Genomic DNA, 288,358 nt, shown 5'->3' with positions numbered 1-288,358 from the left:
GATTATCAGAGAGATGGCTGTTATCTACTATAAACACTATTTTTTGTAACATGCTAGGTTTGGTGAAGGTCAGCGTGCAATGAAGTGAATGACTATTGTAAACATAACAGATTTCTGTCCTGTACTGTTTCCATTATTATTACAAAAATAGTATAAATATTCAACCCTTGACTCTTAGTTTTGAAAAAATATTATGTATGTCCCCTACTCTGATACAATAACTGTCATATGTAGGAAAGTGGAGAAGTTATTGTTTTTTTTTTTTTTTTTTTTTTTTTTTTTTTTTTTATATTGTTTTGTTTTGTGTTCCTTTCATAGAAACTACAGGGTAAAATGACTGTTTCAGAGGTTAAATCTCAGTCTGAGCTGTAAGTCAAGTGAAACAAGGAAAAATTTTGCTTTGATGAGTCAGATTTAAGAATGTTGCTGTAATGAAGGATAATTATGATGACAGAAATTAAGGACAGAATTATGATAATTGAAAGCTCTGTTGTGGCAGATATTAAAAGACCCTGGAGTTCTGGGGCTGTTAAACGTTACCATTAAAATCTTGGTAATTAGAAATGCTTGACAAAGGCTGGGTGAACACTTAGTAGAACAAAACCTTAACTATTACTTTTTGATAATCCTGTTAGATTGCTCACTGTATTACATGTTTAAGATTTCTGTGGCTGTGACTGCTTGATGGCATCTAAACCTTCTATCCTACTGCTTTAGAAATAGACTTAACTAAAGAAAGGGAAGAAAAGACATGAAAGCCTCTTACACTGTGGCACACTGCTCTAATCAAGTACAGACCAGATTATTAAAGGTCTAATTCCCATGAAAGTTAGCTTGTGACCCTGTTCTTTGCATCGTATGAGTAAAATTTCCCAGTTCCTACGTAGCCCTCTAAAGTTCATTCTCACAGAGATTTTCACTCATTGTGCATCATACAGTGTCAACTAATTCCACTCTTAAGTAAATTTTATTAGTGCTTTTTCTCTAAACAGGCAAATTGTTTGTTTTCAGCCTTGAGAGATTTCCTTATTTTCTTTCTCCCTGGATTGCATGAAAAACAGCTTTCTTATCATCTGTGCAGAAATCTTGTCCTGTAGAAGGTCATCCAAAAGATGTATGTGATCCAAAGGCTATTTTCAGACTAAGGCACACTGAGACAATTATGTAAGACTTGTTTAGTTTATGAATTATTTTAGATAGTTTGAAAATGTGAAGTGATTTGGGTCCTGGAACACAAAGAAGAAAGAAAGAGCTAGAATATTCCTATTCAATTTAATTGAATTTAGCACTTGACTAGCAAGTAGCTCTCATCATTTTAGGATCAGCAGGGGTCCAACCCTGTAAACACACAATCCTGGCAGTCCCAGTGAAGAAGTCATTGTGTCCATAGCAACATGCTGCAGCGTGAAGCATTTCTGCACCTCCTCAGCTCCCATCCTGGCACTGCTGGGGACACAGACCAGCTGTGCATGACTGTTCATGTTTATGTCACCACTATTTTAACTCCACATTACAAACCTTGTTTCCCCAGCAAAGAGCATCTGCTCTCTGAGTGACATGTTTTTAATGTGCTGATTTATCATTGTCAGATACAGCATTTTTATTGCTGAAATTTGAATATTGTATTTAAGGCACTTTTGTGATTACAGATGTTTTACATATAAATTGCCTTATATTACAAAAAATATATTCTGTACTTCTCAAGCAGTCTCATTCTGATGTGTCTTACATTTTTATACCTGACTCTGCATGGCTAAATGGAGGTGAATAGCTGTCTGCTCGGGATAACTGCAACCCTGGCTACAGTGCTGCATTAAATCTTTGATCACACGCTTATTATGTGACATCGGCCGTGGTGGTTGAGGAAACAGTCTGGAAAGAGAAGGTTGGGTCCTGCCCATGGGGTTTAGCTGTATCTGGATAATGGGTGCCCCCAAAATGCCAGACATGTCAGAGGCTGCAGATGTGCTGTCAACCCTATTGCAAGTGAGCTGCTGGCTTGGAGCCACTTCTGCATCCCCTGTGAAGGGGCAGGGAATGGGTATGAAGGCTTAGATGGAGCAGTGCAACTGGAGAAATGCTCCTTCCTGGAAGATGTCAGCTCCTAGAGGGTGGTGAGAAAAGGCTGACTCCTGTCTTTGGCACATCTCACAGGAATTAGCACTGTCGTGGACCCGTTTGCAGCCACATTACAACTGCCAGGCTGTCTCAGAGAGAACGGCTGTTGTTTGGAATTGGTGACACACAGAGGGTGCCAGTCAGCTGTGCAGGCTGTCTGGTGCGCAACACACCCAGGAGATGCAGCATGAGGCAGCAGCAGTGCCTGTCTGCCTGGCTGGGGGTGTTCAGCACTCCCCAATGGGATCTTACTCTGTGACTGCCAAATAACCAGGGTCTGAGCTGCTGCCTCATTAGAAGTATCTTGGGAAAAGAAAGGACACAATCCAGACTGAAAAAAAGGATGCAAGAAAGTCAGCAAATCTGATGGAGTATTTGCTCGGGGTGTGGAGTGGGGACAGGAACAAGGAGGAATAAAAAATGTTTGAAGAATGGAAAGAAAAAGGAATGAGTTATTGCTGGTAAAGACCACAAGTAATTAAGTTATTCCATAGAAGCTGCAGAGGAGCCTGGCAATCCCATAAGGAGGCAATTACACTGCCAGACCAAGGCCAGAGAGCAGCTTGTAGAAGACTGAAATTTCAGGAAAAGAGATCCCTCGAAGAAATACTCCTGCCTGTGAGAAGGGGCATTCCCTCATGTCACCAGCATTTTCATCAAGACAATTGTAGTAATGTTTAATTTAACATACACATCAGTAACCTTTATTACTACAAGAAGGAATACCATGAAGCTGCTGGAAATGACCTGTAAATGTAATTCTAGGAGCTGCAAAATCCTACAGTGACTTTTCCCATCGTCGTTCAGTGCAGCCTGTCTGCTTCACAGGGAGTGCAGAGCAGAGTAGTTGAAATAACACCACCATCTACTGGGCAGCCCGTTAATATGTTGAAATGAGAGGTCTTGCAGACAAAAATTGTGCACAACTCCCAGCCACAGCTTCTTTGGTACATACCAGAACACACCTGATAAGTCCTCATTATGTAATTCTTCATTATTTTTGTTATTCATGTTGACTGAGGCATTTCCAGGCTGCTGTCTATGTAAGACATAGCTAAACAGATACATTAAAAAAATGACTACCTTGCATGGATGTACACGAATAGGGAAATGAGGAACGGTTTTCATAGCATTTCTGTGTGGGGAGCAGCACCAGTTCAGCAGCTGTGCCCCATAAAAGACATATTAATACAATTCTCATCAGGACTGATATTATTTGCTCTTACAGATCTGTTGCTTAGTCACATGCAGTTGCATACATCAAGCCCGCAAAGCAGAAAACTAGAAATAGCAACGTCCACTGATGAGTTGAAATGCATGCCATGGCCAGATGTGGGAAACAGCATGCGACAAAGACCTAGAAATTGTTCTTGCAGGAAGTATAAATGCTGCAGGATTTCTTGCTGCTGTGTGTATTACATATACAGTAGCTTGTTTCCATGCTTATTTCTGATATAAATAATTTCCACTAGCAATGTGAGGTATATCTGATACATAGGTGGTGTTCTGCAAAAGTGATCTGAAAAGTCATGAGCCCATCAACTCAGCTAATATAGTTAAGGCACACCATTCTCTGTAGCCTAAGGCAAAAACAAGGATAGTGTGATGGTGTGACTGGTATTGCATGGAGCACTTTTACCAAGCCTGCCCAAATGACCAGAAACTTGCTAATGATCAGTGAGTCAGAAACAGGAGTCGGAAACAAGGCTGAAACACATGAGCCTTAATGTGGGGAAAATGCCAATCTGCTATTCTGCAGGGGGGAGAATTGCTGGAAATCCCCCCAGCTAATGCAAATACTAATTAACACAAGACTGAGGATGAGAACAGGCTTAGGCCATGCCCTACAACATTATGGGTACATGGCATGGCTGCAGCATTCCTGATGAGGGACCGGGCCAGGGCTTTATCCAGCAGAGTTCAGTGCAACCACAGCTGAAAAGAGTTATCTGAGATACTTCTTTTATTATTATTATTTTTTTTTTTTTCCTGGGAGACTTTTAGATTAGATTCTGTTTAATTTTAATCTGTACTTTTACAGTTGAATTATGGTAAATCTGCAGCCTGAGAAACCTTGGTTCCCTCTTGGAAAGAAAATATCCAACCTCCTAATGTATTTATTCATTTACATATAAATGAAAATTAATAACATCAGATAGCCAAGGTGCATTTTCTCTGTTAGTAGCAAAAGCAACAGTAGTTCCCGTGCATTTATTATGATTAAATATTATCAGTGTCTGTCACACATGAATGAAACTATAACAGGAGCTGATAGTCTAACTTATATAGAAAGAACTTAGATGGCAAGTTTTATGTTTGTTTTTATTTTTGTTTTTTAAACCTATTACCTATCCCCAAGCTATCTGCTGTTTTATGCTGAGGTATCTCCATTGTCCTTGAGATACATCTGCCTCAGCTCAGTTATTAATACTCTGTGGACAATGTACCAGCAAGTTTGCATGAAATTTATAAATTTAGCAGAACAATGTAAGAATTATTTTATTGGGACAACACAGATCAATCTCTGTGGTGGTTTTACCAGACACAGTACAATCTCATATTTAATATTGTAATGTCAAAAGCAAGATTATTCTAATACTGCAAAAATATTTATCAAATAATGTAAAGAGACAGATATTTTCAGTTCAGTAGTGAAATGACCACATCTGAAACCAGACTGGTGTTTCTGAACACCTGGTATCCTGTATGCATTTTTGACCTAAATTACTTTCAAGCTGTGATGACTGCATGCTCTGTACATGTAAGTAAAGGAAGTATAATACTTCTCCTGATGATACAGCTTCAAGGGACATCATATGAAGGAATGAGACAGTATTACCTTTGGATTGTCTTTATTAATTTTGTGTGCTTTGCAAATGCTTTCTTGTAAATACCAAGTGCCAGGCATTTTTGTATATTTTTCTTCATTATTGCTATTATTTTTAAAAAATATTTTTGACTTATGTACACTGCTAATTTTGAGGTGTCAATTTAGCTCTGCCACCCTGTATATATCATCAAAGCAAGTTGCTTTAGTTAACACAGGAAAATATTCTTTATTGGGAATACAAGCACTAATAAAGTTATTAGTGCAATAAATTATTTTCTTTTGTATGGAGATCAAGTAATCCAGTGTTTACTTCTGAAAATATAATGCAACCTATATTGTGAGTCCATTAGCAGCAACAACAAATCTTTTCTGGCTCTAGAGGAAGAATTAATTATTTACATGTTTCTCATTAACTTTTTACCTACTGTTAACAGTAGGTTTTTAAAAGAATTCCTTTCTGTCTGTGATCAAAGTTTTCAACAAGCCCATTTACAGACAGTATATTTAGCCATTTTTAATTATTTGCAGTCTATCACAAAATGACATTTGCAATTTGTAAGCATTGCTGAAACCCTGCAGGTATTCCAGAAATTCCTGACAAGTCTTTTTGAACAGCCAATGCTTTTATTCACTGCTCTTGACATGCTGTTGAATCAGATAGCATGTATATCTTGTCTTCACCTTCCAGAATACCAAAGCTCTCAAAACACTTACAGCTGTCTACCAATGGAGCTGATGGCTATGCACTTCTCTGGAGTTTTATTTTCTCTTTGGGACATTCTGGTAGCAGTAGTAATGTAATTTAGGGCAACAGAACATGTACTTACATTTATATTCCAGGAAAAACAAACAAACAAACAAACAAACAATGTTCTCCCTGATAAACCTCAGTCCTTGGCAAGACAGTCCCAGAGAAATTTCTGATAAAATCCTCTTAATATTTCATCTTATAAAATCAGGAAAATTCACAATAATTTCAGTTAAAATAGCAAAGTTTGACTGCCTTTTCTAATCATTTTGGCTTTCTTACAACTCAAAGTTTGAAGAAAATATAATGTGAACAAACATATTCCCATTTATTGTTAAGACTTACATAGACTCATGTCTTTATGAGTCTGTGAAACTGAAGCATTTACTAATCAGTTCACCTTCCAAAATAAATAAATAAATAATAGAGACGTTTAGTCTAATAGGAATTAGATTCCTAGATTTATCAAGACATGCAGTAAAATGGGCCATGCTTTCCCAAAACTTCTGTTGAGGTTTCTTTGCATAACTGATGTGTCATACCCCCCATTTGTTCAGCCCTAGCACCAGATGCATGGCTACTTATCCAGGGAAGCCATTTTATCCAGTGGCTGAAATAATGACTAACACAATGGTTCCTGCACCATGAAACAACCAATTTCTGTCCTGTGACCTACTGTGAACGTGAGAGACTTACTTACAAAGTGACAAGCCAGACTGTTGTTCATCTTGTTGAGCACAGGCCAGCACCAGCTGCTTCTGAGGAAAGTTCAACAAACTTGATAATGAGCACCCAGGGAATAACAGTTTCAATGGAGAAGTTTCTTCTTCATCTAAGCAGTAGTTGGCTTATGTGTTAAATATTTTATATCCATTATACACTCAACAGGAAGTGAGAGGTCTGTGCAAGCTCTTAGTTTTGATATAGGTATTTAGCCTATATTTAAACACATACAGTAAATTCAGTGCTGTGATATTCAATACTATTCAAGATTTATTACCAAAGGAAATTACACTGAAACAATTTATTGGAAACAAAACAAAACCTGTGACTTGATGATGGATGACTTTGTTCTATAGTCTAAGACCAATTATTTAACAAAGCGTTTGTTACGTTTGACTTTAGGCCAAGCAGCGATGTGAGCTGACATACTCTAGAATAATTTAAAAAAAAATGTCAAGACATAATACATTAGAGAGCCTCCAAAAGAGCAAAGCAAATTTAGATGGAGTTATAAAATCATCTACCCTGATAACATAGCCAGTGGTATTTATTCATAATTTAGACATTGATATTTAGTCAGTTCTAGTGAACGTATAAAAAAATGCTGTAACACAAAGAATCATAAGACCTGTGTTACCTTTGAAGAGCTACCTCTTCAATGAGATGCTATTGCCTGCACTGTTTCCAGATTCACAGCATGGAAGTCAAAAGCAAATTTGGCAGGTGCAAAAGCCTACTTTTTTCTTTTTTTTTTCTTTCTTTTTTTTTTTTTTTTTTTTTTTTTTTTTCCTATAGGTGAAGAGAACTGTCCTGTAACTCTGTAACTTGGTCTGCTTCGTCTTCGACTGGAGTTTTATAAAAGTCTCTGCAGGCTCAGGAAAAGTGCAATTTTCTGAGAACCTGTTTAGCTTCATCCAGTCTGTGCAGCTGGGTAGGCAAAGGGCTTAGCCTTAATTCTGGTAAAGTATTTTTATTCTGAAAAGAGAGCCACAGGCTATTATTTTAGACTATTAAATCATATTAGATTAATATTCTGTGCTAGGATGAACCTGTTACAGGAGTGCTTTATTATGGATACTGTACACAGAGCAAACATGCCTGATTTCCATTACCTGAATTCTTAAAAAGCACTTTTTGGTGTTCTGGCACCAAACTCAAAACAAAAGGTGCAGCAACAGAGTGCTCAGCCAGAAGATAAGAAGAAGATTCAGCTGGGATGAAACAGCAACAAACATTAACTTTTCTACACAGCTATTAGGGAAATAGGTGCTTTAATGGGCTTTCAACCATTAAAGGCAGAATTAGAGGCTGAATTAGAGTATTCAATTAATAGGTAGTCAGCTGTGTAAAACCTATCGCATGACATTAATGCTCTAAAATCCAAATGGGTAAGTGTGATTAAAGTCTCTAATAAGCAGAAATGTTTTTCCTGGCTTCATATAAATAGATACCATAATGCTAGACGAGATTTGCTGTCATAGATTAGTAATTTCAGTACCTATATCACATAAGTTTGAGCCGAGATAAAAGATGCAAAATGAAATTTTTTCTTTGCTGCATTGGTACTGTTTTCATGAATCTCCAGATACAGTGACTGAGGAAGTGTTGGGTGGTTAAAAGCAACTCTCATATTGCCAGGAAAAAATGAATGGATGGAAAAGCAACTGCAGTAGTAAACAATAGGAATAACTGAGTCTAGGCAAGATCTGAATCTTATGAATATTTGAAGCACTAATTCAAATTGGGATCATAAAAAAAGTCCACATTTGTTGAAATGGATGACAACAGAACAACAGAAAAGTCAAAAGGCCAAAAGAAAGGAAACATTCAAAAAATATGTATTTGTGTGAAACAGGGAAGCAGATTTGTAAAATAAAGCTATAGTTCCAAGCTCTGTGATATTTGGAATGAACACTCACCTTAGTGGAAAAAAATATAATAATAATAATAAACTATACTAAAATGTTCATTCACTTAATGTTTAATAATATTCTATTAATTTATTAATTTCACCAGGTTTGTAAGGTGAGATCTCCTCATGAGAGGCGAATTTATAAGAAAACTGTTATTTATAAGAGTTGAAAAAATGTGTTTGGAGTGCTACTGTTTTTATTCAACACCTGCTTTTCTTTCTACATAGATTTCTTCAGACAAATTCAGTAATGAATTGATTTTTACACATCTCAAAAGATGAAAACTGGAATCTGGAAAATGTCTAGTTGAGAGTACTGAAAAGAGGAAGTCTTGCAGAAAATAAATGATTGGGCTGGCTATAAATTGGCTCCTAGCTCCTGTGAGGTCTTTCTGAGCTCACTGTTGGTAACTTACCTTTTTTCATGGGGTGATGTATATAAATTAGATTAACTCTACTGAGACCAGTGGAGCGAATGTACCTGAGGGAATCCAGCTCTGTATTTCCACCATTTCTCCAGTTCCAGTTAGTTTCAAGGTGGGCTAAACTTGGTGACCACTTAGAGCTTTATGACTATATTACCAGTGAAAGGCTCAGATTAATTAAATCAAAACAAAACAAAACAAAACAAAAAAAAAACACATAAGAGGTGAAGGAGAGTTTCCTACACATGACTGGAAGTATGTTGCTTATGACCTGTATTTCAGCAACTACTGTTCCACCTTCCAAGGCATCACTAAGTGACATTCTCCACATACCTTTTCTACCATACAAAGTTGATAATTACTGTTTGATACAGAAAAGAGAATCTCAAGCTGTACCACTGCACTTTTTTTTTTTTTTTTTTTTTTTTCGCTGTTGAAGTATCCTATAAAATCCCTAGAGGAAGAAGTTTTAGGAAAAAAGTAAAAGTGAAAAGCAGGGAGTAGCAGGTCCCTGTGGATGATAGTTCAGGTGCCATGGATGATTTATAGGTTTGAAAAATATTTGTAATGCCCATATTATACTTGCTCTGGGGATAAAGAGAGGATTTAATTCACTAGTACTATCAATCCGTTACCTTTCAAGGCAATAAATTCACTAAATTCACTAAAAAAGCAGTTCAGCTTCATACAATTGTTGTTGTAATATATCATTTATCATTTACTGTATGTAAGTACCAATAGCACAAACATTTAAAATCATCAACAGAATGATGAAGAGATGAAAGAAAAATGTTTCAGAATAAATCTCTGTCCTTTCCAAAGCAACCTACTCTGTGATAAGGTTATAGAGTAAAACACATGTTACTTGGAGCTTGAAATAAAACCTTTACTTGTTCCATTGAAAATGTTTCAACAAAATTATTAAAACCCATTTCTTGTTTGTATATGTGACCAGTGGAAAGAAAGAGGGGGAATTGGAAAATTAGGCTTATATTCCTTGGTTTCATCTATAGCGGTGCAGTGAGTTTTTTTCTACGGTACCTCTCAGAGACCCTAAAACTATTGAGAGTAACCTATGGAGGAATCTAACTGTCCTTAGTAAGTATTCTGTGATCCTTGCCTCTTAATCTTTCATGTTAATCTGATAATGATGATTATTTCCATTAATACTTAGATTAGCCTACCATCTCTGAAAAAAGGAAAAAAAAAAAAAAAAAAGTAACATTTTTCCTTTTTGAATGAATGCAGAAATGAAATTAAATCAAATTAGGGGATTGATCTATACTATAATACCACCCATTTCTCTGCCACTTATTTTCATTCACCCACTAGTTAGTCATATTTTACATTTTGATACTATTTATATTGTATTTTCATTACAGCTACGATGGTTTTTATTGACCTCCAGCATCACTTACTTGTTCAGCAATCCAATAGGCTTGAAGAGGCAACATCTGTGTTGAAGAAGTAAAAGCAACCATCAGGTCTGTTGCAGAGCAGCCCTGCCAAGGTTCCTCACAGTAACTGGGCCTTCTCTGAACACAACATCTGCTTACATAGATACCCTTATAAGATCAAATTTTAAAGGTCAAGATGGAAATGGAAGATGAAAGCAGAGATGACAGATATATGGACAGTCAGAGTTTTAATGCCATGTTTATGCTGGATTTAGCCCAACCGAAATTCCCACCTTTTGTTATTAAACCTGGTGATTTTTATTATTACTAGTTCTCATTATTACTTCTAGCTGGAAGATCTGGAGATTTTCACACTACACTGTTCACCCTTTAAGATTTTGATTTCTTCAAACAAAGAAAAAATCCAGAAAAAGGTGGAATGAAATGGTTCAAAATTGGAGCAGCACCTTTCCACTGCATGCCATTACACTGCTAACGCTGATAAGAAACTCCTGGTAAATGCCATTCTGAGTACTGATGATTTTTGTATTAGTGTGATCTGTCCATAATCAGTATTATGAATAACAATTTTTTACTTACTTTCTTTTTGCTTTCTAGTCAAAGAAAGACTTTGGGAGACCAAGCAAAGATGTTCATCAGAAGTCTAATTGTTTTTTCCAACTATATCTTGTGTTATTTGACTAGTCTGCCAAGGTGAAAGTGTTTTGAGAATTTCTGCTATCTCAGAATACGGTAATGCTTCCATGCTCATTCACCTTAATTTTACAGAAAACCAATCAAAGTGAAAGTGATTTATATATTTTTTAATTAATTAATTAATTTATTTATTTATTTTTATGCACATGTATGTGATTTTGTTCGGTTGTTTTCTTTCAATCAAGTATTCCATTTCACCTAAGTTGAACAACAGATGTTCACAGAAGCTGAATCAGTTCCCAGTGGAAGACAAAACCATTCGGACACCTGATCAGCTCACAGAAAATGAAACAAATACTTCTAAGATCTAAGGATTAGAAATATTTCTAAACAAATTGATATCTTTCTACTGATTTTGTGGAAATTTTATGTTTTTCTGAAAATAGATTCTGATCAGAAATCCCCAGCCAGTTACAACGTACACAGTTTGAACATGGGTGTCTTTTTATTAGTATTGGGTAATTGCCAGTATCTTCACATAGAAAAGTCCCTTTTGGTATGGAGCTGCTGAGCAATGACAATCATTCTGTTAGATATATTTTAGGTACTCTGAACCAGAGATGTATTACAGATAGGATTTCTCTCTGCAATAGCCTGGTATTTTCCAGTAAAGTAAGGAACTCCCATGAAGAATGCTTGCCTCATTGATAACTGTGCCCTAGTGCTCACAGGTTTGCAGGCTCATCCTGGAGAGCTCACCTGCCCTGGTGACACAGTCCCTCTGAGATGGTGCATGCTCCAAATTTAAGGGCATTCTGCACTCAGATGAAGTTCAGATAGCATGGCAAAACATGCATGGCAAAACAGCAACCAGAGTTAAAGAGATGTGTGCTGAGCACCCCAAAGTGTGGGTGTACCAGGTCAAGTCAGGGATCCCATCCAGCCTAGGTCCATTTCAAGGAGCAGTGTAGTTAGGAGGAACTGATTTAATTTCTCTAAGAGGTTCACTCATGCTGTCTCAGAGCTTAAGCACTTATTCTCTCTATACCCTTAAAAATATGGAAATAATAAGGTTTCTTCAGCTTATCTCTTCTTTACAGCCTGAATGTCCATATTTTGGCCCACCAGCTAATGAGGAACGATGCACTGAAAGGCATTAGGGTCCTCCCAGAAGGGAATTATAAACTGACAGATACACACAGTAAATATCTGAATGTACAAATCACTCTCCACAGTCCAGGAGCTGTGCAAAAGAGGATACATTTTTTCTGTAATGAATTATTACTCTAGAAATGGCAGTTATTGCTCACTTAAGTGAAGAGCTTGGTCCTGTAAATTACATGTACTGCTTCTTGTATTTTATTCTGAAGAATCAGATTCATGAAAATGAATGCACTTTTGTTAAGTGAAAGGTCTGTTGTACACCAGATGACAAAACAGAGGAAAGTGCAAGCTCTAATCACTGTGTCTCCAATTGTTTATTACCCCAAATGTGGCACAAGATGAGATGAAGTGCTTCTCATTTAGTTTCATTGGCTTGTTCAGTCATGAAATAACAGTGGTGAGATAAGGAGTAGCTTGGGTTAAAAAGGTGAGCGGATACTGTACTTTGGTTATAAGAAGAGTGCTTGGTATTTCTCTAAAGTATATGGAAAGAGATGATTAACAGAAATGGGAGCAGAGAGGAAGAATTCCAGAGCTGAAGACCTTTTCATCCCTTTTTGCAAAATCCGGGGGGAGGATCACTCGCTTTGGGCTGCTAGGACTTGGTTAAAGTCCTATGCTGACCTTTCTATCCTCCCTGAAAGTGTAGAAAGGGCTGCAAGAGTCATTGAACATGGCCATCCCATATCAATCGGTAAAGGATTGCCCTGGGAGTGCAGGGAGTTTATTTCTTGTCACTGGACTAGGCAGGTATTTTCTCTCAGATAAAACAAACAGAAATGCACAGAGGAGGGTTTTGGTATGAGTAAATTCAGACTTGCAGAAAATGTTATACTATTAAATGAATATGTCTTTTTTCTCTGAAGGAATCTGTCTTGCTAAGAAAGTGTGTGTACTTGCAGGGTCATGCTCTCTTTGCCAGCCATGAATAATAAATCTGTTCTATGCCTAGAAAGTAACCCCACGGGACAGCCTGATAGTGAAGATACTCCTCACAGAAAACAGAAAGAAATAATACTGTGCTGTCATTTTTACATCAGTTTCTAATGAGTGCCAGGGCTTAAAAGGAATGTACATCTGTCTGCTGGCTTGAGAACAAAAGGAAAGTACTAGCCCCACTCAATTTTGAGAAAGAGAAATGAGGTATTACTCTCTCATCTCTTTCTTGGGTCATCCAGGTACACAGACGCTTCCACATAATGTTGAACAGATACTTGAGTGATAGAATTTATCCCTCAAAACCTCACTATTGCCCAGAACTTCTGCATGCAACTCGTAACCATCCTCCTACTCTGACTCAGGAGCCTGAGCATTTCACATTTGGAACAGTGTCAGAAAGTCACGTCTCTGGAGGTGTCCAAAGTATTTGCATTTTTATTATTATGTTATTCACTCCCATGCTGAAGTTTGGTTCTGCATCTGAAGCAAAGTAGAAAGTTTCACAAAGCTTTCTGCTCTTAATACTCTTCCCACAGCCTTCCCCTCATCTCTGCCACATCCCCATGGGCTGCCTCGTCCCCTCCAGCCCCATCAACACAGCTTCTCCAGCCAATTCCCAGTGTCACAATGCCAGCTCACCGAGTGGGATGTTTCAGGCAAACACTGTTTCTTTCTTGTAAAGTGAATAGATCTGAACACCTAACATGCGTATCCATCAAACAATTTTTGGCCAAGCCTGAAATACTGCTGCCAGCTCCCAGCTGTGACTTTTGGCTGGTTTTAACTCCCTGTATTTATCCCTACCATTCAAAATGAATGTAATACAAGAGGGACTGGTGTAAGGTCTTCAGTGTTTTGTTGTCTTGTTGTATAGACAGTGAAGCTAATTGTTCCAAGTGTTCACAACTTTCTGGGGAGTTTTAGTTTCTCCTCTTAGTGAGGTTAATGGTGTCAAGACTGTGAGAGCATTCTGTAATATTTCTATGCAGGTTCTCCATAGCTTTCATTTCCCATGGTTTTGTGGATTAATGTTTGGCAAGGGAGAGGTGTTCATTATTTTTCTAACTTTGGTAAGGTCTGTCTTGACCTGGGATACTGGGAGATGGTGAATATTTACACTTCATTGTCTGACCTGGAGTTTTTTGTCTTCCTAAACTGAAGGGTGCCATATCCAGCACAGGGAAACTTGATGGCTGGGACAATGGGAAATTTCATTTCATCTTTACAAGCAGTAGCCACTTTCAAAGATTCCTTCTGATTCAAACCAGTTTAAGAAGACAACAGGCAAACGGATAAGCAAGCATATCTAAATATCACTTTTCTCCTCTTGTAAGATGTCCTGAATATCTTCCACTGATTCTTTTTTTGCCTGGATACTTTTTCTTCCTGTATCCAAAAGACCAATAAAGGCTAGATAGTTTGTGGAAAGTTCTCTCAGTTTGCTAAAAATTGCTTTTGGTTGCCAATATTTTCCTCAGAAGAATAAAACCAATTCCACAACAAATTTCAGTCATTTTCATGAGCCCTTGAAGTTAAACTTTGGAGCTATGATTTTTAGGCCAAAGCTTAGACTGAAAGAAGATTTAGTCCTGTCAGACCCATAGAGACTGCCAAAGCTAAATTCAAGCATTAACTGAGAAAGATGTGTAAAGGTGTAACTCGTGTCCTGTTTAAAATAAACTGGATTATTTTTTTTTTCTATTTTTCATATATTTGTGCTAAGGAAATGGATAAGGATCCCTAGGAAAAAAAAAAAAAAAAAAAAAAAAAAAGAATGACTGTATATGGAGTCTTAATGAGCTTGAAGAAATACAATCTAAAGGTCAGTAAAATCAATGGAAAGACTCACAAGGACTTATAGGGCTATAACTTAGGCCTGTGAAATGGCTAATTCAATGAGAATGTTCTAAGCAGCAATTTTACAACATCAAAATCCATAATCAAAATTAAGACAAAAAAGTTTTAGAAGCTTCTTCTTAGATAACCTGTATTTGTCTCAAAGAATCCAGTAGTAAAATTTCTCAAGGGACGTAGTTAAGCCAAATGAACAGCATTTGAAACTCCTTGGATGTACTGTAAAAATATGTTTAATGGTTCTATTTATGCTTTTAAAGGAAATGTTGCTCACAGTGATGTGAGTGGAATGTTTACAGAGTTCTTTATTACTGTATCATCAGGTAATTCACAATATCCTCACTTAAACAAGCAGACACAAAATAATCAAAGTTGACAAGTCAAAGAAAAGGAGTGCTAGCAGGTATAGAAAACACTGAGCATTGGGTGGAGATACAATATATTCTAAATAAAACACCATGAATATCGGAGCATGTGATGCAAGTGCAAATTCTTCATATCATGCATTAAGCTGACAATATGCATTGCCTTACAATAAACATTCTTCAAAGTGCCGTGCTATAGTAACGTGGCACTTTTCAAATGAGACAAAACTTGAGAAAAAACGTGATTGAGAAACATGAATGATTGAATTCTTTCACTGCCATTTGCTTCTATTTTCCATTTCTGTTATTACTGCTGGTGTGCCAACCTTCTGAAGCACACATCTCATTTCTCACGACGGGTTGACAGACCAAATGCTGCCACACTTTATTTTAGTAGCAAAAGACTGTTTTCTAAAATACCAGGCAATGATACATCAACCCAGGACACAAACCTTCAGAATTGCTGCTGGTGCTGCACAGAGCACTTTTGCAACAGGTTTGCATAAATGCAACCTCCAGGAACCTGAAGTGGGAAGCAAAGTACTTGCATACTTTTATTTTAACATTTTTACACTCCTCTCACATAAACATGATGTCAGATATGACTGCAATAATCTGAAGTCAGTGTTGTCTGCTTTGTTGGCGAGCGAGCATGTTTGGTTTACAGCCCCGACTTCTCCAAGATCACCTGCTACCACCCATACTGGCTGTACACGCTGTTCTCACCCTCTGTGTGTGCGGGTGTGTTACGGGGTGTGTAAATCAGAGCAGCTGCACTGAAAGCAGCTGCAGGGACACATGCTCTCAGCTGCTCTGTGTGTGTGTGTGTGTGTGCTTTGTGTATAGCTGGAGGGCTTCCCTCTTGGAAATTCTGGGATTAATGACACATTAAGACCTCTCCAAGAGAGTGGATTGAAAGAAAAAAAGAAAAAAAAAGAAATCTGAAACAGGAAAGCAGTCCGATGACTTTTCCTGAAAAGTTTAGTACTTCAAAAGTTAACTTCTAAGCAACTGCAGATGCGTGGATAAAAGCTGTCTTGGACAATATGCAGCAGCCCTTACCTTTCCACCAGCATCTCCAACTTGTTGCCTACCTCTGCTGGATTCCCTTGTTGGCCATTAACAGTGAGTCAGCTCCATTAGGTAAGGATTTTTTACTTTTTAATTATTTGATAGTCATCTGGGGGGACAGAGTTCATGTGCATTTTAAACTGAGATGATCTTGTTTACATTCACTATTGAATGTGGCTTAGAGAGAGGGCTATTATTAGAAAGCGTCACCAAAATAGAATGGAAGTAAGTTTAAAATAAACAACTTCTAAGGTAATGAAGAAGGTCACAGTGATAACCAGGCATGCTTGTAGCAAAAAAAATGTTTATTGTCTTTTAGAGGAGGTTTATGGTTATTGTTGTTGTTGTTGTTATTACTATTATTATTTTAAATAGAGAAATTGCAAACCTCTGAAGATTCCTTCTTCTTACTAGAAACTTTCAGGAGATTTAAAGAAGAATCATAATGTTTTCCCGTAAATGGAATATACTAAATGAATCATAAAAGAAGAAAAAGCTTTAAAATCAGGATCTATTCCTCTAAGGAAAGAAGTATATACACTGTATATCAGAGCACTATTACAGATTAGTTAATTACACATATAATAATACACAGCTATATGTATTATCTCTGGCAGTAAAAAGTTCATGAGTAATTTTTCTCCTACTGTATACATTAATTGTAAGGCTTCTTTCATTCCAGCATAGGGTTCGTAGAGGATATAGATTTTACATATATAGTAGTTTCTTTATGCAGCTTTATTAATCCACTGCAACGATATATTGAAAATCATGTTAGAAGTTATTCAACTAGTAAAAACAGAGTTAAAAACAAAACAAAACAAAACAAAACAGAACCCAAGAAAAGCCATAGGACCAAAGTGTAGTCCTGTCAATGATTATGGATATAGCCTCAGTGAACTCTGTGGAGGCACTCCCCCTTAAAGGAAATATGTTGCAATATTTTACAACATTTAATTCCAGTAGAGTTTCAGCTAGTTTTAGAAGTGACTGTCAGCCAGCACTCATTAGCTATATGAAGATAACACAATTTAAAGCACTCTTCATTTGAATATCAAAGGGTTACACAGAAAGGTTTGCAGGACTAAACACAAGGCAAATGACCTTATAGCCTTTATCTTCAAACAATGCCTTTAATTTCTAAAACCTTTTGAAGGGTTGCCAGTGTTATGGAGTGTAGCAGCTACTTATCTGATAGAACAAGCTTTTCATCAAGGGGAAATGACCTTTTAACTCCTAGTAACAAAAAGTAACTGCTTTTCCACTCTATTTTTGTTACTGAAGGCATTATTCTTAAACATACTTATTAAGGGGGGAATACAGAACGAGAATTAGAAAATAGCTTCCTGTCTCTTGTCTCTTAGGTGATGCAGAAGAATTCTTAAGACTTGCTCCTTTTTTTTTCTCTCATTTTTTTTTCTTTCTTTCTTTCCATACCGTGAACTCAAAGTGAAGAAAAACTGCTCAAAAAAGTTTACATTCTGACAGATTGTGCTGTGACATTATAAGGATATTAACAGAGCCATATGCTGTTTACTTTTGTACTCTGAGTATAACAAATCTACTAATCCCATAAGAATTTAACTATGAATAAGGAACGTCTGACCAAACAGCTTTTTGCAGATGCCTCATTAAGAGGGAGACAAAGATGATAAAGTCTTTTAAAGACCAAGGAAGAATTTTATCATCTTCTGCAGTCTTATGTTAGTGAATGAAGCCTTCAGTGACTACAGGTATTCACATTATTTTGGGTTTTATGTATTTTCTTGTGACTGAAGAACATAAAAGGGTTAGCAATAACGTCCATAGCTGCTCTGTGGTAGAAGATTAAGTAAAGAATCAGGCGAAAAAGCAACTCAGTGACTCATAGATGTGGGAGGGCTGACACAACACAGCTTGTCAGACTTTTCTGAGATAATATTCTGTAAATAAGTCAATCAAAAGAAAAAGACAATAGCTTTTTTTATGGAGGTATTTTAGACAAAAGTATTTATCTTAAAATAGATAGCTGCTTGCAACCACCATCGAGATGGAACTGCTCCCCATCCACTTTGGAGCCTTTGCGTAGTGTGCAATTGGAAAAGTTTTGAATTTGGATATGAGTTTCATGTCAAGGCACAAACCTTCCATCAAAGCTCACAAAACCTACTGGACTTACACTGCTGGGTGTTACACATATATAGTAAAATCAGATGCAATTAATTGGTTCCAACTTCACTCCTGCGGATTTTCCTCAAATCTGAAACAGATAAGAAAAGATTTGAGTGTATCCTGAAGTGAAGGAAAAGGGGAAGAGAGAGGATGGCAAGGGCAGCATGGCTGGGTGCCTACAGCCGGTGGGAAAAGATATTACATTCTCAAATGAGCTGAATGATCAGATTAGGAAATAAATGAGAATAGTCTAACTTGAAAAAAAATATATTCAGTTTTTCTTGTAATGTTGTAAACCATAGTCCTGCTTTTCCTAGAAAAGTGAATTGAAAATCAGAGTGTGTAATCTGCTTTCTGTACTACCCATGAGCTACCCATGATCTCACTTTTGAGCTTCTGGTGTAAAATCTGAGTGCCATGAATTTCAGTGCTTTAAACAAAAAAACTACTTGAGATCGGAATTAAGCAAAAACCTAGTTGAGCTGAGAAAATACTTCATCATGAGGATTTCAGATAGAGTATTTCAAATTATTTAGGAGCTTTCCCTGCCTCATACACCTGCTGTAGAAGCCAGCCCCCTGCTCAGACCCTAAATACCCACTGCCACTACCATCCAAACCCCCAGAACTCCCCCAGTGCTCTCCTGTCATCCCCTGGCACTCCAAGCACAGGAGAGGTGCAAATACCCCCAGGGAAGCCCCAGGGCATTTGGCTTGGAAAGAGCTTGCTGGGATCAAGCTCTCCAACCATGAGTAGGCTTGGTCAGGGACATTCCAGCAACTTTAGAAATTACACTGGGATTATTCTGGCTCCATGTCTTCACTCTGTGCAAAGGACATTTACAGCACTGTGCGAACAAAAAATATTCTGCCGAATGCTTTCCTACAGCAGTAAACGCAAGACACCCTGGCCATGACAAATAAGCAGTAACAACAGCCAAAGGGAAAGGAACAACCTTTATAGCATGTTTCTCTTCTGTTACTATTCTTAATAATCAAAAACTGTTTACAGGGTAATATTTTATTTCTCTCTTATTTAGGTTTTTGTCAACATCAGGTTACTTCATTGGCCTTATTGCCTGGAATTAATCCAGTTTGTGTTCAACTCGAGAGTGAAATCTGATTACATGCAGTCAAAGCAGAGTTAGTAGTGGGGGTTGTACAGCGATTTCTGTTTGCTGATAAATTTACATTCCTCTCCTTTTTCCTTGAAAAATAACGGTGCTATCCTTACTGCAGGGATAGTTCTTTTATAAGGAAGGCAAAAATGTGTGGCTGTTACCCTCTGAGGGTGAGGGAACCTTCTTCACTTTATCATGAAAATGTTTGTGACTCTCCTGAGCAACATCAATACATCCCCACTGGATTTTAGGACTTTGAGATTTGATAGAGAAACTATTTTTAGCTCACACATTTGCCTTCCAATCTGCTGATGAAAATTAATGGCTATTTTCAAAGTTATACAGGCTTACAAAACAGGTTTGGTATGAGAGGGTTGCCTTTCAAGGATTTGCCAATTCCCATTGACCTGCCAAATCTGTATGCTCTTTAAACTACTTAACAGCTATTTATTACTCTACCCTATACTAAAATCAAGGACCATTTTATTAGACACTTTTCATAACAGTGTAAGACATTCATGGGCAAAATGTTTACTTTAATGGTCCAGTTCTTCAAAGTTATTTTGTCTCCAAATGCCAAATACTAGGAGGTATTGCATACATCTAGCTTCCTTTGCAATCGATACAAGCTGCAAGAAGTCAAGACAAATCAGTGTTTGTTCCTAAATTGACAAGACAAATTGCTGCAGAGAGGAAGCATCATCATTTTGTTTTACAGATAGGATAGAGATGTGAAGTGGCTCAAGGTCATGCAGAAAATCCTTTGGCAGAGCTGGGATGTGTACCAAGGCCTCAAGAGTCACAGCCCAGCCCTGTTAACTGCAGCACAGCTCATAACTGAAATAAAGGCCAATGTAGGAAATAGGAGCACAATAGAAATGCTGAACCCTCCTTCATCTTCTTTGTAAACTCAAGCAGCTGCACACACAAACTCTAGGGGACACAAAGTATTCCTGGTTGTATTCAAAGTTCTTGGCATTTCTCAGCTGACCATAACATGAAATTTCTCCCAAATCTCCTTTGATTTCAATCAGGAAAGGACCCAATAACTTCCAAAGTGCTATATGCATTTCAGCATACAGAATAATTGAAGACAAAAATAATTCCAGCACTAACTAACTTCATTAGAGACATATTTATTTATTTATTTATTTTTCTAGTTCTTTTTAGATCACATCTGTAGCCTAATAAAACATTTCTGGCTGCATTAGCAAGCTTTGGAAAGCACTGTTGAACGAAAGCTTTCCAATAGGTTTCCTACATTTTTTTTTTGTAACAGAATTGCAGCTTCAGAAGTCTGAGAATATTGTGTGAGATACTATTTGGGGCTATTTACTGGGTTTGTACCAAACCCCTTCAAATAATTTGCTGAGAAGTGTTCTGAAGGCAGTCAAACTTGGCTGATTTTTGTCTGCAAGCTTGTTTTCTTAGACATTCTTGTGTTTATTCTGACTTTTTGGCTACTTTGTTCCTGAGTCACTTCACAGGTGGAGGTTTAATGTTGGGTGTTGTTGATGCCCCAAAAGTGGATAGCCACAAAAATAAATGGTCTTTAATGCTTAGTTGACAACATAGCTTGTTCAATGCTTTTTAAGTTTTCACAAAGCAGCGCAGTTTGCTTTCAGTTATGACCTTTATTAATTTCATTGTGGCAGCTACACTATGTGTTTTGCACTGAATAGAAGTTATTTATTTTGAAACCTAAACAAAAAAAAAATGGATTAGTTCAAGGAATATTTTTCATCTGACTTTGAAACACAAGTATAACCATGTGTTAGTGCATGCAATTGTTTGTACAGCTTTTCTGGAAAGAGTTTTGTGTGTTAAGCTCTTAGGAGATTTACTTAATGAATGTATGTACTCATTTGCTTCTTTCTGACACATATTATTTTGATTATTCCAAAGTCTATTACTTTGATTGCTGTATTCACACTGCATGGCATCCACGAAGCGCCACAAGGGAATATTCTACGTATTGAAAGGCAAAAAAATTGATTGCCTAATACAGTTGAGGGATTGTAGTAGTCTGCTCTGCTCCTTTTGCTGGTTTTATATTATTCATCGATTGAGAGCAAGTTTATCTTATTCCCCTATTTTGTTCACAAAGCAGCTTCCATGAGCTGGATAGCAATTTATCTGCATACTGCAACAATGTAATGCATCTCGTGTGGTAGCTGAAGCATTTTACAACTCAACTGTCCCTTGACAGCTTTGTGTGTTGACAGTTACAGTAAATGGTCCCTCATGTAGTGTCTTTCTAATGCCTTATCAGCTCAGTAGCTCTTGCACTTTCCATGAACTGTTGGACACCCCAACTTTTCTTCTTCCTTATGCTAATAAGATATAGCATAACTTTTCATGTCCTGGACTCACAGTCTCACGTTGTTTTTTAAATAGCTGATCAAAATGCTCTTGTGCTCACTACTCTCAGAAGGCAAGAAGTCTATGACTAAAACCTAGAAGACAACAAAATGATGAGAGAGGGGAAATCCCAAATAATTATAATAATGAACTTAATGGCAAACGAGGAGAAAAGCTTGGGATCTGAACTAAACCATTCCTTTACAGAAAAGAGCCTGTATTGTGTCAGCTCCTGGTTGTTTCTCATCTCATTTAAAATAGTATTTTACTGATGTTTGACTTTCATGCAAATTTTTCATGGGATTTTATCTCATTGGTTTTCTAGACACCTATATGAAGAGAACGTTGAGATAAAACTTGGTCATTAGGTCATACATTAGCTAAGCTAACATTTTGTTATTAGTAATTTATTAATTGAAATTTTCTTTAGCAGTAACATTATTAGACCTCACTGTATTAGTCAGCTACGTTATTTTTGATCTGGTCCAACTATTGGAACAGGTAGACATGAAAACATCTTTCAGAGATTATTTTTAATAGTCTTCTTTGTCTTCCTCTGCCAATTATTTGCTTTATAATCAACTATGACTATATTATAAAATTAGTTGACTGTGACCCAACCTCCCTCAATAACACAACGTAGAAACTTTGATTCACTCAGGCTACCTTATTGTCAGCTCTATTCTTTTCTTAATGGGTGAGAGAAAAATAAACAAACAAACAAATAAATCAATAAATATTCCCAAAGCCATTTGGTCTGTTCTTTTAATAGATATTAAGATTAGAGCTGGCAACAAAGACATAAACAGGGTGAAATCTAATTAATTCCTTGTTTCTCTTTTGCAAGAAATACAAAGGAAATTGAGTCTATTTCCTACCCTGATGTAGTAGCAACCCAATTTTGAGTGCTAAATACATTTTCTCATTGTATACAAAGCAGTATAAAAGTAAAAGAAAGTTATCCTTCTACCTTAGGTTGTGCACAGCCGCCACAAAAATTGTGTTTTTGTCCAGTGGAAAGTCTTCAAAGTGCCTGTGGGTCTCAGCCATCTATAAATCATTACATTCCTGAAGTACTTAGGCTCTTTTTTTCCTTTTTTTTTTTCCTTTAAAAGTCTCATTCACAATAGTTTAGTTTAGAAACCTTCCAATTTCACATAATTTTCAGTTCTTTTCCTGGACTAGTTATTTCAATTCATCCTGTAGCGAAAATCCCTAACAAAGCACTGTGAATAGTCACTCTGGGAGAGCTGGAGCTCTCCCAGTCTGGAGCCAAGGTGTATTTTGTTCATCCTCCAGTGGTGGGACCTGCCACAGCACATCTTGCAGAGGTAAAGGTCTGTTACAGCCTTACGATATGGCTCCAGAGAAGGCATCAAAGACTATGGCCCTGGGGAAGCAGTCAGGCTAGGATGTAGAGGGCTGAATTTCAGTTTAATCCCTGACCTTCACGTGTGCTTGTGTAAGGGTGTAAAGCCTGGAGATACAGGTGTTCTTCAGTGTAGCTGTGTCTGAGCTGCAGACTGTAATCCCAGTATGAGCTATACATCTCCCAGAGGAATTTTACAACTATTTTCTCCTCTTGCCAAGATCACTGCCTTGCAATACAAATAGCTTTAACATAAATCATCAATCTACTACTCACCTCCTTTCCTTTCTTTCTTCTTAATTTTTCACTTTTTTTTTCTTTTTTTTTTTTTTTTTTCCCAATAACTGATATTCTAGTCAGGAAAATCACCCACAGTTATTCTTGCTGTTTCATAATGCCTCTTCCCCACAAACATTTCTTGTTCTGTTTCCTATTACTTGCACTCCTTGCATGGGTGTGTAGATGCTTTCTCTCATTAATACACTGCTGACAATATTATTCATCTGCTGTTTCAAAACAACTTCATCTTCTGTCTTAGGGCTGAACCTGAAGGTTGCCTCCTGAGAATACAGAGTACCCTCATTAAGAGCTATTGGGATGTGAGGGGACCTGGTGCCTTGTCCCTGTTCAACCCTCTCAGCTCCAAGGATCTGGCACAGAAGCACATAAACACTCATGAGGTCCAGAAAATGTTCTGTTAGGAGCTCCTTTAGCACTCAGAAGGTTGATGGCAGGGACACTAAACAGTACTTGTATATACAAAGATTAGCAGGAAAACAAGCTGTCTTCCTAAGTCTGGCTTTTATGCTGTTGGTGTATTTTTATTTTATATTCTTTAAGACCCTTGAAGCGGGCAACTTTATTCTGGTTTCTTTTAAACATGTTTCCTGAGAAATCTTTGCTTGGTAATGATGCACAAGTTTTCTGCAGAATCCTTAGTGAGGTTCTCGGGTTTAAAACTGGCCATCATGTAAGGATAAGCCTTGTGTTTGACAACCTTAACATATGCTAATACTTACATTGCTTTCAGTGTGGCTAAACTGAACATAAAGTTAAAACGTGGCAATCCTGCAAAAAGGTAGCATAGATAGCTACGTGTGTACATAATCACTGAAAACGTTGTGGGCACCACTGTTACCAGTACTTCATGTGATTATTGCTAAAATCAGTGTGCTGTAGAAATGCTGAAAGGAATGATAAAGGTCACAATAAATAGCCCTCACAAACTGAATTTTTGCTTTTGAATTTTACCCCAGGCTCACTGTTGGTACAGCCCAATTCTACACTGTGATCTTCTGCATAGCAGTGTACAGACTAGGACTTCCAAAGATAAACTTCTTCAGGCTGAGTAACTTCTGTTCATTCACTCAGAAATGTGTTGGATTTTTTTTCTTTTTTTCTTTTTTTTTTTTTTTTCTTTTCTTTTTCTATCTGATTGCTTTAACAATTGAAAACAATTTAAAAATTTACTTTCCCACTGAGACAAAATTGGGAGAAACCCTAAGTGTTAACTGGTAGCCTTATGTTTTGTTAATCACTTCCAACAGAAAAGATGTTGTGTTTTAGTATACAAGAGCTGAATCAATCTCTTTTGTCACAGACAAGTGCCCTCAGAACTGGTCTATCGATTATGCCAGGGGAGAATATCTTTAGGTCTCTTACTTAAGCTGTTTCACTTTCTATTAGTAATTAAATACATCTTAGAATGAGGGCTTGGATGCCAGCCACCTATGTCTTTGTCTACTGTAAAGGTGCAAGTAGCTCTAATGGACCAAAAGTTCATTCATTCTCTAACAACTATACTCTTATGTATAATTGTTATTAAAGAAAAAAAAAAAAGTATGGATCTTCTCAAATTGTGCACATTTCTATGAACAGTTTCACTGACAGCATTTTAAATAACCAGCACTTTAAGTTGTTGACCAGCTCAAACCCATGCTTACATTTTTTAGAAGAATGAACAAACTAAGTAGAAGGGACATTAAATTTCAATATTATCATATTTCAGTGATATATGTTTATGAGACCCCTGAAATGCACAAAGAAAATTTTTATAACCTTTTGTGCTTATGAAGCAATGTTCTAACACATTGGTTTTTAACCTTTTTTTTTTTTTAATCAAAGGTCGTCTTCTCGAAAACAAAAGCCATGGAGTACTCTGTAACATCTATTGTTTTGTGCTTAAGAGAGGGCATAGGGAAACTGGGTATTTTACATTCAGATAAACACAAGTTAATTTATTCTTTACAAAAACCCTAATTTCACTGAAGGCAAAAGAGTCCTTAATTTAGGAAAGTTCAATTAAAACCTGGAGCTGGGGGCAGCAGGTACCCACCAGAGTACAGCAGGCAGCTAAATGGGGAGGTATTTGAATAAATTCTGTGTATAAAGGGCTGGAGGCTGTTGTGCTTCTTGTTGCATGAACTGCTGCATTTAACCTCTTCAAGGCCTTGGGCCTGCTCCTTAAAACCACCTTAATTTCTTAAAGTGTTGTCTAGAGCTAAAGTGCTCCGTTAGCTGCTGCAACGCTTTTCCATTCTTGCAGAAATTATAGTTTTATATAGTTTGATTTTAAGAGTGCATTCTGGCATCCATTTGGGGAAAAGGCACTATATAAAAGCAAAATCAATATGAGGGACAGTTATATTTCCTGAGCTTTTTCATTAGCTATAAAATATATACATTCAGAGGGGGGTGGCAGGGAGAGAGAACAATGTTGGTTTTACTTACACTGAAAAGGACAAGAAGAAGCATGGAAGAATACGTATTGCTCTTCACTGGCAGGAGAGCTAACGTGGTGTTTTTGCAGGGCATAAGCAGGTCTCTGCTCTCACTACTTCCAAATGCTCCTACAAGGCGACAACCTCTCCTGTGATGGACATAAAACTACTGGAAAAATGCACAAGTACATGCGTTTTGTTAAATGAGGTGTTGCTTGGGTTGTCCTCAGTTTTCACTTAAGTCAAACTGACCACGGGCTGAATATTCACAGGGAAGCTTTGCCTTTGCACATCTCTAAGAAGGAATAGAAGAGGACAGAGAGCAAGAATATAATGCTGAGTGAAACGCTTCCTGGAATGCTGCTGAATTCCACCTGTGCTATCTTTATTCACTTCCCCCAAAGCATTGCAAAATATTCTTTTTTTTCTACCTGAGCAGGCTGTCCTTTTAAATACCCTTGGAAAAATCTCTGGCCACGTCACACAATATATTTTCTAAGATATGCAAGCACAGAGCAGAACAAATCCTGGAAAAAAAATGTAATATATTATTCAGTAATTAGAAACTTTAAGATATTGCAGTCGATTTTTAACCCTCCAAATCATCACTGCTTTGTATAAGCCCAGCTGAAAAATTAAAACTCATAGTGCCACATTAGCAAGCCTTCTAACACAGGTTACTACACCAGAAGAGCTAGCATCTTATTTTAGCTTGGAGTAAAATTTTACCTCACGGTGTCTTTTCAGCATCACCATGCAATTATGTGAGAGGGAAATTGCACACAAGCCTTTTTTTCTCTTTTTAACATGGGCATGCTATAATACCTTTTTCATTAGTAGGAAATACCTGCTGTCTGTAGAAAAATAATTTGTCTTGGTTTTGGAAAACTAAATTATCCCTTTTAAAAGATTAGCTGAAAAGCACTGGCTAAACTTCTGAGCATTCCAGATTAAATACAAAGTTTTTTTTCTTTCTGGTGACCTAGCAATCTATGTAGTGAGTTCAAAAGTGAACCCAACAATTTATTTATTTCTGAAACTCAGATAAGGCATCTGAAAGATTTTATCAATGTGATTTTGCCATAAATCAGGGAAATGTGAAATAAAAACCCAGAAAAGTTATCAGCATGCTATTGTCCATTTGAAACCCAAGTGAAGCTTCAAAGCAATGTGTGAGTTGGCAGTAACAGCACCTGTCATTAGAATAGCATTTGTAGGACAATTGATGTGTAAGGTCTGTCTGTTGGGTTTAAAACACCACTTACACTGTGTGGCCATCATCTAGGAGCTTTACACACATCTTTCTGTGTGTTTCTATTTGCATTAAGCTCACAGTTTTGTTATTCACAGAAACTTCCACCCTGTTTTGGCTTCTTCTAGGGCTTTCAGTGAGGTAAGACAGTGAAGCAAATGATGGTTGGACTGCAACACCAGGAAAAAACAGACATTAAGGGGAATTTCATTTTTATTATCACAGATATCTGGCATACAGATCAAAACTTATTTCAAACCCATTTCACGAAGGTGCATCAGAAAGATGTCTCTTTCCCTGTTGCACAACCATTATATTACATGACTGCGAGGCGTAGCTTGTTGAACATGTAATTTCATCATGAGAGAGTGCCCCTTGCAGTGCGTGAGCTGCTGCATTATAGGAAAGGCTTGGATTAAAAAGAACAAGCCTCCAGCTAGCATTGCCCTGCTCCTGCAATTGTACAGTGTCTCTCATAAAAATAAGAGACATTTGTCCACCAGATTCATTCCTCTTGCTTTAATACATAAGATGAGCTTTTGTAAAATGTTTCAGTGTTGTCATGCCATCCATCACCATCCCAGGACATTCTTTTTCTGCCTCCTGCCCAGAGCCTGCCCCATCCCAACATATTCTATTTCCAGCACATGCTCCATATTTTCCTGAGCAGCGTGGGAGCTTGGACATTTTGTCCCACTCAGCACCCCTTTTTCCAGGGGGAAGGTGCAGGAAAGCATTTCTTGTTTCATCTCTAAATGTAGCAACAAGGAAAAACTTCACACTTCTTGCAGTCCTTTTACACGTCTCAGTTTTCTTCTTAAATAACTGAATGCAACAAACAAAATGAAAGAATTTGCCTAATTTCTTACATATGGATCTCATATTATGAACTGTGCAGTACCATGTTAAATTCAAGTTCAATAGTCCTATCCATCTCTGCTGATTTTCACCGGGAATATGGCAGTCATACAGAGATGACAGTTTGGCTTATTTTTATACCTTAAGAGATGCCCTGAATCCTATTTTCATTAAAAAAAAAAAAAAAAACAAAAAATGAACAAAAAAAAACAAAAACAAAAACAAAAAAACATACACAAAAACCACACCTGAAATCTAGGCCAGTCTTACATCACAGCTTCCCTTTGCATATTTCTTCATTGCTTTTTCCAAATCAAACCATAGAAAAATAACATTCACCATCTGAACATTTTGACTGCTAAAGTGAGAGGCAAGAAAACTTCCCTTCTGTTTTTATAACAGAAAGATTTATCACAGTTTGCTAAATTCTGAAGTGATTAAGTCATGCTAAAGAAATAACTAAAATAAGGGTTTGATTTCTGGCTTCTGAAGTTTTATACTTGGTTGAAGAACATGTGTTTTGATTTTAAATGTGATAATATTTCTTCAGTATAATAAAAATATAGTTCTCTTTCCACAACTGGTCAGAGAGAAGTCAAAATATGTACAGAAGAAATGCAAGCAAAATTTGGCTTAATATAAAGATTGATAATGTAACCACCAAAAAAAAAAAAAAAAAAAGAAAAAAAAAAGGCTTTTTTTATCATCATAAGTCTCTCCTGATTTATTTTTATAGTTTTCATTGAGCAAAACAATCCATCATACTTGAACTTCATGCACATTCCAGAAGCCAACAGTTAATACAAGTCAATTTTTAATTATGGTATTTTCACAAAACCTACAATTTATTTCCTGATTTGGTAAAACACTTTAAGTAGCAAGTCATTGATACAAATTATGTAAATCTCAAGTGGCCCCAAAGCCATTAATTTGACTAGATTTCATAGTGAAACATAATAACCCACTGGCTCTCCATTGGACATCACAAAGCAACAAAAATGTTTACAATAGTGATAAACAATGGGAAATTAAAGTTCTGTTGTAAAACAAAAGATGTTTAACCTCTTAAATAAATTGTCCATTGAATACCTCTTATGGTCTTAGATTTAGGGCCAAAAGAAATTGGATCTGACATCTTCTCTCAACTCTGAAAAAGACAATAACAAATGTAATCAGCTATAGCTCCTTGCAGAGAGCAAAGAATCCTGACTCCAAAACATTGGTCTTTCAAGTCAGCTGCCACGAGCTTGCCCCTATTCCATTCCTACAGCATATCCTGTTGTCAGGAGTGGAGGGGAATCAGTGAGGAGGACTGAGAACAAGTTGTCCTTTGGTCACTGCAGTCTCCTGCCATTCTGCAGCAGTCCTTTCTGTTTTAGAGGAAAACCCAGAAAGTTTATTGTGCCCAACCTCCCCCAAATGGCTTTTCACTGCTAGAGTCCAAAGGCTGCAGAGCTGCTGAGAAGGTGGTACCCACCTTTCCCTCCTTCTCCCATCACTGCTCCTCACCCAGGGTCAGCCCAGAAAGGGCTCCCTGCAGCCTTGAAGACACTCTCTCCTCTCCAAGCCCTACATCTGCTTCACTCAGTGAAGCTGGTTCATGTAGTCCTGCTTTAAAACTTTTTTTTTTTTTTTTGGTTTTCCACCAGTTGTTCTCCCTTTTGGTGGCCTCATTAGTCCTTTCCAGCTGCTATTTCTTTAGGCACAGCTGTGCTGGCTCTGTTCTCATCTGCTGGTAACAACCTTTGCTTCATTTGTGTGTTTGGATGTTGTCTGTGTCTTTATGGTCTTAATGCTGTTAAAATACTGTTGAAGGAGTCTTCACTCAACATTTCATCTTTCTCTCTTCATTTAGAAGGGAGTTAGCATTACTGCCTGGGTCAAAGTCTATGTGGACTAACATCACCCAAGTTTTACAGACCAAAAAAGAGGAGCGGTTAGAAGGCAAAATATCCTGTCTATTAAGCCTTTCCTGCTTCTCTTGCTTTCTGTACATTTTCTTTCACTTTATGAAAGTTTGTGCAGGAGACCAGCAGGTAACATGAAGAAATTGTAGCAGTTTAGGATGTTTGTTAAAATGCAGTTGCAGAGTACAAGAAGATTTCTTAAAAAAGACATGATGACTGAGGGAAAGTATCAAACCAGATACTAATTCCTGCCTTCAGAAATTTTTTTTGTCTCCTTCCTAGGGGACAATTCCCACACACTCCATTCTTTCTTTAGTTCTTGAAATTCTTTCTCCTTCCATTTACACAGTAAGATATACAGCCAGTACTTCAGTTCATATTTTTTGAACTTCAGATGCTCTTTCCCATATTAAAACATCTCACCGGCAAACGCATATCCCTATTTATACTTTTTATATTAACTCAGTTACACAGTGGCAATAAAACTCCATAATAAGAAATAAGAGCTCTCATTGCACATTCACGAAGCCCTCCAAAGAACAGAAGAAGAACAGACCGTAAGTCTCATAAATCCAGCTTAATTTATTCATAGTGAGAGTCTACAAATCAGACATTTTTATATTCTGGGATATTTATGTTAAGATGTTGAATGTACTAAAAAAAATCCCAACAATAATTCAATGATTGATGATAAAATAGCAAAATAGATAATAGTTTTTCTTTTTTTTTTTTTTTTTTTTTTATTATTTTTTCATCAAAAAATGAAATACTGTAGACATTAATTTGGCTTGTAGGCATTAAATCAAATCTGTGGTGGGTGAGGGCAAGGCTAGCATTTCAAAACTTCCAGATCTCTCTAATCATCTGAACCAGAACCTTTCAATATCTCTGCTTCTATAGCGGCACTAATATGCAGATATTTTCCTTTTGTCAAACATTAACCTGTGGGGATTACACACTCATTTTCATTTTTATTTTATTTTTATTAATTTTATTTATTTATTTATTTATTTATTTTTCTCTAGGAGGTTTTTAGGCGTTATATCCAAAATAGAAAGAAAGAGAAAGGGTATAGTCTGCTAGTGGTGTCAGTTCTATGTGATTGGGTGTATCTTGGTTTCCTTCAGGTTCATGGGAAGAGGATGTGTTTTGGTCCCACCCAGAAGGTATACTGGAAAAAGGATGTGGCAAAAGCCACCCTGTGGGTGTCCTTTAGTTGCATTATAAAGGCCCCTTCTGTGTGAACCATTGCTCTTGCTCAGTCTAAGACCTCCATGAAAACTGTTTTCAACTATTAGAGGCCACCATGAAAACTCTTTGAGAACTAGGATTTTTGCTCAAGCCATGTAGATCTGTATGTTTCTGTAGGTAGAAATTCCCTATTTGCCACCCTAAATGTGTTCAGAGATATTGCTGCAATAGTGGATGCTCTCACAACGTTGTTCTTTAGCCTGCAGAGTTCCCTTCCCCCCTGATAACAGCGACATAAAATGCCTCCTCAGTGTCCCTTTTGCTACTCTCAGCAAATTAATTTTAATATCTACTTACAAAGCAAGCTCTTCATTCCCCTGATTACCCTAATAGCCAGTCCCTCTGCTTGTGCAAATCTGAACAAGTATGCAGGGATCCAAAAGAGGTCTATACTGTGGCATTAATGTAACTGTTGCTCTACTGTATTCTCAGCACTCAGAGTACCTTTTCACACTAGAGTGAAAACAGTTTTCTTGCAATCAGACAGTAAATCCTGGTCTTTCTCCTTCTCTTACTGACCCCTTTCTATTGTTATTTCTCCAGATTGCTAATGTACTGCTCTGCCCTGAAAGTATGCAAGTCTCATTTGTATGTGAACAGGAGTTGAAAGGGTCTTTGGTGATAATTCTAGATAACAGAATATAAGATCTGTGCCTACTCAGCTCAATGGTATTTGTTAAAGAAAGGAGGCAAATGAATGTGCAGCAAAAAGGAAAATTCTGTAACTCAGCTAGAAAGGTAAAAAGGAAGAATCCAGTAAATATCAGTCTTTTGAGATAATGGCTTTCACTGTTCAGCTATTCTTCACCAGTTCCTTATTTAAAACCTCTGTGGCACACATTTATGAGAGAGAATTTGACCTGCAGAACCTCATAGGAGAAAGCCAGGTATGCTGTAGGTCTGCTTTTCAGTCTCCAGTTATGAATGCTTTTTGCTGATCATCTAGATTAGAAATTAAGCTAACAGGACTTTCCTACCCTGAAGAAAGGTTCTGTTTTATGGTATTTCTGCTTATAGAACCTATTACTCCTGTTTAAATTTGTTCAATTGTGTGTTGAGGTCAATTTGCTCCAAGGATAAAATGGCCAATGTTGCAAAATTTGCTCTTGCGTGATTTCAGTGTGATTATGAAATTCTCTAGCTACTTTCAGGAATTCCCACACAGACAAATATTTTTGCCTTGCTCCTTCCCATTTAAGTCCTTGTGAAATACCTTAACACTGTAAATGCAAATGCAGACCAGGCTGATTCCTGCCTCACAGCAGCTTAAACATGCAACACTGCCAAAGCCCATCTGTTTTTCCTTCCTCCTCCTCCCAGAAGAATGTGCAGTCTACATATCTTGGTGGGACCAAATCCTATTCCATTCTTCATAGTTACAGAAGGATTTTCTAAAAGGAGATGCATGGGCCTTGAAGAAGAAATGTGGCAATTCCATAGCCCTGATGGATTCAGTCCCTTGTTGTGCATGATACAGAAAAGTTGTGCAAGGTAGACACATGTTTGAATCAAGTGGCCATTTTCATGAGTGGAAGGAACAAGTACATAGATACTTATTTTATCCAAGCCCTGTAAGAAGAGATTAAAATTATTTATTGCTGTTTGGTGTCTGCAGAGAGTCAGTGTTGCTCTCACTCACTAATGATGCACTGATGTTCATGCTTTATTTCAGTCTTCAGCAAGCTCTCAAAATTAACATAAAGAGAGTAATATTTATGCATTAGTTTCTGTGTTTGACTTCAGGAAGCAGATGAATAAAACTAAATACATGTCAACTGTTAAACTGTGGAACTTAATATGTTTATGGAAACAGGCAAGGGAAGTTTTAATTGCATACAGAAAGATTTCAAGATCACTGAGATCACGTCCATCTGATACTGATGACTTCAGTTTCCCATATCAGACCACAGAATTTACAGCCAGACACGGCACCCATTTTGCTTAGATTATTTCTTATGAGCAGTAATGACCAGTAATGAAGCAGCCAAAAACCCAGGTGGCACTCCTGAAAATGCACATTTTAGAGCCTTGAGACCTGATCCTGCAGCTGCCAGCTTCACCCTGTGAAAACCATTAGCAGCTGGCTTCACGTCTAGAAAAAGAAAATGAAATATGCTGCATTTTCACGGCCATCAATCAGCAGATGCAGTGCCAGGAAAGCTTCATAACTATGCAGATATTGCCAATTGACATTACAAAAAATATTCCTTTCAGGAGAGAAACACTGAAGGAAGAAAAACAACAAACAAACAAACAAAAAGCCAATCTCAAAGCATACTTGCGTGCATGGGGCAGTGATTCCTTTCTTATTGAGAGGGGTGGGGTCTGAGACTAGGAAGCACCTCCACTTTCAGAGGCAGCAGCACTCACCCTGGTACCCAGGGACAGAGGTGAGAGCAGGGGAGTGCTCCTCTGCAGGCCAGCTTGACTCCAGACTAACTTTGCTTGCTGTTAAATCTGCTGCTCTTACCAGGCAGAAAGTTCTGAGAGTAGAAGACCTTAAAATGAAAAATAAAGTTGGGAAAACTAAGATTTATATGATGAATGCAGGCAAACACCATGGGGAACAATACAAAAATATAAATAAACAAGAGAGTTTGGTTTTTGTTGCTGCTGTTGTTGTTGGGGTTTTTTGTTTGTTTGTTCTTTATGTTCTGCAAAATGACTGAAAACCATCAGAAGCATCACTGATCTTAAATGTTATATGTCCAAAGATTTGTCTAGATGTACCCCTTTTTATTATCTTTACTGACTTCCTGACAGAGATACTGAAATGTCTGGCATGACTCACGCTGTGAGCAATCCTTTTGTGAGAACTGAATGAAAACAGACTGATAACAAGGGCAATTTCATTAAAAAAAAAAAAAAAAAAAAAAAAGCTACATGACTGGTTACATGGGATGTTATTGAAATCATGCATGCAGAATGTTAACACTATCTTATTGTTTTAGATCATGTTTTCCATGGCTCAGGAGAAAGTATCTTTGTCAGCTCAGTGGAGAAAGGTTGGAGATGATTGAAGTAAAACAGCAGGAGGAGGCCGATATGATTAAGTCACATAGCCAACTGCCAATGTATAACACAGTAATGGAGGTGAAAGTAGAGGGCAAACTAAAATTAAGTCGAAAGGACACAGGAGACAAAAGGCTACACATATAGGACAAGGATAGGGTGTGCAATGAGCTGATTTGTATAGCAGGCAGAGTGCAAAATTTTCATGCCTTGTTTTTTAGATGTTTCTTGTTAATATTGATACAGGTGCGGTATTAACTTGTGCTGGAATGGACAATCTCCTTAGTGAACATGCATAGAGACAGACATGTTTAATTAATTTTGCAGTCTTGGGCAGACAGGTCAGAAAACAACCCATGAGTAAAATCCTCAGCAGTCAGATTGGACAACAGGAGGAAAAAAAAAAGAAGATTTGGGAGAAAAGTAGGGTCAGCTCTGGACCCGCTCTGGAGATTATTCACACTTCTTCAGCAGAAAATGAAGTCTTAATTTTGCTAGAAGCCACCAGGTAAGAGTTTCATTACTGTAGGAAATCTTGGATGTTACAAAGCCAGCATAGCCTAAATTGTTCCCTCTGGGCAGGACGATGCTAGATACAAGTTGTGGAACAACCGGTCATACGAGCCATAGGGCAACCAGGGTGTCAGCACTGCAGTGCTCTCTAAGGAAGAAATGATCCATAAAAAGTCATTAGAAACTTCTGCAGTTTGGAGCAAAGGTTGCAGTGGGTCACATCATGTCAGGCTGGCATTGGGTCCCCAGTAATCTCAAGCAAATGAGCTGGGAAAACAGAGAGCTTGCAGACATGACTTTTGGCAGCCAACTTCATGGCACTGTTTCATCTTTTCTTGGTGCTGTTTCAGCTTAAGGCCTTGGTTCAATTCAAAATAATTTCACCGATAGTTCACATCTTTGTGTACACTCACTAATAGCTGTGCAATACATGATTACTAACCCTAATATTTCCTGAAGACAACAAGACCATCTGGTAGTCACCAGGCACTCATGTAGTCACCAGACAGTACAGAAGGAGGTGATAGAAATTCCTATAAATTTATGTAGTTACTAAGAGCACATGATTCTCTGTCTGTGGGTAAGGAACCACAAAAACAGAGAAGAGTAACAGGCTGCTGGTTACCATCTCAGGGAGGAGGGATCTAATTTCTTCCAAGGCAAGGAAGCACTCTGTGCCTTGGAGAAGCTGATGGGACACTGTCCAGCACTTGAACTGAAGCAAGTATTTTACCTCCTTTCCATTGGCACACAAAGCTGTGACGGGAAACACTCACAAAACAGGAAACCCCAGAGCCAAGGTTGTTTGTGCCACCTTAATTTGTTCCTTGTGCTTGGAAATTACCATTCAGTCTCTGCAGAATGATCATGCACTGAGTTGCTCAAGGACTTGTTCTTCCTTCAGTGCCCAGGATAGATGGTGCTCAATTACTGAGTCAGTAGTTCGTGTCTTTCTTATTTGTGAGCATGTGGCTCTAATGCGTGTATGCCACAAAATAGCAAAACCCATCTTGGAAGTGCCATTTATTTCCTGATAGGCTTTTTCCTTCTTTATTATAGTAACTGGGTGCTTAATGCACTGTCATTAATTTACCTTCACAGCTGGTGTGGGGTGAAGGGCAAATACTATTAATGTTATCAAAGCAAAAGGAAGTAGTGGAGGTCTATTAACAGGAAAGGAGAGCAAATAAAATAACGTAGGGAATACCAATGCATTCAAAGTCAACACGTTAAAAGTTGTGTCAGTTTACTTATAAAATATATATATATATATATAATAATTTTGATCAGATACCTAGTACAGTTAATTTAAGAAGTTAATAGGAATATAAGACAGAAAAAGGAAAAACAGCTAAAAATGGGTATAACCAGGTTGGCAGTAACTGATGAATCTACCCTGAGTAATAGTCAAATCTATCTGAATCATTAAAAATTGCCTTCAAAAATTTATGGAGTACCTCTGAGATCCAAAGAAGGACAAAGACAGAAGCACAAATTCAGTACTTAATAACAAAAAGTGAAGAAAGGATGGTGAGGAACTTAAAAACCAGGCAGACTACCTTCAATGCAGGTTCCTAATGACTCACAACTTGCAGAGTTATTAGGAAAAATTAACAAGAATAAAATTTGTTACTGAGGGTAGTGCACATAAAGCACACCAACTCATTAGACCTGTGCACTTGGACTTGAGAGGCCACAGCTGGAGATCTATGTCTAATTCTGATCATCAAATAAAGCTGGAAAAATTGGGTTCAGTTCAGAAAAGGAGCAACAAAGCTAACAAGAGGCCTGAAAATATGACCTACAAAGACAGTTAAAAGAAATAGGCTTGTTTATCTTAGGGAAGACAGCACAGAAAAAAGGCAGCATTTAGTTTTACAATATGTGGAGGAGAGAAGGTAGCAGTGGGTTATTTGCTATGTCTGCAGACAGCAGAGGAAGAGAGAGACCAACCTGATCTTGACACAGATATAGGGTAGATCTTTTCTAACCATGAAGAGAGGTAAGCATTGGGACACCTCATCCACAAAATTGTATTCTCCTGCAGCTGAGAAGGGGATAGGCAAACCCCTCCGGTGGGTGGATGAGCAATGCTAAATCCTGCCTCAGCACAGGGGAAAGTCAGGAGATGGGGAAAGCCAGCGTGGATGATTAAGAACAGATTGTACTGTATGAATTGACTGGCTTCTCTGAGAGTGCTGCTGGTCTACTGAATAAAGGGCAGGTGTGAGGTGGGATGTACCCTGGTTTTTCTACCATCTTCAGGCCAACATGCTAATCATTTCAGGGACAGGGAAACGGGGCTAAAATTGTTCCATCCACGGAGATGTCTGACATCTGAATACTGAATATCCCAACGGGGAGTTGAGAAGGAAACTGCTCTCCCCTTTCATGAAAAATATAGACTTTTCATTCTTTTACACTGGAATGAAACCCAAACCCTTTGAAATGTTTAGTACCAGCGCTTAGAGAAGTAAAGGGAGAAAGCTCCTCTAGTGTCCCGATCCCCTTGCAGATCCCCTAATAGTCGTCAGCCTGGGAGATAACGGCATTAATTTGGGAAGTTTTGCTGGGGTTGACTCAGAGTGGAGACTGAACCTCTCATTTTACAGTCTCTCATGTGCTTTGATCATTCCAAAGTGAAGAGCTTCCTCCCCTTTCTTTCCTCCCCCTTTTATTTTCCTCCAGTAATTCCATCCTAAAAATCATACAACCACAACTTCAATGGAAAAATACACTTCTGTGAAAATCTCAGCTGCACCAAGTCAAGATTTTCCAATAGAAAAATTGTTCATCAGAAAGCTTGCAGCCAGCTCCAATATCAAGATCACAGCAGCAGCTAAGCTTTAAGTGCCTCATATCTCTGCATATCAGGGTCGTCAATCAGGAACCCAGAAAACAAGGAGCGCAGAAGTAATGATCACCTCTGACATGGCTGGAGTGACTTATCCGGTGTGACATAGGTCCCATGGCAGCCATATCAATCAGCTCCTCAGGGCAGCTTTTTTTGCTTTGAAACATCAATATTAGCTAACGTTTTTAAACGCTGTCATCTGTTTCAGTCAATCTTACTCTTCATAAATTAAGTCTCCTTCTATTGGCAAAACTGGAGGTTATTTGATATTATCAAGCATCAAGAGAACAACTGTATGAAGGAATGGCATCCTTTCCCTTGCTACTTATATTTGCTTGTCGGAGAAATATGTGCGGTGGCAGAATATTCACCTAAACCCCAGCAAGACAGTCAGCAAAAGTTCTGATGCCCCAGTCCAATACAAAACATCTCTTAGCTGCTTTAAAAAGTTTAACTTTCAAAATATTCACATGATCAGAGATTGGATTTTTTAGGTAGTTTGATCTTGCTACCCAACTTTCTACTTATTTTTTTCCTCCTTCATAACATTTGGATTATTTAGATAAAATCTTAATGGGTAAAGCTAATGCTTTTCCAGCCTATCCATGCAATTGCCTTGATGCATTTATATGCCATAATCTCACAAAGAGCTTATACTTTTCACTTTTATCAGCCAAAAAGCATATTGGAATTAACATATGGTATCTCACTCTATTCACTTTATACCAATTCCAAATACTCAGGGGCAAGTTGTTAGCAGACAGAAAGTAAAACAGGCATGCAACATCCATGCCAAGCCCTAAGCAGATAAGGGTATGAACAAGCTCCCCCTTGTTGGTGAGCAGCGGGGACTGTTCAGAGCACTCTCCTCAGAGGGACCGTGCAGATAGACCTTTGGGGCAGCACCTGAGGGCCTGAGTAAAGAAATTTGCAAGGTTCATAGGGAATTTCTGAGAGCTGCTCAGAAAGATAAGTTCTGCATCAAACCAATACACTCTACACAGAGCACAGACTAACAATGGTAACATCTCTAAAGTCCACATATATTATCCCACGTGTGGAAAATGGGATTCTGTATAATCCGTGGTGCATGGTGTTAAACACGGATGGATTATGCAACCTTCCCCAGTCCTTTCCTGCCCTATTTTCTTGGACCTTCTATTGTGTTGCCCAAATGTCTTGTAGTTTCATGCTGCTGGCTCAGACTAGACAGGACAACAGGGACAGGCAGTCTGTTTCCTCCATGTATTTCTCACCTTCTCCTTCTACCAAGGTTTTGTCTCCTAGACAAGGATTTTTTTCCCTAAATTCTCACTGAAAGTGTTGGCGGGGATAACTCAGCTGTAGTGTTTATTTTACTTAGGCCAGAAGAAATGATTAATTATTTTGTTTATTCTCTTTAATCATAATGCTGTCTGTTAGCAGTTCCAACTCCTACTTGGTCTGGAAGAAAAAAAAGCAACCTTTATTTTAGCTTTTATACATAGATATATCTACCTTATGGGGGAAAAACAAACAAACAAACAAACAAACAAAAACAAACTGAAAGGCAGACTCTTCTACTGTATCAACATACACCATACGCACACATGAATATGATCACAAATGAATTATTTACGTCCTATTCTCGTGTCATTTAATGACTACTGCAGAGCCTTTTGCAGAGATGGAGTGTCATTTCTCATGCAATCATAGCCAAAATAACCTTCTGCTGGAAGAAAACTTTGAAAAGATATAGATTATTCAAAATTACTGCAAATTATTATTGCAAATAAGATTAAATCTGTATAAAACTCTATTTCATTCTTGGCATACACCCACAAAGTCCATGGATGATCCTCAGAAAAAGTTTGCATTGAAAGAGAAAAGGTCATTTTTCCTAATTTAGAAGAGGATTTTAAATGATGCAATGTATTCCAAGAATAGGATTGAGAAGAATATTTGAAAGCTGCAATCCCATGATCAGAGTGATAATGTTTTGGGTCCCTGATTAAAGAGAAATATTCAGCTTTGATGTACTCTTTGTAGTCAAGGAGTCATAATGAATTAATAACAAATATTAAGAAATGAGTTTGAGAGAAATACAGAGAAATACAGATGGTTCAGGTGGCCATTACAAATCAGAGCTACTTTATTATGTATATTAATGTTTTCCAGTGATGGAGATTCTAATGGCAGGCCAGACTTACTGGCAACATGACTGAATCTGTGTTATGGCTAAGAAGATCTATGACCCTTGCATCCTTAGGTACTCTTGCATACCTTTTAAGGACCCCTTTTACTGATGCAAGAATGCAGGAAAAGCAGTTGTCTTTCCAGACTGATGAAGTCTGTGTTTTGCTGCTGAAGGAGTATGTAAAGATGTTTTCAGGTCACATACAGATCCAGAGCATTTTGGATTCATAGCTAGAGGAGTCATATTTATGGGACTGATCACTACAGTGTGGGAGATAAATCAGAATTAGACATCCTTGCTTGAGGAAGAGGACAGGGGAATCCATCTATTATAGAAGGACCATCAAGGGAGCAGAGTGGTCTCCTTGCCTCATGTTCCCATGCAAGCACTGTAGCAAAAAATTATAGATAAGAAGGATTATCATGAAGAGCAGCAGGCTGTCCCTCTTTTCAGCACTTGTCATGCCAAAAATGTCTCCGTGCTTTTTACACTGGGTAATCAGGGTTGGGATAAGTGCCATGCCAAGATGCACTTCATTCTCCAATATGTTTATGTGGTGCTGTGTGTATGCATTGCTTTCCCAACACCAGAGCAGTAGGAGCTGTGTAACATCTAGCTTGTAGAGTGACGGGGGTCTTGCAACAGACCTGTACTTGGGTCTGGCTGTCCTGCAGTCAGGGCAAGGAATATGAAAGAATAAAGAGTAACGGCTCTTCATAGGGAGCAGTTAATTTGAAGGAAGGCAATCAAGATAGAGAAAATGAAAAGACAAAGACTGTGCACCTTGAAGCAAACCCAGCTGATACAAGCTCCCTCAGCAGAGAGTTTCCAGTGAACAAAGCTGGCAAAAATGGCATTGCTGACACTTTCCTTATATCATCAGGATCTACCGTAGCTTCATCTTGAATGTGACAAACTATTTGGACTAGAGAAGAAGAAGCACATTTAAAAAAATAAAATAAAAAATTAAATATGTCCTTTCAAAATCTTTGAAAATTAAATGAGTCAATCCTTCCTGTTTCCAAGATATTTCATTTCAGGCTGAACAGGAGTTTAGTGTGGCATACAGTTATTATCAGTCTTTCTTTCTGATTTTAGAAATTCTATTTCTCTGTAAAAAATAAAAGGTTTTAGTTTATATTGAAGTAAACCACTTTTCCTCACTAGACCAGTGAATTGCAAATCATCTAATTAGTAAATTTTCCTAGTGCCTGTAACATCTGTTCAACAGTTGCCTTTTCCAAAATTTACTACAGCATAGTATTATAGCAGTGTCTTTCTGTCCCTCCTACATGCAATCTTCTCCTTTCTGTGTTGCTCTGGGTGTTGTCTGTGCTCATGTTATTGCAACAGAAAAATGTAGAACATTAGCATCTGTTAATCCTTTTATACCTCAAGTCTTCACATGTTTGGCCAACTCTGCTTTGCATTGTGCCTGTCTGCGTCTGGAATAGCCTCAAAATTCCAGATATGGCTAAATAACCCTAAATGTAGCTGGGCCCCGCAGTGCTGCTGGGAGGCTATTTTAGAATTAAGATAATTCGATGGTTTAAGTGTGTTCGCTGGATCCCTAGGAGCAAACTTTTATCCCAGTTTGCAGGGATTTAGCCATTCAGTTGTTATTAATATTGCTGAATCTACATGTTCTGTAAGGAAATAACCTAGATTTTAGTGCTTTCTTTTACACTTATTTCAGCAAATAATAGAAAGGATGCAATGAAATTCATCCTTAGCCTAGAATTTTACTGTGGTGTGTCAGAGAAGGCACAAGAGGTTAAAAATAGCTACCAAAGACCTTCGCAGTAAGTTCAGACCCTGGCTTTTCTTTCACACCACATTTGAAAGTAATATGTGAGTAAAAGTGAGAATTGTAGTTCCTGCCAGAAGGTTGAGGGTAGGTGAGCAAATTGTGGGGGCTGAAATCATAAAAGGAAAAGTGAAGTTATCTCAGTCCTGAGACCTTAGGCATGAGGGCTTGGTGTTCTGGTGTTCGTCAAACAAAAACACAGATCTGTCCTCAACATGCTTTGAGTGAGAGACAACAAGCCTTGTACTGCATACTTCTATTGATGAAAAGATTCATTTTGGACTGCTGAGACTGAAACATGCCAAACACGATCAGCTGCACAATCAGTGTAGCCAATGCAAGAGTCAAAAACAAGCAAACAAACAAACAAACAAAAAAATAGAACACAACAATAAAAAACAACCAAACAATAAAAATCCCCCCCCCCCCCAAAAAAAAAAAAAAAAGTAAATTCAACATTGATTTTTTAATATTTAGGGAAAATCTTTGAGGCACATCATGATGCCATTTTTAACTATCCTTTGTCTCAATCAGTAGGTAACTTTGAACTTTATTCACAGCAAATGAAATTTGAAGAGTGACAGTTGCTTGAATGGCATCGGGCAAGAGTGAGGGTAAAGTATGACTATTTGCTCATACTACAGCGCAGAATAAAATACCTGGCTCACCTCTAAGATGAGAGAATACACTTATCCAGAGCAGTTCAGCTTGAATGGTCTATGAGCAGCCATTTTCCATGATGCAGAGCTTGCGGGCAAGGAAGGCAGGAGGGCAGAGAAATGCCTAAATTCCCCCATTGTGACTGGAGCTAGTGGCAGCAGGCAAACCTTGCCCTCCCTTGGAGGGAGTTTGCACCTACCTCCATCCCTTCAGAAGGCTGCTCTGTGAAAACTTCTCCTACAGTTAAGTGCCTCTGCCTGACATTCTCTTCCTTATATTAAAATAAATAAATAAATAAAATCTTCTGTTTTATTATAGCCAATGTGCAGTAGTTGGGGCAAAGCACAAACTGGTTTTAATATGCTTTGGAGTGGGGAAATGAGCCCTGATTTCTGCTCTGCAGGGCAATCATGAGGCAGCAGAATATTTGGTGTCAGAACTGTAGCTTTTGCTGAAATTATGCATCTTATAAAAAACAATTGAATATGTATTGGTGCAGAGAAAGAAAAATAAAAGAAGAGGAAGGGAAATAGTTTTGAAAGCTAGATAAGTCAGCTTGCTCTTGTTTATAGACTATATAAAAGTGAGCAGCTTCAGTGGGAGAGGGATCTGCCAAGGTATAACCAGTTGTTTCAGCACTGCTCTATACATGGCAGAACTGGTTTCAGGTCAGGGAAAAGCAGCCAGCTCTAAATGCAGAGCCTAAATCAAGTAGACAATGCCCACAAGTGATCCCCCTTCCTCTCATCTGTTTGTTTGCCTTTTGCAGCTCTTCCACCAGGTCTGTTGAGCACTCTGTGCTCTGAGCACATCCAGTGCCTCTCTGAGCATACCATGTGCCTGCAAACAATATTCATACAACTCAGTTTGACATCAAGGCTAAAAAGGTTAATGGGATCCTCATTTCCAAATGTAGAAAAACAAACATTGTGGAGAATAAAAAATAGAAAGCCCTCTTGAGGTCACCTATGAATAAATGTGAACAGGTGTAAGGTCTGCATAGCAGCATGCGACAGCACCACTTCTCACAGTCTATCACAGGCAAAACCCTCTTTATTAATGGGCGCACAGGTGTGTTATTCAAACTGTGGTGTTAAGAACATCATCACATTTCTGTAATGTCCCACCCACAAATTTAATGCTGTAGGAGACATGATAATCAATAGCACACATGGGACTACAGCTGACTTACATGGTGTAGGTCCACAGTGTGACTTTAGGAGTGCTCTGTAACTGATTCACTGGGAGCTAAACCTTCTCTGAACTGAATTAATACTAAAAATAACTAAATAAATTAAAATGAAGTGCCAGGTCTTTCATGCTAAGTTTTAGCTGTGTGTGTTTGTGTCAGATTTTGGCAGGTGCCAGACAGACCTACCTGCACAAAACCTCTCTTCTCTGGACAACTCATAAAACAGATAAATGACCAAAGCCTGAAATTCACCAGGTTATACATAATCAAATTTAACAGGTTTCAAAAGCAACTCAACAATGACTGCAAATTGTTAAAGAATAAAGTAGCAAATGATAAATTGATTGCCTGCTGTTTCTTTGTGTACTAATTTGTGTTATGGCTTTCCAATCTGAAATTGCTTGAGTAGATTTTTGTTGTTTGTTGACTTTTTTCTTTTTTTTTTTTAATCTCAAATTGCAAATGAAATTACTGTGGTAAACTGAATGCATCAATTGTAATGAAGAATTGATCAATTGTTATGTTGTAGGGCTTTTCTAAAGAGTGGTTTCTAGCCTATCTTCTTAAGATGAAAATTACAGTTATTAGTCAATTACTGAGTAAGAATGCAAAATGAAGTCTGTTTTTTGATAATCTTTTGATAGATAGATGGAAGAAAATCTGATATAGTACATGTGTGTCTATAAATACCTTGTTTTACTTATGGATGGTGATACACAGATAATATTTTTGTTGAATTATCAATTAGCAGAAACATTAAGCTCTGTCTACTTCTTCCTTCAATAATACTGTGTTTAGAACCATCTTTTTTAATAAAAGGTATAGCTCTATTTTATAAGCTAAAAGTCTATGCTCACTGTTATCAGGCAAGAAGGAGGTGGAGGAGTTAGAATTGAAAGCTCAGCATGGAAATGGCTCCATAGAAACAAAAAATTACTAAGATTCATCTTGTCTGGTACTGGGTTATCAGTGTCTAAGAAAAAAAGAGTGGTTCCCATCAAGAATACTTCATCCAGCAATCTGATTTTCTTTTATTTACTTTCTAAAAACTACAAAGTGCCAGTGCTGCACCTCCTGCAAAAAGCACTGACAACATATAAGCTGTGGTGGGGGGAAGCCCATCCCGTCCTGTCCCATCCCATCCCATCCTGTCCTGTCCCGTCCCGTCCCATCCCATCCCATCCCCATGTGCAAAACCCCCACAAAGCCTGGCTGACCAACAGGAGATAAAGCTGGTTTCCCAGATCTAAAGGCCTTTTTTGGAGGACATAACTCTCCCCTGTAAATTTTGAATTGTTTTTAAGAGAGCATACATTTTAAACCACACAAAACTACACTGTGATTAGAGTTAGTTCAGTGTAAACGAGAAAAAATCAGTCGGTTTACCTTCTGCACGGCTGATCCTGATCAAAACACATCTGCCTATAATATGCTCCATATGGGGCAACAATTGTCTTGTATTTATTCCTCTGCCTCCCTAATCCCCTGTGTCCTCTGCAAGCGTGCATATCTGTATCTGCAGCTCTAGCTAGATGCCCAGAGAAAGGCATCTTGCTTTACGCACATATAATTATGGAGATGTTTTTCTTATTATGGTAATTATATCCTAAAAGACTGCACAGGTAGCAGCTGTAAATGTAATGAAGGCTCAGTTGATACCAGCTGAACTAGATTCTCTTTTATATCACAAAGTGACTTATGACTGAAGTCCTTATAGATTCCTGGAAGCCTGCTATGTTTATGAATGCTTCTGTTACGCCTGGTGAATTAGCACAGATCTATGGAGCAACCAAAACAAGAGAAACCTGTGATTCTGTGAAAAAATAAAATCTGTACCCACTAGAACAGTGCGTGAGGACTGAATTCCACTAAATAAAATGAGTAAATGTATTTCTGGAGAGGTTTTCATGTATAGATGCTGAAAGCCTTGGTCTTTCATGGTACAAACTAGTGCCAATAGGTCTTGTTTAAGTACTAGGTACACAATGGACATCATCGAGATGTGCAAGATTTCCTTGAAATATCACCATGGTTATAGGAAACCATAGGCTAAAGCTCTGACCATCCTGTTTCTATAGCAGGAAGGAGCTATTGAATTTTAATATTAAAGTTAATTACAGCTGTATGTACAGAAGCTGTATCTTCTGAACACTGAAGAAACAAACACTGAGGATCACTGATAAACATGGTTTCTGTAAATCTATTACACTTAATGTCACACTTGCACTGTTGGGAGTACACAGCTTTATCTTATCACGCTGGCCAGGCAGACCTCTGACTATTTCTAGCTCATGACCTTTTATTTTAATATTTTTAAATCCGTCCAAAGTGCAATAATGCCTGTGGAGGGTTTCTGCATTCTCTGTGCTGTGTGCTCCAGCCCATTCTGTGCTGACTCTCCAAGTTTCAAGGAGTGGGCAGCCTACGAGTGGATGAATGGATGGGGTCAATAGGAACTGGATCTCGGTCAGGAGGTGGTGAGATCCTTCTAGGGCTGTGCTTTAGTTGGGAAATGGAGCGTGTCCATGTACAAACAAGGAGAACATTGCCACAGAACAGTAATGAATAAAACCTTACTGAGAAGGCAAGAGCAAACCCAACCATTCTTCCTAAATGTCAAAGCCCTGACAGAAAAGCCCATTATAAACGTGTGAGGAGCGTGTGGCTGCCAAAAACACTATTGTGCTGGTGAATGGAATGAATAATAGCAATGAATAATAGCAAAACAATAACAGGAAAAATTGCCTCGTCACCCTGCATACATTAGGAACTAAATCACACCCAGGACATATGTAGGAATCTGGCATTTGGCAGCACTCAGCTGCCTTCAGCTGGAGTTCCCTTATCTTTCTGCCAGTCTTTGCGGCATCCTGAATTCACTGACAATAAGTTAGAAGTGACATGTTCTCCAACACTGTATCATCCACATGCAGAATTAAGCTGAAGAAGTGGGGGAAATGTGTCCAAAATTCAGCATTTACCAAGGGAGCAGTCTGGAAAAATGTGTGGCTCTCAAATTGTAATTAGCCCACATCATGGTTTAGGCATGGAAACAACTCCGACTCTCAAAGGGGTAAACCATGGAAATCAAATTTCCATCTGAATAGAGCCCAGTGGGTTCTAAAATCAAAACATGAGTTTGTTTTTGCTACTGCTATTTAGGAAAGCTACATTTGCAAGTGTATGTTCGGCTGAGATTAGGAGGTGAGAACGAACCTTTTCATATTGTTTCGTTTTTTCATTATGAGGAATGAGAGTAAAATAGACCAATCAATAACAATAATTATAATTTTCTTTTTGTTGACTGCTCAGAAGTCCTTAAAGGCATCACCATTAACTTAAAGATAACTTGAGGACATTTATGAGGTTTTTAATTCTCTTCTGACATAGCAATAGTGATTTCTATATTCAGATGCTGATGTTTTCTGTCTCTGAAGCCAAGCCAGAATTAGTGGGGATGAAATTTGGTAAAATTTAATAGAGTAATTGACACAATTTGACTTTGTTGTTTTTTCTAATTGGCAGCTTCAATAGATGAGGCTACATTTCACCAAGCAATGACACTACAGATTTCCTGTCTTGTCCAGCCTCCTGATAATTTTTTATCATGTGTTCTCCCTGTCATGAAATTGCCTCTTGGTGAGAAATGCCAGATAGAGAGTCCAGGAAAGAGAAATATTTCAAAAGACAGCACATCCTCTGGAAACTTCTTTGCTCACCCAGGTCATTTGGTCATTAGTGTGTTGTTGTCCCCAAAAGGAAATATGTGGTTTCTTCATCCTTCCTTTTTATGGAGTGCAGAACAAATCTCTTTGCTGAACATCTTCTGTCAAAGTGCTCCAAACTCCATGTTAAGCTGCCCAGAAGTTTCTCAGACTTCGCTCACCTTTCTTTCAGGGACCTCTTGTTGTCACTTACTTTGTTGGCCTTTCTTGACACTTCTGTTCCTGTGTAAGTTGCTTGTCCATCTCTGTCTGCGTACTCCTGTGGAGCTCATAGCTCATTACTCTGCGAAGCATTCAGGGGAAACACAGGACAGAGGAGAGGTTGCATGTAATCAATTCCTCTTTTCTAAACCACAAATTAAAAATAGAAATGCAAGCCCAGATAAGAGATACTAGTATGAATAAATAATTGTTTTCCCTGCAATTGAATGTTGGCCCCCAGTTTGTCAATAGTATATTGCTTTACTTTGTAGGAGACCAGAATGATAAGTGACTTTGTTCCCAGGCAAATGAAACTTGGGTACTTCATACAGACAGCATCTTTAGATTGTAGGAGGACATTTTTTTTTTTTTTTTTCCAATTGAACTTTCTCTCAGGGCTAACTCTTTTGTGCTGAAAATAATAATAATAATAATAATAATAATAATAATAATAATAATTCCCTAAGAATTAAGCAATATACTCATTAATTCTGCCTGGTGGAAGTAATATGTAGTAAGAGTTTCAGTTGCACGTGCTCTAAGTAGAAAATTTCAAGGGTAAAGTATAAAGCATCCATAGGACCGAGAGGAGAAAGAATGGGATGTGTTCCCACTTCACTACCTCTGTCATTTGTGCTTGGACAACTCTGCAGGAGGAAATACTACAGACTCTTGTTTCAAAACATATCAGGTCCCTACAGCTGAACAATCTAAAGCCTGCCTTAAAAGAGTGCTTACTGTATAACACATACACGTGAAACTGTCTTTAACTGTGTGCTGAGTTGCCCCGGTTACCAGAAGACACCTTATTTTCAAACAGCGTAATATTTAAGAGGAAATGTTAAGCAGCAGATGCCTAGAAAATCACATTCCTGCTTGGCCTGATTTTTTTTTTCTTAATTCTATCTGTTATTGAGTCCAAATAATATGTATGAAAAATGTTGTCTTCTTTTCAGCGGGTGCTCAGTCTCTTCCTAGGTCAAATTTTCTATAATTACATTCATTTTACACAAAGGTTCATTTATCTCTATCAATTTCATTCTATGAACAAAATATGACTTGTTCAAGAACTAGCCATTATGAGTATGTGGTGTTTATCCAATGAGGTTCATTATTATTTCAGTTCAGTAGGAGGTTCTTCTGCTTCTGAATTATCTGAAAATAGCTTTATTTATTGCTTACCATAGTTTTTATAAAATTATTATGTTTTTCCTACCAGAGGAGCATGAATGTTTCAAGCATTTTTTATAGTGGTCACATTCATGTTCACAACAAATTCCTGTCTCTGAATAATTTTAGAAATAAATTTTCTCTCATCACCATGTAGAATAATGGTATTAAAATGGTAGCAAATATTAGTGAAATAAGGCAGTGATTTCTGTCTGTAATAAACAGACGTTTCTTAGCTACAACTGCCTTATCTATTAACTGTACATCTGTAGCTTGCAACCATCAAAAGAAACTTTTAGATGTTATCAGATCAGAGCCTTCTACTGTTATTTTGAATACATCCATTAGCAGCTTGGAAAGAATTTCCCTTTCCCAGTATCTGCCTTCCTTTTCTGCCCAAACTCTCTTTCAACATATGGTAAATCATCCTATTGGGAAGCAGACGGCACTTCAGAAACTTTCACCTGAGCTCTGCTACATCAGCAAAATACAGCTACCAGGCATGGAAGTGGCCGCCGACAAAAAGTTTTCCTTCTGTCTCTGAGACAAGAAGAGAAGAAAGCCAACACAGTCTTGATCTGCCACAGATTTGGAGGTACAGCTTAATACCCTAGGCATTTTGAAATAACTTTTCAAAATGAAAATATGTTATAATTTTCCTGTGAGGAGAAATTCAAACACTCAAGATAACATATTGTTACACTATGGATTTTAGAATAATAATAATAATAAATTTAAAAAAAAAGAGCAGAAAATCTGAACATCTTCCAGGGAGGGATTTCACAAAATAACCATACATCATACAAATATCGAAAACAAGAGGATTTTCATCCATAAGTTTAAATATATATAAAAATCTCCACATTCATATACATACACATATGTGCGTGCATTTCAGATGCCACGCTTCAGAAGCTCCCCAGCCCCTCTTCTCCCTGGTGGGGTGTGAAACCACCTGGGAGCCCTGGGGCCAGGCCGGGCTGGGAATTTCTCTTTCCCAGCCACACGGCAATCACAACATATCACCAAATGCTGCTGTTGGTTCCTATTATCTGGATCAATCACCGGGCTTTCATTCACCCTCCACACAAAAATTATTTTGCATTCTGCCAGCTATTTCCTGGAGCTTTAGGATGCCCTTTAAATATATTGTGTGCCTGGCACCGCTTTACCCAAGACAAACATGCACCTCAGGCTTGTGGACTATATTTCTTTCAGGGTTTTCGAGCTGCAATCACCTATTGATATTATTTGATTTGCTGCTGCTATTCAAAGCAAACAAACAAAATCTCAGAGCTTCGTAAACCTTTCTCTGCGTAAGCCACTGATATTTGCTGGGAGCGAGAGTGACAGGCAGAGCTGTGTCACACCCGCTCTTGCCTTCCCTCAGGAATAAAAGCAAATGTTTAGTGAATGATTTCCTTTCAAGTCTTCAGCCTGCTGTTCCAATTCCTGGTGTCCCTCCCCACTGTGGGCATCAGATGGAAGGGACACGTGTCTGTTGTGGCTGCCTGAGAGAGTGTCCCCACAGTAGCATTTGTTCCACCAGTGTCACTGCCCAAGAGGGTACTGTTGGGTGACCCCCCGCAGACGGGCTTCTGGGCTGTCACCCCAAGCGTCTCCCCACATGCCTGTCTTCTCCCAGCTGTGGACACATCAGCGCTTCCTTCAGCTGCCAGCCAAACCCTAGTTCCCCAGCAGCATGTCATGCACAAAACGCCACATCAGATAGTCACATTCTGCTCGTTTTCCATGTGACATTTCCAGACGTTTGTGCCTTCCACAGGCAGCTCTCCTCTCCCTGGCCAGCCCACAGCCCTCTGATATTTCATTTACACATAACAACTTCCCCCACATTCACATCATGTGGATCTTGACCTCTGTGGCACTGATGGCAGCTTTCCTTAGGGCTTCAAGGCAGACAGATTTCCCTCGCAAGACTTGCTGTACTGTTCCACCACAGATACACTACTGCTGTTTTCACTTAGCAGCTGCAGCAGGTACTGGTGTTGTTTGCTCTGAATGTGTCAGAAAGGAGCCATTTGGTGCCTCTTTGCAGCACGTTGCTGCCGCAGATTTGCTGGGTTTAAACCAAGTGCTTGGAGTCTGGCAAAGCAAGCAAATCTGGATGTCTGAGCAACAGCTGCTGGCCCACACGGAGGGTGGTGGCGGCACAAGAAGCAGCTCTTTGCAGGAAACTAAAGCAAACTAACTGTACAGGTTTCTCATATGTAAAGAAGTAATTATATCATTTTAAATGCAATCTATCCTGCAACACAGCAACTCCATACAAGACATGGACTTGTGGGGGGCTGTGACCCCCACAGCAGGAGGGACATTTGGGATATTGAGCTCTTATCACTGTACACAAAGCTGACATATCTACCTGATTTTTGCATTAAATAAAAATTACCAGGGGCCTTCTGGTTGTTGTGTAACTGTAGTCACCAGGAGGTACGGGCAGGCATCCTGCTGCCCATGAACCACCAGCAGGGCCCTACTGTATCTTCTTCAAATAACATTTTCATGATATAGTTTGATTACAGCACTGCCTTTATTATTTTTTGTGGGAAAGACAGTACTAATTAACTTGTATCATGGCCTGCAATTTACATGTTAAAGTTTACCCTGATTCTGATATATGGCTATAATCAGCATTATACAATAGGAGCTCGGTAATTGAGGGGTTGGGCTGCTGATGGCTTGCTGCAAAACCTGGGTGAGCTTTGGTTCAAGCTTGCTCCTGCTCACAGGGCTTCACAAACATGCCTTGCAGGACTTGTTTGCATGGCTGTTGTCCCAAATACTGCTGGTTAGTGACCCATCTCCTCACTGACATATCCTGCCTTCCCTTGTTACTCTGAGTCCCTTCATGTCCTTTGCATGTCCCATCCACTGCATTAAACAGCTCCAATGTTAACATGCAAGGCAGCATTTTCTAAACTACTGCAAACAAAACTATGGGAAGGATGAAAAATAATTAGCCATGTCTCAATGTCTAATATATTTGCATTGTTTAGACAGAGTACTTAATCATTGGTAAGACCACAGAATACTGTGTGAATTTGGATTATTACTAATACACATCGAGCAGAAGGTTATTAATTACATTTAAATGAATTATTTGATACTATTGTTATGGAGAAACTGAATGTTATTAATTATATCACAAGGGTCTCACAGGATTCCTGTGCCAATGCTGTATACAGAGCCATATTTAAATCCCATTTACTTTTAGATGCTTTTGTCTCTTGTTTTTTTTGAGGAACTTAGAGCAAGCAGATATCACCATGAGCTGAAGCCCTGTTCCCTCAAACACACCTGAAGCTCTGAGTGACTTTGAATAGGTCTGTGAGGACCTGCATTTTTTAACAGTTTTTAAATATAGGGAAAACTTTTCATTTGAGTGAAATAGTCAGTCTGCTGAAATGTCACTTAGTCCCTTGGGTTGGAACTTGGCAGAGGGCTCCAAGTGGTCTCTAGTGCTTGGCACAGATGCCCAAAAAGGACATCTAACAGAGGGGATCAGATCCCAGATTTAATTGGTCTAATATTTCCTAGAGTTTCCTCTGTAAAATGTCTCTTAACTGCAGAAAAGAAAAGCTTTTGGCACTACTTTTTTATTTGAAAAGGTGATTGTATTAATTCAATGGAATTTTGCACTGGAATTTCATTGTAGTTTTGACAGTTAAATTCTGTGAAATTTGCAATGAAGGCTCTGTTACGCTACATTTTGTCCCCATTTGTCTTGTATACCATTGCCTTGCCTTTGGCACAATAAAAATAATCTTTAAAAATAGTGCTATAAATGGATTGACTTTGACCTTCTGAGTATCTTGTCAATAAAATAAAAATGATAAATCTGTTTCAGAGTGCCACTGGTGTAACATTAAAGCAGAGTTATTATCCAAAAAGTGACATTTGAAAAATGAGATTATGGGGAGGGGGTCTCATTCTCTGTCAATGGTGTCACATAAATATGCTCTATTTACAGTGCAAAGGGGTAATTTTGCTAACTGCCAGGCCTGCTCCCCAAACCAGGTCGTGTGGTTCCTGTGATGTGTTCTCTGCCTGCTTCATCACCATTAACAATTACAGATTACTGCAGCAAGAAATGAGCTGAGACTTCTGTTGCTGATGTGCAGAGCAGCCCAACTCCACCTCATCCTCCTCCTGTGTCCCATTTTGCAGAAGGGGAACAAATGGTTAAGCAAAAGTTAAATGGAAGCAAAAGTTAACCAAGAAAAGGTCCTTTTTCTCCCTTCATGATAAGCTTTCTGTTAATAAACAACTTCTAAAAGAATCACTGAAGGCTTCTTCTTATTAGGTGATAAGAAAATACTGAATATTCTGCAAAGAAACAACACACACATGGAAATAAAAAAAAGGCAGGCATGTAAACAAACAAGCACAGATGGACAGCAGTTCAGATTCAAACTTTGTGTGTGATCCACACACAGGAGCTCTCATGTGTCTAGCTTTATGGGTACCTGCTTCAGGCAAGGTATAGCTGACCTGTGGTTCCAATAGCTGCAAGCCTAACTTGAATTTATCTCTAAAAAACATGTGGTGATTTTGGCTTCTCTCTTTTTAGAATTCGTTTTCATTATTTTTGTAAGTATGTATTTAAAAGTATGTGAGGTGCACTTTATTCTTGAGCATCAAATAATATCGTGACTAAAATACTCATGCAGATAGTAAATAAAAACATAGAAACAAACTTATTTTTAAAGATCACAAGACTTTAGAACCTCAAAATATTACTTGATTTTTGAGCAGAAGAAATTCAGATACTAATCTCTAGAAATAGATCCAGATCACATTTACAGGGTTATGGTTTCTGGTTCTGGTTCAGATTTGATGAAAATCTAGATAACTAAATACTACCTTGCTTTAAATTTTCTATGTTTAAATTCTAAATTTCATCTTTTCCCAGTGTCTGCCTTGAAATTTAACCCATTGCTAAACTGAAACTGAACATATAAGCAGGCGCACCCATCTTTGAGTGCTTATTACCAGAATTCCACTGAACCAGCTTCTTTAATCCTTGTCTTTTCTCACTTTTCAGCTCCTGAGTGCTCCCCGGCAGGACACCGCATCCTGCGCAATCCCTACCGCAGCACCAGGTACGACTCACTGGAGCTGCAGAGAACAGCTGCTCAGGACATGGTGTGTGACCACTCGCTGCCACCGGCATGGTACCGGTTCATGATCAACAAGAGGCCTGCAGAAATGCCAACAAGATGTGTCGAAGTCAGTAAAAACTATGTAATAACTCTGGTGAATGTGAATAAATCCTGTAATGTGATTTTCCTTTCCAGTCACCTCTATACCCTCATAACCAGTAGAGTGCAATGGGACTGGGTGAGAAGTAATGGGACATTTTTCCCATAATAATAACAATACTTCTATATCCAAGGGTCATAGTCAGAGGCCATGATCCCTGTGGATGGGTAGTAATCAAATACAAAGCAAGGTGTTTTCAAGCTGTAAAGAGATATATTTGTTAACCTATTTATGTCACTGTAAATTATACTTTTTCAACCAATTCTGGTGTTTCAGGAACAGATTCTGGAACCTGACTCTTTTGCCATATAAATTATTATAAATTAGAAATATCTTCTCATTATGAAATCAGATGGGAAAAAATCAGAAAAGTCAACACGATAAGAAGCTCTTTAGTGTTACAGAAGGAAAAGCTAAATCTGAGTCCTTTACTGATACTGATTTTTTTTTGTATTATTTAGTTTCATAAGATTGTTAGCTACTTTATAGAGCAAAAAAGTTCCTTCATGTGTGTTTAATATGTATGGCAGTAATTTTTAACTCACAATCGTTGCTTCTACTGCAACCTGAGGCTCTAAGTAAAGTTGTTGCCGTTTTGAATAACCCAGCACATGAGATAAGAGTAATTTCAAGCAAAGTATTCAACAAAATTATTCAGAAAATAATAAATCAATTGCTGTAAATTACTTTAAAGATGAAGTATTCAAACTAGAGTGTCAGGATCCTTAATAATAGGTGATGCTAACCTTCTGGAGAACCTTCATGAAATTAGCAAACAACATGTATCCATACAAAAAGGAACTGGGAACTTGTCACAACAGAAGTATATCTTCATAATCTAAAGTTAAATGAAATGTTAAGAGATAATTGTCACTTGTGTGGGATTTCTAACTCTCTGCATACACAATCCATAAATCTAATTAATGTGAACAAATTAGCATGATTATTATTGAAATATTCATTTCATGGCAGGTCATCCTTGAATGAATATCCCAATGCATTATGTGGTTTATTTTTACAGATTGCTATATTAGTGTGTATATATTCTATAAAAATTAATTTGTCATTGCATTTCAGCATTTTCAAGTATGTAGTACTACTCGACTGTCTGAGATTTCCATCAAACAATACATGCTTTGTTTCTTCAAATCTGTTCTATGGAGTTTTTTATGCAGGTTTGTAGAGTTATATTCATTAGTTTAGTTCCTTATCTTGTAACATAATTCTTGCCATTGGTTTCTTCATTATCCTCTGAATGACAGTAAATCTCTGTTTCGCCATGCTGCTGAAGGATTACATCTGTTAGATGTCAGGACTGGAAGAATACACTTCTTTCAGATCTTCACCTTCTAAATCTGCCTCTACGTTCCATCTCTTCCACTTAATTAAATCATTGTTTAATTTGGTTTTCCATTTAATTTGAGCAAAACCTCTGGAACAAAATAATTTAAATTAATAACTGCACAGCTTCCACTCCCTAATAAGCAGTTATTATTGGACATTCCAGTCTCTGGCTGAAGTGAGCTGATTTTAATTAAACAAGTCAAAGACAAAATCCTGAGCAGATAGAAGAGAAAAGAGACCAAATAAAGCCTGACAATACAGCTGGGGAGTTAAAAAGTACATTACTCCAAAATCTTGTAAAATATACGCCTGGTGATATCCTGTTGATACTGGCTGGATGCAATTAGCTGCTTATCAGTGGATAAGATTAACTTCTTAATTCAAAGTAATGGTAGCTAAGGATTCTTGTCACCCAACTGAGCTCAAAGGGATTTAAACCATAACAGAGATTTAGAGGTCTTGCCCAGAGAAAGTTGTGGCAGGAGAAACAGCTCATGATAGACGGACATGTGGGAAGGCACTGCCACATAATCTGAATCTTACCACAAAGAAGCTCCACAATAAATAATAACAATAAAAAAGCCCTGTCTGAGTATTGTTGCATAAAAATAGCAATGTGTTCAACAGAAAACAGAACCAAGTCACAAACAGAAGCTGAGAGCTTGTCTACAGCTACATCATAAAGAGGCACAGCAACATTTGCAAGAAAAAACAAATAACAACAACTCAAAAGAAGCTGGTTCTCACCCACTAATTAAACAAATTAATAAAAGACAAAGGGAAAAGGCAGAACACACACACACACACACACAAAAAGTTTTTTTGTTTGTTTGTTTGTTTTTTGTCAAAGAGAGTGAAAAAATGAATTGTATTCCTGAATTCTCCATCCCTTGAATCCAACTGCTGTCCATAAACTTTTTCCTCAAGTGGCAAAATACTTTTGATTGAAACAGCTTTCCAATTTAGGTATTGCCTGCTGAATTTCCCTGGTGGTTAGCAAATGATCCTGACCTTCCTCCCTTGATTTCTTCCTTGCCTTTCTCCCTGTGCTCCCAGAGGAGGCAGAGCAATTACTGGGTCCTGGGCATGTGCTTTTGGCTACAGCCTCTTCCCAATCCAATGAAAAATTGTAGCGGAAAACAACACAAACTTGCAAATTTTGTATCCCCAGGTATCAAAACCGCTGCCTACAGATCACAGACAATAGCCTGTTCTTCCAGAACTGCCAAATTCACTGTGAAAGGGAAAAAAAATACACTAAAGGAAGAAAGGGTAGGCAAACCTTTAGTGAGATTAAGGGCTAAAACTCAGACCAAGATGCAATGCACTAACATGGCCAGACCTAGTAGCAAAATGACCTTCGGAGGAAGAGAAAAAGTGACTTAAAAATTAAAGCTCTGCAGAAAATCTATTAAAAAATAGAGATGTATTTACCCGTCAATAGGGGAGAAACAGACATCAGTTACAAAAACAGGCTTCTGAATTAAAATAATAGAGGGTGTACACATACATCTGTAGACTTACATCTACATATGGGCAAGCCCCAGGAAAGGAATGAATACTGAAAAGAAAGGAGAGAGAACACAACCTGCTAGTGTTATTGAAGATCTGCACTACAGTCAGATAACAGATCAATCTGTGCATAACAGAATAGCAGTGCTTGCTGCTAACCGTAATGCAAATCCAAATGCCATGCTAATGATAGGAAGGCCTTCCAAGGCTGCCTCACAACTCATGGTGAAGCCAGAAATATCTCTGGAAACATGCTGCTTCATTCCTTCTTCTTGTTTACACAAGGGGAAAAAAGCATAGATTACACTGCAACCTTAAGGAAAAAACATCAATTAAGAATTTGATTATGCAAATAGCAATTGGTTCTGGAGCCAGCAATAATGCTCTTGATACCATACGCACGAGTCAGATTCATTATTTCTCAAAGCAATGCTAATATTTTCAGCTTTGGGTAGTCAATTGCAAATAACAAATGATAAGCTAAAAAGAAAGGGATTAAACCCAGCCTATCTACTAGAACAATTGTTACTACCATGCACTTGTCCTCTGGAATGGAGGACTGGTGGGGCTGTATTCTGTAAGCAGGGAGAGAAGAACAGATTTTTACCCTGCTGACCACAGCAATCACTGTGCACTCACTGCCAAGGTTAGGCTGCAGGTAGACCATGTGTATGGTTCAGCACTTGCATGTAGACATATGCATGTTACCTGGCCTGATGGGCACATACCAGGTGCGTACCCTTACAAGTATACACATGCACACACTCATATAGGTATGTATGTGCACTGTACCACATCCTGTCAGCTCAGATTCAAACCCTCAGATCAGCCACTGCTTAACTCCTGGTTTCCTCTCACTTTGAAGGCAGCTCTTCACCTTGGCTCAATTTATTTCCTGCAGACATGCTGGTATGCATGGCAGGAGCTGGCCTGCACTGGAGCCTCTGAGCATCCTCTTGCTCTGGACCAGAGGTGCACCCGATTCTCATCCTGGCTGCTGGATGCACTTGTCTGGAGGGAAGGGTGGGAGGGAAGGATGATAGCTCCAGCTCTGCAGGTTGCTAGCCTCCAGCTGCCCCTGGTACAGGAAATTTTGGAGTCTGACATGGCTCAGATAAGACTTTAAAGACATTTCTCTCCTATGAGTCTGTGCAGCCACTGTATTTTTTTTTACCAGCTGTGGTCCTGCAGCAAGAATTTCTACAGCTGAACTACAGATGACAATGTTTTTAAAATGCCCAACAATACCTGTATACCTGTATACCAAGATTACTTCAAGTATCCTCTTTCAGAAACTTCATTCTGTAAATGAGCAAAATCAACTCTAAATATGCCTGTGCTATAAACTCATGTACAGCAGTATATGTGGTAAAGTAAGGACGTGTTGTGTAATCAAGGCTTGTGTTTTCTCAACAACTGCATTTTTAACAATATAAATTTACCTTTATATACATATCGACTAGGCTTTAACATAGACTCAGACACTAATCTTTGGTGTACCAAACAAGGTCGTGTTCAAGCTTGTCAAATTTAAATTTAACCTGCCTATGATGCTTGATTTTGTAGTCCCTGGAGAAGATTTACTTTTCCCATGTTTGGATTAACTTCCTCTTCCACTTAACCTGCTGTAGAACATTTTATAATCACAATCAAAATACAATAGCTCAACTGCATGCTATTATTTTTTTATTTTGTTTCAGTGTTTCAGTTTTTATTTTGCTCTGAATCCAAACCTTTTTTTTTTTTTTTTTTTTTTTTTTTTTTTTTTTTTTTAAGAACTTAAAAGCAAGTGACACTTCCAGGGTATTATTTCATGTTTTCATCTGCAATTCCCTTTCTCGTATGTATACAAGAATACTTCAACATTATAATAGTAGGTATGAAGAGGTTTTATTTTTCTTGTTTGTTTTTCAGACATACAAAAAGCCTTCTGTAGAAATTACAATTACAGTCTCTATTGTTCAGAAGCATGTACTTAAAAGAAACACAAGGCAGGCACTGGTTTAATTGCTACTACAGATATTCCTGACGTAAACTGATTTCTGTGGAGTTCAGCCCCAGATTTAAGTTAAAAAAAAAATCTTATTTATTTTAACTTACTCTGAAGAAATGCAAAAAAAAAAACAACTAAGACAAAGTAAAGTTTTGAGTGGATAACAGATGCAAAATCACAATGCTTTAAATGCCAACCAACAATATACCAAAAAGCCTTCTATCTCCATTTAACTGAAACAATGCATTTCTCACATATGGTGCTACTTATTTTTAACAACATAATTTCAGTGCAATACCCAAGTGACAAGAACAATCCAGCTTGATTTCTTTCTACAATTATAAAGAACCTTAGAGTGTTCAATCAATCAAACTAGTTGATTGTCCAAACCCCAGCTAAATGGAAGGAGACATCATTGGATTAAACAATAATGGTCTATCCCATAGTTATTGGCAATGGGGGAACAAGTTTAATTTTTTTTGTTTAGGTTTTATGAACCAAATTATTTAAAAGATTAGCTGGTGCCTAATTATGAATCACAAATACTTAATGAAGGCTTACCTGCCATATAAAGGTGTTGTGAAGATTAATTAGGGAAGGCTTATAAAATGCTTTGAAGATCACAAACACCACCTAACTAGTATTGAATAAAGTACGAAAGTACTCAGAAAGCCTGGAAACAACCTAAAAAGTGTGTGTGTGTGTGTGTGTGTGTGTGTGTGTGTGATAGCAAAGCTCTTTTGTGCAAGCTGTGTCACCAAGTACCTTGCACAGATGCACTGAATTTGGTAGATTTAGGATTTACACCAACACAGTTTACTTCACTAACTTGCCATTAAGTTGACAAAGTGCAAACATGTTAAAGGAAGCAATCAAATGTATGTTATCCATTATATGGAGTTTTAATTGAGCATTCATTGAGGCTCACCATCCTCAAAACTATATAAGTGGGATAGAATTTGTAGGGCTATTTTTTGGTAGACCTACCAATACCCCCAGAAATAAAAGGACAAACTTTGGGCACACAGATCGTTTCCAGTGTTGTAGCTATTGTACTTTATTTTTCTTCCTGCTGCATAGCTCCATTTCAAGTGAGAAATGCTGATATTTTCCATGCCACAGCACTAGTGCTGCCATGTGCTGTACATTATGTAGATTGCCTGGACAACCCCAGCAAATCTGTGGTTCGATTCCCACCACTGGATCCTCGATAAACGAAATCCTGCCTGCAAGAGACATTCAGAGTTTGCTCTTGTGTGGAGGCAGCTGTATAACTCTAGTTCTTCATTTTGGAAGTGCTGCTGAATTACAGTACAAGATTCCCACAGCTTTTTGCTATTCTTAGAGCAGCAATGACTACAGTTATTGCAGGTAAATGCTATATCTTAAATGCCAATCTTTTGCTACCTCTGTATTCATTTTTCTAGTTACTCTCCCAAATGACTGCTTCAACATTTAATGCTAATTATGCCACAGCTGGGACCTGAACATTTTGGCTCTTTGAAATATCTCCTCTTAGAATATTTTGATTTTTTTTTTTCTCAGTCTTTTTCTGTTCTTGTCTGTACTGCTGGTCAAATACCTGAATATACAATTGTCCTTGCCTCCCCCTCTCTGTAACACAAAGAGGCCTCACACAGCAATTCCTTTTGGCTAGTGTGGTGCAACTTGCCTGAATAAGATGGAAAAGATGTAGCTCAAAGCAGAAAATAAACATGTGTGCCCCATAAAGCTGCTAGGAAAACCCAGGTTCTTGATTTATACCTAAATTTTTTCCTTGGCCACTGTATAATACTGCATCACAGTTTGTTACAATAACCATTTTTTCACAGTCTGCATTTCCTGGTCACAAAGTCAGTCAAAAGGGTTCATCACTGCTTGTAATTTGTACACATTACATAATAAATGATTTTGCTCAAATGGTTTCAGTGCAAGATTTGCCAGAACAAATCCAGGGTGCTGCAGATCACAGCAGGGGTTTATCGGAGAGCTTGCATACAATGCTGGGAGCTGCCGCCAGCAGGACTAATCCATACTTCCTCAAGCGCTGAAACAGCTCACAGACTTCTGGCAAGGATAAATACAAAGAGGGAGAAAATCACTGCCTTCTTATTTCAGTGGTTTATTTTCCTCCTTGTGTGTTAAAAGAGGATACAGACCCTCTTTTAGGTACAGACTGTTTTGCAGCCAGAATGCACTTGCATCTGTCTATTTATCTACGTGGCCCACAGCACAGCAGATATATGAGAGTCTCATTAATGAATTTGTCTTTTCTGTAATGCTGAAAGGCCAGGAAGTATTATTACCACCTCAGCCACCTCTTTTACCTCTGTTTTAGAGATAAGGCACAAAGGCGCACCAGCAGTGATGGGTTTGCTCAAGGTCAGGCAGCAGAGAGGGAAACTGAGGCACTGCTCCTGCTTGGCTGGGGCAGCCAGCACGTGTTGGAGCCACTTACACAAGGCAAAAGAGATATGAAAACACATGACACCTTGTTTCAAATAGTGAAAAGTCCTCTACAGAAACTGTTAGAGGATTTTTTCAGTTCATTTTCTCATGGATGCAAACATTCCACGAGACAAGTGTTTATATTTACATGGGTTAAATTATCAAATTTCCTCAAAAACGTAATTTTTTGGCAACCAAATGTCAGGAAATAGGGGCAATGGCCCTTTGCAGTGCTAGTAGCACAGGGAATGCTTCCTACAGGAGGAGCAGCATCAGCACTCCCTGTCCTCACATCAGGTGAGTGCGGAGCATGGGGACAGCCACTAGCTCTATGGGAACATGACCAGAGGGATGGGAAGACTGTGCTGTGATGCCTTACCAAATTGTTTTCCAAATTCAAGGTATAAGTGTTTCAACAAACAAGCATGAAATACAGGCTGCTGATCTCCAGTTACCATCCTTCTCCCTGTGCCCTTCTTTCTTTCTCTGCATGTGGCATGTCTCTGGGTGATGCTTGCTCCACTCTTCTGTGTCTTTACAAGTATATGCTCTTAAATGTGTTTTGGATACACGTTATTTCATATCAAATCCCACTCTCTAGGTCGGGAGTTCAGCAGGATACTAGAAATACCCATTAGCTGCCTTTCTCCCTGCACAGAAAGCACTGGTGTCCCTGAAAGCTGTAAATAAATCAACAGAACAAATCTCCTAAAGACCTACATGCAACATACCTTTTAAATAGAGGAAACTAAAGGATTCCTATAAAATTCCAAGTAAAAATATATATATTTTTTGCTCATCTTCTTCTCTTCTTCACCAGATAAAGGTCTGCATATCATTCCTTTGGGGCATCCCGTGCTGAGTCCCTGGTGACAGAGGCTCTGCCTTTCTGCATTTCTGGGGGAAAATAAGATTTTTATATTGACTCTCTATAATCCTTTTTTTTTTTTTTTTTTAGAAGCCTGACAGTAACTAGCTCCAAGTGGAAATCAGACCTTTTCATATCGTATGCTTTATTTTCTTCAAATACTTTACTTCCATTGGGTGCACAGACCCTATGCCCCATCCTCTATACTTGCTTCCAGCTGGTGTAAAACTCAAGGGGATAAAACTCAAGCACCAGGACAACACTGGTGTGTGACGTAACAGATTTATCCTTTGGTTTAGCTGCTTCTGCTGCTGTCACAAGAAACTTCTGATCGTAAAAAGTGAAGCTACAAACCTGGGCCAATGGGAATTTGTTGTTGTTGTTGTTTCCTATGTGATGTATAGCCAAATGTTCACGCCTGGAGGGAGTGTGCTGGCGGAGCTGGACTATTAGAAATAGTGTTCCCTGTGGCTAGCTGAGGAAATGCAAAGCAGCAGCAGCAGACACTCTCTGTGGAATATCACTGATATATGAGAGTTGATTATCGTCAGTGTTTGGTATTAATTTGCAAACCTTAACTTAAATATCACTACGCTTTGCATATCGGCAAATGATAGGTAACAGCACAGAGTAACAAGTAACCATTGTGACTGACTGTGAATATTTTATTAGGTTCAGATTTTTTTCCTAATCTCCCTGTTGAGGTACTTAAATTAAAGACAGCTTTGGGTAATCATGCCTCATTAGTCCATGGAAAGAGCCTAGCACCTATAGAGGGCAAATTAGATCTGAGATGCCTGAACATCCCTTTGTAAGTTGGGAAAGGTAAATTTGGTGGAACCTCTCCCAGCTGTGACTCAAAATGCTATAGTCCCAACCGTTTTAGGACCAACCCTTTCTCATACATGAGCTGCTTGTTGTGGGGATTTGCTGTGCTCAGTGGCATTGGGGCTCTAGTCCATGGATTTGGATAATCTGTTAATATATTATATATTAATATATATAATTAATGTATTTCTTTATCTTTGTAAAGAAGCATCTCTAAACCAAGCAAGACATTTTTCATCTCCACCCATACATCTCTTTCACTGACCCTCTAAGCTCCCTACAATCAAAGTCTTGTCTTCCAGTGGCTCTCCATGGAGTCCTACTGCACTTGCCACAAACTGTTTCTTTTGTGTGCATCCTCAGATGAACAAATGTGGGACACAAGCTCCGGTGTGGCTGTCGCTGAGGTATGAATCCCTACCAGCTCCTGGTGAGATCAAGCACCTGACAGCCTGTGCTACCTGGCAGGTTTTTGGGGGCACCAAGGACTGCTGCTTGTTTCGGATACCCGTTGCCGTCAGGAACTGTGGCGAGTTCTTTGTTTATCTCCTGCAGCCTACTCAAGGATGCATGGGCTACTGTGCAGAAGGTGAGGATGGGTAAAGTATTTATCAATAAGATTGTATATGCCTCTCTCGCCTCATGTTCAAAGGTCCTGGTGCTGCAATACACATCTTGGTGACCTTGCAAGTCAAGCGTTGCTCCTGGTAAGATGCAGACCATGTAGAAAATAAATCAGCAGCTCTCCAAGGTGTTCCTGAGGAATAGCTATTATTACCAGTGCACAATAAAAGCTGATGTATACTACTGAAGAATTTGTTTGGTTACAGTTCACGTGTAGCCTTTCATACTCTCTTTGGCTCTGCTTTGGCTTAAAGTTGCACAGCCAGTGAGCGGAGGCATCTCAGTTATAGTGAGGTGCTGTATCCAGGATACTGTATCTAAGGTTTGTTCTTATCTTAAATAATCCAGTATCCCCCCCCCCCCAAAAAAAAAAGATTTCCTTCCAGAAACTCTGGAAGGAAAAAAAAGTCTGATAACATCTTTACCATGACATTTATATAATTACTCTCATCAGAAATAATTTTCAGCCTACTACAAGAGATCTAACCTCTGTTTGGTAGCTAGGAAACAAAGGAAATAGCAGAAAGCAATTGCTCATTCTGTTAAACCTTCTGAACTTCAGAGCATGTTCAGGTGCGTATGGATTTAGTCAGAAAAGACAGTTCTTTCTCAAAGGGAAGAAATTGTCTTTATACCTTCCTTTCAGCATTTTTGGACAGAGACGTGACACACTGAGAAACTGGGGTTATCACCTTTCAATCAGACAAAATTCAAGTTTAAATAAATTCTAAAGAGAGAGTGATCTATTTTCTTATCTTTATCAATATTTTAGCATTCCCACATGAAGAAGAGAAGATAGAGGAAAAAAGGCTCAAAGAAAGTGGGATTAATTTATTATTTTGAAATAACAAATAGGCATGAAAGTAAATGAAACTGCTCTTTAATTTCCACGATTCTTTCTCAGAAATGATTTTTTTATCTGAATACCATCATTTTCAGTAAGATTGGCTTTCTTAATTTACAGCTTTCTTCCACCTTTGTTTGAAGGATTTTTTTTTCCAATACCTTTTGGGTGATTAATTTTGTCCTTTCTGTTGATCCATACCTATTCAATAATGTAAATCCACCTGTATTTTTCATAAAAGAAAGTTTATCCATTCCCATCTATCCCAAACCAATGACCTTCTTCCTTTTACTTACTAGTGCTGTTGAAGCTTTCTCCTTTTTTTTTTTTTTTTCCAGGCATTTAAGCGAGGTTCACCTCTGTTGAGTCCTCACCTTCTTGATTTTGGGAGGTTTTAGCGGTATTATTCTTTGGATGGAAAACACTTAAAGATGAGTTTTTTTTTTTTTTTTTTTTTTTTTTTTTTTTTTTCCTCAGGGCATGTTAACTCACTGTCTGAAATCCAGCTGTGAACACTGGACCACAGCAGCCTCTATGCAGCCTCAGGGATGGGTCCAGCAGGAACCGTAGGGTCTCCCTTGGTGGGACTTGATGACCTGCGGCCCCATCCCATCCACAGGGAGGCTGGGGAGCACGACACCTGTCGGCACTTCCTAGCTTCAGAACAAAACAGATTGCATGCCTCACAGTTTGGCAGAAAGGATGTCACTGGGACGAGCAGCGTACGTGCTTGCAATTCTGCTCATGTCCTCCTGCAAGCTGATCACTAAACTTTGTCCTTCTGGAAGAATTTCCTGCAAAAAGTCCTGATGTGAGTCATAGTTTGAGGCAGCTTCCCCTAGAAACAAAAGAGTAAAGGATATAAACAACCAGCACTTATTCATATTTTAAGTAACTTGTTTCTTTTTCTTACCTCTTGTTATTTGCCCCGGACAGATGTTAACATATTGGTTCTTCATTCTGCCAGAATAGCCTCAGACCTTACTCTCTTGAGCTTCCATAATATTTTCTACACTCCTGAAAAAAGTTTCTTAATATATCCTTTCAAAGCATCTGAACCAGCTTCTTGTTCTGTTTGAGCCCGGGTCTCTAGAGATGAAAGAACATCGCCCTACAGTATTATACATCTTTTTGTTTCTCCTTTCCAAGTGAATTTAAGAGGAAGAAAAGTTTCGGACTTCATTATTAGTTGAAGCCTACAGAAAGCAGGTTGTATTTTTAGAGCAGTGGTATTATTCTGGGCAGAGCAGGACTATATGTAGCAGGGTCATCCTAGGAACGTCCCAGCACAGCCTGGGAAGGATTTTCACAGCATGGTGATATGGGTTGGGTGCTATTTGCGTTTACCTCTGCAGCATCATTTGTTCTCATGTCTCTTCCATACTTAACTGCAGAACTCAGATCAGAAGGCTTTGCTTCTGGGGAATGCAAAGCTGGCAGCCTTTGCCAGTGTAATTAATTTGTATTAATCCATGCACTTCATTTCAATAACATTTCTCTGACTGAAAAATAAAAAATCCCATGTCTAATATTATAGCAATGGGTAGTCAGTACCAAATTAGCTATTTTCACACTTCATATGAAATATAATTCCTTGCTTACATAGTTAATAATCAAATCACAAGAACAGAAAATGTGGTATTTCTCCCAGGTTTAGTTATATTGAAATCTTCCCGTTGAGAGAATGATTGTAGCATTAAAAATAGCATTTTGTGCTACATCCTTCTTCTGTTTTTTTGTCTTTCAGAAAACCTCCCAAGCTTGACTTTGCAGCCAGCGATAACTCCCGAGCTCGTGCAAGGTCATGCTCACTTGAAATGCACCTGGGCTCCCCCCAGCTCCAGGCCGTTGATGCAGTACACGGTGGTCTGGTCACGCCTGGTCACCCCCAGTACACGAGAGCAGATCCGGCATGACACCACCCCGCAGGCTTTTTCTTTCTTGGAGATGAGCGGTGAAAATGTCCGACTGGGAGACACGGTAATGCCCAGAGCAACATGTGGTCAGGACCCCAGGGGGGTCAAATCCCTTCTGAAATCACTGGTTTTATTTTTGTTTGGTTGGCTTTTATTTATTTTTTTTCCCTAGTGCTGCTCCACGCTTGTTACACTTAACATCTAATGTAGAAAAAAATACTGAAACTGGGGCCTGTTTTGAAACAGGATTAAATAACATTTACCAGATTCAGGACCTGTAACATTTCTTTGGATTGCACAGCATTCCTGGAAGCTGTCCATTTTACTATTTTCTAAAGGCAACTTGAATATTTACATTTCCATTACAGCTTCAGTGCCATAAAGTTAGTATGAGTAGTAGGTACATGTGCCTGAGCCAGCTTTTGAGTAGTATGTTTCGTACCTTGCAGCAGTGAGAATTTGCAGTAGAGGCAGATTCAGCTATATGCACTCAGTAATTTTTATACTCATGGACCAGAGACACAATAACATCTTTTCACAGTAGAGAAAGATGGTACATTTTAAAATAGAGGGAGGTTTATTTTATGGTCCTTTTCATGGTGTTCTGCCTCTCTGATTCCAAATTCTTGGTTCAATAGCATACTGAAAGATAGAGTTCATTACAAAACAATCTTTAAGAAGTGTATTTGATGGCTTACACAGCAACACAGATCTAGCTTCAACAACAACAACAAAACAGAAGCCAATACAAGATGTGAAAAAAAATTGACTTGTGTATGAATTCATGGCCTTTCATGGTACAGAAACAAGACTTTTAAAGTTAAATTAGGTTCATAACTTTTATAGGCAGAGAGCCATTAGTGATGCTACAACGAACTGAAAGAATAAACAGGGATAATGGCCTTGTGTTAAAAGTAGGTTGGAAATAGTCTTGGCATTTTGCAGCTTCTCTTTGAGATATTTAAGAAACACGAATAAGCTTTTTCAAGTTCTTGAAAAGATGAGTCATCTATAACAGTAGCACAATCTAGATGGTATTTTTTTTTTCTCATTTCTCCTCATAATTATGCCTCAAGAGTTCAGAATCTGACTGGTGCTGCCCTCATTTATAACATAACATGAAGCAGACAATTCTGCCAGCTTTCAAGACAAGCTTGTGTTACAAAGAGATATTTTCATCAAAATAATTTCACTTGTAATCACTTCAAATCTAGATTTAACAATCCTGAGGGATTCAGAGAAAACACAGCTCTGTTAACTAGTCACACCACCAAATCTTTATAAGACCATTTTTATTATATTAAGTTTTCAGTAAGCCCTTCTTTGTCCTCTACTGAAATCCACATGTTTAATTTAGCAGGTTTAGTGAGACTAAAACATTCTTTTCCATGCTAAAATTTTTTAAAGGTCTTCACAGCCTATTTGACTAATTATAATTATCCGTAAATCATCACTGGTGAAACCCAAGCTACAAAGCCTCAGATGTAGCTGGGAATTCATTTCTACAGAATAAGGATTAAAAAAGCATAGTACTGTGCTTGCCATCCCAATCTGGGTTTCTGATAACAGTCACAAAGCAGGGAACACTCCTTTCACTCCCAGAGGTGTAAACCTGAAGCAACTCAATAAACATGACAATAAACAGGACTAACACAAAGGGAAGGGGTTGCTATTAAAAGTAGAAGCAGACCCTGAGGACCAAACTCAGCTGTGCAGACATACTTCTCAACCTCCTGGGCCCAAGCAAGATACAACTGCAAGGAGTTTTTCACAAGCAGCTTTAAATGGAGACCGGATCTCTAGTGACAGAGACATATTAGAGAGTAGACAATGAACAAGAAAGAGAGAGTCCCAGCTCTCTTTCCCCATCTCCATTCCTGTGGCTGCACACCACCGGGTGCGTGGGTGTGATTCAGGGAAGAATTGCTCCCCCAAGATGCAGAAGTTGCAGCATTTACCAAACTGCTTTAATTTAACCTGCCTTTCACCTACCTGTGCATAGTCCGAATTTGACTTCAACATTTTTGTAGGTGAATACTGGGAGCTGTATTATTTTTAAACCTCACCTGAAATCGGCATCTTCTCTGTTCATTTCTTGATAAAACACTACAGCCAAGCAAACTTATTTTCTTTTAATCACTATTTAGGTGATTGATATCTACTCTATTTTTTTTTATCCACCAGAAAGTCCCCAAGTAATAGGTTAGTCACATAATATTATACCTATCAATATATTCTAATATGCAGTCAAACCTTAGAGAAGAGTAGAGATTTACTGGCCAACATTTCTGAACTCATATTGACTAAACAGCCAGTTATTTTTTAATAGTTATCATGTGTGCTTTTCTCCTACATCTTTGGGTTCCAATTTTGTTATTTCAGACAGTAATGTTGGCAGCATAATGTTCATGAAACTATTGCAGCCTTAAATAAATCTATAATATGTCGCTATTTCTATATGAACACTGAAAGAAGCCTACTCCATCTGATATGAAAATCCTGGCATTCCTAAGCCTTATTTATGCGATGGTGACAGAGGTCATTTCATTCCTCGAGGCACAGCCATCTATAAATTATAGCAGCACACTGTGAGTAATGAGTTATGCTAAGAAAGGTGTTCAGAAGAAAACCGTGGAGATTTTGCTCTGCACAGCAATCCCAAAGTTCATATGGTGAGGAGCAATTGTTACCATACATAAACTATGATGCACATTGTAAAATAAAAATGTGTAAGTAAAACTGGCCTTTCTAAGCTGCCTGCTAAAAGTGGCCATTTTGTGAGGCACTCTGAAACACCACAAGAATAACTCCAGCCAAAAAGACTGTAAATGAGTGCTTCAATATATAAAAGAGCTAATTTTCACTCTCAAGGGAAGAGGAGTGAAATTTCCTACTGCTTAAACATCAATTCTATCCCAGCCATTGGACTTGACATGGGAAACAACAGAAATAGGAAGAAATGCCTATTTGTATGTTATACCTAAGTTTAAAATTTCTTTCTGAAACTTCAGACAGAGAATGAGGAGCATCCCTGCAGAACACAGAGCTCCAGGTGGACTCGAAATGAGTTTTTAATGCAGAAAGGGGCAGACAGTGATGAGCAAAGCTCTGCAGCTGATAAGATGCCTCACTTCTACCCTGGGAAGATTTATTTCCTTAGTAGATGAAGTATCTGCAGTTAGCCTCCACATACTGTTTGGTCATTTCCCACTGGAAAGAGCTGCCTGATTATGGATAGCCCACAGCTGTGCAACTCAAGCGGGACCTCCCATGGGTCAGGTCTCACTGTTCTCCTTCCCTTCTACAGCAACAGCCCTCTTCAGGGTACAATTTGTGTCCAAAAGCCTTAAGGGCTACTTTATTAATTAACTCAATGTTAGGTTCTCCCTACTTGTCCCTTCCCACTAACCCTTTTGGAGACCATGTCCACAGACTTTGTTCCTTCCCCTTTCTGCAAATAAGTACAGCCAGATCATTTCTGGGAGCTAAACTCCCCACTTCTCCAGCTTTCCTAGGAGCACCTGCCTTCAGCTCTGCTCTTCCCTTGCTCTTCTCACACAGGCTGTGCACCACAACTCCTCCTGCACACGTTTCCCAGCAGGACCCCTCCTTCAGGCTTCTCTAACCCCAGCCTATTAGTGTTTAATTGAGGAGGATACAGCAGGGGGGGCCTTCCCTGCCATCACAAGATACCCTTTCACCTGGCATGATTGATTCCCTGCCAAACCCTTCACCTGCAAGCCATCAGTGTGCCCAAGTGACTCTTACCCTTGCAGCCCCTGCCTGCCTTCTGGCAGCTCCAAGTCTTGGAGTTAATAGAGTGAATCAGCCACAGTTAGGCTCCTGCATCTTAGTGGAAGCATGCAGACTTCCCTGCCCAGAGAATAGGCAACAGCAGGCACCCCAAAGTGCTACCTTATGCACCAGATGCATGTCCTGCCCTTCCCAAGGGGTATCCCAACTCCTGGGGCACAAGCTGCAGAAGGGTAGAAGGCAGGACTGCAGCCAGGAGCTGCCATGAACATTGTTTATTTTCCCTGGTGTGTGTTTAGGTGAGGTAGGTAAGCAGTTCTGATGGATGGTCCCAGCCCAATGCTCCAACCTGGCAGTTTCCTCATTTTGGGGACACGTGGCACTGCCCCGGGACGTGGCTGGGAAGGATGGTGGCAACTTATTTGCTAGTGCTTTGAGAAGTGTATAACTGAGATCAGCCTTTCTGAAGATTCCCAAAAAGAACAAATTGTCTTGCAAACCTGGGAGCCCTCACAGATCAGTGACTGATGAGCAGGGATGGGTGCTGATCACAAAAACAGGCACCTCCAGGTGCCTCCAGGAACCCAACCCCTTGCTCAAGCCCAGTCCAACCACCCTTAGCATCAGAACTGCCCGAGGTGGGTAAGCTACTCAGGGCACAGTGACTTCCAAAAAATTATCCTTTGGATTCAAGGAAGGATTGTAACCCAGAGCCTTCTGAAGCTGCTTGGCCATAGGATATGTGCAGTGCCTTCAGATGATGCAGATGAAGGGTATGCTTCTGGATGTGCTGGGAAATGCCCCCCCCCCCCCCCCCCCCCCCCGCTCCCCCGCTTGCTGCCTTTGAAGGTGGAAACACGCATGAATGCAGCTTTATTTGAGCTTTTCTGTCCCTGCCCTCATTCCCGTGTCTCTCACCACATGCTCAAGCTATCGCAAATGATCTCCATGCTGCATTCAGAAGTAATTAGGGGTGTGGAAAATGGTGAAACTGGAGGGTTTTCTTTTTTCTTTTCTGTTTGAAAATGAGTACAAATAATGCATTTGGGGGTGGGGGGGAAGGGGAGGGACGACAGATTTAGTCTCTGGGAACTCTCAAAAAAGTATTTTGATGTGCAAGTCATTTGGAGAGAATTTGCCAAAGACGGTGACATGTTCCAGAATTAAAATACTCTCCCAAATCACTTCCCAAGTTGCCCGACCTCCACCAAATCAATGACTGAATTCTGCTTTTCACTCAATGTGCTGCTCCCTGGGTTCACAGTGAAGTGGGAAGAGATCTGATAGAGTCCACTTAAAGGCATAAACCTGCTCCAAAACACAGGAAAGGAGACATTTCTGCAAATAACTGACAGCACACTCCTGTCAGTATTGCTTTTATCTCTTTGCTTTAAAAAGGCAGCATCTGTAGAAGGGGGAGGGAAAGAAGAGAAAGAAATGTTGACTACTGAACTAGAGAAAAAGAGCAAGTATTTAGTTGAAGGCAAATAAATAAATAAATAAATAAATAAAAATCTCCTTGCAGTGACTATGATAATAATGATGTGACAAACTGTCAACCTGTAGCTCAGTAGCCGATGAACACGTCGGCTGGTTGTGAAGCGAAGTGTGCACCTAACAAGGTAAAGGCACTACAAGGAGAGGAGCGATAGGAAAGACAGGAGTGAAATGTAACTTGTGACGGGTGCCTGAACACTGAGACTTGGGAAAGCTTGTGCTAATCTCCATACATGCTGGAGGTAGAACTGTAATGGACTGAAAATCTTCTCAGCATGTCTTTACAGAGTAATTTTCCATTTTGGTGTTATCAATAAAATATACCTCTTTTCTACAACAGGAGAAAACACAGTGTGTGCAGGGAATGGAGCTGGGTTTCCATGTGCTTCAGGGTGTTATTTTGGGGCAGATCCCTGGGAGATGGGACACATCCTTGTGAGCAGCCCTGCTGCTCCATCTGAATGATTTGGGTAAAAATCATTGAAGCAGAAAAATGCAAACAGCCCACCAAGCATAAATATAATATCTGCAGTGCAGGTGCAGTGGATTTGCTTACTGAGCTCTGTATGGGATTTGTTTTTATTATTTTTCTTACTATTTTATATTTTTTATCATTACCTGGAGAACACAAATTTCTCTCCTTTGGAGGCAAATTAGTTAACAATGTTTCTGAGGGATTTTAACCTTGAGAGATCTCTGAGGCCCATGTTGCTTTTCCTCCAGCTTGGAAAACCATAAGGTGGTAACGAACAGGGCTTTTGGGTGGTGAAGGAAATACTCCAGAGCAGTAGGCAGCTCATGTCCACAGGACCACATGAATCTGAAAAAACCCTGTTTCTTTGAGCTGGTTTTGCTGGCACTGGTCATGAAAGTAGTACTTGAGCCGGCCAGTGAGAGACACTGGGAGCCATAGAATCTGTCTGGAGAAGCTCCTCACCACGAAAAGTAAATCAGATCGGTCTGCTTCCTCTTCATGGGTCACTTGAGGCTTCAAAAAGGCAGCAGCTATAAATATGCCATCTGACCGATTGGAATTGATTTACTATGGCACAAGCTGTTACTCCATTTCCGAGAAAAAGGCCCCCAAAAAATGAGAGCTGCAGTTTCAGAGCTGGCTGTAGTTTGCTTTAAGGAAAAATTCTGTAGTTTAATCTTATGATCCTAGAAATGATGTTAGCAGTTTGGGTTTTGTGAAAGCAATGAAACATTAAGATGGCAGATGGTGTGCGGGCTCAGCAGAGATAAAGGTTGCGTGACTGTTCTAGGAATAAAACATAAATGGCATGGTACATTATGTCTGGTGTTTTTTTTTTTGTTTGGGGGTATTTTTTTATTATATTTTTTTTATACTATAAACCTTTCAGGCACATCTGCATCATCTTTTATAATGCAATAAGAAAAATGGAGCTTCTTATATTGCTGACACTTTTTCTGAGGCTGGATGACTGTCAAACTAATTTAAATTAAAAAACAACTTAAAAACATGTTATTCAATCCATCAGGCACTCTGAAGTCTGGGATCCCAAGGGCCAATGTCCTGAACTTGACAGCAATGTCTATAAACGGTGTAATTCTCCCTAATTAAAATGAGTTAATATTACTAACCCTTACAAGTTGTTTGGAAGAATAAAAAAGAAAATGCACTGTAAGCATTCAGTGTTAGTAATTGTTTAGACAGAAGCCATGTTTCTTTGCTTGTTATATGCATCAAAAATTCTTTCAGATCTTGAGGTTTATGCATAAACTTTCTTAATACCTAACCCCCCCCCCAAATACGTTTCAATGGTTTAAAAAATTAAAAAAAAATTAAAAAAAAAAAAAGGGGGGGGGGGGGGGGAAAGCACAGCAATGCAGAGGAACAGGAAGATGTATTATTAATTTGTTTTTTTGTTCAAGAAAAGCTACAGCACACACTGTTTACACTGTTTATTTACTGCAGGTTTTTTGTACTGTCACTGCATTTGCAAGGGACACTCCTGAGCAGCAATCATTGCCTGAGGAGAGCAAAGGTTTCTACGCTGGGATTAAGGTAACGCCAGTGGCCCCGATTTCCTGACTTCTCCAGCGTCTCCTTGGGGAATATTTATATATTACCTGACACGCTCTGACAAACAAGGCACAGACACATAGGCCTTGATCATCATAACCAGCACTGCTTTTATGCTCACTTTGTGAAAATGTCTTAATAAATTATATGGCTTTCAGTCTGTTTGCAAAATGCCCTAAAGCACCCATCAGCAGAGTGTGCAGGTGTTGACACTAATGCAGCATAAAGAATGTGCGAAACTACATCTGCCAGTAAATACGCCCCAAAGTACTCTGGTGGTTATGTATAAATGGCAGCCACACCTACAAAGATGCAGAATTTTTTTCTAACTAAACCAGAACAAAATGAAAACTGGTATGAATTTTTATCCATCTCCTCCTTCTGGTCAGGCCCTACAAAAATCAAGCTGCTGAGGGTAAATCACACTGAGTGCAAAGCCTGGGTCTAATCCTACCCAAGGATGTGACTGTCATCTGGGATAATTTGAGATCTTCTAAGCATCTAAGTTTCATGCCTACAAGAATGGGCTTTGAAAAACCTGGATGCCTGTTCTGTGTGACATTGGAAAAACTGTTACTTTTTTTTTTTTTTGGCAATGTCCAAATTTCCCAGAGAATGGAAATTCCTATTTCTGACTGCCCCTGGGTGCTGTTTCTGCTCTTGCCCCAGCAGAACAGCCATGCAGAGACCGCCCAGCCCCAGATCCTCTCCCCCACGCACTGAAGCTGCAATATATTATGTATAGAGAAATCTTTCTTCCTGCCATAGCAGGGAAGAGGAATCGGGTGAAAATTGCACTAGCTTTGCACCTGGGGCAGAGTACAAATATAGAGTCCATGATCATGAGGTAATGCCATACTTTAGGTTATAAATACTACTGGTATTTCTCTCAGTGCATTGGAATGGGAACCAGGGATATTAAAAATGAACAAATTCTATGGTGGTATACTATTTTCCGGCTTAATAATAACCTATTTTTAGATGAGGAGATGAGAATTAATTAGACACTATCTATGACAACTGCAAACATTTTTTTTTAATTATGAAGAGCATTAAAATATTTTAACAAAAAATTACCTTTGGAAATTTGCAGATTATTTCTATGAAATTATTATTATAAAGATTATTATTATTTTAAAAGCAGTTATATCGATTCATAATCAATTAAAAACACTCAAAATGTCAGAAATATCAGTATTGCCTTATTAATCTATCAAAATGATGTAAAATGTATTATTTTATTTCCAGTTTTTACCAGAATCGTTACAAATTGCAGAAGATGGCAAGGAACACGTTTTGACCATTCTGAGCACTGTGCCCATTACCTGTTCTGGGCACGATGATTCCTGTAAAATCACGTTACAGCTAAGTACTGAGGATTTGGGTGAGTTTTACATATTGGCATCAAATCAATGTGATTACTTTTTCCTGCACTTTCATTACAATGAATTCTAGGTGAAATTATAAGCCTCAAATTACTAAAGAGGGCAGAGCCTATAAGCTCAACAAACTAAGCCATATATTTCTTTGCAAAATAAAAGATATGATGATATCACTCAGGTATTTGACACCAAAAAACATCTGGCTAGTCTTAACCTGAACAATAGTCCATGAAGATTTATGGGTGAAATACCTGTGAGCAGATGTTTTTTTAAAATTCCAGGAGCATAATATTCTATTTAAAGTTTGTTTGTTTGTTTGTTTGCTTGTTTGTTTGTTTGTTTTTCTTTTTTTTTTTTTTTTTGTAGCAGAAATGGCCTTAGCTAGAATAATTTTATCAATTATCAATAAGAAACTGACCTGCATATTAATTATTCAGTAAATGTTTCTCTTTTCTGCCTTACAGTTATTGTCTGTCTTAATAAAGAAGAAAAAAAAAATTCTTATGATTATGTATTATTCTCTTTCTAAAGTTATTTTTTTAACTTGGAAACACTGACAATGTCACTTAGAAAATCCTCTTGCTCTTTTAAACAGTGTATACTTTCCTAGGTTAATCTGGTGGAATATCATGCTTAACCAAGGGCCCTATATGGAGTTTTACTTACCATTTGCACCAAATAAAATATCCAACCATTTTTCTAACAAGGGGTTTATTTTTCTTCCATGGGTGATTCAGTGAGAAAAATGTTTACAGATAGGATTAATGCACAAAAAGAGAGATCAAATAAAAATAATATTAAAAAAAAAAAAAAACAGCTGCCAAAGCCCAGATAGTTCCTGATATTTTTCCTTTTCTGAATTCATCTCCTTTCTCTCTCCATCCTCAGCCAGCACAGACAGAAGAAAAAAAAAAAAAAGTCATTCAAATGATATCATAACACAATGATCTTAAACTGAACGGCACCTTATGGTTCCAGCAGCTGTGTTGGCTCTCGTACATGGAGTACTTTGCATTTCTTCATGGCTCAGTGCTGTTCCCTTCTACATATTGCTCTTGGCTTACAGTCTCTGCTAGTCCATCAGGCAAACATTTGCTGAGCTCATGGGAACAGATTTTCTTAGATATTGAGGTAGCTAAGAATGCAGGCTCGTGTGTGGTGGAATATCCCTGAAACCTCCAAGCAACCTCCAAACCTACAGCCGACAGGGATCAAATGAGAATTAGTCACATAAACTACCAAGGTAATTTTTGAGTTAGATAGATTGGAATGAGGTTGACCTGTTGCCATGGTCTTCTCCAGTCCCACAACATGCATTTTACTGGAAGAAAAAGATGAGGCAAGATCTGCAGAAGTAGATTTATTTTCAAATTGTCAATGGGCATGATGTGTTGGTGGCAAGATTTGCCAGGATGGAGTCAAAATTTGACCAATTAACTAATCTTTGAAGTAGTTTGCTGTTACAGAGGCAGTTTTAATCAACAGTTTTAATCAACACATTTCTGTAGCTTAAACTAATAACCAACTCTAACCTTTGATTACTCCACCCTGAGGCTGTTTCCTTAGATGGCAGTTGAACTAGTATTGATCAACTGAGATATCTATATGTACTTAAGGTTGAGTACCTACTGCTGGGTGTTTGTACAACCATAGGTTTGTTTTCAGCCTTTATTGTCAGTAGGGTCCATTTTTTTATCTGAAGGAATGCTGAGGGCTTCTGAAAAACATAGTGCCAGTCACAGTGCTATAAATTGAAAATGAAAGCTATTTTAGCTGAGATTCGTTTATACCAAGCAAATTAACCGACAAGCTCCTTGTCTGACTGAGTCCATCTGACAACGCTGTTGTGTTAATTATGTAGGGAATAAGTGATAAGAAAGCTAATTACAAGCACAGAAATATCTCTCTAAGTTCAGACAATATCATAATGAATGCCAAGACACAGCAAAGCCACTGGAGTTCAGCTTCTGTTAAGTTTATCATTGCTATTTTGACAAGATGATTTTCTTTGATTTTAAACTTTTGTTCTGGGTTGTGAGCAGAGCTCATGGGACTGTAATAGCAATAACTATTCTTCATGGAAGCCTCCAATTTAATTGAATCAAAAACCTTGAAAATAAACCAGGACTTTTCTATAAGATGTAAGGCATCCTTTAAGGATTTGGAATGACTGATGATGTACTAATAACAGTTGTAGGTTTTTCAGTTCCATTCTTATAGAACTCTACTCTAGGGTTAATTTCAATTACATTTTATGAGTCTTTTCCATAAGGAATAAAATGTTGATTATGTGATTGCATTAGAAATACCATTGTAAAATACCTGAATGTCATCTACTATAAATTATTAAGCAATTCTACAAATGGGAAAAATTATATGGAAATCACTTATTTTCATATCTGATTAATTCTATTGCCGTCATTTCTATAACACTGTTCTTATCTGCTGATAATATTGGTCTGGGAGAGAAAGCTAAACACTTAGCACAAATGCCAGGAGTCCTGAAATCAGCAGCAGGATTCTGATGGCCTGGTAGGGCCATGATTTCATTCTTTACCTAACAAAGGACTCACGAAGGGTTAGTCTGCTCCTGAGGAGCAGATAGACACTATCTGATATGCAGACCAGCTGTATCAGAACCAAATGCTATTATTATTCACTGTTCATAAATAAAAAATGATAGTAAATGTCAATGTAAGAGAAATCAAGCAGATTGGTTTGTCTTTTACCTGGGATTTAAGCATGGAGGGTTAATCCTCAAGGGAAATGGACACTACTAGCCCTACTAGAAAAGGTTCCTTTTGGAAATATATGATGTGCAAAGCTTCATGAATAACTTGGGTTGCCATTGCCATACTGATTTTATTCACCATCCTTAACTTCCCGACCCATCACAGATACCTACATAGCCAGTATCATCATTAACTTGTTACTTTTCCACAATCTTTTAGTGAATTTATCTCACAACCCCATTATTTTACAGATTAGAAAGTAAAGCACAGCATCACAGTATAACCAAAAGTAAGTAACAGAGAAAGCTCTCCAAATCTGCTGCATTTATCTTCCTATGATGGATCCAAAGTTCACTAAAAACTGACTGGAGAACATTCCCTTTCCAGATCAAAAATTCTCTATGCTTTAAATTAAATAACTCCCAGCAGATACCTTGTTATAATAAAGCTAGTGAAAGATAAATGTTTTCCAGAAACACAGTTTCATCTCTTTCTTTGTCACAAAAACAACTCATCTTCATTTCCTGGGCACGGACCCATAAAGATAAGACTGTCATTCCAGAAATATTAGCACCCATGGACAGAAAAGCACTGATGAGTTTCAGTAAGTTGTCTACTGTAGGGGAAAAAAAATATGTGCTAAAGGATGGCAGACTGAGTCAGTTGCAACCATCTTCACGCAAAACCTCTCTGAATTCAACAGGTGTGTGTCCTGGAATGTAAAGTATTTGTGTTGGATGGGATTGATAACTGTTTGGATATTTCTTGTTAGACTCAGTGTTCCTGTTCATTTTAGACAGGCAATTACCAGGGCTGCCAGACATCGCCCTTTCAGCATGCCAGGTGGACCTGGTGCCAATGCCCTGCTCAGAGGGCAGCTGTGCAGCAGCCACGCTGACGGTGACAGCCGTGACAGACTTTGCTCAGGATGGGAACCGCATCAGCCGCATCAGAGCTGAGCCAGTCGGATGGAGAGATTCACTTTGGAGGGCTCACACACCAAAGGATGTGAAGGTTAGGTCCTAAAATGGAAAATGTGACAATTTTAAATGGGAGGTATAGCATCAGAGAAAATGAGGCAATGATAAACCTTAATCTTATAAAAACCTGTGGACCACTGTTCGCACAGTAACCTAAAACAGCCTCTCTGAAAACTAAGAGTGAAGCTTTTTGCTTTAACAGATTTAGGTTTCATTCTCAATTAGTCCATTGGTAAGGCCAACAGATGGATTATACGTGTAACCAGCCAGCGGTTTGGAGAAAAGCAGAGGAAAGGCTGTACCTTGCTAATGAAAAAGGAGGGTTCAGCATCACCGTGTTCAATATGTGACTGTTCCAGGAATCTCTAGGATGCCTCTGACAACACAGATGCTTTGTCTCTTCATTTATCGTAGTACAGAGCATCCAAAGTAAAGATAATGGGAATCAATCAGGGAGGCTAGCCACACTGTCCCTGCAGGAAGCCTGGCCCAGGCAGCATGGTGAGCAGGAGCTGGCCTGCTGGCTGTGGAGCTGGTTCAGAGCTTCAGCTGGGAGGTCTGAAAGCCAAAATCCCACCACCTGGGGGAATAAGCAAGAAGACAGATTTGACTCAGCTAAAACTCTCAGAGCAGTTGGAACATCTAAGCTGGAGCATTTAAAGTAACTGAAAACAAGCTCCCAGCTAAATCTGTAAGTTCACTGTCCTGATTCTGGTGGATTTACTCATGGTAGGATAAGATTAAATTGGACCAAAAGAATTTTTGCCTTCAAATGTAAAATGTCTAGCATGTGTTTATTTCCTTCCTTCTCCAACACAGGCTTCCCTTATACTTTTTAAGATTCTTAAATTAGAAATTGCAGATAATTCAATGTAGTACACACACATATTCATATTTTTTTCTTGGAAACTATGAATGCTTCCATTAAAATATGAAAATGTATCAAATGTGAAATGGAATTAATCTATTTTAATAATAAATTCAATCTATCTCAGTTAAAACTTGATCTATGAAAACATAATAGACATTACCTTCTATTCCCCCCCATTTCCCCATTGCTGCTTTGCAGTTAATTAGAGGCATTAATGTAAAACTGCTCCTGCAACATATCAAGGAGAAATCCATACATTAAAATCCGCATAGTCTATAGTCCTTCAGACTTGCTCAAATATTTTTGATTTATCTGAAAATTGAACAGAAATGGTGGGCAGAACATTCTGACAAATTCAGACACCTGAAAAAATTGATTTCTTCAGTACACTAGGGCTGCCTATAACTGAGACTTGCATCCTTTGCCAGCACCATGCAAGAAAACAGCAGAGCAGAAAAGGTTGTGGCCATGGAGAAAATGGGAAAATTCAGAGATACTTCTTTACATCACTCTGGTAAACACAAATGATACGATTGACCTCAGATCAAAAAGCTGTTCAAAGAGGTGTTAAGTTCTTCATTCCTCCAGACAATCACTTTAATAGTCTGGGATGCCAGACACCTGTGGGTGTCTAAGCAATGTCTCTGTGTGATGGTTGAGGGACATTTTGAAATACAGATGATGTATTGCCTCGGGTGAGGAATTTTATCAAGTACTGTGGTTTTATCTTCACCCTCTTATTCATTTATTTAATTTCTCCACTGTTCCTAAAAGCTAAATTCTGCTTTGTCGCTGAAATAATATACAAGAATATAGTGGTCATTCTTCTTCCCTGCTGTGCAGATGGTGGCAGAACTAACTGAATTGCACCTTTGGATTTCTCATGGGCAAAAAGCACGCAAGGAATTAACAGCCCTGGCCAAGAAATCAGCCCTGCAGGCTGGATATGGAAAAATCATAATACTTCGTCATGCCCACCAGTGTGACTGGGAGCCCTTTGTATTGCAAATCGCTGCACACCCCAGTCTTGCATTTCTGAGGGTTGGATAGCAGAGTACACAGCCATGACAAGGAGCCATCTTGAGAGGCAGAGGAAGTACAGGCCCAGTAGGGCCTGAGATTCAGGTCTTGCAACTCCCAAGGGGATTTCATGACTTCTGGCTTTCACAGGTATATCTGCTCCTTGCAGGTCACCAGAGTCTTAGACCTTGTCTGTGACCTGGTTTATTTCCAAGTAACAAGAGCCAAAGCTGATGATCCTTGTTGCTCTAGTAAATCCTTTCCTCTTTCATTCATGTGCCAAAAGCAGACAGCTCCACCAGCTTAATTTGTGTCCTTGTCACCAGTACCCAATTGATAATGTTCACATAAAATTTACAAATCAGACATTCACATGCTGTATCAGGAAATTTAAGGTCAAGCTAGGGGACAGACAGTGACTACTGCTAAAATATGCTAATGCTACTTAATTACAGCATACCTTATACAATCCTTTAGGCATTAAAATTAGTACAATTTAATGAGCACTCTACTCTCTTGATAATTTCAGTGAATGATCTACTTCTTAGCAAAGAAGTTTAATACAAAAGGTTTGCTTTTTACCAGCTACACAGTGCATTACATCTGGTAGAATAGAAGCACTTTGAACTCCCATATTGCATGGGATTAAACTCAGTTGTTTGAAAGCAAAGCCTATTTTGTACCCATCCACAATTATGTTTTAGAAGTCAGATTTTAGTTTGTACTTGACACATGAATCCTGCCCCTAATGTTTTGTGAGGAGCGGTAATGAAGAAAAACTGCTGTGTAGACTGTATTCATTACGCATTTCATTTTAACTAGGTCACAGTTCGAGACCTCCCAACAGGGAACTGCTACTCTTTCACTGATCCACACATTATCACATTTGATGGATGGTGAGTATTCTACTTTGAAATAATTTGGCTCGATTACTGCAGTTTTCAGTTTCTGGATATAGCATGCATTTGGCTTTACATTAGAATACCAAAAAAGCATTGTACTAGTTTGCTTATAATGATTAATGTAGTGCCTGAGTAACATACATGTTTTCCTTCCAGCTGTTTATATTCATTTTAACAAAAGGATGGGAAAAGGATTCATTTTGAACCTGCAACGGTTTTGAGAGGTTTTGAGAGGTTTTTATTTTTACAAGCTCAAGGTCAGACTCCAAAATTTTCTTCAAACAAAACCAACATTAATGACTTTGAGAGGGTTTCTATGTCATGTGGCGTGGTGTTAGAGACACCCCAGTTCCACCCAGGTGAGCCATCTTGTCCCTGTAGAAGCACATCTTGTGCAAATAGCCCATGTTGTTCCTGACAGTTTAGTAATACCTGACACAAATTCATTCAGCCCAAATATGCTCTTGCATTCTCCTATCTACTTCCAGGTCTAGTTTACTCATGGCTATATCTCTGCATGGAGCTGACAGTCATAATCACAACCAAAACATGATAAAAATGGTTCTGCTGTCTCAGGCAAAAGAAGTCCAGAAATTATGACTGGCAAATTTCAGGGAAAGTATGCAAAAATATTGCAAAACTGAAGTTGTTCATCCTCCTATAATGTACAGATGTGCTCCTACATAATTGCTTAAAAACTTAGTGATCCAAACGTGGTATCTTTATGTTTGGAAACCTGCACTCTACCCTAGCTATGAAATACAACAGACAGTTTTTAAAGTTTACATCTGGTATGTTTGAAGTAAAGTTACTAATATTTCAGATCACATTCCAGTTTTGTCATTCCGCCGTTAACCTCCTAATGGCACAGATAATGACTTTATGAGCATATCGTCCACAGGGGCTCGGCAGGCGTGATATTCTAATTTCGATATCCTAATGTCCCAATTTCAATCCAGCATGCTCTGGAGGCAGAAGCATATATTTGTCAGAACATGAACTCTGAAATGACGTCAAAACTGCAGAAATCTCTCGATGAAATGAGTGAGAAAGGCAGTGGCTCTGTTAAAGGCTACACATCTGCCTCAAATAAAGATGTTGCATAAACTGGGTAGTCTGAGCTAGGAGATTAGCTCTGCACACCTGGGACTTTCTAGTTTCCCTCCTCCTTTTGCTGTATGCCATCTCCAATGTGTTCAAGCACTTATTTCGTGCAAGTTTGGCTTCTCAGTATAAAGAAAATGGGGAAGAAAAAGTGGTACACAGACATTTATGTGCCTCTTGGTATTCACCATTATTTCGACTCTGTGTATTACATGAGATCAGAATATTATTTAAAAACTCTTTGTATATTTATGTTTTAAAATATTCTGTTCTGATTTAGGGCCAAGGCTGGACAGGGACCTGACAGCTTGTTGTATTTAGGAAGTCATAAATTACTGAAAATGGCTTTTTGGAATGGGGGAATACTATCAGCCATGTAGAACAATTTTACATAGCTTCCATGGGCAAAAGGTCTAAAATAAAACAGAGAAATTTTATTTCAGTAACTCATTTTGGAGCTCTGTTACTTACAGCACATGGAAATACTTCTAATTCTAAGCAATTTACAATTCCATTTAAACACAAGCAGTTTGGAAATGCCTGTCCTTCTGTGGCACCATGCCTCTGAGTCACACAACTCTGAAACAGAAAAGTCCCAGGAATACCTGGCCCCTTGATAACCTCACGTTTTTTCGCTGTGGGCATTCATTACTGCTCTGTCCAGTATAGCTTTAAATGAGCCAAGTGATGGGGCTTTTGCCATCTCAATAACCAGGTTATTTCACTAAGATATATCATTTGATATTCAGCCAAGTTTCTTACCCATCATTTCACAGTCCCATTACTCCTACTTATATTCCCATTTATTATTGTAAATAATTTCTCTTTCAATTATTGTAATGATTATGCTACACTATTAGATGTCAGTTAAGCAACTTCTCTGTCTGTCTATCCAAAAAAACTTTAACATATTATCAAATGATTTTAAAGCTCTGTATATAAGGAGTGGGGAATGCAGTTCCTGTGTTTCTATTGATACAAACCTACAGCCTATAGATAAAGGTAAATACAGATGTAGACACGGAGTTATGCAATAGAAGCATTTCCCTGTTTCATAAAAGGGTATGTGGTGGGAAACTGTATTTGAAATGTGGGGTGCATTTGGTACTGTGAATATGGAATAATTGCACAAACTGTGGACACAAGAAACCATATGAGAGTTCTGCAATAAAAAAAAAAAAAAATGTTTCAGACCAATCTGCAGATTGTCAACCGTTGAAAAAAGGAAGATAAAATAAAATAAAATAATAATAAAAAATAAAAAGAGAGAGAGAGAGAGAGAGAGAAACTTCTCCTAGGGACTAGGAAGCAATAGGTAAATAGGATGAATGGATGCTTTTCAGCATCAGGAGCTATATCACCTCTAAGTGATTGGTAGACACAGGTCAGGTAAGAACAGTACACAGGGGAGAGAGGAAACATTGAAAACACCCTTTTCTCATCTCTGCATGGCTACAAAGATGGCAGCAAACAAAGCTTGATAAAGAAACTACCAAAACTACCTCTGAGATCAACAGAAGAGCATCCATTAAGCAATATATCTCAAGGAAATCAATTTGTTCCGCCACTTTATCTAGAATCCTGTAGGTCAGCTTACCAGGATACAGCAGACTCTAAGGTCAAAATGTTGTAGGCAGAGCTGCCGTGGACAGGTAGTAGTCAATTGTCCCTGTGGTGCATTTTCCATCCTCTCGCCATGGAGTCCTGGGGATGGCTGTATAAAGAACTGTCATAAGGAAAGCAAAAGAAAGTCTGAAGATGGGGAGCATTGCCAAGAGCAAAACAGTAGGAGTGTTTTCTATGCAAATAGGCATGCACGTAAACACACTCCTACCTTTCTTAGATTTGCTTACTTTTTTTCACTTTCCTACTAAAAATGGTGAAAAGAAGAAAAAATACACAATGGAGACAAACAAGCATGAAAGCAGACACAAAAATAGAAAACTTAAATGAAAAACAATGCTCATTAAAATTTAGTTTAACTTTTTAAGTTAAGTTTAGCTTAACTTAAAAAAAAATATAAATAGTTTACTTAGCAGCTTTAAAGTGGAAGAAAATGAAAAATGGTATGAAAAACAAAAGACCAGAAGATATTGATGTGCTTTTTGGCAGCAAAATTTTCCTATGGTCACTTCTAAATTGTAAGTTATTTTGTGAGATTTCACAATAATACTTCCTTTTGTAACTTCTATATATATATATAATATATATATATATATTATAGATATATTTTCAATTTCAATGTGTTTTTATTAATTAATTAATTAATTTGTTTGTTTAATTTGACATAGTGAACTCCCATCTGAGGTAGCTCATTGTTCTTTATATAACTGAAATACCTAACACACTTCTAATGATAGCACTCCCCTTTGCTATGCCTCTGGCTAATGTTTCTGTAGAAATATTTATCTTGTAATCATTCTAGTCTTTTGACCAAAAGAAGTGACTGAAAATCAAAGAAGAATGTGTTGTATTTTACAGCGTAAGCACAATCAATTTATGTATATTGGTGCATCGATGTAAAACGGCATTAATTATACTAGCTAAAATCCAGAGAGAGCTCTTCCTTTTATAGCAAAGTAGCTTCTAAATTAAACAAATGTGAAAGCCTGGTAAAGCAAAAGTATACCCCTCATTATTAGTTATGGCACATTATAAATATAAAAGCTTTTCATGACATAAATTGTAGGTTCTTAAACATGAAGTATTAGCTTAAAACTAAATGTGGAGAATATCCTTTTAAGGTAAAATATAAAAAGGGAAATACTTCTTGATTGGTGAACTATATATATCATTCACGTTATTTTCCATTTTACTTTTTTTTTTTTTTTGAGCTTTCTCAAAAATTTACATCAATCCATCCATCAATATTATTGCAGGGGGAATGGCACTATTTCCTGCAGAGTGACAAAATCCCCAGCTTGCAAAACTTCATGCTTGTGGTTGGTTTTAATGGCATTCATCACGGCAGCCCACAACTAAGTCCTGGGCATGAGCAGCCCTCCCAGAGGGCTGTTCTTTCTTGATAGTCTGTAGAAATTTACACATCCCCAAGCATACACTGGCTGCTGAACATAACCCAGCAGCTTTACTCTTTGAGAATAACAGAGCTGCTCCTTAGTAATGAGTACTCTGAAACCAGAGAACATCCTTCAGCATCACCCGCTTCTTCCTAGGGTCACAACTAGTATAAAAGAGTTTTCACTCATAAGGAAAGAGGGAGCTCAGAGGAACACAAGAAAAATAAATGATTTGGTGACAGAACTGTGATAGAAAAACTGTAGGAACAGTCACAATAATTAGTGAATAATAAAAATTAATAAAAAGGTAGCTTGGTGAATATTAAGCACATTGCATTAGTTATTTTAACGTTACTGGAAGTGAGGATTTTTCTATTTCCTTCTGTCCCTCATTTATCGTGAACCAAGAGAAATGATTCCTATAGCATCTTATTGTCATATCAAAAGACTTATGAGCATATTATAATTCTCACATTTGGAGCACAACTTGAGCTATGACTTCACGCTGGGACAAGAATTTGATGCAGTCCTTGAAAAACAACCCGAACACATACATGGGGAGAGTACATACTTTACATCCACTACACTCATTGCCATAGACAGGGAAGCAGAATGGGGTAATTTACAATGGAGAGCAATTCTGACACAGTTTGTAGTGTCTGTTCACAAAGAATATGCAGAGCTCCCTCTTGCAAGAGCCCCAGTAACATTCCTTTGTGCTTTTAGTTTCACAAGGCTGCAACCTGATTTCTCAAATGTTGTCCAAAGAATCATTATCACAATTACAGTTGTATAAACATCACAAAAATTTACCTGATTACATTCAATTACCCATTCGTGTAATTCAAAGGCAGCTGAAAGCTTCAATTTAGACACGTTACTGTTTGTTATGTGCCATGCAATCTATGTCATGACTTAATTGAAGGACGCTAAGTGACTTCCAAGAGAGCTGGATTCAGTCCACTGTCAACGCTTATTAAGCAGTGCTTATTAAACTCCCATTGCTGGAATGATATTTATATGTGTATGCTAATACAGTCTTATTTACCAGACACACCTGATTAGTCTGGATACAGCCATTTTGAGGCATTATGTTCCATCAGCCTCTCTAAATACCTTTCCTGCTAGGCTCTTCCTGTTGAAAGGTCCGTTGAAGGGAACTGTGGAAGGTCACTCTCATTAAATTTCCTGGCTCCTCAGTCTTCTCTGTGTAGAGGTCCAAACAGAATTAGTTCTTGATGTTAAGAGACTAACTTTTTTTTTTTTCTGTTGTCCTTAGTTCTAATCAGTCTGAGCAGCAGCATCTGCACTGCACACTTAGGATTTATATACCTGATTAGAAAATAAGATGAGACAAAAGCATTCAAAATCATATCGTTTTATGGCCAACTTCACTAAGTTTTTTTAAGATGAAGTATAATGTCAAACGTGGTTTCTTGCAGAGAAAAGCAGTTGGAGTTTAAATTCTTGCTGTGTTTTAAGCTACATATTTTTCTATGGATTTTCTTCTGGAGAGAAATAAAATGCAGATATATACATATTAAAATTTCTTTGTTCTGGAGCCAAAATGAAACAAATTATTTTCTCGCCTGTATAGAACACATTAACAGAATGCAAAAACATCGATGTTTTTATGACACTGCTTAAAAATAATCCTGTTACTTAGTTTAGTGGTTGATTTTATTTTTTTGTATGTTCCTTTTTGCATTTTCCTTTTTACTGTAGAAAACAATAATGCTTATTATTATAAGCTTATGGCTTAGTTTCCATTATGCTTAATTTCCTAAAAATCATGTTTAAAAATAAATGCAGTGCCTGTAAAGGAAGAAGAATCCACTGCTTTTAAAGATGTTAGCTTCTGGCTTGTATGCAGAAATCTCCAGCAACATATATAAAATATGCAGCTACTGCTTTCTTTAACTTTATACATCAGGAAATAAACTAGAGTATAAATAAATAAATAAATAAAATAAAATCTGCTCTGGTGTAAGGAGAAAGACCTGAACAAGTAGAGGAAAAGGATTTTGCAGGTCCCTAGTTTGGAAAACCTACTAGCACTTTCTGTGGTCATGAGGATTTGGATCTGGCCTTGGCCAAGGGAAACACATCCAAAATTATTTTGCCCGTGGCCTCACATGGAGCAAGGATTTTTTGTACGGAGAAGAATGGAAGTACTGAATTGTTCCACACACAGCAGTGCTCCGATTGACGATCCATTTAGAGCAGAAGGTATGCTTACTATGAAATTGTTGGGGAGGAAGCAACTTTGTTTTAATGGGTTTTCAGTAGAAGCCCAGTTTTTCACATGAAATATTTGCCCAGCCACAGTCAGACTTGTAAAAGTTGGTGATTAGTCACAGAAGAGGTTATCTGAGCACTGATTTTGCTTTGAAGAATATCATGCTGTAAAGCATCCAGTTAGAACCAAAACATATTTATTAAGGCCTGGAGGCAGGGACTTCTTCCCGTTTGCTTTTATCAAATGTTTATCCTTTTTATCCATGCCCGTTGCCATAGCAGCAGCTCGCAGACAGCGGCCAGATTTTCACATGAATTCTTTTGCACTCCCAGCTAATAATGGTGACAGCTACCGCTTGCTTATGGTGCTGGAGAAATGCTTCCCTGCACCTGGATCTTCCCCTTCTTCCAAGCCAGCCACGATGCCGGAGGGGCACAGACAGTCACTCTGGGTGGATGCATTGGGTCTCTAAATCCTGGTTTTGTTTGTCATCATTTAGGCGTTACGATAATTACAAAATCGGCACCTTCCTTTTGTGCCAGAGCACATCGCGGGCGTTCGAAGTGCACGTTCGGCAGTGGGACTGTGGAGGCCTCCGATCCGCCACGGCCTGCAACTGTGGGGTGGCTGCACGAGAGGGGGACGACATCGTCATGCTGGACTCCTGCAATGGCCATTCTCAGGAAACTAGGCCACAGCTCGCCATCCGCAGCACTGGGGCATCGCCACAGGTCAAAATCCTAAAGGCCTACGGAGGGAGAAAAATCACAGTATGTGGATGTTTGAGTACTCTTGTTGCTGTTCTTAAAAATGCCAGTTTAATATTTCTGAATTATTAATGAAGTTGCTGCAAAAATATCTATCTGAAGGCATGAGAAGTGCCTGCAGCAAAATGTACCAAAAAAAATGAGATGCAGGGAAGAAGCGGGTTGAAGTTTTGGTTTAACCAACTGCAAGAGAAAACAAAACAAATATCTCTGGAAATTTCTTAGAGGCATATCCAAGTGCCAATATTGTTGCTTACTTATTGGTGAGCCACTCTCAGTTCACTTGTGCTGGGTACTACCTAACCACATCACATAAAGCAAATTTCTTTGCAGATCTTTCTGATATAAATATTCAAGGAAAGATCACAGGTAGCAGAATAATGTAGTTTTACAGTGTAAGAAAAATACAATGTTAGCCAGATACAGATAGCCCCCAGAAGCCATGGAAATGGGCTGCAAATGTGCAACATTTGCTGTAATTTAAAGTATTTGCCTAAAAAATTATATGGCCATTACAAATTTTGCATGGATATCATTTATCCACACTAATCCAGTGAAATCACTGGAAGAATAAGAGCAGGCTGCACCAGTGGGGTTGGTGAGAAGAAGAAGCACAAAATACATCCAAGAAGATAATTTTATCCTAAACTTTTGTCATCGAGATTTATTGCCAGGAGACATTTTGGGTGAAGATAGGTCCACAGCAGAGCCAGAACAATGCCAGGGAGTGCCTGTGTTTGGCTGTCCTTGTGATCTCACTTGGAAAAGATCTTGATGAGGTAGTAATTGAAAATCTGTTAATTATAGAATAGAGAAAAAGCAGGAAGCAAGCTGTCATTTCATTTTGCAACTGAATGCAATATAATTACTGTTTTATTACTAGCATAATTGTAGCAAGGAATCCCTATCCTCATTTACACCTTGTGTAAATTTCACTGATTTCCTTTGTGTTTAAAACAAAATAGGACACCTCCAGGCCATGAATAAGAATCCTTACCTGATCTGAATGGGAATCTGTAGGAATTGTAGGCAATGAATATGGTCCCTGATGGCACCACTGTGAGCAGTGCACCTCAATTTGCTCAGCATTTGTCCTTCATCAGCCTTGCACAGGATAGGAGCAGGTTCTCCTGCATCATGCAAGGCTGCTGCTTGGAATGAGGCTGTTACACCTTTCTGTAGCAGCTTTCAGCAGCCTGTTACTACCTATCGCTCTAAGCTTAGGTCTCAAAAAAATCTTCTTCACCGTCCCAATCAGCAATGTTACATCCATGTGATTTAGGAAAACATGGGCTGTTGGTAGGTCCTTTGTGGCAGATGGCTTGCCTTCCAGGAGCAGTAGGAAAGGAAGGGTTGCAGCCCTCTGAAAAGAAATCCACACCTGGAAATATCCATCCATGCAGTACAGAAGGCTGAAACAGCTCATTCAGTCCTGACAGCAAGGATTTTATAGACAGCCTTGTGGGAGATGCTCCTCCTGGTAGTAAAGCATTTAATTAGAAGGCACGTTTATCTGAAGGAGGAAACCAAATGCTACCCAGCACTATGTCAACTGCAGTCCTCCTGATCTATTTATTAAACAACCACAATAAATAAATAAATAAAAGTAATCAAATCATCAAGTCATTGGAGTTTTCTCCTCATCCCCTTAAAAAAATAAGAAAAAATGTTACTTATAAATGAGACTTATAGCCAAGGTGGAGGTACAACCAAGACCTTCTGATGTACTCTGAGAGCTGGTTTTACCTGATGATTTTCATTATTCACCAAAGCTAATGCTTTGATTGCCCCAGTCAAAACACAGAGGGCTTGTGTTGACTGTACAGTGTCCACAGCTCTTTTTGTCAGCAGAACTCTACTGCTTGTCTCAACTGAACCAGGAGGGCATGCACAGGCTTCCACAAAAAGTATTCTCCTTGTTGAAATGAGGACTGTGAAACTAAAATGGACAAGAGTGTTATTTATTGCAAAATGCAAAAGTTGGATTCCAAAACAGAAATACAAATTTAAGTTAAACACTTCTCACAAGCATGAATAGATTTGGTTTGGAAGAGATTATAAGGGACCTAAAAAACAATTGGAAAGAAAGCAATGGGCATTAGTAGGTTGAATCAATTATTCTCAGCCAGGGGTGACTTAAAAAAAGTAAGATAATTATTTTGAAATTACTGTAATGAGAAGTTTCCAACAAGTTTTGGATCAAACAAACTAGTAAGATTACTTATCAGGATAGAGTGCTCTCGCTCCCACTCTTGGCGTGGATCAGTTTCACAATCATTTTCTTTTTACCTAGAAAAATAAAACAAACAAACAAAAATACATTTCAGTTGAACAGATTTATTCTTTTTTTTTTTTTTTTTTTTTTTTGGTTGGACCACCAATCTGAAAAATCCATTATCCACACAGCTAGTTCTTTGTCTTACCCTCAAGATTTTTTTTCTTTTAAAGGTCAGTGTAAGCCTACCAGAAGTTCTTTAATGAGAAAATTGCTTTATCCACTTTAAAACACAATCATTTTCTGGGTAATCCAGCCTTGGAAAATGAAACGATTTTTCAGAGGGAAGAAAGCTGTTTTTCAGACTTGGCAGTTTATCTAAAAGAAATGATTTCCCAGGCAAAGACACAAGGGTAGTCTTATTGTCATGGAAGTTGCTTCAAAAATTAGCTGGTAACTTACCAGTGGGAAAACTTCAATGAATGTAATTATTAATTTAAAAAGAAAGTACTCGTGCAGTTTTATATTTATGTAACATTGTCAGACAGTAGCACCGTAAAATTTGAAAGCAAGCTAAATAATAGCACATATAAATATTTATAGTGCATCTAAGTGATCTTAAATTACCACCGGCATTGCCAATGTCTTACCTTGATATCTTTGTTTATAAAAAGGGACATTTTTTATTGCATAAAAAGCCTGGTAATGGCTTCAATTCACTGTGTTTTTTTTTTCTGCCTCTTCAGATCCTGTTCCCTTCAGGAGCATTTGTTCGAGCTGATGTGAGCGAGTGGGGAATGGGCTTGACAGTAAGGATGCCGAGCAGTGACTTCAACAGCACCAGAGGTTTGTGTGGCCTCTTTGATGGGATCAGTCACAACGACTTGAGCAATGTGCCTGAGGAAGACTTCGTAGAAGAGTGGAGGTACAAAGTGAGAGAGGATCCCAGACCGGGAGATGTTTCTCTAGCACTAAATCCAGGGATGTTGATACGTTAATTTCATTATGTACTCCCCTAATGACCTGGCAGAGAGACCTGCTTCATCAAGCAAAGGAAGCCTGGAGGCCCATTACCATCCAAACAGCATGGTGGCTTATTTTTCAGTCAGCACAATGCACATAAGCAGTTACTGAGGAGAAGTTTATATTCACAAGTGATGTCAACTTAACAGCTGTGTTAAGATCCCACTCAGCTGTTAAAAAAAGATGCAGTTCTCACCCGCACTGGAAAATGTAGATAACTGACAATAGGGATTAATTAAGGGTTTGGTATTTCCCTTGTTCTTTTATTCCTGAACACTAATTGCAATATGTGAGTATAGATTAAATGTTACATTTTGACAAAGTGTGGTAATATATGTACCATGCAAAAAGTTAATATCTACTCTGTTAATGATGATGGTGAGCTCAAAAAAAATTCCATGGTCTGGAACTAAAGCCAGGAGCCTGGCACTCTGACATGTCCCTGTCCCTGTCCCTGTCCCTGTCCCTGTCCCTGTCCCTGTCCCTGTCCCTGTCCCCAGCAGAAGCTCACATTTTAATTCTATGTTCTCTAAACATACCTAAAAGGCATTCCCAAAAGTGAACTGGGCTGTTTTGACTGTGTAGGTTTGCTTGTGAATTATGTCTTACAGATAGGGAGAAAATAAGGTGAACACTGCTGTGCAGATTTCTCAAGATCAGCTCATGCCATGATATTTTCTTCTTTAATGTGTGAAGAGCAAGTGCATGAAAATTTAGCACAGCTGGATCAAACCCAAACCACAGTTAGATGGGTCAACACGCAGCTTAATTTATTACCTAATCTGTACATGGAAACTTAGTACACAATAAATGCAATACTTTTTAGACCTAGTGCATTTTAGAAAATAAACAAACACTTCTCCCATATTCTAGTTACATTCAACCAGCCTGCATAATGGCTATCTAATGGCAATTTTGACCTGTAGCTACAAATTGTGCTATTTAGAAGTCAACAGCTTTCTCTAACATCTTAAAATTGTGAGGTTGAGTCAGAACTTGCTTCTGGGAAGGCAACTAGAGAAATAGTTTGGTGCAACAACCAACTTCTGCCTACCCAAAGAGAGGCTAACAAGAACATTGGGAGCAGATGGTCAGACATGTTTGTTGAAAGATCAGAAGCCAAGGCAGAACATACAGGAATTCACTTATAAAACAGTAAAGAGTTTTCTAGTACTTGTCACATATGATGGAGCTACTTCAGGAAAGGAATGGAAAGTTCGTGCTGTGTGAGAAGAGCAAGATGGGTGACAAGTTCAACTTCACAGTACTCTCAAGGATGGAGTCTCAAGCACCCTTCAGAAGCCTGATTCAAAAACCAGCAATGCCAATGGAAAGACTAATGTTACCTCCAGAAGAGACTGGATCAGTCTCTGATCCACTAACGGAGAAATGGTGCAATAAAAAACACAACCTGGAGAATGATTTTACAGCCACAGCTTTTAATTTCATTTTAAATAACACTTAAAGCATGCTATGCTTTCTGCAGCACCTGAAGCTAGTCTGAGTGCTCACCATCTGGCAGTTCAGCTCTGTCCCTGGTTCCGTCTACTCTCAAGCAGCTGAAAACAGATCTGTTTAAAACAGCAGGTTTCCAATGTATCTTTTAAACAATAAAGCAACATCAGATCCTCCCAGTCCTTAAATAGCATCTGGACAAGGCAGAGGTGAATTCCAAAACATGTATTTTAAGTAGCTAAAAGAAGTTTTCTGTACCTTTTGCAATTATTGAGAAATCAGGAGCACGGCTATTCCTTTTGGTCTCTCTGTAATAGTATTCAACTCAGTCTGAAATACTTGTTTTTAGCTTTTCCTTGGTTGTAATGGGCAACCAAGAGGAGTGGTAATCTAGTTATCTTGTGCAAAGGACAGGAGGCCTTTCCTTGCTCACCGAGGTACGTGCCCATGAGGAAGAACAGGGTTTTCCAGTGGTTTCCAAATGATTCACATAGAAATAGTGAAACAATTCATTTCAATAAAATACCAAGGTAAAAGTGTTTCATTTTGTTGAAATTTTCATTTGTGTTTTAAGTTTCTGTCCCAATTTGGGATTACTTTATGTGATTTTTATTTATTTATTATCTGATATTTACCTAGTCTTCAGTTTATCTGGTGTCCCCTTAAAGAAAAAAAAATACTTTTGCTGCCTTAGGTTTATTGTTAATTTGTGATGCAAGCCTGAGCCACCTCTGTTTCAGGTAGCACCACCAGTCAGGGCTGGATAAACACTGTGTGCAGGATGCCCACTGGAAATTAAAGCTGTGTTGTCCAAAGGACAAGAAGTCACTTCAATACTTCCTCAATCAGCAAAACATGTTTTATTGACCAAGACTGAAGGAAAGCCAGTGCTGAGCACGGAACAGCTTGTGCATTTCTGTGAGCACAAAAGGCATCCTGTTTTACCACACTGTATTCTGCTGTGTCCGCACATTGGAAAAATCGGATAAAGTCAATTCTTCTTTCCACAGTAGTGTTTGGCTCTGAAATGTTGACAAATGCTTTCACCTTCCTGAACCCTCTGGCTGCAAGACAAAACTGGTGCCAAAATAATTTAAATTTTTGGTGGTATTTCATATTTGGAAATAAAGAGTTGCCAGCTATTGACACAAGAAGCATCATTTTCTGTGAAACTCCAGGCCTCTTGCACTGCACATATAAGATCAATAAGAGATCTTGTGCTCATGAAATTTCCAGGGAAACTTCAGTCATTGCTGTTTATTCAAACTGAAGTTCATTTATCATTAAAGTTGGAGTAAATTGAAAAGGGAGACAAAAAATCATCATACCTTACATGATAGCCTAACCCCATGATCATTAGAAAACTGCTTTGTGTCCAAAGAAAAGCTCCAAGAAAGCTCCATTAAAGGCCAAAAATTAAATTAAGTATGTATTTTAAAAAGGAAAAACTAAAAAACTAAAAAACTAAAAAAAAAAAAAAAAAAAAAAAAAAGAGTGTGATCCAAGTCTTAGAGGAAACAGCTGGTAGAAAATCCAGGCAAATGGATAAAGATGATTTTCATAATGAAGTTTTCATAATGAAGTATTTGAAACAGATATATCTTTTTTGTAATTCTCCAAGCTGTATCTGAGTCACACCAGGGACAAATCCAAGGCCTTATTTCATGTGTAATATGCAAAGGGCAACCTGCACCTAAGAAAAAGTTCTGCAAAGTGACATCCCACACTTAGGCACTGCTCCAGCAAAGCACTTAAGCATCTGTTACCAAAAAGTCCCAATATAGTGCTAAAAAACCTACAGGACATCTCAAGAAGGGCAGCACAGAAATGACTAAAGAAAACAGAGATTAAACTTAAGCATTTTCTTAAGTACATTGTTAGACTGGGAATTTATACATCCCCCAGCCTGAGGGAAAGGAAGTTTACTTAGCAGTGTAGACCAATTTGTTGAAAGTTTCCTCTCTCTAATCTCCCTCTATTTTTAAACCAGAATACCTCCGGGAAAGAGTTTATTTGACAAGACTCCAGCACCTTCTGAGGGGAAGCAAAGGAAAAATTACTGCGGATGTCAGAAGGAGAGCACTAAGTCTGTGTCCTTGGTAAACACGCCGAATGCCTTTCAGACTCAATCTCCTGGTTGCCATTATGATAATGTGGATTACACTTCTGCAATCCCGTATCTAGATGTTACATCAGAGTTTGTCACTCACTCAGGCAAAGAGTCTGCTTTAAGAAATGATGGGAAACTGTCAGCCAAGTCTTTTGATCAAAGATATCTGCCTAAATCAGTCAAAAAGCGAGGTAGCCCCGAGGAGCGATTAAAAGCCCTTGCACATAATGTTTCCATGAAAAACAACGGTTTCCTTAACTTTACCAAGCCAACAGAACAGCTACAGAGAGCAAAAAGGCAAGAAGACTACTATGAGTACTCATCCTTTTACCCACTGCATAGCCCAAGCCAGACAGACTCAGACAGCTTTGCCTATTTTTTCCCAGAGGATTATTTTGAAGGGATTCGGACAAAACTTCCACTGGGATGGCCTACTCCCAACGGTCTAACCTCAGCCAAAGCTCGTGAGATTTGCCACCGAATTCTTGCAAATTCCACCATTGGCTTGGTGTGTAAGACTCTCCTTGGAGAGCAAATAGATGAGGCCATTGATATATGCGTTTTAGATCTGCAGCTCAAGGATGACATGGCCTGGGTGAGGGCACTGATAGCACTTTTGGAAAATGAATGTGAAAGACTAGTGCTAAGAAGCAGAGGTAAAGTGTTTCATGTCAGAAACCAGACATCTGCTACCCAGGAGGAAATCCTCACCATTCTCCGGTGTCCTGCTTTCTGTAACGGCAATGGACAATGCACGAACTTGGGCTGCCAATGCTTTGAAGACCACAGCTCCTATGATTGTAGCATTGCCAAGAGTAAGTAAAAAATTCTGTTTGTTCCTACCCTACCCATCTTTCCATGGTATTAAAGTTATTAGGTAGAACATCTGCACAGAGTTGTTTGCTCTTCAAACAGTGCTACCAGTAAGATATTTGATGAATTAGTAATCAGTTTTTGACCTTGAAGAGCTGATCAAAATGTCTGGTTGGCTGGTCCTTCACTTTTTTTTTGCCTCAGTAACTTTTTAAAAATGGATTTTACAAGCCCCTTAGCAAATTGGTTTTGCAGAAGTGATTTTCTTTACATCTGATCTATCACCAGCATGCTGACAAGCAAGCTTCTGACAAAAAAGAGGGTCCTGCTCACCTTGTGGTCAATATTCATGTTAACACTGTACAGATACTTCTTTTATTTTTCTCCCTCATCAACAGAGAATAAAATTTGAAATGTATTTCAAACTCCATATTATATATGTATATATATATATATATGACAAAATGAACAGATAACATTGTCAAAGCCATAAAATAGTTACAGAATATACTTTAACCTGCAGACCTGATTCTGCAAATATTTCTGAATTGCCTTACGTTTACACAGGTGACTATCCTACTAGATTTGTTTCTTCTTTACAGTTCAGCCCCTCAGTGGATAAATCCAAGTCCAGTGTGAGTACTCAAAGTGCTTGAAACTAAGCACACACATAAATGTTCGCATTAATTTCAAAACGTAAGCCCTGCCTCAGCAAACCACATAAGCTTAAACTCAAAGTTACAAAAAGGTACTTAAGACTCAGCCACACAGTTGGGTTCCTGCAGCTTAAGAAGCAACATTTCAGCTAAGCTGAAATAACAAGGCGTGCTCCTTCATCCATCCCAAATGTGGGGGAAAGCCTCTTGCTACAATGCTTAGGCTACTGGACAATATCCTGTATTTAGGACAGGCAAAGCTCCTATCCAGGGTCAGTCTCTTATGGCTTAGCTGAGGCACCCAAATCTCAGACAGCCATGGAGCTCAGCAGTACATCTGATACACCCAAGGCATTTACTAGCTGGGACAGGATTATCCACATTCTTCACAATAAACATGTTGTCAGTGCACTGATTTGAAGTGGTAAAATATATCCTGACATTTGCTTCTTTTTAATAGCAGGCTAAAATTTATAGGATCATTTTCTACATTTCCTAAATTTTTGAAAAATTCATTCTCATTCACACAGAGAACAACTGACATCAGGGACTGAGAAGCAGTTTGAGCAATTCTGCAGTATTTGTTCAATATATAACTCAATGTTTAACTTCATTTCTCTGTGAAAAATATCAAGTCAGGGTAGAGGAGTTGCTTAGACTGGATGTTTAAATTTTATTTTGCTTTTCTACGGCTGAAGTCCCTAAGATTAGTGGAAAATAACTTCAGTATGACCTTTCAACTAAAAAGTAATGGCACCTTGTCTTTTTGTTGTTACATAAACTATAAACAGGGCCAGAGCCCAGAACATGGCCTGAGACTGCATGGTGAGTGAGGAATGGGAAATGATACATCAGCTTTGGCAAATGACCTGTTATTGCTCACTGGTCTGACTGCTTCATGTCTCTCACTGCTTTTACTTCACTTTTCTCCCATTGAAGACAATGACGTGGTTGGTCTTTGCTTCAAAACTCTTCTCTCTTGGGAGTATGGTTTATTGGAGTTCAAAATAAATCTAACTATTGACTCCAGTTTTCCAAAGAGTTCCTAGTTCTGCCTTGGTCAAGATACAGACTCCCAGCACCCTCCTCCCCTCTCCAGCACTACTTCCCTGGAAAGATTTATTCTCCACTTCTCCTGGCCTCCAATTTGGTTTCCACAGAGTGAGAGCTGCCATGAGGATGTTGAGATTTTTCGTTGCATGCTCCCTGCCATAGCAGCCTCAGGCTTAGCCTGGTCCCCAGGGAAGTGATCTTGGCTTTGGACCAAGAAGAGCCACGTCACATCAATTCATAAAGTATTTGCTGGGCATGCCTTTGTTAGTGTTTCAATAAAATTAGCATTCCCTGCTGCTGCAGTTTTCTTAACAAAATACAGGAGACCCTTTTCCAAAATTACCACACACTTTTCCCAACATTTCAAGGCAATATTTAATGTAAAAATCAACAGACCACTGTGCTCTCTCGCACACTCTGTAGACCTCATATTACATCGACTTTAATAGTGTCTGCATCCATAACCTGACAACTGCCTCACTTTGGGTCCATGTCCAATAGGCATGGGATTGCAGAAACACTCAGCTATTGCATGGCAAGGAAGTTCTGAGGTATAATGCTGCCTTTGCAGAGGGCACTTCACCCAAACCATTTACCAAGTCAAAAAGTAGACTCAAATAGGTAAAATGATCCATGTCTGTTGCGTATTATAGCTTATTATAATTTTCTATATTGTGGCTTAAAGTCACCTTCCCAAAGCCCTCTCTGAGCTGCAGTGCACATTTTCTAGCTGCAACTAAGAATTTGTATTTGTTTGTTTGTTTGTTTGTTTTTAACTAAAACTTGTGAAACATTTTCTACCGACTTAAAGTACAAATATTATTTTGTATTCAATAAAACCAATGAAACAAATTAATAATTAGTACCCAAGAGGAAAAGAATGCTTTCTAGATAAGTAAAGAGAGCTCAGAAGAGAAACCATGAATTCAAAATGTAGTAGAAATCACCATGTTGAGCTACCAGTATTCATTTTGCTCTGAAGGAACAGGTAGTGGGATAACTCTGATGCGCAGACATGTCTTCCCAAGGGTGCACCTGACCTGGTGCATATTTACCATTCATTTTTCTTTTCTCCTACCATACTAATGAGATTATATGCTGCCCTCTCATCAACAGCAGTCCACCTCCAGAGAGATGACAACAATCACTCATGCTGTATTCCACATCCTGGATATACATGGGAACTTACACACTTGTATGGAAGAAAAGCAAAACCAAAAATCAAAATGTCATAACAGACTTTTATAAAGGCTGGTAAAATTCACTTCAATTGCTAAAATCTTCTCTGCCAAATACAGATATATATTTTTTCTGTTTGTAGTCTCTCTACCAACTTGTACTGGGTAAAGCCCTGAACATGCAGCACAGTCCATGGGATATACCCTATAACCTGTGGAAAACTCTGAGCTGTTTTAGGTATGAAAATAAGGGTGTTCAAGAGGAGCTGCTGTTTCCCAAATGTTCATGCAGACAATAAATTTACTTAGCAATTCACTGTGTGTTCCACTTCGTAAAGAAAATATTTATTCAAAATACTTTGCAATCTGTTTCTCATTAAAATGGGAAAGTTGGGATTAAAAATCAGCTGTTTAAGTAAATACAGCTTTTAAGTTTTTCTTTTTTTGCCCACAGACCACTGAAAAAAATACATCAACATCTGGAAAACAGTTGGCAACATTTTTGACAGTTTGTTTGGTAAAGAAGGGATCCTCTTTAGTAAAAAAATCTGGGTTTTGTTTGGCTGGATTTCACTGGGTTTGTTGTTATTTTCCCCCAAAATGAAGACACTAGAAATGAAGAAGATCATTTACTGACCAAATTTACCTAAGATATCACAATATTTACAAATGGGAGCGGCAGTGATCAAGAGAGTTGCAAATATCTTCTGCAACATGGCTTCCACAAATAGAAAACACTTTGAAAAATATTTACCTTTGAATCTGTAAATTGCTCTTGCTCCACTCTTCCCAAAGCATGTTGCCCAAGCAGTTCTCAGCTCTTCCAAATGATGGATGAGTAGGAGGCAGTGCAAATTTCCCCTAATGTCAGTAGTAACAGTTTGGAGATTGTCATCCTGTTTAATGAGGTTGCCTTCATCTGGGGAACAGAGCTCTGAAAATTAACTTAGGATGTTCAGTGGATGCTCACCAAGATTTTAGTGAATACCAGTGATTTAAACTATCTTTTCTCTTTTACTGACTTCTGAGTATTTGATCTTGTGTCTGTGCAACAATCTTTGAATGTTATTTCTGCATATATTGCATGTATTTGTGACCTCAATGTTAGAGAACATCTCTTCACACAAGTAATGACAGAGGCCCATTAAAAATGTCTGAGTCCAAATTACTCCACAGCTTCTCATTTACCTCAGAAGTTTTATGCTTACCTTATGACAGCCCTAAGTCAGAGCTTTGGACCCTGGAAACTGAGCTGGCTGCAATGTTTTTGGAAATCAATGATCTGCAAGGAGGTCCAAAACATAGTCAGAATTCAGCCCCCTTAAGTAACCTTCTCCAGCATTAGGAGTCTCTGGGACAAGCATTTGAAATGCTGTTATGTCCTTACAGAAGGGTCAATAATTTAATTTAGATAATTTAGTTTTCATTCTTTATACTAGATTCCAAAAGCATATTTGATAAAGAAGAAAATGAGAACAGGATGTGTCTTTTGGTACTCTTTGAGCAAAACTGGGGAGAAAAATATTCCCAGAAAATTAAAAGAAAACTAGGTAACAGCTGGCAAACTGGATTTGCAGAACTTTCTCCTTTGTCTTTGGCTTAGGGAAATGCAAATCTCTAGAGAGGGGACTCTGCAAGAGAAGTTGGTTTCAGCATTAACAAAGGAGAGGGAAAAGTACTGCCATGTTCTAGAGTGAGTCAGTGTGATGAACTGTACTGAGCTTCATGTATTACAGTCTATTTATGATTTCATTTCTGAGTGATGTAGAATATATATTTTCAATTTCTCTATGTAACAATACAGAAACTGTGTATCTATAAAAGTACCTGATCTTAGAAATACAATGCAAAGCAATGCATCCAGAGTTCAGATGCCCTACAAGGAGAAATAAAATCTTAGCTCAGGCACTCCAATCACTTGGACTTTATAATACTTAAGAAAGGTCAGCTAGCTAATTCAGTATAGACAAGAAACACATAAGTGTGAGCTTCACCTTTAGCTGTTCTTGATTTTAGAGTTTTATCAGCAACAATCTTTTAAGATATCTGCTTGTTTTTACATTTCACTGGCAGAAATGTCCTCCACAGACAGCGTGTGATGTAACACCAATTTGTAAGCAAAAGTACTATGGTATCATAGAATAATGATGTGTTTCTTAAACAACAGTTCAAAAGACTGGATGTCCTCAGAGCTGAAGTCCTGCTGGCGTCACTAAAGCCAGGATTTCACACCAGAAAATGCTATTAGAGATAAAGAATTAAGATTAATCTCAGAAATAAAGCCGCATCTTCTAACAGGAACAGCTTGAGCTTCCTAACTGACAGCTCGGGCATCCTGACCTGTCCGGCAGTGTGCAGGCAGTCATCACTGTGCAAGCACAAGCAGGATAAGCCTTTAGGCTTTTTTGCTAATAAGCACACATTCTGTAGGAAGGGAAGAAAAGGAGTAGAAATTAAGACCCAAATTAGGTTTCTGCAGGACATATAAAACTGCTGCTTCTCTTGATTTCTTTTAAAAAGACAGGACCTAAGAAACAGAAAAAAAAAAAATGAATATTGATTTTGGAATGTTAATATTTGAATTCCACTATTAGGAAATAGTTACTATCCAGGAAAAGCTACATGAATAATGAATGAGAAGGCAACTCCCTTTTCTGGCCATATATTTTCCCATTAGCTCCAAAACAAATCTTCATCTAATGTTCTTAGGCTGGATTTTTATACATGAATTAAACCTCCCCCAAGATCAAGGAGGCCATCAATATAATTCAAGTATCTTTTCCAAGGTCACCCAATCTCAGCTACACTGCCAATACATAACAATGTGTTCTACCACTGGTTTTGACAACCTCACACACACATACACAGAAAACATGGCAATGCAGTATTTTTAGGGATCAGAATACAACCCATAGCACATTTGGAATATTTTACAAGGAAAAAATGGAGAAAGAGAGAAGAGAGCTGTACTCCCCCTCTCTGCCTGCCTCCAGCAGGAGCGGTCCAGGTGGCCAGAGCTATAATTATCCTCCCATGAAAACTGCAATTTGGAGTTGAAAGGCACCTCTGAAATTTGGCAATGCTCCAGAAGCTTAGACTTTCTTAATGTTGCTTAACATTTCATAAAACCCCCCAACACCTGTATAAGGTGCTTAAAATGTCATTACCACCTGTAATTAAATGCAGAATCCAATTACTGTGGATAGCAAATCAGGTTGGTGCTTACCATTTGTATATATTGACCATGTTGATTATAAAAAAATAAATAAATCAGGACTAGTAAAGCACACATAGAGGAATGTAATATGCAGATTGTATGAAGCTCTAAAGAGCAATTACAAGATAAAAGGTAATGAGGAATAATAAGGACAAATTAGTTTCAGTGAAGTAATGACACTTGAAGTTTAAATTTCTATGTGAAAAGTTCAGCAAAGAAAAAAGTGAGCAAAAAGTATAGCGAGAAGATGGGAAGTTAATGCTTACCTATCATGCTTACAGGTATACCACTATCATATCAAAATAGGTATCTGCCTATTAGGGTATTTTTACTAGGAAGTTCTGTGAATCCAAGAGCATTTTCAGAGCTGTGAACCACAACCAAGCAGGTGCCTTATACCTATCCAAAACAGCCGATACATGAATTTTTTATCCTGTTATTTTTAGGATGATTGTATAGCCCTGTCTGGATTTCTTCGTATGTTGTAATTAAAGCACAAAATACTTTAAAATAAAATTATATTGAGTAGCAGCACAAGGTCTGCTATTACTGTCCTAAGACAGGGACTTCATGAGATAAGTACTATACATGTAGAAATCTTGATGTTTATACAATTGTGTTTGATTTCTAAGAATAATTCCTATTTTTTGAGGATGAAACATACGGGAGCCATTTAAAGATAGGATTTAAATTGTTTTGAGATCCTCAGATGAAAGGGGACAGAGTATTTGAGTCCTCTAAGTCAAACATCTGCTTTTGAGGTTTTGCATGGGAACATATTGACTTTGTAATAAATATGTTTCTTCCACTTCTATCAGTTCAGCAGTCTTTAAACTCCAGATCATGGTGCCATAATGATTATTTAAGGGCTGTTAGTCTGTCAGGTAAATGGTTACTTCTCAACACATGTAATATGTGCTTTGTCAGCATGATACATCACAACAGTGCAGAAGGAGCCATTAGGATGTTTTGGGTCAATATAAGTTTTCCATGCATAAATTAGACTATACATAGAATAAAATGCATACTAGACTTTTCAAAGCAGTTAATTTTTTAAATCACTAAGATAGCTACAGAGTAACATACTACTTGGTGTATGTAGAGGTGGTAGCCTCTGTCTCTACTCACCGGCCTGCAGTGCTGGCATGAGATCTTCAGGGAAGAACTACAGCAATTGATATCACCATATGCACCTCAGAAATAGAAACATACCTGAAACTATGGAATTTCTATCTGATCCTCTTTACAGGCATTGAATGATTAGTTTCGTTTGTTTGTATTGTTGTTTTCCTAAATTTGTCTTTAGATTAGTAAATAAGCAAATATCCACAAACAAGCTCTTGGCTGATTTGGCAAATCACGTTATATGGCAGTGAGAATGCAATACATGTATGTTTTAACAACTAATTGTGTCAATTTTTCAAAATTATATTTCAAAAGATGCATCAAACATGCTTGTAAGAGAAGTGAACACTATAGTTACTACTATTAAACTTTTCTGGCCAAAAGAAAGTACTTTTACTACAAAAAGATGGAAATTTTAAAACGTTATTATTTTATTATTCTTTTAAAAGCTTTTTTCTTTTCAAATAATAAGGGGGGGGGGGGTTCTTAAATCACAGGGCTTAAGTTGTAGTCCTTAATTGTCTAAATATCTTAATTAATTATAATAATTCCATTGACTTCTATGGATGAAGTGTTGGCAAAGTCACCATTACTATTAGTTTTGATTACTTATATTATCAAGAAAAAGATATCAAGGAAAAGGGTCTCTTTTCATAAATGTGCCTTTTCTCTTTTTGCTCATATTGATTATTGCCTTATCTGTCCCACAATTCTGAGTTTTCTTATCTAGCCAACTGAAGGAGGAGGTCTGAAAATTTCCTATGTCCATGCCTACCATGTTCCCCTGAATATATGCTTGTTAATTTGGTAACAGCTGGACAGTAAGTGAGGCAGTGGTTTTAGATTCTAGTTTAGAAGTTGATACAACTGTTTCTGTCAAATACACTTTTCTTCAGTAATAATTTCTGTAAAGCACTTCATGCAGATCTATCACATGAAACGGTTAGTACACTGCTTCCATGTCACTGGGATTGAATTCTTTACCTAGATATTAGGGACATTATGATAAAATTCTTACTTCCTTCAAGATGACATTAAAAAAGTGAAGGAATTTTCACTGAGATGTCAATGCTTTGCAAAAAAAAAGTTTCTATATAACTTGAAAATTGAAACCATGATTTTGAGAGTTATTATCTCCACATAGTATCATTTTTTCCTCAGCTTGCCTGATCATCTTGGAAAATAGATAAAGAATAAATATGAAAACACATATTAAATAATTCAAAATATAATTGGCTTCAGTTATCCAGCTTTTTCCTAGGTGAACCTAGGGACGAGGGAAACAAAAAAAATATACATTTAAAATGTTTATTTAGAAAACACACCATTTCTTTCTCCCAGACATCTACAGAGGCATGATCTTCATCTTTTAACCACTACTACTACGTAAATTACTAAGTTAATTATGAACAAGCTATGAACTAATGCTAATAATAGCATGCTATATAAATTAAGTTATTTAAACAACTAGTTCCTGTATATTTGGACTCTAAAAATTAACTCCAATATATTCTTTTCAGGCTAGAAACAAAGGTAGTATTTGTGGGCATAATTATAAAGGCAAAATGAATAAACAACAAAGTTGTGAAGTGACTCACTATGAAATTTTCAAACATAATATTTTGAATGTAGGACTTACCTGTGTTTGAAAATACCATTGACATATTTTAAGAACATTGTTGTATTTTAAGAACATATTTTATGAATCTCTGAACAAAATGTTTTGTTACGACATAATAATATAAAGGGTTGCTGTTTAAAAAATACAAGCTTTATAAAAGAAGCATAATTAAAAACTAAAAGAAAAAAAGATTTGAACCTAGCCCAACCTATCATTGATATCCCCTGATTGACACCCCTGTACTCTATTTTATATGGATGGAGACAGGCTTTTCCTCTCACATAAAACATATTTCTGCCTAGAGTTTTGTGGGTAATTCTCAGGAATTGACAAGCTTCATGATAGTTTTGAAGCTTTTCTTCTTTTCATAGCCATTTTAGTTCACTTTTTGATAGTGCAGATGTGATGAACACATCTGGAAAAAAAAAAACAAACATCAATATCAGCCTTAATCTACTGGTTTAGCTCCCAGTTCTTTCCATTCAAAGCACAGACCTGGCTGAGCTGGAAGAGTGCTATTAGCTTGATAGCTACAAAGTCAATAGAAACAGCATTTTAAAAGGATACCAAATCCTCATGATAAGGGACATGGAAGGTTGCATGCTCAGTGATCCATACCATTTCCTGCAAATCAGATCAAGAAGATTAGTCTTTTCTGGTGATTAGTTTATTTGCTTTAATGCAAAGCAGTGAGAGCAGTTCAGTGAAACATGTAGCAAAACAAAACCATTTTCTGAAATATATAGAATTAAATGCTAGAAAAGTTTACAAAATTATAGGTTTAATTTAAACTGACCAAAGCCAGGCAATCCAGATGCATGTGTATAACTTCTTTACACCATGCTGTTTTCAGGCACTGCAGGAAATTTCAGCCTTAAATCTTGTTAAATCCAAAACAAAACAAAAAGCTCTGAACAAACAACCTCTTTCTTCAAATACTCACACACACGTACACACAATAAATAACAAATTTAAGTCTGTTTATGAGCTATAGAGGTAAAACCTACTAAATGTTAAAAGGTATGATTTAAATTGACCTAAAGCAAAAATTCAGTAGAAACTTCTTTATACTGTGCTTTATTTTGTATAAACAACCCACAATCTACCAGCGCAGAATATTCAAGCAACCGTGGATAAAAAACTGTTCGTAACAACCAGCTCTCCCTCTGATTCAGTAAATGTAAAGATGGACAAATTACTAAAAACAACCAGTTGGGTGCTAGCATGGGCATAAGGACCATGATGACACCTGCCCAAATCCCTTGGAGTTCCATCACTGCAGCTATTACGTGGAGCACTGCTGCCCGGGGTCCTGCTCTGAAGTGTCTTCAAGTGACTGACAATGAGATCTGCTTTAGGTAGGACAGTAAGCACTGTGAATGTGCAATCCAATCTTATATTTTACCACCCGTCAGGGCTATCTAGAAAAGAGGCAATATTCTATAGTTAACTTCTCTTCCCCTTCTATTGCTGAAGTAAATTGCTAGTAAGCCTTTTAAAAATAGAAGATATCAAATAGACATAAAATGTCATAGTGAGCTTTCTAAAGCAAAAATAATCTACCATATTGTTGCAGCACAGTGATTCTTTCAGTGTGAAATTGAGCCTGTCCATTTCTTGCAAGCAGTGAGTTAAAGTACTTGCAAAACACCTTTGCCATACTCTGCCAGGGTTTACTCTTGCTCTCACTGAGGTGTCTGACACTGATTGCTGGTTTGACATGGGAAAACCAGAAGATTTTAAGGTTAGCTTGGTTAGTTGAAAGATTGGCAGGTAAATGGAGATTTAGTCAAATGTTACATTTACAAGAGAATGACTTTCAGAATGGACTCACTTTTCTTTTCAGATAACAGGTCTTGGCTACCTTTCATTGCCATCCAGCACGACCCAAAATATTGTCGTGCTGAGAACTGGTTTTGGAAGCAGGGACAAACACCTCATCTGGAAGCCAGAGAGGTCACTGATGTGCTAAAAGCCTTCAAAAAAGCATAAAATTGCTAGCCCTTTTTTCTTAGGGAGGCATTTCAAATGAGCTTTGGTTTAGGGACACCATGAATTCCAGAGTAATGCATTCAGCAGTTGTGGATATGATTGCTGTAATAACCCTACACAGTAAATAAATGCAATATTTATTCATGTGTTTGAAAGGAAGCAGATTCAGACTCTGTCCAAGCTGCGAGATAACTGAACATCAGTCAGCCCTGACCCAGAACCCTCAGGGCTGCAATAGCCAGGTGTCCACAGCCACTCCAGCAATCTCTGGCACAGAGCCTGCTCAGACAGCAAGATGATTTCTAGCACAGGGCTGGCTTGGAACCAGCCACATCAGGACCAAGCAAAGTGAGCTTGGTCTGTCTGCACTCACATGTTTCTAAAAACCATATCCTGCTTTATAAATATTGTATTGGACTATTAACACAGACAATTTTTTTATTTTTTATTTCACACAGCCATACCAAATGCTTATTATGATCTGGTGCTTGATTTGCTTTTCTTGACCTCGGTTGCTTATTTACCACCCCAACCAAGAAAAGCAAGGCAGTCTATTCCCTTCTCTTTATCTAAACAAATTTATTGCCAGTTTTCATTTTGGTTCTGCTGGTCCAGCCCAAAGTTACACAAACACTGCAGAAGAATGTTTATTTGTGCTAGAATATATTTCTATTGAAAAGTGGAAACCAGACATAAACTGTATCTATCCATCACTAAGACTTCAGTAAGTGTAGTTTTATAAAATTCTCGATTTTGTGTCAGATGTCTACATTTCGCTTCCATGCTTGTGCATACATATTATTGATATAAGATGCTATAACAAATACCTATAAAACAAATTGTGTATTTATGCATTTTTTTTTTTGCTTTTTGTTTTTTTTTTTGTTTTTTTTTGTTGTTTTTTTTTTAAGTCTATTATGTAGCCTGTGCTCCTTCTCAAGTTTGACTCATGTAAATGCTTCCAGAAAGAATGTGCTTTGTCAGCACTGCCAGCAGCTCTGAACTTACTGATCCTTCCTGCAAACTCCTTCTGTGGGTGAAGCAGTGGGACTGGGTGGGCTCCCTGCTTCATGAGGGAGGCATGCAGCAAACATTACAAACCAACTGGGATTGAACCTGTACCTCTCTTTAATTACCCAAGATATCGGAGACCTATTAGATGAAACATTTAAGCACAAAGTCCTCTCTCCTTCTTGTTCCATGGCAGTTTAATTAAAAACTGGTATTTTCTTTTACATTTCTCCAACATCTCCAGCTGTTTTTCACAGTGTCCTAATGTGTCTACCAGGCAAGAGCTGCATTTCAGGGGTGGTTACTCTGTGTGTGCACACCAGGCATTAGAAATACTTCAAGGTACCCATGTCTGAGCTAGTGAATGTGAACACACAGCTTCTTAAAATCTCCTTTGTAACATGACTGTGCTTTTTTAAATCCATCCCAGTCCCAGTGCTACCCTTAGCTTTGTTTCTTTATTTAGCAGTAATATTCAAAGCACATTTTTGGCCTATAGGCCATACAGAGAAAACAAGGAGGAGTATCTCTTCCAGATTATATTTCAGCATTCATACCTCTAAAGATAAATTATTTATGTTCAAACAGGTCATACTTTGCACTAACTTGCTCTGTACACCACCTGATTTCCTGCAGATCTGTCTCCTACCTCTTTAGCTTGCCCCACCACAGAAATCACACATCAGTTCCCATGTCTCCATGACCTCCAGTTTCTCTGAGCACCTGCACTTTTGCCCTTACTCTCACCTTTGTGAGCTCTCCCAGCTCTCTCCTCTGCTTCCGTCTTCCTCCTCATCATTTTTTTCTGAACTACTTGCAGCTCTTTTTCTACTTTTTTTTTTTTTTTTTTTTTTTTTTTTTAGGTTCTCTAATATTTCCTTTCACACGCCTACCTCTGTTTCCCTCAAGCATATGTCATGCATAAGCTTAATAGTTTCCCCTCCCTAACACTGGAAGCAAGGAGCAACAGCAGAGCTCTGGCTGTGCTTCCCCCAGCAACAGCAGGAATATATGGGTGAGTACCCAGCAACCGACTGCCAGAGTTTTCCAAAGTTAATGCCATTGATGTTTCCTCTTTCACATGTGGATGAAATGGTTTCATATATGCCAAAAACGGATAACAGAGTGAAAGACAGACAGAAAACCATGTTAAAATAAACGCTTAAAATCCCTACATCCATTAAATGTTATCTCATTTTCAAAAAAGAGTTAGATTAAAACTAATGAACATTTTTTTAAAAGTGGAGTACTGCCTATACCAAGGTCTGAAGTCTGAACTTTAGTAACCATTTGTTTTAAAATGAGCCATAAAATTTCCCTTTCCATCAGATTTTCTCCCTCTCCTTCCTCTCTTTCCAGCACTCTCCACACAAACCCTTTGTAAAAATCCCCACGGGGACTCCACCAGCTTCTCACCACCACATCAGAAATAAAGGAATAAAGAATTAGCATAAATGTGGTCTCCTACACCACCGCACTGCTTATTACCCCTTTTAGAGCACTCCCAGATGAAAATGTCTGGAAACAGATGGCTGAGGGAACAGAAAAAAGCCCACTCAAAGAAAAGATCACCTTTATCAAACCACAGAAATACACAGTGATTTTTTTCTTCCATGAACTTCTCACCCCTTCCACCAGAAAAAAATAATCTAGTTTTCATCCTGATTGACCCACAATACAGCCAATCTTGAGAGAAGATACCCACAGCATATAAGGGAATGTATTTTGTCCAGATTTAGATCGATTTAAAGATGCTGCACACAAGTGTGTACGGCACGGTTTGAGTGAAGAAAATATGAAACGTGCTGATACTGTAAGTCATTGCAAAGAGCATTGAAGTTGGGTAATTTTGCCTTGGCCCCAACACAGCAGTGTCACAGTAGTGCCAGGATGCACATAAAGATGTAAGAAACCCTGTGGGCAGCATGCAGGGCTCATCAAGGAGAAACCAGCCTGAAAGCATGGCCCTGGAAGAGGAATGGCTGCAGGAAGCTGCTCCTGTGCCTCGCTTGCTCCCAAGTTACGGGATTTTACTTCACCCACGGAAGCTTGAAAATCTGCAATGATAATGAAAATGTTAATGCAATCTCAGCTACCTCAGTACTAGTGGGGGGAGCTATTAAAATCTCATGAAAAACATAATGAAGCTTTTTTTATTATTATTTTTATGCACTAACCACAGAAGAAGGCAATTTATCAAAACTATTCACTACATCTGACTAATATTTTTGTACATTACAGGAATCCACAACTAACTGATGAATGCTGGTAAGCTGTAAACCATTTCTCTTCTTGTAAATATTGCAAAGTGTTCAGCAGTGCTTCTAATACTGCTGCAATAAAATCTTTAACCAAAATAAATAAATAAATAAATAAAAGCAATTCAACATTTCAGACATACAGAAAAAAATCTTTTCACTATTTTTCACATTTATGTTGCTTTCCTTCCTTTCTCTGGAAAAATGGGTCATGCAGCGATGTTGTTATGGGTTGCAATTTGGCAATGTTTAAACAGCATTCATCCTAGTTACAGCTTAAATGGCAGAGCCCTAAAGGAACAGCGAGGTACTGGGGAAGGTTTTCATCTCAGCTAAGGGCACTTTGCCCCTTGAATCAGAACTGAGCCAATGTACCATTAAAATAATAGGTGACACAGAGCTTCTGGTTTAGATAAGCTAAAGATCAGATAAAATTGATGGGTACTATTGCTTTTCCAGAGCAATGGTGATGGGACAGGGAACTGGAAAAACTTTGCAGCTTCTACTTATCCTGGAGTAGAGAAAATAGATTGCAGTACACAGTGCTGGTGCATAACATGCCTCCCAGGGCTCCTGGTTATGTCCCTGCTATTAAGTATTTTCAGGAAAGAAGGAGGAAATCTTCTGTTTTGCATTGTCACCATAGTGGCTTCTCCTGACCGTTACAGCTACAAATATTACCACGGACAATATGAAACCATGGTCCTGACTGGCTGTTGGAGGATGTTAGAGACCTTCTGAGTGTTGTGCTATCCAAGTATCTGTGCTGATGCAAACATCTACCCAATCACATTTTTGCTGAAGATGTGAATTCTGCCATTCAATTAACTTGCATTTTGACTGCAAAAATTACCCCAACATGAAAGCAATGAGCAATTTTAAATGATAAATACCCAAAGCATGACAGAACAGAAATGAAAATTTACCTGAGAATCATAAAACGTTTTAAAAACAGTAATGGGTGAGATTCAGCCTTGTAAGGGGGACAGCACAGGCTGTACATCACTTAAGGCCTACTTAAAGCCTCAAAAATAGGATCTAAGTGAAACTTAGGTGGTGCACAATCCTCATGCTGACACTGCACAGAGCTGAGTGTCACACATTAAAGACTTAACCCTCAAAGCAAGCATTCCTTTGAGGACCATTGATTTTGTTACATCCACAGCTTTAGAAAAAAGAAATGTCTTTTACACAGCTCTTCCACCTTACGAGGAGTCTGGTGGCACAGCTGTCTTCAGACACTTCCACTGCCCACCTTCATGTTCTTCCAACCTATGTCATGACACCCTGTCCTCCCAGCTGCGCTCCTCCTGCTCACCTGTTAGCAAAAGCATTACCACTGAAGGCATTTTATCATGAAGCCACAGCTTTGTAATTGATCCCACAAGCTGTATAATGCCCAGCTTGCAGTATTTGGTGCACGGTGCAATTGCTTAATGGAGGTTTGCTGCTTTCCAGTTTGACAACTGCTGTTCCTCTTCCCAAGAGAAATTTGCAGGAGAACAACCCAACAAAAAGAAATGAAACAAACCCAGGAACAGTGACAACCATGCCATCTCTGATAAAGCAGAAGGGAATTGCATGTGTTAGTTTCTAAAGCATTATATCTATCTCCCCTTTTCAGAGCAAGCTTTGGAAATCACGGGCTTGGAGAATGGGGGCCTCTGCGACATCCGTACCTCGGACTGCACCAGGACCCGAGTATTCGGCTTCGGCTTCACAGATTCCCCCAACCTGCACTGTGAGGTTACCAGGCTAATTGTAAGTATCTTCCCATGGACTCATCAATTATTGGTGCTATGGTCAGACTTTGACATGTTTATATTAAACCCTGAACGGTGCTGAGTGCCAGTCACTGCTGCAGCAGGATGTGAATACCTAGAGATCCCATTGCCAATGTGTTTGCCATGAGCTGGGGGGAGATGAAGCAGTTCTGCCCTTTCCAGGACTGATTCCTTAGAAATTCAAAGCTGTGTCTTCCTGCCAATTTGTTCCATGGGGTTTTGTTTAACTCTTGTTTGGTTCAGCTGCACTGTAGTCCAGTGAAGCTTGAAATCACAATATTATTTCTCATTTTGTGCATCTGCAATGGGTATGCTTGGTTGTTTCCCTAAACTCATCTGAATGCTAAGTGTTGCGGTTAAATACAAGGCTTCCTCAATACAGTTAGAGGTTCCTATGTGAATTTTCTTATTCATGGTTCAATACCAAGTCAGAAGTTCTAATAACTACTAAACCCATCTCTTCTGTTCATACTATAATTTTGTTATAAACAACTACACACAGGCAATTCTTGGACCGAATTATTTGGAGTATCCACACACACAGACATAAGATGTTGGATTCATCTCATAAATCCACCTCATAAAAGACATTCAGCCTGATTGCCATTCATTACTAACAAGACACAGCTGAGATTTGCCTACCTTGCCCACTTATGACTGTGTAGGCTCTAAAAAAGCAGTGATGTTTTATGTGGCCAACCTTGCTAAGTAGCAGACATTACCTGAAGGAGCCAGAAGGTGCACAAGCTGGCTGCAGAGCCCTAGGAGCAAAGACAGTGCTGCTCCAGGACATTCACCTGTCTCGTCCCAGCTGCTCATCCAAAACACAAGCTGCAGCCCTTCCTAAATCAACAGGCCACTTGCATGCATAGAGGAGCATGGCTTGCTTTTTACTGTGGTTACAGGAACATCACTTCTTTTAATAAATCATCTGTAAATTCCGTATACTAATAATTAGAAATATAAACATATGTTGATAACTGGAATTGCTTTATATGAGCCTTCAGTTTCTGCACTCTCCTTCTGTTTTACTGTAGCATCTCAATGGCGAATGGATATCAAGAGAGCAAGAAACAACACGAGCAGATTTTCTCAGCTCTGAGGCTGTTGACTGCCAAATTCCTCTCCTGAACATCACAGAGACAGAGGCTGTGCACTTCGTGGCCGGTGACGAGCCGTTCGCAAGATGGCAAGTGAAAGTAGGAATTTCGTATGTTTCTAAGAAATGATTTAGAAGAAGGAAATCAGTTGTCTTGGTAAATCAAAATGCAAAGTGCAATTTGCATCCCCTCAGAACCGAAGACGCCTGTAGAAATTCTCACATTAGTATTGAGGGGGGCAGGGGGAACGTCATGACACAACCAAAACAATGGGAGTTAAAAACAGGTGTCTTCGTAAGCAATCCAAAAGTGCAAATTGCAATCACTTCTCCACATAATCACCTGAGATTGATGCAGTTGTACTAATCAATTGTTAATCATTAGTATTTCATTTCTGGAAACCCCAGCTCAAACTCATGATTAGGAAGCAAATGCAAGGCAGTTCTGACCCCCAGGTTTCAAGGCAGATGCTTGCACAGCGCAGGAGTGAGCAGGGATGGGACAACCATGGACTTAAATTGCAGCCTCTGCAGTACCCACACATCCTGGATCAGCTCTGCTGTAGTTTTAGCCCCTTTTGTTCCCAAGGTGATACTTAAATTCTAAACATTTACAGGAGACCAGTGTCTTGTTGACCTTGTGCATGCTAACCTTGGTCTTGTGCTCAGTCTGGCTGGTTATTTTCTGCAGACTGGTTGCTTTGCTAAGACTGAGCTCATTTAAATGCACCATAGCTGAGAAAAAATATGTTGCAATTGTAGAAAGACTGCAGATGTGGTTTGAAAATTGCCACATGTAAAAATGAAACACGTGAAACGGTCTCTTCACTGTGTTGTCACTGCCTGTCCTGTGCCTTATAGCTGTCTCTAATGTGGATCAGACTGGGGACACATGTGGCCATGGAGTTAAGAGCAAGGGAAAGATGTTTGCTAGAACATATTTTCTATCCAGTAAGTTATTTTTAAAATGTGGGGATCTGTGATTAAGAGATGTGTGTAAAATTTCTGGATGAACAGAGTCTGACCATCAGCCAGGGCAGATCCTGCACCTTCAGGAGAAGGTGCCATTCAGACTCTGAGGGCAGTTCTTGTGCTTAGGATTCCTAAATTTCTCATAGTGGATGCTGAACTCTCCCAGTTGTGAAATGAAATGTGATGGAAGGACATGAACGGACTGGGATGTAGCCCAGAAGGACTGCTTACATGTTTGCATGGGTATGGGGCCATTCCTGCAGCACAATCGGGTTAGCTACCATGCACCTCAGACATATCATGATTCAGTTTGCTTTCAATTGCTGCCTTCCAGCCATGAGAAGGTCTGTGTCATTTTTCGATTTTTTTCCTCCCAAAATACATGTTTTTGCATTTCAGTTCAAGGAAATCTCCACACCTGTGAGCCTGCTGCCCTTTCCCTTGCCTCTGAATCTTGCAGGAAAAAAAAAACAAAAAAAAACAAAACAGCTTCATGGCTAGGCAGTGAGTGCACAATTAAATTGCCTCAGCCCGATCCAGCCACTGGCATGCTAATCCCGGCTCTCCTGTGGATCTTTTTGCTGAATAAATTGCGAAGGCAGAGCTCAAAGCTCGGTTTCAAAGGCAGTGAGCCCTATGTGGCAGCACAGAGAACAAAATGATGGAACTTTTCAAGATAAAAAATGATTTGAAATGATTTCCATGAGTGCAAAATTTTGCACTCCAGAAAATTCCTGGTAAGACTTCAACATTTATCTTCATGGTTATATTAATATATACCTTTTAAAATGGAAATGAAAGTTTTTCCAAAACCCCAAAACAATTCTTTCTGGAAACACCAGTGCCCAACAACTTTCAGAATCTCACCTGCCCTGAAATCAAATTTTAGGGGAATCAGCAAGGTTTCACATAAGCTTTTTTCATTACCAAGGTTGGGGAAGTGGGTGCCTCCCGAGCTCTTCTCAGGGCCTTTTCCTGTTATCCGTTCCTGTATTCTTGTTTCAGATTTTGCTCTTTCCTTCCATGACATGCTGCTGCATGTTAATAAAGTACACAGTCTATATCAGGGTGTTTGGGATAGTTCATTTAGATATCAAAGTACATGCTCCATCTACTTGGACAGCAGATGACTTAGGTTGTCCACGCAGATGTCTGGGTGAAGAGGTGGCAGAGCTTGGCAGGCACTTATCTAATTTGGGAAGCAGGTCTCTGGTTTATCTTCAATTTGTTATCGTTGCCTGTATATGTCAAGAGTAGCAAAAATATTTGCTTGGAAGTCAGTGAGGCAGGAACTGAATTTGAATTCAGCAAGTCTTCACAGCTTTCATTTTTCACTTATAAAACATTCATGAGGGTCAAATTTTATTTCAATGATGAGGGGCACAAATAACTACAATGAATGAAATGCACTTGTCCAGAAGTAGAGGTTCTTCCTTTCCAGATGACACAGACATAAAAACAGCCAAGGCACAGCTCTCAGCAAGTCTCTGGCTTTTAAGGGCCAACTGAATCTGAATGGAGGTTTGCCCAGCTTAGGTCTCATCAGTGCTTTTGGAGCATTTGTTTCACATCACTAAGGTGACTAATGGAAAAGCAATTGAAATAACTATAAAAGAACCCAATTCCAAAAAGACACCAAGATGGAAGTTCATAATAATCTGTAGATAAAATAAAACCAATAGGAAAGAGTTACATTTCATTCACAATGGTCACTTCAGACAGAGAAATTAGTGCAATTTTAGAGCTCTTTATATTTTCCCTGTCTACCCATTTCACCCATTATTACTACATTAGTACTGAGACAAGACTAGATGCTTTGGTTAAAGGATGAAATGAAATGTAAACTGCATTAAGAATAATATATTCTTAATGGAAGTCCTGCTGCCAATGAGCACTGCAGTTTTGTGAAGAGCAGGTCTTTGGGGTTGCCTGTTTTGTTACTTCCTCATTTCCCTCTGCAGAATAAGTTCTTTACTTCTTCAGAAAGGGGTTTACGTTTAGTAAAATACACCATACTCTAGCATCTTGTCTGAGTATGACACTAAAGAATTTTATTTTCTTCCTTAAACTATACCAATGAATTTTATTTCAATTTAAGTTAGCCCATAGTTGTCTCTCTTCCAGAATTTCATACTCTGAATACCCATGAATACTGTCTGTTTACCTACTTGTACTGCATTCTGCAGAAACAAATGCTCTTTGCTAGCAGTGCATTTTGAGCTGAGAACAATCATGTGTGACATTGTGGGAGTATCAACTGTGTTATGTTCCATGAGCATTCAGATTATCCTTAGTAAATTTATAATCATTGATGCTTTTTATGGAATTTATTAAAGTAAGTTTTTATTCTCTGCACCTCCAGTTATCTTTGTTCGATTTAACATACATTGCAAACCGAAATAATTTGTTAACTGATCAACTTTGTATTTTTGGCCCTGTTACTGATGAGGGGATGTGGAGCTCAGGCTGTGCCAACCAGCCCTTTGGTCTGAGTGAGCTTCTGAAGTGCTCTGTATCCGCTTTCTCCCCTGTGGCTGCAGTTCCTCTGCTCTGCCTGCTTTGAGTCACTGAGGGAGACAGAGGTCACAGAGATATTCATTTCTCACAAATGTCATGAAAATCAAAACAGCAGAAGTGCAAAGAGGCTTGTAGTGTCTGCACAGTGGGAAACAGCAGCCCTTCTCTGCCTGGGGAATGCACATGAGCAGGATGGTCAGTGCTTGGCTGAGGTGCAAGAAGTAAAAACTATAAAATACCTGACAGAGAGGGCTTTGCTTTCCTGCTGGTGTTTATCAGTGTTTTCTGCAAGGCTTACACAAGTATTTTCGCATTCAAGTACTCTTTAATATTCACCTGTCTCAAGGGGTGTTACAATGGTTTGTCAAAAGTTAGCTCTCCACATTAGTCTGGCATCTTTTCATTTTTATCGTGGAAAAAATTAAATTAAAATGTAAACTCACATCACTCTTTTTTATGCAGTCATATGAAAACTGCCATTCTACATTAAGGCTTTCTAAGCTACCCACATGTACAGGAATGTCCTTCTAATGTACTTTCCTATGGAAATAGGACTGTTGCTGTCTGATATTAACCACCCTAGCACTTTTTAGAGGTTAATATAGAGCCACCTAAAGAATATGTATTCCTTTGGTTTGTTTTGTTTTCCTCAAGATTACTTACTAATTTACCATATAGTAAGAAAGTGGTCCAAAATTTCAGCCAAATATCTTAATTTTATTTCACAACTCCTTGAAAGGCATCCTTGTAGTACTTTAGTACATATGCAGTCTCTATAAAGGTATTGAAAAAAAAAGTGCTCAGAAAAAAAAAGAAAGAAAAAAAAAAAAACAAAAAAAAAACACAGCAATCAGAAAGGTTGAATGCCAGCTGTACCAAAATATCTTTTGGTTATTAATGAATAGTTTCCATTTTGGAACATTAAGCAATTTGTTCGCTTGCAGTAGAGCAACTCACAAGTGCTTTAATTTATCTTGCTGGCAGGCATCCAGTTCAAGGGTGCAACAGTATATGCTCCAAAATGAGCAGACAGTCTCCATATGGAACATTATTACTTATAAGGATGATTTTTGTATCATTTAGATCACTAATGATGGCTTCCAGTACAGTAATTCCAGAGTGCTGACCCTGTATGACACAGTCTGCCAGGCCTGTGAATCCCATCCAACCGGACTTTGTAAATTAAAGGTAATTTAAAGAGCATAAAAGGTTTAATATGGATCATTCATCTCCTCCCTAGCCCTCTCCCTCCTTTTGATGTACTGTGTGTAATAACTGTTTTAGAAGAGGAAAATCTATTTCACAGGTCAGTTGCACAGTCTGATACTTTTCTGTCTTTCACAACCTCTTGTCCATGTGTGTTTTCTTTAAACCACACACACATATATATATATATATATATATATATTATAAATGTATGGTATGAATACCTGATAGAGCATGCTTTATGGTGGGCCTTTCTCAGGATGACTCTTCCCAAAGAGCATGGCTGACAACACACATACTTTTTTGCTATAATTTTTAATGGAAGTAAATAAGACTGTGCAGTCTCCCCTGCCAGGCAGCTTGCCTTCACTGTTGAAGTGCCTCTCCTAGGAAGATCTTTTACCTCTCCCATGCTGCTTGGCAGGGGTACTGTAACTGTAACGTATATCATTTCTATACCCATTTTCTGCTGTTGCAAGAGGTATACTATGATGCATGTTACACGGTTTTTGTTGTGTGAAAACACCCATGAGAGAACATAAAACATTCTTGCTTACATTAAATACCGCTAAGTACAAACATATAGTGCTTTGACAGTTTTAAAATCGTAATCAAAAACCTAGTGCTACGTTTTAAACTGCCAGAATGCTAGGAACTGCCTGGAGAATGCTATATCCCTCTGATTATTATTAGTGTAGCATCCCCCGTCCCTTAAAAAAGAGCCTTCTTGCTCTTATTTTTAGAGGACTGCATGAGACACCTTTTCTGTTTTTCAGAGGGACTTTAAAAGATACTTTGGGAGGGTGTAGGGTAAGGAATACTTAAATGTGCTAATCCTGCTTTCCTACTACCCTGAGGCAAGCACAAATGAATAGGAGACCACCAGTCTTCATTCCTATAAAATGAAGATTAATCAGGTATATCTTAACCCATTTGCCTCACTGTTCTCATTAACGCTAATGGGAAAATATAGTTTTCAAAGTTGCACTGATTGCAATAAAGAACCAGTTACCAAAATAAAATGAAAGTTCACATTTTTCAAATAAATCAGTGAATAGAAACTAGTTTATATGCCCCAATGAGGGCAAAGTCACTTAAATTTCAGTTTAAAATAATTATGTCAGAACCATTTCAATTAAAGCTAGGTGGTTTGTTGATTTGTTGTTTTTTGTTGTTGTTGTTGTTTTGTTTTGTTGTTTTTTTCAAGGGCTTTCCTCATTCTTACACTTTAGGAATTCAGAAGTATATACGTTTTTTCAATATGCTGGTGTTCTCTTTCTATTATAATAATTTCTACCCTACGACGCTTCAAGGGACTATTTGAACTAGGCTTCCAATTGCATCAAACCACATTCTAATTACCCCTATTACAACATTACTTTGTAATACCTAAATTGCTTTCAGAAAAGGTGTTTCAATTAGGGGACAGTTTATGTCAGGCCATTTCGCATTTTGTGTTCCACTTTTATGGAGCCCATTCTCTAACACATTGTCACATCAGAAAAAGCAGCTTTTTCATCAGAACTTCAAGCCTTTGAAAACAACAATGTAATAAAATCTAATTAACACCCAAATTTTAATGTTGGAGGTTTGTCATGTTGGGGCAATTATGAGTTGTTTTTTTTTTTTGTTTGTTTGTTTTTTTTTTAGCTTACTCATTATTAGTAACTATTATTTTAAAATACAAGTTGAGAAAGAAGAAAAGCAGTAAATAGCAAACACAAGGCCAGTAACAGGGCACACACCAGTCTCAGCCCCATCTTTTGGGGCTGGTGGGACTATGTGCTGTGCCAGGCAGGTGGAAGGCCAGGAGCCCGTGAATATGTACACTCTGAAGTCAGATGTTTGATTACAGCACAAACAGGTAGATTTGCACTGCTTTGAGTTTACCTCTTTTACCTACCAGTGCTAGAGAAAGCCAAGCAATCTGATCTTTCTAAGGGGCTGTGCAAACCCTCCAATGGTCATGGGATTTCTTTTCAGAGCAATGTGTATTCAAGGAAGGGAAAAAGAAAAATATCTTTGGGCCCTTATAGCTTCTCCCTCCTGCTATAGCCAGGGCATTCTGCCAACTTCGGCCCCGTCGCTGTGTTCAGCCATTTCTTTACAATCATCTTGCAGAACCCGAAACTCTAATAAAGATCTTTATTTTGTTTTTACATCATTGCTTTTTCATATTTTTATGAAGAACCTCCAGAAATAATTCATATACCAGAAAAGGGTACCAAAATTTCAATTTTTTTTCAAGTATTTTTTGTTGATCTCATGCAACTCTCTTCTGAGTGTTACCAAATAGTCATCATGTTAGTAGTCACAGCTAGGAATAATGATCACATACAGTACATACTGATAAAATGAAAAAAATAAAAAATAAAAAAATAAAAATAGAAATCATGCTCTCGTTCATCTATGGCAAGCAGCATCACATGCTGCCTAAGATAAAGGATTTACAGCTACAAGGATCTCACATGGAAACTGGAAAACCTCCATGTCTTGTTTTCTTCGTGTCAGTAGAAAGTACTAGCATTTAAATTGATAATTTATTCCTTCAAAAGATAAGCAAGCTCCTGCTTATCTCCAGAAAATATTAACTGCTAATTTTTTATCTTTCTTACTCTTTCTTACTTCTTTTTTCCTTGCCTCCACCTCCCACCCATTTTTATTTCCTTTTTTGGCAGGAAAATACTTGTAATATAGATGGACTTTGCTATGGTGAAGGAGAGTCAAGCCCTACCAGTCCTTGTCTTCTCTGTGAACCTGATATTTCTAAGTTCACCTGGTCTATTAATGAAAGTAAGACCATTTTTTCTAAGATTTAGAAGTGCTTAGCTGGGAATTTAGTACTAAGTCTATGAAATGCACAGTTCATTTAGCTAACACATAAAGTCCTATCCTGAATAGGACTTTATGTGGTGTGAATAACTGGGTGCACAGGAAGTCCAGGCTGATCAGCAGCAGGAAGAAATCCTCTGTGTGCACTAGGCATCTGGACGCTTATCTTGTTCTGGGTGAAACCTGATAAATTAGTAATTAATAAAACCAATGTAACACCTGAAAAAAAAAAGAAATTTTGACATGCCCAACGAAGGGCCCAAGTCTGTCAGCTAAAAGTGATGGACCCTAAAAATGCCTGTGATCATCTCACAGGTACAAATCTTTAAGGGAACAATTTGAGGAAAACACTGTTTTTAAAACACTAATGTATATTTTTGGTATCTTTCCCTGAGCCAAATGCTATGAAATGCCACACAAAAGACCTTGGCCTGGCAGGGAGTCTAAGTGGTAGGGAACAGCCACTCATTGCCTTCACTGCCACGAAACCTAATGGCTCATTCTTCAGCCATTCATGGCAGGGGTCATGGAGAAGGCTGCCTTTTGAAGCACCTCCTGAATGCTAAGGATTTAATAACAGCTTTTTCATGACTGCATCTCCAGTGTAAAAAAACACCACTGCTTAACGTTTGCTTTACAGATAATCCATAATTCTAGAAACATTGATCCCTTGGTGCATCTTCACATTTACATGAACATATCTACATCTGCTCGATATAAAGATTATAATAACACTTTTGTGTAGATTCATGTGTTGCTTCTAGAGTTTCTCTGTAATTTTAGGTTCAGTAAGGAGAAGCAATTACAGCGAGGTATGTAAATGAGAGGACATGTTTGATTTGCTTGTTCACAGTTTTATATTCCTGAAGTGACTGAAGGAATTCGTTCCTCTAAAAGATTGATCTTTTCCTTGGGGAGAAACCGGGGATGTTCATGGACAGAGGCTTCTACAGAGTGCAAGTCATGGAAGCAGAAACAACGAAGTGCAACGCAGTGGCCAGAGTCCACAGTTCAATAACCAGGGAGAGAAGTGAGTTGGTACTCCCTTCTCAGAGGTGATAGAAAGGCACTTGAGAAGGACTCAACAAGTTCCAGCAATACAAGACAACAATAAGTTGTCCAAAACCAAGCTTAGAAGCAGGAACACAATTGGAAGGGAAGGAGCTATTCATGAGCCCTTGGAATTTCTGTTCCAGACTAGCCACTTTGAATTCTCTCTATTTAGAAACACAGAGCTCTTGTTTATGTCCTAAAAAATTAATTTCCTGTTAATAAAAGGCATAGAGAGATCCATCTCAAGTGTTGTCCAATGAAGAATCCCATTACATGTTACTTGAAAGAGTAGTTAGAATGCCTAATGGTTAGCCAGGCCTGAAGAAAAACTTGTGTGCCTGAAAGAAAGCCTTTTTTCTCCAAAGATACAATTTAGTTTAATGAGAGGCGTTAACTATGACACACAAATCTTGTGCCTCCGTTCTATCCTTCCACTGTATTGGCCACAGCTATTCTGTCTTCAGGGATAAGCAGATTATGACTGTCATATAAAATTATCATTACTGGTACTAAGACATTTTAATTTTAAAAATTAGGAAATGGCTTAAAAAGAAAAAAAAAAAAAAAAAAACATTTATTTTGGAATTTATAAAACTAGGAGTGATATATGAAATCTGAAACAGATCTTGGTTCACTTTTCAATAATTTAAAAATCTAAAAATATTGAGAAGGTACTTCTCAAGCTTGTTTTCAAATATATGAGTACCTTTTAAAAAGTACTGCAATAACTAGGAGTGTATATATGTTCACTGGATAGCAAGGAGGCTTCTGTGGAATTAAAAACACTCTTGTTCACAGACTGCCTTCAGAATATCTGATATTATCTTATTTCATGGTCTACAACATCTTGTAACCCTCCATCCAGTTAACACCTTTGTGTTTATCTCTAAATGCATACCAGCATCAATATTTCATTCATTACTTTGGGCACAACTTTTATGGGCTCCATGGTTTGAGTGTTTCTGAAGTAAAAGGTAATTAATGGATGGAAGCTTTCAACAGTTTTGCCAGGACAATCTGCTGGCCAAGCAGTTTAGAAAGCTCTGATAGCACAGCAGCAGTGAGTGCAGAGGCATTTAAATAATTGTATAATGTGAGACATGCTACAGAAAGCAGAACTTGATAAAAGGATATGCACACACAAAGAATCCCTGATGATGACTTCCCACAAGCATTATGCAAAGACACATGCTGTCTTTATGAGAACACATGTATAGCTCATAGTTTTAGAGTGTGACTTGAAATTAATCCTCAGTATTAGAGATGTTCTCTAAGTTAAAAACAACTATGCACAAGTTGCATTGTGAGAAGATTCCTTTAAATATCAGTATACATCAATTTGTACTGCTGGTTAGAAAGAAAAGATGGCTTGAGACTGAGGAGGTTTAGGACACTGAGACAAAATTCCCAGCCCTGCACAGTGCTGCTGTCACCTAAGGGTATTCATCTGATCTTCCTTTTCCTTGGTTTCCAATATTAAAATGTAATACTTTTCTCTACCTTGTCCTTTTTACATATTTATATTGGACATATCTTCAGGCAGCATTTGTCTTTTACTGTAAAATAGCCCAGTATAATTAGGCTTTTATCTTCATTAAGGAAAGACTGAACGTAAACATCACTAAAAATAACAATGCCAATGTTGACATGATATGCACTACTGTCTCTAGGGATAGAGAATTTCAGTATCACTGATGTGCCTCTCCCAGCACTGAGAAGATCTTTATTCCAGAAATGTCCAACTGAATTCAATCACATTGCTCAGGCTTAATTACCACTCATGTGTAAAGGCAGTAGATAGAATCTACTCAACAGAAGAGTTACACAACTTCCTCACCCCTGCCCCATCTTCCCGAAGTTGTACACCCAATTTGTCATTCATCATTTTGAGAATTAGTTTGCTTATATTTAGGTAGATTGATAGATAGATAAATAGATAGATAGAATAATTAATATATACATGTATTAGAGATAAAATTGTTTTAGTAAGAACTGAGGGAGTTGGATCAGTGGGAGGTTATAAAAGTCTTGTCCAATCTCCTCCCATGTATCAGATAGACATCAAAAGTAATCAAAGTTCAGTATGGGATGTGAGAAAAATAGAAGTTAAAAAGTATACTATTTGGCAAAGCCATTTGCTGCCTCTAACATCCACATTGTTTCCTCCATCAGTCTCAGGATGCTTTCTCCACCCTCGTGACTGAGAGCACCCCTAAGAAGACCCACAGTCTGAATCTTCACATGGGAGAAACAGGAATTTATGTAATCGTGGTTTCATTTTTTGCTGTTTAGACAACCTGCCTCCTGTGTTCCAGGCCCCCTCCAGCCAGCTGCTGACATTTATTGGTGAGAATTTTGTTTACCAGTTAATAGCAGTGGATCCGGAAGGGTCAGCTGTGCTATTCATCCTAGAGGCTGGGCCGCAGGATGCCAGGCTCTCTCCTGCTGGCCTTCTTATCTGGAAAGTGGATTCAGAAGACAGGCAGACCTTTGAATTCACGGTGTCGGATGAATGCAATGCACAGAGCAGATACTCTATTGAGGTAAGGAAATGAATGCTTTAAAAGGAAAACAAGACAAACCTGTTTATCATGTCATCACTTTGGTGCAATTTTTGTTATAGCTAATAATTTGTTACTGTCTTAAAAACTCAGACTTCAGCTATTTCCTCATAAGGGTATATTATCCAGCATAGCAATAATGATCAATTAATGGAATAAATATATCTGAGAACATAGAAACTACATATACAATGAACAAGAGAGAGTGCTATTGATTGCTGTTTGACAGAACTCTCTTGCAGAGCCTGTTAATGGTTCATTAATCTGCTTTAAAATTCACATTCTGCATTTGGATTGCAGAAGAACAACAACAACAAAAAAAAGCATATAACATAAAAGACCAAGTTTTAGCTATAAAAGGGAGATTATAACTCACTCTCAATGATATTTTTAGAGGGTGTCTTGCTCTTATGTCATTACTCCACACTTTAAGTTTCTTGGCAGAGCTTGTGCATTGCTTTGTCTTTATTGTGTAGCCTAGCATTAATCCCATGATAGGATGAGCTAATAAAGTGGGATGCAGACTCTTGCCACAAGAGCGGTTTTGTGAAGAAAATAAAAGATTTTTTTCCTAAAGATTCCAATTTTTACTCATTCAAACCACTGTCATCAAAAATACCAGTCTGCTGAACACACATAGCAAAGAGGAAGCATTTCAAACTAGATCTGTGCTTAACTAGATGAGATAGTGCAAAGGTTCAAATCTATTGAAATGCTGTTCTCATCAATATATAACATGACCTGTACCTCTCTTCCTTGCAATAGAGACTGGCTAAAGAATGCCACAATCCTGTTCCTGCCTGGGAGACATTTGTAATGTAAAACAGTAAGGAAGGTACATGGGCAGGCAAAGAGAAAAGATTTTTTTTCAGTTCTTTGAAGAATGAGGAACGAATCCTGCCCTCAGATATCATGTAAAAACTGCTGTTATAGCAAATAGGACTTTTTTTTCTTGTAAGAAATTAGAATGTGCCCTTAAGTGATGAAGAAAAATCCCTTTAATGTCACACTTTCAGCCAAATAAATAAGTATGCTGAGTATGAGACCATCTATCCAGACAAAGGAAATTGGTTAGAAATAAGTCTTCATAATACTAGAAAATGTGTTTGCACTGCAAATCCATCCCTTCCTGAAGGGTACCAATACACCTCTCAGTGGTGATTATTTGGAAGATCATTATCACAATTCCCTTTTGCCTTCCTCAGGTTCGAGTGAAGCCCTGCAGCTGCCTCAATGGTGGAACGTGTGTTACCAATATTAAATTCCCTCCAGGCCTTGGCGAATATCTGTGCTTATGTCCAAATGGTTTTGATGGGGAGTTTTGCCAGGAAGATATTAATGAGTGCAAGTCAAACCCATGTGGCAGCGGAATGTGTGTGGACAGCGTGGACCGCTACATCTGTAAATGTCCCCCTGGTTTGGGAGGTAAGGCATCACTGTTCCCATCTCTGATTTAACTAGAGACATATTGCATTTCAGGGTATTTTGAGCATGCACAACCACAACAATCTGTCAAATGAACTGCATTTGCTTCCTCTTCTGCTCCCATGACTCAGCTGTAGACAGATAGAAAGTGTGTAAAGGCAGCTATCTAATTATCCATGCTCAAGGAAAGAGAAAAGACCTAAAGGTCTGTAGTTATGAAATGACCATTCAAGGAGGCTGCGAATCACTCTGATCTCAGCTTCCACTGGCTTATTTCCCAGCTGTCCATCTGTGAGAAGAGCCAGAGGAAGACTGAGTGAAAAAGGTGAGGATCCAGGACCCTCTCACACTCCTAAGGATTATAGTAAATGAAGCCAATGAAAGAACTCTGAATGAATTTATTTATTTATTAGGTCTATGAAGAAGTAGATATGCAAAACATGCAGAAATAAATTCATTTAGTCCTAGCTGAAATTTCCTCAAGTTTAAGCCTTAGAAAACTGCAAGCCCATTGGGTTGTCAGACAGGTGGAACAAAAGCTAATCTTTTAAGCTGTTCAGGGCTGAACAAAATAGGTTTTTAAGAGATGCAGGGAAGAGCAATGATCAGTACCCCCCAAAAGAAAGATCTTAGAAAGGCAGAATGTAAAGCATGAAGAGGAGAAGTGGAAGAATTAAATGCAGTGAAGACAAAAGAGGTGGATGCAAGACATATGGTACAAACAGGAATAGAGAGAGTGAAAACCAGACATGTCAGGAGGAAGAGAAGCATCTAATAGATGATGGAGGTGAGGAGAGAACATGATGGTACCCGTCATGCCATTTATATTGTCAGCTTTGGTGCATTTGGGACATCTGTGAATGATTCCCACGCAGTAGAAAACACTTGTGACAGCACGTGGGGATGACTCCCCTGTGCTCTGCAGGCTGGAGCCAGCCACTCGAGGTTCTGCTGCTTGAAGCTTCTGGCATTTGGCTGTGCTGAGTCACTGCTGGGTCTCATAGAGCATCCAGCACCTCCTCCAAGCCAGGACCCACACTCCAGCTGCTCAGAGCATGACTCACTGCCAACACAACAGATTTTAATTTGGCCCAAGCATGCCTTCTCCTGTAATTTCACTGAAATTGTGGCCTTTTCATTCGCAGTGTAGCCTTTCTGGAGGTACAAGGCAATATTGAACATACAGGTTTTGTCCAGCATTTCTAAATTTGGCCCTTGCTTAACTTTGCAGACAAAGGGCTGCTAACACCGGTGCTGTTTAAAACAGTCAGTCACTCACCTGGGTCACTAAGCAGTCATTGGAATGTGAATATTTTTGTTACTATCCAGTCATGTCAGTGTTAAATTAGCCTCTCAAAAGTGAGGGGTACTAACTGAAACTGTGTTAAAATGTCTCTTGGATCAGCACTGTTTCAAAAGAAATGAAAAAAAAAAATCAACCTTAAGCTGAACTCAGCTTTCAGTACTCGAACTTGTCAAAAAAAAAAAAAAAAAAAAAAAAACTATTCTGCTCACATATGAAAGCATGAACAGATTCATGATACCTCTAATGTTGGCTACTGTACAGTGCCATAGCTTTGAAAATACCAAGTAAAGGTAACATCAAAGGCCCAGGGTCTATAATCAAAAACCTCTATTTTAAACAAAAACAGATAGATTTGCCTCAGTGGGCTTATACAGGCAGAAAGGTACCCCTTCTCTTTCAGCAGGTCATGGCACTTTCACTGTTTTAGTCACGTGGGATTGCAAGTCCAGATTTCGTTACCTATAAAATTCCACTGGAAATAAAAAAAAAAAAATCAGAGTTGAGAGTTCAGAAAATGGCCTGAAAGATCCACATAATACCTAGATGGTTGATCTTGTTGATCTAGTCAATCTGGTAGTGACTCCAGGTAATGCTATAGCACAGCCAAAGCCTGCTGCTCTCCGAAGGGTTTATGCTGGAAAAGACTACTCGTAGAGGGGGACACAAACCTAAGAACAACATTAGAAAATGAAATTTTGATCAAAATATAAAAGTCCCCAAACAAATTAGCACATGTAGAATGGCATGGTGCTCAATTCTGCTGTAAATGTTATTATGAGCACAGGGAAATTTAGGATCATTTTTGGCTAGATTTGGCTAAACACCTTAAAAATACCATGAGGACCAATTCTTCATTGCCTTCAATGAGGTGGATTAACTGAATAAAAATCAATATAATTCCATGAGTTAATGATGTCAGTGTATCTGCTCCCATTGTTTGATCTTCTCTACCAGTTTCACACCACTGCCTTTACTCACTTTATGTGTTATTGCACATAAACTGAGTGAAATCGAGCTCTATTATTCCACTTAAAATAGTCTGCCATGATTGCAATGCATTGTTGATAAATTCATGGTAATTGTATTATGAAAAGTGGTTTTCATTCTTTTATTTCTATAGTGAAATATCCAACACTTCAAAATAGCATGTTTGAAAATAACATACAGGCTGCTCTGAAAACAAGGACACAGGACACCTTGATGGCCAGAGAAACACTCAGTTTTCTGGAACCCTTAAGTCCTGTCAGTTGAAATAAATGTGTTGCTTTTGTTGTACTTCCTTGGCCCAAAAAGCTAAAACAGAAGCAATAGCAAAATACAAATATAATTGAGTAAAACAGGAATACAACTCAAAATTTTAATAGCAGGTAAGAAATTATATGCAAGTGGAGCTGAAAGCCAGCTGGGAAATAGATGATTTTACTTCAGGGCAGGTTCTGTGACAACAATAAAAGCTCATCCTTGATGCTGTGTTTATGTCTCAATTCCCCAGAAAACCATCAATAATCTAATGAGAAGGCAATGCTATACTGCTCAAGTGACAGCACCATTTCACCATCAAATCTTTACAAATGATAGGGAACAGGTAGTAGAAAGAAAATGTTTAACTCTTTTGAGAGCTTCCCAAACATCACTGCAAGAGACGAAGGATAAGGAACGAAGTGCCTTGCTAAATGGTAGCAATTAAAGTGCATCTGTGTATCTCAGGCAAAGTAACTGCATAATTTAAGAATGGTAACAAGGCAGGAGAGAAGCCAAAGGAAAATATGAGAGGAGGATAACTCCAGAATTATTAACACTTTGAATTTCTGCAGAGACTTATACATGCTTATCTCATTGTGTGTTCAAAGCACATTCATTTACCTTCACCCTTCACCGGTGGTAAAAATAATTCCTATTATTTCTTCCCTGGGCTACTGAAAGCACGAATATCATCTGCTTGAGAACAGAAACCCTTCTTGGAAAAATTAAAAAAAAAAAGTATCTAAATCTCTAAATCAGAAAACCATTTTTTCCTTATGTATCCAGTTAATATATAAAGGGGAGGGAGAGGGGACGGAACAAGCTATAATTTCATTTTATTTTTCAGGCATCTGAAAAAAAAATTGTTCATGTTGTATAATAACCATAGAATTCATCAATGAGATTGCTTCATCATTTATAATCAACATAATGTGAACACAGTCAAAAAGACTCTCTCTGCATCTGTAGGTGGTCCGCTCTTCTCGGGGTATAAAAAGACTTCATCTTCTCAACCAATTTCTCATGCAGGGATGGAGAAATAGAGGTGGCATGGAAACAGATGTTTCAACCTTGCAACCTGAGGATCTTTTATTCCTAATATTTTTATTTGTATGGTAACAGTGCCAACAGAATTGAGACTCTCTTGTGTTGCAGTGTACTGGAGGTCATGCAAGCATAATAACTGACATTTCTTGTTGCAGACAGTTTTCTGTCCATTGCTACTGATTCTTTAGCAACCTTCAGTCAAAATTCAGACTTTCTAAATATTTGTCATCAGACTCTGTGGGATTAACATTATGCCAAGATTGATCAGATATTGTTTAAAATCATATCTGTTTGAGTCAAAGTGCTTGCATAGTTCCACCTTTAAGTTACGAAATTCAGTCAAGTGAGTTTTAAAATTAAGCTTGCTATTTATGTTCTTCCTTGGCTTTTTGTAATTCTCTCATCTTTGAGATTTTTAAGTCAGACTTTTGCAAAACAGACTATATAGAAGGGAGGAGAAGGGACTGAGTGGGAAGAAGTTTTTGTTTCTCAAAACCGTGAAATTCATTCCTATTTTGATTGTCTGTGGTATCATGTTTAGTCTTTAAACTCCACCCAGTGAAAGAAAATAATCACTAGTCTAACCGGTAATCCAAAATATAACAATGGAGGGAAAAAAGTAAATTAATACCTGCAACACCAGGTATTTAAATGAAACAAGGAGAGCTTTCCTAGAGCAAGAAACATGCAAAACCAGAACAATCTAGATTCAAATGGCACCAGAAAAGGGACATGCCTTTTGTTCTTCTTTTCTTTCCCCCTCCCCACCCCCCCAAGACAAAGCAGCCATGAGTCAGTAGCTTCTTGAGACAGCTCAATCAAGAGAGACTTCAATTAGATTTTCTTACATGGAGATACTATTTTAACTTGAAAGGAGCTGTGCAAGCTATCTGAAATGCTGAAGCAATGAGAGATTATGTTGTAGAAGATGAATAATGATGTTCTGTTCTTATCATTCTGTATTTCATTCCTCTGTGACAAAATTCTCTTTTGAAGAAAAAATATTCTTTTATCCTTAAATCTTCTGCCATGATAGAGCTGAACAGCTAATATGGAATATGCCATTCTGTACCTTATGGTATGTCATGAAACAGGTACTTGGACTATTCAGACAGCATCCCAGTCTGCTTGGGTATTCCTACAATTAACAAAGGGCATGCCTTAACAGAAATTATATGGGATAGTTTAAGACTGGACTGTCAGGACTTAATATTCTGGTAGCCAAGCAAGTTTTCTCAAGTACACAGAGAGAGCATCATGCATATCTGAAGCCAGAGGGAGTTTTTAAACAACGCTGTATATGCTTATTCTGTATCATTTAATGTTCAGATAGTTATTTTAGCTTTTGGGTCAGCTTCCCCTGCAGGTACCTATTAAATCATTCAGTGTTGTGAATTTGAATATCAGTTACATCAAGGGATTTTTTTAAATGACTATTTCCAAAATCAGCAATAGCCAAGATCCATTGTTTTGGATTCAGATCCTACAGCAGCTTATCTTCTGAACACCAGCACTGTGGCTTAGAGTCAATTTCAGAGAGTTTCTTCAAATTTTAAATAGAAAAACCTCTAGGTTTTTTGTTTGTTTGTTGTATTTATTTATTTATTTATTTTTTAATAATTTCATCATGTTGTCTGATTTACCTTTAGCCAGACTGTGCTGTTGTACAATAAGCTGTTAATAGTGTGAGGTTCACATAGAAATGAAGAGTGTAATATGTCAGTACATGGCATATCCTAAAGTCAAAGTGGTGAGACTGGCTTCTTCAGTGTATGACAAAGATCGCACATAAACATGACAACAAAAGCAGCAGCAAAGATGTGAAATGTAGGGGCAATCATTTATTTAATATGCATAGTTTTCTAGGAGCAGTAGTCTCAGGTTCAGCACTTCTGGTGCCAATAACAACAGTAATAAACAGTGTGATAAAAGCAGGTTTAAGTGAGACAGTGGGGAATTTGGCACTATGTGAGTGATGCACCTTGTAATGAGTTTACAGCTGAGAAGTAAGCCTTAGTCTGCTTGAACATTTGAGCTGATGAATAAACAGGGAATCTTTCCCAATTATTAACCTCCACTTTGTTTTGCCACAGGGCTTACTTGTCAGGAGGACAGGAATGAATGTGAAGAGAGTCTTTGTTTTCCTGGAGTGTCCTGTATGAATACCTTTGGTTCATATATATGTGGAATTTGCCCCAGTGGGATGGAGGGAAATGGTAAAACTTGCAAACGTAAGTGCTTGATTTGTTTTAATAGAAGGGTAAATATGAATCCACTTCTACTACGATTATCCTTAATCAAGTACTTTGCCACTTGTTTCAAGGACAGACCTCTAAATATATAAACCAGACTATTGTCATGTTATATTAATATGGATAATTGCAAATCGGTCTTGGTTTGCAATTTTTCACTGCAGTTTAGTTTCATTTTGATTAGAACGAACACCATAGCATACAAAAGAAAAAAAAAAGAAAAAAAAAAAAAAAAAGGATTTTCCAGATGCCAGCTAGATAGTTTGCCAAGGACATTCCCCAAGTTCTCCACTGTTTCACTCCTAAATATATCATATACTAACAAGTACTCAGGGAGCACCTCCAGGATTACTCCTGTTCTGAGTGAATGCAGGAAGGATATAGAGTAGGAGAAAGAAGGTCTCAGATAGTTTCATGACACAAAGGAGTCCATACCTGCTGAGCTCACATTTGGCATAAAGTCATGCCACAGTTCCCAACCAGCAAAAGTCCAGGAACAATTTTATACCTTCTCAGTATTTGTTGTTGGGGCAGTCCTCAGCAAATTCTTTAGTAGGGGGCTGCACTGACTTTGTACCATGCTGAGACCTTTCCATCACAATGGGATGTGACCTAGTCTGCATTTTTTCAGTCACACACACACAGGTCTTCTCCAGAAATAACATTTGGTGGGAAGGGAGGAGAAAACTCAACATTTGATGTATTTTGCATTTATTTGTTAGGGTTTCCAAATAAACACAAAAGTAAAATAGAACAACAAAAAAAAAAAGATTAAAAAAAAAAAAAAAAGAGCTGTAATTGCAGGATCCTGGCATCAGCAGGATTGCTCTTGGTGGGTTTACCAAATATACCTTTAATGATATTGCCTAATGTCTGCATAGAAATGTTTTCTTTAATGTATTGTTTGGCCATAATGATCATTTCAAAGTGATTTTATGTCTGTCTCACCAAAGTGTAGGTAATTTGACTAATGAATTGATGACTAATGAGCATATACAAAATTATGCACTTTTTCAAAATATATCAGAATCATAATTTCTTCCTATGCATTTTTAATTACAAAGATATTTCTAAAATGCACATTTATTAGAACAAGTAAACATGAGGTCTTCCTTGCCTACCCAAAACAAGATAGAAATCATCCTTCATGTGTGTAACATACAGACTGCAATATGTCCACGCATGCTTCCCTTGCTGAAGCAAGTGTAAGGGCTTGCCAGAGGAAGGAAAAGAAAACTGAAGTAATTTTATAACTGCTACAGTGCTATAAATTATGTAGAAATTAGTATTTTCAAAATTTTTCAGTATTCAGCTTTCTTATTTACATCCATATATAATTAGTGCAAATATCTTGAAGAGTAAAAAGTTTGCAGCTAAACTAACCAAAGCTAACAAACACACACACTATAGATTCAAGCAGAAGCTTTTGAGGAGAGTCAGGAATCAGGCTGACCTCAGGTCCCAGGGATTAGCATAGCATCTTCATCCAAGTAACAACGCTGCATAATGCATAGGGACCTGAGGCCTCCTTACTGCCCTGAGCTCAATAAAAGATCACTGTGCATAAAAAGTATATCTCTCAGATAAGCAAGGTTTAGTGAATTTGTGTACTGTAATTTTTTCTATGCTCATACAGAAGCTCTACTGTATGTCAGCAGCTGACTCACCTGATTTGCCTTTATTTGCTTGATGGTTGGCTCCCAGAACAAACTTCTGTCAAGTTATCTGATTTGTTGTTACTGCTGCTTTTTATCATCAATCACAGTTAAGCTCTTAAAACCTTGTTTCCTCATCTCCATGCTTTCTTTTTACAGCTGTGCTTGCTGCTGACATTACACAGGTTTTAGTCACTGACAACAGCAATGGCAAAGGTGACTTGAACAAGACTACGGTCGAGTGGCCACTGCAACCCTTAGAGGCAAAGAACTCTCCTGTAATTAAGAATTTTAACAGAAGTGATACACATGGTAGGTATACAAGGATATGAAATGTTTTTGGGGTGTTGCGTATTCAGAAATCATGCATTTTACCATTTTAATAGCAAACATAAACTGTTTATAATGCATCACAGAAAGATGGAGCTAAAAATCAAAATCCCCTCAATAAATCAGACTGCAGGTTGCTGCTAATCGATTTTGCAAGGGGAAAGAGCCCTTAGTAATCAGAGTGGTCAAGCTTAAGTAGAATTCACGTCACTTTTGAGATAGAACAAAATCATTCAAAATCTTAGTGATCAATGAAAAGCAAGACAATAAGAATGACAGCTTACACAAACTTGCCATAGCCAAGTGATGCTGAATTTTATTCCTGCATTTGACTGGCAGTCAGTGCATTAAGACCAAGCTTTGAACATAAATGAAGTATTGACATGACTTCAGCAGGTGCTTTCCCCAGAATATTTGTGCCTGCATTCAGTGCAACAGGACCCTGAGCACTGCAGCAACCTCTCAGAGGTGTGTGTGTCTGCACATTGCTTATGTTGACCCACTTCTAATCAGTATTTCAGTTTTGTACTGAAGTTTTTGTACAGATACCATACAGACACTATACAGATATACAAAGGTTTTTATACTTTTGTATATCTGTACTTGGCCATCCAACAGCTAACCAGAACATACCTCAAACAGGTGATCTGTCATAATGTCATAGGCAAGGTGCAAAGATAATGCTGAAATACTTGAGAATCACGATAGAGACCTCACTGGAGGCAATTAAAAAAGATCTACAACCATCATTTAGATTTTATTCATCATCTGTTCTCTGTCGACACTATTAAACACTTCACAGGGAGTTCATTATTCAGTGACATCATAAGTGATAAAATACTATACAGTACCAGAGTGTTTAATTTTTCATATATTTCTAAGGTAATTAAAATAGTCTCTTGTCATACAAGGTTCAACAAGTTGAGGATTTCTAGATCAGAAACATATGCACTTGACTGTGAATTTTTAAAAGTAAGGTATATGTGCTGAAAGGTTTGATGATTACTTTCCAATTATAGAAGACCAGAAGGATGTCAGAATAATACTACTTCTTACTCAGATAATCTCTCACTTATGCTGAAAATTACAGTTTCTATATTATCTTTGAAAAATGCCAAAGAACCTTGAGTAATAAACTTGAAAACATGCAATTAGAGGACTAATAAATCTTACTTTAATGAGAAACAGCTGTTCTGTTATGCTGTGCCTACAGGACATTCTCATGTTTGGCACAAGGTTTGGGAACATTCTGCATCAATTATTCTTCAAAAGAATAAAAGCAGTTATAAAACTTTAGCCAGGCTTTGACGGTCACACTTAATTTTATATATTCATTTCATTTGAGAAATTATAAATAAATGTGCTTGAAATTCCTTTTTCCCTAGGTCATGCAGCGCCTCTGTCCCATGTTACTACCTGTGCCAATAGGCCGTGTTTTCCTGGAGTATTGTGTTTTGATCGGAAACCCCCTTACATTGGATATGTCTGTGGCCGATGTCCACCAGGATTTTTTGGAAATGGTCGAATCTGTAGCAAGGTCCCCAGACCAGGTACTTACTCATTTTTGGAATTTTTAAAAAAAGTTTTGCACACAAAGGCTGTAAGCAAATATGAACTAGTATGGCATTACACTACAATGTGCTTTATAGTCAAACCCTGAAGTCTTTTTTCTGACTGTGAACACTCTTACCTGACAAGCAGCTAGCAGGTCTTATTTCAGGAATCTCTGTCTCTCAAGAATGAGATTCACCTTCTCATTTGCCACTAGGGAGAATTCTTCGCAACGGGACTTACTAGATGGTATGAATCACCACATCTGTGTTTCTGCCACAGCACTGGCATATGATTTCAAAACAGGTTTCCTCTTCAGTAAGATGGGAACATGACACATGACAGTACCACTCTGTTTTCCTTGTCTCCTAATTCTTTTGCTGCAAGGCATCTGTTCTCCAAGGTGACCTGTGAAGATGACGATAAACAAAGTGCCATGTACGAACAACTCTACCAACAACAGAACACAACAGATAATTAAAACATTTCAATAGTATCCTTCGTAGCCTGAGCAGCATTCTTCCTTCGGGAGTTCTGAAACTCAGATGGTCCCATTAATCTCTGAGGACTGATCATTAGAAGAGGTCTTCTGCTGCGATAAAAGAAAAGCTGGGTCCTGACCTCAGGCAGAAAATGGCAATAGCATAGCAACCACTCATCAGTCATCCAATCTTGCATTCTCTCAGTGAAATTCTCATAATTCAATGCATAGTTCTCTAGGGACAGTCTGGATGGTTGTCCCATTTTCACTGCACAGAGCGATTTGCCAAGAGAACTTATGTTTACTCCTTAATAAGAATAAGAGTAGTTATTAGGTCAGGTTCCCTGGTTTCCCTCTAAATCTTTTTCTTAAGCATTCAAGACAGACTCACTGAAAACCCATCAAATTGTTCCCCAGCTTCCTACACTGACGAACCTACCTTCATTACCCATTCTGTATCCAAATCAATAGCTGTTGCCTTGGTGTTATATTTTAATGCACACTATTAAAGCAGAACTGATTTCACTGTTTAGAGTAGGTATTGTCCAGACTTTTTGAACTACAAATTGATTTGAGCTAGTTCTCAAAATCTAAAGGTCACAAAAAATAAAACTAACATTTTTCTTCCTCTGACTAGCAATGAGTATGTACAATGTATTAGTTTGTCAGAGTCACAAAGTCAGCTATTGACTGTTCTATAACTTGGTAAGCTGTAAAAGCAGTTGAGCAAAAAAATATAAATCACTGTGCATATAAATAAATGAACATTTCTGTTATTGCCCAAAGCTGCACCTTGTCATTAATGGGATAACAAGATATACATTGTATACCCAAAGGTCATTTAAATGTTGTTGAGTAGAACAGATATTCTACAGATATAGATATTGGTATAGTAAATCAGACACACATGGTACTGATATAAACATTAACCAATAAATTTGTGCATGTTCTAAAAAGGAAACACAGTCAGTAGTTGCCATTTACTGTGATTTATTCCTGTCATATACAGCTCCAGGCAAGACTTAAGAAATACCCCAAGTACAACGATCTGAAACAAATACACACTTCTTTCAAAAGGGAGCTGGATATCAGAGGCTGTGAAGTTCCTCTTTTTCCTCTTGAATATGTAAACTAAATCAAGGACTTCATGCTACTAATACAGCCATGCAACCTGTGGAGGGGTGAAAAGGATTTTTTTTGTTCCATAAGAGCCTTATATTCACTCACGTGAATTATATCATAATATAAACGATGAGAATCTTTACCTCTCTTCTCAGTCTTAAAAATAGTTTTCATTTGTCAGGACTTCAGGAACTGTAATTGCCTTATTTTCTATCTTTCTTGCCTTATGCAAGATGTCTGTATGGGCAAGATCAGCCTTTAAAATAATCATGCGCCTCAAGGTTAAATGAGAATAGTCATTCATTTTCATATTTAGAAATGAAAGTAATTGCTGCAGCTGTATGAGAGTCCTAATTTATAACCAAAATGATCGGTTTAACTCTCTTTCACGTGTGCTTTGCTAGTTCAAGCAGAAATATTGTATAACATTGATGATTAAAAGATATCAGACAAAAAGGAATGAACTTTCAATTAATTTTATGTACAGTTCTGGATTATGAATATTGTGAAATCCTCCCTGTTAGAATAATAGCTTCTCTCCCTTGTAACTTATGCTATCAGTCTTCAAACAAAACAGAACAAATCCTCTTCAGCTTGTTACAGTGCTTGTTAAGGCATTGAGATTACATACTAACTTCAATGTAAAAATTCTCTTGTTAATTCATTTTTTGTACTTTATTGGCTGTTTTTGACATAAAGTTGTACTCAGTTGTTACTATTTAATGACTAAGGTATGTGTGTTTTCATACAGAAATCATAAAAATTACCCAACTTCCCTTTGTAGACTACAGAGGAGAAAAAAAATGCCATAAGAAATTTCTTTCCTAAGTCCTTGTTTGATGAGAATATGCACCAAAAGTCCTTGATATGTGATAGGTTTTAATCTTTTGATATACTTGGCATACTGCAAATTATATAAATTCCAGAAATAAGTTTCTAAGCTCCATTTGCCTGCTCTGCCAATAGTGCAGGGCCTCATTTTCTTCTCACTTACATGTTTTACCCACTTTATATCAGGAGTCTGTATCAGTTTAAATCAACCAGACTTCATTGAAATTATTTGTGAGGTACATCTGATTAGTCTTAAGGTGATGTTACTGGAAACATCACCAGTACCAAAGCCTGTATGGACTTTCATACATAAAGGGAAATGTCTAATTTTAAAAATGCATTCTCATATATAATGTTTTCAGGCAAGCCAAAGAAAGTAAGCATTTCTCTCCCTTCAAAGTCCATAAAGCAGGTAGCCTACACTTTAAAAAAATAATAATTAAAAAAAAAAAGTAGCATCAACAGTCCCTTAAGTTTTCTAGTAGACAATAAGGAAGAAAGTCTAAGCAACTTAAATCTGCTCAAGCTTCACTGGGCATGCTTCACAGTTGTATAAAATATCTGTTACCTTTTTGTTGGTAGAGCCACATCTACTAAATCAAACCATGCAGTATCATAGGTTATATTCTTGGCATAAAGATAATGAATATATCTTAATGGGGGATGCTGGTGATGTGACTGCACGTTGCAATATTAGCAATATGCTACTGGTATTTCTCTAGACTGGTTTCATCACTCATGGTCTTAGAGATACCCATCTGTTTGCACTTTCTTTTGCAGGTTAGAGAGGTAGGTGTCATCACAAAAGATTTATTTTTTTTTCCTATTAGTAAACCAGCAATTTTACTGGACAAAGCAGTGCCACATCCGTCACCAATAAAAGATTGTTCAGACCCAGCTTGTTCTGCCTCTTCTGGTTTAGGGAACTGAAGATCAGGGGAGAGGATTATTTTATGATCTCTGTAATCGAGTTCTGCTCTTTTCATTCTGAACTGCTAGCACTCCTGCCCTAGCAGTTAATTTGAAGTACAGTAGACATTTGGCATTTGATATACGTGTGGATTTGCCATTTGTTATGTTTATGTACTGCATTTTACACTATTCCAGTACCTGCAGCATGCTTCTGAACTCACTTTGATTTCACATCAGAGAGACCTCTGTGACCTTCTCATTTGCACTACTGTCAGATCTACATCAAGGTGTGGATTTAAAAACTACATAAAATATTTTGAATAACAAGGATAGGTGTGTTTGAATACATAGTGTTCCTGAAGAGCACTAACGCCAGAAGAATATATTATTATCAACTTTTATATTAACTTTTGACCTTGAGATTACTGCTGTTATTATTAGCACTCATCATCGATCACTGTCCATGAAGAATAAATAACTCCTGAAAAACAAGACAGTAAGTGCTTCGGTCACCAACCCAAGGTTTCAGCTTTGGAGCTAACTCCAGAAGTGGGGACCTCTTGCTGCCTGGAACCAATTAAATGATTTTTCTTCAAAAAGTGACTGGTGAACATAGTTGAACCCTTTCATCAAACAGAATTGATGAATTTGCATTAAAAAGATCAAGGCCCAGATTCCAGTCTCGTTTACACCAGTGTAAATCAGAAGCGATCCCATTAAATGAAGAGCACTGCCCTAACAGTGTGAGCTGAGCATTGTTCCTGGAAGGCAGGCTGAAAAATATTGAAAAGTAGGCACATCACAGGCTGAAACTTCAGCTACAAAATCTGTATGTATTGGCAGGTATAGACAGAACACACACACTTCCCAGCACTCAGAGGATGCTTTGTGATGAGGAACCAACCAGCCATGACACTGTTTATGCAATGAGTTACAAGGCTCAATTGAAGGCAGGAATCTTTTGATGCTGCAGTCATTAGCTGCAAAGTTAACTGAGGTCCTTGCAGAGAAGACATAAAAGAAATACAAAATAAGTGGTACATATTACTTTGGTCCGTCTCTGTGTGGTAACAGCTCTCAGTGGCTGATTCTTGTGGGCTCAGAAACTGGGAAGCATTGCTTCCCAAGGCCAGGGCTTCCAGCTCCTAGTGCTGACTCAGGCCATTGAAACTGGCCACAATTCATCTTTGGAATTTGTGTTGGAAGTTGCTGATCCCTTTCCTAAACTATGTTTCAGCATTTCTATTTTTTAGTATTTCAGGCCAAAATGTACATTTTTGCAAACTGACCAGTTATGTTGTGATGACATCTCCTTCAAGGGCATTTGATGAAAAGGCAGCTGAAGTGTGGTTAGAAATGACACACAAAGACATTTCATACAAATCTGGATTCATGAAAAACATATTTTTTGCAAATGGTATGCCAGTAATCTTCACAAGGCCAGGATCACCCAGGCATTTTGGACATAATCTATGACCCTTCCCTGCCCCCTGAGTACGTAATTGCCTCCAAAACCCCACTCCTTTACTTGTCAGGCTAGAAAGGGAATCAGAGAGCCTTTCTGATGGTTCTTTCCTCCGTAGGGATACCTAATAAAATATTAAGTATTTTCAGAGAAACCTCAACAGTGGCCTGCACAGTATGTGCTATGACCCAAACATAATAAATAAAGAAGGCATGGTAAGAATAATATGTTTAGATAATTTAAAAGATAAATGGTTTCCAGCTTCACTGATCCTTATACTCTGTCAATCCCGAATTTGTTAAGTGCTTCCAATCCAGATGATGTATTTAGGAAATGATGTCGCTCAGCAATAGAAGTCCAATGAAGCCCAAGCCATAAAACCAGTAGGAAAGAGGACTAAGCTGTATGCCATGAATAATATTTACATTCAATCAGAGCATCAAGTACAGATTACATTTCTCTCCTACCAAGAATGTGCCACTTTTTGCTTAAGCAATCACCATGCCATCATGACTTTTAAGTGATAACAACAGCTCAGTCTGCAACAAATAATCTATGGAAGATATAGACCCAGTAGGCTTCTTTGGTTTTTTGTTTGTTTGTTTTAAGTTGACAGAACAGAGTAAGATCATCTCCTCTTAAACTTTCCAAGCCCATTTTATCATCTAGCTCTAATAGCACATAGCTTCTAAAGTGAGCCAACCCTATTTCCATAAATCTGATAACGTTGTTTTGTTAAAAAACAAGTGGCACAACAGTTTTGCCACTAAACACAAAAGCAGAGCAAAAGATGGAGCAAAAGGGTTCATAAACAATACAAGGCAGAGTACAGTACCATGTCTGAAAAGATGGTGTGAAATTCATAGATTCATTATTGCCCATGACAAATTTGGGATTCTCATCATCTTGCTGTTGTTGGTAAGCAGGGACCTACGGAGGTAGGACACTCACTTCACTGAATTTATTTGCAGCAGCAGGTGATATTCACTGCCAATCCATATGAATTTTGCCCAAATAATTACACATCACATGTGTAGAGCTAGATCATTTCTGAAGGGACACAACAACAGTCTGTAGCTAAAACAGCATTGTTGATCCTCTAGAATTCAGGACAGAATAATCTTTCATACCAATAATTTGTCACAGTGAGAGTTTATCTCATATTATGACAAAAATACAAAATACATTTGTTTGATTATTTGTTTGTCTTGTTTTAAGTTCTATAGGACACAGAGAGGTACAACTGCAAAGCAAAGAGTATCAGCAAAGCTCCCTAGTTTTATAAATGGTGGAACAGCTGATAAATCTTATACCTTACTGAAAAATAACAGCTCTCAACAAGAGTTTCTTCATTCTAGCACATGCTGCTTATAGTATTTATAGAATGTTGTCTTAAAAATCTTAGATTTGAATTGTTATAATTGTTATTATATTGTTGGATCACGATATTTTAAAGTCTTCTTCAGTTAATGCCTCATGGGATAGATAGTCCTTAAACCTCTTTCTTTTGTTGTCCCCCAGATGCCTCTGGTCAGCTCATAACTTCCTCTTTGCAGGTGTCTGAATACAAAGAGGAGACCTTTCATCTTCTTGATGGCTATGTATGTCACAGTGTTAAATACCTACATGGCCTAGGGAGTTTGGTTAGACTAGATGCTGATTAGCAGAACTGCCACGGGAATTCTGCAGCACACAGTGTGAAAATTTATTATCAAAATTCCTTCTTTTTGCCTTTTTAAAATATATATTAGGAAAAAAATAACACTATATATAATTTTCAACCAAATCAGTTGTAGCTGTGGAGAACTTATAAAAGCATGAGTATTTATATGTGCTTTTATGGTATTAAAATAGATTCATTATTGGTCTCCAGCAAAGTATAGTTCAGATTGTTTCTTGGCTTTCATATGTAAAGTAGCTCATTTTTATGTGTTTACAGCCCCAAACAACATAATTATAATTTTACAGCATTTATTTCTTGAATCAAATAAAAAGAGAATTTCTGTAAAATATTCAAATTTAAGCTACTTTTTCTTTGAAGAAATATTATGGATTTTCTTTTGAAGAAATGTTACGAACTTTCTTTATAAGCTATTATTACAGTTCTAAAGGATTCTGCATAGAAGTTTCAGAGAACTAGGCAGGGATGCTTCATTGAAGATCTGTCTTGATTTTGTCTATTTTGTGTATATCTACCAACCTGTTCAAGTCATGAGAGAGTCTGAAGGCCCACAAGGCATCATCAGATAAGATAAGAGTTTTTATTAATTTTTCCATCTTTCTCAGTGCTGAGCTAAAGTAAAATATACTGCCAATTCCTGAATAGAAAGTATAATTTAGTTTTATGGAATCTATCTTAATTTTCTCTTTATAGCTGCTGAAATAATGCAGTTGTAGACTGAAATAATTGGAGAAGGTAGAACACAAAGATGAGAGGTAAAAGCCTCTGGTTTTTCAGTCTTAGGTCTGAGAAGTGGACAAGGGATAACAAAAGAACGAGCAATAAAATGGTTATGAGGGAGTTAAGAGGGTGATCCAAGGTGTTTTCAAACACAACTATTCTTTGCTTCCTGTTTTGTTAGCTGGATATTCAGAGAAAAATACAGGAAGAACACTTCTAAAAGCTGCAGAAGGGAATGGTTTAGAGCCAATGAACAGAAGGAGCAGTGAAGGAGACAGAGTAACAAAGGAACAGAGAGCAGCAGGTCTCCCATGCAAGGGGTAAGAGCACATGGAGCATGTTGAGATTACCCACCCCAAGGAGAGAACTTTTCAATTAAGCCCTGAAATAAACTGCCAGGTTGGAGAGGTGTTTGAGAAAACACAGCTTGTTTGTAAAAAACAAACAAACAAACAAAAACTAGTTTATCATATACATGTACAATCTGAAAATGATATTAATAAAAAATAAATATTTTGATAAAGACAAAAATCAATAAATCCTTTTTGGGGAGCATGCTCATATTTCTGCATTCAATAATGCTCACACCATTTTTTAAAAACACAATTTCTGGTGACACTGACTTTAAAAATTCTATTGAAAATGTATAGAAAACATAACAAAAGGAAATCAAACCAAACCAAACCAAACCAAACAAACAAAACCCACCAGCAACAAGCAAACAAACAAAATCAGACCCAAATAAACAGAGTTTACAAAGGAACAGACTACTTTATTTTCTTCACTTTTTCCATACAGCTTTGTAGTCATTGATGTCTTGCAACGTTCTGGCACTTTGCCTACATGTGACCCCTTGTCTCCAGAATTGTACTAACTACACATCAGGTAGTTGCATCCAGTATCTTGATTGCAGTTTTAGAAGTTCTGGGTGACATCAAAATTGTAAAAAATATCTTAAAACAGTTGAATAAGAGTTTCACTTCCTGTCCATGCTGAAGACATTTTAAGAATTAACTTTGTCAGGCTGCACTACTTCAAGAAATCTGAGACTATCTGCCAAACTTCCCTGCTGTGTGAAGTTCTCTAAGCCCTTCTGGTCCTCTCTGTACAGTAATAATAATTATTAATAATGTAGCCTCATAATGTAGCCTCTATATTGAGGTAAGCAGAATCCTTTGAATTTACTTAAAGTGCAGCAATACTAAAACAAACATTAGTTTAAAGTTCACTATTTAGGAAATTTGAATATGCATGCTTCCAAGTATATGTAAATTATAATCAATTAAATACTTACAAAGCAGCAGACACAGCCATAGATTCATTTGCTAACATTTGTGGGTATTATTTACTCCAAAAAAAGGGAGATTCTTAAAGAAAGTTTGTGGGTGAACTGGCTTCAGATCCCAGGTTTTCTCCACAAAAAGCATTATGATAGAGTAGTACGATTTTGTGTTTTATACACACAAAACAAATTTGCATTGCAGATTTCTAAATTATGAATGGTTTTACAGAATTGTGTACGTACAGCTGCAGCCACATTTGACAAACAAAAGAGTCTGCAACAGAGGAAGGAATTGCTTTTATGCCAGCTCCATAGAATATTCCCTACTGCTCATGGCACGGGTAGGTGAAGGGGAAGAGAATTGCTCAGGTAGAAACACCAGCAATACAGCCTCATTTTTGACCAGGCTGAAACATAGCTCAGGGACAGTGAACTAGATGTTCACCTTTTAATTTTATTATTAAAGCAATGAATGAATGAATTAACCTGGCACAGAAATGATGCTTTGAAAACATGGATTTTACTGAGGCCGAATATCCCTGTACAGATGGATGTAGAGCAGTGCAATTGCTTTGCTCATGTGTTGACCTGTCTGGATGTAGGGCACGTTAGGTCCACAAGCTGTCGAGCTGCATTAGCCCAGCATGAACCAAATAGCCTGGCTGGTTTATTCTGTCTGCCTATGCACAGCTAGTGGCTCACACACAGAGCTTCACATCTTTCTGATTTGTGAATTCGAGATCTGGACACTTCTTACAGAAAAGTTATTACTGGTATCCTCTACTTCCACATTTTTCAAAGAGGGGATTAACTTTTCTCTGTGCTTATTTTGTGTGTGATATGTGTTCCTAAAATCTTTTACAACACCTCTGACTTTTCAATTTTTGCATAAAAAATAGGTAAAGCATCATGATTTCTAAACTGAAGCTACTGTCAAAATTTATAATAATATTCCAATCTTAGCCTTTAAAGCTCTTTTGTTCCTACAAAAATAATCCTGGGATTACAACTTCTGTAAAATTTGGGACATCAAAGCTGTACCTCTGTTAAGGGAGTTGAGGGATATTTCCAGTTGGGTATTCTGGGAGTTACTGTTCGTGATTGTAAGTGAAGGGACTTCAGTGATTGGGGAAATTCAACCAGCATCTAAGCATAGGGAAATTAAGGATACTTCAAAGCAAGGACGGGAGAATCAAAGTTTCATTTCTAAACAGTTGTGAGTGGGAAGATTTTAGGGTATGCTTGGATGGCTAAAGAGAAGATGTAGGAATTAAATGGATTCAGAATAGAGAAAGAAGTTATGCCAGAACTTAATCAAATAAAACAGCAGATTAAGAGTTGATGGAAAAACAGAATTTCCCTAGAGCTTCCTATTGACAGCTGCTCCGTTTTCCCTTTCTCACCAAGTAAATACAGAGAAAAAAAAATATTAAAGCAAAAAAAAATAGAGAGATAAATGGGATGATCCCTAATACTCTGGTAACAAGGCTTCTTAGACCAGTGTAATTTTTCTGTTCTATCTTGACATTTTAAATAAGATATATGTGCTGGTAGATGTTTCAAATTTTAAATGATGACCCACATAGCGCAATATGTCAGAAGAGCATTTCTGCGTCGACATTCTTCTGAATGAGAAATGTGCTACACAGCATGTACTACTAAATGTTAATAGCTCTAAAACTACACAAATTGTAAATTTATTGAATTGTGTTAATAATGAGATGAATTCTTAAACTACTCACAGAATTCTGAAAGGGTTGCAACCTGATCAGAATTAAAGGTACCCATAACACTCTGAACTGAGAGGGAGAATAAACCATCAACAGATGATCTTGTTAAGGAGAGGGAACCAGTCTCCAGATGAAGAGTAGGCTGTCTGGGGACTTTTTAGTAGAAAATAAGGACAGAGCAACACCTGGATTACAACACCGAGATTGCATATGCTGATAGTGTCTGCTACTTGTGAATGCATGAAAAAGTTACACTTACATTTAAAAAAATAAATAAATTTAAATTTCTTACTCTAATAGCTGTAGAAGAGAAGCACAGCAATGAAGAGGAAGCAACTAGTCATGTCTACAAGAAATTTACAGCAAGAGCTTGAGGTGTCAGCTGCTAGTTGTGGCTCAGGGTGGGGCTGTCTCCAAGGCAAATTGCTTGGGAAGGAAGGTACGGAGGTGCTTGAGGCTAAGTGAAGGCTTGGCTGAATGACACTTGGGTCACTGACTTAGTCCACCATGTCCCAGGCAAAGTATGAAATGCTGGCTCTCTGGAAACAGAAATGATTGGTGTCAGGAGGGGATGTGATTTCTCTTAATCCAAGTCTAGATGTAGCCTGTTTCTGAAAGCTTGAAAATGCAAAAAAGAAGAGACAGAAACTCAAAAGAGAGAAAATATATTAGATTTCTTTACTGTGTTTCAGTGCTGATAACTTACTCTGGGTTTAAGATACTGTTGAGTGTCTGCTCTGTTTATGAACTCCTATTTTCACTAGGTTATATAGCTGTTTTATTATCTCCAGAATGAACATAATCCTCTTCATATACAGTAATCTAGTAGGTCACTACAAAATGCAATTCGGGCAAGAGAAGAAATCAGAATTTGCTGTGCCTTAACAATGCCATTATGGCATTGGCAAGCATGAGCCAGATACTGGTTATGACGATTCTGATTTATAATCTTAGCACAAGCAGTACAAGGTACTTCAAACACCAGGCAAACCAATGGCTGAGGGGTTCTCATGTAGGGGAACTCCTAAACAGACGGAAAGTGTCCTGGTGTTGAGCTGAATTAGGTATTTAAGTTTCTGTCTCTGAAATCTGGTCTCTGTCACCCTTGTTCTAATCTTCCACAGACGGGAGAAAACAAAGGCATCTATCTTTGCAGGGCCTGATCCTTCCTGGTGTTACATTGTGCTTACAGTGGTGTAATTCTTGATAGGAATGGAGCCCCTTCTATGCACAGCTGGAACAAAGCATCAAATTCTCAGTCTCTTTTCCAAGTCCATGGAAAATAAACTCAGTTTTTCCCACTGCTGCACATTTCCCTGTTAGTATAGGCAGAAATACCAACGGTAGTGAAAATGTATTTTTGTACTGTCACATAACCTTGAGCACTTTGCCTTGTCATTTTTTGTGTTATTTTCATCCAGTCCAATATGTAATCATACTGTGGCATCACAGAGAAAACCAGATTCACACAATCACACTTCTGCATTGATAATGGGTTATACATTTGAAAATATTGATCGACTGTGAGGAAAATAAATTGAAGTAATACAGAATTTGAGAAAGTTGCTGACTACAGACAACTAGGTCTGAAATCTTCTGCTATATTTCTTTGTTTTGGTGTATTTAGATATCTGGAAAACTACAGAAATAAATTTTCAGGAATTCCAGAAAAATATTGTCAGATTCTAATCCTAACTAAATTGCACAGTATCTTTTTAAGTAAAACTATGATAAAATGCAAGCTGAAAGGACACTGATGTAGCCACATTTGACTAATACCAAAGTTCCTGTGACAGTATCTTATGAAGTTTGGTGGCCTGTACAAAGTGGATGAGGGACCTTAATCCGTACATGTGATGAACAAACAACCAAAATATTTACTCTTCATTGGAAGTTTTATTTGAGGTGGAAAAAAAAAAAAAAAAGGAAAAAAAAAAAAAAAGGAAAAAAAAAAAAGCACTGCTATAGGTGCACTCCAAAAACATCATGCTTCCCCTAAAAATGTGAAGACAGAAGCTTATTTGCAGGATGGGCATATCAGTTATCATCTAATAAGGAAATAAAAGACTCATTTCTCAGATAGACAGCCTGATCCCCTCAGCAGTCACTAAAATTCAGCTAGGAGGATTACATTTGATTACAATACAGTGGAAGGAGCTCAAAGCTATTATCAGTGCTCATTTAAGAAATTTTTTAGAAAGGTCATTTGGCCCCTCATTGTCATTCCTGTTGATTTCTGGTCCCCGAATCAAACTTTCTAAGGGCAGCAATAATCACCTGTTGCTGATAACTTTCTGTGGAGACATTTCTTTCATCTTTCTTTCTTAGGTTCATTTTAAAAAATCGCTTGACTTCTCCTATCTTCTTATGCTCATCACTGATGTCCTCTCCTCCTCACCATCTCCTTTCTTCCATTCTGTGCATCTCATCATTCATCAGCCTTGCCTTGGACAGTAAAATCCATGTATTTACCTACTATTGATGCCCATAACTTGATCTACTACCATACACCACTCCAAAACGTGATGCTTCAGGGCAACAAAAACTCATCAGCCAGAAGAATGACACTGTTTATCAGCCAAATAAGCACAGCTTTGGATGCCAGGTTTTCCTTTGATCTAGTCAATGCTCTAAATTTATTTTTGACCTTTGCCAAGTGTCTTTATCTCTTTTTCTTGCTAACTATGACTAATTTCTACATCAGTAGGAGTTTTATGAAAGTGATTAATATTTATATTTAAAAAGTAGAGCTACATCCCACGTGGGGTTAACCCTAGAACCAAGTGAGGTTTTTTTTGTTCAGGATCCAATACATTCCATTTCCTATGGAGTGAGTATGCCAGAAGTGGTTAAAAATAGCTTCTTCCATTCATTAGAGTCAGCAGATAGCCATTAATCTTCCTGAAAGTATTGATTCAAACTACTTGTCTCCACTTTCAAGGCCCTTCACAGACTAGCCTCTCCCCATCTATCATCTCTCCTTACACTACTGAAAAGGTGGCTGGCTTTGTAACAAGTGGGTGACAGTTACAAACCAGCAGCCTTTCTTACATGCTGCCCCTCACGTCTGGAGGGAGCTGTACACAGTACTAACAAAGGTTTTCCATTTGTCTCCTTTACATGCTTTCCTCAAACTTTCCTTTGCCATAAGGACTACAAAAGCATTGCATCGTTATACACTGATGTGATTGGACTAGAATCTGGCTAGCAAGTTATCTTGCCAAGTATGGTCTTATCATTTCTTTATTTCTCCATCTCTGATATCTATCTGTCCCAAACTGCAATGTCTTGTCTTACTCCTAGACTGAAAGAACTTGAAAATCTCTGCACGAGGTACTGTATAGCAGAACATTTCCTAGCACACTACTGCAAAATATACAGTTAGTCAGAAATAAATGCTAGATCAGGTGGTCAACCACCTGATGGATGCTGTAGGGAGCATGAGAGAATGGTACACAGTGCCAAAACCTCATGGACTAGCATAGGTTGAAACTAGTAAAACAGCATGGCAAGTGTTTTTGCCTGGCTGCAATTATCCCCTGTAAGCTCAGTGCTGATCCTTAAAAAATAATGCCTGGCTACCACTGAGAGTTACTAGCTTAGTCTTAATATTAAACCAGCATAATTATATTTCATCTAGCTCATAAACCTATTCTGTAAGTTTCTGTATTGTAGTTCCCCATGCATCCAGTGCTATCGTTACCTATAGGAGACAATACTGTGACATCTCTACACCAGCCAGCATAGATAAGTCCTTAGCACAGATGGCAGATTATTGCATTTACTTCTAGAATTGATATTCTGTTGTTTGCTCATAATCTAAATGGTCATAGTGGTTTCTTTAAACACTAAACCGGCAAATTTGACTGGTATATATCTTCCTTCTGCCCTAGATTCAAGATCTTCCCAAAGCCGTGTGGATGTTGCTGAGAGAAATAACGAAGATGCTAGAGGCTCTCACCATGAAGGCAAGACATTAAGAAACATATATTCCCTTCTTTCCCAAACCCAAATTCCACGACAACAAACTACGTACTTTATGGAAAGAAACCACACAGTCATTAACACTCCATTTCTTACAATGAAAAGGAAGATTTCCGAGGCTCAGACATTGTCAGAAAAAAAATATGTTATGGAGTCCACAGCACCTGAGAAACAGACTTTTCTTGACAAAAGAAGTGATGCACACACTTTCCTTCTGCACGAGGAACCAGACCCCAGAACAGCAGCTGTCAGTGTGACAACTCCTACTGCTGTGCATTTTAAGCAGTACAAACCAGGTCCAACACGGTCGGCTCCTTCTCATCGCAACACAAATGAAAGCTCATTCTTTGCAAGGCAACATGCTGCTCAGCAAGCTTGTTCCAGATACAGCTATTTTCCCAGGAAATGGCCCAGTCGAGTCACAGTCTCAAAGACCAAACCCTCCCCAAATTTCCTGACAGAGCAGCAAAGAGCATCTTCTTTGGAAACACACCTCACACCCTCTTTTCATTCATTAGGTCATTCCCTTGACACAGCCCCCCAGGGTGCTAGCATCCCACCTGTTCCCCCAGCAAGGCTCCCAGCACAGACTGCAGCGCTCAGGCAGGCATACAAGGCAGCGATGGACTATGTGGAACTGCCAAAAACCATCAGTAGGACACGTCAGGATGTCATCTGTGCTAACATGCCGTGCTTCAGTGGTGTGCAGTGTGAGCCAGACGAAGATGGAGGGTTTAAATGTGGGTCTTGTCCCATGGGATACAGCGGTAATGGAATTACGTGTGAAGGTAAGGAGGAAAATCCTCTTCCAAATTCCTTTGTGCCTTTAAATATATTTATAAGTATAAATAAATTCATTCTAAAAAATTATAAATAGTTTTGATTATAAATTTACAGACGTTGCCAACTGAGATCACACTGGTTTTCAAAGCCAATTACATTTTAAAATAATAGAAAAACTTATTCTATTACTCAGAAGTTCTTTCTGATTACAAAAATGACATATTTACTTGATAATATCTAATCTACTGAAACCAGGACTAGATTGTGATCTTGCTTGCCCTTGCTTAAGGCCAGATTCATTTTACTGAAATCATTACATTTGAAAACATATAAAACTTTGTGGGAAAGAGTAAAATTTACTCTATTTGTCTATAGAACACATATTCTATGAAAAACTAATTGTTCTGCTATCTTAAAAATTATTTTTAAATATCTATCTGATACCCCAAATACAAAACTGAACCTGTCATCTGAAATGTATAGCACCAGAAGAGTTTTCACAATATATTGACTTATTTATTAGGCATTTTAGAATACCTCAGTAAAGCAATAGCATTACACACATTTCTAAAACAATGAGTTCTCTGACTTGGCTCTCGTTAATTATACCTTTTGTTGAAATCCTTCTGATAAGTTGATGTCTTAATTGGCCTTTCATTACACAAAGCAAAAATGTAGTGAGTCTATTCAATTTGTAGTAATCTATTTAATTTTCTTTTGCCAGTGGTTTCTCACATCCTGTGCCTGCAGCAGACAGGCGTGGCAGGGTCTCAGCAGGGCTTAGCACCCCTGGGGTTCCCTGCTGCTCCTGAGTCTTTTTGGAAGTGTAAAGCCCCTAGCAGCATTGCAGCCCTCTGAGCTTAGAGCAGTCCTGGAGACTTGCTGCAAAATGTATAAGGAAAAATTACTATAATCCTGCGTGCTGTAATTTTCACCTATTTGCACATTTCTGAAATGACCCTTATAAAGGGCTGAAGGTTTTTTTAGCCCATCAGGAAAGACCCCATCTTTTATGCCTGGAGCTGGAAACACACCAAGGGAAGCTCAAAGCAAGCTGGAGTGCAGGATGGCCTCCCCTCAAAGACAAGGCCTAGGTACAGATGAATATTTACAAATACAGATATTCAGCTGCCAGTGTATAAATAAATTTAGTATGCCCATCAGTACAGTCCTTAAAACATAAATCTACCTGTGCCTTTTACTGTCTCACAAGGCGAGATGTTTTCTTCAATTACTGGAATTACAGAAAACCTCTCTAGAGAGTCCTTAAGTTGAAATAGCTTATTGCCAACATCATTCTCCGTCTCGGGGCTTGATGACATGGTACACAAACATCCTTTATTTGTCTCCTGTCACTGACCACATCACCTGACTCAATAATAAGCCTGTCTGCTTCACCCTGAGCTGCTATGCGCACCTGCGACTGCTGTCCTGGAGTAGGGCCAGGAATGCCTCTGCCACCGGCTCTGTGTGAAGAGCATCCATTGTACCTCCAGCTGCTGGTGTCTCTTTGCATGTCAGATGCAGCTGGCTGATCATGACAGATGAAGGAGAAAGATGACAACAGTTCCTTGCATTAAGGCCTTGCCAGAATGTCTGCTATCAGCACCTGACGATGCAGCCACGATCGTACTGATTTCCCACAAAACAGCAGTACCCTCTTAGAGCAGGCAGAGGCAAAAATGAGCAAGTGATCAAAGCTTAGATGAGACAAAACTTTGTGAAATCTTCAGACTTTGATGCAGCATGCATGGCAAGCGAGCAAAAATGCCCAGCCTTAGATACTGTTGAGAACTGTCACCACCTCATTTGATGCCGAAATTCACCGAGATAAAAGGAACAGCCCATCGCTAGCAAGGTTTAATACATGTGGAGCTTGAGGGGATGTGACCTTTGTTTAATAAGAGTTCCTGAAAATACTCTGAGATGATAAATGCTTTACTGAGTGGTATTTATCTTGTGACAGAATGTATATTTATTTATCTATTTAATTTCTGTTGTGTGGATTCAAAATTAAGCTTGGAGGGACTGGTAGAGAAAAAATAAGCAGCATCCTGAAAATGAATTTGTCTTCTAAAATAAATCATGCAAGATTTTGATTCTTTAATATTCTTATCCCTTTGGACAAGCCCCTCATGTTGCCCCGTTTTAGTCACACGTCCTCTCCCCCCATTTCGTTTTCCTGCTTTGGGCCACAGGAGTCCAGGCTGGAGGAGACCCCATGGATCACTAGGTCCGATCTTCTGCCTTATTTTGCAGGAGCAGAACTAGATCTCAATGTGTTTGGCTTACCCTCAAGTATCTAAAACTAAAATGAGATATTTTCACATGCTCTTAGCACTGTCTGTTTTGATCACTCCCTTCAGTACCAACAACTTTGTCATCTGTAAGAAGTAGGACCTTGCTTTTACCCAGCTTGCTTTGACATAAAAAGCAGTAGGGACTGAATTCTCTTACTTCTGTCAGCAGCTAATTACTCCGAGGATGAGCCAAAGTGAAATAGTTCCTCGAGGATCTAATCCCTACTCCCGTACCCCTTCCTACAGCTGGCCAGGTTCTCAGCTTGCAGAGCTTTTTCATCTTCCTGAACAAAGGCAGCATTATGATTTATCTGCAGCCTAATGTCAAGGCAAGCCTGCTAAATAGGCAAGGCCTTGACACACATCATTTCAGAGGAACATTTTGGAAAAAGCTGACATCACCTATGCTATAATAAAAAATAAGCAGGAGAAATAAGGCCTACAGTTGTCCACTGCATTCCTCTGCATATTCACTTGCAGAACATGCTTGCTTTTCTTTGTGGAGTAAACTTAGCCAAGAGTTCCTCTGGTGATGAGGGAGGTTTTGAAATAGGTAATTTCCACTCTACATGTCCTTTTCAAAGATACGTACCAAAACCCCAACACACTATTATGGTACACTCTTAGCAGTGTTACAGGACAGTCCCTATCACCAGCCAAAGTGCACTGCAGAAGTGTCCTAACACCTACAGAGCTTTGGACATTTCAGCTCACTATAGCAGTAACTAAACAAAATAGTCCTTTACTAATGCGTAACTAGTTCAAACATTGTTTTGAACACCTCATTGTGACATTAGAGGCTAATACTCTAAAATATTTGTTAGTGTTAGCCACACGAGAGCCATTACTGGCCGGCCTGCCTCTGTTCTCCCCACAGCAGTGGGGAGGCCTGCACTTCCAAAGACACGATATCCACTAGACAAGGAAACAAATGCTGGTTTTTCCCTGGGCTCATTTTATTCAGCAGGGTCTGTGCATATGGCACTGTCTGAGAGCAGCTGTTATGTTTCTTGAGCTCCTTAGGGTGCCCTAAGGTGGAACATGTCCTTTCCACTCGATAACAGGGTTGAAGCAAACAAAAAATTCTGCTCAGGGCGTTTTTGTTGTGCTTCTTTCTGAGCGACCTAAACCTGAACGCTGAAGAAAAACACAAATTTATGCCACTTTCCTGGTCATCCTTGTTTTTATTTCTCTAACCCCAACTTTGTTCAATAGGGAGTGTCTGGTTACTAAAACTACAGCTGAAAAATCAGACAGTTCTGTAAAATAAAGTCAATAACTTAAAACCATTTAAGATTAGGTGATGGTTAAGGACTATTATATTTCTAGTTTCTAGTAGTCATAAAAGTTCCTCAGACTTCCTGTGGAGAATAAAGTCGTGCTACTTTAGATACAAAATGTTTTCTGAAAAATGTTAAATCAGTAAAACTCTTGGGTTATTTTACAAACATTGCTCAGTATTTTCAGAGGGAAGGGAAATTTTTGAACAGCAGCAGTCACACTTTCTGCTCAGGAGTTAAAAATACACCATTGCCTTGACATTACAAAACCAAATAATTTTCACAATAATGGGAAAGATAAAGTAGTTGGGAATGTATTCCAACCTCAGGATACAACCTTAGGCTAAAACATCAGTTAGCTGACATTTGTTTGGTCTGACATTTTTACACCCAAAAAGCTCTACCATATCAAACCAAAAGTCCTTCCTCTGTCTCCAACAGCTGCTAACAGCAGATGTCCAGAATTATTTGGGAAAAAAAAAAAAAAATATATATATATATATATATATATATATATATATATATATATATATATATGTATATATATATATGTATATATAGGAATACTGTCCAGAATAGTCTCCCAGCAAGTCATGGATGTGTTTAAAAAAAAAAAAAAAAGGTGATGTCTTTGTAATTGGTATCTCCCAGTATATACTTCTGTGAGTTTACCCAAATGCTTTTAGAACCCCTGCAAAGTTGCTGTCCACAGTCCTACCGATGAGCTTCAAAGAGGAACTGTGAGCTTCCTTCAAACTAGCTGCCTGCTAGCTTTACATCTGTCTGTCTTGCACAGCAAGAAACAGTAAGCAACCATATCCTGTTCAACCTTTCCAGCCCCCACATAATTTTGTAGTTTTACACTCTATTCCCCCTAAGCTTTGTTTTTCCTGAAGACTTAATCTACTGTTTTTTGTACAAAAGCTCTTCTGTAACTCTGGTTATCCTCGTCACCTTTTTTCTGTATCTTTTCCACTTTTACTATAGCTTTTCCAAGCCAGGGGGATCAGAACAGCACATGGTATTTAAGATGCAGCTCACCATGGATACAGGCCATAATAAAGTCTGGCATTTTGTGCTCTGCTCATTTCCTAACAATTCCTAACATTTTATTTGCTTTTTTGACTGCAGATGAGCACTCAGCTGACATTTCACAAAACAAAATCCATTAGTACAGCCTAACCAGAACTGTTGTCTGCATTTGTACTCCCAATTTAGTCAGTCAAGTTAATCTTGTTAATTTTCTATTTGCTATGACGGGTATTTATTTCATAAATGGACTCTGGGCTGCTGGACTATTTAAGTATGCATATGAGTTATTTTAATTGGACTAATACATGATTTAACCCTACGCTTTATTGCCTTTCTCTGTTAAAGTCATGCAAAAGAGAGGCTTTACTCCATGTCTGTTAAAGAGCAAAATCAATAATCTGGATAGCTTACAATTTATTTATTTATTTATTTATTTATTTATTTATTTATTTATTTATTTCCCTCCCTTGTGCTGCACATATTAAAACTTCATCTGCACATCTAGGAAAGTAGGTTAGCACATCTTTGAAAGAAAATAATTGTAGCTCAGTAATTACAGGAAACTGGGTAGTCTACACTCCTGACCTGATTGTTTTTCACATTTTAAACTGAAACTGCAGGTAACCTCACACCTCTGAGCCTTGCCTTAGTAGTGCAAGTCCAGGACCTGCCAGGCTGAGCTGCACAGGCGGTAATTTGCTGCTGAGATGTCAAGCAATAACTCTGTCCTGGAAGCCATTTGCTGATTAGGGTATCAGAAATGGAGGAACCAACACATCTTCTAGTATTTCTGAGTTTCCCCAAAGTTATCATAGAGAAACCCATAAAAAGTGCATGATCTCATTTTAATGGAAAAAAAAAAAAATAAAGTAGTTTGAGGACATTTTCCAAAAAGCCCTTTCAAATAAAACAATAATGGACTTCTCCATTTTCACCTCCAGACTTTAAATTATGAACAAAAACATATACATTTGACAGCAAGATTGACCATTTGCAACAATGTTTTTCTCTTTACTGTTATCTTATACCATCCAAAAATGTTTAGTATAAAAACACTGCAATACCTTTGTACAATTTAGCAAATGTTATGGAAAAAAAAAAAAAATGTTCATTCTAGAAGATGAAAGATAAAAGTCTTGGAAAAGAATTTGACATAAACAGTATATTTCTATTACTGAGGAAAATGTTTTTTTAGGTGAATGTTGCTCTCCCACTGCCATTGCAGCCAGTGTTCAGTTTTTATCTTCTGCTATTCACCAATAATAGAATAGTTTTAAGTGTTTTACTATTAAGCTTCACAATAAGATCTAATTATTTGAATATATAAAATACTATGTTCTTTTCTGACAGTTCAGATGCATCTCAAAATGTGTAAAGGCCAGATGGAAAGCAGTCTATTCAAATGGACACATTTGCTTTAAGTGCTATACACAAAACACGCTGAAATAAAGCATAATACATTTGAATGTCACTGCGCTTGGTATAGCACTTAGAGACCTGGAGGCTTTATGCAACCATCATACTACAGGAAAGGAAACATATTTCATGTACTTCAAAAAATACATTTTTCCCAGGTTTTGTGTTTCCCAGTCTCTATGCATAGAAAGTCATTCAGTTCAACTTGCTGTAATTTCTACCTGCACAGCAATCCCTTGTAAGCAAGTCCCGTGCTTACCCAAGCACGCAGGAATTAAGATGTTTCAAGTGCACACAGGTCAGGCTGGCACCCCTGTTTCAAAGCAAGAAGGTGTCATTGACTTCAGCGAGATCTATGGCAAGCCCCTGAACACGAGAGGTGGCTTACAAATATAGAGCTGCAATTTAAAAAGTTTAACAAATTTCTTTGAAAACAGCTTCCATTTCTTTCGCCTTTCTTCCCCTTGCCATTTCATCACGGACCACTGCCTGCTGTTTGCCCTAAGGGCATGAGACCCTGAGCTGCCTGAGCCTCTGACCTGCTCTGAGCTGCTGCCAGTGGCTGGATCAGAAGAACTTTGGAGAAGTGTGATGCTAACTGCTTTAGTGGGTCTAAACCAAATCTATTTAGCTGTCCAGAAAATGTCGATTTTTTAAATTATTTTTTTCCCCCGATGTACACTTCAAATTTCAGCTAAACACATGCTGAATTGGAAATGTCTAAACCTTATAGCCCATCAAATCAAAACTAAATTTAGCTTAATGACATTCCCAGCATGAGTAGTATGGATCTAAACTATATCAAGTTGCCTCTGCTCAAGCATGTCAAATCCTGAAGTTATATTAATACAGCGCTGAAAATTTCACCCTTATAACCGAATGGTAACAGGAAATGTAAATACTGAAGTACCTGAAGAGCAGATCTAATAACAAATATATTTCTTTAATGTTATTTGTGTGAAAGGATTTATTTAAAGGTACTTTCTTGGAGTTTGTCTTTATAAGTGCAATTAAAATATGTGTAGTGGCTTTTATAATGTTTTGGATGGCAAAGTTCAGATGCAATGGCTTTCTGTGAAGGCTTGGTGATAGCCAAGAGGTGAGGACTTCACAGCATGAGCTTCATTTAAATTCTGTTGTGCCACAAGTATTTGTCCTTTAGTGTTCCAATTACACAGTCTATTTTACATTTGTAAGAACTTTTTTTTTTCTTTTTTTTTTTTTTTGTATCAATACTTAAAATGAAAGATGCTTTCTTTCAGATCTCTGTAGCTTCTTTCACTACCATGCATTTTTCCTTGGAATAACCTTGCTTAGCTTCATACCCATTATAGAAGATACAACCCTGCCAGTAAAGTGTGCCAAAGTACAACATTTTTCTCTCTGTTCATTTCCCAAGCCCGTGGATAGATATTTTTCATTCTGTTATGCACTGTGGTATTTTTTCTGAAGGCGTAAGTGAGAGACAGCAGACAAACACACCTTGCTCTGCTCCTGCACCCTGGGCTCCTTAGGATAATTTTCAGTGCATTTCCTACAGCAGTGCCTTCTCCCTCCCTCTCTGGAACCTGGTGTACCAGAGTACCTCTTGTTAGAGGGTTACAAACACAAGTATTCATGATACCAAATGTTAGGTGATTACCTTTGTCATTAGGATTAGGAAGGTAAACTTTTCTTGCCCATGAACAATTAAAGGCATTAGGAATGTGCCTAAATAAGACTCTAGCTGGGAATTAGCTTTTGTCTCTCCACTGCGTATATGAAAAGCTCAGAATAAGCAGCTCATTAGGCAGATAAGATAAGCAATGTGAAATCCCCTCAACAGTCCCTGACATTCAGATCTTTTCTGGAATCAATGAGTTCATTGCTTGACTCATAATGACCAGCATTCAAAAAACAAATAAGTGTCTTCAGCAAATAACCTGTTTCCAGAGCTGCAATAATCTCCAGCTTTATGCCATACACCTGCACATGCTCCCTTCCACAGAATGACACTGCATACTGCAATATATCAAGAAATCATTATCTAACTTTCTGCTTTGTCTGCAGACCTCAAACAACCCATTAAACATTTAAATTGTTGCTTAAATGTTTGTCATTTTGCTGACAAATCTCCTTATAACACTTCTGACCAGAGGAAACACTTCACCTCTGCTCTGGGGTAACTTTTGACACCTGTTAAGGCTTACTGAACATCCATGAGGCTAATTTGTACAGAGGGAAGGGCAAGGTGTTTCGTATTGTGAGCTACATTTGTATTCAGTCCATTTTAGACTTCAAAAATATGTACTTACAGATGAGCATGCACAGAAGTTAAGCACGACTATGTTAGCACCACCACATTACAAATGTGATACCTGTTTTTATCCTGCAGTTTTCCCAGTAACCAAATTTCTTCTTGGATTAATAAAATGGTGAAAAGTAGTAACAAGTACTGTGCTCATAGCCTCACAGAATGTAGTACTTGAGGTGTTTTCTTCTTTTCATGCTTTATTCTGCCTGTGTTTCTTGCAGTGCAGTGTGATCCACCATGTGAGAATGGAGGCACTTGTGTAGCTCGAAATACCTGTTCTTGTGCCTATGGATTTGTTGGTCCTCGATGTGAAACAAGTATGTACATTTTTTCCCCATTACACGTTTGAATTTGCAGAAATGATAAGAAAAAAAAAAAAAAAAAAAAAACTTTTTAATTTTCTCTATTTCTCCTTAAAATTATGATTGAATATAACAAGGAAATCAAAGTATACTATATAGAAGTTACTATAGAAGTAACACAGTAGCTGAACTATTTCAGTGCATATATTCACTAGCAACATAGTTGTATTATGTAAAAATATGCACATCTATATCAACATATTCTACACAAAAGTGCTTCTGGAAAAAAAAAAAAAAACAAAAAAAAAAAACTCCATGTTATTTATAGTAACATTTATGAAATTCAAGGTAGTGTGAGTGAATGCAGTAACACTAATTTTGAGAACACAAAAAGGCTATGCCTATTAGGAGTTGTGTTACTGTGCAAAATAAGTTGCAAAAGAGGCTCAATATATAGAACATCTGGGAAAAAAATCAGCCTTCAAACCCTTCTATATTAGCTGAATGGCGAAATATATGCACTTGCATTATTACAGTCCTTGCTGCTGATTTAAGTATCAGGTTGCCCTTGACAGGAATATAATTTTATCTGTGAAACAGGGTAGCTTGAATACTTAAAGACCAAAGAATTTTAGATACAAGATTTCTGATGGAAATAGTGGGTCGAATAGAGAAAGAAAAGCATGGGAAGAGACAGATTCATTCCTCAGTTTACCTCTTGGACTAAAACCATAATTTATTTGCTGTAATAGAGCATCTCTAAGATCCACACTGGTATTACTGATAACAGATTTAGATCCTTTGTGCTTTTCCTAGTGGTGTGTAACAGACACTGCCATAATGGTGGGGTCTGTGTGTCACCAGATGAGTGCAAATGCAAAAGTGGATGGAGCAGCCCGTCTTGCGAAATCGGTAAGTGGTTAGAAATAACTGGTCCCTCATTTCTTTTGCTGCCTGAAATCCACATGGTTTGTGCAATTCAGCAGTCAGAGCGGGAATTGCTTGAAAAATTAAAATGTAAGAAGAGCAGGAGACCTAGAAAAGGGCAAAACCTCAGAAGGCTTTGAGATTGTATAAGTATTCATAAGTTTAGCTGTTTATGTGAATCTCAGGGTCACTTACAGGAAACCCACAAGCAGAACCTTTTTACAGCTTTTATAAGCTCACGCGATTCTGGAGTTTATTCTTAGTGTGCACAGAAATGAAAATAAAGTTATTCACCACATCAGCAGTTACAACCTCGGGAGGTGCTTGTTAGCTTCTGCCAACGAGAATGGTCCTCACTGGAGATTTTGGAGTTATGTTGATTTACAGTCTCAGTGGAAATGCTCAAAAATTGCCATGGCCACAGATATAAAATCACTCTTTGTTGGCCTTGTCCACAGAGAGCTCAAAGGAGCCCTGCCCTGCAGCCCTACTGTCTCTGTGGTGGAGATGAGGGCAATGCATTGCTCATGATCTATGCAATTTCCATGCTTTGTTCCTTTTAACCCTATACATTTGTCTCAAGGTGGGAGAGAAAGAAAAATGGTTTGGCTTTTGGTGATTTTTACCAGTATACAGTCAAATCAGAACTTAAACATTATGGGACAAGAACAGAAGAAGGGCTGGTTAAACTAGGAAAGGAATGCAAGAAATTAAATGTGGCTTCTGCTGCTAAGTTAGCAACTACACATGGAGTTCTAATATGTAGTCGAAGGCAGAAAAATAAACCAAAAAATGTAAGTTATCAAAAGCTTACCTATTAACTACTGAGTTGTTTTGGTCCATCTTTGGACTGTCTTGCCATTCCAGAAGATGGCTTTTAACTGTATAAGACAGAACAAAAGTAGGTTCAGAAGAACTTTTCTCCCCCTGCTGTTAACTATAGGATATTTAGCTATTCCTGGCTGCACTTAATAATGGCAGAGTACCTACGAAAGCTGTGCTCAGGGAAAAAACACCTCCATCAGTCAGTGAGAGTGAGGTGGGGACTGGAATTAGGTACCTATTTCTAGTCAGGACTCATGGTTTTGAACCCTATTTGAATAGCTATAGCTCAGACTTTCCTCTCAGGGCTGAAGTGCAAAAGATGGAGTGCATACTCTTTCCTCCCAAGGCACAACTATAGCACTCACCTGGGACAAGACATGCAAAACAGTGAAATATTAAAAGAAGCAAGCATGAGGAGTACCTTAATCAGTTCCAGACCTCAAGGCTACAGAGGCAGTCTGCCTCTGCCATGGCAAATATTAAATGACTCAGACACCTTCAGCCTACATTACCTCTCCTGGAAGGTGAGCGATGTCATTTTAACCTCCTCCCTGAGACTGCTGTAAATGACAGACCTATTGAGGACACATAAATTAACCTAGCAAAGATCCAGCATAAATGACTGAGACTACTGCTCGCTATTCTGGTTCCCCCCATCTCCTTTTCCAGCCAGAGATTACTCTCCTTGAGTTTTGCAATTTTATTTTGGTGGGAGATTTAAATGGGATTATTCTAACAGAGACAGTAATTTCCAACCCAGAACAGCAGATGCAGGATTTGTTTGTCTGACAATACCTTGGGTGAAAGAATATCAGCCTCAGTTCTCCAGCACTGTTTTGCGTGTGCTAGACAGAGGTTTTTGTGGAGACTGTTGGGGTTTCCTTCCTGAAGTGATGTTAGAGGAATATCTGGATATATGCAGATATCAAAGGGAAAAAAAAAAAAAAAAGGAAAAAAAAAAAAAAAGAAACTTAGGGTACTTTATTGATGGAAATATAATCACTGACAGAGCATGGACATCTGTGAACTAGCTGGGACAATGAGGGAACTAATCCAAATCTACCATTAGCAATGAATGAAGTCCATTTTGAGTTCATAAGTGATTGCTGCTTAGTCAGAAAAGCCTCTCATCGAGACTGCAATTTTGCTTTTTTCTCTTTCCAAATTGACATTTTATTTCTCCTTTAGTTCTTCTGAAATATTCTAGTGACCCTTAATTTATTTAAGCTTACATTTATTTAATTTATTTAATGGGCTATTCTGTAAGACAATGAAAGACGAAAGAGATGGAAGGAAAAAGACTGCTTTAAAGTGTCACTCTATAATGAAAACTCCATGAGCATCCTTATTCTTCACACAGTGATTTCCCAATTAAAGTAGATCACAATTCAAATACTTTTAATACTTTTTTTTTTCAACAGTCAGGTACTTGCCACATAGAAACATGCAAGACAGCTTTTAATTCCTAATGCCTGTTATATCATCTACAGTAATAACGGATAAATAAACAGGCAAAGTCAGTGATTTTGTTGATGACGCATAAGCCAATATGTCGTGGTAGCTGGCATTTAAATGAGGCAGAACAAACAAAGGTTTTGTGGTGCATACCTATTCAGCTTCACCGAAATGCCACTATGCTCTGCTGCACTCAGACAAAGTAGCAAATGGTTAACATCCCATCCCCAGGTTACCCGCGCTGTATGCAACATGACTGCATTTTGCTGCCCTGGGATCAGGTTTGGTCAGGTTACCAAAGTGAAAGCAAATGAGCTGTGCAAATCAAAGAAAGATATCAGAAATAAACTATTACATTATATTTTATTTCATCCTTTGAGCTATGCTAAAACACCACTGAAATGCTTACACAGTGATGACAATGAATAAATGCCCCTGCGCAACTGACCAGCAAGGATTGTGTGAAATTTATCACAATATTACTGGAAATATTTATTCTAATGACATGTGCAGTAGCAAAAGAGTATGTAATGTAAAAAAAAATAATCAGACTGATAACAGATTAATACATTTATCTTACCTTCACATACAGCTGTGTGCAATCCCCTGTGCTTAAATGGAGGAATCTGTGTACGGCCAAACACGTGTGCATGTCCTTATGGATTCTACGGGCCACAGTGCCAGAGAGGTAAGAGAGTCCTATTTATCATGTTGATAAAAGATCCAGGCTGAAAATATAAATATATCATTACCTACCCCTACATGCAGTATATCCAGAGATTTTCCTTGTCATAACTCCCTGTGCGCTTTTTGGATATTATGATCTGTCGTAAATCCACATTAAATTGTTCTTAATGGTACTGTGACGGAGTAAGCACTTGTTTATGATGGCATTAATGACAACTAAACAATTAATTTAAAACTCTTTGGAGTCAGTGATATCACCAATTCACATCTATTCAATTACTCTTTAAAGCATGGGTCAACTTTGTTCATTTTGCAGAGCCCATAGTGTGCACTACACTGCATTTCAGAGCCTGATGATTTTTTATCTTCACATGGGCCTCACCATAACACCTGCTTGACCATCCTAGTGTATAGTGGGTGGGAGACTTATATAGGACTTCCTTAGGTCCCTGCTCATATATTTGATCAAATATCTCTCCTTCCAGTGATAGGACCTTATTTTGAATCCATCTCCTAAAGGAGAGAGCTCTAAACTGAGGCTAATAGTGCCTTGGGCTTCTGGCTCAACTCATTTGTGCTGCAAAAATCAAACTAATGAATCCTTTAACTACCTATTAGCCCAAGCAGAACAGATGTGAGATAGGAACTTAAGTTTAGAGCTCAAAAAGCTGACAGACGCTTGTGTTAAGAATGGCTTTAAAAACCTCTCCTAATCTGGGAATATAAATACACTGTCATTACCAAAACAGACCTATTTCAATATTAGAAGTTTATTTCTCTTTCTTTCTCTCTCGTTTCCCTGGAAATATTTTTGCAAGTGAATGATTCATGAACAAAAATCTAATTGCAAGTAGAGCTTGCTGGAAGCTCTTTGTGATGCTGAGGGGGGAAGGAAAGAGTGAAAATTATACAGACTCTGTAGCTTGATGATCTTTCTCTTGGCATTCCACATAAAAGGTGGTTTTCAACATCTAGGTGATTTGGAATTTTTATCCAGAAGAGTTCTGGTTTAAACAAAACTAAAATTTGAAAATAAATCTCTACATTTGTGGAATATGGAAGTGGTACGGGGAGAGAGTGGATGGGTGCTAGAGAACAGCAAAATCCTTCCTCCACTTTCATTGAGAAAGGGGGAAGAAACAGTATCAAAACAAAGTTATCAAATATCAAACACTGTTCTATATTTCAAGGGCAGCAGACCTTGGAAGAGCCCTTTAGCTAGAGTTAAAAACCAGAGATTCTCTGCGATATTCCTACCACTTAACTGCAGGTATCTAAAAAAGACCCTCAGGTGCGAGGAGTCACATCCCACAGTCCTTCCAGAAACAAGGGAGAATCAAGTTTTTCAGATTGGTGTCTGACCGAATCACCCTTTGGAGAAACACCTTATTTACTCTGACTGAACAAAAAGCCTCTGCAGGTGTTTCTCCCAGCACAGACACCTAAATAGAGGCTATATATAGGTAACACTGATACCTGGCATGGTTTCAGTGCACTAAACTTTTCCTTTCCTTCCTCTAGCTGTTTGCATTCCTCCTTGTAAGAATGGTGGGCACTGTGTTCGAACCAACGTGTGCTCCTGTACCGAGGGCTACACTGGAAGAAGGTGTCAGAAAAGTAAGTTACAAACTTCCCTTTGCTTTCCAATCTGACTCATAAACAGTTTTTATCCCTTTTGTGCAAGTTCAATGGAATATTTAGTATTGATTTATGCCCTGTTCATCTACATCTCTATCACAGCACATAGAGGACTATGTTGGGTCTAGAACCAGCCTGTCAGTTAGAATAGCATTATGTCAGATCAACGTGGGGAATGGAATGTTTTGCTGGAGTCCTCCTTAAATATTACATGCATTCAGAATGAGTGATGTTCATTGTATTTGGACATAAATTAATTATTTTGCATGAAATATTTTGTGGAGAAAAAAATAAAGCCAAAGGCAAAGGAGCTGATCAAGATCCTTAGAAATATCAGAATATCATACTTCTAGCTTAATTAAGACAGTTGGCTAATAATGTCAAAGCCTTGCCTTTGTTTTTGTTACTGAAAACTCCCTCTTCACCTTAGCATCAGTATTCATATTTGATTCTTCTATTCTTATGGGGGAATAGTTTTTTTTGGCACTTTTACCAATTCTATTGCTCAACAATATCTGTCACCCAGGGAGTTTAGGATATGTATATGAAAACTTTTTTTTATTATTATTATTTCTTAACTGGTTTGAAATTGGCAAAAGGGGAGCTGTGAAAACAACCGTTCTTGGCAGGAAGAATCTGTACATTTCCAGAGCACTTTATGTTTCTCGCACACAGAGAAAAAAGCTAGTAAAAAAATTCCTTCCAGCAACAAAAGCCCTCTCAATCCCCATACTGCAGCTCTCCTCTCCTTCAGTGGAGGGAATCACGATGCACAGTTCTGCCTGGCTGCAAAACACATGACTGAATAGTCTGTTCTGGCAGGAACAAGCTGGAGGGAAGAAAGGACAAAAAAAAAAAAAGAAAAAAAGAAAAAAAAAAAACCACCTCATGTTTGGCATCTTGTTTTTGAGGTTAGAGAACATTAGAAAAGTGCTGTTTCCAGCTTTAAACATACTACCCCACCTCAAGAAAGATCAAAGAAAAAGAGTTGACCATGACTGGAGTCTAGCAAAGCTCTCCCCTAAATGTTCCAGCTGCTACCAAACCCACGGCAAACTTCTCCCCCCCTTCCAGAGTTTATGAAGTTTTGTAGCCCATCTTGGATAACCTTTTGCAACAGGTCTTCCAAAGAGGATGAAAATATGTTTGTTCTGATTAATCTGAACATCTGTTCCACTCCCACTACTATATAGTCTGGGATATAGTCTGCTTTATTTAGCTTAATGTTATAAAAACTTTAAAAAAGGACCTGCATCTGTGATGAATGAGGAGAAACATGATTAAGTGGGAGGAAAAGGTTAATATTTGCTTCCTCTTACTGCCCACTGGCTTAGTAGGTAAAAACTGCTGTGTAATGTTTTAGTTTTTCCTGTTTACAATCAATGACACCTGGGACCGGTTTCATGCTCCATAGAAACAAATAGGTTGTTTGCAAGCTCTTCATAGCAAGCAGTTTTTGTTAGAGCTGTATGTCTTAGCACTGCTGGCAGAGGAACTGGTTTCTCTCTCCTCTACCAGAGGTTCTTCTCCCATTCCCATGAAGGACTGGAGGCCACATCCAGGACTGAGTCTCAGCTCACCTCTGGAAACACTCCCCACAAACGCTGTGAGAAAACAAATGGTCACACTGGTCAGAGGCGGCCCTCGGTCACATTTCAAAATTCAGATGACAGAAGCATTTTGTGCCTTTTTTTTCCTGTGAGGTTTTAGATACCATTTAGGCATTGACATAATTGGTCAGCTGGTGTACTTGGGGCACATTTAAGGAATTATAGACATAGCCATGCATGACGAAGTTATTCACCCAGACAAATTAAAAAGCAGAAAATAAATTCCTAGAATGAATACACTCCACAACACAGCCCTGTTTTCTTTAACACAATGGGAAAAAGTACCACAATACTCATTTTATGTAGATCATTAGTGGTATCACTAGCTGTACACGTATTTATACATTTTCACAGTTATCAAGCAGCAATGAAGCATAGTGGCAACATAAGAATAAGTCCAATCAGGTTTTTGAGCACTTACCCCTCAGATATATTGGCACTGTTTCCACTGCTTTTAAACATTTCTCTTTCCTTCATAAAATCTCTGGACAGAGATACAAACGTTTCGGTTTGGTTTTGGCAGCTTCACATTCTCAACCGAAGGAGGTAAGTAAAATTAAACACCATGGCAGCCAACCAGAGATGGGTTATCCCTAAACCGAGCCCAAATTTGCCTCCGGTTTGCTTTATATGTAGAGCAACATGCCTTGGGATTTTCATGTCCATCCCTGTATGGTTTGGCATTTCTAATGCTGTTGGCCTGTGAACTAGCAGGGCACAGTGGGAGCACCATGCCTTCGCCATTCAGCCTTAATCGCTTATGCTTCCTTGGCGTGAGGAGAAAGCCTTTCAGCCTGAAAATTCATGCTCGTTCTGCATGTAAACACACTGTTGCCTCAGAAAAGGTGTAAATCAACCAGGTCTGATTGGCTGCCAGCGGAAATATAAGGCTTTGCCTGGTGTGTTTACTGATAAATAACCGCCTGGTGATTATGCAAACCAGCCACCCACACCCAGAACTAGAGGGTGTCAGAGCTGACAATGAAATGTGCAGCTATGCATCACCGATTCGACAACCTTGCATCCTCGTTTGCTACGCATTGTTTTCAGTGTAATCAGTCTTGTTGAGCGTAAAGAGGCAAATGCTGACAGTATCTCAAAATGAAATATTTTTCCATATCAACTTTGCATCAAAGAAGCACTCTCTGCTTTAATAATAAAGAAAAGCTATTTGTGTGTGGTTTTGAATTCCCTTTTGAAGAAAAAGCACAGCTGTAGCAGTCCTGGAATTTCACTCCTTTTCATGAGACTTCGGTATTCACACCGATTTCTATTACATCCTCACAAACATTAAAAGCAAAGAAAATAGATTAAATTTTATGTATTTACACACATTTTCATCAGACTGCTTTATAAACAACTTTTAAAAAAAGAAAGCTAATAAAAGCTGAAGAAAGCTAACAAAAGCTGAGCTCACTTTTTTTTACAAAGGATTGCAGTGAAGAGAAAGGGAGGAAAAGAGGGATTCACAGGACCGCACGTTTATCCCTCCTCTGCTGCTCTCTACTTCTAGCAAGATCATCTCTGAGTAAAAAGGCAAGCCACAGCTCCCTCTGGAGCTCACGAGCAAGCAAAGGTCACAGGAGAACAAGGCTGAACATCCTTCTCCTCCCTCCTGCAGCATACCAAGCGAACTGCAGCCTGCCCTGCGGACCCTCAGCCCCCCTGCCCCTCACCCTGCAGCCAGCCCGGTGGATTTTACATGTGGTTTAAAGCAGAGGCTGCATTTCTGCACACAGCTGTTTTACAGTATCAGATCCAATCCTGCAGGCCGAGCGTCACAAAAAGCACCACACTGACACCAGGACTTTGCAGATTGCGCCTCGAAGTTAGTAGATAATTATTTCTCCATTTCTGTAAATGCTGCAAGCAGGATTTATAGGCAATACACAGCATGCAATATAACTCACACTCATTCTTCAAGCTCTGCTTCCTTCCTTTCCCTCCCCTTCTCTCTTTCCTTCCCAGTACCGTGAGGACTTTGCTGGCATCAGAGCTAGAGGCAAACTAAATTGGAAATGTGAACACTGGGTTTCAATGACAACTTCTTGCTAAGCAATGTCATATTGTGAAAGTCACTGATTTCCTGCATTCCAGCCCTCCATGCTGTGTTTCTGTAGATTACTGCCTTGCGAGCTGCACACACAGGAAGTTTTACTGCTCAACGAATTACACTTCCACTGAGTTATCATCTTGACAACTGGTAATATATTCTCTGGAATATCTTCACAGAGTATGCAGATTGACTCAAGCCATCTGAAACCAGCTAGTTTGCAAACGAGCACCAGGATCCCCTCCCACACAACTGAGGAGGGCACAATCCATGTACCTAATCCAAATGGATGGAGTCATCTTTAGCGTGAGACCTGCTTTTCATATGTCAGGGATGTGCTCAGAAGCAACAGCTAATTGACCAAGATTGCTGGGTGGCCAGTATCCTCAGAAAGTGGGTGTTTGGAAATAAGTAAACAGCTGCTCAAGCAGAGAGGTTCATAACTTGCTGCTAAAAGCATTAGTTCTGCTGACAGTGTAGGAAGATTGGCATCATTGCTTGTTGACTGGTTGACGTGTAGTCTGGGGACATGGGAAAAGGAAACACTGCTCTCAATTCCTACTTGATGCTGAAGCCCACATAAGAGAATACAAGGGTATCAGGTGTCATCCTCCTTCCTTGGGCAGGATATACAACAGAAGATGAAGAAAAAAAAAATATTCAGGGCTACCACTGTCTTTCTCATTCAGCTGAACACCAACTGATCTGTGCATCCTGCCTGGGGGAACGGGGACAGCTCTGACTTCCCAGAGACAGGGACAGAGCCAGAAGGGAGACAGCAGCTCAGGGGGCAGTCTGGGGTCTGCACTCAGAGCACTGCTCCTCTCAGCTCACTCTGAGTAAGGATGCGCGACAAAGCCATCAGCTGGTCTTTTGTCAAAGCTACGTTTTGTTTGTATGTATACAGATGGCGCATTTATTTTAATAGGGGCTTTGAGCACATGCAGTTGTCTCTAAATTTATTTATCAGTAAGAGAACAAGAATGTATCTGGGTAAGAAGTGAATATATATCCTAAATAAGAAGCAATGAAAACTTATTAAATTTTTATTCCTTCCATAAGAAAAACATTCACAGACTACAGAATGATTTTTGCCGAAGTAGAGAATCTGGGGTTTGGGCCAATATTTCTTCACTTGTGTCTTAAATGCACTAAAGAAATGTGTCTGATCTGCTGCTGTATGTAAACGCATACTTAAACTAAAATAGCAGGGATTCTTGAATTGCTGCATTTCTCTTTGCAGTGGCAAAAGAAATTATTTTTTTTCCACTAACTGATTTAAGTAACAATACTAGATGGGGAGGAAGGGGTCTATTTTTAAGTAAAATATATATTTTTAAGTCTTCTCTTAAAATAGGGGGTGTAAGATCTACTGCTGGAAAAGCACAGGGAGCGGGAAATGCTGGAGATTACATTGTCTGCTTATCCACAAAAAGACCTTGGTGACACAATCCTCTCCAACATCGATTCCCAAGTAAGCCTCAGCCTACTTCCTAAGACAGATAATAACACGATGAATAACAGATTAGTGCAGTGCCAAAGCAGAGAGCAATCCTTTTCTGCAGTTCCTGCCAGGGCTCTCACCCAAGGCAGGTGCCTTCTGTGGAAGAGATCCTTGCTCCTCAGCCATGCTACCAGCCAGGCCACAGTGATGTGCTGCTGTTCCACTTCTTAGCTTGAAACTGTGTCTCCCATTTTACTGCAGTGCTCTTGGATTCCCCTGCCCAAATCTCCCTTTTTTCTTTGTACAGATGGAAATACACCAAATTGCATCAAGCATAGGCAGTGGCTTAGCCCACTCAGAACAATGAAAACACGCCTAAATGGCAGGTCATAATGCAAGCACAGAAGCAGCAAAAACAATCAACAGAGGAAAACAATGTATATGAGAATCCTCTTTCACTTCTTATTCAGGCATGACAACGAAGCGGCTCTACAGAACAATTTATACACACACTGTAATGGTTCACTGACCTAATAAAACACAGAGCATTCTTCAATGAAGAGAAAATGTTGCCAAACCCAAGACCCTAACAAGATGGGAATATAAGTTGTGCTGAGAGTATACTTCACAATTCCCCATGTTAATTATATACTAACAGTCACAAAGATGAGGATAAAGTATAGCTAGACTCTTTTTCTGATTAATTGTATTGCAATCAGACTAAAACCAATTGGTAAATGAAAAAGAAGGTTTTGCTAATATTCTCAAAACCTGACATTTCCTAGCAGTATATTCCCCAAATATACTTCATGCACAGCTGCAGATGCTTATTTTGTTTATGGTGGCTTTCATTCTGAAAGATGCTGAAATATTTTGCACATATTCAACCATCTTACCATAGTACTTCTAGGAGTTTCTCCTGGTAAGAGACAATAGGAAAAGTGAAGATTGGGGCACCCAGAGGGAGAAATATTTAAGCCCAAATAGAGTGGAGAGTCCCCTCTCTGAATCAGAGTGGCAATTCGTTATTAGTTTCCACAATGTCCTGAGCTTTAAGAGTCTTGCCCACCACACGCTGGCAGGGAATCATTTGAAAATAAAGACAGAGAGACCAGGATCCTCTGTTACTGGTAGAAAATTGTGTCATCTGATGGGAGCAACATAGCAGTGCAGACAGGACCCCAGTACATTGTGTACCGACACTCACAGTTTAGTATAGCATCTCAGCAGTTTGGCCATCCAGTGTCCATTATTTTTCCCATTTTCTTTTCTGATTTAATACCTGAATTAGATTTATTTCCTGCTTTAATAACTCTAAAGAACCCCATAGGTATATCAGCGTACACATCAGAACAAAGACCAGACGCAATTAAGCAAAGCACTGGCGTCATACTGCTGTCTATACGGCCTATAATTTTTCAGACCAATTTTTTCTTTTGAAATGTGTGCTAGGTCATGCAAACTAACTCATATTGCTATAGCTGTGTGGTAATGTGAATATATTATAAATGCAAACTGTCACGACACCCATCACAATTACATTTACAGCTCCCTCTGTGTCTTGTAGTAATTTGTTCTCCTGCACTGCATCCCTCCGAGGTTTCTACCAGATTATTTTTACTATTCAGAAAGGTAATTTATTGAAGAAGTGCTTTGCATCTCTGTCAGAGATACGTGAAGCAAGAAATGGGGATGAACAAACCTCAGAATGATTGGTGGCTTTATAAGGCTAAGGATCCAAATTTTAGAAGCATCTTGCACAAAAATTGCAAACTTTTATTACATGACAAAAGTTACTTCTTAAAATTTAATCTAAGGCTATAATTACTGATACTCATTTGATCACATATCTGAAGTCAGTTTGGCAGAGCTTGGACAGAAAGCTCATGATTTACAAATCCAAATCAACACAAATGGCGAATTTCAGAGAAAAGCAAGCTCTGGAAAAACATACATCCCTAAAACTTAACACATGCAAAACTAGATCCTGACTGCCCTTGGAACAGACAAAAAGGGACTAGAAATTGCTAGTGTCCCAAATCTATAACATGTTTTTCAGAGCCATGTGCATTCGGGACCTTCACAGCAGCAGATATATTGTTACATCCATCTCACTAATGATCTGTTGAGCATCAGTTATACCCTCTAAAGTGCAGAATGACATTTTTTACCTTGACTAGTTTCTGGCTGCTGTCAGGGCAGTAGAATCCATGTAATGGTGCCCTGGGTTAGAAATCCCCTCTTTGGCCAGAACACACTGGTTTTGTGATTCATTTCTTCAAAGGACTAAAGATCATTCAGCAAGATCAAATCTTTATTCAGAGCCTGGAAGCATCCAGCCAATCCCTTCCTTACTGCACTCAGGATAATGTTTCATTTGAGCGGTGCTGCTGAGCTGCATGATGCATCCAGAGAGAAGTGGAACCTTTCTTCCAGCCGATCAGTTGAACTGTGTTATTTTGTGAAACTGCTGACCTGGCCCTCCAGTTCTCCTCCTATGAAGAAGTTCATCAACATCCCTCTACTACAAGGCTACATTTGCAAGCTTGTCGCATTCCTGGCACTGAGCTTGTCCCCCCTCTGGTGTTTTATCAATAGGTGATGTATATTACCTATAAACTTTAGAAAAGGACTAGAAGTGCCAGTTTTAACACAGAAACCAACTGCTTTCACATCTACTGGTTTCATTTTTGTTCTCAGCTTGACTTCTGTCATCTGTGTTTTCCTGACAAGACCAGTCGGTGTTAGTTTTAAATCTGTCCCTTGCTCTGTATCCTTCCTGTGTTGTATCTCCCCAGCTACAGCTCTATGTTTTTGAGAATGTCACACCACATCAAGATAACCACTGAGCAGAAAGCAGAAAACGAACATTAAAACAACATGTACACACACAAAAGCCAAAACTGTGACTGATCAAGCTTCCTACTCCTCAAAAGAGCCATTGAGAGAGCAAGTACAAATATGCGCTAGAGCCACAGAGTAGTCAGTCCAAAACCAACCCCAGCCAGAAATAAAAGCAGTGCCTATGAATCACGTACAAATGACAGCATAGGGATGGTGACAAAGGGTACATTGAAGTATATATCTACCAGTAGGTGTTCTTTTGGCTACATTTCTGTGTTCTTTGTCAGTGAAGCTGTAGCCTGATGCATTACCTTAGCTGGCCCACACAGATGTTACCGCTTGAGGCTATTTTCTCTCTTCCATCCAAAGGCAGAATGCACCCAGAAGCAGGTCAATTTTATCAGCTTCTACAAGCAAGGGGAAAGGAAAAATAAATAATAAAAGATATATATAAAAATAAAAAAAAAAAAAAGAGAAAGAGAAAAGTTGTCTTGAAAACTACATCTTCTAATCATCACTGCAGTGTGACACACTGTCTCCTCATGAGCAGCATGACTTGGGATGCATGATGACAGGTAATTCTTGATTCAGAAAGAAATCATCAGTGCACTCTCATTGTCAGAGAAGGACATGGATGTTCAGCTGCAACACAACATATTACTGAAACATTGCATAAAATCCCTTTCTGCCAAGATTTTAGAAGCCTGATTTAATATTCCCTCTGCTTTGATGTTATAAGGGTGGTGATGAAGATTCTCCAGTTTCAACAAAATTACAAGGCTTTCACTCCTTATTATCATCCACTTCTAGCTAGGAAAGGTGCAATGGGGTACATGCATCAAAAGGTGGCTAAGGTTCAACCGCAAAAGTTTTTTGTCTGCTAATCCACAGAGGCAATGGGAGTCTGAAGGAAACATCTGCCTTCTAATCACTGTAAACTGATCAGCAGCTACTGCTGGCTAATACTGTGATTGTTAGACCAAGAGATTACTCCCAATTGCTTGTAGTATATGCCGTGAAGCAAAGCATGCCCACTGCTTAGCTTCACCACTGGCCCCTCTTTGCATAGCGGGGATATTTTGCTTAATATCATGCATGTTTTAAGGGAAAGCTTATTGTAAATTTATTGCAAGAAGTGCAGACAAAGGAAGACACTGGAATTGTAGGTGTCCATTGCTGATGCTACTTACACCAGGAGGACCTACTAGACTTTAGAGGCAATATTTAACTTTTGCTTTTATTTTTCCTTAGAATTTTAGTAATCTCTGGAATTATATATTTTGCAGAAAAATTATTGCCTTTGGCTGACAAAGTGGGAGGTCTGGTTACTGTAAGGACATTAGGGCTGAACTGCTAGCTATGGAGTTCTGTGGAGGCTGATAAAAAGAGTTGCAAGAAGCACTTAATGGGGTAAAGTCAGCCTCGAAGGGATAAGCTATTAAAAGGGTCACAGGAAATTTTAAGTTATTGTAAGGTCAAAATGCATTAAAGCCATCAAAGGGAAATAGCTGTTAAATAAAACAGAGAATTTAGCAACTCGTGAGTCCCTTTCAGTACATAGAAGAATTGTGTACATTTTGTATGATGTTCCGTGCAACACCCGTGTTTTATCTTGAAACCTGCAGCTCCTAGTTACCTTATCAAAATCAACCCTCACCTGAAATATAGCGTGTAATCATGCTTTTTCTTTAACCTGCATTATCAACTTCAACATAGGCTTACTTTATCTAACTTCCCAGTTTCAGAAAGCATAATGTCATGGAAATCCTTTCTAGTTTTAAACTGTGGCCTTCACACCCTTTACAGCATTGAGTAACACTGCTGCATATGAAATTTGGTGCTTCAGTTCTTACTGAAGAGCACAGAAATGCTGACGTTAACACCGTGGGGAATGGGATTAGGGCTTTAGCAATGCCTGCTGACTGCCAGTAAGCTTGCACCCAGGATATTTAGGTAGAGGAAGGCCCCCTCCAACCCCAGCGATATGCCCTATCAAACTGTAACAAAGGGAAGACACAAACGTGTTTACATGAGTTCCATTAAGGCTCATTCCCAAGGCAGGTGGAAAACCTATCAAACCACTGTTGTCTTTGGGTCAAGATGCTAGGCATTTTTCAAGGGGAGGGGAGAATAAAGAAAGGTAAGTCTTTACAAAGTCATGCCAGTGCCTGGGAGGTTTACGATAATTTGATTTGCTCTCCTAGTGTCTGATAATTTATTTAGTTTTCCTATGAGAGGCTGTAACATTTTTGTTTGCTATTTTGAAATTGGAGCTCCTCCACGGAGGCCAAGGACTGGGACTAGAAAGGATCAAAACTAGTTATAATCAACAAATGTTGAAGTGTGCCTGATGGGTATTGAGATGGGAGTGTATTTCAGAAAGTTAAAGAAAGGTAGAACAAGGTAGAGATGTCAGACAGAAAAAGGGGAAGAGACAACATGGCATATGTTTACATAAAGGTGCCTTCTGAATTCCTTGAAAAGACAAGAAAGTGTCTGCCCAGCAGGGCAAAGAGCCAAAACTGCCCCCTCCAAAGCAGAGCAAGCTTGGCCCCGATCCTCAATTTCCCACTTAAGTACTTCCCTCAGTTAACTTGGAATTGAACTCCCTTGGATTTATTGCCTAAGTGAGAGATGCCGTAAGCGATAAGCAATGTAAAAGAAGTTAGTGCTATACTTTCATGGTTACTTGCTCATTTGTAAGGCAGTTGAACAAAGACAAAAACAGATCCCAAGTTGAAAATCAGTTTGAACTCTCATGTTTTACTCAGGCCAAGACTGGACCTCCCACGTTACGTAAAGCTTTACTGAATTACAATGCAAATTGAGCTGGAACAAGCTCAGTTATGCATAAACTGAAAACCAAAACTGAATCAAAAAGCACAACAGTTTCATTCCCTGTAATTGAAGGAAGCATCCGTTGTCACAGAATTTTTTAAAGTCTGATATCAGAACAAAACCACTAGCATTATCTTAAAGTGCAATTTTTTTGTATAAGGTAAAAAGCACATTAAAAAGTTAAGGGACAAAAAAAAAAATAGAAATCCCTGTTTAAACAAGTATTAAGTTGCTTCTAGTTATTTTTTCTTGGCTTCATTTTGTATTGGTGAAGAGAGGAAGACAGTCTCTTCTGATCTCCAGATGAAATTCTTGGGTTTCAACATGATGGTCTTGGGAAAGCAGATTAGCCATGAGTGCATTATGGTCTTTGAATGTCACAAAGCTTAGGGTCATCTGAAATCTAGATCCAAATTTTATGATTTGGGGTGATATACAATATACACATATACCCAATATACAGCTGGGGGACAGAAGCCTTATTGATGATGTGAGATGAAAAGGGGGAGAAAAAGAAAGGGGGGGGGGGAGGGGGGGGAAGATGAATTCAGAGTTATGGTTGCCATAACTCTTTGAACTCATCTAGGTTTTGATGAGTGTTGCAAGACTTTTTGATGGGTCAGCAAGAACTCTAGATCCCTGTTAGCCTTAGTAAGCAGAAGCAAAGATTATAGCATGGATCAGAAGAGGTGAAGAAAAAAGGGCAAAGAGGGTGACAGTTTAAGGGCTTGAATCCTAGCAGCCTTCAGTAACTATGGGTAAATCTGACCTGCCTGAGGACAGGTCACTGTGCTGAGATCTGTGAGCGTTGGCACAGAGCAAACCGCAAATGTAGCAGCCAAACAAGAGCAGCCATGTGGCTCTAAAAGCTGCCAGTGCAGCAGTATCTGCGCCAAAGGAATAGAGCAAGTGACCAGGACACAAAGACCTACAAAAGCAATAATTCTGTGCATCATATTATTAATGTTCATAATTATTCAGGGAAATAATTAAGGTATCTAAATCTGCTTATCTAAAGATACCTGATCATATACCTAAGTGAGGAACAGAAGGTTATTCTCCCTTCAGATAACAGTTGATGTTTTTTTGCATGCCATTTTTCGAACATAACTCCTATTTTGTGGCTGTGGGGTGGGTTCTGATACTTTCAGAGCCCTGTAAGTAGAAATGTCTTGAAAGCCAGAATTACTACAGCATCACTATTCAAGTTGTCATCTTACTGCTGATGTGCCAAAAGTCAGCACAACCTTAAGGCTAAAAAAAGCCTAAAGGTACTGTAGTGCTACATTTTAGCTGCCAGCCCCCTCAGTACCTGCAGAACATGTAGCCTGCTCCCAATAGAAGAGCAAGTTCTCTTGTTGCTCCGCACACAGGGAGATGATGATTGCTGCTAACAGCAATGGGACACTGGAAAATCCCATTGTGCCCACAAAGCTTGAAAATGGCAGAAGCTATTCCACTCCAAGCCTCAGCCAGACTCCTGACTCTCATTCTCTAATCCAACCATTGCTAGTTAACACAGCTTCCTTTTCTTCCACTCAATTATCAAATACAAACACCTTCCATGTAAGAGGCAAATCATTCCATCACAACAGCATTTGTCATGTCTCTAAATTGCAGCACCTCTTATAGGTCCTCCCCTGAGTTACTGTGACAGGCAAGGAGAAAGAGCTGGTGAGGACTTTGGGTACATGCATGTGGCATCTACCACATTTTCCTATCTCAAAGCATCGCAGTCACAGCATTCGTTGTGTTCAGACTGCAGATGTTTGATTTGCCAAAACAGTGAGATCTTACTGTTGGGTGTTGAAAAATACAGGGCCTGATGTCAGATGCAAAAATTAGCAATAGGATTTTCAATTAAATCTAACAGAAACTTGTCTGGTTTCTTCTGGTTGAAGGAACAACTCAGCTTTTGCATCTTACTCATATGAATCAGTATTATAAAAAGGTAAGTACCTTAACAACTACTAGTGCAAAAATGTCTACTTAGTCTTTAAGTTTAATTGAGCACAAAGATGTTACACAAATTTTCTGAAGCCAATCTATCCCATTAAGCCCATTGTTATCCAAATATACATCTGAGAATCTGTTTTCCAACCAGGAAGGGTTGGAAACCCTTTAATGCTTTAACTAGCATTTGGTCTGTCCATAGCTGCCACAAAAAAAAAAAAAAAAAAAAAAAAAAAAATCAAAGAAAAAAAAATCTTACTTGTTTATCTGAGAATCCTTGTAAGTAACTCGTCTCTCATGTGTCTGATGAGGCAGCTTTTACTGGAGATTAACCAAGACCTTCTACACAAAGCTCAACATATTCCAGAAGGATGTATGGGAGATACCAAGCCTCTGAGTCTTAGATTCTCAAATCCAAATTACTTTCCTGCTTTTTTTTTTTTTTTTTTATTATTATTATGACCAATCAAACCTTATGAAAAGATGTTTATAAGTCTCTAGTAAAATCTTCCTTTTTTTCCCAGCTGCCATGTTCTTCATTTGATATGTATCTGCAGGTGTCTGTGATCCCATGTGCATGAACGGAGGGAAGTGTGTAAGCCCAAATGTCTGTGACTGCCCATCTGGTTGGAGAGGGAAACACTGTAATAAACGTAAGCATTTCTACTGCCCATCAAACAGATCATTGCTTATTACTTAGGCCAGTCAACATCAATTGTAATCTTCTTTTAATAATAAAAAACAATATAGTGCATAGAATTCATTTTGCTCCTTCAGCAGTTTGAAGAAAAACAATTTTAAGCACAAGCAATACAAAATGCTATAAACATTTGATGCATGCAAAGAAAAAAGCTGTGTAGGGGAACCCTGGTTCTGCTTCATTCAGCTGTCTGTTACACATCTTGTTATGGAAATTCATTTTTATAGTATTAAACTTGAAGCATTTATTTTATGTTTTAACAGCTTCACATATTTTGTTATATTTTACAGAGAAATGCCATATATTTCAAAATACAGAACTATTTAAAGCTTGCTATAAAGCCTTCCAAACTGATATACTCTCAAGGTCACCAGATACATTTTGGTGCACAATTTCAAGAAAGATGTGTTCTCACTCTGTAACTCTACCATATCTGACTACTCTTACATAAAACTATCATTAAAAAAAGAAAACCTCTCACCCTAAAATATTTTCAAGGAGTATTTTTCCTTATGTGGTTATTCATTACCATGATGTTGACAGATAAACTGAATAAATTTATAATCCAGATGATATACTGTATGCAAACCAGATTAAAATATTGGAGTTTTACCCTTTGGGTCCTGGTAGTAAATATGATTTCGGAACCAGTGTTTTGAAATTATAATATTAATAATTTCTTCAGAAATTCTGCAGGAAGTCTGTGTCTCTCACTTTTTTGGAAACTCTGAATAAATAATATATACACTGAACGTATGAAAACCTACTATGCAATTCAATTTACTTATAATGTGGAACACATTATATGCATATAACACATAGGAATATACCATATGAACATATCATATGGGGAGTATTCTTAACTGATAGTGAGCTGAATGTTAGAAATAGCCAAGCTACCAGTAGGCAGTCATCAAAGATATCTTAAGAAAGAAGTAAATATCAAAGAATCCTACACACAAATTATCTGATGAATAGAGCACATGCATTCCTTTGGAAATTAGCCATTTGAAAAGAAACTGAGCAGGTCACTCTTTCAGGCATATTTTGAACGTCTGGATATGTTGTTTACATCTTCTCACTTGTTTCATGTCAATCTGTTCAGCTGTTTGCCTGCAGAAATGCCTGAACGGTGGTGAATGTATAGGTCCAAACATCTGTGAGTGCTCTGAAGGATGGGTAGGAATGCTGTGCCAGACCCGTAAGTGCTGCTCTAATTATGACAGTCTTGTAGCCACACGTGTTGCACCAGAGATCTTTACACATTAACTCTTCTACTGTGTTTACACTACATGTAAAAGTCAACCATAAGATGATTGGCACCTAAAATCTGCCTCTTATTTGTCAGAACTGTCGTATGCTGTCAGTAAAACTATTATTTTCAAAGACATTTCTGGACTCAACATCCGTGTGAGGAAGAGAACTGACAACCTTTACTTACGCAAATGCTGAGCTCGATTTGCCAGACAATATTAATAGGTTTTAAACTCAATGATTTGAAAGACTAAATAAAAAAGAGGGGTCAGGGACAAAAGAAAATGGAGTGTCCTCTTCAGCATATCCAGATGGCATTAGCACAGGAAGACACCAGGTACCTGTTAACCTAGGAGCCCAATCCCGCAAGCCCTACGCATTCGATGTGACCATTGAGGTGGCTTTGTACATGCAGGGACTGAAAAAGCTGGAATAGGAAGAGCCCCATTATTGGCCATTATACAGGGTCGCTTCAGTGTGTGCATGTTATTAGCTTTACAGTAAAAGGGCATGAAGAAAATATCAAGGCATTATCCCCTTTAAAGGGTAATCTTCCTTTCCTCTCACACTCAGAAAGCATAATTACTTATGGAAATCTTTTGTCAGTTAAATCCCAATGGTTGTGTAATTGTTTCTTTGCACCAGCTGTCTTCTAGTCCAAACATTGTAATGTTTAAAGTTATTTATTAGTTGATAACATATCCCTGGTTCAGTTTATTAAATAAATAAGCAAATCGTGCTTGCTCCTGCGCAAGGCAAGTAAGACTTACTATCATTACCAATTTCTGCTGTACTATGCAGACACACAAGCCTGGGCATTATTTTAATCTATTTAATCAGCTCCTTTGAAACTTTCCTTCAGATCTGTTCAGTTGATAACCACTCTGTTTTTACTATTTCTTCCCACGCCACTGGAGTGGGCAATTAAATCAGCTCTCTGTCCAAAAGGAGCTGTCCGAAACTCCTAGGTCTCACAGCAAACCCAAATAATCACCAAGTGGTTGGAATTTCACTATTTTTTAAACAGAAAGAGAGAAGACTATTGTCAGAGAGCAGATGGCTAGGTCTTATAATGTTGCTCCAGGGTATTCACAATGAGGCAGGGAGATACCAGGAGAAACAGAAAGTCTTCATCCTCACAGATGTTACATATAAAGTTTTGCATGAAAGTATAACCCCTAAAAGCATGTCTGGTTTTGTACTTTGACAAAAAAATGTATGTATCTGAACTCAATGAGTCCTCGCAGTGCCACCCTTGTTCAGAAGCAATTTGGGCTGGTTTGTGACTTTGGGACTTGTTCAGGTGTAGGAGGAAGGTAGATAACCCCAGCTTCATTCTTTGTTTTCAGCCCATGCTCTCGTGCAACTGCCCTTATCGAGATGGCAGAGATGGGAATGTAGATGCAGGTTGCATCCCCACACTGAACACCATTTTTCCTCACTAACTTCCTATCACATATCTGGTAGGGTGACCAAACCAACGGATCTATAGGAACTCCTGTTACTCTTTTCTAGACATTTCTCAGAAAGAAAAAAAAAAAAAAAAAAAAAAGTGTTTCAGTCCTCTGTACCAAGACAGCTAGCCAAAGCAGGCCATTAAGCCACCAAAAGAGACAATGGACAAATACTGAGAATTTATCTTGTGTTTTTTTTTTTTTTTTTTCAGTTCTTTTGCAATGAAGATTGCCACTGTCCAAGTCAGAAAAAAAAAATATCTCTTAAGTATTTTGAAAATGCTTCAGAGATCAAGATTGAACTCTGTGGTCAGGTGTAGCAACACAAGTTGTGGAGCTTGTATCTGATTTGGAATGAGTCTGCTGCATGTTGGAGGAGCAATCATGCAAGCAAAAACTTTGCCTCTTTTGCAATGATGTGCAATGAAATTGCATTTCCATTTAATCTGGTGAACTACAAATTTCTCAATGTTATGATCAGTCAAACTCGCAGTGACATTGCAGAGATGCCTGTGCAGGTTGTTTTTCTTACAGTTTTACCAGTCTCTGGCAACCGCTGCACTGCAGAATTTGGCAAGAGTAAGAGTAGGTTAAGAGACTTTCAGGAGACATTGTTTCAGCAGTAATGGATAAAATGCAATAGTTCTCTTTTATCAGACTGTAAATAAAGAGGTCAGTCGAGAGAATAGTTTTCTTCCCCACTCATCTGTAACTGCACAGAATAGCTTCTGAAAGAGAATCAATAAAATAGGTCATTTGTCCCAACAAATACGGTGTACAGTGGAATACACACATTATCTTTGATAAATACCTATGACTTTATGGCCATAGACGGTCATAGAACAAGGAATAATGGTCAAGTCTCAGACAGTATTGCAAATGTAAGGAAATTACCTTTCAGGAAGACAGGTTAAAAAAAAATGTCATTTGAAATATTCAATGTGCCTTACCCAGAGAAAGTAGCAGCTCCATAGATTAGGCTCCCTCCATTACAAGATTTTTTCTCTTCGACTCCCTCGTTAACTTTCATAACAGCAGCACAAATGTTCTAAAAATTCCCTCTTGGAAAACACAGGAACAGTATCGCAGGATCACCATGTTTTCACGAAAAATTATCTCCTTCCCATCTGAGCTCAGACACCCATTCTAAAGCTCCATGCCCGTGGGTTCCCCCTGCATCCTTCACTGTTAGCTCACATCTCCCTTTTTCTTGAGCTCAAAAAGAAATATTAGACCAAAGCAGTGAAGACCTAATGGTACAATCTGACTACCCTGGTAGATTTAGCCAAAACACAACCCAGCAAAGTCATAAGGCTTCTGGCCAGAGATATGAAGCAGTTGTTTAAGGATCAGAGTGCAGGATCAAGGTATAACTCTAATAATTAATTATAAAGTATAAGAAGGTTATAGTTGTGAAGGATCTTCGTCATTAAAATTCATACTGCTATCTTCTGTTCTAATATTATTGAACCCATACTGCCTTCTCATTTGCCCTTCAGAATATCTTCTCTTTATTTGCATGTTATAAGTGTCAAGCTTATAGCCTTATAATTTCCTCAACATTCTTGCTCCTTCTCTCTCTCTCTGTCTTGAACAACATGTCAGACAGGCTTGCTTCTAGCTTTTCTGTGTAACCCTTTCAATCCTTAAAAAAAGAAAAATCGTAAAAACGATTGCCATTTGCATGCAAATTATAGTTCTGTTCTTTTAACATCCAGGGATAAATCTCTTTCTGTAATGGGCATTTATTGATTATAATTTTGTCATAAGCTTAGCTTATTAAATGACTTTCTGTGCTGAATCTGTACAGGATAATGCACACATAGCCTGTGTCATTTTCAGTGTTTAGAGGCTTAGCATCCCTTGTAAATACATTTATGAAATATTCATTTGAACTTCAGCTATGTTATTATCCTCTGTGATTTCAATTCCAATTTTCTTCCAAAATGTTTTTAACTTTTCTCCTAACTGAGCTCTTGTTTTTTCTGAGCACTACAGCAGGAAGCAGTGGGTGGAGAGGGAAAGACAAGCAGGTAGCAAAGGATAAAGAAGTAGAGAATCTTTTCCTTTTTTTTTTTTTTTTTTTTTTTCTTTGTTTGCATTATCTGAGAATCAAAGTAACTACAGATGAAAAAAAAAAAAAAAAAAAAAAAAAAAAAAAAGTCTGGTAGCTTATCTAACATCTGTTTTTCTGCCAGTGCAGACCAGAACACCCTAGCAGAGTTAGAGATCTCCAGAAAAGTCTACCTCTCTTTTCCTTACCTGGCTTCATTTTATCCACTACAAAGAAGAAAGGAGAATTAATTTCCATTTTACCTGTGCCCAAGTTCATATCAAATTATATGTACTAATATCAGACACAGTTTTCTCTCTTCTAGAACAAAAGCTTACTATACAGTGGAACAAAACTGGTGTGGGCACAAGGAGCCCCTTCTGCTGTCAATGCACAGACTAGCAGAAGGTGGAAAGTGTTTTGTTGTTTTATTTTCTCTTTTTTCTTTCTTTCCTTTTTTTTATTTTTTTTTTTCCAATGAGTGAAATTTTTTCCAGTTATATATGAGTTCTTTCAGCCTATGGAAAAGCTGGGGAAGCAGTTGGAAGATGAACAGTATGCTGTTATACATCCAGTGTGATTTCGTTTCTCCTCTGCCCCGTCCACAGCTGGGATCACACTTGGGCTTCCCCCTCTCAAAAGTAATTCAGAGTTTGCAGCTGCCCATTGTGGGTCTTGGGGGTTGTTTTACAACAGATAAAACAGCTGCAAATAACAAAACCAAGTTTGCTTCTTGTTTCAACAAAAATGACACTTTTTAGCTTTTCAAGATAGATAGCTTTTCAAAACTAGTTGATCTTTAAGCTCCCTTCCAACTCAAACCACTTTATGGTTCTATAATTCTAAAATAGCAGAAGTATTTCAACTAGCTCTTACAGTAGGAAGTCAAGCTGCTAGCTGCAGGTCACTGGAGTCCTACAACAGAAAACCACCTGGCACAGCTGGCTTTTGAAAAGGATCACCTGCAGGTCCACAGCATGTTCCTCTTCTAGACATGGTATGGGTCAGCAGTTTTGACCAAAGCACAAACCCTCACTTAAACCACAAAGAATTTGCATGAGCTTAAATTTGTGTCAAAATCAGATTCTAAGACCAACAAATCCTGGAATTCATTCCTTTATCCCCAGAATTTGTTGAAGTTGATTTTCTGTAAAAAGCCCCTTGTAGGGATACATTAAACTTTTTCATATCTGACCAAATACTTGGCTCAGTAGTGAAGGAGCATACATATAGGTATTGGAGCATAGACATACTTTATGTCTTATGCTTTATTGACATATAATGGCATATACATTATATTCAGATCTTAATGGTGCATGGCTACCTGCTTTCCTATATGGCTCTCTCTGACAAGAAAATATAATAATCCACTTGTTGATATTTATTTGGCAATATTTATATAAGTCTTAACTCATGAGATCTAATTAAAATACTAAGGGGTGTATGTTCTGCTTGAATTGGTGGCCTATGAATTGGCTGTTGTCTTTCCTCTATGCCAAAACAATGTCATAAGAATATAAACTGTATGAACTGAGCATGAAAAAATGGTTGAAATTTGAGTAATTCAGTTGATAATATTTTATCTCCTAAAATAAAATAAAATAAAATAAAAGCCCTGATTCTTTCAGTAACAGAATTTCTTTAAATGGATAAATTATTTACATCAAATAAATGTACTCTATAAGCACTCTAGATAAGATTAAAAACTTTTATTCTGATTCCTTTATTGATTCTTTGAGACCGTGAAATTACATGCCCTTGTTTCCAGAGATGTGAAGTATGCAACTCACAAAATTCTCCCTTTTATTTATTGTAATAATATCACTTTGGGGAGTAAATATTTAACCTATCTTTGCATCTCAAGACAAGAAAGGATCTCTTAACAGCTGTTATTTTATTTCAATTGGAACAAAAGCAAATCGATTTTGACACGAATCTGCCCCAACCACTGATGCCCAGAACATATCCTGGCTTTCCAGATCAGGGCTTGCTCTGATCCATTTCCTGCTGAGCTAAGGTGATTATTTTGGCACTCTTCTCTTTCCCCATCATTGTGTAGAAGAGATAAAGAAAGAAAACTGTAAATGTAACAGACACATAAGCATGAAAAATCCTGTGGCACACATTTTTAATGCCTACGTATTTTTTGTCCTTTTCTCCATCATATGAAACTACAGAACCATGATATATTTTGTCATATCATTGTCATATCAGTTTTTAAAGCATCTGAGTATTTCCTTTCTGATTACAACATTTAAAGTGTATTTCTAAACAATTTTATCTTTCACTTGTAGCAATTTGTGAGCAAAAATGTCTATTTGGAAGCAGATGCATAAGACCAAATGTCTGTGCTTGCAGAAGTGGCTACACTGGCTCAGCATGTGAAAAGAAGGTAAGGTATCAGCCAAAACCATTGGATTCTTATAGTAAGGAGGAAAAAAATAGCTGAATGTAACTGAAATAGTTTATAGGAAAAGTTCTTGATAACCTTGTGAAAGATGTAAAAAAGGTTATAAAGGAGTTTAAAGGAAGTTTAATGACCGCTAAGCTGCCAAACTAACCCTGTACACAAGTTCTGCATGTAATAGTTTAATACCTCAAATATAAACATACAAAAGCCGTGTCTATTTTGATAGTGAGGGTCATCCTTAATACAGTTCTCCTGTCCAAAGCCACTAAGCATCTGCACAGTAAACAGTTCTCCAGGCCAAGACGGGATCTGCCTCTCTCCTCCAAGTAACTTCCTTAGAGAATCTTTTCCACATGAGCCCTTTTTGGTGCCTGCTGCTCCACCACCAAACGGGTGCTTCCAGACATGCTCAGACAGAGCCACAGGGACTAAATCCCTGTACCCTTTCAATGGGAATAACAGACACTTGAGTGAGCGCCACTTTTTTTCCTAATCTGCACACCCTTTTTCCCAGTGAACTTTCTCCCTTCCACAGTCACAAACATCCAAAATATTTCATATGATTGCCACTGTCAGGGGCCACACAGTCACTTCCTGCAAATGCAGCCCTATCCCACTCCAGTGGCCCAACTTTCCCAGTCTCCAGCTTTCAGAAGGGCAGCTTGCCCTCTCATTTACCTGTACACAAAGGCTAGAGGAAAAAAAAAATCAACATATTTTCATTTCAATTACATTATGCATTAGATATAGCATGAAAATCTCTTCAGATAGTCATTTTATTCTGCTAATGATAATTAGATTTTAATATCATAATTAAAGTTCTGTATGGATTTTCTTAACAAGTACATCTCTACACTAAATTACAGCCCCTATATCAATAGTGAAATGCAGCTGATGTAGATAAGATGAGTAAGTGTTTCAATTTTCTATATATATGTATAAAATCTATCAAAGGGGTTGGCTGTAGAATAGGAAAGCATGGTGGGCTTTTTATCAAATAATTAACAAAAGTAGAATGGATGCAGGAATAAGGAATAAGGATGCAAGAATAACTCCTAGATAAACTGGAGTTGTTGTCTGCAGGTGTTTATATCCAAGGAACTTTTTCTCAGGAGGTCAAGAGTTGCCCTTTTTGATAAACCAGACGAGGATTAGCAGGATTGTTGTAGAGCATTATTCTAGGTGTGAATGTGTGAAGTATGATATTTGTCAGTTCACAAATGAACTCTGTTGTACTTCACAGAAAATATTAAATCAAATACCAGGCTTCCTTTTACACCTGAATAACCTATTACACAGTAAATCAGTCCTGAAAGAAAAAGAAGGTGGCAAAAGACTTTGCATATTATGTAGGCCCAAAATGCCAAGCCATCAATGAAACATGTAAACACATGGGTCTCACTAGCAATGATTCATCTCACATTTTTTAGGACTGTTTGAAGCAGTCCTTCAGTTTCATGGCTTATTCTGCAGAAATACTGATTGGTTGCACTGATGTGAACATGCATTGCTTTGATGTGAGGAAGAAACCATTCTGAATAAAAAAGAATTAACAGGTTTCCTTCAATCTGCAAGCCTTGCTTAGAGCTAGAATCAAAGTTAGTAATAAAACTGATGGATTTAATGGCATCTAGTTTAAATTACATGACCATATACAACCAAATAAGCTACACCTCCAAAAAAATCAAAATTATAAGAGATATTAAAATACAAAAGCTTATTTACTAGCATGGATTATAGTAAATTGTGAACATAAGGGTTTTTAATGCATAATACTGTAGAGATGTTAGGATAATAGGCCTTCCAAGAGTTAATTTATTGGACTTGATCAGGTATAAGCGAACAATTTGATCAGGCTTAAATCAATTTCTTCTCCAAACCTGTCAACTGTGGAAATTTCATAGTTTATCTAAGTAATTTGTTGAAGTATTTAACTACATTATTATACCACAATTTTGTTTTTCCTAATACTGGACATCAACCCACTCTGTTACAAGCAAAACTGATACTCCTTGGAGTAACCTTGGTGGATATAGGGAAAAGTCATCACAGTTCTTTTATGAATAACATTTGCAGGTTCAAAGAAACTGTAATTTTCCTACTACTAAATTTTCTCTCATTTTCCTAAACACAACCAACCAAGCATGGAACTCATTTCTCTATTGCTCCTGTCCAAGCTCTCGCATGTTTCTCTCCATCCTTGCTGAAGCACTGCAGCTGGGTCCCAGCACTGCTGAGCACCCAGTAACTGCCTCCCCGTGGGGCTCCAAGCCTCTCATTAATACTTTTATAGCAGGAGATTTACCTTTTTCTGCTACAGCACTGCAACCAGCTCAGCTGTTCCACACTGTTGATACCTTATCACTCATAAGTAGAGTTGATACCTTATCACTCATAAGTAGAGCTTAGGGATATGGTTTAGTGGAGGGCTGTTAGCGTTAGGTTGGAGGTTGGACTCGATGACCTTGAGGTCTCTTCCAACCTAGAAAATTCTGTGATTCTGTGATTCTGTGATTTCCCATTTGGCATCTGTGTGGTTGACTTTTCTTTTGTAAGCACAGTCTTTATTGTCTTTACTTAATTTTGTCTTATGGATTTCCAACTGTTTCACCCATTTATCAAAAAAAAAAAAAAAAAAAAAAGTCAAAAAGTAATTCTAAACCTGCTTGCACTGTCTCCAAATGTGATATCGTTCAAAAATGTGATGTGACATCTCTGCCTAAGACTTTAATGAAAGTAGTGAATAGTAGAAAAATCAGGGCCTATGAGTACCCACACTGACAACAAACTGTTGATAAAATTATTTGTTGATAATGCTTCTCAGACAGGCCTACCCCCTTACTTTGTTCATCTAACCCAGACTTATTGGCATGATTATCTGCACCAAGTCTGAAGCCCCCAACAAAATAAAAATGTATCTGCTTATGGTGGCTAGAGTGGCTGCTAACCATATTTTGCTTAAGAGGCTCATAAACTGATTATTTATTAATCTTTCTTAGTGTCTTTCCAGATGCCAACTTAGTCTGAATCTTTAGCTGTTATTCCCTTGCTTCTCCTGTTTTTCTCATCTAAAGATATATATTATGTTTATTGGGACTATTTCTGTCTACATCTTTAAGTACACTGGGGTAAACCTTATGAGGCCCCGCTGACCTGGATAAGCTGTTTCATGTAAAGCTCCTCTTACATGCTAAGAGTTTCCATATGGTGAGTTAATGCACAGTAGCTGGAATACCATCAGTTTAAATCCCAGTTTATTGCCCAGTCATTTAACCTTGTAAACAGGCCCTAAATCCTACTTTCCTGAATCTAAATACTCACTTCCTTCCCTACTTTCCCTTGAATTCCTGTTCCCTTGCTAATTCCTATCACGTTAAGCATTTTGTCACATTTAACCTTTCTGAGAAGACTGCAGAAAAGGCACTGAACACGTTAGCCTTGCCTGTGTCATCTGTAATCCTCTCTTCTTAGATTTACCACCATATTTTTCTATGGGAGTTAAAACTCTTGCTTTGCTCTGCTTCTGTAATGAATCTTCAAATAGCGGGAAAAATACAGTAGTAGCGGCCTGCAAAATTTGTCAAGAAATGTGGATTAAATTGGAGCTGGACAGCCTCTTCCCTTCCCCCAGCAGCAGCTGACAAGGGATGCTCTAGGTGACCTCACCTGCGGCTAACTCAGTCTTGCCAGCCTCCCTTTCCTGGGGAAAGAGATGCAATGTAATTGCCCTTTTTCCAGTTCAGAAGAGTGATTTCCTCCTTTGAACTTCGTTTCTGGTCTTAACTTAGTCTCACAAAATTAGAGTGAAAGATTCATTTTGGCAATATATTTTTCAGAGTATAGGCTGAACACACTAAGAAGATAGATACAGGGAGCTGGAAATAAAAAGCTTCACTGCAGAACTCCTTTTTTCTACAAACTAAACAGTGTCTGGAGTCTGGTTTTGCCAGTACATTTGGAAAAGCTGGGCTGCCCATATTTGTTTAATAAAGTTATTCCCCTTTCTCTGCTGTAATCTTTGGTATCGTTCCCTTTTGTGCAGTTACAATTCCTGGAGGAACAATATACATTTTCCCAAATTATTCATCATCTACCTCCTAGTTCTCACATCTATATTGCCAAGTGATTTGCAATTCATTTTCTGACATTTTTGGTTTACTTTGTTTTGGAGTTCTGCTAAACAAAGCCTGCCAAAAGCATTCCTCAGAAGGCTAATGAACTTGCTAGAATAGCAATCACTCTCTTAGAAACCTTTTGCGTATTTTTAATTTGTATTGACTCCTTGAGAGATTCAGATAATTTAGCAAGTTTCATGGCAGACATGAAGACAAATGCTCCTGCTGACTTTTACTTTCAAAAGAGTCATTACAGCCCATTTGTTCATGGCTGGAAGGGGTGACCCAGTAAAAACCCAAACTAAACAGGCCTCTCCTCCAGTGGAACCACAGCTACCAAAAACGTTGACCTGGGTCCCAACAGCAACTAATATAATCACTGCATCATTTGTACAATAGGGAGCTTTCCAGAAAGATGAAAGGTATATTGCATCTGTTGTCTTATCTGATACCATCATGTTTTCCTTGTTGTTTATCTTTTCTTTCTAAATGGATTAAAGTAACAGCATTAATTAAGCCAACAAAATTAATTTAAGCTAAACAATGTTATCTGGTTAGATATAAACGGTACATAATATTACACTATGAACTAACATGGTGCTGTATTTTCCCCAAAACAGTTTCAAAATTAATGCAGTGGGCTTGCCTGTCTGTTGAATGTTTATTCTTAGGCATAAAGGTAGTGAGAACTCTAGCTCCCATCAGAAAATGATAATTAAAAAAGACAAACCTTACAGCAGACATTTTTAACACTGGAATTTACCAGTGAATTGAACTGCAACAGGTTATGAATTCCCTGTGAATGAATCCTGTGACTGACTTCCAAATATATAACATACTATTGATTTCAGAAAAGCCTGAAAACACAATATTTTTTAAAATAAACATTTTCTCATATTATGCAACACTTTGCTGCAGTTACTGACTTTAACATCACTATTACTTTGCTCATATATCTATATGATATATCTTCTCTGTATATCTGTATACCTCTATATCTTTTCTATAAGTAAACAGGACTTAAGAGAATAACTGATCTGGAAATTACAGTGTTCTTCTCTAGCTCTTTTAAGAGTTTCTTGACCACAAGAAACCAAAAAGTCCTCTCTGATATGTTTTGACTTCATCTGACATACTCCTTCACAATGGGGTTTCTGGGTGATTGCAGACATGTCTGTGTAGCAAGAATACTTAGAAATTTCTGTCCTGTTTTGTACTATATATATGTTCCAATGTTTTTCACATTTTTATCAAAAGGAAGCAGTACGGGAAATTTGCAGCATTTCATGTTTCATTACACTTCCTATCTTATATATATACATACATATGTATATGTATATACATTTACACACACGAATATATATATCTAAAGTAAAAATATGTATTTTAGTATAATTATGTATACAGACATGGAAATGTGCAGTATGAGACAGGCATGAACCCAAACATTTTTATTTGACCTCAAAAATATGTATTACTCTTCCAGATATTACACGCAGTTTTTTCCATGTAAAATAAATCTTTACTCTAACTAAACCTGTCTAAACCCCAGCAGGCACTTGTAGAAGTACCCTCTCTTTTCATATAAAATAAATGTGCCATGTACTATACACAAATAAACAACTGCTTCCCAGATAAATCACTATCAAAAACTAAGGTAAAGTATTTTAGAGTCAGAGAGGGAAGTAACATTTGGATACATGATGCTAATATCAAGGATAACTTGTCATATCAAATACAGATATATCAAGATTAAGGAGCACCTTTCTTCTTACCCTGAATAATAAATTAATATCAACATTTTTATGTGCTTTCTAATACAGCTTTCTATAAAACTGCCCTTCAAAATGGGTTCTTAAATCTATATGCTAGCATAAAATAAAGCTTTTCATATCATCTATTATCTTGTTTTGGGATAAAGAAAATTCACTCATGTATTTAAACCAAGATGATATTCATGGGCAACTTCTGCTGTATGAAAATGGGATAAGTGCACTGAAACGTTTTCAGGCAAGAAGCCAACAATCTCCATGCGTTATGCAGAAGTGGCAGAGTGATTTTTTTAAGGCACACCTGCTTTAGATGAAAGAAATTGAATTCCAACTCCATAACTGTCAAGCGCCACCGCAAATAATAGAGCCTAAGCCGAATCATTTCAGCAATATAGCTATTTTCCTGTTGAAGCGATGGAGCAGAAATCAGCCTTAGCTAGATGATATCACTTCATGTGCATGCTTTGGAAACAGTTCCATTCATCATTTCACTGCTTAATCCCTTTCAAAAACATGTTCTTCATTCCCTGGTTAATAAAAACTTTGGTTACCTGAGTCAAAATTGAAAAAAAAAAAAAAAATTGTGGATTGTAATTTGGCCATAATTACTTAAAAATTCCAAGAAAAATACAGTAACTACAATAAATCATTTGAACCTTGCACATAATATTTCTTACATGACACCACACGCATAAGGCTGTTTCTTCTATATTCCCTTAAGCAGCTGAATACTCATTTCTTTTTTTGCAGCTACCAATAGGATGAAGATAACATAACAGCAGGACAATGAAGACAATCATTTGGGTATTGATAATCTGGCACTGACTGCATTTTATGTTTGGGAAGATATAGTGTGAAGAAATTGCTAGTTTTCTCCCTTCTGCCCTCATATAATCACACAGAAGAATAAAAAACACTTAGCCACACGTCAATAGACTAACTTTATTTTCAAAACCATCTATGGCTAGGCTCAAATTCATGAACTGCAGCTGTAATGTCACCATCATAATGACTGCTCCTGACCACAATGTCATTTTTAAATGATACAGAACATTTACAAAGACTTTTAGTGCCCTGTCGTTCTGCTTTCATGAAAATCAGAAGACATTTATAAATTTCCTCATTGCTTTCCATTTTTTAAACAGGTTTGTTTATTCACAGCCCAGAGAAAAATAAATAATAAAGATACTGCTTCTACTGAGAAATTTCAGAGACTACCAAGGGAAAGACCTCAATAACATTTAACTAACACTAACTCCAGTTATTTTAATTCATCATTCTGCTGAGTAACTGCTAAAGCTAAATGCTTTAGTTTTCTAGGTTGCTAGTGTGCCAGCATTTAATTAAGGAGGTATCAATACAGTGCCTGTTGAAATGCTGGCATTACTCGCATCTGCACCTGAGTCCTCCTTTGCCCTCAGTCACAGCTACACATTGCTCCTAAGCAAGTCAACTGTTGACATGCTAAAGGTACATGAGCACTCACGTAGTCATCTTACCTTAATCCCTTGAAACATTTTACAAAACTAGGCTTTGAATCATACAACAGATGCGTACTGAAATGCTGGGAAATCTAGATGTTCTCAAAAAGACATATTCTAATCTGAAAATTCAGATGATTATTTTTAGATTTTTTTGTCTCACCTTACAGTGGCTAAAAGATGAGCAGCTTTTTAGATCTGGGTGCTTCATCACACGATGTGGCACTGCCATGGGATGTGATGGAGAGGTGGCAGAAAACCCAGAGAAGAGATGGAAGGAGTGCAAGGGGGGGAATAAGGAAACCGATTGTAAGTTAACTTGGAAAAAACGGGTTTTAAACTGCCACCACAGTCAACTTTCAAGTTCAGTAAGGTAAAACCCAAACGATCTTCTGGGCATTCATGCTATCTTTACATTTCTCTTACTGGAAGATTCAGAGCAACTGTAGATCAAAACCTATGTGCCTTTATGCAGGAATACAGGAGTTCTGACATTCCCTCACTCTTCCCGAAGTAACTTAAAGTGAACAATCACACAAGTAAGGATTTTTTGATTGAACCTTCAGGGCTGCAACAGTAACTAGATGTAAGATTTGATCTGACCCTTGCTGTCAATTTATAAGAATAAAAAATACTGACTCTAAGACCTTAGAATACTGCAAATTAAGTGATGAAAAAGCTAGGAAAATTGCCAGTACTAACTCACAGAAACATCCCTCCTCTCTTTTGCCCAGCTCATAATAGTGACGTATATAGCAAAATGCTTTTCAATGTATCCATTCTAATTTCCAATAAATGTTTTTTCTATTATTTGTTTCTGAAGTCTTGCTTTTCATTTTATGTTAGGAGTAAATCCAATATAAGTAGTTTCCCAAATGCATATATATATATACATACATATATGTGTGTATATATATAAAATTACACTTGCCCCAGTCTTTGCAAGTTTCTTACTAAATCACCATTTAGTTGAAGGACCAGTCTTCAAATAGATGTGCTACATTAAGAAAAAAAAAAAAAAAAAAAAAAAAAAAAGTCTTAATGTCTTAATTCCATACAGATCTAGACCACAATTAGTAATGCTAATATGAATTTAAGTTTTTAGCATTCACATTAACAGTTCCAGGAAGACATTAATACTAGAACAGAACGTTGGCACCAGATAAGTATCTACAGGATTAAATTTAGCGTGGCAATTACGGTTTTCTTGAAGTACAGATCCAATCAATAAAAAAGATTTCTCTTACCTTGCCTCCATAATGTCTACAAGAGACAGTGCTAATGAACAAAATCCCTTGCCAAGATTGGATTTGAAAGCCTAGAACAGCTTTCAGTGCCGTACAGCTTCATACTGTATTTCTAGGAGTGACTATTTAGGACAATGTACATCTCATCTATTTTTAGAAAATTAGCAAGTTCTTTTGCATCCTTGAGGATAGCTTATGTGTGCTTTTAAAACAGAAGCAATTGCTGATAGGCAGCAACACTCAGGTCACTATCTGACATCAGACTGCAGGTAACGTACATACCATAGTTTCATAGATCACATCAGTATAACTCTCCTTTCCAAGGATGAATTTCAACACTGCTCCTTTTCTCTTAGACACTTCAGCACTTAACTGTTTTTCTTCCCCTGACTGCTCATTATGCCACCAGATATGGCAATGGCTGCATTCTTTCTTAACTTGAGCTTTAAGCATGATATGGAATAATGTAAGAGATGTAAATATAAAGATTATAAATGAAAAAAAAAAAATAAAATTTTGTAGAATTCTACAGGTGTTTTACAATGTATTGGAAAATAAACAATCAGGATATTTCTTGCAAATATGTGGTCTTATTTTTTTTTCTAAACTTTCCCTTATAAGCCATTCTTCCAACTGTTATGTGTCCACAAGGACTGCAAGAAGTTTAAGGCAGGAGTCAGTCTTATTAATTGTACTCAACCAACAAAAGTTATCAGGCCTTGTTACTTAAAGTTCTAAGTTATTTACTTCTAGCTCCTAATTATCATCATGACTTCTAATGCACTCTGTTTGCTAAAGACTTATTTCAAAATCCTGTTAAACCCTCAAATAAATTGAAATAAATTGAGCACAATAAATCATGATCTCTTGTTATGGGAATAACAAACAGAAGCATTAGGCAGAAGGGGGAGTGTTTTGTTTGCTTTGTTTCATTTTTGCTAAATGTAAACATTTTTAAGAGCACAATCGTTGGTAGATTTAACTCATTCATGCCTTATAATATTCACGTAGATGTTTAAACATTAAGGACATCGCTATATTGTTTTTGAAATTTCATTGACTTTGATTTCAAAATAGAACATGTCACTAATGCTTTTTCTGCCCAGAAAGCAGGAGACTGCAACAAGTAGGAATTTTTGTACCTAGTCATCATTATTAACCTTTGACAAAAAGATGGGGGAGAGGGGCTATCTGCATCACTGCATATATGCATGCATGCACATATATACGTATCTCTGTAATTTATCAGTTGAAAACCTCCTAGAAATTGCTATGAAGCAAAGAAAACACTTTTAAAGAGAAAATATCCATGCTAGCTGGCATTTCAACAGAAAAATATTATATTCTTCTCCTCATTTAAAAGGGCTTTTTTGCTCACATTAGGAAGTGGAGTTGAAAGAAGTGAATCTACTCCCTGCAGGATGGTAGTGGATACTGCTTCTTAATTCCTTTTAGAGTGAGTTTTGCTCCAGAAATGTGCCACTTTCAGGGGCCTGCAGATGTAATTCCTTGGTCTATCCATAAACAAGTACAGCAGTGGCTAAACAACAGAAGCCACTAATCCTGTCCTAGAGAGCCCACCCAGAAGGGAGGGAAGCGTGGCCCGGTCTCTATGTGTATTTAATGCTTCATCCCCCTGCCAGAAAACCCCATTCCACATGGATCACTAAGAAAACAGCAGATGATGGATTGAGAGGAGTACATTTTTGGGCTCGATTCAAGCTGGTGACATACTGGGAGGGCCTGCCAACCTATATATCATGTCCCAGATAAAAAAAGACTTTACAATACTCCACATACATAAATAAACAAACAGAATTATTCAGAAAATTATTTTCACTTTAAATAATTTAACTACAAAAGCTGTAGAGCATGACATGCTCTGTGGGCATAATACGACATCTTTATGCTCAATTAAATTTTTAACATTAATATCATTCGGAGAAGGAGTAGGCAAACATGATTATACATGGTACGCGTAACAATATGTACCTCTAAGATTACAGTTTATACTTCTGCAAAGTAATTCATACTCAGAAGCTCTGAGGATGAGCTGTCACATCCAAAATTAATGTTTGTTATTAAGAACAAGCTTTCATTGTCACAGCACGTGAAAACTAGAGCTCTGGATCTGATCCTCAGGCACTGGTGAGGTAGGCTAAGAACATGAAGGTGGTTTCAGCCTTACAGGCCATGAGCTAACATCACTCTTGCTCCCATATTTCTAACAGCTGACATCTGGGAGACTTGACGTTAGGCCAGTTTCCCTTAGGAAGAGTAAAGCATGGCATGGATTCAGTGTGTGATTTATTTAAGCAGGCTGTAAGCCTTGGGTTGGGAGCAGATGCAGGTATGCAAACACACAGGAGCTCCTCCTGCAGAGAGACCGGCAGGCTCTCCCTGACCTAAGTCTTGTGCCTAGGTTCGTTCTGCCTTTGCCCTCCTAAATCTCCTTTTCTTTTGTTGTTCAGTCAGTTGTCTGACTCCCAGTCAACTCAGTTCTGAATTAGACTCTAGGCTCTTCAGGCTTGGAAGGACCATGTCTTCCCTTCGCCCTGGTGCTGAAGCTTCTCCATCCCCACCTCCCAGGCCCCTCCAGTAACTCAAAGAAAAGACAGAAGGTGCTTCCGAGGAAAAACCCTCACCAGACAAATACTCAGTCTGAACCAGCAACAACTTTTATCCTAGTTATCATAATTTTGTCAAAAATGTTTGCACTAACTACTCTCTGAATTTTACACTTCTCTCATGATAGCGTTCCCAATGGGATCAGCCAATTTTCCAACTGATTTCTTTGATGCCTGGAAGACTTTTTGTGTGTAGGGTTTCAGTTTCAGTTTCAACATGTAACTTGCTGGCATTGTTACTGTCACTGGGAGGTAGGAATTACTGTTGTGAAAAGCTTAATGAGAGAATATAGATGTTTTTAATCAGTTTGCTTTAGAGAGAGAAGAAGGAAACACTTCAGGTCTGCACTGAGGTCTCCTTTTTTTCCTTTCTTTTTTCCCCCAAAGCAGACTTGGGCATGCATTACCCATGATTGATTTATAAGACTACTGGTGTTATCTGGGGGTCTGTGTCAGGTGTAAAAGATTTGTCCTAATGGGGTTGCAAAACTACATTATCCGATTCAAAAGCTGCATGCCGTCCTGATACTCTTGATGTACCAAGCCACCAGAGGTTATCACAAACATCAACGTACATGTATCCAAGAGAGTACAGGCAAGCCATTGTGATCACCAAGCCTGGTTATTTTCTGGCACAAAATGAAGTAGTCTGTCTGTTTAATACCACTAGCCACTATCAACCTTACACTTTCATTCACCCTTTAATACAGGGACCATTTCAAAATCTTTCTCCTGCTATTAATACACTTTTAAAAGCTTATGCCCTTATACACCAAGCAATCATTTTCCCCTCAACAGCTATGACCTGCCATCTCTTTACCAGACCAAATTGCTGAAAAAGGCTGGAGGTTCATGAAGGGAAGTGGCAAGAAGAAACTGCTGAGATTTCCTGCAAGAGCTAAAAATGACCAAAATACTATTTACATGCAAAAGGAAATTCAAAACTGGCTTTATTCTCTATTTCTTCATACTTTACAAGAAAATTAGAAGAAAATAAAAAAATGAAAAGAGGAGAAAAAAAGAGAAAAAAAAACTTCTTTACGAAAACTATTTTTGCAACTTCTATTTGGAAACATCTGAGAATGAAGAGACAACTTCAGATGTCAGTACAGACTGGGTGATGAATGGATTGTGAGCTGCCCTGAACAGAAGGACTTGGAGGAAATGGCGGAAAAAAAGCCTGACAGAAGCAAGCAGTGTGCACTTGCAGCCCAGAAAGCCAACTGCTCCTGGGCTGCACCTAAAGCAGTGCAGCCAGCAGGGCCAGGGAGGGGATTGTGCCCCTTTGCTCTGCTCTCATGAGGCCCCACCTGGAGCCCTGCGTTCAGCTCTGGGGCCCCCAGCACAAAAAGGACAGGGACCTGTACGAGCAAGTCCAGAGCAAGGCCATGAGGGGGTGGAGCCGATCAAGAGGCTGGAGCACCTCTGCTACTAGGAGAGACTGACAGAACTAGGGTTATTTATCCTGGAGAAGAGAAGGCCCCAGGCAAAGCTTATGGTGGCCTTCTAAAACTGAAAAACAAACAAACAAACAAACAAATGTTTAAGTCATAATGTCTGGAAAAAAAAAAAAAAAAAAAAAAAAAGATAAAAGCCAGGAAAGAACCTGAGCAAGGTTACAGATGCAGCAGAAAAGAGCTGGGGATGGGGGACAGTTAGGATCTACTATAGTAGCTATTACACTAGAGACTGCTTGGATTAAAACAGAAGGATAAAGAAGGTTTACATAAGGTAATTGGAAATAATTATAGACCTGTAAGGTGGAATATGTGAATGGGAATCCCTTTAAAAGGCTAAAACATTGATCACAGAGGGGCTGCATAAATGCTGGTCTTAAACTGAGGGAATCTATCACCAGGAATGATTATAAAATCTGTATAATCATGGTTCTTGTGTTCTTAAATAATTGAGAGAATCAAACTCAAATCCAATGAGTTAACTTGATATAATTGATCTGTAGATGCTAAACACATGGTTTTGCAGAAAGCGCATGAATCTGCTGTTCTTGTATTTGCTTTAGGAAATTTTATGGGTTAAGAAGAAAACTGCACTTGTATTAACTAAGGCTTCAACAGAAAAATCAACTAGTACTGAAAAGAGCCTTGAGGGAATGTTAAATTTGTTCTTCCACCTCAAATATTCCTGAAAATATTCACAAAGCAGAATGTACTGGAATGAGGAAAATGAATTTTCTGATGAGCTCTGACAGACATCCCTACAACAGAAAGATCTGTCATTTGGGCAGGGACTTGAACCCAAGTTTCCGAAGGCCTAGTCCTGAGCTGCATATTATATAAAAACACAATTTCTTTCAATCTATATACAAGAACTGGACACATGAAACTATGAAATGAAGAAATCACATACAGCAAGACAAGAGACCTTCCACAAGTCCAATAAGACACTTCTGCCGAAGCCAACCATCTCTTCCCTGCCAAAGACCATGATCCAATTGCAATCCTTCAAGGGAACAAGGCAGACAAACTGGCATTACAAATCCAGCCTAATGTTTGTGTGGCACTTTGTGTCCATGACAAATCTTAATCTGCAATTTAACACTGTACTGACGACTGCAGTACTGTAATCTCTTACTGCCTGAGCATGCAGGAGAGGGCTTTGCCTAAGTGCTGTAGGTTGAGCTCTGTCCTTGGACACAAGGGCACAGCAAGATGCATCTGTGCATTTGGGGGCTAAATTTAAATGGAGGAGAAAAGGCCACATGAAATACAGAGTTCCACTTTGGATCATTTCATGCTTGGATTTGGAGTCAGTAGCTTTAAATTTTCCTAGTTAAGAGCGTGCACCTGCAATACAGCCAATTTTATGCAAGTTAGGTGTGCTCACAGATTGTTCATGCACTGCTATAGTAGCTGTTATCTGAGGAAAGCTTGTACAAAATTATTAACAGAAAGTTGGGGGGAAAAAAAATCTTAAAAACAACAGCAAAGCAAATTAATCAGGAGTTCAGAAAGTTTTCTGGCTAATTTTGAGCTCAAGCTTTCTCAAGATCAAAGAGTCTCACAGCCCTCACCCACACAAAAGAAGGTGCCTGAAGGAAAAGAGAATCCCCTCTGACTCTGCAGCTGTAGTGAGCAGTACAAAGCTTTGCCTGCCCTACAGAAGCCAGGCCAAAAGTCCTTCCAGCTCATGGCTTCCCACAGCTCCCTGTAGCCACTCCACTTGCTTTTCAACACCGCCTTATCTATGCTGGAGCTTCAGTTGCAGATGTTCTTGCCCTTGTATCACATAGCCAAGGTGCATCACGTCAAGCAAACATTCAGCATGCGTCAGCTTACCTACCTAAAAACCATATGCATTTCCTCCTTGAGCCCCACAGAGAGAAAGCATGTAGGGAATGGGAACTGTTCAGTATACCACAACATGAACTTGTGCAATCTAACAAACAAGTGAACCTTCATGAAAGAGAGAATGTCTTTAATTTCAAAAGGTTATCTTTATATAAAAAGCAACAGAGACGAAGTTTGAAGAATAGATGAGCTTGTAAGTGAGTTCCTGTCTGAGGATTTATCAGTCCCTAATATCCAAAAAAAAAAAAATTATTTGCAAATTAGAAAGATGGTTGGTAGGTATTGGGATTTGAGGCTGGCATTGAGCAGATTTTATTGAAAAGCATCGTGTCATTATTGAATATGCCATACAAACTAAGAAGAGATTACTTTACCTTAACATAATTACAAGAGTTATCTAAGACAAAAGCTAAAGCATTATTAAATAATACACTTCCATTAAAAAGTATTAAATGATTGTTTACTTCTCTTTGACAGAACTAACTATAGCAGAACACAAATCCAACTGAACATTTATTGGGCACAGTGCACTTACTTTTTAATTACAAGTGTATAGGTAAAATAATGTATAACTATAATAGACACATTATAGACACTGGCATTTATGTTTTCCCGAAATTATTTTAATATTACTCTATATGCTTATTTTACAAATTTACCACCAAGAAAAATTTAACCTTCCAAGCGTGTAACAACTTCTAGTGAAGAAAACATGTCATAGAATCATAGAATGGTTTGGACTGGAAGGGACCTTAAAGCCCATCCAGGTCCAACCCCCTACCATGGGCAGGAACACCTCCCACCACACCAGGATGGCCAAGGCCCCATCCAGCCTGGCCCCCCCAGGGATGGGGCATCCACAGCTTCTCTGGGTAGCAAGTTCCAGTGCCTCACCACCCTTTGAGCACATTTTCTTCCTAATATCTTATAGGTATATACATAGAGAGATATAGAAGTACACGAGTAGACATGGAGATGTATATAAGCAAAATCCGCTAATCCATCAGCTCTTCCTTTTTTCCTTTCTTTCTTCAAGCATATCCAATTGCAAAACAAAGCCATAGAGCCAGACAATACTGATTGTTCTTTATCCTTGATTACAAAATGGAAGTATGACGGATACCAGGATAGCAATGAGAATAGACACATTAGCCCATAATAATGCTGGGTTCTCATCTAACTTATGGCACTGGTTCAGCTTCACTCATTCAGCAACACAAAACATTATTTATTGGCTGTTAAAGAAAAATATGGCAGCTTTCCATGGTGAATTCATCCTTGTTTTAAAACATACGCTGGGAGTGCTGAGAAGGGAACTGTAAGTACAGATTTTAAAAATATTATCTCTGAAAAACTGAAAGTGAAGCTGCTGGAATAGCTTGATAGCGTATTGTTGACAATGCCTGAAAATGTCGCAGTGGCACATTTTGCATATTTCCACTACAGTGTCTAAAACACAAGTGAAATCACAGCAGAGCACAGTGCTCACAATGTTAATGGTAGGTGTTGGACAAAAGACTTGGGCTGCCCTCCTTCCACTTGTCCCCTGCCTCCAGCAAACAAGCAGTGTGGGTTTGGGGCACGTGTGACAGCACGCCGCTTGAAATTGGAACATTTTTAATCCTCCATACACTGTAATAGAGGTCAAATACCATTTACAGTGTTTAATATTTTATTTCTAGGAAGACTGATGACATTATAGCTCATTGGATATTTATGACGAGACTGAATAGTCTCATTTTCATGGATACCGAGTGCCACAGACAGGAACGTTCACACAAAACCCGGCTGTTGATGAGCTGCATGGGCAATTTTTTGCTATCCTACCCAACACTGGCCCTCTCAAAACCGTCAAGCCTCATTTTGAGCAGGGAAGTCTGTTTTGTTGGTGTTTCTATACAGCACAGTGCATACAGAGGGAAAAAAAAATGAGCAGGGAGTATTTAACAATGCAGGTTCATTGCGTCAATACAGCTCAACGTCATTTGGTTGTAGGACATTATTTTCCATGGGTACTCTGGTTTGTGCTAACATGCTATTGGAGGCCTAATCACAAACTCCTGATGGGGAATGGGGTGTGGGGAGCAGATGGAGGAGAGCCTCGCAGCACGGGGATCAGGGCTTGAAGGAGCAAAAATGACTTTGGGTTGATCTCCAGGTTGCCAAAATGTGGCCCCCAAGCCATGCAGTGGCATGTTCCTACAGCCCTGAGGTCTGATAGGTAAAACCAATGGTACTACCTCTGCCGGTTAGATAAGATTTTGCAAATAACCTCTGCTGGAAGTACCAAGGGATGAGAAGGAGAGAAGGATGTAGATAAAAACAGTAAGGAAGAGGTGGGGATTACTACAAATATCATAGCCTGCAGCTTTCTTTTAAAAATATATAAATAAAATGTAGTTATGATAATCAGAACAGAGTAATACACTGTTACCTACTAATCTTTTGAATTTTAAGTGTAGCTGTCGGCTCCGCGCAAGCAGGGCTTGTTACCTTTTAATGTCCCTTGGAGACCTGCTGCCGTCTTGACTACTTTCTATCATGTTATATCACAAATAGAGTTTTCCAATTAGCTGGGATACTTGATAGATTTTTTTTCCTTTTTTTTTTTTTTTTTTTTTTAAAAAAAAAAAGAAGACAATTTTACAATTTAAAAAAAAAAAAAAAGACAATTTTACAAGCAAAATAATGAATTCCTGATGGCAAAGAAACACTTTAAAAGCTTTGAAAGCAAGGTGGCATTTTACCATTTTTATCATTTTCATTAACTTCATTATCTGAAATAAAACAGTCATAGATAGATAGAAAACTTATTGAATTTAATATATAGAGCTATGCTACTTAAAAACTGATTATTTTCCAGTACAAACAACCATATTATTTTAAAAGTAGAATATTATATTGAAGGTAAACTCTATTATCACTGTTTACAGGGTAGAATAAAACTCAGTATTCATCTTGTATGACATGCATGTCACACTACAGAGTAATTGTTCTCTTTTATTATGTTCACATTGAAATACTTCCTCTTATTTCTAAATTGTTTTAAGTTGTACAATTTATTTTACAGATTTATCTTAATAAATGCAAAACTCATCTCTAACAAACATTTTCTTTCATCTTTAAAAGCAAGTAGTTAATGTTAAGAAGAGTTGAGTAAATATTTGATATTGGGGGTGGTGGCCAACCAAAAAATGTTTTTGTTTATTTTTGGATGTCATAATCTCAGAATTTTATTTTGAAATGAAAGACATTTATGGCATTTTAAGTTCTCCTTAAGGTGGCATTTACAAAGAGAGGGAGACAATACATCTTTTCCAACTGGTTACAGAGGTTAGCACACTTGTCTTCTACCTGAGCTGAAGGAAGAACTTACTAACAAACCTTGACTCTATTTTAGCTTAGTGTGGTTTTATGTTTAATACTGCCTATTAGCAGAAAAAGAAGATATCACTGAGGTGTAAAATTCACTGCCCCTACAGAAATTCTTCACCTGTAAGTTGAAGGCATTAATGCTAAAATAAAACAGCATAAGGCAGGGATGGTCTGAAATACTGCAAAGCCTGCGTAATAAACCTTACTGTTATCACAAAGTATTATAGAGTTTTCACCTCTAAGACAGCAAAAGGCAGAAGAAAAAAAGCTATAGGTTTATTTCTCTAAAATATCCCATCTTTGCGAACATTGGTTTAGCTCCACCGGTTTGTAGCAAATTGAAGTCTGCAATTTCACAAAGCTCCAATAAAACACATAATGTTCAGTTTCTCCCTTTCTGAAGCTCTCTGTCCATTATCGTCTAGGACTTAAACATATATCACCAAACTCCACAGCTACGTCTTCATCATACAGAACAGATACACACTAAACACAGGTTCAGGCCTATGCTGAAGAATTCAGGCAAAAATGCGTTAAAAGCCTTATGAAATCTGCTACTACCTCCATAACTAACACACTTCGCAGCTGTAAGGCATATTTATCCCTGCCGCCTTCTGATTTTAATATGTTGTGACCTTAAATATAGAAATAGACAAATGCAAATAAACTTAACTTTACTAAGGTTCATTTAGTAGATTATGAAATCAGTCTTTTATACAGATAAGCTGACTATAAAAATATACTATAACTACTGTTTTGCCTTTTTTTTTTTTTTAAATGTAGGTTATGGCACATTATACAACTGTTCTGGGGAAAGCAGTAACAATTATGAACAAGCCCCTCAAGATTATAAATGGATTTTCCACAAGCTATCATATCATTCTGGCTATTATATTAATTTTGTCCTTAGAGCCTTCACTAACTTTACCAATAACATCATTTCAGTATTCATATTCAACAAGCTAAGTAATATTACGTGTAGCTAAGAATTTATTTACTGTTGAGAGATCAAGCTCAGCTGAAGGAAGCTACCTCCTGGGAAATACCCTTTTAAGCGTAATGAATTCTTCTTGGCCTTATCTATAAAGAGATTTTTCTGCAATAGTAATCTCCTGACACCTTGCTTTCACCAAGGAACAGAAAGTGGTCAGTCAATTAGCATAGGTTGTTCTCTTTTTTTTGTTGTTTTGAAGATGAGCACCCATTCTGATTTCTATTTCCCAATGTAAACGGCTACGTCTCATTTCATAAACCGTAGAATCACTGAGGTTGGGAAAGTCCCTCAAAATCTTCTAGTCCAACCATTTGTACCATAGAAGGGAACAGAACACATTATAGGAACAACTCAATATTGCGTGGTATCTTGGAAAACGCTGGCAGCCCCCCATTCTTACAGATCTCATTCAGACAGGCTGCGTTAGGTCTGTGCAGACTGAGTTTAGGAATGAAGGAAAGAAAACATGAATATTTTAATCTTAAGTCTGCCACAAATTTGCAAAGGCATTTGCAAATTCAGCACAGGCATTAAAACGTTCTACAGTTCAATAACATCCATTATTAAGATGTATAAAGAGCTTTCCTTGCTTTGAAAATCTTTCCTTTAAAAGGATAACCTTGTGAAAAGGATTAATGGAGAAGGAATCCCTTTTGGTCCACCACTCCTCTAGGCAGGTCTCACAGTTACCCACTGCAAGAGTACCTCCAGAAGCATCAGGCACACAAAAGGATTAGCAGCAAACTGTCAGTATGAGCACATCTGCCTCCCTCTACTTCCCTACTTTCTTATGCATTCATCACCACAACAGTATTTAAATCATCCATGTTTCAGTGAGGCATTGTGCCTCATGAATTGAATTACTATGAATCCCTTTGCTTTTAGACCCCAAACACAGCAGCATCCTGGATTTGATCTGATCCTGAGTTTTGCTGTGAGAGAAAATCATCCTTGGCACATCATAATTCAGCTTGGCAGCAGTCCTCTTCCCTTACAATTTTTGACAATCTTCCAGCAAAACAACTAACATCTGTAGCCTGGAATAAACTTTTTGAGATTGTCCAAATTACTGTCTACCAATATGTGAGCTGCCACGAGGTAACTGGTGAAAGCTCTAGCCTGAATGTGATGTGCGCAGGAAGCACCCAGTCCTTCCTTACTGCTGCAGCCCATCTCCCCATCATTTTAAATGAGAGGGATGAAGGAGGTAGACACACAATATCAGAGGGGAAGGGAATGGAAGGGGAAGGGACCAATCAAGGAGATGCATGAGGACCAGTTCATTTTTGAGATGTCGGGATGGGAAGGAAGGAGGGAAGGAAGGAGGGAAGGAAAAAACACAGAAAAGCAATAATTGCAAAGGTCACCCAACAGGCACAAAATAATTTCTGCGTAATTGCAGCTTCTCTCCTCTGATGGGCTGGTGTGAGCTTCTTCAAAAGCTCACCTCGAATTGGTACACATCAAATTAGCACACCATTACTCATGCTTTTTTTTAGGGAAATTAGCTTAGTAACTAAAATTTAGGTCTGACTGAGGCTAAATTTGCACTCAGTTTTGACTCATTTCAAGCAATTTGTGCCCATCGTGGATGAGCGATCCCAGTGCCTCAGTTCCTGGAAGAAAGGCTACAATTTGGGTCTTGCTGCAGTTTTCACTGGGCTGATGTGAATTCTGGCGAGAAATTTTTGCAGTACATGCCAAACCTCGGAGGAGACTAAGCTTCAAGGGAGGAAGAAGAAAGCTTAATTAAAAGCAAACTAAAATCACCACACTGAATCCTCAGAGACATTTTCACCTAGTTCTCTGTTTTTAAATACTAATGCAGCAGGACTCACTGCAAACAAACTATCAAACTTTTGCAAAACTTATTTTGTACGACTGCATGAAAGTTTCACAGCCAATTATAGACAAAACACATCACAGAAGAAAGAGAATATCAGGCAGGAATCATGCTGCTTACACAGATCAAGTTCAAAAAAACAACAAATTCAATATGGCCAAATTGCCAGGGATGATTTTGTGACTGAAGAATTTAATTGGACTTTATACAGGTCCAGAGAAACAGGGAGGACAGTAAAAGTAGGCAATTTTCTTCCTACACTTTTTACAGATTCTGTAAAAACATTGGATTAAATAGGTTGTCACCTTCTAAAAATGACCGGTCCCTATTGTGCAAGCATTCTCCAGATGCTATTTCAGACTTTTATATATAATGGTATAAGAAATCCCACCAGAAAGTAACAACCAAATGACTAAAACAAACATCGGAGAGGTCTTTTTCTTCTCTGTCTAGATATGTAGTCATTGTCAAGCCACATATTCCACTTTGCAGTGGAGTCTTATAAACTCATACTTCTGGGAAGGGGAGTTTTGAGGGAGCAGAGTTGTCAATGTCTAGCCCCAGGGAGCTGCAAGTTCTTTGGGTCCTGCTTGCAATTTGTATTGATTTCTCCACCTACTGATCAGTCAGAGAACCAGTTAAGTCATTATAAACATGTTTTCATACTACTGGGACAGATGCTCTTCCATTACAGTATGCATTGTAAACTGTTTAATACATTGAATTTCCCAGCTAAATTACATTGGCAATTTTATCTTCTTACTTTCCTGACCTTGATGGGTTTAAAAATCAGATACTTAACCTTGCATTAATGGTAGGGGTTTTATTGCACAAGATTACACATTTAAAGCCATTATTATAACCTCTGCTCCTAGGTATAAAAGGCTGAGAGACAATCAAATACATGCCAGGAAAATGACTAGCAAGGATGAAGAGGAAACCTTATTGGCATCATCTTTTTTCTTAACTCTGTTATTAAACTTAGCTCTTCCAGTTACTATACTGAAAGCTCTCAACCCTACCAAAATTATATGGGTGTTTCTAACAGAAATAAGAGTGACAGGTGTAATGTTAATTGTGGGATCATAATGAATGAGTCAGGCCTTCACAAAGAAAAATCTAATTATTTGCTAGTACCATATATTTGCTAATTCCATGTAAAGTTCAAGTAAAGTCAAAAAAATGTCATCCTAGCATGAGTTTGTAAGACAAGTCGAAGAAGAACCCATCTGTAAAACATCACTTTGCAGGCACTGCCTTCAACTGCCAGCGTGCTCAAAAAAAAATCCCAAACTTTGTACTATTTAACATCCAATTTGCTGAAGATGTTGGGTACAGCTTGTGAACTACTTTGTTAATGGTGCATTGAAAGCATTCCCATGCTTATGCCTGTTTTGAGTGAGACTTCACTTTGAGTGAAACCCCTGGAGATGCTCACAGTGAAAGACCATTGCCACATTGCTGCATAGGGATAGTTTGCAGGCTAGGCCCAAGGGCCAGACATATATCCAAGGAACTGAATCTATTTTTGGATAGACAGCCCCTTAAATTTTTGTTTATCTCAAGTAAGTACTTTGGTCTCAGAATTTCAATTTCCCAGTAGATCGATTCTAGCTGGAAAGACCGTGTGTCCACTAATGTTATTCTTCTGTTGCATTAATTACCACTCGTGATGCAGCATTACCCATTATGTCTGAAATTTTGTATTCAGCTGGAGCAACGCAGTAGTTACCAGACCTTATCAATACCCAATAAAAGGCGGCAGCTCTTGCTCATGCTATCACTGGGAATGCCAGATGGCCTTTTCTGGCTCATGACCCAAATAGATCTCTGGTTATGTTAGTTTATTTTAAACGTCTTTTCTTTTTCTTTTTCATTGTCAAAGTACTATGTTTTCTAGTGATGTTTCTTGAAAAAATAAAATAAAACAAAATAAAATAAAACAAAATAAAATAAAACAAAACCATGAATGTATTCTCTTTACTAGCCATTTTTATCTTAAAATTTAATCTTAAGTATTTGCGAAGGCTAGATTAGCAAGATGAAAGTTAGCTTTCTGTACTGAAAATAAAAGAAAAATAACAAAAACTTGGAAAAATAAAAACTTTAAATTTCCTTGTATCCATAGGTCCTTATATTTCACCTTAGATTTACTAGTATCCTGTGGAGACCTTTTAAATGCTGTAAAATGTCTGCCCTAGGTAAAATTGCCAGCACTTTAAAACAAAGGTTTTGTAAGTGGTGTTTTGTAATGCATGTGGGATTTGAGAAGTACATTTTTTCTTGTCTTGAAGATAAGTCTTATTAAGATGGCATACAACATTGGAGGCAATGATGGTTTTTCTCCATACTTCAAGTTTGTAATAATGCTATTTCTTGTAAGAAAGGCAAAAAGGGTGGTGGTTTGTTTTTTAATGTTAGTTGAGGTTGATGCTATCTGACCTGGTATTGTTACTGTAAGATACAGATTTAAAATAACTCTTACTCTTTCAAGCACAGAAATCACCACAGCCAATATAAATCACCAATATTCAATCTATAGCTAGACTTAAATCTTCAATTTTTCATACAGTGTTTCCTTCACATCATCACAAGTACAGCTATTTGGAGTGTGTAGTGCAATTAATTTGAAAACAAAATATAGACAAAAGACAGTAGCCTATTACATCATATAAGCCAAATCAGGATTTTAAACATACTTTCAAGGGTATTTTCTAAATGTTTTCAGTAATGAATTTCAGGATCTTGCAGCTCTGAAGCTTGCTGGGTGTCCCCAGAGATGTCCACCCATGGAGCCACAGCTGGGCTGTGACCCCCCCACACACCCACAAACTGTCCTGCAGAACAGTTTTACAGATATTAGGCTTTGAAAGCTCAGGCACTGTAGTTCTGTTAGCTGGTGCTTCCTTTAGTTGACTTGCCAAACAGAATTACAGCATTTTAAATATGCAGATTGTTCTGAAATGTTCTATTGTATGATGCTTGGTATTAAAGTAAATCTTGCTGAATGCAATCAAAGGCAGGTGAATCACTTGAAAAAGCATAACAAGCATGCACACTTCAATTATTCAAGTGTTTCACCTGTAAAGTATTGTCTCAAGCAAACTAGATTTAACAGAACATTGCCTTTATAGTAGCATCAATTTGTCAACTAAATTAGAACAATAAATATCAAAAAAACTCTTGTAATAGACTTGCATTTTAAATCAGGTTTAAACAATATAGAAAACAATTACCAGCGTAAAAACTCTCATAAATGGCTTGTGATCACAAGGCTGGATGGGATGATAAAGCTCTCCCATGCTCAGGCAGGGCCCTGGATCCCCTCTAGGGTCATCCTGGTTACCACACATCTTCTATAGAGTCCCCAAACCTCTGTTTGGCTAAATTGGAGTGTGGTCACAATAGTCTAGTCTTTGACCACAAGCTTCAGGTCAGTTTCACTCAGAAATCCTCCTTATGTATGCTGAATTCATCTGATTGTTTCCTCCTCGCCCACCCACCTTACCTCTCTGAACAAACACCTTCTAGTACAGGCCCAGATGTCACCAGCTACTTGGACTGTTGCATAAAAATTATAGAAAAACACCTAGTGCAACGACCTGCTAGAAACACAGCCAGCTTCCCAGGGTGTCTAAGACCAAGTCCAGTTGAATTTTGGAAACCACAGGCTTTCTGGGTTCCTCACCATGCCAATATTTTCTTTATATCCAATTCGAAATTCCATTGTTTCATGATTTTCACTTCTTCTTCTTCCTTTTTGCTTCTCTGGGAAAAGTTGGGGAAAATTGCTACTAGGTTCATTCTGCCCCATCCCACATTTCTCTTGCCAGGCTGGGCAAAGTCATCCTCCCCAGCCTCTCCTCAGAGCTGAGGTGTTCTTGACACCAATCATCCTAGCAACCCTCCACAGAAAACTCTGCTTTTTGTGTCTATCTCCCCAAACCACTACAGTATTGTAGATGGACCCTCTCCAGGTGCTTCAGCTTGGCTGTGAGGACTTGGTGGGGCCTGTCCTGAGAGCTGTGCTAATACTGAGCTAAATGGCACTCACAGCTGCCACCTGGTTCACAGAGGGAGTCCTTTTGTCAGGGAAGGAATCCATCAAGTAGGATTTGTCCTTTGCAAACCAGTGTTGGCTGCTCCAGCAACCTTCTCTCATCCTTCATGTGTCTGGAAGTAGCATCACGTTCATGAAAACTTGCTCCATCATTTCCTCATGCACTGCGGTGAGGCTGACAGGCCCCTGGACCTCCCTCTTGCCTTTTTGAAAAATTTCATATGCACAAAGTGTCATTAAAATCTGACATTTTGCCTACAGTTTGTACTTTTTACTTCCTATTTTATCTTATTATCCTGAAATTTTCTTTTCATTTGTCTTTCCAGTATTGCCTATTGCATTACAGCTTAAGAGAAAGTTTAATAAGCAAAAAGACAACAACTTTGCTGTATATTATTTCATTAGTTCCAGAACCAACCTCACTAATTCCTCTGCCCTTTTTATTTACATTCTGTATTTGCAGGCAACTACTGTGTCCTTTGCTTTAATAGTTGCTAAGCCGTTCTATGCATATTTAACTCTTAATCATTTCTCATTAGTTTACCCTTCCAATTCCTGGCTCCATTTCTGAATATTAATTAGTTTGTTAAGAGCTTTGTGAATATATGGGCCTCAGTCCTGCCTTTACAGATACCTTCAGGTAAATTCCAATTCAAGGGACCAGACAGCCCCTAGTCGCACTGCAACATCTCCGGATGGGAAGGAGAATACGATTTTCCTTTCTCATCTCTGCTCAGAGCATTTCAATCACTCCTCTGAGCCCCAGCTGCTATTGACTCCCCAAAGATTTTCAGTTGTGGCTACTGGCTTTTATTACTGAAGAAATAAAGTAACTCATTCTCTCAATAAACAGGAGATGCAAAGGAGCAATTTGCAGAAAGAATGAAGAAATATTCTATTTCGGTATTAGAACAGACAGGTTGTTATACAACTGCTTGGTTAATAGCATAAATATTGATCAAAAGCACAGAGTAATATTACAATGAATGTTCTTTCTTATACAGAGGTACAGCTAGGCAAAGAAATTTTACACCCACCTTTTAAAGAAAAAAATATAAATTCGGTGATACCTAGCATGGAAATTGGAAACAGAAGAAAAAAGGCAAGAAAAAGCAGAAACAAGTGAGTTTCTTACCTTTTAAATAAAACCTCTTGATTCTGTTCTCATTTGAAATGATTTCTTTAATATTTATTTTCCTGCGCTTTTCACTAATAGACTGGAAACACAATCTTTTTTTTTTTACCCAACCAAATATTTTTCCAGTTTTTGATCTGGCAAAATATCTGGTTTCAGTCTCAAATTTAAAAAGTCAAACTATCATTTTTTATTCAATTTCATTTTCTCACCAAGTACGTCAGTAAACAATACTTGCTAGATGAAAGAAAGGTTATTACGATGCTCAGTTATCTATTACCATATAAATATTGTAAGCTTTAAAAACTATGCAGTATCTTAATCATTAGAGAAAAATGTTTGCCAGACAAATAAAAACCTAAGGAGGAATGTTTTCAGCTTGAAAAAGTTTACATCCATTATTACCGTAGGTCACCTTCAACTTCTGTGTTACAGAAAGCACTTATTTTTATGCAGAGTCCTGTCTGACAGAGGGGTTTGTATTTTCCTTTAGGATAAAAAACAAATGGTACTGAAACTCCTGCAAGTCCCTAAGCTCATTCATTATGTCAAGAGAACTATAATATTAGTGCAGGAAGCAAAGTGTTAGAAGAAGAAAATGGAGGTGGTTACGGTAGAAAAATATCAGGAGTGTGTTCCTTGTCCTCCCCATGCTCCACATGGTCCTTGAGCACAATTCCAGGTCTGCTGCTCTCTCATGGATTAATTCTTCATTAATAAAATAATAATCATAACAAAGTAAATATCAGAAACACTGATCTCCAGTTGAAAATAAATTAAACAGCATGCTCACATCTTTCACACTGCTGTTACACATTTAAAACAGTGGTGTTAGCCTGAGGTCTGTTTAAAATAATTTGCATAGTTCTGTACAAATGGCTTTAAAAAAAAAGAGACAGGGAGAAACCAGCGATGACTCACAGCAGTCATTTTTCATATCCAGCTGTAGGACATCTTCATTGTTGTGCTTTAAAAAAGCATTTTCTGTTTTCATTAAGAAAGATGTGGGCTCAAATCTTTGAGGATGCGTCAGACTTGATAAGATATGAGCACTTCAGAGGAGATTTATATCTGACCAGTGGTCCTTTGGATCTTTCATCTCTTCAGAGAAGAAGATGAGGGCTTCCCAAAAAGCTGAATAAATTTTAAAATTGTCAAATACGTGTTCTCTTTAGTTACTGTTTTAATAAGCTTTAGAGTGTAAATATTTTTTTATCTTGTGATGGGTACAAATACACACAGGTGTTAACCTTTCTGATTAAGAAAAACACAAGCAAAAATAACTGATGCAACTCTGAAGAAACTCCACTGAAATCAGCTAAACTTTTCCAAAGGTACTGCTGTATTGACATTGTACAGGAGAGAGGAATTTAGCTCACCCTGTTCAGTTGCTGAGGAACTCACAATCAGCTGATAACATGAAGGGGAATCATGGTTTGCAACACTTTGTGCATGCTCCAAGACCTACAGGAAGCTGCTGCCAGTTGGTAACAAAAATTCCCCTGGTTCTGCTGGATTTTTTGCATTCTCAAGGAATGGATTATCTAATTAAATTAAATGGCTCGGTAACATTTTTGCCGAGGTAATTGTTAGTGTTGGATGAGGTGCTTCAGAAGAAAATAAGAGTCAAACTCTACTGAAAATTCAAATCAGACAATTCTGACATCCTGAGGAAATAACTGTTTTGCATATTTATATAAGTTCCTGCATTAATCTAAGACAGAAAGGAAAGGACCAATAAATAGAAAATAAGTCTATCCAATGATTTCAAAGAGCTTTCAGTCTCATTACCACCTTTAATGCAAACAACTTATCACCCCTAATTTATACGTGGCTGCACTGATCCGGGATGTGGAGGAGCTCCCACATCAGGAGGGACTGAACGGACAAGAGCTCATGGACTGGGAAAGACAGCAACTATAAAAATACGAAGAGGACAGAAAAGAATAATTATATATTACTTTTCACAATACAGTGACTGGGAGAGACTTAAAAAAAATAAACAGGGAAGTAGTTTTAAAAGTAAGAGGAAACAGTATAGTTTTAGGTACATAAGTCACTCGCAGCCCTTTAAAAGATAAGCAGGAAAATAAGTCTCTGTCTATACCTGCACCTAGGAAAATAGCAGAGGAACTGTGATGAAGATCAGAAGCAGGGAGAAGTGTTGGGAAGAAGAGGCCATAGTCGTCTTGATGCACATACATACTTTTATTATAGATGAATAAGATGTTTTCCTTTAAATGGAGGTAACCTACAGACGGTACACTGAAACATATGGTATTTTTTATATAATGCATTTTAATGGTGGAACTCATTGCCAAAGAATTTATTGGAAACCAAAAGGATAAATGGATCTTGAGAGGCTGCCAGGCACAGTCCAAATGTAACCAGTCCTCCGTAACATCCTATATTACTTTCCTTAGCTGAATAAACATGCCAAGAGTATATTTACTTCACACTCCTCCCGTTTCCTTTATTTAGCATCTGTTACTGGAAATTGCTGGAGACAAAGTACTAGACCTGAAGTGGTCCACTACAGTCCAGCAGTTGTTATATTGTTATCAGGAGAGGACAAGTGATACCCTGTCCCCAAAGTCGACAGGTATTCTGCCTTTCCCATAACTGCATCCAGCACATCATCCCAAATGTTTGCCCCATATATTGCAGTAACAGCCAGGCAAGAGCCACAAATGTCTCTGTCTTTTGCAAAAGACAGCTTTACTTTGACCTTCTGGAATCTGTATTTCAACATTTCTCACCTCCTAAGAAAGCAATAAAAAAAAATGTATCCTGGCATATTTCTGCCCAGTTCCAAGATTCAAATCTTTCAGATAATTTGCATAGCAAACCAAATTTTGTTATTATACAAAATGGACCATGCTATTCTTTGTGAAAACATTGTTTTCCATACTAAATAATACTCAAAACACACAGCCAACTACCTATTTAGGTGGTCTAAACCGTGGCACTGTAAGAAAAACAGCCACAAACCAATGAAGTCCACCTCAGGTTGTGCAGGAGCTGCAGAGCAGCCACAGCTGCCCTGGGTAACAAGGCATCATCACTCATACAGGAGTGACAAACTTGCCAAAACAATTATCAGGGTGTAATCTCCATTCACTCCTCCTGCCAAAATTACTGATTACTCCTTGAAACCGCATTTTTTCAAAAATAAGCTTTTAATATAATTAGTTATTGTAACATCCCCACTTGCTGAGGGATGTAATGGAGGTAATATACAGGTAATAAAATGCTTGCTCTGCAAACAAGAAGACCCTGCATCCGGCAATGAATGAACTTTCCACACTGGATTTAATTATTTCTACTTTAAAATATTATCCCTCCTTGCAGAATAAAACTTCTATTTGTGTAAATCACCGTGTGAGGGAACATGCATCATAACCATTCAACTTCCAGTAGAATAATTGAATGTGGGGGTTTTCATCATGCTCATGTGAGAGATCCAGAAGATATTTCTTAGCAGCAGTGGAGTAACTCCAGGGAGTGTAGTTATCATGATTATCATCAGGCAATTACTGTCTAGCTACTGAAGTATAAGAGACCTTGAGTTGCATTACTTGCATCATAACACCAACATTAAGAGTTCAATTATCACATAATACCTGCTTGTTTCTCCTGTTTTACTATTTAACATTCTAGTATGCATAAAGGGAGAAAAACAACAATAAACATGCATAAAGGGCAAAGAGCAATCATAAGAAAGTGCATAAAAGAATGCATAATTATAAGGATTTCTTAATTTAAAAAAAGAAAAAAATACTAATAAATCTTTATAGAAGAATATCCAAAGCTCGTTTTGGAGAGGTTCTGCACCATTGTCCCTGGCTTCACACTTAATAAACACTTAAAACACAAAAAGCTACTTGTAATCACACAACTAATCCCACCGTGATGCTGTAAGGCCTTGATCCAGCCAAGTGTTGTTCATTCAGACTCCTCCAGCAAAGCACTTAACTCATGCTTAGTTTTAAGCACTTGAGAATCCCTCTTTGACCTCCGTGAGATTTAAGCATGATTAAAATGAAGCGCATCTTTAACCTGCTGTGGGATTTGGGGTTCGAGGAATAAGGAGTTTCATTTTATACTTTCTCTGTGAAGAAGGGAAAAAAAATATCCTGTAAAATATCCTGGTAATAAAATAAAGATATTCTAAAATATTCTGAGGATCTTAAAGTCCTCTAAGAAGCATGCCACTCTATGCATATATTACCATGTGCTGCCAATTACATGTAATTTGCTACTATACAAAATGCATTGCCCAGACCTGTTGCCACATGCCTATGAACGTTTGCTTATCAGTCTTTTTACATGTACTTATGTGCTACCCTACTGTGAATAATATGAATATTGGCCTGATTTGAAGCTCCAGGACTTACAGGGTTGACTTGTCTGTATCGTTTTTTGAATGCTGAGCCCATAGGTTTTTCCCAGGCATATCTCCAGTTGTTTTTATGACATCCCATTCAGCTTCAATGGAAGGCTTACTTAGAAAAAAAGGATTTTTGTGGTTGGCATTGAACTAGATGGAGACAGCTCAGAGGAAACACAGTCTTTTACAAACATGACAATATGAGCAATTTATTACATTTAAGGAAGCTTAATCTTTAAGAAATACTGGGAGGGTTCGGTTTTCTTGGTCATTTTCTATCACCGATGCAAAGAAATAATCAAAAATAGCAATGAAGGTATATGTTCCTGGGCAAAGGAAATCTTTTATTAAATTATCTTGCTATTCTATAGGTCAAACGGTGCTTCAGGTGTAGATATAACTGTATATTAATAACAATTGCTATTTATAACCCTCATAATTGAGATTTTAGTCGAGAATGTAATTGAAAACATTAAAAGTTCAAAGTCTAAAAGATTGTAATCTCCAGGAAATTATTTTTGCATCTCACCACTATAAGGGCAAGAAGAACTGGTGTTGATAAAGGGAAGAAAACCATCAGTGAGTAAATCTGGAAGCAAGAGAGTTAGGAACATATGCAGCCAGACACTGAAAGCCCTGCTCTTCCTCTTCCCCTGGTCACTGGGGCAGCCACATGGAATTTCACATTGCTCTTTCCTATTGCTAATCAAACTGGCACATCAGGTTCAAAGGATTCACGGAGGCTTTTTCAAGGCCAGATAATTTGCTGTGGACAGCACTTCATTCCCAGCAGAAGTATAATGCTGTTCCCTGGGCTGATAGCTAGCAGCAGGTTAGGGATGTGTTTACATGGCTTTTAAAACTAAAAGGCAGCCTTGCCACATTCAGTGACCTCCAAAGTGAGCAGAATTGCAAATGGCAAGGACTGAATTTAATTCAGTACCCAGGATGCCACTAATGTTTTACATGCATGATCAATGAGCAGAACTGTGATGTGAAAAATGCTGAATATTCATGGCAATGAAATTCTCTAACCCTAATTTCAAAGATAAAATACCATTTTCACTTTGACAAGACAGCTTTTGGGTGTTTTCCAAGAACTGTGATGTACAAGAAGCTCATTAGAAACTTTAAACCAAAAGAAAAACCATTGTCCTTCATCAGGCCTGGAATTATTTAAGGGATAGTTGGCCCTGTTCATATGACTTACTGACAATGGCACTCACAACCCAAGGAGCTACCTGTGCCAAATCATCCTGAACTTTGCTATGTTCACATCTTCTCCCACCCCTACAGTTTTTTGCTGCCATTTGAGGTTCCCAGCCCGGTTTGGACTCACTGGCGGTGTCTGATGAAGCCCTGTGGAAAGAGAGCTTGCAGCTCGAATGCTGTGGAGACACGGGAGCATCAGGCACGGACATGTCTTTAGCAGCTCTGCAGGAACACTGTCTTGAGGTTTAAATATAGATTGCACACCCTCTCCAGAAGGGATCATTACAATCAGGCAATTAGATGGACCCTGTGTGATACCATCTGTCTGAGTTATGGCAGGGAAGATGAATTTTAATCCTTCCCCGACCTATCCTTCACCAGCAGCTTATCTCATGCTCACTTCGGGTTGCTGGCCCTTAAGACAAGAGGAGAAGGTGATAAAAAGAGGTGTCATAACCTGTGAAATTTGTATCATTCTCTGTCTTTCAACCAGCGAGAGGTATCGGTAGCCTGTACTCAGGTGCAATGTAAGTATTGACCAATTAAATCCACTTGCAGTATATCCATCCACTGCAATAAATTCAAGCCATATTTCACCTCAGAACAAACTTCCAACCTTCTGCAGAGAAGGCCAGAAACCTACTGGACTCAAGAGCAGCAATGTCCAGACAGAAGAACCTTTCCTGATGAACCTTTCCTGTCCTGAATTCTCGCAAGACAGTCATTGATTCATTTGCACAGAGCAGGTCAGATCAGGATGTTGCATGCTGTAGTTACAACCCTGCTGGTCACCCTGGCTTTCCACAGATCACACCAGTGCCAGCTCCTCCCGAGCTTTTGCTCCCACAGGCAAAGGACATTTGGAAGAAGAGAGAGGCAACGTCTATCAGACTATGGGGCAGGCACCTCCAGGATGCTACCAGGTTGTGCAAGCCTTTTTTTTTTTTTTCCACCATCAAAAATAACTTCTAGTGTACATCAAAAAGAACTACAATACAACAGCAAATAAAAATTAAAATGAATCTTAACTGTTCTGAACAAAAATGTTGAACTACTAGTATCTTTAGGTATATAAACATTAGTATCTTTACATATATACACATAAAAATACAATATGTTTTACATATATCCATATGACCTTGGAGATAATCCACAGGTGTGAAACAGATTGGACACTAGACAGCTTGACCTTTCCACTTCTCTTCATAAAATTAATTGGGGTAGAAAGGTTTTAGAGGTTATCTCTGTTTGCTCTTGTGGCCAGGCAGTGACACTGGGCATCCACACAGGATGGCACATTTTCTGAGAAACATCACATTTCACTGGTGACATAAATTCACAACCAAACTGCACACAACCTCTTGACAGATTAATTCATAGATTAAAAGGGAAAATGAAAATAGACAACACGTAAAACATAGTCCATGCATTTATTTAAACTGCCAAAATGCCAATTATTTACATTATTTTACACTGATTTCTGCTAAATTGCTTTTGTGTCTGTTAGGAGCTCATTTCTTAATGCTATATAGATATTCCAAATTTTTTAGAAGTTTACAGAATATTACAAAAATAATATTGAATCATTTCCTTCACTCATTTTTACCTTGAGTCAAAATAATTTAAGAAATCTCACTTAGTTTAATTTTCCATCTACTTTTATAAGGCTTTTTACTGCACTAAATTTAAAGTACTGTTGTTTTTCTAGGGGATACTAATTGCAGTCTTTTTTTTTTTTCTTTCCAAACAATTTCACTTTTCCTTCCAATGTTCATCTTTAAATTCCATCTTTATTACTACAATTGCACTGAATTCTAACAAGTGCATTGACAGCCGTAGGCATGTAGCTTTCTAATACTACCTTGCAGGCAAAATGACCTTTTTCTCTTCAGATAAAAACTCTTTCCTATTGACATTATCCTTTTCTACATCACAATATCCTATAACATAGAAGAAGATGCGACACATGCTGTTTTTCTCAGAGATCTGTTTCCACGACTACATATTAATAAAAGCTTTCTTGGATGGCATTCCCTTCCTGAGTAATTTCACACCCTGCCAATGCAGAGAGGGTTAAACTCTTAACAGAAAAGATGAAAGAAGGTATCTGGGAGCACTGATGAAGAGGAAAGGAGATCTGAGAAATTACAAAGCAAGAACAGAGGTTCTGGTGAGTCACATTTTGGAGAAGTGAATGATGTTTCATTTTTGCTGCATCGCCCACTTGAGCAGAATCGTAGGTTGTTTTGGTTTGTTTTGATTGTTTTTTCCATTTTCACTCCATGCTTTCTCTGGCTCCACATATTCCCTTTGGTTTCAATGAGGTTAATTGAACTCCAGGCAGAGAATAAATTAAATAAATGTATGTTTATTGGAATTCATGGCATTTTAGCACATGGCAGTAAAATAATTATCTCCTGAACTCAAGATATCATTACGATAAAACTGGAAGTGGAATTTACTTGTTTGTTCCAAAAACTGTCTTCTACAAACAGAAACAAAAGTTTAGACCACAAAAATCGGTGGTAACTTAATCTAAACCACAGCTAGAGAATTAGGTGAGTGTCCTTGGTAAGAATAAGTCAAATCAGGCCTAGAGCCATTCAGACTTCAGTGAACAGGGACAAAAGTCAGGCTGACATCTACTAGAATAACAGAAGTGACTGCAAACTTACATCATGCTGTGATAAAAAGTTTCATGAGTTTTCACCTGTTAAGTAAAACTAGACATTTCAGAGAAGCAGCATCCCCAAAAGCACTCCCCAAAACTGCTACAACATCGTAGGAGGGAATCAGGCCTTTCTGGGACAAGCTGCAAGGACTATGCTTGCAAATACACAACGATGCCCTGAAAAGCTCAAATCCTGAATGAGATCCAATTTATTGCTCAATACTCATCTGCTTTTAATCACAAGTTACAGAGCATGTGACAAGATCCCTATCTTGCTCATTTTAATGACTATGGCACATGGCTGGCAACGGAGTTTGTAAACCCTGAACTCATGCAGGCTGCCAATCCATGATGATTTAAGCACTTAGGCTTATTTGCTGTTGTTGTTCATAATACTAAAATTCAGTTGCTCAGATGTTTGCAGGGAAAAGCCTCTAAGAAGAAGTATTGTCAAAGTGAATTTATTTGCAAATTCAAAATGACATTCATGGCAAAAAGGATCAGTTGCATTCACCCAGCTATTTCTGTAATGATTTTTACTGCTTCCTGAATTCCTAATTAGGAAGACATATCTGATAGTTAAATACTGCAGAACATTATACATGAATTATTGCCTCCTAGTATTTTATCAAAAATGTAATTGGAAGTACATTATGTGGGGGAAAAGCAAGTTTTTCAGCTATTTATGCCTGCAGATATGTTTACTTTATGTCTCTGATGAATTTGTAAATGCAGGTGTTGTTTGATAATCATGACCATTTTACATGATTCATACTGACTCGCCGACTGGGAGACATGCAAATTTTCACTTTGTTCTTACTTTATTTCTGCATCTCTCTAACAAGTGTGCTCCGTGTTCGTTCTCTCTCTTTGTCACATTGGGAGGCCAAGAGGCAGCGACACACAGGAACTGTCCTTTCCCTCTCCACATGCCAAGATCCTCAAGCCAGTGAGTAATGGGAACAGGGTTGTGGCTAAATTGCTTTAAGGATGACCATTCAGTAAAGGGTATTACCTAGAAGCAGGTAACCCAAGCAAGATAAAGTTCATTGCATCAATAAATGTTTTTTGTTTGTCTAATTAATATGTGCTGCACACATCCTTGGGCTGATTCAAAATTCCAGCTGTTTGGCTCTAAGCTGGAGTTCAGACTATGCAGGGCCAGGGCTCTCTGCTGTCAGCCCCAGCCTCTCCGTGCAGAGGAAATCGTGGACGTCCACTATATTCTTGAGTTGCACTCATAATTTTCATGCAAACTCATCATCAAGACATTTCTCACAGAGATGAGAATTGAACACACACTTGTTTTTTTCATGGTGGTCTTCATGCAAGGTTATATTTTATATATTATATATTATATATATAAGGAATGAGCTTCTTTGATCTTACTGGTGTATGATGATGGCTGCACTTGGGCATCTGCCCTGACTTCTGTACAGCTTTTCAAGTCATGTGGTGTTTCAAAGTCATCTACTGTTGCCAGGGTCTTTTGGGCATTTTAGTATTGGGTAAGGAAATAAAAAAGGTGATGAGATTGAAACATTGCTCCTTTGATATACATAAAGCTGTGGGCCCACAATAACTTGACCTGGCTTTCCTCCAGCTGGGGAATGAGGAAAACAGAATAAAAAGTAGGTAAGGTATCCTTTTTTTGGCTACAGTTATAAAAGTAGCTGCATAAATTTCATGTTCCTGACACCTGACAGCAATGAAAATGGAGAAAAGTTGAAAAGATCATGCTATTATTATCACATGTACCATTAGGATTAAGACTAGTAATAGACATGCCAAAAAGCCAAAGGTGTAGGAATTTCTGGAGGGACAGATTACAGGGAATATACGTGTATGCCACCTCGCACAATAGCATCTTAATCCTCACTGGAGCTTACAGGTACAGTTGTGCATTCACGCTTCATGACAATTTGACATGATTCTTAAAAAAAATGATATAAAGAAAAGTATTGGGCAGGTTTTAACATTTCTGATATGTGAAAAGGAGCTTTGAAAGGAGGAGCGAGGATTTCTTACCATGTCCTGTTGAACCAGTCAAGTGAAAACTGGAGAGCTGTGATGGTTTTACCCAGCTGGGCAGCTGAGCTCCACCACAGCCGCTCTCAGTCCCCCTCCTCAAAGGGAAATGGGGAGAAGATACAATAAAAAGGGCTCATGGGTTGAGATAAGGACAGGGAGATCACTCAACAATTACTGCCATGGACAAAACATGCTCAGTATAGGGGACAGATAAAATTTATTACCTATTTCTAACAAGGTAGAGCAGTGAGAAACTCAAAAAGTTTTCTTTATGAAGATGGCTTACCTTCCTCAGGGAACACAGACACTGAAATTAAGAAAAAAAATATCACTTGATATAATTTGAAGAAATATTGGGATTTCTGGAAGGTTTTCAGCTTTACTAGAATCCTCTTTTTAAAAGATGATGCATAAATTCTAGGAGAGCTGCAAAAGTAAATACAAGAACAGAGCTTGGCACTTAAAGTAATCTTCACTGGCGTATTTGGTATATAAATAAATTATTATTAGTTAAATAAATTATTATATGGTAGACTAGAAAGATCTGACATTCTGCACCACAACCAGAAGCAAAATATTCATTTGAAAATATGTTTGCATTCATAAAGAAAAGAAAAATAAGTTTTAAAAAAGGAAAGAGAAAGAGAAAAGGACCAAGGAGGAAAGATAAAGAATCCTGGCTGCTGGTCCCCTCTGACTTCAGAGCACCAGTTTTAGAGACACCAGTTGAACAAATCCCTTCATGTGTGAAATAATGAAAAAGGCTTCTGGATTAATTCTTAAGGTTTTTGAAGATAAGAAAAGGTCAAAATATATGTGTGGGTGAAGGAGAGAGAAAGACCATACCACCCATAGCACCGTGGAGTGCAAATTAGTACCTCCTACATAGCAGAAGTGGCGAGTACCGAAACAGCCACAGTGGTATTTCTTTCAGTCATGCACTTGCTATATCAAAAACCTCTCACTTGAAGCACAGTCCCAACAGGGTTTGCCCCAGAAGGCTAATACTGTACTCCTGGTATTTAAAGCTGAGGGAAAGATGCAGGACTGGGCACTACATTGCTCATGCCAAGCATGTGCCACTGGCTGGGTGAGGAGCTGGAAAACAAGCACAGCACAGCACCTGCTGGGGTCTGCAGACCTGATGCCATTTCCTACATCAAAAGCACGTGGAATTTTTCACATAGAGCCAAACTTGTTCCCACTGCAGCTCTACCACTGGCGGCAGACCTTCACCAGAGATGAACGTGGACCACTGCCCTGTCAGAAACATACTGCGGCTGGAAGGACAGAGGAGAGAGCAACCTTCTTGCTACCTCAGGTAGGCCAAAGTTTGTTGCACAGCTCAGTTAATGTATATGCTCCACTTTAGAACATTCACTTAGTAGGACATGTCAATAAAAACAAAAATCAAGTAAAAACAGAAAGCTTTGTTGCATTTCCCAACACTTCAAAATACTTCAAGAGGACAATATTCGTAATGGGTATGATCACTGAAGTATTCCTGTGAAGAAGCAGCCTCCATTCCTGGTGGATTTCCCTAGCAATATCTTTTCCACCTGGTGGGTTTCTGTTTTAATACAGAAACTATTCACACTAAGGGATTTAAAACTAATGAGTTCGCAAGCTGTTCTTAAAACTTCTACACTCCAATGAGACTAAAAATAATGTTCAGCCATACATGCTCTATCCACATTGTATCATTCTCTAATTACATTTCACCACAAGGGCATAAAAAAGCACGACATCCTACAATTAACATTGCAAACATGGGCAAAACTGTCGCCGCAGTATTTGGGATCAGTTAGTGTTAGATTTTCTTCTGTTTTGACATATATCGTACTTGTATGGGCTTCCATGCCAGCACATGCACGTTTCCTCTGCACTCTCTCACAGAACCTTTCTACCAATTGCTTGATCTTCTCCTTCTCCCATGTGGCAAATTAATGTGAAACTGACCCCAGTAAAACTGAAACAAAACCCCATCTTTGATTTTTTTCCAATTAAAAATATATATATACTAAAAAACAAAAACAAATACTTATTTAAGTGTACGGCATGGAGGTTACACATACCATGTTCCTTTAGCATCCCTGAAAAAAGCTTCAGCTGGCAAATAGCTGATAAAGAAAATCACAAATAAAACAGCTGAGGAGAGAGGTACCAGCAGGAAAACGTGGTGATGTATCAATAAACATACAATCACATCAACAATTTAAAGTATTTGAGGAAAGCATCTGAATAGTCAGCATCTGACTCAATTAGTTATGAAGAATTATACCCACAGATACAATTGTGTTTGCATATGTACACAAGCACATACTAAATAGACTCTCCTTTAAAGCCATGTGGAACTTCTCTGCGTGTCTGAAAAAAACTCTTCTGACCAGGAAAAATGTGTGTGTTGAGCAGGTAGGATAAAATATTATTTTGCAAAACAGTTTGGTATAGATGAATAGGGGTAAATATATTCCCCAGTGAATATATATATATATACACACACACACACACATTTCCAGGATAAGAAGCCTATTACACCACAGATGGTACTTGCATAGTCACTGTCACATACACTCCCAGTGGACATGAAAATACCAATCATACTCTCATTGTACGTGCCTGTACGAGTGATTATTGTAGTTTGCCTCCCCAAAACCTCCAACTGTCCAAACCATGGCTGGAATCCATTATGATGCTTCTTCTCCTTGTGATTATCATTTTTAATTCTCTGGTCAGAATACACGTTATTATACAGGCACAATTATTGATGCTAAATAATTTATTTCAAGAGAATCCAATCCATCACTTCTCCTCTGTATATACTATTTGAAAACACTTATGGATAAAGAAAATATTTCTGCATGCCTTAACAGAAAAGTAACACATTAATGCAGAAAGAATATGAGTTTCCTTTCAGACACAGGACAATACAGAAAGACTTCCCAGAGAAGGTTTCTGGCCTCTGAAGTTCTTAAAAACTCATGAAAAATAATAATAATAATAATATTGCTCTGATTTAAAGAACTGGCTCACATTCACCTAGCTCTGCCCTTTCAAATCCCCTTCCTTACAGTCACTTGGAGAGGTGAGATTTGTGATCAGAGGCACTTCTTTGCTATCAGTATAAATTTTCACATTTCCAGTGACTCTTTAAAACAGCACGTGGCCTTGAGAATCAGAGTTTAAGCGCAAGAGAAAGTGTGCTAAAAGACTTCATAGCACAGTACAAAAGAGTTCACATTGACATCACATAAAACTACATTGACCCTGTTTATAAGAGACTCAAGAATGATTTTCAACACAGGCTGATATATTTACCAACGATTTTACAAGTTCCTTCACAATATTCCGTTCCCAATTTGTATTCCTTATGTTAGCTGAGATTTCCAGAAATGAACAACATTAATTGTTATGATTAAAGTATAAAGACTTCCCAAATAAAAAACAATATTTATACATTTTTCCCTGACTTCTGGATAAGTATTTTTAGATTTCTGTGTTTCAATATGATTTGCTTGAAGATTGTTAGCATTTTTTTTCCCTGGCTAAGCACACAACAATAATAGCATCTCTACCAGAAAGCCCCTATAATTGATTTGACAATTAGAAACACAAATATCAAGCTGCTGAGGGAAGATTACCCAGGTCCAGTAATTTGCAGTTTTGTTAGCAGGACAGGATGCTTAAGGGCATTACACAAACAGCATAAAATGTGCAGTATAATGGTGGTGACATTTTCAGCTATCATTATTGCAAAAGACAACAAAATACATATTGCCAGCTACCATACCTGCCTGCATTCGCAGGACATTTTTTCAAAGAAGCCATTTTTAGAACTGTCCCAGATATTTGGGGCACAACTTCTTTTACTTGAGAAAATTCAAAACAATACACGGATGCCAGCTGTCTGACAGACAGCTCTTTGTACTGCTTTGATCACAACGGTGCTCTAGAAGAAGTGAATGGTGATTCCGGGGGCTGAAGACCCATAATCTGCCCTAATCCCCCGCAGGTTCTCTGCCAGGAAATACCAGCATGCAGAAATACAAGGGTGCAAGTGGTGCCTGCTGCTCCCTTGCAAGCACCCATACTGATACACCATCAGCTTTCTAGGAGAAAGTAATTCAAATTAACATAAGGCAAGAGGTGAGATGCAATCACAATAATTCAGAATCCTGCCTACAGTTAACTACAAAGAGAGCCTCTGCAATTGTGTCACATTTTCAATGGGAAGAAATAACTTGCAAATAGCATTAGTAGCAGAAGAAAAAATATAATACCACAGGATATGAACAATGCAAAAAGGAAGCAGCATCCGGTTCAGCCTCCAAAGAAAGCAAAGCAGATTTAGCTTTCCAGTTGAGCTCAAGGCAGGCCCCAAGCTTGCACTGCTTCTGATCTCTGTGTGTCAGGCACAGCACAGCTGGTCGAGGGTCCTGGCTGCCAGTCTCATGAAAAACCATTGAGGAAAAGATGTCAGAAGCACAAGGAGAAAAGGAGAAATGAAAGAATGGAAAATGAAGTGGGAAAACAGAACAGACAAAGACATAAAAGGGCAAAGAGTGATGAGTCAGCTGAGATAGAAGAGTGAAAATTATCTTGAAAATAATTAGAGGGCCTTAGACACTAGCAAATGAGCACATTGTAAAGGCCACACTCTCACTTCTGTTTTGGGGCATTTTTGCTTTGAAGAGAGAAAGAGATTAAGAAGAAGAAGAGGGAAATAATGAATCCTCATCTCGTTCGTTAATAAACTAAAGAAGTTGCTAACAGAACTAACCAGTTACAGTTAATGAGGTCCTTTATAAGATTTCTATGAAATGAATAGGGCATCCAGGCATTCTGCTTCAGTTATCCAACTCTTAATTAGCCTTGCCTGCTTAGCTCTGCAGAAGACAACTTGCGTAATGCCCTCCACGTTGGAGGTTTCCCTGGTATTACTAAAATTTTCATAGGATGAGAATCACAACATGCCTGCCATATGGATCACAAAGTGAAAGGTGAGGGGAAAAGTGACATGGCAATGGGTTACAGGTAAGAGATGACAAGAATTCTCCAAGAGATCTATTACTCCTCTGTGGGCTGGCCTACAATGAAGATCGCTGTGTTGCTACCTCCAAGGGTGGGCAAGTCACGGTAAGTCCAGCATCTCCTGGCAGCTCACCTCCTTCCTCCACTGATGCAGGCTGCTCAGGAGCCATCCTGCCCTGCAGGAACCACACAGCATCCTTCCCAAGCAGCTCAGGTACTGCTCCCAGAAAAAACACTCATTGGTCTTGAAGGCATATGCACCACCTTGTACCCTGTACACATCCACTTGTAAAACAGGCAATTATTTCTATTTTTAGAAGAAATCCAAAGCTTTGATAATTATATAAGCTATATTACAAATTTAATAGGAAGGTTGTAGAGGCAGGGTTTGAACAGGGACACCTCCAGCCCTTGATAGGGTTTAAATCACAGAACACTCTTGCTCAGAGATAATAAACTGTCCAAAGCAGGAACTCTGTCTTTTTGTGTTAGGAACAATACATCTCAGGGTTTATCTACTACTAAAAAAGCATTTATTAATGATCTATATTAAATCATGCTGTCATTAGATTTTGTCCATTTTGTAAGTAAAACTGCATTTTTGTATAAAAAGGTTTTTAACCTACTAAGACCAAGATTTCAGTTGGATATCCTTATCATCAATAACAATTAGAAATGAAAACGCTTGGCTGTGATGAGGTACTGGCTTAAACAGCAATCATTAGGGTGGCCAGCAAAATTCCAGACTCCGGTGTTGGGAACCTGAGGAGAGAGTAACTTTTTATCTTTTGCATCTAAACATTTGTGCTCATGATTTCCGAAGAAAACAGATATATTTTTTTTAGTAATTTATATTATTTTCCTCTTTACTTGCAATAGGTACAATCTTCTTTCAGCCTTTTAAAATTCAGAGAGATCACAAATACTTTCCTGAGCCCTATTTCCCTTCTGTTCATGATCAAAAGAGAGAGTTGGAGAGCTGGAATTTCCTGAGTTCTTCCACAGGTGAAGATGTTCCCTACTTGCAACAACAGAGGACAAGAAGGTGCCCAGCCACTAATACCTTTCCACCACTTCCCACACTGATGCTAAAGTTGCAGCGTATCTGGAAAGTGTCAGTTTGTCCCCATATCACATCACGACATGTTTCACTAACTTCTGCTTGCAACATACATGCTACAGAAATGTACTAACAACAGATGCTGCAAATGATGGCTCGTTAATGTACTCATTCTTTACATCACAGCACCCTATTTGCCTTTATTTTTTGCTGCAGTATGACAAAGAAAACATGTTGAGGAACTATATCTCCAGTGATCCCTTTTTAGGGTCATTGTCTCATCTCTCCTTCCATATGGCTGTATCAAACTACAGCTGATGGATTATAACAATTTTTCCTCATAAGTGTATTGCTCTTTAGCTTATTTTCCTGTCTTTTTCATTATTTACTACCCCATCAAAATGCATATGCAAATGTAACTAGGCAAACTAATATAGTATCTGCTAGAACACTGCTAATATCATAAAATACAACCCAAAACTCAAGTAGCAGGTCTTGATAAGCAGTGTTCACCTGCAGTGATTCCAGCTGTCTCTCCTCTGCAGCTGAAGGGGTGGAAAGGATTTTTGAGAAAATCAGCAGGATAGATAGGTGTTTCCACCCAGATCCCAGAGTTTTAGAAATCATGTTTGGTGAAGCACAGTTTGAAATTGGTCAAATCCCTACTGAAAGTGTCTTCTGCTGTCCTGTTCTCTTGTTTAACTGTGATATGATAACTGAAGTTATTTTCCTTCACCTTGTTCCTTGCATGTAACTGTTGTGCTTACTTTCTGTGCTTTCTTTCTCATCTAAAGGATGAGCAGAATCCCCATCCTCTCTTCTAAACCCAGGAGTCCACTGAGATTGTCGATTATTTTTATCCAGTCTTGGTCTGCTCTGGCATCCATCTGATTTCTTTAGAGGATGGCTCTGTTTTGTTCAGTGCATTAGAGCCTCTCTTTTTTTTTTGGTTCATTCTTTCAGACTGATTTCTGCACGTGCTCTGCCTAACAGAATGTTGTCTTGTAGCAATTTGGTATTTTCAGCTACGAAGACAGCCTATAGGTTCTTCTGCTTCTGACACTGGTACTTTTTCCATAATCACATTTATTTTGTTCCATTGTGATTTGTTTATCTCCTTGATTTCATTACCCCCCATCCACTTCCATAGGACCTGCCTTTAGATGGATTACCTCTGTGGATCCGAGAAATCCTTGATCACTTTGATGCTTTGAAAGACAGTCACCTATTCCTCTGCTGCACAAGTCACCCCCTCCATTAGAAGTACCAGTTTGCATTTTAGGCTACCAAAATCTTCTCTCCCTTCCAGGCAGACAGTAGACGTGCATATCACAACATGCCATACCGTGTAGTGGCCACAATAACTAATCTTTTTTTCCTTTCCAAACATTGACACAGAAATTTGTTTACTGGAACTTAAATTCCCAACAGAAAATTTCTGTTAACTATTCTAAATTTATTACTCAAATGTTTGCTGTTGCAGCATTTAAACTTGATCAGTCTATTCCTTCAGTAAATCAGACTCACTAATGTAAAACTTAAATATTAGATTAAGGTCACGTATCTCAAATAAAACTTCCCAGATCAAAGCTGAATTCCAAGATTTGGTCACAGAAGACCTGCTATCTTACTAATACAAAGCAAAACCCACCTTCAAAACAAAACATCAACATTTTCGTCTGTAGAAGTCCTATCACTATCATCAAACGTTGTGACTTTGGACTTGATGCATATTCCTTTGAATAATTCATATTCAATTTTATCATGAAAATTGCTTTTTTTCTGTAAAGGTCAGAACATGTCTTAAGACCCCTTTACAATGAAAAAGATCAGTATTTCAACAACTCTATGTAAAAGTTGTATGTAAGAATTGATAAACTAATACTGCTGTTAAACTCCAAATAGAATTCAGACTGGCAGAATGTAACCCCACCAGATGGAACTTGAATTGAATTCATCTGAGTTGACAACTCTCTTGCAAAAATAATTTTTAAAAAGTATCCTGTCCTCTTAGTTCAACACTGTTAACTTGCACAATGGTAATGTACCTTGCAAATCTCTACCAATTAAAATCTACTTTAAATCATAGCAGTTCAGAGCCACTCAATTATCATTTTACCTTCTCATTACTAAAATGTGCTATCTGTATCTTAATTTATTATTCACATACGTACTCTGAAATCTTGTTCATTCCCTTTGGAAATCATTGCCTTCACTGAGATAGACTCATCCATGATAGATAACAGCTCTGTTAGCACTTAGTAATCCAGATCAGATTATTAGATTAGGACTGAACGTGCATTAGTATAATTAGACAGAAATCTATTCCAAATAGAGTGCAAACAAACCCTACTTTAGAAAATAAATGAATGCAACTCATCTTTGAGTACATCATTCTGTAGAAAACAGAGATGTTCTGCTGAGGAAGCCTGGAGGAGAATGTGATTTGCGGAATGGGCAGAGGTCCAGAAAGCATTACATTTCGCTTCTCCTCCTTTTTTCATAATGAGATCATCCCTAAAAGCCAGCATTCATGCATATACTAATTATAAATAAAAACAAACATCTGAGTTTTTGTTTCTGTGCTGCAAAAATGCTACTCTGCTTTGGACACAACACATATACACTGGTCCAATTTCTGTTTTCTTGTAGTCTCTCATAAACTGATGCAACACAAAAGCGTGAATCTTTCTTTCCTTAAGCTTTTCCCCCATAACTGTTTCCAGGCTTTTTTGCTTCAGGATCTTTCTGTTCCATTCTGTAGTGTCTTCTGCCCCAAAGGGACACTTCAGCTCTCTATCCTTACTAATAGGTCTCAGAGGATTCAGCAGAATAATTCTTTGTCTCCAGGAAGAACTCAATGATTTCAAAGTGTAATAAGTAAAAATATGCCTTTATCCACGGACAGTATTCTCACTCTTCTCACTCCCTTACACCCAAATGTAAAATTCAGCTCAATCCATTTTAACTCCTGGATCCATGTTTTGGTTTTACAAACTACCAAAGAAGACTTCAGAGTTGTATTGGCTTTGGGTGAGATGCAACATAGGGAGTGCTTCCAGCTCTGCAACCCACCACTTCAATTCAACGTTGGGGTTAGAGTTCTCCTCTTCTTGTGTCTTGGTTTCTGTGGGCAGGACAGCCAGGTGCACGCACTGGAGGAGATCCATGGCACTCCAGCCTTCAAGGTGCATAAGCAAGAGAGCCAGCCTGTGAAAATTGCTGCAGCATACATCTGTGGTCTACCCTGTGGTCAAAGCATGCCCTCAGACCACATAAATTAGATAAAACATCAATTATTCCTTGAATTAATATCTTGAATTGATGACAGATGAAGACTTTACATTGTGTGTCACTTCTCCCCGTTAAAAGTTAGGGAACTAGGAAACTGGTCTTGACATACCCTCTGAGCAGCTTCCCTTAAGTTTGGCCAGAGATCAGAATTGCCTGCATGAGCCAGAAAAAAATAAAACTGCAGAACTGGACAGCAGAATTCAGACTGTAATGTTTTCCCATCCTCTTGCACTTTGTGTTTTGCCATGCTGAGCTGGGATATAGATCTGAAGGCAAGTGAAAAATCTTGGATATTTTAGACTTTGGTCAGGCAAATATGTTTGAACAGCTAATGAGTGTTTATATGAACAGGAGCCAATGGCATGCCCATCTTGCATTCAAGGCACACAAGCCTTTCATCTAGTTGTCTTGTAAACTGTTGTTGGCTTCTCCAGTAGCAAGAAGCTCAGTCCAGACTGGAAAATCCACTAAAGCAGCAAGATAAACAAACCTGCATGGAGCTCTGTTTTCTCTTGAACACCACAAGATGGCCTTGCTAGGAGCTCAGGGCTGCCTTTCCTTGTGAGCTCCCATAGTTCAGACTCATTCATATGTCAGACTCATTCATGTGTTCTGAAAGTAGTTCTGAAAGCAGAAGGCTCACAGACCCAATGTGACTTCAGTGCAAACCTGTTCTTATAGGTTCTTGGAACCCCTGATAGCCAACCAGACTTCTTCTCTAATTTTAAACCATTTTATAAAACTCTTTTCAGCTGCATTTGGATGGATCAAAGTCTTCTATTGATCTTCTTGCAGTTGTGCTGGGATCTTAGGAGGAAATTGAAACCAGACTTGAAAAAAATATTTTAACTGCCAGTTAAACATTGTGAAAAGATAGATTAATCTCAACGGACCTCAAAGTTGACAAAGTCATTGTTTAATGTGTTTAGATATAAAGCTAAAAGAAATTTGATAACAGCAATAATGCAGTTCCAAGAATATCGTTACCATGAAATAATTACATCCCAACGGGATTAGAGGTAATCAGCCACACTGTGTCTCAGTACACCTCAGGGGGTGATTATCTTACCGTAACACCACCCATTGTGTTTCATTGCTTAAATGTATTCTGATAAAATAACATAGTTTTAAAGTTTCTGCAGCTGTTTGTCAGCAGCAGAGCAAGAAAATTATAGTCATAGTATATTTTCTTTTCCCAGTAACTTCATATTAAAAAAAAAAAAATCCCACTGGAAATTTTAAAACATATTCAATACAAAAATACATTCAGCATTTAGATTGCAACATAAATAATCAAAATTAGAACACTGAAATTTATCTTGGCAGGCTGTACTTTCTTCATGCTTCTATGACTTCAATTTGTGTCACCATTTTAATATTATTTAAATATGGAGCTTTACTTAATGCATTCATGAATTGCTAGAATGAATGAAAATAAAGAAGTGTTTCATAGAAGATTATGAGCCATACAGAATATTATTTATTTACTTAAGTGACCAAAAAATAAAGTAATAAATCTTAGTCTCTCAAGTAAATGAAACTATTATGCCTGATTGAATGTATTTATTTATACTAATAAAAATAATATCTCCTCAGGTATTACTTTCCTATTATTTGTTATGTGCTATCAGTGTGCCACGTAAACATAAAATCAAATAAAATATATGACATAAACAAGAGCTCCACTGTGTAATTCTACTACACAGCAGAGAGGCACCACGTAGATTCTGCTATATTTTCTTAAATCTGTGCATGCAACTGGCAGCATATGTCAGCTTTGACTGTGGAACATTACACGTGTCATGCTGGGCTGCTGGGCTGTCAAAGCCAGTATCCCACACATAGTAATCATAGGTAGGTGATACTGTCTGTCACTTAGTTATCACTACAGATAGTTTTTATTACTTATTCTGCAGATATTCATGTGATTCCTGTGATCACACCAAGCTATCCCACTTCCTATATTACTCAAATGTATTTCACAGTGGTTATATAGGCTCCATTTTATGAAATGAAGCAATTCCTTTTTATTTCAAAGGTAATCAACAAATATTGCTTAATTATTTACTATAGTAAATGCTTTAAAGTCTCAGTGTCCGAGAGTGTCCGGAAGGATTGGCAGAGACTCAATCACCTTGTGAAGGATAGAAAGGATTCCATTTCCTAGCTGAGCTGCAACAGCCTGCAATGCAATTTAGGGGATTCAGATATTGTGGAGCAGTCTCTTAGGGAGGGAAACCTCTTCCCTATTGAGTGAACCCCTAGTTAAGATGTGCCTTCACAGAAAGCTCGGCCCATAGATGCAGCAATGAGATAACAACTGGTTCCCTGTAGCACAAAACTTGCATTGGTGAATTCTGTTTGTTTGTAATAAACAAAGAGAACATAACATTGGCACCTGGGCTGCTAGGCTAAACTTAGGACAACTTATTCTGAACATGTGAGAAGCCTTGGAATTGTAGAGGCATGAAGAGCACAAACAAATTATGAATGAACAGAGATTTACTGAAAGCAGCTACAACTCAGAGGAAGATTGTGTTTTGGGCTTCCCAACCTTTCAGAAGACTGGCCTTCTGGCTTATTCCTGAGAACTCTGAAGACTATTATAAGCAGTTGATTCAGCTATTCTAGAAACAAATTATGCAGACTATAAAGGAACTTTGACCTAATATATTACCATCTTTTGAATGACTATTTTGCTTTGAATTAAAAGTCAAAGGGAAATTAAAATGGTTATCTTTATGACTGCTTTTCAGCCATAACTGAAAAAAAAATAAAAATAAAAGTTGCATTTTTATAGCACATTACTCAAGAACTTCAAAAAACAGCTAACGTCTGGGATTCCCATTTTACAGATAAGAAAGCCATGACAGGAACAGACGCAAAAAAAGAACAAGTCCACTCAGAATAATTACTACCTTTTGCAAACAGAAACTTCTTCCATTAATGCTTCATCAGACTATGTTCCATTAGTAATTACTGCATTGACATTTTTATATTCATTTCCACTAGAAGAACTTGTTCTTCATGTCCACTAGCATTTCACTGTTCAGAAAGACAAAATAAGACAAAATAACCAAAACACCTTTCTCCCACCTGACACTATCTTCTTTCACAGGACCCCTCTGAATTCATCTATTTTCTGTTCATGCTGAGAACATCTAAATGAAGGTGCTAAACCTGCATGTTTAAAGATAATCAAAACTGAAATCAAAGAACAAAATGCCGTACTGCAAAGGCATCTTTCAATTTGTCCTGTGCCAATTGCAGGCAGAGAAATAAAACATTCTGCACTATCAGTAGGGCTTTGTTTCAAGTCCACATCACATGGACATAAATCTACTGTCATAACTGTTCCAAAAAATTTTATACAGTCAGCCAAAACCAATGATTATCTTAGGGGTTTCCAAAGGATTTTTTTTCCATTCTGAAAACTCTTTACTTTGAGGGACAATCATTACTATTTATATTTCACGGTGTAACTGGCATATATGCATAAAATGAAGAAAACATTTTGTTCTACTTTTTTTTTTTTTCCTATTACCTGCAATGGCAACAACATCTGAAATCAACAGCTATTTTGGGCATTGTATGCTTTTCATCAAATTGCAGTCAGTAGAAATACTTTCCCTAGCGATCTTCAAAACTCTGATATATGTGTCATAAAAATCTATTCAGAATTCAATATCTACATTAGTACTGGTGCCATTTGGGAATACATCATTCCGACAAGGACTCAAAACACTTACGTAAAAGATGACTAGATGAGAATGATTTCCTTTCTAGTTAGGCACAACAGGACATCCTAGTCTGCTTCGTATCTCCTGGCAAGCGGCAGAATGCGAGAGAAAAAAAAAGGCCCAAAATCAACCAAAAAAAAAAAAAGGAAAGAAAGTCTTTCTAGCTACTGGGAAATTCCTAACAAGTTACTTCTGGGCTCCACAACTGCTCTAAGAGCCAGAATAGCAGCTCAGAAATTCGGGATGAGCTAAAGAAAATATTGGAGGGTCCGTATCTTATGCTCTGCTGTTGTAGGCAATTATATGTACCCTCCATCACAAACTGATCATGCTCCTACTGCTGGTGGAAGGTTTGTTGCAGAAACTCAGTGAACTCACCTTCAGAAACCTTTCTTGTTCACATTTCTTGACAAATTTGCTGTTCACATTTTAATGGCACCTTTTTACCCTTTATTCTGTAAGGTAAACTGTTCCTTAACTTATATGGCTCACAGACTTTGGGGACTAAGCCCTCCAGGTGTAATCACAGCCCCTCTTTGCCCTTTCTCCTCTAGGCACTAGACCAATCTCTACCCTCTCCTGATGGACTCTCCATTTCCCCTCTGCTGCTATTCCAGTCTAAATCTATTTAAAGCAGGAGCAATTGGAGTGACACCGATTTTATAGTGTTTTAGACATTCTCACCAGCCCATTCCATCATTGTATTAATACATTTCTTCCTCAGTGAGAAATGTCTTACAATACACCTCCTCCGACTGCAGATGCCTTTTTTGTGGATAGAGCATACCAATGATGCATACTCAACTTGGGCAGGACTCATCCATCTACAGGTTAGATATTCAATCTCAGGAGTTGTCCAGGCTTCCAGGTAGAAAGAAAGGCAGCTCCAGGCAGCAATCTATCTCATCTTAAAATAGATGTTTGAGCTAGATGCAATGAATTACATCCTGGAGGTACTCCCATGTCTTCACTGACTCTAGAAGCTCATCTACCACCCATGACCTTAGTCTTTCTTTGTAATAGATGTTTTCTAACAGAAGAGTTCCAACATTATTACTTTCTAAGATCACAATACCATGCCACTAAATTTACCTCAACTCTACTATTCTTCTTGTACTATATTCAGTGTAACAGTTTGATCCTTTCATGTTTTAACAGTATTTCTCACCTTTGGGTCTCCCTATCAACTACAGCAAGTTTGAAATGGCCCTTGACAGACAGAAGGAACTGGGACAAGGAAGGATTCTTACAAGCTTGCTGGCACAGTGTTTCACATTGCAGAACCAGGCTCAAGCCTCTCCTCTTTCCATGTCAAGGTGTGTAAGTTCCTCTGCTACTCTTCTCTTCCAACTCATCTGTCTGCACATCCCACCTTCCAATCTCCCTCATGCTTCTGCATTCTCCTACATATTCTTTTCCTCAAACCCTTACTATATATCTGTTCCTCTGTCTCAGTAGAAATGTGTGAGTTTCATTTTTACTTCATAGTTGCTTGTTTGTTTTCGTCCTAAGCTCTTTGAACCTGTCTGTAATGAACCAGGGTTTTGTTTTTTCAAGTCTCAAACTAGTTCTGTTTCAATCCAGCTTGCAGCTAGCATTAACTCAGTGTCAGTGTAGCTGCTAAAATTTCAATCTGTTTCCATTCTTCTATTGCTCAAATTGTGAATGAGTTACCCCCTGAAGCAATCAGCCTTTCACTTGAATTTTTGTCTTCCTTTGATTTCCCTGTGACCCTGTCATCTTCTGATTTTCCTTCCTTCTCCTTCACTTTTTAAATGAGCCTATTTATCCTTCTTCCAGCTTCCTATGTGTTTCCACGAAGTTGCATCTACCATCACCATTCGTGCTCCTAGTTCACTATCTATTTGGACAATCCCATCCAAAAATATAAACTAGGTAACAACCTTCAGGCTAATGTTTCATATATAATGTTCATATATAATGTTCTACCTCTCTGTTTAGACAAATTAATCTAAGCATTCCCGTTCCCTCTCTGGCATCCTCTATGTGCCAAGCAGTCAGCCAAAGACCAAGACACTTTCAAATCAGTCTCACTGGGTCCTGACCATCAATACAGGTACATCCTCACATGCTCATCACATGTACATCAACTTTCACTCAAAGCTTACTCTGGCTTCTCACATCCTGGCTGATTCCAGGAGGTCTCTTCTCTTATGTGAAAGCTTTCTTGTGCATCCACATGATCAGGCTTTCATCTTTGGTCCCAACTGCTGAATAAAATAAGATGATGCTCTGGACCAGTATAACTCTTCACGTTACCATTGTCAGAAGACAAGAAGCATCAGCGTCAGACTGTGCTCTTTGTGGAAGAGAGACACGCAGTTCTTTAAGGTATACATTTTGTTTGTATATAATACAGCTTGTCAGATCAACCAATGCCCCAGATGCCCTGACGTTTTCTCTGCTGAGATATTTGAAAGCTGCATCTTGCTACCAGAACTTTATTTGCTGGTGTTTTATCTCTTGCTAGATATTTCTTCATACGATGTGAAAAAATGAAATTCTAAGAGTGAAAACACATATATTCCCCAAGCTCTGAAGCTTCCCAAAAGATTCCACAACTGTAAACAGCAATAGTAGTGCCTTTTTCAACTCCTCATTTCATCCAGCATGAGTCTCTTTCCACCGCTCACTCCCTATATTTTTCCTCTCAAAATAACAAAACTTTGAAGGAAAGAAGCACTTAGAACTGCTGTTAACATTTCTTCGGTATTCTAATGAACTTAATAAGCTCCCATGATGCTTCTTACAATGTACAGAAATCTTCAGAAATATGAAAGTGACTCTGTTTATTCCATCAGGAAGAAGCATGCCAGACGACGGGCAAGATCCATTAACATTAGACATGTTCTACTAATGCTCGAAAGGAACTCTCAAGAGGAAACAATTATTCACTTTGATGCTTTTTAATATTTTTAAATGTGACTCAATTGTAAGATTCTACCTGTACATTCATTTTTTTGTTTCACCTGAAACGTTACTTGATTTATGTTGAAACCATATTTTCTCACCCAATTCTAATTTCATTTATACCACACTTCCAGTTTCCCTATAATTTATGGGAAGTTGTAGTTTGATATTGCTCCTCTGACACCCAAACCAGTTCCACAAGCTAACAAAGTTTCATGACTCTGCCAAGAGATTTGAGATAAAGAGTTCTTATGAGTGTTTTTCCTATGAAGGATGTGCCCCAGGAAAAAAATAAAGAAATAAATTATGATGATTAAAATCAAGTTGCATAAATTATTAAAGTAGATGCATTAATATCCTTATATCTTAGTGCATTCAGTCAGTTGATGGACTGATTTAAATTTTCAAAAAGATCTCCTCAATTATTACTCATGTCACATATACAAATGCATAATGTATGTGTAATTCCATCTCTTAAATACCCATTGCATGTATACATGTGTGATCTTCATTACACATAACTATTGAGAGCACTCACAAAATTACATATGTAGGTATTTGAGGTAAGGTTTTAGCTGCAGATGGGGCTTGGTGAGGCTCAATACGTGCCCACTCCCAGTCCTGCCAGCAGCTCATGGGTTCACTTACTCAGTAAATCACCTCACTCTAATATTCCCTGTTCTCCAGGAAGATTTGTTACTACCCCTCTCTGTAAGGTGTTCTGAAATCTAACGATTATGTAAGTGAATTATTCACATATCAATCTTATTATTAACTGAACATCTGACTGGTAAGGCTAACTGAATTTGCATAAATACCTGTTTATTGAATTTAACTGGAGCACAATCAAACACTTCTCAGTTACACTTTTAAATATCTTTCAGAAAGGTAAATTATTTTAAGTTTTGTTTTTTCAGGTGAATAAGTAGATCCTGCTGCTAGTATGAATTACTGTAAATTGCCTGATTCCCCCAAAATACACAGAAATGATAAAAGAAATTAAAAAGATTAAATGAACACATTAGCAGTAACAAGAGACTTCAATTTACAAACTAATTGGGATAGAGGAAAAAAAAAAAAAAAAGATTAAAAGGAAGAGTTCGTAGACTGATTTCTTACTAACAGGGAATCCTAAATGAAGTTATAGCATGGAAAGGCTAAAAAAGAGCACCCAGAATTTGATCACAAGTGCTTAAATACCACAGGGTAATCCACAGACCCTGCCTGTATTAGTTCTGAGTAAAGGGCCTGATCACATGGCGTAATTTCCAGATTGCTTTAATATTGCTCATGCTTAGGAGTCGTAACATGGGAATTGGTGTGCTTTACTGGTTCAAGATTCACTAAGTCCTCTAGAAAACAGTGCAGACTTCCCTGCTCTCCTGTAACGGGAACAGCTGGGCAGGCCATCAGCAGGTCTGTCATTGCTCTTGTCCAAACCAGCAGTGAAATGCAAGGAACCACCATCACTCCACACTCACCATACACTCCTCTGCAATTTTTATGTTATAGCAACGCCAGCACCTCCTTTTCAGGCACCTCTATGCAAATACACACAAAATAAATAATTCACAGACTTAATAGATCTTTGGGCACAATTAAGAAGCTGTGCTAGCTTCAGTGTCCCACGTCTCACATACTACACCTACAGGAATATATCATCTGCTGTATAATCACGCCAGCTGGATCTTACCCTGGATTTCCACAAGCAAGGACTGATGACTTCCACTACGACCTTGTGTATCTGAAATTAATAACAATAAACTGGCAAAATGAATGTAATTACTTTGTTAATAGTCTATCTGGTGATGAATTTACTGATAGTTCAATTATAGAGCTGATTCCTTATATTAGAACTAAAATAGCGTTGTTATTCATTTACAAAGCATTCATTACAACCCTCAGCCCAGTGTTCTGTAACAGAGGATTACAAACTGAAGCTCTAAAATTATGTCAGGCAGATTTTTCATAAATGTGAAAAACCTTAGGATTAAAAAAAAAAAAAAAAGAGAGAAAGGGGGAAGTAGAAATAGAAAAGAAGTCAGACTGGAGGATGAGGGGCACCAACTCAGTAAAATTCTTATTTGCATTGCACATCAAAAAGGAAATGCTACACCAGATCCACTTCACCCACTTCACAAATATCACATGATCATGGAAAAAAAGGTTGTGAAATGGCAGTTTATTTTTAAAACACATATCCAGATATTCTTTTTTTCCTTAACCAACTCCATCCCTTCAAATATTTCTTCTATAATTAGCTAAAACTTCAGTCCTTTCTAACTATAGAATTTGATAATCTTTTTTCTGTGGTTGAATTTCATAATTGTCTAAAACTCTTAAAGGAAGAGGGTGCAGGTCATCTTTAAATCACAGCTGGTTTTATATTTCCATCTGTTTCTACCACACTCAGTTTATGAAAAAACATTTTCATGGTGTCTTCTATTTTTTTTGTTTAATTTTACTATGTATTTTCTCTAAACAAACTGAGGAATAATAGAAAAATAAAAAGAAAAAAGAGGGACTCCACAAAATTTTGACTTAGGAAGAATGCCTGAAGCACAAAAGAACCACACTTGAAAACTCACATGAAGAATGAGTGTGCATTTAGATGGCTGAAACTGCAACTAGGGAGATAAGGCTTCAGCTCTAGTTTCCTTTCTGACCTTGGGCAAGTCATTCACTTGTCTGAATGCTTCAACTCCTCTCATTCACAAAATGAGGATGATAATATTCCATTAAATAGAGCCTCTTCTGTATCTGACTTTTTAATCTCAATGAATTTGCAACCTAAAATAACTAACTCTTGGATTATGCAGCATCTAGCACCGTGCAGGCTCACTCTCAGCCTTGGTCTGATAGTTATTTCTTCACACAGTAGCAGTTCCTACAGCTGAAGGAACAAAAGTTTTGTCATGCCTCAAAATACTGCCATGGGAGAAGGGCTCAGTAACACAAAATCATCTTCCAGATACCTATGAAAACACACGCCTTGCAAGTGCGGGCACACATACAATATACATACAGATGTAACACGGTCTGCCCAGAAATTTGAACAAAATGGCTAAGGAATTATAACCGTCATTAAATAGTTATCCGTGTACCTTGAGAGAGGTGAAAAAAGTCAAGCATAAGTCAATGAGCAGCAACAGCTAATGTAGAATCTCAAAAGAAAAAAAAAAGAGGAAATTCTACATATGCATTTAAAACTATTTGCCACCAGGGAATATATGCTAAAAGCACAAATCCTAGCATGATTTCGCTATGATTATAGAGACAGATTTTTAAATGTGAAAGAGAATTGGCAAGATATGCCTCACCTATGCTTTTCAATTTTAAAGGAATTTTAGCAGAAAATTTCTTATTTTTTCATATTAACAAACCTGAACTACCACTTTTTTTATACAAAGGATTTATAGAAATAGAGACGGCATAACACAGGAAAAACAAGTTATTCAATGGATTGAGTATCCTTGTGATTTAGTAGCGAAATAAAGCCGATATTCTTTAAGAAGAAATAAAGAAGCAAACTCTTTGAGGCGTTAAAGAAAGTTCTAAAGGGAATTCAGAAGGAAAATTCTACAAAGGATATGTGACCTCTCATGACATTTATAATAAATGACCAAGCAACTTGGACTAAGAAAGACCAAGGCAGTAAGGGATTTAAGACAGACCATCATTTTTTTCCAGCAAGGCTACACAAATGTATGATAAAAGCACCAAACGGCCTGCAATCTGAACAAGCAGTAAACATTATGAATTTTTAAAAGTGTATTTGAAGGATGAAAATCTTGCATGAGAAAGGAGCAAGGCGTGTGGCTAATCAGGACCAGCAGGCAAGGCAGGCTGCCCAGGCTGCTTCCTTAGCATAGCTGCAGACACCCACCTGTAGCACGCAGAGCAGGCAGGCTGGCATCATCACGCCAAAGCGTTCCTGGTGCTGGCAGCATGGAGTGCATTTATATCAGGCTTCAGTAGCTACACACTGCAGCCTTCCACTACAAATCAGCCAAAAAACACCCTTCAGTTATGCTGTACACATAGCAGTGCTCCCCCTAATCTCAGCAATGCATGCAGAAGCTTTCCATGAGTTACTGAAGTTTAATTTTCTGTTTGTAGCCAAACAGCAATCATCTATTTTCATTTTTTTCCCCCTGCACATTTTTCTATGAACTAATTATTTCAGACCTCGTGAAGGTGGATTAAAACTGCCACTATGTGTAAGATTGCAGAAATATTTTCAACGCAATGGGAAAATTCCCATTCACACATAGTTTTCTAAAAACCCTCTGAAAAAAACTAAACTTGCCATTCTTTTCTCTAAAAGGAAAATGTTTACTATTCACAAATTTGAGGATTTAAAAAAAATAAAAAAAAAAAAAAGTAAAAAAAATCTATTGCGGGGATTTTTTTACAAGGGAAAAAAAATCAACTATATAGCATGTCACACTACTCAGTTGGTGTGAACATCCTAAATATCCTTCTAATATTTATGCAAGTTCATTACTTTAATGTCACAAGTATCTGAATTTTGGAGACTGAGTACTTGGGCTTCTGTATTTGAAACTATCATCAAAGAATTCAATTAGGAAAAAAAATGCGACTGAAATTGTCGCTTCTGGCAGTCACTCAGGATTTAGTTCCCTGCATTCACCAGACCACAAATGACTATCTAAAATTGCTTAAGTTTGCTCATAACAGGAGAAAAAAAAATAATAATCTTTATTTTCCAGTTCCATTAAGCAATCTCAATTTTGCAGGATGTAACAGTGAAGTTTGCACATTAAGTTCCTAGAAGCTCAATTTTCTTTTAGAAGGTGTTGGGGGGGGAAAGTGGCTTTCCCTTGGAAAAGAAATAACCAAATGACAGTGCCATGTACAAATGTACACTGCAAAATGTAATTTTTCCGTGGCTTGACTACAGGAAGAAGGGAGGTCAAAGATGCTATTAAAGAAAAAGAGGATCTATCTTAGGCCATTTAAATAATAATGGATGATTACTTCGTGCGGCACACTTTCTACTGCCTCATTCAAAAGGGTTTGAAGTAATGAGATTTTCACAGTTATCTTTTGAAGCATATTCAGCAACCTAATGGCTGAATCCAAACCTTAGCGAAGGTCCTGCAAAGAGTTCTCTATCCCCCAAAATGAAAGAGCTGTGAAATCAAAGATGGTGCAGAATTAGCCCTATCTACCACATTTCCAACCAAAAGGGAAGAAACATGAGAAGAGTGACATGCGGGGAGAGTATACAATAAGTAAAATTAACATTAATTTATATCATTCTCTGGAGATGTAGATAGGCAATGAAAGCAAATCACCTTAAGTGTGACATACAAAGAAAGCAGATTTTGGATGGCTGGGAAACAGTCTTTCAGGATCAGAGCAAAAAGACAAGGAAAAGGTCAAAAGTGAATATATTGATGCTTGAGAAACATTTGGAGAAGCACAGGCTTATCCAGTGCCTTGGCTAGCCCAAGGCTATAAAAACCCAGCAGCAGAGCTCTGAGCACAGCGTGGGAAGTCCAGCCCTCCAGAGAAAGGGAGTTTAGCCCAAAGACACCTCGTTGTCTGCAAGCACAGAGGTACCCAGGGACAGCTCTGTGGATCCAGAGGGACCAGACTGCGCACCCAGGAAACCGTAAAATAAAATAAAACCAGAAAATAAAAAAGCCACCGCAATCACCAGGTGATTGAGCACCCCAGTAAAAACTCCCAGCACAATTCAGCACTGCACCAAGAAGCTTTAATCAGAGCCAAATTCCAGGGGAAATAGATCTCTCAGAGGCTATCTTTCAGATAGCTGAAAGTCTTCTATTTGCAGAAAGAAAAGGTAGAAGGAAATCTAGTATACCTGCAGTTTTTGTATGATGATGGAGTATTCAACTATGGCCTCATCTTACCCAGAGTAAGGTTTTAACATTGGCTTCATAATTATTGATGCTTGTAGTTAAACATAGCTGGCATTTTCTATTTAAGGTCCCATTTTTCCTTGCAGATAAATCTGTCTCAGTGTAACCACTTACATTTTCCAAATAGGATATTGAATTTTGTATATTTGTTGATTTTTTATTATTATAAAATAATAATACCTCAAGGTATTATCAAGGTACCTCAAGGGAGGCTGTAGCGAGGTGGGGGTTGGCCTGTTCTCCCACGTGCCTGGTGACAGGACGAGGGGGAATGGGCTTAAGTTGAGCCAGGGGAGTTTTAGGTTAGATGTTAGGAAGAACTTCTTCACTGAAAGGGTTGTGAGGCACTGGAACAGGCTGCCCAGGGAAGTGGTGGAGTCACCATCCCTGGAAGTCTTCAAAAGACGTTTAGATGTAGAGCTTAGGGATATGGTTTAGTGGAGGGCTGTTAGCGTTAGGTTGGAGGTTGGACTCGATGACCTTGAGGTCTCTTCCAACCTAGAAAATTCTGTGATTCTGTGATTTTTTAAAAGTCTTGAGTGGTTATAGCGGTTGAGCTATTTTTTTGGCATGGAGTCTGATGAAAATGTTTTGTGTGTGCTAACATGTGCCAAACAGTCTTATCTAACACTTTCATGTAACACACTACAGTGGACACACGACTCTGCAAAACTGGACAGTAGCTATTTCCAGCTGGATTTCCAACATTAGCACTCACTTTTATTCTAAGCCCCAGTTCTTACTCACATGGGGACCAACACTACCTCACCTTGCAGGGATATCGTGCTAATTAATTAATGAATAATTGCAAATCAGCACTGAAAGCAACATGGGAAAAACTCCGATGCATTTTTTTTTTCCTTGTTGATGCAATATTTCAGTGGCACTCCATAAATAACACAGCAGCAGACTAAGAGAAACACTGGCCTGTTACTTACCCAGTAAGAATGCTGTTCAATGAACAAAGCAAAGGTTATCTGGAATGAGGAAAAGGATGATTTAAAGTTTCATAGGTGACTTTGATCTTGGGTCTTGTAAGTGCTTCACTTTTTATTTTGAGCACTTTTTTTTTTTTTTTTTTTTTTTTTTTTTAATACAGGTATATGCTCAGGCAAGGTCAGTTGTATATAAATTAGACTAATTTAACATTACTGGGTGGAACTCAGACTAGGACGTAGAAAATCCCCTACAACATAGATGAAATTTAAAGGCTTCCTGGCTGTAATTAAAGGTATGCTAAATTGATACAGAGGCAAATCTGTCTAGAGGGAACATAATGACTGCCCTTGTAGCGAGTCGATCCAAGCAGAGAAGTGCTCACACCCATAATGTTAAAGTCACCTGCTCACATAGGCAAAAACCACATCAAAGGCAACCACAAGCAGTGTGCACATTTACTGTCTCCATTTGCCTGGTTATGACCAAACAGCGGTCTGAGAATCATTACCAATCAGAAATAGTCAGAACTGCTACCAGGCCCTCTAAAAAGAGAGTAAAAAAAACACGGAATGTGTCCTTCAGGATGAAAAGTCTGTAGGACTTGATGACAGCAGAGATTTTCTTGTGGAAGACCAGAAGCACTACTAAAAGCTCATGATGCAGAGAGCAAATTCTTCGATACTAAGTATGATTTATTTTCTCAAAAGGTACACAGCACTCAGACAAATGGGCTTAAAGTAGCACAGACCAAAGCATACCCTGCTACTGCTCACAGGTGTAGTTTAACCCTGGTGCTGGATGCTCTGGGCACCAGGTCAGGGCTCCTGGCCAGCCCCACAGCCTGATGCTCCCTGCAGCTCCCTTGTTGCTGCTAAATATCCCCACCTGGGCAAGGATTTGTGGGGTGCTGTCTGTTAGCTCCTTATGTTATGCTTCTTGCTGGCATTTCCCTGCTGTCTATTCCCCTCTCTCCCTGCTACATAATCGACTCCTCACGACGGAACTTGACCTAAGGAGCCAGGCAGATGCTATAATCAGGCAGAATAATTTGGGCACCAAGGAAAGGATTTGTCAGGCACAGAGAGGAACTTGGTGCTAGCTGAGGGTCACAAGCAAACCCTGCTAGCTGCACAGCCCCAGGCTGTTTCCATTTTTCCTGCTCCCAGGCTTGTGCTGAGGGTCACAGTGTCCAAGGCTGGAAGCTCTGCATGCTTTTACCCATCCACAGCTCTCCTCATCTCCCTTCAGGACACAGGATTCCTCTCCGAAGCCATATCAAAACATTTCTTTTAGCAGAAGACATCAATCTCATCTCTCCCCTGCAGTGTTCACCTCACTATAACTTTCCCTGCTACATGAGGAGCCCCATCAAAGTGCCAATCTCTCCCCAACAGAAATGTGTAATTGCATTGTAAACGTTCAACATGAGTGAAAAAGGAAAGAAACAAAAACCCAAGGTGCACCACGGTGCCCAGAAACTAATGGTCATAAAATGACATGTCCAAAGACCACCAAAGAAACGACTTCAACAGTTTTGAGCAGCACCTCGTCTCCACTTTGCTTCTCAGATTCAGCATTTGGCAATATTTTCTCCTGCGTTGGCCGAGTCTTCCCTTACAAAGTAATTTTCACTCTCTCACAACCCAGGGGAGCGGAGTTAACATAGAGTAAATGAAATACCGTGGCTTCGCTCCGTCTTTCGCAAACACTGGGGGTGTGAAAGCGCAGAGAACAAGCCGTAAACTGCAGAGAGCATAATAGCAGGGGGAAAGTGGGGAGGAGGCAGTGGCTGGGTGAGCCCATCACCACTGATGGGACAGAACAGAGCCTGTACACGAAATTAATTTGCAGTGTCGAGATTATGTTACAGTAGTGATGATCAGAGAAAATATTGATAGCAATAAAATGAAATCCTGAAGAAACTGGCACTAAATCAGAAGACAGCGCGTTGACACTATTTATGTTAATTTCTTCAGACTTCATCCCTGTTGACAGTGTTGTAGACACCTCGTGTAAGCAAGCAAATAGCTCGCAAAGAGCCGGGGAGGGGAAGTAAATGATTGCAGCTGCCATTAGACTCCTATATATTGTAGTAAGCAAATGTACCAGCTTGTTATGACCTTGATCTAATAACCCCAGTAGTTGGCTCAAAGGCTTGTCAAGTACTACATTTTCAAAAGCATTTCACAGAGAATGCTTAGAAAGTTGTGTTTCTCTTACCAGCTTTCAATTATTACAGGCAAAAGACTAAAACAGACCAGACTGGGAAAATAAAGCTGGGGAAAGCTCGGAAAAGTGAATGAAAAGCAATAAGCAAATCTCTTTCAACAATCAGAAAGGTTTTCCAAAGTATTTAACAGGTCACAGAGAGCTGGGGACACTTACTTGGGTCACCTCAGCATTAGGTTAGTAAGTGTCCTTTCCAATTTCATCAGCACAGAACCTGGCTCCACAAATGTACTCCTGTGCATGTAAATAACTTTAAATAAATTACAGCAAAGTCCCATCAGCTTGTAATTCAGTCACTCTGATGGAACTTCTCACAGGGGCTCCTTCTACCGGGACCGAGGCTAAACTGAATCGTAAACTCATTTATTCAGAACAACAAAGGCTGCATTTGGCCTCCTCCAAAGCCAAAATACCCACCAGCTTCAATAGGCTTTGAACCTTCCACTGTGGTCCCACCAGCTCTTTGCCTTGGTTGAATGTAGCCATCACCCCTCTCCTTCAGGTGCAGTGGCCATTTGGTCAAATTAACTCTTGTCAGATTCAGGTGCTGGGGTTTGGGAACTGGCTGTGTGGCTGCTGCTCTTGCATTCTCATTCTATACAGCTGCTGCTCCTTTTTAATTTGAAAATGACTTTGTTATACTTAAATTGCTTTCAAAGGAAGTCTGTCCAGGCCAGCAGATGCACTAATGAGGGTTCTTTATCTTTAAAATGTGTGAAGGGTAATTTCCCTGTTTCATTTAATTTTAGAAATATTTGAGTCTGTTATTTTTCAGTTCGTATTTAACACCAGAATGAAGGGACAGAAACATAAGATTATTTGTTGTAATCTTTAATGGATTAGTAGTATCGATCAGGGAGCTTTGGGTGCTGAAGCAAATTTGTCCCCTAATCTTATAGACGTGTTTATCTATTTACCAAGAAATCACAGTATCAAGCTAGCAGCAGTGTGAGGCCAAGGGCTAGCACTTCTGCTTCCATAGCTGGAAATAAGCCTTAAGGAAAGGAAATAAATTATATATCACCATGCATGAGGGTGGGGATTGCTATTTCCTTATATAACTCAGAAGTTCACTTAACTTCATCTACCCAGAGCAGTTTTATCAGGGATAGAGAAATGCAAGACAACATTCTGTATTAAATTAGGTAGTAACCTGTGCAGCGCATGTTAATGGGAAGAAACGCTGCATCACAGGGATTTCTTTCTGTTTTAATTAGATGCAATCAGTTTGACAAAAGGACACTGAGTGGTCTTGATTTTCATTTTGGAGAGATGTGATCATACTTACAATGTATTTGTCAGGCAATTTAAAAAAATTCCATATTAGATTATTAAATTAACTCTTTGCATATATCATATTGGTAAATTAAATCTAAAGTGACCTTGGAAGAAACAAAGTTTCAAATTTTAGAAAGGATAAGTTTTTGAAGGGAAAATTAAAGTATACTGAGTTTCACAATGTGTTCACTATGGGCTCTACACAACATTTCAGCTCTTCCCACTTACTTTGCTCTATCTGTATCTGAAATCCAGAACATTTGGGCCCAGGATGTTATTCTCTAGCCATTTTCTTTCAAAGTACTTCCAATTTGCGTGATTTTAACATCTCCTATCAACACCTGTCTTGTCTCATTGCTCCCAAACCCTTTACAGAAAGAGGGTTCTGGCTTCATTCTGGATTCTTACTTCACTTGCAGTAAGAAAAAAAAAATCCAGGCACTGGCTGCCAGCCCTCTAGCAGGGAGTGACCCCACCAGGCTGTGGCAAAGGGGATCAGAAAGGCGAGGAGGACTGCAAGACCTGTTTGGGCATGGTGAGGGGTAGAACAGGACTTGTCCCAGCGCTGGTGGAGCTGAGGAGGCAGCGGGAGCTTGCCCAGAAGGTTGAGGAGGGGAAGAGGGCCGGTGTGGCTCTCAGCTGCACAAAGGCAAGTGCAAAGAGGACTTTGGTGCCCGGCAAAGAAGATCTATGTGATGGGAATGGAGAAGGGAAAACAGAAATTCTATTTATGCCATGGGTCTTGAGAAGCTTCAGCACTTCTAGTCATGTGGCAGAGACAGTGTAGGATAAGAATTGTAATACCATGAAAACGAGCACTGTAAAGTAAGCTGAATAGCCAAATGAGTCAGAAAGAATGCAAACCAACAGAGCGAAACACAGACTTCTTATGATCTGACAGGACAGACAGCTATCTTGCATGAAGTGTATTTTAGAAAGTGGCAAGCTGGATTCAGATATGATAATGTTTCCATTATCAAGACTTACATATAATATTTGCTTCTGGAAATTAAAGTTCATCGCATTGTGGATAAGGTATTTGCACAGAATAACTTCTGATCTCTGCTTTTTCTTGCTGCCTGGTTCCTCATTCCTACCACCAAATGCCCGTCTCAATCTGTATGTGTCAGTCCTCTTCCTTTATCTGAATCTGATGCCACTACTTATTCATAGATTACTTCAGTTAAACTGATCTTTGCTCAAGAGATCGCACTTTTGGGTGGACTCGGGAGGCTGCAATGTTTTTTAGTGCTGCTATTGCTAAAACATGTTAGCTGGGACTGATCCTGTTCCCACTTGCTTCAGCTTTTTTTTCTGTGGGTCAGCCAAGCACATCTGTTTTGTCCTGTGTGAACAACTGCAGGTATTTTAGAAGCTAAGGATGAGAACTACAAAGGCCTGGCAGCACTGACTGGAGAGGTTTCCTGAAGCACTGCTCTGAACCACTCTCACGAGTAACTCTGTAAGCAGCACATTAACCCCAAGCTTCAGAAACCATGTTCAGCTACATCAAAAGCATCCCACTGCAACAGACCTCCAGTTCCTCCAGGACATCCTCAACCCAGATGTACACTCTTCTCATTTGGGGTTAGGAAAAAATACACTTAGAGGACTGTAAACATCGTTCTACCTCTGTTTCATAGAGTGAAGCAATGAGGTTTCTGCAACTCAGGATCAGTGCAGTCTTCCATGTGGCAACATCTTTATTTTCTCTGGTTTAGAAGAATTACCACAAAGACTTGTTTCTCCTGGTAGCTGCAACGAAACAGTTTAGAAAAGTTCCTTGTGACAGGAAATTCACCATTTTTTCCTCCACCTGCTCCAGGTTGGGCATATGCTCAAACACAGACAGATTCAGAAGACAAAGCAATGAGGTCTATAAAGGGCATTATCACTGGAAAGAGACACGGTGATTTATAATCTATACACTCTGAGCCAATGCTTTATTACAAGGAAAGGCCTAAAGCTATGAACATTGTGCCAAGAATACCAAAAGACTGACATCCACTAGAAGCTAAGCATTCATGTTTGATAAACTAGTAATCATTGCTTGTATTTTTCAACAGAACAATTGGAAAGATAACAAAAAACTCTCATCATATGATTAGTTTTTCCCCTGCTTTTGGTGGTGGAGGTAACAGGAGAGGGAGTAAGGACAAGGGGAGGCCAAAAGTTAGCAGTGTGTCTTTCACCCTCAGCCAGAATAAAGCCTACCCACTTTATTCTGACCTGAAGCAAAAACAAAATCCACACATTCAGCTAGATGTAAATGCTGTCAAGTGCAAACATTGTTTGATCGGTGCTCACATACACACTAATCTCTGTGCTTTATCATTTTTTCCCAGTGCTGAGGGCATTCAGGCCTGCTCACCTACAGAACCATCCCATTTCTGCACAAGCAGAAGAGTCTGCTTGTAAGAAATGTAAACATTAACAAAAAATGCTGCGGAAACTTTGGAAATGGAGCTGTTGTCAGCAGAGATTAAATTGTGTACCAACAGCATGACATTTATGCACTGCTACTTAAACTGTGACAAATGGTTGCAAACATGATAGTTTCAGGATCTTTAATCTAAATGAATGGTGCTTTTAGCCTATCTCTGACTTGAATTCAGTTTGGAAATAAAGAAGCATTTCCTACACAGTTGTGTACAGAATCAAGCCAGCAAGGACTGAAAGTCACAGCTATCTGCAGCCCTGCCCCGCACTGCGTGGCTGCCGTCATGTGGCTATTCCCCTCTGAGTCCCGAGCAATGCCTGCAAAGGAAATTAAGTTTTTACCTACTTGTCAGCCTCACACAAAGTGTTTGCAAGGAGTTTTTTTCTCCTCTCTCATTTTTCTTCGCATAACAACATGCATAATGTAAGCTCATTTAAGGCAGCGGAGATTACATTAAAATGCGATTTTTTAACATTACAAATATCTCAGATGGCGAGTTATTCAAAACTCATTTCAGTCATTATCGGTTTAAATGCAATATTAACTACCGGAGGAAACTGATGGCATAGGTAGTTTATCCTCCTCCAAATTCACTCTTGCATCATCCTCAGAGTCTCTCAACTGAAGGAATTAAAAGCGCAATTCTTACAAACAAGTATTTGCAAAGTGATTTCTTAGTGTTTATGGTCTTGTAATACAATATTTATAAAACAATCTAACTGCAGACTTTCCAAGGTGTTCTTCAGCTGATAGCACAAGAGAAAAATTGACTCTGTTATGCCCCCCAGTCCTCCCCGGTCTCAATCAGTGGCTTCACTGTGTTGCCTGGGGATTTCCGAACTGGAAATAAAAATGAAAATAATAAAAGATAAAAAATATAAAATAATAGAGAGAGAGACATAAATAATAATATAAATAAAATAAGAGGTAAACATATTTAAAATAAAGCAGGAAAGAAAGAGAGGGGGAAGGGGAAAGGGAGAGGGGGAAAGGAAAGGGAGAAGGAAGGGGAAGGGGAAGGGGAAGGGAAAGGGGAAGGGGAAGAGGGAAAAGGGAAAGGGAAAGGGAAAGGGAAAGGGAAAGGGAAAGGGAAAGGGAAAGGGAAAGGGAAAGGGAAAGGGAAAGGGAAAGGGAAAGGGAAAGGGAAAGGGAAAGGGAAAGGGAAAGGGAAAGGGGGAAACGGGGAAAGGGGGGAAAGCGAAAGAGGGAAAAGGAAATGGAAGAGGAAGGAAAGGGACAAGGGAAAGGGAAGAGAAAGGAAAAATGAAAAAGTAAAAAGGAAAAGGGACAGGAAAAATGGAGGGGCGGGGGGGAAATGAAGGGGAAAAGGGGAAGGGAAAAGGGTGAGAGGCACGGGTAAGCGCCGGCTCCCCCCGCGGGCGCGGCCGGCCCCGAGCCGTGAGCGCAGCACCGCGGGCTGACGCCGCCACCTGGCGGCCCCGGGCCGGCAGCGCCGGGCGGGCGGCGGAGGGGGGGGACCGGGCCCTGCCCGCTCGGGGGCTCCGCTCTGCTGTCGCTTCTTCAGCGGGTCCTGTGCGCCGGGACCGGGATATTTGAGGATGCCTGAGGGCTGGGGGTCAAGTCCAGAAGGCGTTGGGCTGCTCTGTGTCGGGGAAAGGCATCGTGACGGCTCAGAAGCAGACCCAGACAGGGAGAAGGGGAAGCAAACGCCTCTCTAAAGTAGTGTCAGGACCAAGCAGTTCAGGTGGGATACGATTCATTAGGCTTTTGCGTGAATTTTCAGGGCCACAAGTGCATACGAGCATCCTGTTTGAGTGCACGTGTCTGTCAGTCCACGCCAACTTTTTCATCTTTCAGGTGGTTTAACCAGGTCTGGCAGAGGGGCAGCAAGCTGAAAAACCCCGTGCAATGATCCCCTTGGCACCCCCAGCGAGAAGAAAGCTGCAGCACGAATCAGAGCTCAGGCACAACGCAGGCACAAGTGTGGGATGCCATCCAGTGAAGGGTTCTGAAAGGAGGAAAGGCTGTGGATTTTCCACCTTGCTCCCAGATGCTAATTGCATTCATTACTCTTAGCATACATAGGAGACCACGGCATCCTGCATGAGGATGTATTTTGTTACACAGGATAGAGATGAAGAACTTAGGCAATACTGGCAAAAGCTTGGCAGGGGCTTTAGTGTCACAAAACTCAAAAGTTATGGTGAGCTGAGATCTGTGTTGCTCTTTATCAAATTCACTAAAGCTGGAAGGGTTCAGAAGCAGAGCAGTTTTGCCCATGCTTGCTACAGATTCAGTTCTCTAACACAATCGCTGGATTTCAGTAACTCTTTTCTTCTGTTCATATCCATTAAAGTCCTCTCTTTGGTGCCCGCTGTTTCTCAAAATACACATGGATGAGCATCAGAGGATTTTTCTGCAATACATTTGGTAAGCTCTACAATGCTGAGATTAGAAAAGGACACTACACCAATGAAAAACAAAATCCTTATAAAGCCTTTGATGAAAACATGAGGTTAGTGCATTTCCTTCAATATACTTTGATTTTTCAAATGCACTATTCCAATCACTTCTCAGAAATGATTTCAACATATTTGAAGTAATAACTTTCCACATATTATCAACTGATACATATGTAACAGCACATCATCTTATTAAAAACATTTCCAGGGTTTGCAGAAAGTAAAACTTGGATTCAAATAAGCATGGCTTCAGCTCTGCAGATCAAAAGCTAGCCCGGCTAGTGATTCATAGTACTGGGCCATCTGGTGACTTGCAGGAGTCTCGGACTAGTTTATGAACAGCAACCTAACCCATCTGCACATGCTTGGGAAGTGGGTGGACTCAACTATTTCCCCCAGATTTGTTATTTTAATGAATCTCTTACACCAAAATATTATATGAAGCTTCGCTACGTTTTAGCATATGCAACCTTTTATTTGTAAGTGTATGTTTGCTCTCTGTTAGCACCCAACTCCCCTCTGTTGAGCAGGTCATGCCTTATAGCTTCAAGCAGCTAACGTATGCAGGAGAAACCTACTTTGTCATTTGTGGCCATTGGAAGCTGTGAATTTTGTCAACACTACATCCGAGTGTCACAGCGATACCCAGAGGTGCAGCCCGGTCACCATCACACTAAGTACAGGCACTGCCTCCCAGAAGCTAATTCACAATGAATAATTTAGCTGACAAACTTAGTCTGCTTGAGAAATACCCGTGAGCAGATTTCAATTTCTTCAACCATAATCATTAGTCAAAATATGCTAGAGTAAAGATAGGGTGAAAGAGGTTGAGAGGGAGAAAGAAGAGTCAAAAAAGAACAGGGCTCTTACCTGCATTTCTGGATCACATAGCATGATTTTGTGTTCCTAATTGCTATTTCTCACATCCAGTGGATGAAATTAATTTGGACAGAAGAGAGAGAAAAGGTTTTTTCCAGACTCTGACACTAGCTTAGATCAGAACTAAAAACTCGTATATATCTGACTACTTTCCATTCCAAGCACAAATTTGTCTTCCTTAATTACGTTTTTATATCATACAGAGGGACCAGAGTGCCTGTAAGAAGAGGTGGAAAGTTCCTCTCAGCACCCGTTCCAGATGCAGAATGCTCCAGAGAAAACCACACCATCTACACGTGCTCCTACCCCATGCTCACACGAGATCCTGGGTGCCCACCTGCCCCTGCAGCATCCCAGCATGTGATGCAGATGTGAAGGTGTCCTGGGGCAGCCACAAGCTGGGAACAGCTCACAGCAGACATCCAGCTGTGCTGTAGCAAGGCACATCCATGTCCTGGCCTGGAGATGCTCACGCCTTCACCCAGATGGAGCCTTCCACCCTCAGAGCTCTCCATCCGCAGTGCCCCAGCTTTAATGTCACTGAAACAAGGGAAAATTATCCGTGACAGGAGATACTAGTCACCAGTGGAGTGGGTCGGCTGACAGGAAGAAACAGAGGAGGACCAACAGATTCTGCAATACCTACTGTTAACTGCTGAGTATTGTGTTAGTGTAATGTTTGTCCAAACATGTGGGACATGTCAGACTGTATCAAGTACAAACACACCTAAAGGAGACTCTTGCTGCTTCTGTGAAACACAAGCAGAGCTAATAAGACCAAATTCTGCACTCATTCCATGTCCATCAGAGTGACTCTACGCTGACTGCCAGCAGGCTGCTGCAGAATCACACCAATACACTTGCACGATAATATTGCCCTGAGCATAAGAATACTTGATAGCAGATCTATCCTTTATCTGGTGACTTCACTGCTGCAGGTTTATGGCCTTGAGGATGTATATGCCACTTTTTTTTTCAAGTCTAATGTCTGATCTGCAATCTGAATTTTTCTAGGAAAGCAAGAGGAACTACATTGTACTTTTCCATTAACTAGTAAATGGAATTTTGTTTTGGTCTTGTTTGGTTTTGTTCAAGTAAAATCAAAACTTTTTTTTTTTTGTATAAAAATGAGCAACTGGTACTTACAAGGTTGTATGAGTGAACTGGTTGCCTGACTCGCGGTAATCATATGCAATTTTTAAGACTGTATACTGAAACATCCAGTGTCTGCCTTCCTCCTAGTTCTCCACAGAATAGTAATTTTGGATTTCATAAAAAGTCAGCCTACTTCCCTCCCTCCTATACAGCAAGTTTGGCAGCTAAATTACTGCCACAGACGTGAGCATAAGCATATGCGTGCTCTGTGCCATATTAGCAAAATTTTTTGACAGGCTTCTTTATTTTTCTTAACGTGGGAGAGGGATGCTTGTTATATTTCCTATACACCTGCAGTTAACAGTGAATATCAGACACAGTAATCAGTCAGAACTAAAAACATATTTTACGGATTCAAATTCTACATGTTCCTTTCAGAAATATGATGTTTTGGGTAAATAATTGCTTGGGATTTTCTAGAAGGAAGCTTATCAACCCAAGCACCTCCCAGGCAAGCAGCAGTTCAGTCAGCTAAGGACACAACTCTGCATGGAGCTGCTTCAAAGACGGAAAAGATAACTAGAGAGATCTGCCTTGGAGGCAGGTCATCAGCAAGGGGATGTCTCCTAGACAGGTACCGGTTCTTGCCTGCCTGGAAAGTGAGTTACAAGCCTTTGTACAGCACCTTTCAGGCAGGCAGCTTACTGAGGTCTGCCTAGAAGGCAGGTCAGCATGCAGATGTGCCTAACAGGCACCGAACTGTGCAAGACTGCCTCCCCGTGCCTTCAAAGATCTCGAGACAAGTTAAGAATTTCATTTTAATGATTTCAGCAGAAAGCCATTATTTCCTGCAAGAAATCATTTCCAGTACGGTTGCTGGATGTGGCAGGCTGCTGTTTCTTTAACGACACATTCTTAATACCAGATACAAGAGCAGAATTCCTCTTTACAAGGGTCTGGTAGTATTCTTAATATAAAAGGAAATGTTGTTTTATAAAATTTGGCAGCAGGTTACTACAGAGAGCAAAAGAACAGTCAGGTACAACTGGAAAAAGGAAAGCTGACAGGAGGCATATGAAGAAACTCGATGTACTCTATCCATATAAACACGGGTGTTGGCACACTGTTTTCTCTCACACCAATGTAACTAGGAGCAATGTCTGCAAGGGAGGCTTAGATAGATTTGGCAAAAGCAATGAAATGAACTTTAAATATCATTCATATTAAAAGGATTTAAAATTTTTAAAATCTCCAGTCAGCAAGGACTTCAGCAAAACCATAACTTTAATCACTCGACTAGACTGCTTTTTAATAAAGATGAAGAGCTTACTTTGTATATAAGAGAGGCATGGTTTCAATGTATTTTTGATTCCAACAGCTCTCCCTCAGGTATGCTCAGTTCAGGATTTCAGGTTTTCTTCATTACAGCACTACCTGCACGTTCACTTCTTACATGAAAGCTGAGGTTGGGCACGAGCTGGTAGCTCTGGACTGGCGTCTGGAATGCCATGATAGCATGTGCTGGCCCAAAATGAACTAGAAATCTTGGACAGAGACTGGTGAGCAACAGTCTGAAGCAAGAACAAAAAAGCTGTCACGCTAATCAGCAGTTGTCTTTTTTTTTTTTTTTTTTTTTTTTTAAAAGGTTGTATCTCTCTAGGAAACATTCAGCAGCATCCACCCTGAGATATGAGGCAGCTTGGAAGCCGTAGGCATTTTAAAAGAAAGAAAAGCAGGAAAGAGGAGCTCCAAAGGCCTCCAAAGTGTGCTCTAAGATAGACATATAGATATTGGGCACATTTGGGGAGGGAAACAGTGATAGCAAGTTGTAGAAAAGCCAGAAAAGAAGGAAATACAAACCACTGCTCCAGTTGCTGAATTTATTGCCCTGTTCAGAGCAACTCATGTAGCAACCGGTGTGCTGTAAAATATTGTGACAATGAATTCCCAAAATATACCATCCCGAAACATTTCATAGCAGTGCTGGTTTCTTCAAGCATGACACCAAGTACACAACAAAGACACCGATCTTGCAGGGTATATTGAGAAAACACAAGACAAACAGCGCGTTTTTAAGCTAACACAAACCAGTTTGGCTTAACTCAGAGCACCAGCAAGCCACTCTTCCTACCTGCACAATCTTTAAAGACTCAGATGTGAGACCCTGCACTCATGTTATGCAGGACCACCTGGTCTGCCAACTGTCAGCAGGAACCTTAATGAGAGCGACTTCTTTCGGAGTGATATCCCCACAGGCACCCGATGGAAGGTCAAATAATCTTTGCAGAGGGCTCTCTGTGACTGATCTTTGGTGTGCAGTCTGTAACACGTGTAAAAGACTTACCACATAACAGAATAAAGGAGAAATGTCTATTGGTATAAACCCACAAAACCTGTCACTCATCCTTACACTTGTAAGTGTCCCTGGGATCGTTCCACTCTGCGCAGACCCCTGTCTGGATAGCTTAGTCAGATTTATTTTACATGATGTTATCTGCCCTGATAAAGTGAAAAGTTCATACCAAAAGCATAATGCTGGCATCATTCCATGCTTGTTTGGCATTGTAACATACTCTTGAAAGCTTTCAGACAGTAAGCTCTTAGTTTGTCATCATTCACACGTTATTCGATAAACTGTATTATTTTAGCTCCAGAGAGCCACCAAACAGATGCATTCATCAACAGCTGTGACTTCAGGATCCTGAAACACTCTTTTCGATTGAAGGACATGGTTTTTACAGCTGTATTTTAAGTAGATCACTGTTTGTTTGATTTTCATTTGTTTTTTTCCAATTTGTGATTTTTTTCTGCCTTCCTGTTTAGGTTTAATTAGCAATTGATGAAAGAACTTTTTAGAAAACTCTCTATATTCTTATCTCAAGAAAGATAAAAGTAGTGTACATCTGAAAGTCCCACTTCCTCAAACGTGCGTAGAAGTTTAGGGATGAGATGAATTTATTCTAAACTGCCTTTCCCACACTTCTGCTGCCAGGACCAAAGGAGATCCTAAAACACCTCAGAGATACTTAGGGGCTGACTTAATTTGTTCAAAGTGAAATAGCCCCATAATGGTCCTCTCCAGCCAAAGACAGGTGAACACTCTGTCTTGCCAGATGCTACAAAACACCCCCTGCATCCTCATCATCACTGACACAGCCTGCAAACACCTATTTAAATCTCTTTTAAAACTTTCAGGCTTTTTACAGATGTTGAGCTGGAGTTAAGTAGGTCTCAGAAGTTCAGTTTGAATCTGACACAGCACTTACACATCAGGGTGCTCTTCTCTTAACCAAAGGGTGCCCAGTAATCAGAAGCCACTCCACAGATTTCCAGCACATCCATGGCTACCACTTTCACCAGAGCAGAGGAGAGAGGCCAGAGGCAGCACTGGCATTGTGGGATGCTGATGCTGCTGCTTGGTCGGCGGTGCCATGCCCGGCATTTCTCTCTCATTTCTCTGCTTGGCACGGAAATGCTGGACTCTTTTCTTCACAAAACACATTCAAAATAGAAATAGCTTCACACAAAAAAACACACACATACTCTGCTTCAACTTCTGTTACAAGAATGGAGAATGTCAAGGCATTTACCTTCATGCCCTCTCTAATATCACTGTAATATTTCCAACAGCAGGCTCCCAGGGACGCCAATTCAGAACCAAAGTGATTACTAACCAGTGAGGACCAACTCACTGGTTGTAGCCTGCTTTGTAACACTGAGCAATTATGGAATAACTTTGAAATTGTGCCTACAGTTCAGCAGTTGATTATCATTCTGTTTATGCTATCAGTTACACTTGTGCAGAGACAGATTAACTCAACTGGCGGCAATGAAGTCAGCTCTGACTCGAACCTGAGTGACTAAAATTGAATTTGTCCTCTAATCTAATTTGAACTATGGAATCATGATCACAGGCTTCTTCGTTAACAGAAGCATAAGTGTTCAGTTGAAGCACTAAGGAGAAAAAAGAGAAGTATCTAAAGAATGTCAGATTTTGAGTATCTTCTTAGGAGGACACTCAAGAAGCTAAGAGGAGGGAAAGAAACCGTACAAACAACTTCAGTTGCGGTTATATTACAGAAGCTCCAGTAATTATACACTGAATTATATTCTTTCACGGCTTTTTTTTGGCTATCTCTGTATTTGTCAGCTCTAAGTACTTGAAAGAAACTGTTGAAAATACACTCATTAAAGTATCTACAAAATCTTGTGCAATATAGTGTTCTTCATAAAAGGAGATTGTAAAACCAAAAGTATGAAGAAAAAGCTTTCTTTCTAAGATCTAGCAATCACGGGGAGAGGACAGAACAACAACAACACAAAACACCCTACAACTTCATGCCTATTCAATAATATGCATTCTACTTCTACAGCTCCCAGTGACTTAGAAAACTCCAGGAAGCTAAAAAATCTGGATTCTCCATCTTATAAAACATTGGAAAATGTTTTGTAACACTTAGTTTTCACGCTTAGCAAACCATTAGTCTCAAGGCAAAACAGGGAGCATCGGATAGGAAGACAATACACAAACTGACCATCTCTCTTGACAGCACCTGGAAGTGAAAACAAACAGAGCAAGTTGGCGGTACTCTGTCATAAGAAAAGTTTGTTGAGGCACATTGCTGAATGGTGCTTTGAGTGACTTTTCTTTACGAAAGCAAAGAGAGCACATTTCAACAGCATATGCTCGAGGCTACAGAGGCATGGCTCAGCATGGCAAAGTACCAGAGAGTGGAAGAGCCCCTCTTAGCCAGCCAAGCTGCTACACAGAAAGACATGAGCAACCACAGCTTTCATGAAGAATACAGATTCTGACCAACATTTGTTTTTTCATCTGTATTGGCAAAGGATCTTGACACCCAGATATAGACATCATCTTCCTGACCACCAGTCAGGATGGGTGAGAGTGGATTTAATTTGCACTGAAAGAAGGGAGTAGGTGGGGACAGCTCCAGCTGTATTCAGCTTTAATGAACAAAAAGTGTCTGCACAAACACTGCTTGCAAAACATTTTGTTTCCGAGGGCAAGTATACTGTCCTTACATTGTTTCAGTTTGACAGAGGAAAGAATATGCCTTGTCATCATTCCACTGCATGCAGCCGCAACCAAAAATTACTTCTGAGGCAGTTAATAACAACTTTGAGAGTATCAGCAGAATCGTGTAAAACACCACTTACATTTGGCAAGTTTAAATGGTTTTGAAATAACAGGTGAATAATACATTCGGATTTGCCTCCGTGGGCAGCCAGAGCAGAGAAAATTACTGCAAGACAAATTTTTTGACAAAAACTCAAGATAAACAACTCAGCTCCTCTTTGTCAAGAGTAACAGAGTGGGCGTATAAATAAAATGCAGAAGGCAGAATGTCTCTGGAGTTTAACAAGGCCCCTAGCACAGTACCACACAGAAAACTCATTAACACACCAGAGAATCACAGCACCGATCAATTCAGATGAAGAACAGAGATTGTAAGTGAAGAGATTGCAAGTGAAGAGATAAGTGTCATGCTAAACCTGACTGGATGGAATATCAAGAAGGGACTGGTTAGATCCCACATTAATCAACTACCAGCAATCCAGGGCAAAGCTGGAGCTGCTCCTCCCCTGCCTGGGAAATTACATTGCGGCAGCAAGCTGCTGCCTCTGATAGTACAAAATGTAGAGAGGATAGTTATTAAAATCCAGCTTTGCAAAGTTCACCAGTCCACCTGACATGACTGAAACTCTAGAAGACTCCAATCCACCTCATGTTTAACCTTGCATCGTTTAACATGCTCTGCAGGAGGCCTCCTTCCCCCCAAAATGTCATGTACCATTCCGTATTTATACTCCTCTGCTATCTTTTCTCCTTAAAATCATTCTCTTACAGAACCTTTGCAGGGTGAAATGCCATTTAAAAGACTCTTCAATCAACATGAATTTTCTGGAAGTCACATTTATTAAGAACTGCACTGGAAATGACAACTCAATCAACCAGGCTTGTTGTGAAGGACCGAAGTAGTTGTCACAGCCAGCCAAAGTCACACAGAGGCAGACATGTAATGAATAGTGTTTTGTCAAACGGGTTATTCTCAACTGTGTGGACACTGCCAGCAATCAGTGTCCTTTATTTGTTTCTCTTTGCTAGATTTCTCTGGACTCTTCCTTGAATCTGTCAAAAGTAACTGAAATACCTCACGTACCTGTTTTATCAAGTATCATGTAAGAAATATCCTGGACATTCTCATGCAGACAGGAATGTCACGGATTACTCCACATGAGCTCACATGCCAGTGTTTTTTCAGGTGGGAGAGCAGTTTAATTAAGCAGCTGCCACTAAAGGCTTATGCAGGCACTCACAGCATTACCAAATTGCTGGGCTGGTCAATGTTCCTCCCTTGGGAGCCTCTCCCAGCCCAACTCGCGCAACCGAGGCCCACAGGGCACATGCCACTTACCCAAGAAAGCCAGCAGCTGATGGAGCTCCAGGAGAGCACACATGATGGTAGCACCAGTCCTGCTGGCCCACAGCAAAGCTGAGCCAGGACCTACAGCAACGCAGCCTGTCCAAAGCCCACGGCAGCAAAACTTCCCTGCCAGCCCCTCTGCCGGCAGCCGCTCAAAGCATTCCCATGCACGGATGGCTGACCTGAGAGCTTGCTCTGGTCATACTTGCCACAGCTGCCATATAGACTGGTAGGTCTTTGTACTGGGTTTATTTGGCAAGGTTTTGGTAGGAGAGAGCTGCAGGGGTGGCCTCTGTGAGCAGAGCCCAGCAGCTACCCCACGTTAAATAAGGGCCTGTTTCACCCTGCTCCAAAGGGACCCACTGCTGGCCAAAGCCAAGCCAATAAGTGATGCTGTTTGCAAGTTTTGCAAGATGTAGAACCTAGTAACATAGTTTAGTGGTGGACTTATCAGTACTAGGTTGAAGGTCAGACTAGATGATCTTAGAAGTCTTTGTCAACCTGAATGATTCTAAGTGCAAATACTACTCCAAAAACACAGGAGAGCCATGGGCCACCATGTGCTAGGTGAAAGATTATAAACACTGTAACATAAAATATTATTTTTTCTATACAATTATAGTGTATGTCTGCTCTTGAGTAAACAGAGAACTGTAACTGAACTCAGTTGGATTTGAAGGTGCAGAATGGTGCCAAAAATATTCAAGTACTATTTTTTAAAGGCATTTTTATCTCTAAATGAGATAAACATGACAAATAAGATAATTTATCTCTTTTTTTTTCTTTTTTTTTTTTTTTTTTTTTTTTACAGAACTGTAACAGCTGTGGGCTATAGTTTCTGTTGAATGGAAATACATTTTGAAGGCTTCTTGACTGTGACCACAAACATTCTTAGTCACTAATTTAGATTTGTTTCTTTAGTTATCCTCTAATTAACTTGCTTTCTTCATAGATAAAGTTTAATTCTCTCACAGGTAAGCCAAATTCTTTTTTTCCAAATTCTTTTTTTTTATGTACTTTCTATTAACACTGTTGTTCAAAAAAGTAAAGGCAAATCAATGAAACACCAGACACTAGACAACAGCTATATCAACCAGCTATTTCATATTTCCAGTCTTTTGAATACTGTTAAATACTTCCTTACAATGACCCTCAGATATCTTTCTCTGTGTAGCATTCATGCAGATTGCAGACAAAATTCTATCACTGCACATAAAATACCGCCCACTTTGCTTCCTATAGCCCCATTCTTACTTGTTAGTAACAACTCAGCAAATTGTAAAATAACAGCAGCCCTGCATTTCTGCTCCTTCCTTGAGGAACATGCTCCCCCTAGCACTTGCATAAATGTTATCCTAATCAATAACCTAGCAATTAAAGTCACCAGCATTTTGGTCCTTTTACAAGTCTCTTTATAAGGAGGGGAATGCAAATTAACAAATAAATTATAAAAAAAAAATCTTGCTTTACTTTTCCAAACTGCCTTGGAAACGGAACAGGAGTCACTCAGCCACCCGTTAGTCCTTAACCCCTGAGTTAGCTCCTGCTTTGATATCAGTGAAAATCATTTTGTGTCTGTCTGCAGATGTAGCAGCATTTTCTTTCTGAGCACTGCTTATTACATTCCCATTCTGCCAGTTTATCAATAAGCCATAAATTCTGGTTGTGTTAATACCAGCAGTAGCTTTGTCTCAGGGTTCTGAAACTGCTGGGGATTTTTTGTTGAGGGATTTCTGCTTTGTTTTGTTTTACTTTCAGTAATAAAAAATCAAAAAGAAGAAGAAACAAAAATGGTAAGGACAGGAAAACACTGGTAAGCAAATGTCTGAGTCTGACAAACAATCAATTATCTACACAGCTCAGCGACTAGAACATATCAAGGGTGAAATCCTGCCTCCATTAAAATCAATGGGAGTTTTGTCATTGACTTGAACAGAGCTGGAATTTCACTCTAAAAATATTGTATGTGACTAAACTGAAGAAACTCACATGGAAGGCAATGCAGGCTTACACAGGAACATGTTTTCTGAGGAAAGTAAAAATGGTGCTTATAAGTACTGAAATTCAACTTCAGAATATTCTAGATCATTTACTTTGCAAAAGGCTATGATAGAAATTTTAGTCCTATGGTAGTGTGATATAATATTCACGTACTCAAGGGAAAACTGCCACTTTTTGATTTTGAGCACAGCTTTGTCCAGCACCTGATGGTGAAGGGCTTCATCCTGCTCTGCACCCCAAAGGAATTCCTTCAGATCGATGGCATTGCTCGTGTGTTTTTGCCTGCAACCTCTGCCCACAAGGAAGGTACAACAAATGTGACCTGGCCCTGTGGCATCCCAGTACATACACGTGGTCTCCCGATGCTGGGACGTGGCTGTATTTTGAGAGGGCATAACTCCCCGCCAAGTATGTCACAGCAGCTGTCCAGCCTAAGTGTAAGACACATGACTGAAGAGGTACAACTCTGCTAATCCACCCCCGATTTGGGAGGAAGGATTCGTATTTAGACACCACCACCACAAATAAGCTTTGTGGACTGTGTTAAACCGTGTGGTGAGGATGCTTAATCAGGCAGAGATTATACATTCAAAAAAACCTGCACCATGACCTTTCCTGAGTTTCTGAGCACAGACAGCCTGTCCAAGTTGTGTGGAAAAAGAGAGGTGTAATAAACCAGTGCTGACGATGACCTTTTAATAAGTAAATGGTTGAGGTAGGCGTGCATTTTGAACAGAGCAAGAAATTGGATTTGTATGTATGCCTGGGTGCTTGCTGGGGAAGGTGATGAGAACCACCCTGCTGCTTATATTATTATTATTATTATTATTATTATTATTATTACTACTACTACTATTATTACTACTATCTGACTGCAAGTGCTGGAGCAGTGCCCTGAGGGCAGACCCAGAGCCAAGTCCTCACAGTCCTGTCAAGGTCAGAGCCGGCTGCATCCCAGTGGCCAGGTCCCAGTGGTGGGGTCCCGGTGCCGGTCCGAGTTAGGCCAGGGTCTCCCTTTCCCCAGGGCAGGACAGAGGCACGGGTTCCCTCCTTGGGAGCCAAGCCGAGGCCTCCGGCAGCAACAGGTGCAGCGGCCCCCGGCTGAGGGCTGCAGTGAGCAGGGAGCGCGCATAAAAGTCATGGTGCAGCAGGGCAGGGGGAGGCTCCATGAAGGCCGGCAGGGGGGCAGCGGCGGTGGGCTCCGGGCAGCCCCCTGCAGCGGGCAGCAGGCAGAGGAGGCGTCGGAGGGTGGCTGCGGGTGGCGGAGGGCGGCAGCGGGCAGCAGCCAACGCCCGGGAGCGGGACCGCACGCAGAGCGTCAACACGGCCTTCAGCGCCCTGCGCACCCTCATCCCCACCCAGCCGGCTGACCGCAAGCTGTCCAAGGTGGAGACGCTGCGCCTGGCCTCCAGCTACATCTCGCACCTGGCCAACGTGCTGCTGCTGCAGCAGGCACGGGATGAGGGGACCCCCGCCACGACACCCTGCCTGCAGCACCCCGCCGCCGCCTCGCCGCGGCCCATCTGCACCTTCTGCCTCAGCGAGCAGCGCAAGCGGGTGAAAAGTGGTGGGAGAGGGGAGGGAATGGGTGGTGAGGAGCCAGAAGGGAGCCGTTCTCCGCTGGTCCAGCACAGGGGTCACCTCATGGCTTCACCCAGCCCTGAGCCCTGCTCCTCTCCCTCCAGCAGCGCCGGGGAGCAGAGAAGCCGCTGGTGCCTGGGGAGCTCCGCCGCTGCGAGGTGACGGCACCCTGAGAGCATCGCATCCGAAGGCTGGGTGCTGTGGTCGTGCCAGGTCTGCTCGGGGCGTCTCGTGGATGAAACCGAACCCTGCGCAGACAGCTGCACCTGGTGCAGCAGCTGTTTTAGCTCCAGGACTGCTAAACCTGAGCGGCCGAGGCCTGACCCTGTGGCCTCCCGACCCTGCACCACATGATGGAACTTGAGCTTCACAAGGCATCATCGGCTCTTCCCCAGGGGAGATGAAGATGTGGAAAAGCTGCTGGGCCCAGGTCTGGGCCATGGCCACGTGGTGATGCCACCCGTTGCCTGCCGTGTTCAGGATGTGCATGCAGTGCTGTGAGGGCATTTTGGTGAGCACGGTGCTGTGAGGGTGCTTTGGTGTGCATGGTTCTGCAAGGGTGTTTCGATGCATGCAGGAAGCCAGTAGGCACTGGCACTGCAGCACCTTGCCAAGGGATGTAGGCAGCAGAGGAAAGTGGGGATGTGCTGTGCAAGGACTGCTTTTTTCTTCTTACAAGGACAAGTTGTGCCAGTCCTCTAAATAGCATGGGGTATTCCTAGGTCTGTCGGCAAACAGGGAGTAGAGGGGATTTCCCCAGGGATCTCTAAATTTAGCCATCATCCAGGCCCTTCCCACGTTGTGCCTGTACATCACAGATGTCACTTACCTCCCTGGAGTTTGTTAACTTACACAGTTGTTTGGGGTTGTTTTTTTTGGAAGTAAGTCTAAAGAGCAAACATGCATGTGATGGTTCCTGTTTTGGACGTTAATGAGGCAGCAGGCTAGACTCTTAAACCCCAGTAATGGTGGATTTAAATATATATATATATAGCTACTTGAATTTTACTGTGCCTTTTGTGGTTATATACATGATACATATATTTAATTAGTCCTTAATAATCCTTAGCTTTTTGCTTTATGAGGCACTCTGTGTTCTTTAAAAGCTTGCTAAGTACACTGCTGTGAGTAGTGCTGCAGAGTGCTTGCCTGGCTCTCCACCCCTGCTGCCATCTGTGCAGTTCCCCTGTCCAGCCTTGCCTCGGCCAAACACGAGGGCTGAAGAAGTACTGCTGTGCTTGTCACCCTACCTGGTGTACAGAGTTTTCCTCCTCCTCCCCTACATCAGCACTAAGTTATTATTATGCATTTATTAGGAAGAACTTTACTTAGCAAGAATGACAGCTTGGTTTATTGCACATGGAACTTTACATTTTTGGTTTTCCATCTCGTCTTACCTTTATCACATTGAGAAAAAATGCATTGCACCTGCAATAACCTTCTCTTTTAACATCCTACTCAAGAAAAATACTGAAGCAAAGTTCCAGTGCTCCCCCATCCTACTCACTTATTGAAGGCTACATGCTGTATTTTCCTGGATTGAGAAAAGGAGCTTTGTTTGTTTTCAGGTTTCTGTCATTAGTTTTCTTTCAATAGGGAATTTTAAATTGCTGCCAGATTATGATCTTTGTTTTGTTTTGGCATTGATTCTTTAAACTAGAACTCTTCACCATTTATACAGAGTGCTTTCTCATTTTTGTATTGTGTCAGTGTGTGGGGGGTATAGATTTCTGCAAACGTGCCTTCCAAAGATGGCTTTTTTTTTTATAGCTTTAAAAAAGTTTGTCTTTTAAAAACTTATTCAGTTTATAATTGAAGCTGATCTTACAGTGATTTCTACACCCATTAAACCAAAGCATCTGAGCTGGTTTACAGACAATTAGTACTAATATATTCATTTAGCTGTATCATTCAATATGATACACTGAAATGAAAGAAGTAATGCAGTTTCAATCAATTTGGGGTAATTTTTTTTTTATTGAATATGCTCTGAATTTTGAAATGTTGTGACATCACTGCAGTTTTAAGAGTAGTTCTTGGCAAATGCAATGTATTTGGATTTAGTAGGCTATCTCTATAATTAGCTATTAAAAGAAATGAGTATAAAAAAGTGGGGTCTACTTTTTTTTACCACAGTATTTGCTGGAAGCTCATTACTTGAAACTCTCATGAATAATTTGCACAATTCTACAGGAACTTGGCTTTCTCACTGTAAATGGGATTTCATCTCCCTAGTTTTGTATAAGATTTATACAAAATGTTTTTCAATAACAAAAGCAGGAGCAGGCTGGTATGACTCGGCCATATCTCCTGCTTAATGCAGATCAGCGTAGCATTAAATTCTTCTATCTTTACTCAGGATAAACTGTTGAATTCAACTGAGCTTGAAGATTTCAGTATTATGCTCAGGGTTTCAATTACTAAATAATATTGGAATTTCAGTAACACTGATTGAGTGTGACAGAAATTGGGCCCCAGAGCACTATGGCCCAAATATTCATGGTATAGACAGATAATATCTATCCAAAACAATTATGATTGTAATTTCTCTGAGGAGCAGACCCCAAGCCTGCATATATACAGATGTAACATTATGTATTTGAACATAAATGGGGACAGATCCTTACTTTTGCTGAAATTTATTTATAATTTAAAACTTCTCTGCCCCCAGGAGCAAGAGGAGATACAGGAGTGAGCTGTTATATGTAATGGTTTTTCTATAAAGCTAGGGAAACAGAATTTAATTTCTAGATACTTAAATGAATTGAGTGCTCAGATTTCACCTCTAAAGAGTGCAAACACTAGCTCACTCATCATTAAATTTCATATTGAGTTTTTACTATATGAGTTTGTGTGTCTTTTCAATTCTATTCTTTTAATCATTTGCTAGAGAGACATTGTGCACAGCATGCACAAATATGTATTTATAAGCCAAAATTTTGAAACTTGGGTGTCTAAAAAGGAGTATTTTACCAAATGGTCAGGCACTGGAATGATAAGAACTATTCCAGAGGTGCTGAGCACCCTCTTGTTTTACCGAAGAGACTGTTTTTTCCACGTATTTGTAAGTGCATTCTGATCTATATGTATGAACAGAAGCATGCCTAATGTCAATCCCATCTCTGTTTTCCTGTATACACTTGGCTGTTCAATTTATGTGATGCATGAGTAAAGCAGAAGCGGTGAGATATACATCATTTGATTTTAGAACCTATTAAAAGACTGTTAAAATATTCCAAGTATAGTGCTTTGTATAAATCCTTGAACTTAGCCAGCTGCATCACAATGTAACAGCAGCATCAAGCAAAACAAATAAATCATTTTGTTTGATTTTACTGGCTAAGTTTAAAGAAGTATTTGAACCTAATACTTGGTTACTTATGGATTAATCGTGATGTAAGTCAAAGTTATGTTTGCTACTGTTTTCAGTCTTGTTCAAAACCGAAGTTTCCTTTTTAATATCTTCTTGGAAAATCAGCTTCTTTACAAAACAAGAAGCACATTTTGCAAATCAATATAGATTTTATGTTTGCTAAAATAAACAATATTTTTGTTACTGATTTAAACAATAAACTATGAACGCTGCAGTAATACTTGAGCAGTAGCTCTCTTTTATAATCATCCAGTAAAAGGTACAAGTATTTATTTTCTTTACCTTTTTCAAATTTATCTGTAGGATATTTCAGAAACTTATGTATCTATGTGTGTGCATGTATGTGTACATACAAACAGGCTACTAAAACTTCTAGCAAGGCTGCTTTTAAACCATTAACCATGTACCAGCTATTAGTTGGAGACAGCATTCTGATGCTGTTATCTGCTTGTTTAGCACAAAGGAGGCCAAACAGAGCATCTATGCTGATACTTAAGGCTGAGCTATCCCCCTAACACACAAGCCACTTACCTTCTGTATCTACTCTCCCTACCAAAGCTCAACACATTGTGCCTCAGATTCCTAACTTGGCATTAAAGATGCATCCTCAGCGCTTTCATTGAATTGTAGGGATTGATCTGCAACACTGCATCTTTCCTTCCAGGCTTGCTGGCAGTAGAGAAGGAAGGCAAGTAGAAAGTTTGGAAAAACGAAAAAGCTCAGGGACTGCACAACATTGTAAGTGCCAGACACTGGGGGATTTTGAGGGAGGGAGAGGAAGGAGGGAAAAGTACTGGAGGAAGGACAGAAGGAGCTGAGAGGGGAAGAGGTTGATTCGCCCATGGAATTCAGTAAAGTATCCAGCTTTAGGCTAAGCAACAGTCAGCATTTAAGCTAAAGAGCCCATAGTGTGAGCACCTGGGATGTACTGAAGGCTGTGTTGCCACAAGCAGTTCTCTTTGAATGTTACATGTTGATAACCAAAAGGATTCGTGGTTATTGAGGGACCCATAGGACATCATTGCAAGTGGTAAGGCTTCTCAGTCAATGGACAGTATTAAAACTCTGCCAAATTTACCCTTTGAAACTAGTCAAAATTATTCTCACAAACACAGCTGTGAACTTCTGTGGCCATTTCTGATATCCGAATAGTAAATCTTCAATTGTCATACTTAATCTTATGTCATCACATATTCCCTCTTTCTGTATACACCACATGAGCCTGTATGAGCCATTTCACAGAAGAAAACTGCAAAGAAGTGTCCACTGCAAATACAGGACACAAAAACTTTGATGCTACAGGCTTCCAGGTCTCCCAGATTCATAGGAAGACAGGCGATGCTTTCAAGATAGGCCCTTAGCTTTCTGCCTCCAAAAAAAAAAAAAAAAAAAAAAAAAGCTGGTTTCTGTGGGTTTAGTCTGCTGTGCTATGAGACACTGTGTAATATGTTGAGAGAACGTTGCAAAAAGAGACAAAACCTAAGCCAGCTATCTAAATACCACTTTTTGAAAGAGAGGAGTAAGGTCTTCATTGGGAGTTTGAGCTAGTGGTTAATAGAAGGTTAAGAGAAAGAATTTATACAAAATTAGCTAAAACAGACAGCATGCTGCCAAGGCAAAAGATGTGGAGGATATATTATTTCGTTAACCTTCAAAAGATTCCTGGTATGTATTTCTGAAGAATCAGCATGGGGATTGTGGGGGAGGAAGAGAAAGTTATTAGTCGGGAAAAGAATACCATTGAGTTTTGTGAAAGCTAACAAAAAAACATGACTTAATGCTGACAAGAACCAAACTGGCTGCTCTGAACCTATTTCTTCAAAAAGATTTTTTCAAAATTTGGGTATACGTAAGTAGCCAGACAGCCAGGTATCTTATTTCAAAAGAAATCCTTTAACGGATACAGAGTTTCAGCACCTTGAAGATTCTTACCATTTTTGAAGTTGCACAATAATGAATACAGGCTTCCTCAGGAGAGGAAGGAGGAGGAGAAAAAGAGGGCATAGATGAAGAGTTGCCTGCTGAGTAGGATATTCTCCGTGGTGCCCAGAGAAATCCCAGCTCCAGTCCAGGTCAACAGCTACCCTAACAAATGCTCTAATCATCGAAGGGTTGCACCACCCCCTCATTCTCCTGCCAGGAGTGCATACGAGGCAAATTTGGTGTCTATTTTGAGGCTCCCAGGCAGCCCCCGATGAGAGGCAGGTATCTAGATATTGGGCTCTGCAAGGGCTGTTGTGCAACTGGGTATGAGCTAGTCAGAGGGTTTTTGTAGTGGTGGTGGTTGTTCTAATGGAAATTTAGATGTTTGTGGTCATTTAAGCAAGTAGAAGAGGTGCTTGTGCTCCTCTTAGGTACCTCAATTATGCCTATTTGAAAATTCAGATGGATGTGTGCGGTTTTTTTCCCCAGCAAAAAGGCCAATTTAAGGCAGTTGTTCTTCCAGCTTCACTTTCCTGACCCCTCAAGTTGCATCAACTGGAACTTTTTGCAGACCCTGTCTAAAAACCAAATGAGATAAATCATAATTTAATGTCTTAAAGAAATAACTAATCTAGCTCTCAGAAGAATTTGACATCCCAATGAATGTGAGACATAATGCAAGAGGAAGTGTCCCCTGCTTTGGTGCCAGACGAAACTTTCCTGTAACAAAACAGATACCAATTACCATAAAAGGGCCTTATCTTCTCATTTGTGTAGTGTGTTCACATTACACTAGTATTGTCAGGTTTTAATTAAACATTTGGAAATTGCTGTGGATTCTTCCAAGAGAGAAGCCAGTATAAATAAGACAATTACACTAAAATGGGTGATGAAATAAGTAAGTGACAGAAGTAATTCTATTTGTTACAGAAACTCTCTCTAACATCTGATTGTCTTTCCTTCATATTATTAAAATAAACCCTACTTTCCAAACATATGTATGCAGATCATTTTTAAACGCAGAGATTACAGAAAAAGGTAATTCTTTTAAGAAGAGAATTGTGCTTGGTGGAAAGGGTAGGCATCTGTCAGGCCCAGATAAGATCAGACAGCTGTGCTCTATCCTGAAAGGGTATTGTGAAGCTAAGTTTTCCTAGGGAAATAATATCTTTGGTATGAAAAGCAGCAAAATGTAATGAAGTCTCCAAGCAAATAAATTGAGAAAACAGGAAGTCTCAGAGCTCATTTTTATCTAAAATACCAACCCTATATTGGGAGAAAAAAAAAAATAGAATGAGAGGAGGATAACATCTGAACCACAGTGAATAATATGGAGCAGAAAGATCATCTCACTTCATATTCTCAATCAAATTAATCCTTTAGAGTAAAAACAAAGTCAAGAGGCAACTTCAGCAACAATAACAACAGGCTGCTAGGATAAGAAGAGCGCTGGGACACACAATTCCTAGGATGGGCAACGGGGTGGCTACAACGGAGACAAGGAAGCAAGCCAGGCAGAAATCCAGTCGGTGTTGTGAAACAGATAAAGGGGAAGGTGGAGCCAGGCTGTTCCGAGAGGTGGGCAGTGAAAGGGCCAGTAACAATAATCACAAAATGAAGTGAGGGAAGCTTGGGTTTGACTGATGGAAGAACGTTCCTCACCGTGAGCATGGTTAAGCACTGGAATGGGAAGCCGAGGAAGCCTCCCCCTGGGGGATTTTCAGAACTTGACCTGAGTCAGCCTCACTCTGAAAATGGAATAAGTACTGAATACCTCAAGAAGTCCTCTTAAGATCGTTTTTGTATGATCCTATGGAATGATAAGCTTATGGTTTACTGGGAAGGAGAGCTGTAGACCAGAATCATAAGAGAAACTTCATAAATGCAGTAACTTCATGGGAAAAAAATCTCCTGTGCATCTGGGCAGTGCCAGGATTGGCAGTGAAAATGAGGGGCATCCAGGAATGCACGTCAACAGGAAAGCAAATAAGATTCCTGGAGAAAGAAAGAACTGAACGTGCCTCCAAAAGGGACTTCCAATAAGAGGTAGGTCTCTGTTTCTATTAGTAGGGCCTCTCAGAATGATTCCAGGCTTGAATTAGCAAAAAAAAAAAAAAAATAATAATAATGATTTGTTTGGATGATGGGTTAAGATTTAACTTCAAGGTGATAACTTGGGAAAGCAGGAATAGAATTCAAGATGAACTGAAAAGGAAAAATAAAGGAGAAATGTTTTTAAAAAGATGCAATTCAATAAGGAAATATACACCGTGCTTCACATGACTAGGGATAATCAACTGCACAAATAAATGATGAAGGATGACAAGCAGAAAATTATTTTTGAGGTGTTGCATATCGCAAACAACATGACAAACCTTTCCAAGGAAAGTGGATGCATATTTCATGAAGCCCCCTTTGGGTGCTATTTTCTATGATTATTAGAATTTTGACAAGCTCTACCTGAAACGTCTGGCTGGGTGGAAAATCTGTTTAAAAAAAATGTAACTTAAAAGAATGCTACACGTAGAGAAATATATAGTCTTAGCTACTGTGACTGTGCAAATGAAACAATGAAGGGGGACTTGTGATGGTCAGTGCCAAACTAGATCACAGTGACACAGAATCACAGGGTATCTGTAAGTTATTAACTAACAAAGGACTACTGAAGGCACCTGGAGTAGTATTAAAAGAAGTTATGAGGCCCTGAAATTTTCAAGTCTGATACTTAGAGAACGTGTCATGCTGCTAGTGACCGAATGTGCTAAATGCATGGATACAGTAATTACCATATCTGAAATGCATGACAGAAGTTTCAGCATCATGATAAGAGATATAACAACTCAATTCAAGACGTAGACATGAGAAACAGGATACAGGCTGCAGGCGAGTCAGGTCCTACTGTGTGCTGTTCTCTTACCACTGCAACTGATTATTTTTATTTGCCATACTGCTCGAGGAAAATCTGAGTAGAAAAGACAGCCTTTAATAAAAGGTGTGGAGAAAGATAACAGTGAGCAAGAGTTTCTGGCTGGTGGGAGAAGCAGTGTCTGGAGCGCTCAATATCTGTCCCAGCAACGCATCAGCCCTGGACTGGCCAAGCATAGGTTAGGATCACTGAAGGACCAGTAGAGGCCAGTAAGAGAAAAACAACCAACAAAAGCAAGTACAACATTCCTGTGCTGTGCAAAATATAGCTGAGTGCAGCTGAGTCAGGCTGAAAATCAAAGACTACTTTTCTGCTACATAAAACATGTTACTGCTTATTTTAGCATCTGTAACAAGATAAAGCAGAAATAAAATGCATGTTATGGCGTGCCTTTACATCCCAGCAAATGCTGTAACATTGCAATGTGCTTCATTACATGAGACAATCCATTGATTGGCACATTTCAGCTGTCACTTGTGTATTACAAATGGGTAGATCCTCTTCTGTGAGAAGACTGTGTTTCTCACTGCCTTCTCAGTGTGTTTGCATCTACTGGTGGCCTGGTTTTCCCCAACACAGAAAACATATACCAGAAATGACTTAACAAATCCGTACTGTTAGGAAAGCTGCACTATTTGTGAAATGCTTTAATCAAGCTGGTTAAATTGCTTAATTAAAACTATTTTAAAAGCACATTCTCATTTATGTTATGGACTTTAAAGGTCTTATGGTCTTAAAGAGTATAAAGGGGTCCAAAAGTAGCCATAATGTAAGTAAGAATTACCAACATTATTTTCAGTGGTGTTATTTACAGTTACTGATCTCGTCACATTGGCTTAATTATCATTTGGTTCTAAAAGGCTAATAGTTTCACTGCATTACCCTCCAGATCTGGTCTTCTTCAAAAACAGTTTAAAAGAAGAAAAAGAAAAAGAGAACAGTGATTTCAAAAACGTTGCCCACCACCTCCCTCTGCTGAGAGTTCCTGTATGTACCAGCAGAAATAGATAAATCTTGGAGGTACCACTGCTTCTGGACTGGTAAGTTATCTTATATCAGATCAATGGTGGTTTCAAAGGACACATGAGACTGCTAGTTGTGGTGGTAAAGATTCAATTACTTTTCCTATCTACCAATTTACTAAACTCTGCCATAGGAAAAGGACGTACATATTGTTGAGACAATAGCTTCAAAAAACAGAACCCATCCATCAGTACCCAAATCCATTTGAATTTCAACAAGACTTATATCTTTGATGATTTATTTTTAAAGTTGTTGGTGTTTTGGGGTTTTGTGTGTCTTTTAATTGCCAGTATGCAGAATATTTCTGCCAGTATATTTCTGAATAAAAATTACAATACATAGAGACATACAGCATCTACATGCATCTGAACACACACTCCTGTGTGTATTTGTAGAACCAGGGTTACCTGAACTGCACTAAAATTGATGAATGTTGAAATGAACAGGAGCACAAGAGACCATCTTTGTGTATTTCAAACTGAGAAAGTAATCAAAGTTAACGTAGAGTAACTTATAAGGGTGAGCACCAGCAAAGAAGTGAAGAACGGTGACCTCTGCATGGTTGCTACCAGCTTAGTTCCAGAAAGATACTGATGGAGGCATACTCCACCCCTGCTGACCAGGGTCACAGACAGGAGTGGTGAAACAAGATCCTTGCTCCATTTTAGAGTCCAAAAACATATAATAGAAACACACATTTGAATAATTTAGGTTAAAAAAAAAAAAAAAAAAGCAGCATGTTCTGCTCTCTCCACTGAGAGGATCCCTGAATACACAACTGCTGTTCCACAACCAAATGTCAGCAGCTGAGTGACATGCAGGCCTGGAAGAAAAACCGAGAGCTCAAAACCCCCTTCTGCATGGCTGCTTGATGGCATATGGTACATGGTGTGGGCTTTGTTGTGAATCCCAGACAAGTCATCCTGCCATGCGGACTTGGAGCATTGCATCAGAAAACATCCAAGTCCTAATTTCTGGGTTGGTGCTCCAGTATGCTCTCTGTTCAGGCGGCAAGGAGGCCCACAGCTCCCTCTGCCTCAACATTTAAGGATTGCTTTCTGTCTCTAATAACTGTGCATCACCTTGGAAAATTAAAATAGTAGCTCTTGTTCTGATTGTATGTGAAAGTATGGCTAAAACAAATCTCATGGCACTGATAAAGTGTTGTATTCACTAAAACTTTAGAATCCTATTATGGATCTTTCCATATTGGTGTTTGTGTATGCTGCACAGTGGATAAGAAAAAAAAAAAAAATCAGATTTCAGGTGCTTACGAGCATGACAAATAGGCACTGAAGTGGCCTTGAGCACTCTGATGCAGTAACTGAGAAGAAATTGAAACATTCAATATTCTGAGATGCCTGAGCCCTCTGCAGATGGCTCTTGGATACTTGCTATTAATCTAGCCCCAAAAGAAAGTGCCTCCAGTTCTGTTGATTTTTGTGGGTTTTCTTGTGGGCTTCTTCATATTTTTAGTTTTTATTTTTTAAACACTGGCAACAGAAATAGTTTTAATTATATAATGTGAGTAATAATAATGTGGGCATTAACTTTCAGCTATTATTCCAGTGTTCGTCTCTAAGTGAAATTAATGCAAGATTTAGCAGAAGTCCTTTGTATAGTAACAAACCTCCAATTCTGTGAGGTTACTGTACATTTCAGTGTTAATTAGGAGCTTTGCTGAATTTAATTCAAGGTTGCTGACAGAAAGACTTGTGATCAGGAGTATTTTAAACTTGTGACTGACAGTGACAGCAGTGCTACAGTTTTTTCTCTCATTCAGAGTATGTGTTTTGCTTGTCTTCATACCCTAACATTTCATTAAATAATCTGGTGGTTAATAATTCATTTAAAATGTACATCTATTTGTAAATGTTCATCCTTGTTTAAAGCTGAATTTTATAAAAGAATGCATAATTAAAGTCCAGAAATAACTTTTTTTTTTGTCTCTGTTTTCATCTAGCAAGTGAATCTGTGGAAAGAAATGCATTCATAGATGAACAGATGACCTGAAAGTATCTATATATTATATAAACCATTTAGACATCCATTCTGAGTGATTGAAGACAATATCAGCAGGTATCTGATCATTAGGTGTCATTAGCACATGCATAAAGATAAATATTTATCTGTTCCACTACAATGAAAGTTCAGAGGTTTAACATCTCTACTTTAAGAGTTTCTCTGGTTTAGATTTTCATATAGATGGAGGCATTACAAGTCTGAAATAATGTGTAATGTTAAAAAGGCCCAAAAGATTAGAGCAGTAATATTTACTCTAAAGTTTGCCTGGCACTTGAGGCATTGCAAAAATTCATAATTTCTCAACACAAACCTCCCTAGTCTTCCAGCAAGCATACTTCTATATCTTTAAATAAAATAAACTTAAATTATGTGGGTTGTAGGTCAAAAATTTAGAGCACTGAGCAGATTAGAACAACAAATTGGCTATTGCTCAGTCACACACACAGGTGTGACCCAGCAGAGGTCAACAGCCAGACAATTTGTTGAAGCATGGAAAGTTTAAAATAGACTGTGCAAGTGTAGTTTATATAAATAGGTGATGTACAGTTGCCTTCTAAGGCCAATACAAGTGTATTTATTACCTAAAATTAAACTGACCTATGCATGAAGAAACCATGAAATATGAAGAAGCCAGCAGTTTTATGAAAGAAATTAAGTGGTACTTTACAAGATCATTAGAACTTCCATTGATTTTGTGAATAATTGGGTTCCTTGATTATTTTATCTGTCTTCCCAGACATTAAGTCATCCCTTATAAATGAAATTTAATTAATGATTAAAGAGAATGTGAGCACATCCCCAAGCACAGTAATAGGGCTTGTGGTAGCACAACAATTCAGCAGCTCCCTGCAGCAGCACACAGAACCCATCCAAAATTAGATCGAGCCCCAATGCACTGCAAAACTACACTTTGCTGGCTCTCCCTGTATTATCAGGGAAAGCCACAACATCCAGGGGGTGAAATCAGGTAAGTGTAGCTTGTGTTCCTAATTCTCCCTTAAAGCCAATGTTCACATACCCACAGTGCCTTATGGACAGGCCCACGGACTGGGCACGGGAACTCATCCCTGCTGACAGCTGGCCTGCTGGCCCTGTCCTTCAGGGGTGCCCAGGGAGAAAAGAGGACTGCATTCTGCCTCACCCAGGAAGAAATGAGTTGAAATGATAGGAGAAAAGTAGCACAAACTGTAGGGCTGGTAGGAGCCAGGACATCACAGTACCACAGGTCACAATGCTGCATAGTTGTTCCAGCCACTCTGAGGTTAGGCAGATGTCACAGCACCTGGATCTGGTCCAAAGTAGTAAAATCAGCTCTATTTCAAGATAGTTATGTCTCCTTTCAGTGGAAGAAAGTTTCCCTGAAAATTTTACATTGATGTAACTACAACCAAACACCCTACCCAACCATGACATTTCTGTAAAGGCTGCAGAGACGCAAACAAGATCTGGACTCAGCAGCTGCCCATCATCTTTGCCAGTCAGAGATGCCAAAGACTGATTTAAATTTAAAATCCTATGATTTGGATATTTAAAAATGTACATTAAAAAAAATATACAGACTCAAATCATTACTGATTAATTTTATAAATACATTTTGGCACATTTTCCATGCAGCTTAACCTTTTGAAAATAGTAGCTATTACTGGGCCAAAAGCATCTTTTAGGTTTAGAAGGTCTTTAAATTCAAAACATACCTGGTGCTTATGTTTCAAATAAAGATTAAAAGCTAGTAAAAAAGTTTCACACTGAGCTAAATCCACACCAGAATGGTGTTATAAATATGCAGAGGCTACAGGGAGTAAAAACAGGGGGGGAGAAAAGAGTTCAGCAAAGAAAGCTCCTTTCTTTTCTCTTCAGGATCAAATGCCATCTCCAGATCCAAAAGAAAAAGGTGAAAACTATCAAAAACCACATAGAATGGGAATCTGCAGCAAAATTTAGAACAGAAATATTCTTCAGTGATGTGTAAGAGAACAAGGAAATAAGCAGCAGGGATGCTATAAACTGTGGTGAGGAATAAATTAAAGCTGATCTAGCTGTGACTAAAATTTGCAGAGATAATATTTAGTGTCCAGTTTTAGGCGTTCAACCTACATAGCTCAAGAGGGAATCTTAGTTTCTGCCTCTAAATTATACACCATGATTCAAGTTTAAACCTTCTAGATGGTGACATGCAAGTCCCTGTGAATACTCAGTGAGAGGAGTACTCAAAACTTACAGTGAGGATGAGATGGCTAAAGGCAATGAGGTTGAGGAATGGATGTTACTAAAACCAAGTAAAGCTTGATGTTCTCAAAGTGAATACATCCAGCAATCACCTTTCTTGAATAAGGAAGGCCTGATAGTTTGGTTTTTTTTGGACAAATTGTTTCATCAAATTAAGGCTTGAAAGAAGAAAATATACTGTTTGTTGGACGGTTGGACAGAATAACTGGGGAACTATAGATTCATTCATCTGACCTCAATAATACGCAAGTCTTTAGAACACACTGAAGGATTTTAATACAAATAAATGGAAACAAAAGTAATGGTCCCATACAGCAACCAGAATAGATTTTGCCATGCTTGTACACTTCTACAAGAAAGGGAGATGCTAGAGGAGATGAAGAGAACCCAAACAAGATGCTACACCTATTTGTAGGCTAATGAGCATCTGCAAGGCAAACGTGGCGGCACCATGTTCTCTATAATACTCCATTTGTAGCTGTGAATGCTTGCATTAATGCCAGTTAATCTGCAGAGCTATGAAGTGAGAGAATGGAGTGTTGGCCACAGGACTAGAGTTAGCTGCTGCACTTCAAGCACCATAATTGAATCCTACACAGCCTCCTGGATTCCACCAGAACCAAGCAGATGGAGCCTCACTAAGCTGCTTGTTCAAACGCAAATACATAATAAAGAAATACACATTAAGGGGTTGACACGACACCAAAGCAGAGGAACGGGAATGGTTTTAGTAAAAGTGCTTCTCACTTAAACCTTTTTGGGGGCACTTCCAATAAAGTGAAGAATTCACGGTTTGAACCAGGAGTAGCAGCATAAAATTGAGTCTAAGTAAATCCAGCTTACACTTAAGATAGAAATAATAAAATAAAAAGAAAACCAAGTAAAAGACAGTCTGACTGCTTTTATGGAATGCATCAACTTCAAGCAGCTCTGCAGTTTTCTGAGTTTTTGGATCCTTGCAATTAAGGCAGAACTTATCCATTATATCCTGCAGTACAAGGATGCCTTTTAGCTTGCTTTTGTGTTTTTTTGTTGTCTTTTTTTTTTTTTTTTTTTTTTGGAAAGACTTGACACTTCTCTCTTTCGTTCCTACTCCAGCTGAAATTTGGATACCCCTTCCCCCTTTCCAGCAAAGCTTTAGAGAACAAATAAAATGAGGATGAAAAACTCTTTAGCTTTTTAGTTTAAAGATATTTATGCTCTCATTTGGCTCCCATTTTCTTTCTTTCTTTAAAATCCTTGAAATCTTACAGTCAGTAGAAAATGTGCCACTTAAGTATCTCTTTCTCCTGAAACCATAGCAGAAACCATCCATCCTTCTGGGATAAACAAGCTGAGATAAAACTCTTTTGTTCTCTGTGCCACAACTGAAGAGAAATTGCTTGCACCACTGGATTATAATTTCATTTTAAAGCAGTTTTCTTAAGAAGTGAAAAGTGAGAGTCAGACTATAGAAAGAGATGGGGCAGGGAAAAAAGAAAACAAGAAACACAAGAAGAGTAAACTTCAGAAGACTTCTCTACTACGTCATGGATATCGTATTCTAATTTTGACAAACTTCCTACTCACAGAGTCATTTTGTCCACAAATGTTTTTTTACCAGCTCCTTTAATTTTAAGAATATTTTCAAAGAGTACGACCTTACGCATTGCATCTCCCTTCACATGGCCCTACTGTTTTGTCAGGATGCATTCTTGACTCACTGTATTAAATACACTGGGGACAGTTTTAGCTGCAACACAGATAGGTAAGGAAGAGGATGTGAAATGGAGTCTTAATTCTGAATTCCCTCACCAACCTTGTTGTTCAAATGGAAATAAAGAGTATGGAAGAAAACCAAACAGGAGAATGAGAACACAGTTTTCTGTTCTTATTTAAAGGATAACGATGTCCTAAGGGAACCAATAAAAGAAAATGAAATTGTACAAAGGACAACTCTAGTACATCTAGTAAATCTTGTAGGAAAAAACAACAACAATCAATAATAAAAAACTATTCACAAGAATGCTAAATAAAGCCAGCTAGGAGCAAAGCCTTTTGAAATGCATATATTGTTTTCTGGGTTTGAAGACTTCAAAAATCATTATTCATAATCCAGGTTGAAATTCAATAAAGATATTTGCCCAGTGTTTACCTCTTTTTATGCAACCTGTGTTTATATAAATTACTACAGAAAGAGAAAAATGGCAAACTTCTACAGCATAGTACATACCACGTGGTTTCTGCTTAAAACAATTTTTGCATTCACACCAAAAGATGTACACTTTTCAGCAAGGTAATCCATGTGTTATTCTGCTCTGTTTGCCTAGATGGTTACTCCTGCTAAAGTCAGTTGATTTTTATGCAAGCAGTACAGCAAACCAAAAGCATAAGTTCACATAAAAAAGTAGTATGCAAACACACCAACAATTAAGAGGTGTGAGAATAGTCCAAAATCAGCCAAAAAATCAGACTATTCTACATAGCAAGCTTAATACAGTGTATTTTTCATATTCCACTTATTTCAAAGGAATGGTCAGATTTTCATCAAATTATTACTGCAATTACCTGTTTATACTGAAATTAAACACAACAAAAATAAAGCCTAAATGAGATTCGTGGAAGTTTATGAACAGTGAGGATGGGGGAAATCACTGAATGAACTGAGATGTCATTTGCCTGGATAGCAGGAAGGAATTTTCAGATGTCTATGTATTACACATATGTAAACCACACATACTGCTATTCCAATACTTACTCACATAAAACTTATACTTATTAATGATGACAGCGTATCTGTCCCTGTTTTACCAGGTATGTTCCTAAGTATTTATCCAGTGCTTTGAACTCCATAATGTTTTTGAATGGAATTGTTCTGGATGACACCTGGAGACTTGAGCAATCATTTTGTTAGGTAATGAAAGATTCACCTTTAAGTTCCAAGTTCTACGTTCTGAATATTCAGACATTTCAAGAAATTATATTTCAATATATTGACATTTCAAATGACTGAATCGATCTGCCAAACAATACGTCTTAAAGAGAAAAAAAATACCAACAACCAACCAACAGACCACAGCAAAGTCCGTTTTTAGAATATTTAAGATCTGTCAGTGTTTTCCAGTGTATCAATATTAATGAAGCTTGGCAAACAGGGTCTGTGGTTGAAGTTCATATTAATACAGCATTAGGTCCCAAAGAAGACCTCCTGATTCACTAAAAGCTTTGTTAAAGATTTAACCAGAAAAATGCTAGTGATATTGTAAGATTTCTCTGCACTGGGCCTACATTTACCCTGGAGGAATTTCCTGCACATTGTTACATTTAATGAAAATGAATAAAAGCAGAATATACAACAAAAAGTCCCTTTTCAGTACAATTCACATGGAATTCACATTTCAGAAACTGCTGAATGATGGCAATAACAACTGTGAGATGATTTACTGCAACCAAACTTTGCACCACTAAAATAACGCTTAGCGTTGCATATTTTAGAGTAAAACACAAGAAAAGTTCAAAGAAGAGTCCAGGTACTTATGTTAGTGTGATGAAGGGACGAGGGGTGGTGTGTGTGTAAAATGTCCACCTTGTCGGTGCTGTGATGATGTTATGTTTACTTTGGTGTGGTGAATTCTTTTTCGTTTTGATTTAAGTGAATTTTGTGAAGGTTGTTGTGATAATTGTAAAGTAAGAGTATGTTGTGAGTAGTCTTAAATATGCTCTCACAGAGGCGCAAAACAACATCGCTTATTGGCTCGGATCTGGAAAACAATGGGGCCCTTCCCAAACATGGGGCAGCTTCTAGATCTTTCTCACAGAAACCACCCCTATGGCTCCCTGCTACCAAAACCTTGCCACGTAAACCCACTACAACTTATTACATCATATTTTATAACTCAAAGAGTAGCTGCATCAAAGTTTTAGCACATTTAATCCTTACATTTCCACCTTCTATTTTTCCCCTGAGGTGTGCTTTATCATATAGGTGCACAACTAAGTAGGGATGGTATAACTGACCTCTCCCTTCTCTTAAAAGTCCACGATGAATTCCCACTTACTATAAATGATCAAAGTTTTATGGACTAATGACAGTTTAAAATACTTTTTTCCCCACTTTTACTGCAGTACTGTCATTAAGACTAACAATCTAAAGTAGCTAAGAGAATGAGTAAGCAAGATGATTTACACAGATGATAGTGCAATGGAAAGAAGTGGGGAAAGATTCTTTGAAATTTTTTGTAGCTGAACCATTAAAAAGATTTACACCAAGGTCTTTAAGTGAAAAGAGAGCACTGCCAAAGAGGTCTGGCAAGCTCTTCTATCAATAAAATACTCTGCCACATAAATTTAGCCAAACCTTCAGCTTAAAACCTGATTAAAAGCTAGAAGGAACTTGTTTTGTTACCAGAGAGATCCCACCACCCCAGCATCCAAAGAGACTGCTTATAAAAATCAGTCAGGATAGAGACATTTTTAGAAAAAAGTTTCCACCATCACTGAATCTCCTCTATTTTTCCATGAGGCCATATACAAGAACTCATGAAACATTTAGCATGAGAGAGCGCACAGGTTCTAATACGGGGCAAAGTTGTGTTGAAATTATTTAGGGCTGGGGACAACATTGAAACCATCTGTGTTTCTATAGCTGGCTGATCAAGGCTTCTAGAAGACTCAAAATGTTCATGTATCCTTATAAGTTTTGTATTTAAATTCTTTCATAATGTTCTTCAGTTAGAGATTATTTTGGTACAAGCTTTTCTTTTTCACATCCCACCTCCTACCATTTTTACTCATTACAGGTATCCTTAGGAGGCTATCAGACCTGGATGTTGGCGTAGGGCACATTCAGAGCGAAGACTTGACTTCATGACTGTACAAGAACATAAATCTGGACTCTGAAAGCAGCGATGTTTGATAAGGTTTCAACAAGATTTCAAAAGCAAGCAACAGAAAGAAAACAGGAGGTTTTCCACAGGTCACTATGCCAGAACATTATTATTTGTTTGGTGCTAAAATGGGATTAGGGCTGTAAAACACAAGTGTTTTGACAGCCCTTGCTTCAAGATCAGCTGTTCGTGACATTTCCACCAGCTTGGATTGCTGCCTCTCCAGAGCCAGAAGACAGGTGCTTTCCAGTTTTGGACTTCACCCAAAATAAAGACAGGGGGGATAGATACTCATACGCCCTCATACGATATTCACCCCTCCCCGAAGGACCAAATAAAGAGAGAAGCTTTATACACTGCACACCAACAGTAAACAAGTTCTAGCAGGATGAAAAGCAAGGAGCTGAAGTGGCAGCCAGGCAAGGAAAAGCGCCTGTTGGTTACTTGGTCTTTTTATGCTGCAGAAGTCCAAGCATCCGTGCTGCCTGAAGACAGCAGGTCACAACTATTGGGACAGACCTGAGCCAAGTTTTTTAACCTTCAAACAGAAATCTGTAGGAAGAAATCCATAGGGATAGTAGCCAGGTGAGTTAGCTGACCATTGCATGTGTCCTGTGCCTTTTTACTTCTCCAAGACACAACCTCCAAAAACTGACCCATCATAGTAGGCTCGAGTTTCTACAGAAGTGTGTGCTAAGTAGCTGAATAGCATTTCGGAATTGTTGTGGTCCTTCAGCCAACAAGGTACGGAAGAGGAAAAAAAAAACACAAAGGGAGCTGGGAGAGGACAAACAACCCTGTAACCAACAGTACCTTTCCCAGATCAGTGCTGCTACTTGAAATTTCAACCATTTGGGTAACAGTATGGTAACAAACTGAGGACACCATTAGCATGTGTCCTGGGAAAGAGGTAGAGGCTACTCCTTGTCCTGCTCAGCCTTTCCTCAGCCATCATTTGCATCTGATAAACTTTGAGGCAATTGAGCTTTCCAATTGTCCAGCTTTCACCTGGTTTTGGACTGGCTGGGCAGCACCCAGCACAACATTCAGTTACCAGCATAGTAAAAATAAGACAAAAAAATCATAGGGAGCCAACACTACATCACAGAAAAGTCAGCCTACAAGTCCTCATCGCCAATCTTTTATCTCCATCACAGAATAACAATCTCCTCTCCAAATGCAAATGTTAACTATTTGTTTTCTAATAGATAAATATTGTGTCTAGTATTATTTTGTATGAGATGGAGTGGGAATAAACACTGGAAATTATGCATGAAAGTGCTCGTGGACATTTTCTTCATTTATGGTCAGAACTCCAAGTTTTAGCAAATACACACACATATATATTTTAAATAATAAGAGAACCCATCCCAGCATTACATGCATTCTCTGAAAAACATGCAACACACACACAGATGTGCGAAGAGAAGACCCTAAAGACTAATGTCCTGTCAACAAGGAACAGATCAAAAACGTGGACTTCACAATGACAAAGTTTTAACTGAACGCAGATTTTAAACTGCTTTGGATGAATGTGAACAAAGCATTTTCTTCCTCTAAGAGCCACTTGTCAGCCAGAAACAACAAAGTGGATGGAACGGGGAAAGTTGAGAAATGGAAGAAGGTGACTTCGGGAGCAAGGGGATGAGGTGTTTGGGGGAAAAGAAGGGACAAGCAGAGGCACAGTTTGCACCCTCAGCCAGACACACTGCCAGCAGGGGGAATGAGGGCTCACATGAGACATGTGATTTACTCCTTTTGACTCCTTGAGGGTCAGTACTTGTCTCCAAAAGCTAAGAAGCTCTTGGACATTTCTGCAGCTTTGGGAGGGATATCTCTTTGAAAATACATCAGATTACTAGTAGCAGGTGGTAAGCTGGGTCATAAAGAGAATGACTTTATTTTCTGGTCAATTTACAGACATATCAAGTAGTTGGGATTTTTATATAGCTTCCTATCTTGTGTGAATGAAGGAATAATTAATGAATTTCTTCATTCATATACAAAATATTTAGTGATCTTTAGCTGGGAACTTTCAGTGAAATTCAGTGAAAACATTTATTTTTCTTTTCTTTCCCCTTCTTCCCCTGTTGTATAGCAATCTGGGAAACCAAAGCAGATCATGCATTGAAAAACCAGGACCAGAATGATTCATTAGGAGCACTGAAGAATGATTTTTGGTTATACATTTTCCCCCCAGCTGATGCACTGGCTGTGTGTACACAGGCCCCCATTCCTTACAGACCTACTCCTGAGAGACTGCATGAGAGAGTTAAAAGCACCAAGACCTATTACTCATTCAGGTGTGTGAAGTCAGACAGCTTCAGAGGGGATTACAAGTGTCATTTTTGCCACTGAATCTCCTACACACTGAGTAGAGCTCAGAACAGGTGTTCACACAATCGTTACCTTTCGGGTTTGTAGGTGTAGGACCATTTCCATCTCAAGTATCTTCCTGGAGGGAAACGCTGCATATTTCTCCTCTTTTCAAAACATTGGCAAAGGGATGAAACATTCATAAATAAATGGTTTATTTCCTCCTACATTTCCTCCCTAATGCGAAATACAATTTTTACATACTGCATATTGATGACTTGCGTAATGTTGTGATTTATAACACTTGCTTCACTCTGTTTCATTGTAATTTTTTATTCTGATCAAATATGCTTTTTGCTCGATTTTTTTTTTTTTTTTTTTTTTAAGCTGTGTGGTTTTATACCGATTACCAATTTAAATAAAAAGTTATTTAATAAATGCGATAGTACTTGCCGGTGAGTGCCTGTTGTGCATTTTGCCAGTAGATGGCAGCATGCTGCTGCTTAGTCGTGAAGGCTCTGCGTAAAATCCCTAAAGCAGAAACTTCCTAACAGAAACTATTGTGTAAGGTTTTTGTTTGTTTTATTTTTTCAAATCCACCTTCCTATACGTTCCCTCACAGCAAAATATTTCCATTCTGTCGCCTGCAACCCCTCTGGGGCTGAGGCAAAGAGTAAAGTTTTCCTTGATTTTTTTCTTGAAACATTAGTTTATAATGTTTCACAGAAATTAAGATTTCTGGAAAGCAGAGATAAGCTGGACAAAGTCTGTTGTTACAGACACTCAGAAAGGTTTGTAAATGGGGAATTTCAGCCCTGTATCCGCAGTTCTGGACGTCATTTCTAGCAACAAAAACAGCTCTTGTATCCTTGCCTCTTCAAAATTCTTGACGACACAATATATTTTCCTGTTATCAAACAATATGCAGACATATAACAATTTTCCTCCTTTCCTACTGGTATAACAGGCAGCAGCAGGATATCTGTGAGCATATACCTAAAAATTTTAAATAACAGGCCCCAAAATTTTGCTATTGTTATATATTTTCTGTATGATAATTTTAATAAAAACAAAACCAAAGTACAGACTTTAATCACTAAATTCGTAACTCGCTGCATTCTCAGAACCAAGATGTGCTGTCAGAATGAGCATTGCTAGCTGCACTTTCAGTCTACAGTTTGCTCCTATAAGTAAGAATTTGTGTTAAATGCTGTGGCCAGTAGAACAACAGTGTATTTTTCACTCCATCATACACAAGGTTTATTGCAATTTGTAGGGCATGGATCTTTCAGGTTAGGAAGTTTAGGGCTTATCTTTAACAGTTTTCACAGTGCATTTGCAGCCTTCTAACATGCCCTCTTGTACCCTAGTAAAGGAGAATAGATATATATGTGGCTGGCCATTTGATAAAAGCACATACACACAAAAAAAAAAAAAAATCGAGTGACCAGCTCAGGCATCCCCTATGTCATGTCAATGCTGTAGCCAGAATGACTTGGCCACTTCAAGATACACGTTAAGAAGCAAAGGATTTTTTTCAGAGTCTTCATGCTTTCTCACTTGAAGTGACCATTTTAGCCTCCTATCCCCCAGAAGCGGCTGAAATTCCACATTTACCACACAGCAAGTAGCAGCTGCTTCAACACTGTAGTGAGAGGGAGAACTGTCAAATACAGTGCCTTTTTTAAAAATAATAATAATAATAATAATATTACAACAGACCACATACAGACAAGATCATAATAAAGCAAAGCCTCAGGAGGGCCCTCCAACATGTAAAAGCATATCGACTTTACAAATAAATAAATAAAAGACTGCAAATCCCTCTGGTTTGGGCTTGTAAGGGTAGTTTGTATGGCTCCCACACCAGAGCAAACTCCCTTGCCAGTGCCATGAGGTCTTGCCAGGTCTGGGTGCCCGACCTGGGGCTTCTCCCTGCCTCCTGCTCCCCAGTGCCTGCCAGGACAGGCACCCACTCCCCAAGGCTCCTCCTTGCAGCTCCTTGAGTTATTGAGTCTCTGAGAGTCCATCTGCCAAGGAGCAGAAGTTGAAACCAGCTGCTCGCTTGCAGAGAGCATTACCAGGCAATTATCGCCACAGACTATCTCAAAGAATCCCAATTTCAACATGCCTTTGAAATTCAGCATGCTTTGAGTTGAAACAGATGAACTGTAAAGAAAGATGCTCAAATACATTGTACTGCTAAGCAGTATTAATGGAGTAAAATGATTTAAAGACCCCCAAGGTAATGACAATTTAAATAGCAACAATTACAGCGATGAACAGCAACCAAAAGGTCTGCATCAACCTTAATACTATGAACACAGGCAAACTTCCACTTCTCTGGCTTCTAGCTCTCCCTAATACATCCTAATTTTAAATACTGCTTCTCAGATCCTGAACACAGCTTATATTCAACAATGCCACCAATGACAATTCTTCCTCACTTTGATACTCTTCTTATCCTCTTTTCTTTGTTTCCTTTTTACTTTGCCATTAATTTCTATTTCCTCCCTGATTTCACTTTTCCAGTATTTCCTCCCCTATTTCTTCACGTCCTAGGAAGCTTGATGCATCTTAATACTTCTCTGAATTAGTATTTAACAAAGAGGAGGTTAAAACAGGGGCAACAGTATCTAATGTAATTATATTTAAAATACTGATAATACTGCATGAGCAGGCATGCCAGAACCCACTAGCTGTTCCTAAAGGTACAAGCCAGCTTTCTGTCTCCTCACATTATAGCCCAGTTTAACCACTGTTGTGATGTATTTTAGGACAAGAAATATGGAATCTGCTTCATTAGAACTGGAGCTCTAATTTATCTGCTTACAGAAACATGTGTTGTTCTGTCATTTGAAATATAAAGATTACATGGGGTGTTACAGATAAATACAGCAGAAGTTTGATAGCGTTTGTTAAAGAAGAGCGGATTGGTTTGCATAACAAGATTCTTCAGAGCTGATTTTATACATGTGTATATAGAGAGTATAACATTTTATATACGGATGATACCACAAAAAAAAAGTATACTTGCTTAACTTTGAGTCATGCATGGGAAATAGTTTAGGATGTAGAAATATACAAGAAATTAAGCCACAGCTTAGCAGAGGCAAGAGACAACTGTGCTGTGTCCACCTAATAGAACAGCCATTGAGTTGCAGCTAACAGTCTGATCTTGACAGTTTCAGATTGCTTAGGTTAACTGGCATCTGAGTGCAGTTAGAAGATAAACAGATCAAAATTTATGAGGAGCCAACTTCTTGCTTCCTGCCCCATTATTAGGGATCAAGAATGGGGCCTACAAATGAAAATGAGAATGAACTAGGTGTATGGTTTCAAAG

The 288,358-nt window shown here is 38.6% G+C and overlaps 1 protein-coding gene across 1 annotated transcript; it reads left to right on the top strand.

The window, feature by feature from the left end:
- The first annotated feature begins 50,366 nt into the window (after nucleotides 1–50,366).
- LOC116490673 (von Willebrand factor D and EGF domain-containing protein-like) lies at nucleotides 50,367–191,466 on the top strand. The gene is made up of 28 exons (XM_032190065.1): nucleotides 50,367–50,502; nucleotides 53,571–53,755; nucleotides 63,145–63,370; nucleotides 65,997–66,229; nucleotides 73,355–73,444; nucleotides 74,711–74,846; nucleotides 78,373–78,590; nucleotides 81,270–81,343; nucleotides 88,212–88,482; nucleotides 91,441–91,619; nucleotides 95,163–96,097; nucleotides 111,831–111,967; nucleotides 113,028–113,189; nucleotides 117,662–117,766; nucleotides 120,463–120,577; nucleotides 123,962–124,212; nucleotides 125,436–125,655; nucleotides 133,317–133,469; nucleotides 134,873–135,037; nucleotides 149,156–150,034; nucleotides 158,572–158,667; nucleotides 159,469–159,564; nucleotides 162,452–162,547; nucleotides 164,068–164,163; nucleotides 177,484–177,579; nucleotides 178,732–178,827; nucleotides 184,682–184,779; nucleotides 191,435–191,466. The coding sequence occupies exons 1-28, from the start codon at nucleotides 50,367–50,369 to the stop codon at nucleotides 191,447–191,449; spliced, it is 5,559 nt and encodes a 1,852-aa protein (XP_032045956.1). The 3' UTR covers nucleotides 191,450–191,466.
- Nucleotides 191,467–288,358: the final 96,892 nt, after the last annotated feature.

The sequence above is a fragment of the Aythya fuligula genome, chromosome 6 (assembly GCF_009819795.1).
Source record: "Aythya fuligula isolate bAytFul2 chromosome 6, bAytFul2.pri, whole genome shotgun sequence".
Lineage (NCBI taxonomy): Eukaryota > Metazoa > Chordata > Aves > Anseriformes > Anatidae > Aythya > Aythya fuligula.
This window is presented reverse-complemented; position numbering and strand designations above follow the sequence as displayed.

Coding starts and splice junctions, on each gene's coding strand:
- LOC116490673 (XM_032190065.1), top strand. CDS start 50,367: ATGTGGATCTTGACCTCTGTGGCACTGATGGCAGCTTTCCTTAGGGCT. Junction 78,591..81,269: donor ACACACCAAAGGATGTGAAG/GTTAGGTCCTAA, acceptor CATTTTAACTAG/GTCACAGTTCGAGACCTCCC. Junction 177,580..178,731: donor AGGGAAACACTGTAATAAAC/GTAAGCATTTCT, acceptor CAATCTGTTCAG/CTGTTTGCCTGCAGAAATGC.